This window comes from Dromaius novaehollandiae, chromosome 5 (genome assembly GCF_036370855.1).
Source record: "Dromaius novaehollandiae isolate bDroNov1 chromosome 5, bDroNov1.hap1, whole genome shotgun sequence".
NCBI classification, from domain to species: domain Eukaryota; kingdom Metazoa; phylum Chordata; class Aves; order Casuariiformes; family Dromaiidae; genus Dromaius; species Dromaius novaehollandiae.
In genome coordinates this window covers 72,608,389-72,872,432 of record NC_088102.1, presented here as the reverse complement: position 1 = coordinate 72,872,432, position 264,044 = coordinate 72,608,389, and the positions used below count along the sequence as shown (strand labels likewise).

Sequence of the window (264,044 nt, the reverse complement as noted above, 5' to 3'; positions counted from 1 at the left end):
AGGAAAAAAAATTATATCCCAGGCCCATGAACACAAAAAAAAAAAAATCTCAAAGTCTATGGTGTTCCTGAAGAGATCTGCAGAAGTCCAACAAGCTTCACTGGTTCCTTCTGTCAGGGCCCTGAGTGTACCAACAGGCTCAGCAACCTCTTTATGAGGCCCAATACAGCGTTAAGAGCCAGGGTTGAGACTGCCACTTGTCCAATCCCTTCCTGTCCGGGGTAAGGGTGAGTACTTCTAGTTTCCATTGCCTAGGGCAACTGATAGTGAATGATATCCATGATACAGATTCATTGGCCAGCTACTGTTTTCTCCACACTTCTACTTGTAGGCAGGAGTGCTGAAATAACCACTGCCTGCCTATCACTGCAATCCAACTCAAGCAGGATCAGGAAACATCAACCTCACTAAAAACATTTTTACTCTCTTTGCTGGGACTCCCACTCGTGGCTTAGCTTGTGGAGTGAAACAAGGCTACCCCATGCTTGGGTTTCTGGGCAGATCCTCATCCCTTGATGGCAGATCATATGTCAAATTGCTGCCCTCACTGCTGTGTGCAAAGATGGCTAAGTGAAAAATCTGAGCATGACAGCTGGCACAGAACAAGCACCGACCTTGCTGGGTTATGTCTTGCTGCCTCTTTTGCAGGAGAGCTGTTCTTTGCAGCCTTGACAGAGATACACTATGATGGCAGGTGCTCTCACCAGGATGCTTTCCTTACCCAATCAAGACGATCCAGCTAGCTACTGCAGCAGCTAGCGTTAGTAAGCCTTGACTTCTGTCAGCCAAGCAAGCCTAGGTACATTAAGTCTGGATTTGGTGACTTGCTGGGCATACCTGCATATACCACAGGCTCCCTGGGAGTAGCTGAAGCAGATGAAGCCTTTACTGGGTATGAACAAAGACAAATTCAAAATCCTCCCTTGTACTCAGTGCAGGGCAAATCAGAAAAAGGGGAAGTATATCCAGGAGCAAATACCACCTCTTTCTAGACTAACCCTAACTTCCACAGTATTTAAAGGGCTTTTGAACTATTTTTTTTTTTATTTTCTTTCCATTAGTGAAAAGCAGGCAAGAACAAGTTGTCCAGTTAGTGAGAAACAGCAAAAGCTTGTTAACTGTACATGTCATGAAAACAGGGAAGCCTTTATTCTTTAATGAGACTGAATGAATAGGCTTGTACCAGTGTGAACAGTGGTAACAGTTGTAGCTGGACCCACAGAAAGCCTTTCAGATGGCCTGAACACAAAGTTCTCATCATATACGAGGTTAAATCTGCCGCCATCACAAATGACACTGCCCTCCTCCCAGAGCAAGAAATGCACTTTGGGGACCAGCCACCCTTCCAGGAGGCATCTGCTTAACAAGTCCTTCTGAGTTTTGTAAAGGAATTATCCTGATGATCCTGAAACCTTCTTAGTGAGCTTGTAGGCAACTTACTCACTCTTCTTAACAAGCCATGGGGGACTAATTAGCAGAAACTAACAAGAAAGAAACTTTCTTCTTTGTTAATGGCTATGAACTCTTCTCAAGTGAGTTTGCCACAGCTAGTGCAGGGCCTGAAGTCAGTAACCACAGAGCTGAAGGGTCTGTATGCTAACATATGACTAACTTAAGGGACCAGTTTTTAAGGCGCCTCAGACTCACTCTTCCACACCTCTCCAGTCCTCCATTCTGTTATCACAGGAGTTGCTGCTCTGCTGGTACAGAAGTTGTTGCAAGAGTCTGAAGGAAAACAAAGCTATATATCTCTTATCATCAGTTGACCAAGCATCTGACAGCAAGGCACATAGGGAAGGGACCACACCAGCAATGGGGCAGTACCAGAGGGCTCAAAGAAGAAGAGCAGGTCCAGTAATAGTAACCAGGGTCAGCCAGGAAATCAGATCTGGATGCAGACCAGCAGCATACCTGATCAGGCACAGCTGCAACACAGCTCACATAAGGGCCAGAGCAGGCAGCTGAGCTTAAATGCAGCTCTCAAGCAAAGAGAGAGGGAGGAGACCCCCACCAAGATTTTGCACAAATCTTTTCCTAGCAGCCTGATCCAAGGTCACACAGCTGCACCATATCAGAGTTGGCCTTGTAAGCAGTCAAAGCCCTGGTGGGGAGAAGAGGTTGCAGAACCAGTTGGTGCACCTATGTTCCTGCCTTCCTCAACCTATGTGAGGATGGTGGTGAACCTCTCTACCCCTGCTGGTATAGGAGGGACTGGTTTTTCTAGAAGCTGTTTGAACAGTTCTCTGTCAGTGCAAGGCAGCACGTGAGCATGGGGTGATGCCTCAACCATCACTGCAGAGTGACATGAGGGAGATATGATTGCATGCTGATGTCTTCTGCTGTGTTGCAAGTGGCACATCGTAGTCAAAAAGCAATGCTACTAACACTCCTATTTTCTTTATTTCCCTACACATTCTGCCTCAAGTCCCCCGCAGCACACAACTACCATGCCTTGCCTTGTAGGACAGCATGATTAATTATTATTAATTATTATTTAATTTAATTGAATTGTTAATTAATTGGTTGGTTAAAATATTGATTTGGTATTAACAATTATTATTATTGTTGTTAATTATTGGTTTCAGAAGCTGGAATTTTAGGAAAGACTCTAAGTATCACAAAATGATAAGGAATTGTCACAAACAGTGAAACTGCCACTTGCATAAGAAGTTGACTGGTTCAAGAAAAAAAAAGCTGTGTGCAAAATGGGATTCATTGCAAGCAAATCATTCAAAACTGCTTTTGAAAATCATTATCAATTATATTTAAGGGTAAGCCTTAGAGCTCATTAACACAGAGGGAAATACATAGCAATATGTTAGTTCTGTTTTTATTTTTAAAACTACGTTTGATTCACTGACACTTAAAAATGTTGAGTTGCACACAAATAAGATAGTTATCTAGGCTTCTTTTATAAGCAAATGAAAGAAACTGTCACCTTGTCTTGCCTGGACATCTGGAAACACCTTCTGGAGGTCCTTTTTTCTCTTCATATTCTATACAGGAAGCTAAGACTATTTTTCTACACCTAATTAAAATTAGATTATGTGAATTCCACACTCTGTGCCTTCCAGAAGGCCTATTTTAAAGGTAAATCCATTCTCTGTACTCCAGTTATTTTTAGACACTTATTTTAGGAAAAAAGCTTCCCCTTCAGGAGTGCCCTCAGGTTGTCCTTCACCTTTGTGTTCCTCAGGCTGTAAATGAGGGGATTCAGCATGTGGATCACCACCATGTAGAAAACAGAAACCACCTTTTCCTGATCCAGCAAGTGTTTTGAACCAGGCCATGAAAAAAAAGAAATGTAGCATTCCCATAGAAGACGGTGACCACAGTTAGATGGGAAGCACAGATGGGAAAGGTTTGGTACTTGTCCTGCTCAGAGTGAATTTTCAGGACAGTAATCAGAGCATAAGCATAGGATATGAGGATAATCAGACTCATGGTGATCATATTGAATCCAACAAACACAAGCCTGACTGTGTCATTGACACTGGTATCAGAGCAGGAGAGCTTAAATATTGGAGGACCTTCACAGTAGAAATGATTGATGACATTTGGACCACAAAAAGACAGATGAAAGCTGTTGGCAGTGTGTACCAAGGAGCCAGATACAAGTAAGAGATCCTCTGGTACACAATGACCTTATAGTTCAGCAGGCTACAGATGCCTGCCTAACAGTCATACACCATCACAGCCAGGAGGTGGCACTTCACCTCAGCCATCCATACATTTGGCATTAGCTTGGAATAGTTGTAGTGGCAAAGACTGCAAAAAAAATAAAACGTGGTAACACATCCAACAGAAGAAACGACCTTTCTCTCTGACAATAGATCTGTCAGCATTTTGTGGGTAATGCAGGATGAACAGCAGATATCTAAGAAGGGTAGGTTGCTCAGGAAAAAGTATGTGGGGAATGTGAAGTCTGGGACTGGTTTTTGATGGGAGTGATCATCCCAAATTTCCCCAACAGGGGGATGGTATAAATCACAAAAAAAAAAAAAAAAGAAAAAAAAAAAAGAAAAAGAGAAGATGGGGACCTGAAAATCTGGACAGTCTGTCAGTCCCATTAAAATGAACTCAGTGATCAGGCTGTGATTTCCTTGAAGCATTGATATATCATCCAATAACTGTGAAGACAAAGATACAGTTGGAAACAAATCATCAAGAATCTCTGCACTTTGTCCTTTTTTGTGATTAGGAATAGATATAAGAAACTGGGAAACAATGCTTTTTCTAAGGCTAGAAAAACACAGGTCTCAGAGAAAACTGGTGATAAGAAACACTCTCTAACAAAGCTTGAAAGGGATTCCCATCTTCCAGCTAACCATCTAAAACTTGGGTATCCAAGTTCCCTTTACAGCTAATCCAAAGAGAAAGGCAACATCGGAGGGTGAGTGATCCCATCATGGTATGGTTATCTAAGAGAGGTGAGATGAATCATCCACAGGAAATATCCACTTCTCTGCCTCTATTGACTTGAAAGGAAGCCTTGGCAAACTGTTCCAAACTAATGCCTAACTTATAGATGGCTGAGGTTAAGTGACATGGACCCCTCCACCCCCACAACCCACAATATGCATGAGAGAGGAGGTGACACTAGCAAAAAAGAAATCAGAGAAATGATAACATAGTTTTCAAAATGATTACATAGTTCAAAATAAGCAAAAATAAAACCCTAATCAGGTGCTTTCTCATTTTTGTTCTATGGGAGTAAATATGATCTGTGCTAAGCATAACACACATCATCTCTATGATGCAGTTTATGTTGCCGGTGGAAGAGAAGAAGAAAACTATCAAGAATATGAGTCAGTCTCTCATGGGTGCCTCCCGGGTGTCTTCAGTCAAATAACTCATTTAAATATATATTTTATTAAGACAAGTGTGAGGAGGGAATAATTCTCCTCCTCATAATTAAATCTTCTGTAAAAATTTAGAGGAGAAGGTTCCTGAACTTACCCGGTGTCTTGTGATCAAAGGCACCTTTTGCTTCTTCTGAGACACAAAGACAACACACACAATGGGTTGAAGTACAAACTCTGACCAAATGATTCATGGAAAAGTCTTCTGTTTTGCCTGTACGTAAAGTCAGTGGAGAGCCAGGGAAGCTATTTTTTTCTGAAGAACTCATTGATTTCCCTTGAGCAAGAGGAAAAGTTTCCAGGACCTGTATGCAGAGACCCCAGACTTGTTCCTTTTTATCTTTCAAAATTCCTGTGTGGGCAAATGCATAGCAGAAACGCACACAAAAGTGATTTCAGTGACCTTGATGTGAATAGAGTCAGGGAAGGAGAGATGGGGGGGGGGGGAAAGGAAATATTTGAGCAGCTTTTTTATTTATAGACTTTTTCTCTAGCTTGTATTAATAGCTCAGTGAATATTACACACTTTGATTCACAAGAAGTGACTATCAGTGACCTTGACTGATGAGGCTGTAGTCTCAACCCTGGCCACTTAATAAGTGATGTCACAACTTGTTCTAAGCGGATATAGTTTTTCATCCTGGTGGCTGTTTTTGTTGTACTAAACAATACATCAGAATGTTCTTTGTTCCAGATTGGCTTAAACTGTGAACTGCTGTGCAGGTTCATTTGAACAATCCATTAAGCCATCCAGACAAGAGTATGGCCAGAGTCATACTCCAGTTCCGAGATAAGCCATGTCAGCTGAGACATTCTTGTATTACTAATGCTTGTGGTAACATACTGGCTGGAAATATCACATCACATTTTAGGGTTAGAAAGAACAATAGAAAAAGTAGGAAGAAGCTGAGAACATGAACCTGTGGAGAGAGCTGCCATTGAGATGAAAGTGTCTACATTTAAGCATCTAAGGAGCTTTCAGGCTAAGAAAACAGAAAGCTGCTTGGTCCCTGGAGTCAGGGATTTCTTGAGGGAGGGGAAGACTTTCCTGACCAAAGGTATCTACATTCTGCCTAAGTCCCAATTTATATACATAAAATTGCATTATGTATCTATAAATGCACATACTGTCATTTATATCTACAGATTTTAAAACTAGGTCAGAAGAACCAAGAATCAAAATGACAACCCATCAAAACCCTAAATAAATATGCATGATGTATATACATATACACACAAGCATATTATATTGTATATTTTATAAATAAATGTGTGTGTGCGCGCACATGCGTGCATATGTTTATACACATGCATTTATATGTATTCAAGCTGGAGTTGAATAGGTTGTCTCTTTCACCCTAGATTCATCCAACCTGCCTTTAACGTGAAAAGATGGTGCCCAGTTTAACAACATGGGCAGTCCAAGTTCCCCCTATAGTCTATGGAAGGAGATAGGCATTTCAGAAGACAAAGAATGTCTTATGAGTTCAATCAGTCCTAGACATTTTTTTTCCTACTGATTAGAAAGAGAACCTAGGAGGCACTTTACTTAGATGGGGCAAACTTGGGCCTAAGCAACTTACCTCATGTCACATAAGGAGTCTGTGACACTTCTGGGAACTGAACCATGATCTTCTGGTTAGATTATCAAGTTTCATGATCAATGAGCTGTAAACACTTTGATGTGTTCACCAGAAATCTGCCCATTTCTTGATACGAAAGGAGCTCTGATAGTTATTTTCACACTGACAGCAATAGCTATCATTAATTGTCATTACTCAAGATACAGCGCTAATGTATTCTCAAACCACAAGTGGTCAAAAGGGCAAAATTCCTGGAATTACTAATATAAGACTGTAAACACAAAGCAAAGAATGACAAATGCATACCTGACTGAGACAGGTCAATAAACACTTTCATCCAAGAGCAGTTAATGACCAAATGTTTAAGAACAACGCAGAAATTTCCCAATACATGTGTCCAGTTGCTCACCACTTGTTCACAGGAGAGCACTGTTTTCATACCATAGTACTACAGATACCGGAGAGTATAAATGTTTCTAAAGAGACTTCTCAATTCTTCTGAAGCATCAGGAAGAATTATCTTTCAGATGAATGTTTCCTGTCTATCACTGTCACAAGGGCATCCTTCACCCCCTTGTTCCTCAGGCTATAGATGAGGGGGTTCAGCATGGGGGTCACCACGGTGTAAAACACAGAGGCCACTTTGTGAAGGTGCTGGGAATGCCTGGCATGAGGCTGTGAGTACATAAACGCAGCAGATCCATAGAAAAGAGTCACAGCAGTCAGATGTGAACCACATGTGGAGAAGGTTTTGTACCTGCCCACAGCCAAGTGCATTCTCAGGATGGTGGCCAAGATGTAAGTGTAGGAGAGAAGAATGATCAGGCTGGTGATCAACAAATTGAAGCCAACCACAACAAACATCATAACCTCATTGATGGTTGGGTCCGTGCAAGAAATGGCATAAAGTGGGGGCCCCTTGCAATAAAAATGCTTGATGACATTAGGACCACAGAAGGACAGTCGAAATGCAAACCCTGTATGGATGGTGGCATTCACAAGCCCAGCAATATATGAGCCAGCTACCAGCAGGGCACACACTCTGCTGGACATGGAGACTTCATAGAGCGATGGGCTACAGATGGCCATGTAGCGATCATATGCCATAACAGCCAGGAGGCAGCATTCAGCGGTGGCGAAGGTAGCGTAGAAATAAAATTGTGTAAGGTATGCAGAGTAAGAAATTACTTTCCTCTTTGCTACAAGATCTTTGAGCAATCTGGGGGTGATTGAGGAAGAATAGCAGATGTCTAAGAAGGATAAGCAGCTTAGGAAGAAGTACATTGGGGTGTGAAGCCGAGAATCTATTCGGATTAACACAATCATCCCCAGATTCCCTAATAGAGTGATCACATAGATGACTAGAAACACCATAAAGAGGATGGCCTGGACATTCAGATGCTCTGAGAATCCAGAGAGAACAAATTCAGCAAAGAGGGTGTGATTTCCTTTGTCCATCATCATAACACAGTTGCTGTATGAAAGCAGAGATATAGAGAAACACAAAGTCAGCATATTCCTTCCCCCCCCTATATAAATGGTAGATAAATACAGGTCTTTTTTATTAGGAAGCACAAAGCTCAGAGGCAGGAACTGTAGAACAACATATTGAAGGTTTGTCTCAAAACACATTTCAGGGAAAACAAGGTGCATGATGGAATGTATTTCCAACAGTAGTATTCTCTTCCAGTCACTACTAATTTAGTTTGATAATGTCACTTCCCAATAGGAGGACTTGTTCCATCTCCTGAAAAAGCTATGAAGCTTGTTACTTACCAAATCCAAAGAAATGACCACAGCAATTTCTTCTGGCTTTAGAAAACTAAGTCTGTATTTTTTAAAAAAACTTGCCTGAGAAGATAGAAAGAGGCAAAGCACTGGTGAGAGAGAGAGAGATTTTTTTAGGGAACTATCTTTAGGAAAGTTAGAATAAAATTCTCATTTCTTCCCTTCCTTACGATGAAGAAGGTGGGAGCAACTTTGAAATCAAGTCTGAACCAGGAGATTTTGTGGAAGTGTAACGTCCTTTTAAACATGGTGATATTTGTATCATTCTTGTGAAGCCACTGAATTGAGAAAGACAATGAAAAGAATTGTAAAAGATCAGTGCCAATGGATACCCCAATAATGCTACAGTTCCATTACTAAACAGGGGGAGTAAGATACTGATAACATAATTTAGAAAAAGAATGACAAAAGCCTATGTCTTTTTAAAACAGAACTTAGAACTAGTTACAGAACGCCCTCAGTGAGGGTCTGTGAATTGTGTTACACAAGATATTGAATTATGTCATTGTAAAGGACCATTCTGCATGCAATAATCTATGGAAAATGTAACACATATGCCCTTATCTGACCTGCACAGAAGTCTCCCTTAAATCTGGATTTTGTGAAACTGAGACTTCACAAAGTCTATATTTCATTCCAGGATTCAAGCCAGTTACAAAAACTTTCACACCACTCTAAAACAATTTGAAGTTTGCCAAATAGCCCACCATGAAGGTTTCCATGCAGTGATGTTCAAAATACAGCAAGCAGCAGAAATCTGCCAGGCCATACAATGCCAGTCCTCTTACTCTGCTTCGTATAAAAAGTGTGAGATAAAAAAGAGCTCAAGAGCAAGACAGCATGCTTTTTCCGACATGGTAAAAAGGCACCCAATGAGAAACAAATATATCACACACTTTCTATTTAGTTTTCTTCTGTGCTCCCTCCCCACCTTGTCATATTAACCTGCTTTGTAAATATTAACAAAATGAGATAGATATGAGTGATCATACAGATAATTCTCAACACAGAGAATGTAAAGGCAGTGTAAAGTTCCTGGTCATTAAGTGTCTGCTAAGTAGCTGCTGGCTATTTAATGCATCTTAGACCACCAGTGTTTTGCAGAGCCATTTCATCACCTTGTCTAAATCAGCTGACCTCACCAGTCACTAGAAAATAACTTTGACTCCCAGGAATCTTAATTAAAATAATCGGCTAAGATTCTGGGGATGATAACCTCTGGCAGTGCCAACGTACCTGGCTTTAGCACGACATATCCTAACCTTGGGTGCCTGTTTCATGTGCAAACAGGTTCCTATCTGAAGTACGCCCTTTATAACAGACCAGCTCTTCATGACATGCTTTAGGCTAAAATTGAGGGGTACTCCCCAACTCACCTGTTTGCTCACATTTCAGGGGCCTTTTCAACTTATCAGAGACACACAGGCGATGCTTGATGTCTCCTAGACCAAAATGTGATGTGGGAAATAAGTCCCTTCTTCTCCAAGTGTTTATGGTAAAAGCAAGAATGATTTGCCAGTCATGAAGGGCATCAATTCCTGACCAAGAAAAAACACTGTTTATATGATCCTTTTATTACAATACCAAGGGTTTTACCTGTAACTTCCTAATTGTGTCATGCAGAAATTTCTCCTGGGAGTTCATGATTTTGGAAATAGCTCCTTAAGGAGGAGACATATACTAATACTAAGTAAACACAATTACTTTCATCAAATAAGGTGTAAATTAGGGTGTTTTTCCTACTTCTTTTTGGGTACAATTTATCTCTTGGAATCATAGAGAATTAAAAAGAATCGATTCAAGAAATAAAGATTCAAGGATTAGGAAATAGATTTAGGATTTGGAGAATTTTTGTACATGCTAGTCAGGGAGGAATGGAAGAAGGGGAGGGAAAACCATTCATGAACCTGTCTGCTACAATATGTTTTAACATTAAATAAGATATCCTGTTATTAAAAAATTAGGGAGTTGTATCTGGGTCTTCTGTGAGAGTCAAAGCCAGATTAATGGGATGAAAATTATCTTTTATTGCTTTTAAAAGAAAAAGAAAAAACAATTCTGGCATTTGCAGTTAGATCTTCTAGGGACAACATCCATACAAAATATCAGCCTTTCTTCAAGAATTAGTATCTTACCTTAGTGACCTTTATATCAAAGAAAAAGCATAGCTGAGACGCTGCTTTCATCCATTTTGCATTTCTGTTCATTCCAGAAACTTTCTTGCATGCAAAAAGCATCTGTGCTCAGCTGAATTATAGATGATTATTTAACAGCTAGTTTCACATTCTCACTTTTATTTGGGCGTGATTTTTGAAGGACTCCAAAACATCTAGCAAACCCAGTTCTTCCATATCCCCCATGCTTATAAGCTTCTACTTCTGTGTTTTTTCCTCCTCATTTTTCTTCTCTTTCTCATTCATGAGATTGTCAGACTTGCTCCTGCATAAATCAGTTGTGGTGTTATGTCCTTTGGATCACTTTGCCCCTACTGAGTGTTGGTGCAGCATCACCTCTGTGAACATGGCTTCTCAGGACATACAGTGAGGCACAAGTAAGCAGAAGCTCATGTCATCTCTTTGTTACCTGCTGCCGGCCTAAAGATGCTTGCTTGGATCTACCAAAACAAGCTTCCTCCAAAGACAGTACCTGTGGTTCATCAGCCCCCCAAAATAACTCTTGCAATTTGTTAATCAACACCCTCCTTTTGAAGCCACAGTCAGGTCTTGCATGTGCCAACTTCGAGACCATGCCTGAAAACTTCTCACAGATACATCTCTGCTCTCCCATGTGGGCCAGAACACACAATTCCTGGTTTGTTATTTTGGCTGTGCTACACTCCAGGACCCCTGAAAACAACCCAAAGCTAGGGTGACTTCTGCTGGCTCTCTTCACATGCATCAGTATTGAGCCCCATTGTGGTTCTCTGAAGTGCCCAAAGTACACTTGCACCTTGCAAGCAGAAGACTTTGGGACTGATACTCATCCCATAAGCTATTAAAGCAATCTGCTAAAAGCATTCATCCTGCCCCCAAACTGCCTGCCCTAAGCATGTACCTACACCGTTTTCTGAGGTGCACAGGGTCTGTCTCTCCCCCATCCAGTAACTATAACTTAAAGAAGTCCTGAGACAAGACAGCTTGGCATGGGTGCACTTTTAGTTATCCTGGAACACAGCACAGCTGTCTGTTGCAGAAGAGAAGAAAGAGGGAGAGACCAGGGATGGTGGACAGAGAGAAAGCAAGCACAGACCAGCTGCATGCAGAGCTAATCCTCAAAGTATGAAGCTTTCTCTTCACCTTAATAGGCCCTGCGCTCACTAGATGTAAACACCAAAATGCTGATTTCAAGAGAAATGCAGGAGAAGCGGACATACTGCAGAAGCAGAAGAGTAGCAGTGCATTTGCAATGCACAGATGGGGGGAAATGATGCTCCCCTTGGCAATAACTACAGACTGGACATGGCCAAGTACATTTCCAGGGGTGCCCACAGTAGCTTCCTTGCTCTACAGCTATCAGGGTTAGCCTAAAAATGCTGCTGTTAATTCTTTGGGGATCCTGAGCAGGCGTAGGAGAAAATCCTGTAGGCAATGGGATTTATTAGAAAGATTTTCCTAGGTTCTACCCACTAGCATGAAATATTAACTTCAGAGTGGACATATATACCTTCAGCATTATGAACTGAAGCTTTCCCCCCTAAGCTGAAATTAACTCTTTAGAACGTGCCCTCACTGTGATCGCTCTGAACAAAAATCCATATTTGCCATGTAGACCTGCAGCTAATCACCCTTAGCTGCCTAGGAGCAAATGGAGAAAACTATGCATTTTTCCAGAACAATTCATCTCATCCTGAAATAGAAGTTTAAAATAGATCACATGAATCAAATTCCCCAAATGCCTCATTCTCTTCATAACAGGAGTCGATGGTGACTTACTCAGACCTAAAAGCCTACATTATAGGCACCTAAAATTAGCTAAGATGACTCCCAGACTGAGATGACTAAATTCCTGCCTCAATGAACCCTGGAAGCAGAAAGTACTAGCAAGTTGAAGTGCAGTTTACTTACTGGAGAATGAACTTTGCATGCCCTGACATATCTAAGTAAGAGAAGTCATGGTGGGAGAAGTTCTGGCCAGTGGTGAGCATGCAAGAGCCATCAAATGAGTCAGGCCTGTCTGGATACAGGGTCTGGCCAGAAGCACGGAGGTTTTCTATGTTGTCAACACCTGAGGGATGACCATGACATCCTGGGATTATCCAAATCTGCTCAGGCAGTACCTTGAAAGACTGCTCACAGACCAAGTTGATCATGGCCTCAGGAGATAAAACCCCTTCTTACTCCTAGGCAAATTGTCAACATGGTAACTTGTAGCCTGGAAGCTGTCCATGAGAAAGACACATCTGTGAAAACATGATGCCCCATGCAAGTGATCTGCATGCAATATATGAAGCATTGAGATAAGCTATCCCACAGTAAAGGCTACCCTCATCCTTGGACAGAGAAACTAGAGCAAATAATAAATCAAGTTTATTGTACTAAAGTAAAACCTCAGACAACAACTCAGAAAATGTAGAAACAAAGTTATGAAAAGCATTGTCCCTCTGCAACATATATTCTTTATTTAACTTGTTCCATTCTCTTTCAGGCCACCTCTTTCAAGTCACAGAATTCAAATATTGTTGCAGCATTGCATAAATCCTGCTTGGTAAAAAGTATCAACTGTATATATTCTAGTCCTGTTTGTAAGTTTGTTTACTCCAAAAATTTCACTAACAATGTAAGTGGGAAGCTTTTAGGACACCTTTTCTCTCTTTGTTTCCTCTTTTTTTCCTGTCTTGAGGAAATCATAATTACAAGTAATTTATTCTTTAAAGGACTCCAACATTGAATCCATTCATAATTCAAACTTTTTGCTGTGTTCAACAGAAGACAGCATAAGTATCTCTCACCATATGTGCAGAAATGTAAAATGCCTTTGTTAGGTCAGGTATCAGGCTTATTCCTTCTGTTCCCTCCACTATGACAATTAATGTCTGTTTCAGTTTGGTTAGAGAAGGGCCTATGGAAACACATTCAGAAGAGGAACTTCTTCATCGCTCTTCTGAGGGCGTTCTTCACCTCCTTGTTCCTCAGGCTGTAGATGAAAGGGTTGAGCATGGGGGTCACCACAGCGTAGAAGATGGAAGCCATTTTTCCTTGATCTTCTGAGTGATTGGAAAGGGGATGTAGATACAAGAAAGCAGCAGAGCCATAGAAGAGGGCAACAGCCATGAGGTGGGAGATGCAGGTGGAGAAGGCTTTGTGCCCGCCCTCCACGGTGTGGAGATTCCAGATAGTGAGCAGGATGCAGGCATAAGAGACAAAGATTGCCAAGGCTGAAGTTGTTATGATGAAACCAATACTCGCAACCATCAGCATCTCATTGACCCGAGTGTCAGAGCATGAGAGTAACAGGAGTGGAGGGATTTCACAATAGAAATGATGGACAACATTTGGGCCACAGAAAGACAGTTGGAAGAGGGTGCCAGTGTGCACCAGGGCATTCAGGGTCCCGGCAATGCAAGAGCCCGCCTCCAGCTGGACACAAACTCTAGGGGACATGACAGACAAAAAGTGCAGAGGTTCACAGATGGCCATATAGTGATCATAACCCATGACAGCCAGAAGGATAGCTTCTGTAGTGCCAATTACTGCAAAAAAATAAAACTGTGCAATGCAGCCATTAAAAGAAATTATATTCCTCTCAGCAAGGAGGCCTGACAGGAGCTTAGGAGTTACAGATGAAGAATAATAGATGTCCAGGAAAGACAGGTTGCTGAGAAGAAAGTACAGGGGGACACGAAGCTGAGAGTCAGTCCTGATTAGTATGATCATACCCAGGTTCCCCACCAGAGTGGTAACATAGATCAGTAAAAAAATGACAAAGAGCAGCCCTGGCAGATTTGTGAAACGCAGGAGAACAAACTCCATCACTTCTGAATGGTTTCCCTCAGCCATTCTCCTGGTACCAAGGCAGGGGAGGTGGAAGGAAACACACAGAGAAGAGGTGTAATCATTTCTCTCAGCAGCAGGCATATGTAGTGCCAGAGGCTAACATACAATTTGGCATTTCCTGGATGACTAACCCACTTATTCTGGAGAAAATATATGTTAGTTATCCTCAATAGGCAGGTTGAAGATCAAAAACAGCCCCCCAAAAATCTGGAAATTAAATAAACAATATCTTACATCAGAACTTCATAATACATCATAACTGTAGAAAAATCTTAAAGAGAACTAGCTTTGACAGGCACATTATGGAAAAATCTGGTCTTGCAAAATGCTGTCTCCTGTGAACAGTCCAAATTCTTTCCAATATGTGGGCGTGACTGGGAGGATCTCTTTCTCTCTCTCTTTTTTTTTTTTCTTCCCCTCTCGCCCTCCCCCCTGAGGGGGGAATTTCTTATTTAGGGAAAAATAAATACAATAATATTGGGCCCTGATTTGCCACATTAAATAGTGTGCTACATTACATAGATAATAGACCACATTGGAGAGATTTTCTGACACTCCAGTGACATTTTTTTTTTAATTGAAGTGAGATCAAATGCCTAAAAGAAATGTTTATGTCTTTATAGCCTCAAGAGGAAACTACCTTATTCTGTTTTGGTTATTAACCTATTCCCTGAATGTGAATATCTCTGATTAGCTCTCTCTTCTAGATAGTCATCAAATAGGACTAAATCATTTGCATTTCCCTTAGTCACATCTCTAAGTTCACAGATATATTAGGTAGCAAGCAGGAAGAGATATACCCACAGTGTTTCTTCTTTTGACTCCTGGACACCATTCAAAAGCATGGCTTCAAGTGTTGAAAATTTTCTTAGAAGTTGTCCACTTCAGTCAGAGCGCACTGTAGGACGGAGAATCCGTGCTTCCCCTTTTGGTGTTCTAAAATGTTATCTGTCTTTCTTTTGTTTCAGATTGCTTGTAGATATGTTTAGCTGAACTCATATACTCTAGATGTGCCTGTTGCCCTCATTTTCAGCAGCCAACTAATTTTTGAAATTTTCTTCCCATTGAAGTTATTCCATAGAGTAATCAAGCCACCTCTCAGTCATTTTTTTTCAGCTAAGCCTTATCAAATTTGTGCCTCTTGAATTTACTAATATAGGGAAGTTTTATCTAACATTTGAATTCAAAATAAAATTCTAATTTGAGAATACTGGGATTTTTTTCTTTCTGGGGGGAACTTAACTTCACAGTATGGTTTACGTGGCAAGGTTCCTGCTTTCACGAAGGAGTGGATTCATTGATTCAAAAAGTCCTTCCCCATCCTGTTCTCCTATTTATTCTTTGGTGGGAAGGGGCACTTATCTGCATATTCAATAATTTTAACATTTTTAAGAGGTTTGGACTTGGACTGGGCTCAGGTTTCTGTTCTAAGCCACCACAATTCTGATGCACAAATGCCACAAACAAAACTACCTTCTCAGTCACTACTATCCATTACTCTCCCTTTGTAGCTGAAGTTTGCATTACCCTTCCGTGAACACACTGCTGAATGAGGAATCCAGATTTGCTGTCATATGCCCACTGCCCACTTCTGAATACTGTCTGTACTCTGTTCCTTGTCAGTTCATTGGAACGGATCTAATAAGGTTATTCCAACACCATGTTTAAAGGTGTTATCAAATGTACATTGTCCTTTGTCTCCTTTTCTTGTATTTCTTCATTGCATTCTTTATCACTACATTCTTACTGAGATCCTTAATTTGCCTACCTCATGTTGGAGCTTCTGCAGTTCTTCACAGTTCTCTTCTATTGCAATGAAACTACATAGAGATAAGAATCATCAGCTAGGTGATGACAGAGGATTTTGCCTGTATACAGTTTTTTTGAATTGATAGCGGAGACATACAATAATAGTCAGCCCCTAATCATCCAATATAAATTTGTTTCAAAAATTCACCCACTCTCTCAGATGAATTTGCCTGGGTTAGTCCCAGGTTCATACTCACTGATTGTTGAGTTTAAATTAAAAAATACATCAGTCCATCAATCTTTCTGAAACCACAATGACATCCCTATTATAGTCTTCGATGTGGTTGGAAGATTCAAGTTTTATCCCACACCTGCAGGACAAATTATCAAAGGTTCTCTGGGGCACCTGAAAAACAGAGTGAGCTTTTCCCTTAGAGCCTGGGAAGGATGCAGAGATTTATCTCTGAGGTTTATGTTTTAAGGATTCCATCCTCAGAGCATATCAGAAATGATGCATGCAGAGGCTAAGTAATGATTCTTGTGTACATAACTTCGTAATGAGAAATGAAACACAAGGCAATGCATTTTTGCTGAAGGATTTGAATTTGAAGGATTTTTCTCTCCCATATTCCTTGGGAGTGAAATATAATAACTCTTAGTAATAGAGTAATTTAATGAAAGTGTTTCATCTTTGTAGCAGTCAGATTAATTTTCTTTTGTGCTAGGTATTTGCTTAAAGCAGATGTGTATACATTAAAGAAAAAGTGGATTAAAATGCATAAAGAAATTTGTCATTGTATTTTCACTTTTCTTGTTTCAAGATAACTTTCAATTTTCTGCTTACATTTTAGTATGGTTTTGCACCAGTGCTTCCTCACAGAGCATAGCAGGTTCCTTAATCAGTATTCACAAAGTCCCAGCTATCTGAAGGCATGTACCCAAGGGTAGGGTCTATCACACAGTGGAAACATTAATTTCTCATTATACAGTATAAAGAATTTTCTGACAATGAGCTCAGACTTAGGTAACTCTCTTCCAGACATCTGCAGTTAGGTGAGTGAATCTCAATCAGTTCCTTTTTTTTTTCCTGCTACTCATCTGCTGGCTACACTCCTTGGCATTCACTGTCAATATAATTTTACCTCATATACTTTTCTTCCTGTGTTCTTCTTCAGGGTAAAAAAAAAAAAAAAAAAAAAAAAAAAAAAAAAAAAGAGAGATACTGCTTCTCCCATTAACCACTAGAGATGACCTTAAAATTTGTGTACATGTTTGGATAAATTTTGCCTTTTTGAGAAATGGGTATCACTATTTCTTCCCTTCTCTAGTTCGTCCATTTTTTAAGCACTAGCTAGATGATCGTTTCTTCAAAAAGATTCTTGTTCTCCCCATCACCTTTCTCAAAGCATATTTGACTTCCTTATGACTCAGGCTGTAGATCAGAGGGTTCATCAGAGAAACCATAACTCCATAAGATATGGAAGCTACTTTGTCCTGGTACCAGAATTAAGGTTTGCGACACAAGACTGCATCTGCCTCCTAGAAGATGGCGATGGTAGTTAGGTGGCAGGTACAGGCAGAGAAGCCCTGGTACCTACCCATGGCAGAGTGGATCCTCAAGATGGCAGCCAAAATGCAGCTGTAGGAAGTGCGGGTGGTGAAGCTAGAGACTACTATATTAAAGCCAACAGACACAAACATTTCATTGATGCTGATGTCAGAAAGAAAGACAGCTAGCACTGGCAGCATTTCACGGCAGAAGCGATCAGTGATCTTGGGATCACAGTGTGGTGATGCACTGGACAACTGATCTTTTATCAGAAATCCAGAGCTTTGGTATTCATTCCCTGAGAATCTTTTCCTCTCAAATATTGACAAACAAAATAATCACAACAACTGAACACAGGAGCTCAAACTGTTCGGGCCCCTATGTATTCTGTAACCAAGGTACCCTAGAGAATGGAATGTCTGATTATGTGATACAGGCTTATCTGTCCACACAGTTTAGTTAATGGGTCCACATTAAGACTGGGAAAATGAATACATTTTTCGTTTATTCTTGGTGACTATATTTTCACTTACTATCATTATTAAGATAATCAAAAATATCTTCATTATCATCATTATCCTCAGGACATCTCAAAACTGCTTAACCTAAGACCATAAGAACAATCATGCTAGGTCAGATTACAGGTCCTCCTAGCTCAAATTCCTGCTTCTGGCAAGGACAAAAGGCAGATGTTCAGGGAACCATATAAGGATAAAATAAGCATGATGTGATACCCAAATATTCTCCCAGTCTTGGGGATCCACAGATGATGTACAAGTATTTAGCAAACCATCTTTGCATTTCTCTTCCATGAACTTGCCTGGACTTCCTTTAGCCACAGGTAAACTGTTGGCAAGTACAACAACCTCTCACAAGCAATTACATATTAATCACAAATAGACATCAAAATCCCACCCTGATCTGTTTTTCCACTAAGAGGTAGGAAAATATTAGTAGCCTGAGTGGGTTTCTAGTTTGTAAGGATGGTCTTAGAGCTGGAGATAATTTATTTTTTGATTTTACTCCTCCAACTGAACATTATTGTAAAATTTTATCAAAATGATCCACCTTTATCCAAGATATATATTAAATCTTGATCCCACCGAATCCAGCTGATTGGTGGAATCCCTCCACTAAGTTTATCCAGAAATAACATCTTACCTTCTTTGGCTCTAGCCAAAAGGACCTTGATGCCACAAATGTACTCCAAAAATAGATTTAATCCATGGAGCCAGAAACAAAGATGGCCTCTTACATACAAACATGACTCCAGAATAACAGAAACCAGCAAAAGCCAAGCATCCAGATCAATTACGTGTTAGGCTGTAGAGTCAAGAATTGGTTCTAATGAAAATAATCACTCCAAGGTTTTCCATCAGGGTAACAAGATTATTCTCTGAAGCTGGGCAAAGAGTGAATGAATTCCATCATCTGGATAGAAATTCTTCCTGGAATATCTACAGAGCACAATTTTGGAGTATAGAATGCAGATGGCAATCATGATGTGTCAGAGGTGTGCATGCACTTAGTCATGAGTATTATGAGCACAACATTATAAAAGAATATATTCTTGATAAAAAAAGATTCACTGAAAGGTTTCTTTTTTTTCCTGCTTGTGGGATGTCACTCACATAGATTTGGACAGGTCAGCGTAGTCCTAAAGTGAAGCTGAAACTTGGAGTGGTCTGAAACCAGTTTGCCTAAAGCAAAACATCAGAATGTACAAAATCTGCTATAGATTCTGGGATTGCTTTCTCTCACAGAGTCATACTGTCCTAAAGTGGAACATGCTCATCTATGTGCCAGAAGCATTTCTGATTCTAAATACCTTCTCCGTGTTATCTCATGTCTCTTTTTGTCTAACAAGCATGCTCACTCAAGTGTATTAAGTGGTCCCCCACGAAGAAGCTGTTGATAATTTAAAGACATCCCAAATAGAATGTTAGGTCATATATCTTTCACTCTTTAATCCTCTCAGGTCTTAATAAATGAATACATTTTATCAAAGTATTATTGAACAAAAAAATACATTGTTAGCAAGGTTCTAGTTGTGGGCTTCTAGCATGCAGTGCTTTCTAAGAAAAACTTACATCTCTGATTGTGTGAGACACAGCATAAAAACAATGACAATTCAGAATCACACAAAATCTCCTCCTTAAATTAAATTAGACTAAATTATGAGCTTTTAGATGAGTAAATTTAAGTGAGATGAATCTTGTCATTTCTGAATTTCAATTGACAACCCCAAATGTGAAAAATCACTTCTAAAATATTAGATAAGTTACTTATCATTTAATATTTTCCTGTTAAAGGTGCTGACATCCCAATGCCCATCTAATATTGAGGGGAATGATCTGACAGAGATGATGATTAAATGGAGTTTTCATAGTGCCATATCTACACCTGACTTTTGTTAGGACATCAGGCATTCCATAAACTTCTATAATCAGTATTGGAAAACTGGGAACTAGAAGTGATCTATATAGGTTACACTTAGGTAGCAAGGTGCATGATTAAGACAATTGGGGCATAAAACCACTTGCAGGCCTTCCATTCATTAATTGTTCCTGCAATTAAGGTCCTGGATTATAGGTAGAGACAAAAAAAAAACATTACAGAACAAAAATCAAAAACTTAAGGATTGCATGTTTACATTCCTCTATCACTGCTTTATTAATTTAAAAGAATTCTTATGTAAACCTTAAGACTTTTAAGGAAATGATTGGGATTTTCAACCTTTCAAAATATAATAATAATATAAGACTGTCAAGAAGTTAAGGTAGTACTAGTGGAAAAGTCTCCAGACAAAGAGATCTCATTCTCAAGGCAAGCCAGATGCTAAACTTAAGGGACACATACATGCCTGTGGTAGGAGTGTGCATTGCCATAACCTTTGAAGAACATCTCTTTTCTGTGACTTTCCTCATGGCATTCTTTACTTCCTTATTCTTCAGGCTGTAGACGAAGCAGTTCAGCATGGGAGCCACCACAATATAAAACAGAGAGGCCCATTTACCCTCATTCTGTGAGCTGTCTGAGCTGGGTTTTAAATAAAGAGTGATGTCCCATAGAAGAGGCTCACAACAGTCAGGTGTGAGGCACAGGTGGAAAAGGCTTTGCGTTTGCCCTTGACTTCAACTCTACTGGTAGTCTATATGGTGCAAAGCATCATTCATCCCATCTGAGATGCTCATGTTTGATCATGCACAGATGAGTCCATTAGTAGACGCTTACACTGCAGATACCTAAAGTCAGGTGGGATTAATCCTACCCTATATGTTTCTGTCTCCTCTCTCTCTCAATAAAGCTTTCCCACTTTTCCCTTTTCTCAAGAAGGAAATGTAGAAAATGAGAAAAGAATCTCTCTTTCTTAGGTTCAAAATGTCTTTCTAAACTGCAAATCATGATAAAGGCAAACACAGAGTGGAGCTCACCAATGTTTGAGCATTGTCTCCTTGTTTTTTCCACTGACAGCCTCTGAGATAGAGAGGTGTAGAACTGCTCTAGGTTTAGTATGAAGCTGCAAATACCCAGTCTTTCTGTATTAGCCCAGGAGTTCCCATGACTCCAGGATCCTGGGACCTCAGGAGGATTTCCAGCCCCAGGTGTGTAACTGTCTAAAATAAAGCATTACAATATCACCAAGTTCTCTTTTGCAAACAAAACATGAACAGAGAAGCTTATTGTATTTGAGATCAAGGAGAGATTCTTTGCCCATAGATTTTAAAAGGAGCAAGGCCAAATCAAGATTTTTTCTTTCATTCTTATACTAAGGTAAACTTAAGTTGATTTGGTTTCCAGCTAGCTTGGAGAGAGAAAGGTTGTTCTTCAGGTTTCTAGTCATTCCTTTGCACATGGATTGCACGAAATGGAAGGAGTCATCTTCCCCAGTTCAGAATTTACATCTTTGAAGCCTAAGTCTTCAGTTGCTTTTTAATCAAAGGAGAAAAAGTGTATTCCTCTGCTTGGGTGCCTATTTTTCCCACCAGCTAGAGGGAATTTAGAATTATTAGCTGTAATGTAGATGTCCAGAATGGGATTCACTTCACCTTATTTTGGAGGTGAGATTGAGCTCACATTAAGACCTAAATTTAGGTGTCTCTAGTTACCTATTTGTGAGCTAAGCTTTCATTATATATAGTTAATGGGATGCCACTTAATGCAATATCAACAGTGTTTACCAATCTATTCAGCTGACAAAAATGTAGGTATCTACCTTACAGAAAGCCACATTGTTCCCTGGACTCCACTGAAGGCCTTGACTAGATCTCTCTTGGCCATAAAGGAAGCTTAAATACTTAGTCTATATGTAAAAGTGACATGGTATTTACTTAGAGTTAGGGAGTTAAGTCCTTCCCCTAAAGATAGTTGACTCCAACTCTAATCGTTAAATATCTAAACAAGGGGAGGTGAATCCTGCCCCTGTGGTAGCAGTGTTTGCTCAGATCTATATTTAAAACAGATTTAGTTAGAATTAAGGTAACTGTGCCTAAAATAGAAAGCCCCACCAGCTCCATCTAAACTCTTAAAATCCATGGTGTGCCTTCTACAGGAGGGCCAGAGGATAATTTCAGATACAAGTTTCCAAACACACAGTAGCTACAGTGTTAAACCATCGATTGCCTTATTTCTGCTTTCTTAGGCAAAACAAATTTAAATTGGAAACTCATCTGCGCCTAAACTGCTGGCGCATTTAGCGTGACATAGAGACAGGGTAAACCAGTTTTTTGAGGGTGTGGCTATAAAAGTGTGTGGCCATTCAGAGGAGAGAAATTCCTAAGCAATTTGCAGTTCATCAGAGCAAATGTGAAATGGGATGTAATATATCAGTCACTGTTCATTATTCATTAATCATTAACTGCCCATTAAGGTGGGTTGTCATCTAAACACTGTTTGATAATACTGGATGTTCTCTTTCTTCTCTGTAACTCTCCTCAGCTGGTTCTCGATGCACACAGGATGTTCTCTGATCTGTGCTTAACAGGCTAATCCCACAGAAAGTAGCTGTAGCAGTTAGACATGCCACTGTTTTGCACAAATAAAGAAACTACCACTCCCCTGGTCTTATAACCAGAAAGTTAGTGTCATTCAAATTTGAGAGCAGCAGCTTCAGTAGAAAGCCACAAAAGAGCAGACCAGTAGTGCTGTAGCCACAGAGTTGTATTTTTAAGACACTTAAGAGTGTGCATGATTCCATTATACACCAGATGACTGCGAAGGTGAAGGCAGCTGGACACAAAGCTTGGAGGCCATAGTCACTGAACTTATAGTTTTTTACGTATAGCCGAATAACAGTCGCAGATCACTGTAGCAAGAAGAGACACTCTGGGACTGTACAGAAAACAAAAATAATTTTTAGTCCTTTCTCTAGAGAAAAAGATGCACCTAAGTTAAACAGCAAAAGTGTGGAAAAACAGCAGGAATTATACATATGGGTCCTGATTCAGGAATTGGTCCTGATTAACACCTTTGGAGACATGCAAGATTAAGAGAGGTGAATCTCATTCACTTTGTCCAGATTCTTATATTCATGAAACACATAGTCTGTATGTAAGCCTTCCTCTCAAATATTAAATAACTATGACTAAGAACTATTTTGTAACTCTTTTCAGGAACAAAGAAAGAATAAATGAAAGAATAATATTTTATTCTATTTGACTTGATACGAATATCAAGTGTATTATGTGCTTCATATTACAAAAAGAATAACTGTGAGGACAAGATTTTCTATGGTGAATTCAGTGTTTCTACCTCTAAGTGCCAAATATGACAACAAAACTTTTGTTATCTACTACTTCTGTTCTCAGCAATGGGGGAAATGGTAAAGAGTTATGAATAAAAGAAAGTGAAAGAAAGTGGGGGAAAAAATGGTGGAAGCAGGGGTGAGCTAGCCAGGAGGAATATGAAGACCTTGTGGGAGTATGCAGAGACATAGCTGGGAAAGCAAAGCTTGTCTGGTGTTGAAGCTAGGGGGCAATGGGAATGGCAACAAGAAGGGCTTCTCTAAATGCATTATCAACATAATGAAGATTAGTGGTGGCATTCCTTGGGTATCAATGCTAGGGCCGACAACGTTTATGTCTGCATTAGTGCTCCCCAGTGTAAGAAAGATGTTGACATACTGGAAAAAAGTCCAGTGGCAACTACCACAGTGATCAGGGGGCTGGAGCACGTAACGTATGAGGAGAGATCAAAATAATTGGGTTTGTTGAGCCTGGAAAAGAGAAGGCAAGGAGGAGATCTTATTGCTGTCTTCAACTCCCACATGGAAAAGTGTGGAGAAGATGGAGCCAGGCTTTTCTTAGGGATTCACAGGGACAGAAAAAGAGGCGATGGACAAAATTTGCAATATGGGAAATTCAGATTAAAAAAAAAATCACTGTGAGGCTGGTCAAACACTGGAATGGGGGTCCAAGGTGGGAGGTTGTACTAGAGAGCTCTAGCAATCCCTTCTATGTGAGTGTCTGCACAGCTCCTCCCCTGGCAAGATGGCCTGGATAGCAACAGCTGATAAGGAAGGAATGTGCATGTAAACAGTGTGTGAGTGAAATACCAAGTACTGTCTGAGAGGGAGTTTGCCCCAGACTGATAACACTAGAGAGGAAGATGATCATCAGCTGGATTAAACAGTAATGAGGGAATTACCAGGAGACTTTGAAACCAAGAAACAGAGAAGGATTCAGCTTTGTTGCACTGCTGATGCTGACCCTGAATGTATAGTTCATGGCTTCCTTGTGTATTACATGTTGTTAATAAATTAGTAAACCACTTTGATCCTGATTTGATTTAGTCCACACGAACTGAGCAGCTTCTCCCTCCGACCCCTTCACGCCTAAATATTACATGATTCTAGGATATCACCAAGACTAAGCCATCACTCCAGATCTCACCATGGTTCTTAAGGACACTGTAGTCTATATGGACTGATGTAAAACAAAAGTAACTCACTCTAAATGACCTATAAATGAGAAAATAATTGGAGCATTTTTGCTTTTTATGTATTCAACAAGGCAATGCACTTTTTGTATGTCTTCCAGAGATTCTATTTGCAGATAGACTGCAGGAGATTCATTGCTACTGTAACTTAAGATAAAGGTGACCTTTAGAAGTGCATGTACTTCTTCATTGGTCATCTGAATATCATATTTAAATTTTCAGCTGCTTAAAATTAAATCAGATGTATCCTACTGTTAGTCATTTAATGAGGTTTGAATACAAAGAAGAAAAAAAAATTCCAGGATATCATGCCAGTTATTTTCTGTCATTTGTAATTTTCTTGCTAAAGATGTTGATGCCCTGAGGCCAGTTATTATAGCCTTTAATGACCTTACAACACTTTGTTGAAATGGAATTTTATTCAGTAGAATAATAGAATTTATCCCATAGTTACTTTGATTTGCTAAGTACAAGAGAGAGCCCACAGTCTGCAATCTACCTTTTTAGGTAACAGAAAACCATGCCCCACTGATGTGCTGTGGTGGTCTCATTAAGTAGCAGTGAAGTACCACACATCATAGTTCATGATCTGAGTCCAACCAATTATAGAAATTTTTGAAATATTCTTCTGGATTAAGTTTTATGTATGAAAGGCTTTGGCCTGGTACATGAGATTGAATAAATGCAAGAAAACAAAATGTAAGATGATGAAAATTGCATGCTTGCAGTCCTCTGCCTATGTCTTCATTAGTTTAAATTAACTGCTGAAAACAGTTATCAGCAATTGGAGAACTGAGTTAAATCAGTTTAATCAGTTAACTTACTTAACCCTGAACCAATTGAGGATAATGAATCAGCCAATGCATTATGAAAGTCAAAGTGAAGAAAACCCAAAGAATATTGTCAATCTGAGATATATCATCAAAAACTGAGCCTGTCACCTTCATTCTCTCTGGCCATAAACATATAACATTCAGCTTTATTTTATTCTTGTGATCCTCCTCAGAGCCTCCTTCACTTCCTTATTCCTCAGACTGTAGATCAAGGGGTTCAGCATGGGAGTCACCACTGTATAGAACACCACAGCCCATTTGTCTCCTCCTCTTGATTTTTCTGAGCTTGGTTTTAAATAAATAAAGAAGGCTGTCCCATAGAAGATGCTCACAACAGTCAGGTGTGAGGCACAGGTGGAGAAGGCTTTGCATTTGCCTTTGGCTGAGTGGATCCTCAGGACAGTGGAGAGGATGGCAATGTAGGAGATCAGGACAATGAGACTGCTGGAAACACCATGTAAGTTAGCAGAAGTTGTGAGAATGATGCAGTTGAGGGTGGTGTCAGAAGTTGAGAGTAAAATCAGAAGAGAGATGTCACAGAAAAACAAATTAATGACATTGGAGCCGCAGAAGGATACATTTAATATGCCCATGGTGTGACCTATGCCGTTCATCAGTCCAACAGATACAACCCAACCATCAGCTGGAAACAGAGTCTTAGAGACATAACAACTGAATATACCAGGGGATGACAAATGGCCATGTAACAGTCATATGCCATCATAGCCAGCAGGAAACATTCAGCAATCCCCAAAATATCAAAAATGAACACTTGAGCTACACACCCAGCATAAGCAACACTCTTCTCCTCTGACATAAAGTCAACCAGTATCTTGGGGGTGATGACTGTGGAAGAACAGATGTCCACAAAAGCCAGATTGCCCAGGAAATAACACATGGGGGAGTGGAGTTGAGGGCTGGTCCTGATTAATGTGATTATCCCCAGGTTCCCCAGGATGGTGACAAGATAGATAAGCAGAAACATCAGAAAGAGGGTAACCTGAATCACTGGATCATCTGGGAACCCCATTAAACTGAATTCAGTCACTTGAGTGCAATTGCTTTCTGCCATTAGTTTGATGCACGCTTTCTGTGTGAAGTATAGAGGGGAAGATCGTTAATTCCTTGCTACTACAGTCATGTATCTCCCAGGTGAAAAACCTCTCCAGTGGGCAGTGTCACTGGTGCTGTACAGAGAGAGTCATACAAGATCTAAAGGAAAACTTAGACACAGATCAATTAGAAACAGCTTGTCAAAAGGCTTCCCAAGGAGTGGGTAAAATAAAACAGGTGCTGCAAAAGCCAAGTTCTGCCCAAGCTGTAAAATGTCTTGATATAGCATGATGTGTAATAGTCTCATTCTTTAGTTCATTTTTGAACTGGTTGTTTGGCAATGACCATTATGGAAAGTTGTACTAAGGTTACTAACCAGAGTAGCTTCACCTTCGTGATGGATTTCATGCTCTGTGATAGACTGTTCAGTTTGGGACACTGAGATTATGCGACTGAAACACAGAGAAAGTGCTTTTAAAAGATAACATTGTTTGTCTTCCCATAGGCAGGACTGAAGTCTGGCAGGACAATGACTATTCATCACCTTTCTTGTAGGCATTTGCTACCCATCTGCTTCTTCCCTCTTTGCTGAGACTCCTTTTTCATAACTACGAAACCTTAAGACACAGAGCATTATATTGGCCTCCCCCCACTCCTGATATCTTGTTTTATCAGCACAAATATTTCCTTGTTCTCTGGCCTGTCCCTAAGTCTCTAAATGGAAATGGGCAACCCCAGAAGTTAAACAATCCCTCTTTGAAAATACTGGAGGAGAGGGAGGGAAATCAGTCTCTGGACATGCCCCATCTCTAACAGTAAGCTCCCTAAATATTCATTACAAGGACGGTTCTGGTCCTCACCCAGGAATCCTTTCTGGTCAATGGGGATCATTACTTGAATATACACTCTGATAATGTAATCTTCAGACCTGCCTTCTCAACAGTTGTGTAGTAAGGAGGCAGACCAGTGAGTTTCCTGTTTTGGGAAGAAAGTACGGTGTGTCATACCCCAGAAGAAACATCACTCTTCCCTCTCACCAACATCAGAGCTTCCCAGTCTGGGAAACACAGAAAAAACATCTTTAAAGTACCCACAATGACATGACAAGGACTCCACTGAGGCAGGCACAGAAGGTTTTTACAATGAACAAACTGGGTTGGGAAGGAATGAAGAGTTATGCCTATGCTATCAGCAAAGACAGAATTACAGACCCGTAAAAGCTCCAAAAGTAACTCATCCAGGTAGCTACTGCTGGAAGGACAAATCTTTGACTGAGGAACTGAAACCCAGGACCCTGCAGAGCAGGCATGAGATAAGGACTGTAAGAGGTTTCAGAAGGATTATGTAGAAAGACAGCAGATGTTGGGAAAGCATGGAGGGGCTCTCTCCCACAGAGAGGAAAGGAGAAGTTCAAATAACAAAAGCTGACCTCTGCTCTCCCTTTTCCACAAATGGAGCACAGTGTGCACAGAACACACACAGATTTCTGCAATGCAGATGTCTAGGGGTGAGGGATACAAAACCCACACAAGTGTTCCTTATCACTTGTCCTTGTCTTCCCTGTCTTTTCCTCTCTGAGCCATTTCCCTTTTGCAAGAGAAAACTATGGGAAATTTCTGAAGACACTATTTCCTTGCTCGTGGGTCTGGCACTGGGAATTCCAACCAAGGCTGAAAGACAATGAGACTCACTTACATTTCAGTAATACCTCTCTCTGCTTCCCCCTTGAAAATCTCAGAGAGATATGGATGTGGAGAAGTGCCTGGCTTAAGGTGTACAGCAGAACTTGAAAACAAGCCACTTTCACCAAACACCCTTATTAGTTCAGCTAATATGGAGATTTGGAGACTGAGAATCTTCTTCAGTCTCTGGAGCATTAAAGAGCTCAAAGCAGATCATTATCTTTTCTCTGCACTTTTCAGTTTGGAGAAGCATACCCAGAGGAGATGACCTCAGTTCATATGAACAATGGAGCTTTGGGCCAAGGAAATCAAAGAGGACAAACCACAGAACCACATCCTATCTTTCATGTCCATTTTTTGAACAACTTCTCAGAAACAATAACAACTCCAGAAGTGTTTAGCTTGACTTTGCCATGTACAACAGAAATAGAATTGTACAATCACAGAGTCAAATTTTTGAGTTTGGAAGGGACCTCTGAGTGTCATCCAGTCCAAACCCCAACACAGAGCAGGGGAGCTTCAAAGACAGATACCACTTCAAAAATTGATACAACTTCAAAGGTTGACTGGATCACTCAAGGCCTTGTCCAGTTTAGTTTTAAAATTCTCAAAGGATGGAAATTCTACAACCTGCTTGGGCAACATATAGTGTTTGACCAGCCTCACTTTTTATTTCCCAATATCAAACTGGGATTTTCCTTACTGTGACTCATACACTTTTCCAACAGGCTCATGGCTCAGCTCCACCAAACTGTGAAAGCCAAAAATTCAGACTTCTGTATCTAAGCCTTTCACCCTCAACTAACTTCATAGAGCATATAGAGATAATAGACATTTCCTGAAAGCAGCATCTCTTTTCATAATTTGATGATAAGATCACAGGAGGTGAATCATCTGACCATGCCTTTTTTCTGTCCAAGAACTCAAACAAGAGCATATGGTGAGTAGCTGCAGCTTCTATAGCTTTGGAGAACTGAGGTGGGGCCTGGATGGTAAGATAATTGACTACAAGTCTCTTTGAAGACTTTGGCTTTCTTATCTCAAAAAGGATCAGCAATACCTGATCAAGACACCTTCCAGTGTTTGCCCACTCTCATGGTGAAACATTTTTTCCTAATATCTCATCAGAATTTCCTGTATTGCATCTTGGTTCTTTGCCTTTCACACTGCCAGTGTGCACCTCCAAAACATCTGACTGTGGCCTTCTCTGTATCCACCCACAAGGTATTTGAAGAGGGCAAAAAGATCATCCCTTCTCCAGGGAAAGCAAACCAGCTCTTCTCAGCCTCTCCTCATATATCACATGTTCCAGCCCCCTGACTAGATCAGTGGTCTCCACTGGACTCACTCCAGTGCATTAATGTCTTTCTTATTCTGAGAAGCCCCAAACTCAGCTTACTACTCCAGATGTGGTCTCACTAGTGCTGAATAGGGGCGAACAAGCCCTTCCCTCAATTTGCTGCCCATACTCTTGCTAACAGAGTCCAGGAAGTGGCTGACCTTTTTTGGCTGCAGGGGCACCCCACTGACTTGTGGACAAACTGGTGTCCACCAGAACCCCCAGGTCCTTTACTGCTAAGCTGCTTGTCATCCACTTGCCCTGAGCCTATCCAAAATGCAGGACACAGCATTCAGGTTAGCTGATCATGTTTTTATGGTCTGCCCACATCTCAAGCTTGTTGAGATCCCTGTCAGGGTGTAGTCAGAGCTGGTGCTCCCTAAGGGAATGGCAGCTGGGGGTCACCCCAGTGCAGGACATGCATGCACCAACAGGTACTGTCCTGCAGGGGAAACAGGGCACAGAACCAGGGGTTGATTAAGGGGTCCATTGACAGCTCCAGGCACCACAAGCAAAAACAAAAGTTCCAGGGTTCATCCAGGGAGTCCAGGCAGAAGCAAAAGGAGGTGGAGCCAGAAACAGGACTGGAGACAAGGCTATGAGGGGGTCCATCCAGGAAACAAGCTCGCTACACCGTAGGTCCAAGGTCCATGAGGAGGTAAAGCCGGAGTCAAGGCTAGAGACCAGTATGCCTATAACATAGCTCAGGTAAGGACTGAAGGCCCAGGACTGAGATTAAACAGAGCCCCTGGACCCATGGTCAGAGAGTGTGGGTGGAGGCCGCAGGAGAGATTAGTTATGGCAATTAAGGCCTGTTGGTGCACTCAGGGCCCTGACAGTCCCTTTGAATAGAGGCCCTACTCTCCAGTGCCTTTACTGCTCCCCTCGATTTCATATCATCCACAAGCTTGCTGAGGGTGCACTCTGTCCTTTCATCCAGGTTATTAATCAAGATGCTCAACAGTATCAGCCCCAATATCAAGCCCTGAGAAATGCTACTAGTAACCAGCCACCAGCTGGACTTTGTACCATTCATCACCACCCTTTGACCATTGCAGTCCAGCCGGTTTTCTACCCACTTTAAATTTCATATATGCAAACCACATCTCATGAGTTTGACTGTAAGAAGCCAATGGAAGATCATGTTGGAAACATTGCTTAAGTTGAGGTGGAGGACATCTACTGCTCTCCTTTGTCCACACAGCCAGTCATCTCACTATCCAAGGCAATCAGTTCAGTTAGGCCTGATTTGCCCTTGGTAAATCTATGCTGGCTATTCACAATCACCTTCTTGTCCTTCATCTGCCCGGAGAGGGCTTCCAGGATGATTTATTTCATAATATTCCTAGGGACTGAGGCACTCTGTAATTCCTGGGTCCTCCTTCTTGATGCTTGGAACAACACTTGCCTTTTGGCAGTCATCAGACACCTACCTTAAATGTGTCAGCTGAAAGGGAAAATGGACCAGAGGGCTTGAGGGAGAGAGGCGCAAAGCTGGGAGAAACATGACAAGAAGGATCAAACCTGGAGCACGAAAAAGGACTCAGTGGGGCAGCAAGTGGGGAAAACAGTGGTCTTCTGAAGACACAAAGAAAAATGGTAGGGTTGGCCCTATTTCCAGTGGCTCTGGTTGCAGATTTCGAAGCCCAATGGAAGTTACAGTGTTCCTCCTCCTTTGGTGCTTCCACAGCTCAGGATGGTGAGTACTGAGGTCAGCACAAACTACCTATCAGTGTGGGATAGGGTCACACAGTATAGTTTGCAGAAGGCAATTAGCTTAGACTCAAAAGTCTTGACGCATATCCTTTGCAGAACATGGTATAGGGCAGCAGATTGAAAACTTTTGGAGCTACACACAGAAAAGAAAGTAAAAGTCACATGGATTCCCACCAGAGTTCAGCCAGGTTTAAGACCCTGCTTCCACTCATGGTGAAGAAGGATTAATAATATAAAGTCAGATAGGGCTGGACACTCCCTTAACCTCTAAGCATTAGGGTTTTACAGACTTAGAGCCAGAGGCTACGTCTGGATCATAATCGTTTCTGGCCAACAGATGGTGATGCTGAGACACGAGAGAGTCAGCAGGAGCTGGCCCAGATGACCATTTGGTCTGCAGTACTCTAGTATTGCTTCCTCCAACTCCCCAGCACTTCCTGCACTCTCCTGTCCTCCCTTTCTTAGTACCTCCATTCCCCAACCCCCATGGGGAGCAGGACAAGTGTTCAGATGCATTTGTTATGTATTTATTTCCATGCAAGAACTACTTCTGCTTTAACATGTCCAGGCAGCTCAATCTGCATGCATATAGTTCATGCTTCCCCGGTATCTGTTGATCAGCCAGTTACAGGGTCAGAGCTCCGTTCCCCTCTCTGTCCAGCTAGAGCAGACCTGGACTCTGTGAACAGATATACATGCCTTTCTGATGGGCTTTTACTCTAAGTCAACTCTGTGAAGGAGCTTATGTGCTAAAGCCATCCTAAGGATGCCACATGCACAGAAGCTCTCCATTTCCTAGTGTGAAAGGAACATGAAGGATGTGCTGGGCCCCTGGGCAGGCAAACCCCCAAATCAGGCTCTGTGAATGAGGCTTGTCCTTGCCTGAAGGTGCAGACAGTATGAACTCCATCTGCATCCCCCGGCAAGGGGCCCCGGAGGTTGGTAATTGCCCATAGTAAATGTCTGGCTGGCTCCACTGCTGACAGGCACAGCCCTGCCGGGCCAAGACCACATGGCAAAGACAGTTTCAGCCGGAGGGCTACAGCCCCCCTCTTTTGTCCCTGCACTGTCTGATCCACACCGAGGGAACAGAGGGCACTCACTGCTTGGAAATCCTTTTGTAGGGCTTTGGTTTTCTCATTCCTGTGGTCAAGTCACCTTTCCCCAACAAAAACTCACAGGTTTTGCAGGCACTCTTGGTTTCTCACCTCTTCTTCTTCTGAGCCAGAAGCAGGATGTCTGAAATTCATCCATGTGGGAACTTGCATAGTGCTGTCCACTGCAGTATTTCCACCATTATAGGAAAAAAAGATTCTCCTAATAGCTCACAGGTCAGCAACCCCTAGGATGCATTGAGGAATGTCATCTTTGTCCCCCAGGTGACAATATGGTAGTGGATAGTTAAGCCTTATAAAGTCTTCCTGGGAAAGGTTTTTGAGGAATTCCCATAGCAGGTCTCCCCAATTCTCTTTGATTTTCTTTTAGTAAGGAATGGGAACTAGAAGTACAATCAAAAACTAGGTCTCCTTATGAACAGTAAGTGCAGCACAGAAGTTTTCCAAAGCAGGTTACAGTATACAACCATCTAGGAAGGTATTGCAACATTGTATCAAGTGTAGCAAATGAGACCCTAGATGATGGAAGTGGTTTTATTTTAAAAAAAGAAACTGAAACAACACCGATTTCTTTCGTTTACTCTCACGCTCTTACTCTTGAGTACTCAGAAGCACCAGGATGTGTGTATCCAAGCAATATGTTCAGCAGTCAGTCCCCAGGGCATGCAGTCCAAAGCATGCAGCCACTAAGGTGCTTGCATCCAAGCACTCTGCCCAGGAGCCCTTGCAATGACACAGATGAAGGACAGTGGCTATCAAGTCCTCCTCACACCTCTTCAGTTCCCAGGTTGGAAATAGCATGCTGGGTTTGGATGTGTCTTTTTGTACCCTTTCAGAGCTGGGTGGGATGAGCTTTTCCATGCTGCCCCATCCCAGTGTGTCATTAGGATTTTCTCACTGTCTCCTGTCTCCCGAACTGGGTGTCCTGAGTAGTGCCATGCAAATGTGCTGGGACCTCTCTGACCTATTAAGGTGGTGCTATCAGCACAAACCATTCCCCTGTCCTGGATCTTCACATTTCTGAGACAGATTTCTATAGACCTTCCCTGATCATGTCCAGAGCTGAGAGCAGGCCACTAGGATGTGTCCAGAATCTGAGGTTTTAAAACCCTTCTAGAGCCTCATTAAGGGGTATAGGCCATGATCTAAGATTGTTATATCATTTTGCAAGGGTAGGAAACCTAAGACACAATCACTAAGGCCTCTGAGAGGGCAACTCCTCCATATTTCCATCTTTTTCCATATCTCCCAGAGGGCCCTGGTGATGCCAGCTTGACTTGGTCACTGCCTCTGCTCCCTGCTAATTGCTCAGTACAGCTGTGCAGCACAAGCTGTCCTACCATTTGCAGGTCTTCCAGGCTTTTGTTGCTCATTACCCAGAGCTGGAAGAGAAACAGCCCAGGAATATTAACAGGTTGCAGCAAGAGCCCCGCCGAGGTGTCAGCCTCCAGAAGGCATTGTGCTCCCTCCTCTAGTGCCCTGACACCTTCTGGGCTTGCAGCTGGAGCTATTAACCGCAGGACAAGCCTTCTTCCCCTTTCACTTTAGATGTCACTGCCATACTGTTCCCTGATTGCCTTAGTTCCCCCTCGTCCTGCTCTGCATCTGCTACAAGTGCAGGAAACGATGGGAAATTGCAAACATCCCTTTGCAATGCAGACACACAGAGAGAGGAATGTGCTCTCAGGGTCACCCAGGAGCACTTCAAAATGCAGAAGCACTGCTCTCTGCTGCCTAGAAGTGTCCCCACTTTCGCATGAGGTACAAGGTAGCCACCCTCAGTGCATCTCTTGCAGCTTGTGCAGAACTCACTATCCAGGGCGGCAGCAGCCTGAATCACTCAGGCTTAGCATCATTTTTTTCTCTGCAGGAAGCCAAGAGCTGGACAGACTCTCACCAAGCCAAAGTATCACTTCCTAAAAGGAGGGGCCTCCCTTGCTTGTCTCTCTCTTTCTCTGTTCTGTGTTGGTCTCCACCCCTTCCACAAGGCTCCATAACAAAATATGAGTCTCAAACTGCAGAGAGAAACAAAGCAGAAGGAACATTTTTAAAACCTGCTAGAAAACACCAAGAAAAAATGCCAATAAAGTTTTCTTCCACTACAGAGGAGGAAATTCTGCAGAGACCAATCAGTCTGGAATGTCATGTAAAACAGTCTGATTGATCAGACCCATGTTGATCACCTTCAAATACTTGGGCTCTATGAAACCACTCCCTAACTGGCATTGTCCATCCTGAAAGCATCATTGGGGTCAGTGCTGACAGCTCTCCTGGCAGACAGATCTGCTTTCTGATGCCTTGTCATTGCAGTGCTGTGGTTACAGGGAAATCTCAGCTTTCATTTACTAAAAATACAGGAGAGGAGAACAGGTTTGTAGCCTTGGGAGGAAAGAAGCGAAAAAACTAATCAAGCTAACACTCTGTCTCAGAAATACAACAATCAGTTTCAAAAGCCTTGCGGTTTTTAAGCCCATCGCCTGATTTTGAGGACATACCACACGTTTTTAGACAACTGGAGGCACTGTGCAAGAGGATCTCTTTGAAAGAGGCAGCTGCCTGTAAGCCAGCACCCAAGTGTGGACCAGGGAGTGTCACTGCCAGCACCCAGCTGCAAGCCTGGGTGTAAGGCAACTCCTTACCTCCCAGCCCCACACTGAGAAATTCCCAGTCTCACTGCCTTTGCCCTCAGTGGCATCTAGCTATGTTTTCCCTGGCTGGGAGCCTGTGTTGAGGACAAGCTTTCCAAAGCCCAGGGAAAGGATTTTGGCAGATGTTCCTTGCTCTCAGGTTCACCCCTGAAATGCTTTGAGGATACCCTTGTGGGGTGGCAGCAGCTCCCTCCAATGAGTGAGCATGATGCGCAGTGTGGAAGCTCTGCCTGCAGCAGATGGGACCCCAAAGTAGCATGCTGTGCCCTGAGGAACATCTAGAGCATCACCTCAACCCAGCCTGCCCCATGCAGTGCCAGTCCTGCCCAGCACCAGCTCCGGCTGTGCTCAGCCCCAGGACTCAGGCCCCCTCCATCCATCTTCCTGCTGTCAGTGCACCCGCGCAGCCTCTCACACCTCCTCATCTCTGCGCTCAATACCTGCCCAACGGCAAGAGATGTGACCTGCCAGTGCTGCTGACAGCAGGAGATGAATGGGGCCAAGTCATCACTGCAGGGCACAGGGATGGAGGGGTGATGTGTGGAGCTGTAGCAGACACTTCAGTCTTGGGGAGCCATCTACAGGGCTAAGGCTCTATGGACCAGGACAGGGGATGAGCACTGTGTCCCATCAGACAGTCTCAAGCATCCTTTTCATGCTTTTTGGCCTCCTATACAGCCACAAATCCCTTCCCATCTTGCATCAGTCCCAGTCCAAAAAACTCAGCACCAGCTGAGACTGTGTTGTCCATGTAGCCCACTTTTGGCCACCCAAGACATCATCAGAGTATGAGGTCTGAAAGTTTTCCTTTCCCCATATGATGGCTGCAAGGAATTGGGAAGGATTTTAACCACCAAACCCATATGCAAAAGTGAAGCTTGAGCTGCTGCTTAGGTTAATAGTCCAAGTTTATAGCAAGGGACTGGCTTTGCTGAAGCGAGCAGTTGCAAAGCCTCTGGTGGGAAAAGATTAGAGCCCTTGCTCGTTGTCACCATCACCTGGGCATTGCTGGAGAGAGAAGACCCCTGGGAGGCTGTTAGTGACCCATGTAGAAGGCGAGGACTGAGTAGTAGTACTGCAACCACCTCCCTCACCACCACGGACAGGATGCCTTGGACAAGCTTTTCCAAAGCCACCTGCTTTAATGAGGGAGTCACAGAGGAACCCCAGCTCCTGCAAGATTGGGACCCCATTAAGCAGGTCCCAGGTCTGAATTGCCTCATCCACCACACAGGCTCGGTGCAGACACAGTCCTCTGGTTTGACCCATGCTCTCTGGGCCATGCAGCCAATACCGCAGTATAGGTGCACAGGAGCAGGCACGATCTGTGGCCCCTTCAAATATGTACCTGCAGGAATCCTGGACACTCCAGGTCCAGGCAGGCATTGTGTAAATGAACTGGTTGAGCTGGGGAGGAACGTGGCCTCCAGTTCAATCCTTGCACGTAATGTCCCCTCTGCTACTCCCACCTGCACCCTGTTCTTGCTTTTTCTTGCAGAAGCACCACGTTGCAGAAGTCAGGCAGTCAGTCTCACTCCCCATCCTCAGACATGACATGGCCTTTTCTTTGGCCTCTCTCGCTACCACAGGCTGTGCTGGTAGGGCCAGTCCATAGTCCTGCATATTCTTCCAGGTGGTGACTCCTGGCCTGGCATGGGAGATGGGGAGGAAGCAGGCCATGTGGCCTGGTACAGTGATTCTTCTCCAGCATTGGAGCCCAGAGCCCAGCACTTCTGCTGTTCTGTGGATGCAGGATCTGCTTCAGTGCTGCTGTCATGCGCCTGCAGGAGAAGCAAGGCAGGAGAAGCAAGGGATCAGTTTGGCACTGGGGTGGATGTGGGGCTGGCAGCACTCAGTGCAGGGGAAGCCCAGGGAAGAGGCTGGAGCAGGGGCTGCCAGGGCATCCTGAGGTGCTGCCAGGGGAGCAGCACCCACAGCAAGCCCCATGGACATCCTTGCACAGAACTAGTCTCAGCGCCTGCTCCCTTTCCCTGGGTTCATCCATTGGTGGCATCCATGAGACCAACCCTAGCTCAGGGTCCAACAAAACAGCCCCATCCAGGGTTTCTGGGAGCAGAAAGCAGCAGATTCGGACACATACCCAAAGCACCCAAACCCAGCAGAGCTCACAGGCCCAGGGGCAGGGACGGGCCAGGCAGCACAGGAATGGGCAAGCACCCACCAGCTGGGATCTCCCCATAGATATTTGCAGCCCAGCAGTGAGACCTGATCCTGGTAGCTAAGATAATAATAAGGGACTCATTAATAAACTGCCTGTCTATACCCATGCAGATGCTTGGTGGACAGTCACCCCACAGCCTTGGCCCCTTGGACAGTGCTCCCGAGCCCTGGCACCCACCAAAACTGTGCTCATCTCCCCTCCATCTCTGTGCCCTGCAGTGCCAACTAGGCCCCATTCATCTCCTGCTGTCAGCAGCACTGGCAGGTCACATCTCTTGCCATCGGGCAGATATTGAGCACAGAGATGAGGAGGTGTGAGAGGTGGTGCAGGCATGCTGACAGCAGGAAGATGGATGGAGGGGGCCTGAGCCCTGGGGCTGAGCACAGCCGGAGCTGGTGCTGGGCAGGACTGGCACGGTATGGGTGGGCTCGGGGGGGGTCCCCGGCACAGAGAGATAGAGGCAAGGGGTCACTCCTCCCTGCAGAGGGGAGAGATGAGACTGCTTTTTGGGATTCAGCTAGGGTAGGCTGGCAGGGAGGACTGCCTGCATCTCCCCAGAGCTACAGAGGCGTTATGTGAACTAATGAAACATTACAGAGGCCTTGAAATACTGCTGTGCTTTTTAATAATGGGTGCTGACAGCAGGCTGTCAGACAAGCTGCCGGAGGCTGTTGCATGGACAGCTGCAACATGCTAAGAACTAGGATTGGGGGTGGGGGGGAACAGCATCCGCCTCCAGCTTCCTGCTGCCTCTCTCAGCACACCCTAACTCAGGCAGGGGTCCCAGGGAGCGACCCCTCTATCACATTGGGCCACACATAGCCACCAGCTCATTATAGCTGGCTGGGGGGCTGGCAGCAGTCGGAAGCCAGGCTGGCGATTAGCTTCTCCCACCATCCCATGCCTGCCTTCTCCATCCCCATGCCACAGTGCTCTCTGGCTGCCACAGCACCCCTGCATCTGCATTGTGCCTGCACTTGCTCGCACATCCTCAGAAGCCACCTTCCTCCTGCCCTGGGGCTTGGGGTCTGCCTGGCCCCCATGACCTGCCCTAACATGAAAACAGGCAGATGTGCCCCCCCCAGCCCAGGTTACCACTGCCCCATGATCAAAGACCCCATGGTTTGACTGCCAGTGCTGGTGCCAAGAGATGGGGTTGGCCATGTGAGCCTCCCTGCTGCCAACAACCTGTCTGTGGTCAGGGCACTGCTGCCATGGCCCGCACATGCCTCATTAGGGCTGGTGCACCACCACCTCCATCCCAGACTGGGGGTTTGCTGGGCCAAGCTGTCCTCATGGAGGTGGGAGCTGGGCCTGGGCAGATGTGCAAAGAGCTGGGCTCCTCTAGGGGATAATGAGCTAGTGAGAGGTGACTTTGTCACTGGGAAAGGAAGAGGCTGTAGGGCCCAAGGAGCCTTTCCTGCTCACAAGGGGAGCTGGGCAACCAGGAGACAAATCCCACTGCCAAGGTCAATCTGGGCTTTCCCCAGGGTGAGAGGGTCTGCAGCTCCAAATCAGATGTGTTGTATGAAAGGACTAAGGAAATAGTCTGGCTTTGCTCCAGAAACAGACAGCTGTGGCCCTTTCTGGCCCCGGATACCTCTGCCCTGTGATCAAGAGCACCAGAGGATATCCCAGCCCAGCCTGGCCCTGTCCCAGGGCCACCGCTCACCTCCTGTCCATCAACAGCTCATCAAGGCGCCAAGGCAGCCTGCTTGGGGGGGGGCGGGGGGGTGTGCTCCACATCACCACAAGGCAGCCAGCCCCCGAGGACTGGTGCTGTTCTGTCCCGCTCATCACACTGCGCATCCAGGGCAGGGGAGTCTCCACCCCCGAGCAGGAGGATAAAATCCCCAGCACAGATGTGGGGGATTGGAGTCCAGAGCTGGCGCTGCCTTGCACTGGGAGGGGGCTTCAGGTCCCGGCTGCACAGAGCCAAGAGCTGGAGCCACAGCAGCCTCACACCCGCTTGCTGCACTCATGACAGGTAAAACCCGCCCGCGGCAAAGCTTCTCGGTTCCCGCTGGTGGCCTCCCCCATGCCCCAAGCTCCGGGTCCCCCACGGTCCATGTGCCGTACTGGAGCCCAGGATGCACCTGCGGTGACAGGGTGCCTGCGGCATATTCAGGGAACCACGCATGGCTGGGCTGCCAAGGGTCAGTGCATTGGTGGTGGCTCCCTTGCCATCCTCTGTTCCTGCAGGGATGAGCAGGGGCTGGCGCCATGGGGCAGGAATGGGGGCAGTTCACATAGGCAGGGCATTGCATGTGGCCCATCGCAGCAGCACCGGCGACCTTGTAAGAGCATATGGCTGCAAGGAGCGGGGCAGGGGGAGGAAAATGCTACACCTAGGGGACAGGATGCCTGAGTCCTCTCCCCACATCAGTGTAGGGAGGATGGGATGGGGTATTTAGCAGATCAGGGTGAGGGGCAGGCTGTGTGGGTTCAATTCCCACATCTGGGAAGCAAGCAGGGACGTAAGAGCAGGGACCTGCCCTGCTGTGAGTGGCCAGCCTTATGACGATGGGAGTGCTCTAGGGACTGTGAGGGACCAGGGACCCCAACCTGGCAACAAGAGGCAGAGTGGTGGGCCTAGGGCAGCAGTGAAACACCCCCTCGGTCCTCCACAGCCTTCCTTGCAGCTGGCCTGAGCATGCTGACAGGTGAGGGAAGTCCCTTCCCTGCCAGCCCCGAGTGGGCAGGTGCCACAGGAAGGCCCTGCCTGCTGGGGCCACCCACAGGAGGCACCAGACTGGGGGCTGAGGGGCCAGGAGCTGGCACGAAGAACCAGCGCGTGTGCCACGTGGCAGTGCAGCTGGAGATGGGCAGCCTCTGGGAGGAGTTCAATCGCCTGGGCACAGAGATGATCGTCACCAAGGCGGGGAGGTAGGTGCAGGTGCAGAGGCAGCAGAGGATCCTGGGTCCTTGGCACCTGGGGGCAACCCTTGCCCCCAACTTCTCCCTCCCCGCAGGAGGATGTTCCCCACCTTCCAGGTGAAACTCTCAGGGCTGGACCCGCTGGCCGATTACGTCCTGCTCATGGATTTCATCCCACTGGATGACAAGAGATACAGGTGAGGACCAGGGCACCTGGGGCCAGAACAGATGGATGGGTGGTGGTGCTGGGCCTGGCAGGGTCCCTGGCTGCTGTTGATGGCTGAGAGGGGTCCATGCTCACCCACAGCCCTGCTGCGGGCTCCCCGCAGGGCTGGACTGAGTGGCCAGAGCTCACTGCAGGACCCAGCTCCATGCAAGGTGGCCAAATCCCTGCCGGTGCTCAGCCACCACCATCCCCACAGATACGCCTTCCACAGCTCCTCCTGGCTGGTGGCAGGACGGGCCGACCCCGTGGCACCTGGCCGCGTCCACTTCCACCCGGACTCACCTGCCAAGGGGGCCCAGTGGATGCGGCAGATCGTCTCCTTTGACAAACTCAAGCTCACCAACAACCTCCTGGACGACAATGGCCACGTGAGACCCCATAACCTAAGGTGGGGGGAGGGGGCGTGTGCCAGGGCAGGGGCAGGAGAGGAAGCCCAGCTCCAGAGAGTGGCTCCATGGTGGAGAGGAAGGGCCAAGGGGGAAGATGCGGCAAACGGGTGCCCATCTCATCTCTCCCCGCTCTGCCCAGATCATCCTCAACTCCATGCACCGGTACCAGCCCCGCTTCCATGTGGTCTTCGTGGACCCCCGGCGGGACAGCGAGCGCTTTGCCCACGAGAACTTCAAGTCCTTCAGCTTCCCTGAGACTCAGTTCATGGCAGTGACAGCCTACCAAAACCACCGGGTGAGCCTCACAGAGGGACCTGGGGCACCTGGCCAGCAGGCCACCCACAGTGGGGCACCCCTTGACAGCACTCCTCCTCCTCCCTCTGCAGATCACGCAGCTGAAGATCGCCAGCAACCCCTTTGCCAAGGGCTTCCGGGATTGCGAGCCCGAGGCCTGGTAACTGTCCCCTGCCATACCGCTGCAATGAGGGGCTCGGTACCACCTGCTTGCCACCCTGAGCCCGCTTATCTTGTGCAGGTCTGGGGCGGCGGCGGGGTCCCTGCTGGGTGCACTGTCACGGACGCGGGGGGCAGCGCTCTCCTCCCAGCCAAAGGAAAAGCAGGAGAAAGGTAGTGATGCTTGGGATGGGGGCTCAGGCTGGTCCCCCACAAGCCCCTGGGCTGTGCTGACCCCACTCTACTTTTCTCTTCCCACCTCCAGGGGCTCCCAGGACCCGTCGGTGCAGTGGGGACCTGATGCCAGACGTGCCCCGCGAGCCGGCCCCGCTCCACCAGCCAGCTCTTGTCCCAGCAGCAAGTGCCCCCGGCTTCCCAGAGTTGCCTGTGCCTCCCTACCAGCCCCTCACCTACCACAGTGTGTACATGGGAGCCAAGCCCCGCGCCATGCCCTACCCCCTTCCCACCCTGCGGGCAGCCAGCTTCCACACGCTTAATGTCTACGGGACTGGACCGTCACCCGCCTTTGGCTACAGCCAGCAGTGAGGCAGTGCCAGGCATTGGCCCCTGTCCTGCCAGGGTCACACGCCTCCCTCCAGGTCCATGCCCCCCACCCCTCTCATCAGCGTAGGGGCAGACAGGACAGGCCATGCCCCATGATGACCCTCATCCTCCGCTGAGCGCTGCTGAAGCGAGTGGAAGAGGGACAGTGTGCTGGGGATGGAAACCTGCAGGCTGGGTGCTCATGTGCCCCCCCAGACCCTAAGCACTGGGCTGAGAGCAGTCAGGGAACAGTACTGCTTGGATGGCTTTTATTTGCTGCCCGAGGAAAGTCTCCCAGGGCACGGGGAGGCTGCCCGGGCCAGAAGAGCAGAAGAGGGCACAAGCATCACTGGACACATCCTGCATCCAGCCCCTCAGTGCCCCCCCAGCACACTACCCTGGGGGGTGCTGGGGATGCAGCCCTGCCCCATTGTGCCTGGGGAGCCAGCACGGACCCCCCTGCACAGGATCCTTGGGTACCCTCCCTGCCACCCCGGGGCAAAGGCAGCAGGTAGGATGGGAGCGAAAGGGCAATGTCAGCAGGGAACTTGGTTTTCCAGCACTGTTTGCCGATGCTCTGAGCCCCCTGTTTCCATCCTGAGGACACGGTGAGGAGGGCATCTGGGTGCCAGGGATAGTGCAGCACCTCTGGCTTCCTCACCACTCCACCAGGACCCCGCTCCCTTGTTCGCCATCATAAAAGAGAAGGGGGAGAAAAAAGATAAACTGCTCTGGGCCAGAGGGGAGGGCTCTGGGAAATAGTGGCCAGGCAGGACCAGCAACAGCATCCTTGCAAAAGGCACGAAGGCAGCACAACAGGGTGGCATGGCACGGCAGCCCTACTCCCAGACGTCAGGTGTGAAGGCAAAGGGGCACAGCTTGTACCCAGCACCCACGTAGAACTTGTTCTGAAACTCCACCCTGCCGAGGAGAGGGGACAGTCAGAGCTAGTGGGGGGACATCGCTGTGCCTGTCCTCCCTCCCAGTGCCTCCACCAGGGACTTACCAGTGCAGCCGCAGGGCATGCAGGAAGGCTGAGAGCCCCTCCATCACCAGCAGGATGGCCACGGTGAGCACAGCAAAGAAGGCGAAGACGGGCACCAGCACAACACCACCGACATAGTTCAGCCGTACAAACCCGTTGCGCATCACCATGGTCCAGAGGACCTCTGACAGCTCTGTGGGATGGGCACCTGTCCAGGTGAGGCTCTCCCCAGCCCTGGGGTGCTGGGCAAGGAGCCCCAGAGTGCGCAGAGATGAGCTTGCAGGGCATGGGGGGACTCACGCGCGTGCGCCAAGCTGAGGGCCCAGAGCCGCAGGTAGGACGCAGTGTTGGAGATGCAGCCCAGGCAGTACTCAATGGTGTGGATCGCCTGGTGCATGAAGACCTCAGAGAACTCGAAGTGCTGCAGAGGCAGAGGGGACGTGAGATGTCGGGGGGGGCATGGCTCCTCCGGCTCTGCCACCCACCCTGACCGTGCCAGGTTCAGGCACCTGTCCATTCGCTGGAGCCCTCACCTCGGCATCGTGAACATGTGCCCCACTCTCCACATCCTCCTTGGTGGCATTGACGGAGTTGCCAGCCTCCTGCCCCTCCAGCAGTGGCTCCTGCTCCCCCCTGGTCACTGGCTGTGCAGAGACAGGATCTAAGGTGAGACCCTGCTGCATCCCCCAGCCCAAACCAAGCGCCCCCCTGGCCTCATCCTTACCGCAGGGTGGCCCATCCTCCGTGAGTGCTGTCGGCAGTACAAGTAGAGAGGTGTTCCCAGGAGCAGGATGGGCACCGCTGCCAGAGCCAGCACCACCAGTACAGTCTGCACAGGTACCTGTGGGAATAGCAGAGAGCAGGCCCTGAGTGGTGCCCCCCCTTTTCCAAGGTCTTGCACCTGGCATGAGACACCAGCCCAAGGTCTCCACAGGTGACCCCAACAGCCCTGTGCCCCCGGTCTGGGCTTAGAGCTCCCAATGTCCTGCCTAAGCCAGGCAGCTTTGCCAGGCTGAGCTGAGAACAGTGGGAGATGCACTACTCATGACATAGGCTGGCTGCCCAGCGTGGCCGCACTTGTGGAGGGCACCACGTGGACAGGTGGGCTGCGGAGAAGCTCCTCTTCCCAGTGCTGTACCCAAGGCTCGCGCACCCCATCCCGAGCACAGGATACCCATCCCCACTGCTCCAGTCCCCCAGGGCTCCTCGCTGCTCCCTGCATGCCCAGCATCCCTGGCTTGGCAGGGCTCCTGGGTGGGGGAAGGACTATACAAGGCAGAGGGAACAAGGCAGCATGCCAAGGCCAGCCAGAGGATCAAGCTAGAGAGGAGAGGTGGGCCCAGGGAGCCCCATGGCTGCCCAGTGGCAGGAGGCATTACCTGCCCCTCGTAGAGTGGGAGGTTTTGGTCATTGGAAGTGAAGAGGAACATGTCGATGAAGTGGATGAGGATGCTGGGGGCCACCAGGGAGTTGACGGCACTGAACTTGATCCACTTGTAAAATATGAGGAAGACGAGGTAGCCAAAAAGGGCCAGCAGGAAGACCATCTCAGGCAGGAACTCCAGCACCAGCCGGTGTCGCTGCTGGAAGTGCCTGGACAGAGAGGGGCACCAGCGGGGCTCAGCCTGGCATGGCGCAGCCACCATCCCCATGTGGGCCAGATGCCCCCCATAGGGGTATAGCAGGGGGTCTGCACAGGGCTTGCACCCTGAACTGATGTAGGACACAGGACTCCTCTCGCCTGCCCCAGCCCAGTGCCACAGCCACCATCAACTCTGCAGGGATTGCCCTGCCCTGAGCAAGCCAGGCTCTGGCCCCTTAGCAGGACTCAGGGGTGGGTGGGGATGGCCGGAGCTCACAGGCACAGCAAGGGGAGACTCACACATGGTTGAAGACCCCCAGGAGGACACCAAAACCCATGTGCACGATGCCCAGCACCACGGACATTTTCATCTTGAAGGAGTTGAGGAAGTTGAGGTGGTTGGTGGCCAAGCTCCAGATCTGCCCAGGGCAAAGCAGAGTTAGTGGGTGAGGGGCTCAGCTACCTTGTCGAGGGTCCCATCCCATCCCACTACCCCCCATAGCCCCCACTCACTGGGTCAATCCCGAAAGGGTAGGGCCCTTGGAAGACACCTGTGATGTTGGGGTCCAGGGTGAGGGATGGGTGAGTGGCGAGGTAGTCAGAACTGCGGGGAGAGTAAGCGGGCGTCAGTGCAGGTGGAGGGCTCATGCCAGAGGCTGCAGGGGGCCAGGGGTCTCACCTCCAGGAGGAGTGGTTGGCCATGGTGGCCACGCTCCAGGCTGAGGGGAATATGACAGTGGCTTTGCTGAAGCACTCGTTGTAGATGAAGCCAGTGTAGATGGAGAAGGCGCCCATGAGTAGGATGAGGTAGCGCCCTTCAAAGAACGTCAGCCAGATCTGGGGGTAGCAAACGTGGCTCCTACACTGTCCCACAACCTGCCCCATACAACTCCCCCCTGGCCCTGCCCCACACACCAGTCCTGTCCCACACCACCAACCATGCCCCACACTATCCCAGCCCCACCCCACCAGTCCCATCTCACCCCATCAACCCTAGCACACATCAGCCCTATCCCACACCACTCACCCCATCCCATCCAAGCCTGCCTCACCCCACCAACCCTGTCCCACCCCACCAACCCCATCTTCCCCCACCAACTCTGCCACACACTGACCTATTCCACACCAAAGCTGCCCCATGCCACCAACCCCATCCGACGCTACCAATCCCTGCAGGCCCTGTTCACCTCATTGCTGGCCTGCCACAAGCTGGGGCTATTCTCGTACAGCACCATCCAGAGGGCAAAGAGGAACATGAGCAGCCCGTGACCCACATCCCCGAACATGATGGCGAAGATGAAGGGGAATGTGATGATGGCATAGGGTGCTGTGGGGTAGAGGGACCATGTCATATGGGACCCTCCTGGAGCCCTCTCACCACCCAGGCACTGCCCCTTCAAAGCCCATGGCCCCCTCACTCCTGCTCAGGGCAGGGGTCCTTACCAGGGTTCACCTCCTGGTAGCTGGCCACCCCGTAGGCATCCACGATGCTTTGGAAGCCAGCAGTGAACTTGTTGGTGCGGATGAGCGTTGGGGGGCTCTCCGAGGTGGGGATGCGCTGCACAAAGCACTCCACACTTGAGCCGCTCTTGTACTGCAAGGAAGGCACCCAGCATATGACCCACAGTGCCCTGCTGCCCTTGCACCCACACAATGTGGAGGCAAGAGGCCAGGGACATGCCAGAGCAGTTCTCATTCTGCTGCAATCCAGGGGGATTTGCAAGCTTTGCACAGGGCATGTACCATGGCACAGGGGTTGGGCCAGGGGGGCTCAAGCTTGGGGGGCAGCACAGGCACACAGTACACCAGAGGGGTGTCCCAATCCCTGGCAGAGGGGGCACACATCACCCTAGGCACAAGAAGTGGGGTTCATGTCCCACCATAGGCACAAAATGTGAGGGGTACATCCCTCCCTGAGCAGGGGGTGCACCTAGCAAACCTGGGCATGGAGGGCATGCAGCACTTATTGATCCCTGGCGCAGAGGGCACAGGGGCACCTACTGCTGCCCACATGAAGGGTACAGAGACACCTACCGATCCCTGGCGCAGGGCATCTTGCACCTGCGTGAGGTCACGCACGGGGCACCAGACCTCAGCAATGAGGCACTTCTCGGTGACATCAAAGCTGCACTGGTTGAGGACGAGGTAGACTGCCTTCATCTTCTGCACCCTCACCCGCCACGTGGGCAGCACCAGCACCACCTTGTCCAGCACCTGCGCCAAGTACTGCTCCGTCTCCTCCAGCACCTGTGGGCACCCGGGTGGGTCAGGGACAAGGGGGTCTAGGTGCTCACCCCCCCCCCCAGCTCGCTGCATGTCCCCCTCCATCCCTGCGGTGTCCAGCTCACCACACTGAGGTCCTGGATCTGGCTGAGCAACCCCATCAGGGTCTCCGTGCGGCTAGTCTCGCTCTCAGGGTAGGGGTACACGTGGCAGTGGAAGCTGGGACAGACACATGCATGTTGGGGGACGCAAAACACTCCCTGGGGAAGCCTGACCCATCCCCAGGGCAGCACGGGGATGCGCTCTGCCTGCAGAGAGGCGTTTGCCAGGACATCCATCCCTGCATCCCACAAGCCTCCTGGACCACAGAGACCGGCTGGGGACTCAAGACAGCGCCTCCCTTGCAATGTCCTGGGAAAAGCAGTCGGACAGCAGCACCGAAGCAGATGCACAGACATAAAGGAAGGGGTTTCACACCCAGGTGTTGCCGGGGAGGGATGGGAGACAGGAGCGGGTCTTGCTAAATAAACCTTTCCGCAGCAAAACCATGTGGCATTGGGGAGTGGGTGCACACAGGCCAAACATTTTGGGGACACGGTGCAGGGTGCAGGGGCGATGGAGCCACTCACTCACCAGTCAGAGATCTTGCGGATCTTCTGTCCTATCTGCTCGCCCCAGTAGGAGATGAGGAAGATGACCCAAGTGATGCTCTCGCCCTGGGGGCAGCGCAGGCCACATCAGCTCCAGCCGGTCCCAGCACCCCCTCCCCGCCAGCCCCCCGCCTCGGCACCTCCACGCTCACCGTGGCTGGGTCCTCCATGGGCTCAGGCATCTCCACAAAGTTGGCGACGAGGTAGCCACGGCAGGCGCGCCACAGCAGCCGCTCGAAAGCACTCACCCGCCACGGGTGAATGACACCCGCCACAAAGCTGCAAGGGTACAGGTGGAGCGGTGAGGGCCAGATGCGGCTCCTAACCCCTGGACCAGGCCCCCTGTCCCATGGCCCCTCTCCAAGCCCTGCCCCACAGCCCTGCCCGTGCCCCCCACCCCACCCCATGGCCCCTCTCCTTGCACACCAACCCCCATTTACTTGATTTTGCGGTCGAGGTGCTGGCTTACGGAGGGGTCAAGGATGGGCTCATGCTCAGAGTGGGTCCGGGGCCGAGGCGGGGAGCCCAGCGGTGCCTGCTGTGCCGGGGAGCAAAGAGATGAGAAGAGCCGAGGGGAGACCACCACAGCCCCCGAGGGAGCGCTGGGCCCCCACGGCCCCGTGCCCACAGCACCCCGGACCCACTGGGAGGCTGGTGAAGCGCTGGCCCTCGCGTAGGACGTGCAGGTATTCACGCAGCTCATGGAGGCGTCCGTGCAGCGATTCCCGGTTGCGGCTGACTTCACGCAGCTCCTGCGCCAGCTGCTCCGACTGCTCCTGGATGTGCAGGGCGTCGCGGGCCAGCGGGGCTGCCGGGTTGTCAGGGCACGGCCCCAGCACCCGCCCAGCCCTGCGCAGCTCCTGGTGCAGGAAGGCTGCAGAAGAGCGGTCAGAAAAGGGCACGGGGGGTGGCCAGGGTGCCACAAGGCTACCCCGGGAGACCCCTGCACCCTTCCCCAAACAGCCCCTTTCTCTGTGCTACCCCCCAGCCCAGCGCCCTCCCAGGGCTCCCCGGTGCTCACTGAACGTCTTCTCCATCTCCTCGCAGCGCCGCACTTCGCCCACAAACCGCCGCTGGAAAGCGCTCACGTTGGGGTTCAGCTGGGGAAGGAGGAGACCGGGGTCAGCGTCAGCCCCCAGCGGGGCCCAGGGGGAGACCAGCAACATCACATGGGGCCGGCCAGCCTCACCGCATCCCCCCTGCACATGGCAGACCCCCGGGCCGCCCACCCCAAATCGCCCCGCTGGGGCCTCCCCAGCCCCTACGTACGTCTCTGAACTCGAGCAGCCCCCGCTCGCCCAGCTCGCTGACGCAGGTGTAGGCTGAGGCCGACTGCAGGAAAAGCTGGGCCAGGCAGACCTCCTCGCTGCGGAAAAGGGAGCCCATGGCGCTGTAGGCACCACCGTGGCGTGGGGCGCCCGCCTGAGGGGAGAGAGACGCGCTCAGTGCTGGGGCGTCAAGGCCGCGGGGCCCACAGGACGCGAGGCACGGGGGCACGTCTAGCAGCCTGGCTGGCTGGCTGGGGCAGCGGAGGGGGTCTCGCTGCCGTCGGGGCAGCAAGCCAGGCTGCGGTGCCAGTGGCCGGGCCACGCCAGCCCAGCAGCCGGTGGGACGAGCCGAGGCTGCGGCCGCGGGGACCGAGGAAGTGACTGACTCGAGTCACGCGCGGCTTTTTCCGGGCGCGGAGGTTGCAAAATACTTTCCAGCCGCCTTCGCCGTCCCCCAGCTCAGCTGCCTCTGAGTCAGGGTGCCCCGGAGCGGCGAGCCCACCCTCCTTCGCGGAACCGCCGCAGCTCCTGCCTCTGCGCCGGGGATGCTCGGGCGCTACCCGGCCCCGCCGCACCGGCAGCAGCCCAGCGCCGCCCGCGCCTACCCTGGGTGCGCACCGCCGGGGCCGGGGCCGGGGCCGGGGCCGGGCGCGGGGCCGGGCTCTGCACTTCCTCTTCCCCAGGAAGGGCCCGGCCGCGGAGGGAGGGACCGACCCGCCCGGCAGCGCAGCGTCGAGCAGGGGGGGGCCACATGTACCGCCGGGGCGCAGCGCGCCGCGACCCCCACCCGCCGCAACCGGGACCCCGAGCCCAGATCCGCATCCCCCCCGTCAACCCCCTCCCCACCCGCAAAGCGCCGGGGCTCGCCGCCAGCCCCGGCTCTCCTCCCACCCGGGCAGGGCTGCCCCCCCATGGCCCCCGAGCCGGTTGCATGCACCAGCCACCCCTCCTGTGCAGAGCACCAGCACTTTGCCCACTCTGCCGTACCCCTCCTCCATCTCTGCCCACCCCCCACCACCATCCCTGCCCACCCCCCACCACCATCCCTGTGTCCTCCTGCCACTTTCCCCTATGCTGATGCTCTCTCCCATTCCCGGGCCCTCCTGCCTGGCAGAGGAAAGGACAGGACGCCGGTGCTCAAGGACCGCCGTGCCCTTTCCCAAGGCACAAGAGCAAAACTGGGAGTGACAGGTTCTCAAGGGCCATTCGGGGCCCCCCAGGCTGTAGCTGTGCAGGGGGTTCAGTCTCCACTCCTGTCCCCCCTCACCCAAAAGCTGCACACAGACACAGGGAAAACCACAAGGTCTCGGTTAGGAATGGGCCAGTGCCCCCAGCACAGATGGCTGCAGCAGCACCCCTAGGCCCTTTATTATGGGAGCAGGGAGGACACAGTGTGGCCAGGCTGCGCAGGCTCCAGCGGTCACCGGTACAGGTAATCAGCCTGGATGTTGGCTGCAATCTCAGCCTCCCACTTGTCACCGTTGTTGAGCAGCTTCTCCTTGTTGTAGAGGAGCTCCTCATGCGTCTCCGTTGAGAACTCAAAGTTGGGGCCCTGCCAGAAGTGAGATAAGAGAAGTTCTTCTTCAGGCCCAGCCTGACCTCTTACCTCCCCTGGAAGGAAAGGCTAGCTTGGCCCTTCCCTCCCGGTCTCCCTTCCCACTCCAGCCCCCAGTCTTGTAGAGCACGGCCATCGTGCAGCTCTGCTGTCTGTCCCCACTTTTGATGCAAAGGTCCGTGGGCTCTGCTCCCCTGCTCACGGCCGCGTGGAGGTGGCAAGCTGGGCTCCCCACTCACCTCCACAATGGCATCCACAGGGCAGGCCTCCTGGCAGAACCCACAGTAAATGCACTTGGTCATGTCGATGTCATAGCGGGTAGTGCGGCGGCTGCCATCCGCTCTTGGCTCTGCCTCAATGGTGATTGCCTGGCACAGAGGGGAAGGGACGCAGTCAGCTCCTGCTCCAGCCCAGAGAGGAACAGCACTCTCAGGAACACCACTGAGCCAGCCTTGAGAAGGGGGAACCAGCCTGCCCAAGAAGCCAGCTCTCCGCGGCCCAGCAGAGCCCTCAGACCCAGAGGGCAAGGAGCCAACGCAGGCTGGGTGCCTTGGGGAGAGGAGGAGGGGGACTCCCCACAGACACTCACCTGGGCCGGACAGACAGCCTCACAGAGTTTGCAGGCAATGCACCTCTCCTCCCCAGATGGGTAGCGGCGCAGCGCGTGCTCCCCACGGAAACGAGGACTCAGTGGGCCCTTCTCAAAGGGGTAGTTGATAGTGGCTGGTTCCCGGAAGAGGTAGCTCAGAGTCATGGCCAGGCCTGGAGCGGGACAGAGAAAGGAGCTTACTGCCTGCTCAGCAGAGGCAAAGGACCAGACTCCTCACAAGATGCCACAAAGGTGGTCGAGAGGCTGGAGCATGGGAGATATGTGGAGAGGCCGGGAGAGCTGGGTTTGTTCAGCCTGCAGAAGAGCAGGTACTGATGTCTGCAAACTGCCTGAAGGATAGTTACAGAACAGCGTGGTTCCATTTTCTCTCAGTTTTTCGCCCAGTGACAGGATGAGGGGCAACATGTGTAAGTCGCAACAAGGGAAACTCCCACTAGATATTAGGAGAAACACTTCCCCATGAGGGTGGTCAGGTGCTGCAACGAGGACCAGAGAGGAGGAATCTCCATCCTTGGAGATACTCAAACTTGACTGGACACAGCCCTGAAACACCTCATCTACCAAGACCTGCTATAAACAACAGGTCAGACTAGAGACTCCCAAAGGTCCCTTTCTGCCTCACTTACATCTTGTGTTGGGCAGCAACATGCCAGCAGAGGCATGGCATGCGACATTACCATGGGAGTCTTCCACACCAGCTAGTATGGAACTGCACTGCCACCACCCGCTGCTGGATGTGGGGCTCACCTCGGAAGAGCTCTGTCCACAGCAGGGTCTGGGCAGCCCGATCAGTGATAGACTTCATGTCCATGGCTGGGTCCTGGACATTCACATACTCTGCAGGGAGAGAGAAACTGTCCCTGCTCTGTGTGGGGTGTAGGGGGAAGGAGCCGCACAGAGGCAGCCCCTGCAACGATGCCACAATGGCACCACTGGCACAGCCTGAGGGAGCAGGTCACGCCAGGCTCTGGTACTCACTGTAGGACTCCCTGGGGGCAGTGGTGCTGAGCGGGCGCAGGCAGCACAGATTAGCCGGCGTGCCTAGGGAAACAGAGAGGGGTCAGAGACAACTCGCGGTGGGGGTGCCGGCGGGGGGAGATTGGGGAAAGCTGGCGCCCAGCAAGGCCCTTACCTGTGCGGGCAGCCTGGTACAGCAAGCGCAACGCTGCCATGTCCAGTCCTGCAGCAAGGACAGTGGCCTGTCCCGTCACTCACTGCCAGCCTTGCCCCAGGCAGGCACCCAGCCGGCACCACAGGGCTGCCACCCACGGAGGTCCAGGTGCCAGCTGGGACGGAGCCAGCCACAGAGGCCCCGGACCAGCATGGGACCCAGGCGTCCTGGATCCCCCACTTCCCATAAGGGACCCAGGTATCCTGGTCCCCATCCGCCCACCCACCAGAAAAGACCCTGACCTTGAGACATTCTGAGCCCCCCTCTCTCACAAGAGACCCATGCATCCTGCCCCCCCCCCACCTCCCACAAGAGACCCAGGTGTCTTGCTCCCCCCACCTCCCACAGGGGACCCAGATATCCTGCCCCCCCCACCTCCAAAAGGGGACCCAGATATCCTGCCCCCCCCACCTCCAACAGGGGACCCAGGCATCCTCCCCTATCCCAACCTCCCACTAGGGAGGGACCCAGGCATCTTGCCCCACCACCTCCCACAAGGGACCCAAGCATCCTGCCCCCCCACCTCCCACAGGAGACCCAGGCGTCCTGCTCCCCCCACCTCCCACACGGGATCCAGGTATCCTGCCCCCCTCATCTGCCCCCCCATCTTTCACAAAGGACCCAGGCGTCCTGCCCTCCCACCCCCCCCCCTTCCCACAAGGGACACAGGCGTCCTGGCCCCCGCCCCTCCACCACAAGAGACCCAGAAATCCTGGGCTCCCCACCCCCGCGCAAGGGACCCGGGCGCCCTGCCCTCCCCCCACACCCCGCAAGGCACCCAGGCGTCCAGATACCCCCCTCCCGGGGCCCAAACATCTCGACTACCCGCTTCCCAAGGGATCCAAGCGTCCTGATCTCCCCGCTCCGCTCCCTCGGGCCGCAAGTGTCCTCACCATCCCCCGCCCCGGCGAAGGACCCAGGCGTCCAGGCCCCCCCTTACCTCCCCCCAAGGACCCAGGCGTCCTGACCCCTGGCCCGCCCCCAAGACGAAGCGCGCAGGCGCGCTCGCAGGCGGCGCCTGCGCAGAAGGGCGGCGGCGGTCACGGGACCGGGGGAGGAAGGGGCGGGGCGTGCCGGGGGCGCGCCGGTGACTCAGACCCCGGGTCGGAGCGGGGGGCGGGCCAGCCAGCGCTCAGCTCGCCCCTCATTGGCTGCGCTGAGACCGGGGACGGCGGAAACCGGCTGGTGGGAAGGCGCCGACGGGGGTTGGCTGGGGGCGGGATTGGGGGGGGGGGGGCGGGGGCGCGCCGCCGCCGCCGCCGCCGCGTGTTCGAGCCCGGCGGGCAGCGGCAGACGAGTCGGGCGCGGCGGCTCTTTATTGCAGGTGGGTCAGAGGAGGACGCAGGCGGCGGCGCGCCTGGTCTCGGTGGCGGCGCGGAGCAGCGGGAGGCGGCGCGGGCTGTAGGGCGGGTAGCGCAGGTTGTTGAGGGCCTCCCGGCCGGTGCCGCGAAGCAGTGCGGAGCGCTGGTGCGAGAAGGCCTCGAAGGTGAAGCGGCCGTGGTAGCGGCCCAGGCCACTGTGCCCTGCAACGCGCCGCGCCTCAGCCTCCGGTGCCGCCCGGGGCAGCGGGGAGGCCGAGGTGGGAGGGCTCGGGGCCCGCTGTCCCCTGGGAGCGGGGGCAGCGGGATCGGGGGGACCGTACCGATGCCGCCGAAGGGCAGCGAAGTGAGCGTCATGTGCATCACGGTGTCATTGGCGCAGAAGCCGCCGCTGCTGGTCTGCTCCAGCACCTGCCTCAGCACCTGGTAGGGGAGACAAGCACAGGGCACCTGCCTGCCCTCCCCACCGTCTGGGCGTGCAGCACACCCAGCCTGGCACCACTCCACATCCCTCCTGCCAACCAGGGACAAGGGCAGGAGAGGCCACTGCCTCTGCTGTCGGGGCAGCCCTGGGCCTCTTGGCCCAGCTCGGCTCCTACCCGTACCTTCTTGCAAGAGGAGAAGGCGTAGAGGGCCAGTGGCCGCTCCCGGGCATTGATGAAGGCAATGGCTTCGTCCACGTTGGCCACGGTGAGGATGGGCAGGATGGGCCCAAAGATCTCCTCCTGCATGATGGGGTCCTCTGGCTGCACGTCCACCAGCACCGTGGGAGCTGCAGGGAAGGGACAGGCCAGCAAGAGCAGGTATAGTCAGGTGGGCCATGCTCAGTGGCACGCAGGCCCCAAACAGCTTTGCTGCATGTTGCTGTGACCACCAGCTCCGCAGGAGGATCAGCCACCCCAGGCACTAGTGGAGGGTCAAGCATGTGGAAAAGATGAGTTCAACCACTCCTTCAAAGCTGCACAGAGAGAGGCAGAAAGCAGCCAGCAAAAAGCCCTTTTGAGGGTGGGTATGGGGCAGGTCATGACTTAAGCAGCGATCTGTGTCAACAGGTGACAACATGGATGCAACCTCAAGGCATAGCTGGCTTGGTGTCCAGAGGTGGGACAACCCAGAAGAGAGGAGGAGAACTGAGGCAAGGGCTGAGCTATTATAGCAGGGCCTCACGCAGCCAGAGTGCAAATATCAAATTTGGCATGTGCCACACTCGGTGGGAAAGCACCCACCTTGGGGGGGGGGGGCTGTAACCCCCACCAACACTCCTGCCCCATGGCCTGGCGATGCAGTCCTGTGCCCTCACCGATGTAGCGTTCCTTCTCATCCGTCTGCCCTCCAATGGCTGCGTGCCCACTGCTCAGCAGAGCCTGCACACGCTGGAATTGCTTGTCCCCCACAATACGGGCAAAGTCAGGGGACTCCTGGGGGTTGGGGCCATAAAACTCGGTAATGGCCTCGCGCAGGGCAGGCAGCAGCTTCTCTTGCATCTCCACACTGCAGAGTATGTAGTCGGGTGCCACACAGGTCTGCCCTGCGTTGAAGAAGCGCCCCCAGGCCACTCGTCTGGCCACATTCTGCACCTCACAGCTGTCAGACACGTAGCAGGGGTTCTTGCCCCCCAGCTCCAGCGTCACCGGTGTCAGGTGCTTGGCAGCGGCTGTCATAACAATCCTGCCCACGGAGGGGCTGCCTGAGGGCAGGGAGAGCAGCATGAAGGCCCAGCCCCATGGCTCAGGCACCTGGGGGCTGTGCCCTACACTGGGTCTCCCTCTGAGGGCTGAAGAAAGCTGGCACGGCCTGTCCACCTCAGCTCTCGCCCCCCCGAAGTGCAGCCAGGGTCTGAGTTTGGAAAGCCCAGATCACTGTCTGGCTTCCTGGGGTTCTGGGTATGAGCTGGCCGTCCCACTCACTTCCCCATCTTGAAGAGGAAGGGCAGGGAGGGGGTGGGAGCAGGGGACCCAGGCCCCTGAGGACATACCAGTGAAGAAGATGTAGTCAAATTTGTTCTCCAGCAGTTTGGTGGTCTCTTCCACGCCAGCTGTCACCACAGCAAAGCAGTCCTGCAACCCAGACAGCAGGGGAGTGTAAGGCCTGAGCTGGGCAGCAGCAGAGTAAGCACATGGGGAGGGAGACATAGGCTGAGCATGGAGGGGTAGGGGTGTGGGGCTCAACCCACGGCAGCCATGAGAGGTGCAGGTGCCTGGGAACAATCCTGCTAGAGCCAACGGAGAGGAAGGGGGCCAGGGCAGAGATATTTCCTACCTCGTCCAAATAGCTGGGCAGCGTCTCAGCCACTAACTTCTCCACATCCTTGCTGATCTCGGATGGTTTCATGACAACACAGTTACCTGCAGGACGGAGGCTCCCTCCCAATAAGAACTTCACCCTTGTGGAGCAGAGGACTTGTCCCCAGTATAGAACCACCACCCTACCCCTTGCCTGTCCCAGGGAGGACACCAGACTACTCCCCACTCTGAGGGCCTGGCACCTGGTTCTGGCATCTGGGAAATGCAGCCCAGGCTCACCCGCAGCGATGGCCCCAATGAGGGGCACCAGGAGGAGGTTGATGGGGTAATTCCAGGGCCCAATGATGAGCACCACCCCATAGGGGTCCTTGCGGATGAAGGCTGAGTCCAGCTGCATCGCCTGGGGAGGGAAACACGGCATGAGGAACCCCCAGTTCCCATCCTATGCCTCCCTGGCTCAGACCTGCCTGGCTCTTACCCAGTTCTTCTCCACATGTTCATCCTTCATCCAGGTGCCCAGGTTGTTCAGTGCATGGTTGAGCTCACTCCTGCAAATGGAGATCTCGGAGATCTCCACTTCAAAGGGAGGCTGGGGACACAGAGGAGGTCAGCACGGTGCCCCCCACCACAGGCACAGCCCCACAGCCACCCCATGGAGATGGCTGTCCCCCCAGCCACCAGCACAGAGCTTGCTGGGTGACCTTAAGCAGGGTGCTACCAGCTCTGGTGGGGCAGGACACCCCTGGCAGCACCCTGTGCCCTCGTGGTGGTGAGGATGGGCCTCAGTAGGGCACAACCACCACTCCAGCAGGACACCCATGTCAAGACATGCTGGCGTGCCTGCCTGGCCGTGCCCACCCTGTGCCAGCAGGTTCCCAAGGCTTGGCAGAAGTTCTTGCTTGAAGATATGTGTTTGGTAACTCAAGCGCTTCAGCTGTTCTGTGTGACCCCACAAGTGCAGACACAGCTCAAGAGGCAGTGATGGCAACAGAGGCCCCAAACTGCTCTCAGCAAAGGCTTCCCCAGGGCTAATTTAGTCCATTTCTGTGCAGCTGAGAGGGAGTTGCTGTTCTTTTTCCCTCCCACACCCTGGATATCCAAGGGCTTTCTCCAAAAGCTAACAGCAAAAAGCAAAGGCCAGCAGCAGATGAGTCAATGAGGAAATGTCTGTGAGGCTACAAATCTGAAAGGGTTAGAAAAACCACTTTTGTTCTGCTGTGCAAATAGGCGGTGAACAGAGGGACAGAAAGTTGGTGAGGTTTCCAAATCTCCTCTGCAAGGACGTGCTCAGACATGCTCTGGGGGCTGGGAGGGTGAGCCAGGCACCCGGTCCTTCACTGCCAGGGCACGGCTGCCCGGCACCTTTGTGTATGAGGTTGCCTGGTGTGATCCCCCCAAGCTGGGGCCTGTTGGCAGGAGTCCAGAGGAAAGCGCTGGCCTGCAGGGTTGTGGTCTCACCTTGCACATGTCAGAGGCCAGGGCGTCCAGGATGTCCTGCTTCTTCTCATCCAGGAAGCGGCCCAGGGCCTCCAGTTGGGCCACGCGGTACGCCATGGGCCGTGTCTTCCCCGAGAGCCAGGCTGCCCGCAGGCGGCTCACCAGCCCCGCGTAGGGGTTCATCCTGTGAGGGGTGCAAGGAGAGGACTTGTGGGGGTCCCATCCAGGGTAAGGAGACGTCACTCGTGTAGAGTCAGAGGAGGGGCCTCAGGCCCGACTGTGGGGTTAAATCCAGGAGCATCGTCTGGACGGCGCTGCCAACCGCCCTTGCCGCTCCCTCTGCACAGAGCACCCACCCTTACCCATAGATGCGCAAAGCTGCCTCGTTTCCCTCTCCCTCTCTTTTGAAGGATGAGGACCGAGGAAGGAGCCAGCCCATCACATCCCTCCGTTCTCCGTGTGCCGTGCCAGGCACAACACACATAGCATACAGACTTTTTTCTCAGGAACCATCAGAGGGTGCAATTTATTGGGTTTTGCTATTTTTGTGAGGCAGGTGAAAGCTCTACTTTCATTTAACGCCAGCCCTCACCCCAGGGTGTGCCCAACCAGCTTGGCATCCCAAACCCCATGTGCAGACGGTCCTGGGGCAATCCCTGAGCCTTTGGAGGACACCCAGAGGTGCCAGAGCAGGGTTTCCCATGACAGGGTGGTGAGATGGGGTGAGCAGGCTGGGAGAAAGGAGACCAAGAGCAGCCAGGGTGTGGGGGGGAGAAGCCCAGGAATGAGCTCTGCCAGAGCCAAACAGAGGGGAGAAAAAAAAGGCAAAGCAGGAAAAAAAAAAGGCAGAGAGCAGAGAGGGGCTGTGCAGGAGGACAGCAAGCCTGGTGGCAGACCTCGCCCCTGCTTCAGGGCTCACCACTTACCTGGCCCCCTCCTCCGAGCTCCCTGTCGATCCCAGACCGGGACTCCCACGGTCCGAGGGGTCCGTGGGCTCCCCCCCACCCCAAGGTCCCTCACCTTGCCTTCGGCGTCCGAGGGAATTGCCAAGCTGCAAGTTCACCGGAGCAGGGCCAGGCCGGAGAAGAGAGGGCAAACCGCGGGCAGGAAGAGCCGGTTGCAATAGTCCCAGCTCGATTCGAGAGAAAACCCTCGACGTAGAGGACTGAAACGTCCGCAAGGGCAGGGCCGGGGGCTGGGAGCCAAGAGCCCAGCACCGCCGAGGGGCTGGTGCGGGAAGCCCCGAGCCGTCCCCGCGCCGACGCCGCCGGCGCCGGGCCAGCTCCGCGGCAGGCCTGGCCGGCTGCCAAGCAGTGGCAGCCTTTGCCACGGACCTCCGGGCACGGCGGAGCGGAGGAGCCCCCCCAAAAAGAGCCCCCCTACTTCCCGGCAGCCCTTTCCTGCCCAGCGCGTGGGGTGCGGGGCCGCGGGGCCACGGCGGTGCCTGCAAGGCGCAGAGGAAAGTCTGAAAGGCCGGGCGGGAGGGGGAGGAGTGGGGCAGGCTGCTGCTGGGGAGCACAGGGAGGAGTGCAGGGGGGTCTGGAGGCGTGTGGGGCACAGGGAAGCATGAGGGGCACAGGAGGCATGTGGGGCACAGGGAGTCGTGTAAGGCACAGGAGGCATGAGGGGCACAGGGAAGTGTGTGGGGCACAGTGAAGCATGTGGGGCATGGGGGGGTGTGGGGCACAGGGAGTCATGCAAGGCACAGGAGGCGTGAGGGGCACAGGGAGGCCTGTGGGGCAGAGGGGGCATGTGGGGCACAGGAGGCATGTGGGGTGCAGGGAAGTGTGTGGGGCGAAGGGGACATGTGGGGCACAGGGAGGCATTTGGGGTGAAGGGGGCATGTGGGGCACAAGGGGGCATGTGGGGTGAAGTGGGGGTGTGGAGCACAGGAGGCATGTGGGGCTTAAGGGGCATGTGGAGCACAGAGGCGTGTGGGGCGCAGGGAAGCATGTGGGGTGAAGGGAGGCATGTAGGGCACAGGAAGACATGTGGGGCACGGTGGGCATTGGGGCACAGGGAGGTGTGTAAGGCACAAGAGGTGTGTGGGGCACAGAGAGTAATGTGGGGCCCAGGGGGCGTGAGAGGCACAGGGAGGCATGTGGGGTACAGGGGGGTGTTGGGGCACAGGGAGGCATGTGGGAACATGGGGGTGCAGGACACAGGGAGGTGTGGGGCACAGCGAGGCATGTCGGGAATAGGGGGTGCAGGGGGCATGTGGGGTGGAGCGAGGGGCCCTGTGGGGCACAGGGTGCCCCACCCTTACTGGCCCTGGGCCCCGCCCCATCCCTGCTGGCTCCGCCCCTATCCCACAGAGCTGCCCAACCATGTACTCCCAAAGCGGGCCACACCCCTTTCCTTCCTGCAAGGGGGCTGCTCCCTGCCGTTCCCTTCGTACCCGTTGCGGGGCGGCTCTGCCCCACGCCCTGACCGGTGGAGCGGCAGAGGGAGGAGGCCGTGGAGACGGGACAAGGTTATAGCGACGCCAAGCGAGGGTTGAGCCCTGAAGCGCAGCGGAGGCCCCTTGCCCAGCCCGGGCTGCAGCAGGGCTCCCTGCAGCCCGTGCATGGGGCAGCCTTCGCCCCTTAGAGCAGGGTGCACGTGCCCTGCCGCTTGACTTCGGAGGCAAGTCGGACAAGGCCCAGCTTCTGCGGGCTGTAAGGCGGGTAGCGCAGGGTGTTGATGGTCTCCAGGGCCATGTTGCGGTGCAGGCAGCTGCGGAGGTGAGTGAAGGTGTCGAAGGTGAACTTGCCGTGGTATTTTCCCAAGCCGCTGTTCCCTGCAACACACAGCACAGGGGAAACTGATGGGTTTGGCAACACCTACTAAGGACAACCCCAACCCAACCTGCTGCACCCTGTTAAGTAGAGCATGGGGAAGGCGCCAGCACCAGGGCCAGCAATGGAGACCAAGGCAATTTCTGTAACGTTTATGGATGGCATAAGTTAATCAGTTCACTCAGCTGCTCTCTAACACCCCTGTTGGTGCAGAGGCTGGGCCTTCCCTGGAGAGAGATCTAAAGAGGAGCAACACAGAAGCTGGAGGTGGTTTGGCTGAGCAGTCAAAGCTGCTCGCAGAGCTTCAGGTATGTCTTCAGGAAGGAGAGCCTAGCAAATGGCCAGCATATGACAGGTAAGAGAAAAGGTGCCCTGGGACCCTCTAGCCATTCTGAATTTCACCATTTCCTGTAGCGTCTTTAGTCTCGATGCGAAGCTCACTGTGTTAAATGAGGCCGATAAAAAAAAAATACAGTAATAGCTTTGCAAAACACTAGTTTTACGACATACGGGAATGTATCTTCAAGAATTTCTAAGCAGGGGAAACCAGCCAAAGGGTGAAGCCCAGCACATGATCATGCAGGTCTGGGGGGAGGGACAGAAGTGCTCCCTCTTTCCTGATGGCAAGCAGGAGAGACCAGAGAAGGCAGCGCTTGCAGCATGGTGTGGCAGAGACCAGGCGGTGAGAGCTCCTGTCACCGTCCTCCCCTCCTCATCCCCCAGGGAGGAAGCAGTGTTTTTACCAACTTGAAACAGAGGTGTTATTTAAAGGATGCCCACCAGGATGCTGGGGTCCACATTGCCATAGCCAGAGGTGCTTAAGCAACTAAAACACTTGGTAGATAAAACTAGTCTTGTTTCTTTGTCTTAAACTCCTCTTTTGTAGCTGCTTCCAGCCTCTGCTCTCAAGTTTCTGTTCTCTTTTTATACTAACTTTGAAGACATAAGTACCTCGTTGATCACAAAACCTTGCCTGGTAACAAATGACCTGGAAGGGAGTCACTGACAGATGTGGTATAGGAGCGGGAAGCAGCAGTGAGATGCTCACATCAGCTGAGCTGAACCATCCAGCTTCTATAATATGGAGACCACCAGAAAGACCCATCCGTGCTGTCAGCACTGGCTTCAGACCCATTACACACTGACAACAGCCCTTCCTCTGCACTGCCTGGCCTGCACAAGCTCTGTGTCAGCCCAGAGTGAAGGACAGGTCACTGTTTAAGGAAGGGGAACAAGTTGGTGTGGCTCAGGCTCCTGGCACTGTCCCAATGGTCTGCGAGTCCCCCCAGGACAGCATTGGCCCCACAGCCAGAGAGACTGCAAGAGTGGAGACAAGGACACATCAAGATGGCTCCAGTGAGGTTGATGCAGAATTGTACAGCACCCTGGCAGGATCCACACCCATTTCCAAGGAAGGGTGAAATTGCTGTTAGGACGTGAAAGCTGGCTGGCTGAAAGCATGCCAGGCAGGCTAGAGAGATGAAAATAAGGAAATCCAGCTGTGTGCTGATAACTCATGTGATAAAATTCTGTGAGTCAATCTGAGCTGATCTGTCTTCCTGATAAAATGCAATTCCTGGTCAAGTTGGTGATTTATTTTCAGTATCTCTCATGTCGGCAACCACAGTGTGGAGCAAGGTCACTGGGTGTTTATCATCCAGCTAAAGTGCAGAGTGGAATATATATCCCAGGCTATTGCATTTTCCCTTGGTAGTGAAGCTCATCTGATGAAATCTGTGCGTTTCCGACATCTACACTCCTTGCTCTCCAAGGAAAGAGATAAGTACTTTTTGTCATCATCATTTTTTTTTAACCTAAGGAGATATCCAAAATGGGTCAGAAGTATCACAGCCCAGAAGTGCTATTTCTCTCCTTTCACTAAAGAGTAATCCCACACAGCTAGGTTGGACACAGACGGCTCTCTACAATATACAGGTCTGCAGTGGGGGCAGGTGAGTTCTGCCCAGGGTTTCTGCCCAGCTGTGGTTACAATACAGCTGGCTATGCCCAGGAAATAATGCTCAGTTTTCACAGTGGAGAGAGGCCACTGAGGAGGTCCCTGGAAGAGACTTGGGAAAAGGGCAAAGCTGCAAATGACGGTTTGTTGCTGATCCCAAGATATTTTGAGTAGTAGAGACACCCAGGCATGGGTGTCCCATCCCCTAGAGACCATGTCTCACCATGGCCTGCATGACTCAGACACATGGTTGTTGGGGCTCACAGTTGGCCAAGAGCAGGCAGGGCTGGGGTATTTGGACCTACCAATCCCACCAAAGGGCAGTGAGGTCAATGTCACATGCATCAGAGTGTCATTTCCACAAAAGTCACCGCTGCTTGTCCATTCCAGCACGTGGTTCATCACCTGGAAGGGAAGCAGAGAAGGCAGACGTAACACTCAGACACTGTCCCCGCACCTCAAGCTGCAGTTCTTCCCTCCCCCACTACCAGGACTGTCTGCTCTAGCCAAAATCCATGGGGCACCAATATGGCTGAACGCATCTGCCGAGGGTCGTGAGGTCAGTAAAGCCCTCACACCACGGGCAGTGCTTGCCAGACATCAGGCAACTCCACCACCAGCCCCTGTGTGCCCAGACCACATCCTCTGAGAGCATCATGTTCTCAGCCAGCCCGCACTGTCCTGTTTCAGTCCCAGATGAGAGACTGATCCCAGACTGAAGTCAGTCCGAGTTCACTGTGATCCTACTGATAACACCCAGAACTCAGTTAAAGGTATCTGGAGTTCAGTTCAGGCTCTTTCCTGATCCAAAAGCAAGGAACCCTACTCCTGCACAGTCCATGCCTTTGGAGGCATGCTCAGCACTCATGGCCATGCAGGAATTCCGAATTGTGAGTGGCTATGCAGCCATGCCAGTCTTCATTACTTCTATCTAGAGAAGGAGGAACAGCAGGTGCTAAGCAGAAGTTCAGGGCATGGCCGGGGTTATCAGCCAGATAGGAACTAGTTCTACAGCCCTGTTTTGTTTGCTCTGTCTTTCAGCCCATACACCACACCTTCTTATCAGAGGAGAAGACATATACAACCAGCGGCCGCTCATAGGTATTGATCAGATTAATGGCTTCATCCACACTGGCTACTGTGATGATGGGCAGGATGGGCCCAAAGATCTTCTCTTGCATGACAGGATCAGAGGGCTGCACATCCACCAGCACCGTGGGAGCTGCAAAAAAAAGGAAACCAGAATTCATCACCCATGCACAGAGGTGGCAGGTGTCACCTCACTGCTTTCCCCATGACCCATCAGGTGCTTGCTCTAAGACAAGAGGTCTCACCAAGCTCCCAGGTTTCCATGCAAACCTTCCCTATAAGTATCTTCCATCTAGCACCTTCCCTTTGGTTGTGAGCTCCTCTCCAAAAACCAGCCCCCCACCATGCATTCACAAGAATGAACAGACCTATATGAAGTTCAGGCTCTGATGTTCTCACCAATATAGCGCTCCTGCTCATCCGTCTGCCCTCCAATGGCCACACGCCCACTGCTCAGCAGAGCCTGCACACGCTGGAATTGCTTGTCCCCCACAATACGGGCAAAGTCAGGGGACTCCTGGGGGTTGGGACCATAGAACTCGGTAATGGCCTCACGCAGGGCAGGCAGCAGCTTCTCTTGCATCTCTACGCTGCAGAGTATGTAGTCGGGTGCCACACAGGTCTGCCCTGCGTTGAAGAAGCGCCCCCAGGCCACTCGTCTGGCCACATTCTGCACCTCACAGCTGTCAGACACGTAGCAGGGGTTCTTGCCCCCCAGCTCCAGCGTCACCGGTGTCAGGTGCTTGGCAGCGGCTGTCATAACAATCCTGCCCACGGAGGGGCTGCCTGAGGGCAGGGAGAGATGTGTCATAGCAGGGATCCCACAGCCCTGGGTCCCAGACTTCAGGGGAGCCAGGCCCAGTGGGAGACACATCAAGTTCCACCAGTTCCTCAAAAACATATGCCCCAGATCCTCCACTGGATCCTGACACCAGATCCCCAACACAGCCCTCGCAAGCAGCTCTCGCCTCCTGGAGGGCTGGGAAGGGAGCCTTGTGCTTGCAGTCAGGCTGCTACCCTCCTCTTTTGATGGGGAGGGGAAGTTGCAGCAAGCTGTCTGGTGGGAATCCTCTCCCAGTTTGCACAGGAAACCAGCAGTCAGGCAGGGCTCAGCTCTGCCCCTTGGGACATACCAGTGAAGAAGATGTAGTCAAACTTGTTCTCCAGCAGTTTGGTGGTCTCTTCCACACCAGCGGTCACCACAGCAAAGCAGTCCTGCAACATAAGAGGAAGGGTGCCAACCCTTCTGTGAGCACCTGCCTAGCCCACTCTGTCCCCATCCCCACAAAGAGCACCTAGGAGTACTGGGCATGGGGCAAGCACTGTGAACACTGGCAGAGTATGCAGTGGGGCAGCAGGGGACAGTCAAGGAGGGCCCTGGTACTGCTTGAATGCAGGAGGCATGGCCCTGGGAATCCCCGTTGTGTGGGACAGGTGGGTGTGCAGAAATAGGTGGGGCAGAGGGGCAAGGGACCTAAAGCTAATTCAGTACCACATTTCCTGGAAGAAGCAGGCAAGGGCAGCACCTGAGAACAGGGGCCAGCTATGGTGTCGGTGCATGCAAGGCAGACACAGTGCCTATCATGCACAAGGTCCAGCGCAATGTGCAGGGCTTGGGAACACCCTGGCCGTGGGACAGGGACAGGAACAAGCGCAGGGAGCACTTTTTACATTGTCCAGGTAGCAGGGCAGCGCTTCAGCCACAAGTCTCTCAGTGTTCTTGGTTATCTCCGAGGGTTTGACAATGACACAGTTACCTGGGGGGAGACGGGCAGGACATCAGAGCAGCGACACACTCACAGTCAGTGTTCCTGGCACTCCAGCCTCATACTGGAGATGAGGCACTCGGCCAGACCCCCTCCCCGGTGCCCAGCGCTGTTACTACCATGGGCCAGATCTTCCGGGCCAGAGGAAGGGTTTGGTTCTGGCACAGCTCAGACTCACCAGCAGCGATGGCCCCGATGAGGGGCATGAGGACGATATGGATGGGGCAATACCAGGGTGTGAGGATCAGCACCACCCCATACGGATCCTTGTGGATGAAGGCTGAGTCCAGCTGCGTCGCCTGCGAGAAAGCCCACAGAGTCAGCAATACTCTTTTCAGGACAGATCCAGAACAGCACAACTGTCTCCATACGTTGGTCTTGCTGCACACAACCCTTCCATCCCACACATCTCAGCCTTGCAAGTGTGTGTCCTTTCTCCCCTTCTTTTCCTCCTCTTTCCCCTTACCAGATTCTTCTCCACATGCTCATCCTTCATCCAAGTGCCCAGCTTGTTAAGGGTGTCATTGAGCTCATTCTTGCACAGGAGGATCTCACAGAACTCTGCCTCAAAGGGTGGCTGGGGAAACAGAGCACCATACACATCACCTCCACATGAGATGGAGCACAGAGGCAATTCTAGCAGTAACCCTGCATTTTCCCATGATTCCCCCCCAGTTTACCCATGATTCAGGGACCCAACCCCCTCACATCCTGGTCTGCACCATGATTAACATGCACGCTGCTCTCAGCCCTGAGCTGCGCGGCACTGCCAGGAGCAGGGATGTGGGGCTGAACCCCACTGCTTGTCTGTGGTGTGCGGGGTTGGTGAGCTCTGCAATGCTGTAGCAATATCACTGGGCCAGTCCTAACCCAGTTCTCTTGGCACGCTCTGCAATAACCTGCCTGTGGCAGGGTTTGCCTAGTTTTTCAGGATCTGCCAGAGACCAGCTCAGTTAAGAATATCAAAGGATTTAGTCAGATAAATAAAAACACAGAAGAGCATCAGGGACAACTCCCCACACTATTCCGCAAGTTGCCTGGCTTGGAATTTCCTATCATAGGTGTCACTGGCACAGGAATAGTGCCAACTCTGAGATACAGCTCTGCCAGAAGTTTCTTAGCTCTAAATCAAAAGGGAACCTCACAATACTTATCCTTTAAGGCACAATCACATTTCTTTTTCCCCAGGGGCACATTGCAAGGTGAGGTGGACAGGGTCCAATGGGGAAATGGCAGGTTCAAAGGTATAGCCATTTGGTCATGGGGGATTTCAGCTACCCAGAATTCAAGACTGAGAAAGAAATGCAGCAGAATAGAGAGCATCTAGGTTTTGGAACATGTTTGTGCAATGTTTCGATAGAGTGAGTTGAAAAAGCAGAGGAGGAGTCCAACCACTGAGCCTAGAAAGCAGGGAGAACAGCGAAATAGAGGTAATGGGCTTCCAGATGATATCACTACCATGTTCGAACAGGGGGCTAGGTAAATCATGCAGAAAGGGAGTCTGAAGGGAAGTGGGAAGAGTCGAGGGGAGATGGCAGGTCCTTGGCAGGACCATAGGTAAAGTGCAGAGCAACGTGGGAAGGATAAGCACAGACAGATAGGCTGGGCTGTTGTTCCCTCATCTAAGCTCAGACTCCAGGGAAAGGTTACCAGGAGGGGAGCCAACCTGGGCAGAGAAAGAGGAAAATAAACAGAACATGACCACATTGGGACAAAATCAGAGTTTTGGGGGTACAAATGAGATATATCTGGGAAAGGGTGCAGAGGGGAGCAAGGAATGGCTCTGAATGATGCTAGGAAAAGTAAGACTAAGAAAAGGGTGGGTCTGCTACTCAAAAGAGAGAGAAAACAGATAACATGAGTAGACCACGGCATTGAATGTTTTTTTCAGCTTCAGTGTTCATTGAAAAAGGGAACTGCAGCTAGCTGATCAAGCACAGTTGGCACTATCAATAAATATCAGCCTGCTGAAAAGAAGAACAGGTCAGTGAATATTTAGACAAGCTAAATGTCTTCAGATCAGCTACACCTGATGGGTTTCATCCAAGGAATGCAGCAAACCAGCAGAAGCAGGTTCAAAGCCATTCACTCTTATCTCCGAAAGGGAATGGTGGGAGAGAGTCTAGAAGGCCAGAAAAGGCCAAACCTGGGAAATCATTTAAAGAAGTGGAAGAAGGAAAATTCTGGAAACCAGAGACCCTCCTGACCCCAGAAGAATATTGCAGTAAATATCCTACATGTCCTCTATAAAAGAAGGGATGAACAGCAGCCAGAACACCCTCATCAGACTCATTTAATTTCCTCATAAAACAGCACAAATCCCTTTCTTGATAAGCAAGAAGCAGTAGGCATTCACGTGTCTCATTTTCCATTTCATGGGGATTGGGATGCTGCAGGAGGTTCCCATCAGTGGGGTATCACAATGCTAGCCTTTAAACCATGGCATTTAGGTAAGTGTCTGAGGCTTCCCAATAAAAGTTTGTGTCAGGCTACAGCCCACATTTGGAAACCAGAAGCACTAAGATCATGGAAGCAAATGGAAAATGGAGGAAAAATGTAGCACCCATTTCCTGAATGTCATCAAGCATTAGTCTGGTTCTCCTTTTGACACAATAGCTGGCTGCTTAAAAACATCTAAATGATCCAAATCTTGTCTATCCAGACTTCAATAAAGTACTGAGACGTTGTCAAAAGGGAAATAATGAACTAAGATGGAGAACAAAAGATTGTTGCGTGTGCCGTATGATGCATAAGGACCTGACTGTGATAAAACAAGCTGTTCCAAACGGGGAAACTATTGGGCTTCGGGGGTTTGAGCTTTTTGAGGACTCACAAAGATGCACGAGATGGGTCTGATCTGACTCTTTCATTAGCAACCCTGACATAAATATGATGAAGGGAGCAAAGAGGCATGGAGGCAATGCAAAGCCAGGCGTTATGGTCAATACTAGGCAGATCCAGACTAGAAGACCTGCAGCCACATATAACCATGAAGACTAAAGAAGGGACGACATTCAGCATAAAGCCCAAGATGGGGAGCACATGAAGAGGGTGGCAAGAGTTTGTGCTCCTCGGAGATTCATCTGGCCAGAGAAGAGGTGAGCTGAGACTAATGAGTTTGGGAACAGGGCGGGAAGGCCAATGTGTCTGGATGCTTGCCCCAGTCCTCATGTCCCAAGCTGCTGGGGCTGGCTGGGGCCAAGGGCAGCCCTGGTGTCAGGTCCATCCTGGGACTCATGGGTGAGGGATGGAAAAAGGTCCGGGGATGAGGGGGATGAGAGCAGGGAGGGTCTGATCTCCAAGTCAAGCAGCTGTGCCAAGCCAACTGGGCTCGTGTAGCACTGATGGTGGGCTGCTCTTGCTGGAGACAGGGATGAGCTTTTGGTGAGGCAGGCTGGGACACACTACACGCAGCACACAGCCCAGTCTCATCTCTTTACTGCCTCTGTCCAGCTCTGCTCACACCCACTGACACCAAGGCTGGGGTAGAGATCCACTCTACGTCTCACTCGCAGGACACGCACAGCACTAAGACCGAGGAGGGAACATTGAATTGGTGGAGAAACCTCGGCAGCAGCAGGACATGGCCCACTGGAGCTCATGGAGAGCTACACAGGCTGGGACCCAGCCTGCATGGGACCTGATGAGGTCCCCTGTGCCCAGTGCCCTGTGCCTGCACCTGGCAGGATGCAGTACCCTGACAAAGGGAGGACGCAGGCCCCAAAAGCTTTCTCCCCTGCCATGTCCAGCACTTGCACCCAGCAGAATGCAAGACCCCAAAAAGGGGCGGGGGGACCTGATGAGGGGACTGCCATGCCCACCCATGCCTCTACCCAGCCTCTCACCTTGCGCATGTCAGAGGCCAGGGCGTCCAGGATGTCCTGCTTCTTCTCATCCAGGAAGCGGCCCAGGGCCTCCAGCTGGGCCACGCGGTACTCCATGGGCCGTGTCTTCCCCGAGAGCCAGGCTGCCCGCAGGCGGCTCACCAACTCTGTGTAGGGGTTCCCACTGCGGGGATGCGGGTGTCAGAGGGAACCCCAGTCCTGTGCCCTGTCCCAACCCCACTGCTCCAGGTGACAAGAGAGAGGAGCTCCATTTCTCCCCAGGCCCTGCCCCTGGATCAAACTGGAGCCCAGGGGCCCTTGGGAGAAGGCAGGGAGGCCGTACACCTGGGTCCTCCCTGGCTCCTGGGAGCAAGAGCCCCTTGTGTCCCCTGTGCCTCAACTCCCTTCTGCCCCTGCTTTTTGCTCTCACCTCGTGGCACTGCAGTTCATGCTCCGCTTCCCGCTGCCTCTGTCAGCCCCAGGTGCTTTGCTGGCACCACTGCTTGTGAGGCTGCTCTTGCCATAGCCCAGGGGGTGTTGCCTGGGCAGCTCAAGCGGCTGCTGCACGCTGAGATGTGAGGAGGAGCTGCCGATCTCCATGGAGCACGCGGTGGCCCTGGGGGAGGCACAGGGCAGGTGACGCTGGGGCTGCCCACGGGCCGGGGCTGCTGCCCGGACACTGCAGCTCCCACCCAGCCAAGCTGGTGGGGCTCAGTGGTGGCTGGGCACTTTGCCCACTCCCGCTGCAGGACTTGGTGCCACAGGAGGATGCAGCCCAGGGAGGCTGATGCAAGTCTGCACCAGGGCTGCCACAGGAGGCTGCAGCCTGATGCCTGCCTCCAGCTAGTCTGGGCCAGGACATATAGAGAAATGTATCCTGGTAGAGTGTGACCACAGGCAGCTAGACTTCCCCCCGGGTGCCACAGGCCAAGGGCGGGCTGTGGGGAGGCTGTGGCACCACCAGCTTCCTGGTCCCCTTGAAGCCTCTTCCCCATTGCTCCTTCCCCCCCGGCACTGAGTCAGCGCCGGCTCTGCCCCAGCCCAAACCACTCAGGATGCGAAACATGCACCAGCAACTGGGCCTGGTGGGGGGGGGGGGGTGCCCCACATCGGCTTCCCCCGGTGCCTCTCTGTGCCTCACACGCCCTTCCTCAAGGGACAGCGGGTAGGGGAGAGGCCTTCAGCCAGCCTCCTCAGGGCTGGAGATGTCCCCCACGCCGGGGCATTCCTGCTGACGGGGTCAGAGATGTCCCACAGCCCCCTACCCAGGTGCCTGCATGTGGGCCAGAAGTGCAAGCACTGCTGTAGCTCAGGGCACTCTGGCTCTTCACGCTGCAGGGCAACCCTACCCATCCTTGACAGGACTTATTACAGGGTGCTTGGGTGGCCACAGGGTGTCACAGTGGGGTGCCCTGTTGGGGCTGCACCCCAAGCTCCTCTCTGTGCCATTGCCTGGGGAGCAGGAGGCAAGGACAGCGAGCAGCTCTCCAGGGCTTAGCTACAACAATTCCTTCAGGTTCCTGCCGCCTGCCTCTCTGTGCCACCGAACCTAAACCAGGCTGGGCAAAGGTGGCGCAGGGTGAGGCCAGGCAGCAGAGCTCAATGCAAAGTCTTTATTAAAGACAGGGTTACATGGAGGAAAACATGGCAGTTGACACTGAAAGCAGGGAGAGCAATGTTCACCTGGAAGAGAAAGATTATCTAACTTGAGATGGGGCTAACTGCTGGTCCTGAGCATTGAGGAGATCATTTCTCTCCTGGGAGGAGAAATGTAGAGTGAAAAAGCAGGGGATCAGGTCATTCCACAGAAATTTTTGTTGTTTCTGATCTGCCTGTCATGGCAAATGGTCCAGAGCAGAGGAAGGTGGGGAGGAGCAAGTGAAAAGGGCTGGCTGGACACAAATGTCTGCCCCCACTGTCCTACATGTGTCGGGGTGGCAGCGAGCCAAAGGACATGGCAAGGGAATTGGGGACTGGTGCAGGGATGGAAGGAGCATGCCAGCCTCCTGAGGAAACTGGTAGGGTTCCTGGGGCCAGTGTGGGGGCCAGGCCAGGAGGTCTTCTCCCCAGCCCAGGCAGTCCCTGAGTGGTGCTGGGCAGCACGTGGCAGCCCTCAGAACAAGGTGCACATGCCCTTGCGCTTGATCTCGAAGGTGGCCGTCAGCAGCCCCAGCTTCTGCTGGCTGTAAGGCGGGTAGCGCAGGGCATTGATGGCCTCCAGTCCCATGTTGCGGTGCAGGCAGCTGCGGAGGTGAGTGAAGGTGTCGAAGGTGAACTTGCCGTGGTATTTTCCGAAGCCACTGTTCCCTGCAACACATAGCACAGGTTCAAGTCTATGAGGCTCTCTGCTCATGTCCACTCCAGCATAATAAACACAAGGAAAACATGTTACAGGCCTTCCTGATGTAAATACTCATCCTGCTGGATGACGCTGGTGCCAGCGGAGGAGCTGATAGGCATGGTGTAGGAGTGGGGAGCAGCAGTGGGTTACTGTGCTACAGGATGCTCGCAGAGCATCAGCCAGGCTGAGCTCTTCCATTTCCCTAACGCAGAAACAACCTCAAAAACACATCTGCGCTCTCAGCACCAGCTTTGGACCCGTCACACACAGACAACAGATCTCCCTGAGCAAGGCCTGTCCTCTGCTAGCTCTGAGTCTGTGCACAGCGGAGGTGGGCAGACATCAAGGTGTCTTCAGTGGGATGTCACAGGGCTATATAGCGCCCTGGCAGGATCCACAGCCATCTCCAAGGACAGCAGAAATCACTGTTATGAAGTGAAGGCTGGCTGGCCAGCAGCAAGCACGGGGACATGCCATAGAGCCAAGAGCCATGCAAGCACAGCACTGAACTCACAAATGTCTGTCAGATGTCCTCTCACATGCCTTTTTCCAAGACAAAGAGCCGCAGATGAATCCGTCTCTTCCACCTCTCTGATCATACCTCTTGCCCTTCTCTGTACTTTTTCCAGCTCTACCACCTCACTTCTGAGGCAGGAACCAACCTGCCAGTCATCTCCCAGACCGAGGTGCACCTCGGATTTATTCTGTGCTACAGAAAGTTTCCCCTTTCATCCTCTCTACCTTCACTAGCCATACCTGACGTTTGGGTCTCTGATGACCCAGTGCCAAGTGCAGTGCTGAGGATTTCAGTGAAATAGCCACAGGCCGCCATGCAACCCTCACTGTCTGTTTTATTGCTCAGCTTCCCAGTACCAGCAAATCCTTCTGCAAATCATCACTGCTTGGAAATCCAAGTACATCACTTTTATTGGACTACGTTTATCCAGACAACTGCAGATGCTTCAGAAAGCTTTTCCAGATCTAGGAGGCCTGATTTCCCTCTACAAACTCTATGTTGCTCTTCCCCACTCCACCATATCCACCCACGCTTTTGGTGAGAGGCTGCCAACTTGCCTGGAATGATGGTCAGGCTTGTTGGAGCTTCTTCCTGGAGCTCCTAAAAACTGGAATCACATTGGCAACACCAGTTCCTCTGATTCCTGTGGCTGATTTAAACTTGAGGGTGCACATCACAGTTAATAACTCAGTGACTTCATATCCAAGTTACTGTGGCATCTGGTGAATGCCATCTCACCCTGGTGACTTCACACTCGTCACCTGATCAGGTTGTTAGAAAACTGCTTCACCTGATACTGTGAGGCAGTTTTTGAGAATCATTTCCATAAAGGAAAGTTAAGGTATCGGAACCACCAAAATTTGTTCCCTAATTCACAGTCAAGCAAGGAATTCATTCTGCTTTGCTGTCATGGTGATCATTTATGTCTGAATCATCTGTTGCCTCCAATAGGGAAGTTGCCTCCACATGTTTCTCACTTGGGCAGAACACTGATTTTTTTTAAAACCAAGTATTCACTTTTTACTCTGCTAGTCAAACAAGCTAGCTATTTTTATGGTTCTTTCCAAGTCTATCTGAATAATCATATTAATTGATCTCAAAATTCTGACATCACATCTTTAAAAAGTGTTCAGACCACATGCAAGTATTTCCATATATTTCACTTTCCTCCATTTTAAGCAATCGCCCTTTTTAATTTCAGTATTATTGCAGAAGGCTTGTCTGGCTTTTCTGCTCCTTCAAAGCTGTTAAATTTGAGGAGATCAGACACTGTAACACATCGCACAGCCTAGGATGAGCTAAGCTCACTTGTCTCTTTGTGGATTCCCTGATTTTCAGTTATTTTGAGTGCCCATATGCTGGAGATGTTTCATCTCAGCTAACTCTAAGTTAGCATACTGTGGTCATCCGTCCTTACCCTAGTCCATCCTAACACTGTACTTCTCCTATAGGCAATGAACTGCCACCTGTGAAGATCAGCAGTATGTTTTCATTCAGTTTACCCATTTGCCTTACCTGGCTCCGTGCTTTCTCCAGTGAAAAGTGTTATGGCTTCATGTTGAGCATAAACCTGAGATATTCTACACTGAGACCCAAGGACTGGGAGAATATTCTGGGGAGGAGTCTGGGAGACTGGGAAAATATTCTGGAGAAGCATTGTTAGTGGCTTTCTGTATTCCCATGCTCTTCCTTGGACATCTAATTGTGGGAAAGGCTACAAACAGGGTCCAGGGCTAGATAGACCTAGCATTTCACCTGAGAAAACAACTCCTATGTTCATATAAGGTGAATTCTTCCTTGCTGATGGCTGTGCCCTCTTTCCTGAAGAAGATCTCCAGGTTACCACAAACAGATTTTTGAGAGGTTTGTAAGCATTCTGCTCCTATTATTAGTCTTAGGAAGGCAGAATTCATATACGAGCCTGCTCATGAGCAGTGTTACAGGCTCCCATACAGCACCATGATGGGTGCTTGCTCTCAACAGAAGAAAAGCTCACCTACCCAAGAAGCACAACACCATGGGTTGTGGTCCTAGACGGGGAACAGAATAAGAGATTGACCCTACGAAACAGCACTTGAAGAGCCTCCACATAAGCATTAGCAAGAGAGGAGCTTTATGCTGGCACAAATTTCACACCCAGCCACCCATGCTGCTCAGAAATATCAAGGAAATACCCAAGGGGTCAGTGGTACAAACATCCCTACATTTTTTTATGATGCACTCCTGCTGACACTGTGCTTGTGACAGCAAACAGGGCAGAAGAAAACTTGTAGTGCTCACTAGAAAGAGGGCTGAAAAGCCCGAGAGTTCAACCCTGGTATAGTGAAGCAAAGAGCTTAGCAGTGCACAAGTATTTCCCTCAAGACTGGCAGGCTTCACTGAGTGCCCTGGAGCTGAGGATCTCGGGCCCAGGCATGGGTATCCCATCTGCCCAGAGACCATGTCTCACCATGGCCTGCATGACTCAGACACATGGTTGTTGGGGCTGGTCACATCTAGCTCACAGTTGGCCAAGAGCAGGCAGGGCTGGGGTATTTGGACCTACCAATCCCACCAAAGGGCAGCGAGGTCAATGTCACATGCATCACAGTGTCATTTCCACAAAAGCCACCGCTGCTTGTCCGCTCCAGCACCTCCTTCACCACCTGGGAGGGAAGCAGAGAAGGCGGACATGACACTCAGACCCTGTTCCTGCACCTCGAGCTGCAATTCTTCCCCCACTACCAGGACTGTCTGCTCTAACCAAAATCCATGGGGCACCAACACGGCTGAACACATCTGCCGAGGGGCATGGGGCAGGTGCAGCTGTCGCATCATAGGCAGCACTTGCCAGACATCAGGCAACTGCACCACCAGCCCCTGTGTGCCCAGAGAAGCTGAGCTCAAAAGGACCTTTAGAGCATGCCCCAGGTTGCCAGCAGGTGGGCGCTAGCCCAACAACCCCATCTTCCTTGCCCTCTTTTTTGATCCATGCACCACACCTTGCTGTCGCTGGAGAAGACATAGAGGGCCAGCGGCCGCATACGGGCATTGATAAAGTCAATGGCTTCATCCATGCTGGCCACAACAACAATGGGCAGGATGGGCCCAAAGATCTCTTCTTGCATGGCAGGATCAGAGGGCTGCACATCCGCCAGCACCGTGGGAGCTGCAGAAAAAGATTATGGCAGTACATCACTCAGTGCCCAGAAACGAGTGGTCCCACAACCCCAGGAGATGCTAGGAAACTGCTGCTTGGTAAATTCCTTTTTCCAACAAAAGATCCTATGCATCTCTGCATAAGCTTCAGTTTTCAGATGTCCATGTTGTCCCTGTGACTAAAGGTTGATACAAAAACTCCCCTGTGGTTCTGACTCACACTATCTCTGCTTCCCCATCACACATTGCCATGGCCAGTGCTTCCTTGCTCCCCACATACCAATCCACATCCCTGTGTCCTCACCAATATAGCGCTCCTGCTCATCCGTCTGCCCTCCAATGGCCACACGCCCACTGCTCAGCAGAGCCTGCACACGCTGGAATTGCTTGTCCCCCACAATACGGGCAAAGTCAGGGGACTCCTGGGGGTTGGGACCATAGAACTCGGTAATGGCCTCGCGCAGGGCAGGCAGCAGCTTCTCTTGCATCTCTACGCTGCAGAGTATGTAGTCGGGTGCCACACAGGTCTGCCCCGCGTTGAAGAAGCGCCCCCAGGCCACTCGTCTGGCCACATTCTGCACCTCACAGCTGTCAGACACGTAGCAGGGGTTCTTGCCCCCCAGCTCCAGCGTCACCGGTGTCAGGTGCTTGGCAGCGGCTGTCATAACAATCCTGCCCACGGAGGGGCTGCCTGAGGGCAGGGAGAGATGTGTCATAGCAGGGATCCCACAGCCCTGGGTCCCAGACTTCAGGGGAGCCAGGCCCAGTGGGAGACACATCAAGTTCCACCAGTTCCTCAAAAACATATGCCCCAGATCCTCCACTGGATCCTGACACCAGATCCCCAACACAGCCCTCGCAAGCAGCTCTCGCCTCCTGGAGGGCTGGGAAGGGAGCCTTGTGCTTGCAGTCAGGCTGCTACCCTCCTCTTTTGATGGGGAGGGGAAGTTGCAGCAAGCTGTCTGGTGGGAATCCTCTCCCAATTTGCACAGGAAACCAGCAGTCAGGCAGGGCTCAGCTCTACCCCTTGGGACATACCAGTGAAGAAGATGTAGTCAAACTTGTTCTCCAGCAGTTTGGTGGTCTCTTCCACACCAGCGGTCACCACAGCAAAGCAGTCCTGCAACATAAGAGGAAGGGTGCCAACCCTTCTGTGAGCACCTGCCTAGCCCACCCTGCTTCTGTCCCCACAAAGAGCATCCGGGGCTGCTGGGCATGGGGACATTGGCTGAGAGTGAAGGAAGTGGGAATGGGCAGTGCCTGGGAACAGGGGCCAGCTATGGTGTCGGTGCATGCAAGGCAGACACAGTGCCTATCATGCACAAGGCACAGCTCAACATGCAAGGCTTGGAAACACCCCGGCCATGGGACAGGGACAGGGACAAGGACAGGGAGCACTTTTTACATTGTCCAGGTAGCAGGGCAACACTTCAGCCACGACTCTCTCGGTGTTCTTGGTTATCTCCGAGGGTTTGACAATGACACAGTTACCTGGGGGGAGACAGGCAGGACATCAGAGCAGCGACACACTCACAGTCAGTGTTCCTGGAACTTCAGCCCCAGACTGGAAATGAGGCACTCGGCCAGACCCCCTCCCCGGTGCCCGACACTTCCAGCACTGTGGTCTCCGGGCCAGAGGAAGGGTTTGGTTCTGGCACAGCTCAGACTCACCAGCAGCGATGGCCCCAATGAGGGGCACAAGGAAGAGGTGGATTGGATAATTCCAGGGGGCAATGATAAGCACCACCCCATATGGGTCCTTGCGGATGAAGACTGAGTCCAGCTGTGTAACCTGCAAGAAAGGCCACAACTTCAGCACCATTCCTACCACCTCCCGCCCTGCCTCGAATCAGGGACACATGGTGCTCCCCCTCTGAACCAGCTCTGCCCCTTTCCACCTGCAATTTTTCTTCTCCTCCCATGTCAGCCCAGAGTTTCTGTCCTTACCAGATTCTTCTCCACATGCTCATCCTTCATCCAGCAGGACAGGTTGTTAAGGGTGTCATTGAGTTTATTTTTGCAGAGGAGGATCTCAGAGAAGTAGGCCTCAAAGGATGGCTGGGGACACAAAGTACCATAAGCATCACTCCCGACACTGTGCCCTGTTTCCATCCCATCCACAGGAGACATGTCTCTGCTCTTCTGCTCTGCCTCCAAAAAGGCCCCAGTGGCTATTATCTCCTGCAAGCCCTGAGATGGAGGTCCGAAGAATACCACAGTGCCTGAAATTTTATGAAAACGGGTATTTTGGCTGAGAAATAATCAAAATTGAATAGCTTCCCAAGCTCATCTGACAACAGACACCTGAAGCAAGCGAGGACTGAGCACTGTCACCAGAGCTCCAGGAGAAGGGATGGCTACAGAAGAGCTGTATCAGATGCAGCCATCCTCAGTGCTCAAAACCGAGTTAGCCCTGAGCTGGGCACTGGCTCCACACCATTGACCTGAGACTGGAAAACACGCAGCTAAGCTTTTGGACTGGTGCGTTTGCCCTCGTTGCTGTGAGTCACCATGTCCCAACTTCCTGGGCATGGGCTGCCTGGGAACACAAGCTGGAAGAGCTGCCTTCCAAAGCCTGAGCCTGTGCATGAAAGCCACAATTACTTTGTTCACAGAGAAATATAAAGAGCAACAGCTCAGTTATTTGCCCTGTGACAGATCTGCAGGACTGCTCAGGGCAGAGCTCTGCCAAATGCCACCAGAATCCTGTCCAAGGCAGAAAAATCCTTTGAGCTTCTGGAGCTACTGCATCTGAGCCCACACCAGACTGGGAAAGGCACATCAGGTGAAACATCCCAATAAGTGAATTAAATAAACCCATCAGGTTGCACCAAGCTAAACTGTCAGGACATGCAGTGACTACATTGACCATTACTTGAAAGCAGTGTGCTGGCTGGGTGTAAGAGCTGGAATCACAGGGGCTACGGAGGTATTTCCTGCATGTGGTAGGTCCTTTGCACTGACGCAATAACAACAGTGATACACAACTGAGGACACAATTGCCTGGTCTTGTGGGAGAAGCATTAAGACACACGAAGACAGTTGGGCAGGATCAGTAAAACAACTCCATTGCTCTGGAGAGGCAACACTTCAACTAGAGGTGCAAAACAGTAGAGAATGAGCCAGGAGGAAGTTTATTTTCAAGCTTCTAAAACATGACTCCAGAGCAGGAGAAGCAAAACTCTTTGCCCTATTAAGCAGTCTGCAAACTTTGGTAGGCACAGCTGCCTGATACACTCTGCCACAACTCCCTTTGGACTCTTCAAACAAAAAAAATCTCTGGGTGGGAGCCCTCCTCCTTCACTTCAGCAAAACATCACTTCAGGATTTCTCTGGTTAGAAAGTCTGATCGCTGACTCCCAAATGGCAATGTTTCATGTACTCCACCACCAAGTGCAACTCAAGCAACCAGCTATGCTTGAACCTCTGGGTCCTCAGCACTGCTCAACGAACACATCCTGTTTCCACAATGCATAGCTGTTGGAGCGCTCAGCCAGCACATCAGACGTCTCATGAAGCAACGGGCCATTCTCTCAGCTCAGGCTGATAGTTACATTTCTAGGAGGATGAAGCAATTGCTGGCAAGATGGGACATTAAGAGTTTCGATGAGACATTAAGGTTGGAAGATGGGACATTAAGTCTGAGGTCATCCAGGTTCTTTCTATCATCAGTGGAGAGAAACCAGCACCACTGGGGGTGAGGCACCCACCTCAGATACGTAAGACCAGATGAATTGTCCATCTAACTATGAAGGCCTGACTGCTTAACAAGCACATTACTGGCCAACCAGCTCTTAATTACATACAATTAGGAAACACAAACAATGCACTTCCAGTGCTGATGAGTATCAATCTCTTGCTGAAGCAGAAGGCAATTACGAGCCTTGTGAGATTTCAGAATGGTGAAATCCATGTTTGAGGGCATGGTCAGTGCACTGATACACCCAAAGACAGAAATCCTCTAAGTGCTACCACTACCAGGTAAGGACATCTACAGCCATGATACCTTGTTGAAAGAGTATCCAGTCTGACAAGAGATGAGAAGTCGTAAAAATCCCATATGATGGGATGCCTCTAATCAGTGTGCAGGGACACACTATAACTGGGCAATCCATCCCTCAGAAAACTTTTCCTAATGCAACACTGGAGGCAGCGTGACTGAGGTGCGCAGTTGTCAGCAGGCTGCAGCACATATTGGGAAGGGGAAAAGAAGGAAAGTCCTGATGCACCCAACCAGAGAAGAGGTGAGCAGAGATTGCTGAGTATGACAAAAGTGCAGACACTCCCCTCTTTCCTCAGTGGGCACCATCCTGGAAGCTCCCAGGGTACTGCAATACCCAAAGCTTTCCCAAAGCTACGGCCACTTCCCCGTCAGTGCCACAATGCAGCCCAACAACTCTGCTGACAAAAGCCATCCCCTGTGAGGCAAGCGAGCTGTGGCAGCTTTGAATGGCCCACAGAGGAATGCACAAAGCCAGCACATTGCACAATGCTGGTAATCCCGGGTGCGACCAGGCTAGTGAGCAGCATCCCAGGATGCAGCTTTCCACACCTGGGATATCATGGAGGCCACATGAGGCCACCCAGGACTTGCTGATGATTTGGGTATACATCAAGCTCTAACTCCATGGGGAAGATGCTGCTTACAGAGGCTGGTGCTCTACGATGAGGCCAGCACCAAGACTGGGAAGGGAGCATTGAATCGGACAGGAAAACTTTGGTGGTGCCAGGACGTGGCCAACAGGGCTGGCGGGCAGCCACGCAGGCAGCATCAGGCAGTCCATGCCAACTGTCACACTGATGCTGCAACACATCCTCACAGTGAGTGTAGGCAGGGAGACGCTTCCCACCTCCCGCTGGCCAGCATTGGTGACCTCGAACATGGCTAGCAGCATTCAGCCTGCTCATCCAGCCCTCACATGCCATAGCTAACCCTGGCTGCAGAGAGCTCTGCAGGGACCCAGTGCTCGGAGCATCTACAAGTGACCCACAACAGCCCTGAAGCCCCCTTGCACCCTGCTCCTCCAGCATATCTGGGCAACCCACTGCATAAAGACAGGAGCTGGCAACCCAGGAAGGGCTGTGGGCAGCCCCTCAGCTGCTGGAGCCCAGCAGGACACAAGATCCCAATGAAAGGGGGATGCAGGAACCTGATTAGAGGACCCCCGTGCCCAGGGCCTCATGCCTGCACCCAGCCAGATGCCAGACCCCCAACAAGGGGGGGCACAGGATCCCAAAAGCTGTCCCCTATGTCCAGCACCTGCACTCAGCAGGATGCAAGACCCCAAAAAGGGAGGATGCTGGACCCTGATGAGAGGACCTCCATGCCCAGCACCCCATGCCTCCATGCAGCCCCTCACCTTGCGCATGTCAGAAGCAGTGGCCTCCAGGATGTCCTGCTTCTTCTCATCCAGGAAGCGGCCCAGGGCCTCCAGCTGGGCCACGCGGTACTCCATGGGCCGTGTCTTCCCCGAGAGCCAGGCTGCCCGCAGGCGGCTCACCAGCCCCGTGTAGGGGTTCCCACTGTGGGGATGCAGGCGTCAGAGGGAGCCCTGGCCCCACACCCTGTCCCAGCCCCTGACACTCTGGGTAACAAGGGAGAGGAGCTCCGTGTCTCCCCCGCCCCTGTCCCACAACCAAACCAGAGCCCAGGGGCCCTTGAGAGAGGGCAGGCAGTCTGGACACCCAGGTCCTCCCCAGGCTGCCAGCACTGGGAACAAGGGCCCCTCGTGCCCGCCATGCCTCACCATTCCCAGTAGTGCCTCCTCCCCAAACCTCCACTCAACAGGGCCACATTGCACCATAGTGACCACTGCGTCCCCCAAAATTTGTCCCCAGCATCCCCGTTTCTCATTAGCACCATCCAGGGGACCCTGCTGGCACCTGCCACCACCTCAGCACCTCCTGCCTGCTTTCTTCTGCCACCCTCTACCCCTCACCCCAAGCACCTCGACTCCCTACTGTCCCTGGCCATGTGCCCTCGCGTCTTCACTCTCACCTCATGGCACCATAGTCCATGCTCCCCTTCCGGCTGCCTCCGCCACACGCGGCTCCTTTGCCAGTGCCGCTGTCCGCAGGGCTGTGCTTGCCGTAGACTGCGAGCTTCTGCTCAGGGAGCTCAAGGGGCTGCTGTGGGCTGAGCTGCGAGAAGGGGCTGCTGATCTCCATGGTGGCCCTGGGCAGAGGCAGGGGACAGGTGACGCCAGGGCTGCCCAGAGGTTGGGGCAGCCGCCGGCTGGACTGGCAGCGCGGGGCCCGCGGCGAGCTCCAAAGAGCTGGGCAACACCTTGCAAGAAGGGCAGGAGGGGCAGGCACAGCCTTTCCGCCCGCCCACGGGATTTCTCACCCAGTGTTCGGGCTTGCACAAGGCCTCCCCGGTGCAGGCGCCCCCGCGGGGGGCTGCGTTACAGCAAGCCGAAAAGCAGGTGGAGCGGGGCACGCGCCAGCCCCGGTGCGCAAGGAAGCTTCAGAGATGCCGGCATGACCCAGCGAGGAGTCGCCGCGCAGGGACATATGTGTCCCCTGGTGCCAGCCCGGGGCGGTCGGCAGCACCTTTGAAGGGTGGCTTCATGCTCAGGGCTGTCCCGGCCATGGGGGTGACTCAGCCCCGCACGGCTTCCAGAGGTCCCCGTGCACCCAGCGGGGGATGTCTGGGATTCCCGGGATGTCTGCCGGGGTCCGAGCAGGGGGTCTGGCCCGGGCAGGCTGAGGCACCCCCAGGGGCTCCGTGCCTGGCCCCACCACCGGTGTGGGGCTGCCAGCACACCTCCATGCAGCTATGGGGCTTGCTTACCCCACGGAGCTGGTGCCTACCTGGGGGGTTGAGCGGCAGCAACAGGAGGGGGAGGCCAGGCTGGTGGTGCCAAGGCTTGGGGCGCTCTCCTAAATGTTGTGGGGCAGGCAGCCAGGCCCCACGGGCAGGGGCGGGCAGGACAACACCCCGCCTCCATGGGGTGGGAATGGGGACGAGGCCAGGGACAGGATGGGACCTCCCCCACAGGACAGTGGCACTGGGGGACTCCCACTGCCACCCAACCACTGCCACGGGCCCTGACCCACAGATACCCCATGGATGCCCTCCCGCTGCTCCCCCAGGGGCACCCTGACTCATGGGGACCCCGTGGATGCCCCTCATGCTGCACCCCAGGGCACCGCACGTGCCAGTCACCAGCTCACCATCCGGCAACGCATCTCCAAAATTCCCCCACTACCGGCTTGGCCGGCTTCTGCCCCCATTCTCCCAGCACCCCATGACGGAGATGTTGCCGGCTCCACCCTGCAAACAGGCTCAGCCCGCTCCTCTCCACCCTGCCCCGCGGCACCCTTCATCCGTTGGGCACTCGCTGCCCCCGGCACTGCCACTCTGCCCAGCACGGGCCTGACCGAGGGCAGCACGGGGCGGGGGCGCCCTGCTGGCCCCGGGTTTCGGGATGCTGAGCAGTGAGGAGCAATGATTTCCCACTGGGAGCCCCCAGCCCCATCACATGCAAACACGGGGCCGGGGGGGGGGGGATTGTCCGCGCCGGGCTGGCAAGGTGTCCCTGAAGCGGGTCCCCCCCCTGCCGGGGCACCCTGCCCCATCACCCTGGCGCTGCCTCAGCCCGGCCCCGGGGCCAGGAAAGGGGAACCGAAAGGCGCCCAGCGCCACTCCAGGAAGGGGAAGGCAACCGGTGCCGCGTGCCGGTTCGCCGGAGCCCACGGCACCCACCAGGCCCGCAGCACCCGCTGGGTGAGCCCAGCTCCCGCCTTGGCCCCAGCGGGGCGCAGCCGGGGCCCCGCGGGTGGGCTGCCTGGCGGCAGGCCCTGGTGGCACCCAGGGTGGGGAAGGGGAGAGGCTGGGTGCTGCGCTGTCGGGTGTGGGGCGTGTGGGGGTGCTGCGCGGGAGCAGGGGTGCCGTGCAGGGGGGTTTGGAGGTGCTGTGCGGCGGGGAGAGGGCACAGGTTGGGGCGCGACGCTTGCAGGTAGCACCGCGGCGTAGGTTGGGGCGCAGCGGGTGCCGTGCAGGAGGGGCCGGTGTGCTGGTGCAGGGGTGCTGTGCGCGGCTGGGGTGGGTGGTGCACCCATGAGGGTAGGGTGGATGCTGTGCAGGGGGGGCCGGGGCGCCGGGGCAGGGCTGGGGCGCACGGGCTGGGGTGCAGCGGGTGCTGTGCTGGAGGAGCGGGTGCCATGCAGCGAGCATCGGCGTGCTGAGCCCCAGGGCGCCGGGGTGCAGGGCGGGTGGTCGCGGGGTGCCGGTTAGGGGCGGCGAGCAGCGCAGGCAGGGCTGGGGCTAAGCCGCGGCCCCTTTAAGGGCACCTCCTCCCGCCCCGCCCCGCCCCGCCCGCACGAGGAAGCCGCGTCCGGCCCGGCCCCACGGCTCCGGTGCGGGGGGTGTCGGGCCCCGGGGCTGGGGATGCTGGGTACCTGGGCTGCAGCACGCACGGGTGCAGGGCGTGGGGGCTCGGGGCTCACGGGTGCTGGGCACCGGGTTGCAGCACACGTGGGTGCAAGGGCTCAGGGCACACAGGTGCTGGGTACAGAGGCTGCAGGGGTTGCAGCACACATGGGTGCAGGGGGTGGAGGCTCGGGGCACACGGGTGGGTGCTGGGCACAAGGACTCCCACCTGGATGGGTGCAGGGGGTGAGGGCTCGGGGCATGTGGGCGCTAGGTATAGGGGCTGCAGCACACATGGGTACAGGGTGTGGGGACTCGGGGCACGTGGGTGCTGGGCATCGGGGCTGCAGGGGTTGAAGCACATATGGGTGCAGGGCGTGGGGGCTCAGGGCACATGGCTGCTGGGGACGCCGGGCACACGGGTGCTGGGCACAAGGACTCCCACCTAGATGGGTGCAGGGTGTGAGGGCTCAGGGCACATGGGTGCTGGGCACAAGGGCTCCTGCCTAGGCGGGTATAGGGCGTGGGGGCTTGGGGCATGCAGGTGCTGGGCATAGGGGCCACAGCACACATGGGTGCAGGGGCTGGGGGTGCTGGGCACACAGGTGCTGGGTATAGGGGCTGCAGCACACATGGGTGCAGGGCATGGGGGCTTGGGGCACGTGGGTGCTGGGCATTGGGACTGCAGCACGCATGGGTGTAGGGTGTGGAGGTGCTGGGCACATAGGTGCTGGGTATAGGGGCTGAAGCACACATAGGTGCAGGGTGTGGGGGCTTGGGGCACATGGGTGCTGGGCACAAGGGCTCCCACCTAGATGGGTGCAGGGCATGGGGGCTTGGGGCACATGGGTGCTGGACACTGGGGCTGCAGCACACATGGGTGCAGGGGCTGGGGGTGCTGGGCACACAGGTGCTGGGTATAGGGGCTGCAGCACACATGGGTGCAGGGCATGGGGGCTCAGGGCACGTGAGTGCTGGGCATCGGGGCTGCAGTGCACATGGGTGCAGGGGTTGAGGATGCTGGGCACACAGGTGCTGGGTATAGGGGCTGAAGCACACATAGATGCAAGGTGTGGGGGCTTGGGGCACATGGGTGCTGGGCACAAGGGCTCCCACCTACATTGGTGCAGGGCATGGGGGCTCGGGGCACATGGGTGCTGGACACTGGGGCTGCAGCACACATGGGTGCAGGGGCTGGGGGTGCTGGGCACACGGGTGCTGGGTATAGGGGCTGCAGCACACATGAGTGCAGGGACTGAGGGTGCTGGGCACATAGGTGCTGGGTATAGAGGTTGCAGCACACATGGGTGCAGGGTGTGGGGGCTTGGGGCACATGGGATCTGGGGGTGCTGGGCACACGGGCTCCCGCTTAGATGGGTGCAGGGCGTGGGGGCTCGGGACACATGGGTACTGGGCATAGGGGCTGCAGCACACATGGGTGCAGGGGCTGGGGGTGCTGGGCACAGGGGTGCCAGCCATGTGGGGTGCCACCCAGGGCCGCCCACCCCTGACGGCCACCCCCCAGACCCAGCGATGGAGAAGGGCCCCAACTCCTGCCAGGCCGCCACCAACATGGTGGAGGGCAATGGGCTCAGCCCTGAGGGGACAGAGACGCAGGTGAGGCCCGGGGATCTTGCAGGGGTGGTGAGGGTTCCCCAGGACCCAGCCGGCAGGTGGCCACGGTGGCCCGGGCACACCATGGCCACGCAGGGGTGGCAGTGCCCGAGGCTGACCAGCGGCGGCCCCGTAGCTGGACGACGTTGTGGGCACGCACCCCGACTACAATGAGGAGGAGGAAGAGCAGAAGTACTTCCGCCGCAAGCGTCTTGGCGCCATCAAGAACGTGCTGGCCGCCAGCCTCGCGGCCATGCTCACCTATGGTGTCTACCTGGGTACGGCCCTGCCTCCCACACCGGGTCCCGCCACTGCCCAGGGTCCCCATGTCACCCCTGTGGGACTGGGCCGTGACGGGTGCTCGGGGCTCCCCCAGGCCTGCTGCAGATGCAGCTCATCCTGCACTACGATGAGACCTACCGGGAGGTGAAGTACAGCAACATGGAGCTGGAGGACATCGACCGCAAGGTGCTTATGGGCATCAATGTTACCCCCATCGTGGCGCTGCTCTACACGCCCGTCCTCATCAGGTACGGCACCGCCCTGTGCTCCCCGCCACCCTGTGGCACCCCGGTGCCGGCACCCATCTGGTCCTCTCCTCGGCCCTGGCAGGTTTTTCGGCACCAAGTGGACCATGTTCCTAGCCATGGGCATCTATGCCCTCTTCGTCTCCAGCAACTACTGGGAGCGCTACTACACACTGGTGCCCTCCGCAGTGGCCATCGGGGTGGCCATCGTGCCCCTCTGGGCTTCTATAGGCAACTACATCACACGGTAGGCACCGGTGTGGCTGGGGAATAGGGGGGGTCCTGGTGCCACCAGCTGACCCCCTGCGCCCCACAGGATGGCCCAGAAGTACTACGAGTATGCCAACTACAAGGAGGAGCATGTCCAGGAGCAGCAGCGGGCACCACGGGGCGCCTGCAACGCCTACATCGTCGTCTTCCACACCATCTTCTACACCTGCTTCCACGTGAGCACTGCCAGGGGACACGGGGGAGAGGGTGCACAGGGCAGCCTGGCGCTGAGCATCCCCTGCCATGTCTTGCAGCTGAGTTTCGTCTGTGCTCAGATGCCCATGCTGTTCTTCCTCAACAACTACCTCTACCAGCTCAACCACACACTCTTTGGGGTCAAGCACTGTGGTGAGTGGCCAGGCGTGAGACTGCACCATGGTCTGGTGCCATCCCCCCTCTCCCACAGCACCTGGTTGGTGCTGAGACATGGCGTGTGCCCTCCAGGTACCCTGAGCAAGGGCATGTTGCCTGGCTTCAACAAGACCGTGCTGCAGAGCCTGCCCCGCAGCGTCAACCTCATCATTGTGGAGAGTGCCCTCATGGCAGCGGCCTTCCTCTCCATGCTGGTGGTGAGTGCTGGGCCAGGTGCTAGGCAGCATGGGTGCTCTCCTCACCAGCTCACCCATGGCTCCGTGGCAGGTCCTGGTGCTATGCGGCTCAGCCTACCGGCCCACGGAGGAGATTGACCTGCGCAGCATCGGCTGGGGCAACATCTTCCAGCTGCCCTTCAAGCACATGCGGGACTACCGCCTCCGCCACCTCTTCCCCTTCTTCATCTACAGCGGCTTCGAGGTCCTCTTCGTCTGCACCGGCTTCTCCCTGGTACGCTTTGTGGCCCCAGGGACGGGGTGGGAAGGGCCTGGGGGCGCCAGGAGGGCTGGCACCCGGCTGGGGCTGCACTAAGCTGGTGCCCACCTGCCCTCCCTGCAGAACTACGGCGTGTGCGCCATCGGGCTGGAGAAGCTGGCATACCTCCTCATGGCCTATGGCTTCTCCGCCTCGGCCTTCTCCAGCATGGCCCTCTGCACGCTGTGCCTGCGGCGGCAGAGCCTGCTGCTGGCCGGAGCCTTCATCCATGCTGGGCTGCTGGTGACCCTCTTCTGCTGGGCGCCTGAGCCCCGGTCCCTGGTCCAGGCACCTCTGCTGTACACGCTGGCCGTGCTCTGGGGCGTGGGAAGTGCCCTCAACAAGACCGGCATAAGCAGTGAGTACCGAGGATGAGTGAGCCAGGTCCCCAGCTCCCAATGCCTCCCCTCCCCACGTCCCCTGGCAGGGCAGAGGCGGCGACGCACTGACCAGCTGCACCCATCTCCTCCCGTGCAGTTCTCCTGGGCATGCTATACGAAGACAAAGAGCGTCAAGACTTCATCTTCACCATCTACCACTGGTGGCAGGCCCTGGCCATCTTTGTGGTGTATCTGTGGTTGGAGTTGCCCATGAAGGTGAGCAGGGGCGGGCAAGCAGCCGTCCCCACGGTGCCCCCGAGCCCAGCATCAGCTCCAGTGCCTGGGGGGAAGGAGTGCCCTGAGCCCCTGCTCTGCCCTCCTGCAGGCCAAGCTGTCCATCATGCTGCTGGCGCTGGCGGTGGCCACTGGTGCCTACATGTGGATGGAGCACAGGCTGGCGCAGCATGTGGCGTACCGTGTGCCCCGCATCCCCCGCCCGCGGCACAAGGTGCGCGGCTACCGCTACCTGGAGGAGGACAACTCGGACGAGACGGGCTCGGAGGGCGAGGCAGCGCCTGACAGCGACGAGCGGCAGGAGCCCCCACAGTGTGGTCCTGAGGAGGCCAAACGCCCAGCAGAAGCTGCCTGCGAGCTGCCTAAGGAGGACGGGGACTGCTTGGGCTAGGCGAGGCTGCGCCCCAGCTCCGGGTGCCCTGCCCCATGCCACTGCTGCATGCCGTGGGGCAGCCAAGTGGCCTTCGACCCCTGCGGCGGGTCCAGCTCTCGGCACCGTTTGCTATTGCCGCTGGATCCCACTGGAGCGGGCTGCGACGAGCCCAGGGAAGCACACAGCGGCGGTCGGCCAGGCACCCGGCAGCTCCTGGGCTGGGACAGCACAGTGTCCTGCTTGCTTTCTTTCTGTACGTCGCCGCTGCACCTCAATAAAGACTCAGCAGCACCCCGTCGTGGCTCGCCGTCGGGGCTGCGGGCGGGGGCGGGGGCGGGGAAAGCCTGCGGGCGGCGGCGCCGTCGTGCCGCCGCGCCGCCGCCTTCCACGTGTGCCTGGCGCCGGCGGAAGCACGGTGCTTCCGCCCCGCGGGGACTACAGCTCCCAGCGAGCCTCGCGCGCGCGCGGCGCGGCGTGTGCCGGGAGCTGTAGTCCTCGCGGCGCGGAGACGCGGCAGCGGCGCGGAGGGCGGCGGACTACGTCTCCCAGAGGGCGGCGCGGCGGGGAGGGCGGGGGAGGGTTGGGCGGTCACGTGGCGGCGGCGGCGGCGGCGGCTGCGCGGTGCGGGCTGTTGTTGTGGCGGCGCGGCCCGCGGCTCCCCGGCCGGCAACGATGAGCGACAACGATGACATCGAGGTGGAAAGCGACGTGAGTGGCGCCGTCCCGTCCCGGCCCCGGCCCCGGCCCCCCGCCGCGCCGGTGCCGGTGGCCGCCGGCGGTAACGCGTGTTTGTCTTTCTCTCTCTCTCCCCCTTCCCCCCCGACACCTTCCCACCCCACCCCCCACAGGAAGAGCAGCCGAGGTTTCAGTCCGCGGTACGTCCCCGCGCCGCGCCGCCGCGCCCCCGGTACCGGCGCCGGGCAGGGGAGGGGCCGAGCCCACGTGGGGGCGCGCGGGGGGCGGGGGCGGGGCGCGAGCGGCGGCGCGCGCTCCCGCGCGGGGGGCAATCAGTGCGCGTGCGCGGGGGGGGGTGGGGGGCGGAGCGCGTGACCGCGGCGGGGAGGGGGGAGGGGGCAGCGCGCGAGCGAGGCGCGCGTGGCCGTTGCTGGCGGCGGGGGGGGGGCGCTTCCGGGGGGGCGGGCCGGCGCTGGGCAGGGAGGTGCGTGGGGCTGTGCCTGGGGGAGCTGCGGGTGTCGGGGGGGCGCAGGAGGGAGGCTCGGAGGCCTCGTCCTGTGCCGTGGGGCAGGCTGGGGGGGGACAGGGGGTCCGGGCAGGCGCTCCAGTCCCCCAGGTGGGATGGGGGGCTGCAGGGGGCACAGCCCCACGGCCTGCCGGCTGCTCTGGACCCTCTGGACCGCAGGCCGCCGTGAGCCTTGCATCGGGCCATCCTGCTCCTCAGGAGCTTTGGCCATGGCCACCTCCGCTGCAGGCTTGGGGGCTGCCCGCTCCGGGCTGCTCGCCAGCCCCACGCCAGCAGGAAGTTGTCTCGAGGCTCCCTGACGTGCCGGAAAGAAAGCGAAAGCGAAGGGTGTCGCTTCCTTCTCGCACCCCTCAAGCGTCCCCGGCTCCCAGGCGGCCCGCCAAGGCTCAGCTGCGGAGCAAGGCCTCTGGGCTCCCTCTGCCCCCCGGGAAGTGAGGTGCTCGCCCCGGTTCACGGCCCTCGAGTCGCCTGCGGCAAGCACTCCCCGAACACTCGTGCGGAGGAGCGGGAGGCATCTCGGCTGCCTGGCCAAGCGAGGTTTTTGGGCTCCTTGCGTGACTGAGCCGCTGGCCACTCAGAGCTGGCTCCAGGCGCCTTGTCTGGAGTCGCTGGCCTGAACGTGATGTTTTCAGATAAACATCCATGGAGCAAGTTGCTTCGCAGGCAGCTCCCTATTGCTTCCTGTTGCAGCCTCTTGGAGACGCTGCCTGCGGGAGCTTGGCCGTGTGACATGGTCCCGCTGTTTTAAACGCTAGCAAGGCTTTTCATGTGCACGTTTGGGATTCAGCAGGGCTTCCTGGAGCTTCGGGCTGCTTTTTGGAAATGATCCCTTGCAGAGGGAAGGCAGGAGCGTGGTTGAAGCTCGGGGTAACGGCGAGGAGATGTGGATGGGCTGCTTTGTGTCTCCAGCCTTGATCCAGATCTGGGTCCTCCTCGTGGCGTGCTCCCCAGGCCACTGCCTGCAGCACCGGGCACCGTAGGGATGATGGATGCGTGAAGCAGCAAGGCTGTGGCTGGCCTTTGCATGGAAGTGGCTGCACGCCAAAGGTGCTGGGGGATCTGTAGGGCCCGTCTCATCAGCCTGGGCACCGCAGACATACGTTCCTCTGCCCTGGGCAGCAGCAAGATGGGCCAGCTGCTGAGGCAGGTTGCGAGCGCTCGTCAGCCCGTGGCCACGGCGCAAACGAACAGGGTGCTATGTCGTCAGGCTGGCCGCCTTGGGCTCTGGGCTGCAGCGTGGTTGCTCCCGGGGCGGGCGCATGGCTGCCTGGCCCTCTGCAGCCTCCGGGCAAGGGGGACCTGGCACTGCTCTTGGGGAGGTGGCCCTCCAGGGCTTGCGGGCACCCCGAGCGCTGGCCCCGCTGGTTGGTTGGGGTATGCCAGGTACCGCCTGTGTTTGCCAAGTGGGGACGGGCAATAGCTGGGCCTCGGGGCCGCATCTCATTATTTGGCGCAGGTGGAGCCCAAGTTTGAGGTGGTGCCAGGGACTTGTGTTGGCAGCCAGCTTGAAGGGGTAGGCAGGGGATGGCGCCCTGGGCACTCGCTGGGTGCGGGGGAGCCAGACAGATGTCATGGAGTCCAGCTCCTGCTGGCCACACCCTTCGCCTCAGCCCCTGCTGGGCTCTAGAAGCATGCAGCGCTGGGAGGGACACCCTGCCAGAAGGATTACAGCTTTCCCCGTGCCGGTCCCCAGCAGTGCCGCCACTCGCCCTCGTCACCTTCAGCGGCTCCGTGACGCGAGGCATAGCGATCATCTCGCCCTCTCGCAGGCCCCTAATGCTCCGCATCTCCTTTCCGTTGCAGGCTGACAAACGGGCTCATCACAACGCACTGGAGCGCAAGCGCAGGGACCACATCAAAGACAGCTTTCACAGCCTGCGGGACTCAGTCCCTTCCCTCCAGGGAGAGAAGGTGAGTTTATTGAGGACGGCGGTGCCCGGTCCAACTGGCCACATGCCACATTGAGCTGAGCGTAGCCTAAGCCCACTCGGGCACTGCGGGCCTGTGCAGAGCTGCCCAGCCTTGGGGCTGAAGCCAAGCAGCACCTGGTCCTGTTCCTGGGGAGACAGGCAGCCTGTTGCAAATTCTGCGAGCTTTGAGATACCACGTGCTCCTGCGGCTGTGGACGGTGGTCCTAGCTCAGGCGCTTGGCCCTGTCAGGCCCTGAGCAAAGGGAGCTGCTGTGCCCTGCCTCTGGTGCTTGGCACGGAGGCTGGAAGGGGATTTCCAGAGCACCAAGGAGAAGAGGGAGAAGCCACGTCAGCAGGGCTCATCTGCGGCTCTTGGCTGGAGCGTTTCTCCATAGAGGCCTGCTGAGCAGCATGAACCCCAGCCCTGCCCACTCCCTGCCAGCCTGAGCTGTTTGGACCCAGCCTGCAGCACACCCCACCGCAGTGCTGGGCGCCCACAGGGTTGCTCAAATCCAGAACGTCCTTTTGCCCCATAGCAAAGAGAGGCTTCACGTGCCACCTGCCATGCATCTTGGCCTGTGTGATATGGGAGCTGTGCTCTCTGGGTTTCTAGGAGAGTGGGGAGGGACAAAAATCCACCTGGCATAATCGGATGAGCCAGGTTTGACCCCAAGGCAGCGTTGGGGGCTCCCTGCCTGCCAGAGCACTTTGCTTTTAGGTTACACAGTCAGTGGTAGAGCTGTTGGCACACTCACGTGTGACAGCGGTTTCCACAGTTCTCATTTTCCTGTGGCGCTGTCAGATGCTGTTGTGAAGTGCGTTTTGGCTGGGGCTGCCATCATTCAGAGCTCTACAAGCTGTGGCTTCTCAAGCACCCAAGGCAACCTGGCAGTGCTTCCTCATCCTGCCGTTCCTTCAGGCCTCCCACACCCCTGCGCAGCTGATTTGAGTCACTAAGCCAGCAGAACATCACCTCCTTTTTGGTTTTGGGTTGTTTTTTTTTTTCTGGGTGATGAGCTGGTTTGACTTGCAGAGGGGTCTGATTGATGCCAGTGTTGGCACAAACCACGACAGTGCCAGCCTGGAGCACGGGGGACCAGGCATACCCTTTTCCGTGACAAAAAAACAGCTCGCTCATCTCAGGAAAATGCAGCTTGGTTCCTGATGGGTGCTCGCTGTGCAAAGCCCTGCTCACGCATGCTGTGGCGTGCACCTTGTGTGGAGAGGAAGCAGGGAGCACATCTGGGGGCCCGGCTTGTCTGCTTGGGCTGACGGCTGTGCTGTCGGGGCAGCGGGAGCAGGCAGTGGGGTTGTCCGCCTCTGAAGACAGAGCTTGAGGCTCCGCGGGTTCTGAGGGCTGGGCGCAGCGGTTGCGCAAGCGAGGATTTTCTTGTGGTTTCTTGCTGGGTTAAACCCAACCCTGCTCCCACAGGGCTGCACCCACAGCCCTGCCATGCAGAGGGCCACTGCCTGAATGTCCCATCGTCCTGGAGTGTGGCAGCGTGGCCTCGCTTATGAGGTTTGGGCCCCAAGAAGCTTTTGTGCTCTTGAGTGACTGAGAAGAAAAATGTATAGCGTGAGCAGATCGGTGTCGGAGGCACGACTGAAATAACCTCCCAAGGAGAACGAGCAAAGGGTTTGTGTGTCGCAGGGAGTGGTGTGGCAACTTCCAGTGTTTAAAAATCACACGGGAAGCGCAGGATTCAGGCAAGGAAGGGGGACTGCTCAGATAAACTGAGTATTTTAGCTGTGGTGGTGCCTCACAGCAGTCTGGCTGGAGGACTGGGAGAGCTGGGAACATCAGTGGCCTCTGCAGCAGTCCTGGGCTGAGAGGAAGGGCTAGGAGAGCATCAGCTCAGCACTGCTTGCTAAAGAGGAGGAACAGAGTTGCAGACCGGTGGACAACTTGGAGAAGGAGTCACAGACATGCCAAGGAGAGAGGAAGGAGTCATGTGGGGTCCAGCTGGCAGCTGGGAAGCACGAGTGTCTCAGGAGAGGGTACCACAATCACAGGTCGGGTAGAGGCCAGCAGAAGGCAAGTATCACTCTAGGCCACGTGAGCAGTCCACAGAGTCCGGAAACAATCTTTCACCCGTCATGACTGCAGCACAGTCTCTGCTGCAGGCTGACAGGCACCAGTGTCCCCAGTGAGGAGCTGGGAGCAACCAAGTTGGTCTGTAGTGGGGACAAGAGCTTGCTTCTGGTTCACCCAGCAGAGTGAGAGCTTGGAGCGGTACAGCAAGGGAACAGTCCCTTCTCTTGCTCTGCTGCAGGTGGGATGGGGACAGAGATTAAACCCCTGTGTAAACCATCCTGCCTGCTGCCCAGCTGGCAGCCCTGCTGGCATTCCCCACAGCAGCGTGGACTAGGTCTTTATTTTGCCTATGTCTTTTCCCACTATTGCAACAGGCATCCCGGGCCCAAATCCTGGACAAAGCCACAGAGTACATCCAGTACATGCGCCGGAAAAACCACACTCACCAGCAGGACATCGACGACCTCAAACGGCAGAACGCCCTTCTGGAGCAGCAAGGTGAGCAGGGCTGTGCAGCCGGGGTCCCTGGGCCCCACTGCCCACCCAGGGCTCTGCTCACACCTTGGCTGGCCCTGTGGCAGTGGGGGGGGAGAATGCCAGAGCCCAGGGCCAGGCGGTGCAGGGTGACGCTCTGTCCCTGCCTTGCAGTGCGTGCGCTGGAGAAAGCCCGGTCGAGCGCTCAGCTGCAGGCCAACTACCCGTCATCAGACAACAGCCTCTACACCAACCCCAAGGGCAGCACCATCTCCGCCTTCGACGGCGGCTCTGACTCCAGCTCCGACTCAGAGCCCGACGAGCCGCAGAGCAGGAAGAAGCTGCGCATGGAGGCTAGTTAGGCCCCTGCCTACTCGTGCTGGACTGGCCCTGGCCACCGCAGCCACCCGCTCTCAGGTGCCGTTGGCTGTCTGCCCGCCAGCTCTGTAAGGACTCTCTCCCTTCTGTAGTAGAGGCTCTCGGACTGCAGCTTTCCAGCCTTCCCCGGCCCCTTCCCCGTGCTAACCACAATGGCCCCGGGGGGCAGCTTCTCCTCGGGGAGCCAGCCAGGCAGGGCCTTGCAGCTCCCCATGGCACAGATGGCCACGCAGCACCTGCCCGAGAGACTTGGGGGAACTGGGGACTGCTGGCTCCAAGGAGATGCCCCCATCACCCTCCCTCCCACAACTAGCAAGCCCCTCTCCAACCCCCCCCCCCAGCCCCTCTTTCAATTTTATATGAGCATTTCTATTTATACCCGGGGACCACTGCAGTCCTGAGCTGAACTTGAGGCTGTACAGGAGAAGATGGGCAGCCCCTATGCCCCCGTCCCTTCAATGCCAGGCACCGCCCAGGGACAGAGGAGAGGGGGAGCTGTGTCAGCTCTCCAGCAAGTGGTGGGGTCTCGCTATTTATTTTCTGCGTATGCAATTCCACCTGGCCCCAGCTCTGCCTCTGCTCCCAGCAGCTCCAGAGTGCCAGTGGGACCGTGCTCTCCACAGCACAAAGCTGCGGGACTGGGCACGCAGTAGGACCTTGGCCCTGGGTTGGGCAAAGGTCTGAGTGCGTGCGTGCATCCTGTCTGGGTCCTTCTTCCCTCCCACCATCCTTACTCATCTCCCACCTCTCTCCCACCTTTGTGGCATTTTATGAACTCTAGGATCCCATCCCTGCCCTGTAGGTGGCCCTGGCCCAGTTTTAATGCCATTCATTCCATGGATCTACAGTATGTTGTACATACTGCCCAGAGTTGTCTTGCAAGTTAAGGCTTCCCTTTACTATAAGACTATAAATAAAAAAACAAAACAAAACAAAACCCCCTTATTTTATCCTTCCCCCTTGTAGCTGCATGTTTTGGTGGCTGGAGGTGGGGTGACACCAGGGGAGCTCCCATCAGGATCAGTAGTAGGACACCAGACCACCAGAAGCACGTGTCTTGAAACCCAGCCTAAACACCGTTAGCACAATGGCACCTCCTGCCCTGCAGCCCCAGAGGCTGTACCAGGTTCACTGCAGGATGGGGCTGAGCCCTCTTCCAGCTGAAGCATCCCGTAAGGCAGTTCAGCCACAAGCACTGATGCCACACTCAGGCACCGTCAACACGGCCTGGGTGCTGCCTGGCTGCCGTGCCATTCTCCTGCTCACCCAGCCTGCATTCGTTTCCCTCCCCGGCCACCTGGAGGGGCATAGGAAATGGCAGGTGTCAGTTCTGGTTTATTGATGCCAAAATATCTGCCATGTGCCATGTTACTCTCAGCCAGCTCGGCTCCTGCCGGGAGGTTAGTGTGGTGCCCGGCGCAACGGCCACGGGAGCTGGCAGCCAGGCGCAGCCTGCAGCCACAGGGCAGGCTGTTTTTGGTATTGCTAGCATCCTGAGGACCACGCTCTTTACATCCGCGCTGGGAATGCCCCGGCAGCTCCCTGCTGGCCCTCGGGGAGGGCCAGTGCACACAGAGTCCATGGGGAGCAGGGCCCCTAGTCTGCGGTGGCTGCTGTTGCCTCTGGCTCCAGGCTGGGCACAGGCTGCTGCAGGAAGTGCATCACTGCTTTTACCACCTTTTCCGGGGCAATGTTGTATACAGGGTGTGTGGCCTGCTGCAAGAGAGCAGAGGGGAGGAGGTGTTAAGCAGGGCAGCTCCAGCTTCACGGAGAACAAGCCACAGCAGCTCCTCTCGCCCCAACAGACTTCGGGGCATGAGGGATCCAACCTCCATCACGGCCAAGAGCGGGGAAGCCGCCTGCCACCCCACACACTCCCTGCAGGGATGGCTCAGGGCTGCCATGGGGAGGAGAGGCAGCAGCGCCGGACTGCCACAGCCACTCTGCTGGGATTTGGGTGACCAGCCCCAAGGGATGGCAGAGGGGAGAGGAGGAGCACACCCCTGCCCACCACAGCCAAGCATGGGGCCCTTACCAGGCGGTTCTCGGGGATGCCCAGGATCACCTCGTGGTGGAGGTCCCCGCTGCCGAAGTGCTGGGCAATGGCCAGCCCGCTCAGGCAGTAGCAGGTGTGGTAGAAGTCCCGGGACCTGCAGGCAAGACAGCAGTGCTGAGCTGGGGCTCGGAGCATGCGGCAGTCTCCCCTTCAGAGGCCTCAAGCCCACAGCAGGGTACTCACTTCCCCGGCTTGTCGAGCAGCCCCCCGGCTGGACACTGACAGCACAGGAGGATGTATTCCTGCAGCGCCGACTGGTCGAACATCCAGTGCGTCATGCTGAGAGCAGCATCGCCTAGAGGGGGAAGACGAGCAGTAAAACACCTGGGAAACCTCAGGAAGATGGCAAAACCTCCCCAGGGAAACCACCACCTCCTTTTTTCGAGGCAGAAATTCAAGCCTCTTTCTGCCCAAAAGCATTTTGGGAAGCCTGTTGGATCCTCCTGTGATTCAGCATCCCCTCAGGGCCACAGCAAAGGAGAACAGAGAGGGCAGGGAGCACCAACAGCACCCGCCAGCTGCAGGCAGGCAGTCTATGCTTTGTTTCCTTGCTAAAACTCATCCTCAAATCCATCCCCTCCAGACGACACTTCCTGGTTCAGTCAAAACTTCCAGGCTCATAACTTCGTTTGGCCAACTCACCTCTGGCATGGAGCGCACGGTGCAGCAGGGGCAGCAGGCCGGCCTGCCAGAAGGAGTAACAACCGTCCACCAGCTTGTTACAGCGACCCTGGAAACCGCCCTCGAAACGCATCTGCCGGCTGGTCACCCAGTGCTGCATGGGACAGACAGGAGCAGTTGCCAGCACAATGACAGCCCCAGGCAGCTTCGGCCTGGCAGGGTCCAGGCATAGGTACTACCCCACCACCATGGCCCAGCTGAGACCCCCATCCCCATCTCAGCAGGACACCAGGCCGTATCCAGCCCCTGGTACATTAATGGCCAAAGTGGGAAGCATGTGGCAGCCCTGGGAGAGCAGAGGGGCCCCTGTGCGACACTGGGCAGCATGGTGATGCTTGAAGCGGGCGGCGGCTCCTGGGGAGGAACTGCAGATGTCGGTGGAGCCACTCACCAGCAAGCTCCGGAGGTTCAGCAGATGCTCTTTCTTGAGGATGACCAACGCTGCCACACCGCAGAAGGTGTACCCACCGTGGGCCTCCATGCCCGGCACCCCGCCAATGCCGCCCTCCCAGTTCTGGCACCTGGGCAGAGAGAGGCTAGCCAGGACAACACCAACGCAAGGAGCACCCCAGTAGCTGTCCACCATCCCACCACCACCCCATTGTCCATGGGGGGCCTCATTGCCTGGTTCTCCTCACCTCGCTATCCACTCAGCTGTCCCAGCAAAGAGCGTGGGTGTGAGGATGTTGGTCAACGATGCCACAGAGGCGGCACAGTACGCGCTCCTGCAGGAGAAGGCACTCAGGGCTGCTGGCGCTTGGATGCAGCGGCCCCCACCACTACTCCATCTCCCAGGGCGAGACTCAGCCAGCCACGCGGGTTCAAACCAGGGCAGAGCCATCCATGCGAACAGCTTTACCCGAACTCTGAGCATCCGGGCAGGACTCTGCCTGCAAGGCTGCACTGCCTTCTTCTGCCAGGAGCTGAGCTTGGCACACACCAGTCTCAACCCTGGAGGTGACTCGAAGGGCCTCAGCGAGGACACAGCTCTGCTTGTGCAGATGTGCCAGTCCATGGCACGGGTAGACACTGTGACCGTGGCAGGGAAGAGTGTCCTGCCTGGGGGCCGCGTGGGTGCGTTTCCCCGGCTGGCGCTGCCCGAGCTGGGAACCTGTCTTCTGCAGCACCCACCCACCTCACGTCCACCTCGCCCCCGATGTGCATGAGGAAGGAGCCATCTGGCTGTTTCAGCGAGTGCAGATACTCCAGGAGCTTCTTCCTGCAAGACCCAACAGGGCATGACGGGCCAGTGAGGGCCCAGCCTCCCCAGGCCCAGACATCACAGCACCCGCCATGGCTCCCCTGTCCCATGTGGCATCACCCCAGCCCTGCTCCCAAAAGCGTCCAGGCCCAGGGAAGGCCATTGCTTCCGGAGGGCAAGGAGTGACTTTAAACTCTGTCCCAGCAAGATGCACCCATCTGCATGGCTCTGATGGCCATGCCTCCCTGCCAGCCCCACCCGTGCAACCGATGTCTCCAGCAAAGCAAGGGCCCTTGCAAGGAGCAAAGACCCCAAACATTCATGGCACAGAGAGCCCCCCTTGGCAGCATCTGGCAGTATCGCTGCCCAGTGTGAGGCAGGCTGGCTGCCATCTCCCCAGGGAGCTCGGCAGGGAGTAGGGCTGCCCAGGGAACCTCCCTGAAGTGCCCCCACAGGCCAGCCTTGCTTTACCTGTCGATGACGTTGAATGCCTCCTCTGTGCCAATGATACAGAGCGCGTTGACAGCTGCATAGGTGGGGGCGAGGTGCGGGTGCTGGCCAGGGCCTCCCCCAAAGCCACCCTGGGGGCTCTGACAGTGGCTCAGGAACTGGCAGACGCTACAGAGGATGGAGGGAGACCTGAGGAAGGGGCCTGGCTCTTGCCAGCCTCCCCCAGAGGGCAGTTGGCACCTGGCAAATCATTCAGACAGGACCGACCCACACAGCAACACCTGCCTGCTCTGCCCCAGGGAGCGCAGAGCTGGCAGGAAGCCACCCAGGAAGGCGAGCAAGGCCACGGACAGCAGGGTTGCTGGCAGGAGAAAGAGCCCTCAAGGGCGACAGCCCACACACAAACACCTGCCACGCCTGTCCCCAGCTGTTCACCAGGTAGCCAGCCACACCAACGGCCCAGGTGTCTCCCAGCCTTGACAGAGTCCATACTAGCATGTGATCCCATCTCATAGCCGGCCGCATCAGAGGGCAGGTTGGGTGTCTGGGGACTGGCATGGAGAGCCCAGCACAGGTCACACAGACACAGCATCCCATGCCAAGTGCATTCAGCTCTGTGGTCCTGCCTGCCCACGAGATTTCCTTGCAAACACCATGTGAGATGATCCCACCACCCATCATCCCTCCACCTGCTCTCAATAGAGCCCCACAGCAGGAAGCAAAGGCATCAGGAGCATTTCCCCCTTTGTGAACCTGAAGTTGCAGCTGGCAAGGGGACCAAGGCCCCTACAGAGAAGGCAGACACTTCCCTTAGTGTTTCTCCTGCCAGCAACAGATTTCAGACCTAACTGAATGTCCCTAAGGGTTTCTAGAGGAGGATTTTAACCTGACCATGTCCTTAACACAGGGATGATTTCTCCCATCGAGGCAAGAGAGAACCGTGCTTGTCTCCTATCAAAAGAGAAGGATCTCTGTGCCTGCCTTGTGCTGCAGGAGGCAAGTCAGTCCACCCAGCCCATTCCCATCTGTCCATTCCCCCGCAGGAGGTTAAAGCTGGGTCCCTTATCTCCCCCATCTCCCTCTGTCACGAGATGTCCCGAAAGCTAGCCGTGCTGGCAGGCAAGAATAGGAGGCATTGATAGCCATGAATGAGACAAAGCACTTTTGTGCTCCCGCCTGGTAGTGCCCAACACGTGGGGGACAGCAGGAGGTGGGCCTGGCTGTGCCCAGTGGACACGGGAGCAAACACCTCCGGGATCAGCAGCAGGGCCAAGGCAACAAAGTCACACGCAGCCCATGGACCTGACAAAACCAGAGGCTGGCACGGAGCAGATGGGCACCACAAGCAGGCAGAGGGCCCGCGCAAGGAGCCCGCCTGAGTCCAGCCTCTGCCATCAGCATCATTTCACCCTGAGGCATCCCAGGACTCCCCCAGGAAGGTGGCCAAGACACCTGCTCTGACTGACAGCCCCTGGCCACTGCCCAGCCCTCCTGGCTGCTCCGACTAATGCCAGATGATCCTACGTCCTTGCTCCCAGCATCGACGTCCAAGCCACGCGCATTCCATGGGTCTCTCACCCCCTTCCTCGCTGCCAGCAGCTCAATGCCCATCACAGCTCCCACCCCAAAGGGCCATGCTGCTTCAGCCTGTGCCAGATTCACCTCACACTATCACAGGAGTTAAACCGGGGCAAGTTTGACCTGGTCGTTCAAGCAATCTGGCTTCTCCTTCCCTTGGGGCTGTCCGAGTCGGATGCTACCCCAAATTCCCTGGCAAACCTGCTGCTCAGCAGGGCAAAGTGCCAAATGGCAAAACCACTGCAGACACTACACAGAGATCTTGCTACAGGATAGTCCTAATGCGTCTGTCCCACAGGTAAGAAGTAGAGGTGTCACCTTTAACCCCTCCACCCTGGGGCTCTGGAACAGCAGGGCCCAAGAACAGGTCTCCAGAGTCACTCTCAAAGACCAGCATGCCAAGTCCTAAGGCCAGCCTCCCTGGTGCTCACCATACCACAAACCCCCAGCACCACTTACTCAGAGGTGACCGACTCAGGAATGGGCTCCTCCAGCAACTCCAAGCTGTGCAGGATCCAGTAGCAGAGCCAAGGTCGGCTGGCATCCAAGCACTGTGGGGATGAGAGGGACCAGTGGGGCAACAGCAGTTACCAAGGTCAAGCAGTCAAATAGGAAAGGGACTCGGTGCAGGGCCTGGGGATGCCAGCAGGAACAGGCAGAGCTCTCGCGGGAAAGTGTGCAGGCAGAAGAGCTCTCACAGTCACTGCTCTGGAGCGTCACTGAAGGGACAAGTACAACCCACAGGCACTCTGATCACACAGGCAGCCAAGAATCACTTCACCTGCCCCAGGGCCAGTCTTGCAGCCACCCAACAGCAACAAACTCAGGATGGCAAACACTCAATGACAGTTAAAGCATCACTGCCGGGCAGGATGGTTCACCCAAGCCAGAAGGCAAAGTAGAGAGCCATCAGCCCCGGAGACAGGACACCAGACACAGCCTGGTGTGGCAGGGGAAGGACAAGCAGTGCTGCAGGCATGACAGGTACCTCGTAGGCTTCAGTCAGTTGTCTGAGGCCTCTCTTCAGGTAGTGGAAGTGCTTCTCCCGCTGCAGGACAAATCTGAAAGACAGGCAGAGCAGGGCAGGGCTCAGCGTGCAAAGCATTGCGACCCGAGGATCCCTGACAAAGAACAGACACGAACGAGCCTGGCTGTGGTCACCCTGCTGCCCTCAGAGGGGCTGCCAGGAATTTCATAGACTAGTTCCTCCTCCTGCCTGCTGCCAAGAACGAATCTCCAACAGAGCAGAAGCGGGTGAACGGGCACAAAAGGAGTTGGGAAAGGCCACGTGGGAGCACTTCAAAAGGAGCAGAACTGTCTACTGCCTCCTGCAGAGCTCAGAGCCACATGCTGCCAGCTTGGGCAAGAACCAGGAGACAACGTGGCCTTTGGGAGAAGAGACATGCCAGAGCAAACATGAGGCAGGCCAACAGCCCCTTCCTACAGCCAAGGACATTATTCCTGCTTTGTGCTGTCCCACAATTTCCAGAAACCCAGCAAACTGAACATGTACCATCCCATTAAGGGCTTGTAGCCAAAAGACAGGGGAGACTTCCACAGCAACACCCGCAAGAGCAGCTGACCCTATGGTGTGGAGCCAGCAAAGGGAGTCTGGGCACACTGGGAAACAGTGGCTGCAGGGCATGCACCTCCCTGGGGTAGGCAGCAGGAAGAGCAGCTCAACTGCAGAGCACACTGTAGTCTCTTGGGTCACCAGAGTCACTTGGGTTTTTTGCTTTTGTTTTTAATTGAAACTTTCCAGCAGACAGGGGATGAAAAACATCTGGCCCCTGAATTATCTCCACTAGCCCAAAGGATTACGGAAGGCTGTTGCAGGCCCAGTGTTTAAAGGGATTTAGGCACCTGAGAAATCCACAGAGGCTGGGGGAGATTCCCAAGCACCCAAGGATTTGGGGATTTGGAGACAGACTGGTGGGATTTGCTTAGATGGCTTCTTGGCCCTCTAAACATTTGAATAGTACAGGTCAATTTGGGCATGGAGGAAAGAGGATACCACCACATCCACATGTATCCCTCCAGCATCTGCTTTGTGCAAGCCCTTGAGCGGTCGCTTGAAACCCCTGGGCTGGCAGCCCCTTTGCCAGGTGCCCCCAGCAGGTCCTGGGGGCAGAGGCCTGGCAAGGGCAGCACCAGATGTGTTGCCTACAGAGGAGCAGAGCCAAGCAATGGGGCTGCTCCTCTCACCTGCTTGGACTGCTCTCAGCAGCCCCAGGCTTTAAAGGGGAAGGGGAAGCCGTCACCAAGCAGACGTGAGGACTGTGGAAGAAGGCAAAGGGTTGATGGAGGGCATTAGCAGAGCAGAGGACCACATGCCTAACCCAACAAAGGGACGCTGTAGCTGTCCCTAAACCCTCAACCCTCCCTTGTGTCCCTGTGGGCACCTGGCAGTGGCTGCCTCATACTGCACCCATGGGTGTGAGCAGGAGCCAGCTCTGCCCCCAGAGGTGCAGAGCACTTGGCAGGCAGGACAGCCAAACTGTTGTTTCGCACACATAAAGCCACACCATCAGGACACTGCGCCCACCCAGATAGCAGGGGAGGGCCCCACAGCCACAGGGCTGCTACAGGGACTTACTGCGAAGTGTGATGGTTTGTCTTGTAGGCATTGAAGACTTCCTGCACGATATCTTCTACTTTAGTCTGCAGCAAGCCACAGGGTGGAGGAGCATTAGTAGGGGGGACAGAAACAAAACAAGGTCAGTTTTGGAAAGCAATCCTGCTTTTCTCCCAAACACAACACCCTCTGAGCTCCAAACATGTCCCAGTTCCGTGCTAGAAGGGAGCAGGCTGTATCAGAGCTGGACGAGGAGCCTGCTGTTCTCACCCCCAAGGCAGAAAAGTTGTTTGTATTGGGGTTGGCTGGCAAGAGCCAAGTGGCTTTTTTTCCCTCCACAAAAACACCAGCATAAAGTGATCAACCGCCAAGCACTTTGGGTTACAAGCTTGTCTTCCTGGTCCACTTCTCTGGTCTTAGGGGCCTCTCTCGAGATCCTCCTGGCAGAGAGGAGAGGGCTGCTAATGCCTGTCTACCCAAACGTACTTGACGTGGCACCAAAGAGCCATGCTGGACTCCTGTCACCATTAACACGTTCATCCCAAAGTGCTTAATCCTGCACGGGGCAGGAAAGAGATTGCCACTTTAACCCACTGAGATCATCACAAGATCTGCATTGTGCTCTACTGTCAAGGCCTGGTCCCAACAGCTTGGGTCAGGCAACATCCTCCCTTGCTTGCACCACACCCAACTGCTGCCCTAGGAGCTGCCGAAGACTCACTGACCACAAGGAAAGACCTGCCGCAGCAGCTCCTGCCTTTACCACACGCCAGTAGAGGAACACTTTTGCCGGGGCAGTTCAGAGCAGGTCTCTTGACCACGACATCTTTGGCTACACTCTCTTCACTGCAGGAGAAAGGCAGGATAACAGGAGAAGGTTTGGCTGTCCCTTTCTTTGCATCTTCTGGAGACTACGAGCATGCACGCACAGCGACCACAGCGAGGCTGATGAACAGCATCTCATGAGACCATAACACAACTATGAACAGCACAATGTTGCAAAAAGTCCGAGTGGCCCAGCCTGCCAGTCACGTAGCTGGCCTGACACGCTAGTCTTTATCCAATGTGGCAAGACTGGAGAAATGATCTTTCCCACCACTCCGAGAAAGCTCATTCCCAGAGGGCAATGGCAGAGCTGTTCTAGATCCCAGTGTGCCAAGCGCTATTTGGTAACACATGACGTGGTCGGGGGAGCAGGCAGCAGGCGGCTCTTGGCTGCCTCAGTTCAGGAACGCATCCAGCTTCTTCTGTGTGGAGCCACATTTGCCAGGAGCAAGCCCTGTGCTGCCCAAACCCGCTCTGCGCAGAGCCAGACAGTATTACTGGCTCTGAAAGGCCTCTCTCCTTAAGAGAGATCTGCTTCATCCCACAGGATTTATTCAGCTAAATATGATTAGCTTTCCGTTATCAGATTTGCTGTCTCATCACCTTCTTTTCAGGAAGTCAAACCAATTGAGAGCCGCCTGGTCTCGACTGGGTTTTAAGTTACCCTGGGCACACACAGGCCTCCATCAAAGAAGCCTAGTGGAGGCTGAAAAGAAGTTTTTCACTCAGGACTAAGAACAGACTCAAGCATGGTCAGTTTTCTGTTTTCAAAGGCAGAATTTTTCAAGACGAAGTTTCATTTGTTCCAGGGCTCCCAAGAAAGACACATTGGGCCACCCTTCTCTAGCTACAGCTGGATGGCTTTGATGGTCCCACTTGTGCAATTCAGGATCTGCAGAATCTTTGATTCATTCTTGATTTAACCTTAAAACCCAGTTCCTTCAGCTTCATAACTCCTGTCTTAGCATCATTCCAAGCCAGGGTAATCTTCCTTACCCTCAATAATGTACCCTGAGCTTAAGAAAACGATGTAACTGGGAGCACACACAGTAGAGCTCCCAGGTTTCTCTAATGGGACAGATCCTAAGGTGAGAAGAAACAACGTCAGGTCCAGCCACCTCCTGCAGCTAACCAAGAACTCCAGGTAGCAATCAAGCAAAGCAACCAAGATCCCTTTGGCAGCACAGCCCCAAGGTTGAGTTTCTGAAGCAACACCACGCACAGCTTGCTGAAGCCCAAAACAGGCTCCCAGTGAGACTATCTCTCGGATATGTTGCACATGTTCCTCCAGCCAGACGCCTGGATCACCGTGTCCTTGTGTCCATCTGGGAAGGAGGCATGCTGCATTTCCTCAGCCCAGGGAGAGCAGAAACACCAAGGATTGAGAAACACCAGCATCCCCTTTTACCCCGACAGGGGCCATCCCCCAGGCATGGAGGAGAGTTCAGACATTAAGGGATTGCATATACTGTTTTTTCAAAAGAAAAAACCTTGCCAAGACAGGCTGAGCAGGGAGGAGGGGAGTTTCCCTGCACCCAGGCAGTTGGAGATGGAGCAATAGGGAAGGAAAGCAACAGCATGAACTGCAGGAGCAAGGAGGCCCCCCCAGCAGCAAGGAGGGGACGCAGGGGATGGAAAGGCAGCTCCTAACCAGCAGAGCCAGGAGGTATGGAACAGACCCCCCAGCAAGGCCAAAACCAAGCAGCTTTGGGGCTAAAGTTTAATGCCGTTGGGACAGGGATTGCGGGACACAGGTCCAGCTCCAGAGAGGAGCACTGGATTCAGCAGCCTTGGGGAGCCTTGCTAGCTCTTCAACTGGAGCAGGGATATCGAGGGCTTCCCATTTCTGGCTTGTCAGGCACTCTTCCTCACTATACTGCATCCAAGGGAACCCACCTCAGCCTCACGCAGGATGGCATTTGTGTGCAGGGTGCCAGGCAATCCTCAAGAAGTCACAACCCCCCACCAAGTCAGCCCAAGGAGGCTAAACCCACCCACCCCAGACAGCAGAGGGAGCATTTGCTGATCTCCCAGACCCTCCTCACCCTCTCTAACCATTTCTGCGTTCACCTCCCTCTCCCATCCCATACAGCTCATGGCAAAAAGCCAGAGTCAGTGCAAGGAAGGAGGAAAATATATAAATGCAGAAATCAGACAGAGCTTTTTAATCGCAGGGACAACAGAGGCCTTGTCTGCGCCCAGGAAACACTAACCCAATGCTCCCCTCACCAACGCCTTCTACCACACAGCGCACTGCATGGCTCACAGGGCACGGGGGACGCACAGCAGCCAACGCCAGGGCCCTGAGCTGCTGGGACACATCACAGATTGCAAGGAAGGTATCACAAGAGCAAAACAACCAAGATCCCTTTGATAGCACAGCCCCAAGCCTGAAAAGCACTTGAGGCTGCCTCGGTCAGGAGCACAAAGTCCATCACGCGTGGCCACACCCTACCTGCTCCACGCAGTGCCCGAGGTTGCCGAACACCACCACGTCCCACGTTACTCTTGCAGGCACGTGCTCAAGGCAAAGCAAGTAGCCACAGCCCCTAGGCACAGGGCCATGGCTCAGCACCCCACCATACTGTCAGAGAAGAGCTCTGGTTGCGCAGGCTTTGGGGTCGCAAGTGCAGGAGTGCTCATCTCCTGCACCAGCATCTGGGCTTCACAAGGAGTTTGAATTGGCACGAGCTGGGATTGCTGACCTGGCAACACATCCCCCCTCTGCCAGCACCTCTTTTGGGCCCGTTCACGCAGTGGAGCACATCAGAAAGACACTGTTTTGTGACCCAGCCATATGAGCACTTCTGCCAGCACAGGGGAAGGAACAAGGTCCCATGGTGGGCAGAGGCAGCATCACCTTCCCCATTTAATGCAATTGGGGAGAAAGGTGAAACTTCGGGTCCCAAGAGAAGGAAACATCAGGCCAAGGAAAGCCCAGTAACCAGAATTTCCACTTAACAAGCATCCCAGGCAATCCATTGCCCCTCTAAGAAACTGGTCATGCATGTGCACCATCTCATCACTCTGCTTCGGTTTCTCTGAGTGAAAAAGCTGGGGGCAGGGGCTCAGAGGCTCCAGCGCCTTGCCAGAGCAACCTTGGAGGGACCAGAGGGACCGGCAACATCTCCCACCAGACAGCACTGGGATGGGAGACCAGGCTCCTGAGACATCTCAGCTCTGAGTTCCTGCGTGACCAAGGAGCAGGGCAGAGGGCTTGGAGATGACATCCAAGCCGAATCTGACCAAGCCACATGTAATCAGGTGGCTGCAGAGGACTGGCACCCAGCTCGGCAAACATCTGACACTTGCAGGCGGTCGCATGCGGGAAACATGGCCCAACACACCGCACTCCCATCGGGGAACCCTACAGAACCCCGCAGGTCCACACGGCGGGCCCGAGCAAACAGGGAGGCCTGCCAGCACCCACGTCCTCCCTCCCACTGGCCCAGTAGGCAGCAGAGCCATCACAATCCTCACTGGCTGGTCCAGATCCTTCCCACGCTCCTCTCATCTGACAAGCCACGCGGCCGCCACTGTTTTGGCTCTGCACAGCTGCACGACAGCTCAGCAGACCCCCCTGCACGCCCACGCTGGGGAAAGCCTCCACCCGGGCCCGCCAGCTGCCAAGATGACTCAGAAGGTGACTCCAAGCGCTCAGCGGAAAGGGGGAACACCTTTCAGCAGCGAGGATAGACCACGCGCAAGAAGAACAGTCACCAATGAGCCACGCACCACCTGCACCTCTCGGAGGAAGGGAGACGCCGGTGGGATTGAACACCGCACATCCACATTGGAGCGGGCAGGCCAGCAGTGGCCAGTTCTGCCTGGCAGAGGCCTCCTCCAGGTCATGGAGGCAGGGACAGGCAGCCCCCGTGCCCGGCGAGGGCTGCTTGGCCCTTCCCCGACGTGGGGCCATCACCGTTCCCAGCGCTGCTGGCTTGGGTTAAAGCCACAGAGACTCGACATCTTGAGGCAATTGCTACGGAGGCATCCTCCGTGCCCAGGTCCTGGCGCTCTGAGTCCTACCTCACTCTTCGCAGATGGGCAACACAAACACTCTCCAAGTCACCCACCAGGAGAGGTTTTTCACCCCCAAGAGACCTGCTGGCCCAGAAATCTCCTCCCTTGCGTCCTCTTCGCTACGCATGGCCCTACTCTAACTGGGCTCCAGCAACCTACACGCTCTCTACTCCCACTGCCTCCTCCAGAGCCTCGCCGAGCTCCTGCCCCACGCTGACCCCCTCCTCCAGGCTCTCCACCTGCGGCGTCTCGTGGGGCACCACTGCTGCCAACAAAATGGGCCCTGCTGTCTCTCCCCAGGCTCCACCGCTTGGAGACGTCACTACGTTTAGCCCAGATGAGCCCGCGCTGCTGCTGCCGCCGGAGCGAGTGCCCACAGAGCTTCCGGGAACGAGGCAACCGGGAAAGGCACCGCAGGGAGAACAGCCCACATGCCGAGCCAGCAAGCCCAGGGCAACCTTCGCTTCGACAAAGCCGCCCCGAGGCATGTTTCTCAGGGTGCTGGGACGGCCGAGAAGCGCGGCGCGCTCTGTTTGTCATCCCCCATGAGCCACCGAGGGTAGGAAAGGCCTCCAACGCACAGATAAAACTCGAGCCGATCTTTTGGGTGGTCGAACAAAGAGTCTCTGTGCTCGTACCCTTGAGCCGTCTCTACGCAAGAGCCCGAGGAGGACAGGGCCGAGCTGTCACCTCTCTTGCCTGCTCCCGGCTCGCTCAGCACCCTCTGCAGGGCTTCCCGTGGCACAGGATAGGTCCCTGCTCTCAGAACTCAGGGATAACGCAGAAGACACCAGCGCTTTTCCCACAGCGCCTGACCTACCCAGACATTCACCTTTTGGCCCAACAGCAGGGCGCTGCCACACACCCCGCGCAGGGCAGCAAGGGGACGTGGCAGGGGCTTGTGGCGCCCACCCCTGCCCTCGCCCCGCGGGTGCGCAGCGCAGCCCGAGCACAGGGGGAGGCGCGGGGGCAGCCCCGACAACCCTGCTGCAGCCAGCACCCTGCTCCACACAAGCCCCGTGGCACCCCCCCAGCCCTGGCACACCCCCCACCTCACCCCCTACACCCCCACCCACTCCAGGGCCCTGCTAAGCCCGGCAACCACCTGCACCCCACCGGGGCAACCCTGACGCCCCTGCCTGCCCCCGCCACCCCAGCCACACTTCCACCAGGGCCCATGCCAGCCTCAGGGCGACCTGCACCTCAGCACCCCCACAGCATCCTCATCCCCAGCCCCACTGCAGCCCTGCACCTCAGCCCCACCCCAGCCTGACACCCCCACATCCCAGCCCACTGCACCCCCACCTGGCTCCCCCACACCCCAGCCCCACTGCACCACACCACAGCCCACCGCAGCATGACACCCTCACACCCCAGCCCCACTGCACCCAACACCACAGCCCCACCGCAGCATGACACCCTCACACCCCAGCCCCACTGCACTCAACACCCTCACGCTCCAGCCCCACTGCAGCGTGACACCCTCACACCCCAGCCCCACTGCAGCATGACACCCTCACACCCCAGCCCCACTGCAGCATGACAACCCCACACTCCAGCCCCACTGCACTCCGCAGCCCCGCCCCCCAGCCCCACTGCACCCCACACCCCAGCCCCACCGCAGCATGACACCCCCACACCTCGGCCCCATTGCACCCGCCCTCCCATCGCCGAACCTGCTCGGCGGAGGTGGCCGTGCGCATGCCGTCGTCCCGCAGCCGCCGCCGCCCCGCCGAGGGACTCGCGCCCGCCATGCTGCGGGGAGGCGGCGGAGGCGGCTCGCGCCGCCACAAGACGCCGCGGCCGACGGCGGCCCGGCGGGGACACAACGGCTCGCGCGCTCCGCCCCGGCCCGCCCTGGCCCGCCGCTTCCCGGCCTTCGGCAGCGCCCCCGCGCGGCCGAACTGCGCCGCTGCCCGGCTGCGCGCCGCGCATGCGCGCTGCGCCGCCGGCGCCGGGGAGAGGCGGAGGTCGCGCATCTCGTCACCGCGCCGCTGCGTTGCGTCACGGTGCGCGTCATCGCGCAGTTGTGTGGTCATGGCGCGCCGTCATTACAGCGCGGGCCTGCAGCGATGTGTGCGTGCAGCGTGGCAGCGATGTGGCGCTACGGCAGCACGCTGCAGCACTGTGCCACTGCGCCGCCATGCCCTGGCGCTGCACCGCCATGCTGCTCTGCCACCGCCGCAGGGTGCCATGCCACCCCGTGTCACTTCGCTGTGCATGCCCGTGGCAGGCCGCACTGCTGTGTGGCACCTGGGTTCTGCACGAGGGGGCTAGTAGCTACGGCAACGCGCTGCGTGCCTGCGCGGCACCGCAGCACCTCACGCTGGCACGGCGTGCTGTACCGCTGTGTCGCTGCACGGCGGCTGCCCCCGTTTCTGCACCCCGCGGGCAGACCCCACTGCACTGCCATAGCCGGGCCTGGGCGCCTGCATCCCTGCGCCGCGTGCAGGCCAGCACCCGCCAGCCCGCGCTTGCCCTGCTCGAGAGGCCCCGGCTGCCTGTCTCCAGGGCACCCCCCAGTGTATCCCCAGCAGCCCCCCCGGTGCATCGCTGCGGCCCGTCCCCCCCCCTCAGGTCTCATCCGTTGCCCCCCAGAGCATCCCCATCCATCAGCACCTGCCTGCTGTCCCCAGGGCCTCCGGAGCTGCCCCCCTCCCCCCGCTGCGTGACCCCCCCCCCCCCCCCCGGCGCATCGCATCTCGGCCGGCGCCGGGCGATGGCGGCGGGCGCGGCGCGGGGCTGAACGGCGCGGAGGGCGGCGCGGAGCCCCCCGCAGCCCGCCATGGCCAAGCAGTACGACGTGCTCTTCCGCCTGCTGCTGCTCGGCGACTCGGGCGTGGGCAAGACCTGCCTGCTGTGCCGCTTCACCGACAACGAGTTCCACCCCGCGCACATCTCCACCATCGGTACCGGCGGCGCTGCCCTTGCGGCAGCCGCGCCGCCACGGGGATGGGCTTCCGGCCGCGGCCTGCCCCCGGCGGCGGGGGGAGGGGGAGGCGGGGGTGTCCCCTTCCCCGCGGCACCCACAGCATCTGCCCTCTCTCTTCGCAGGAGTCGACTTCAAGATGAAGACCATAGAGGTGGACGGCATCAAGGTGCGGATACAGATCTGGTGAGTGCCAGCACCCCAGGGGAGGGGGACACGGAGGCTGGGCCGGCGCCCCCCCCCCCCACCCCGGACCGCCAGCCCGCCCGGGGCCACCGGGCTGCCACCCGTGAGCGGGATGGGATCAAATCCTGCCATCCCGGCGGGTGCCAAAGCTGGGGTGCGGGGTGGACGGGGGGGAAGAGCCCCCCCTTGCCTGCCGGGCCCACGCCGACCGGCTCTCCCCCCCCCTCCGGCTGCAGGGACACGGCGGGCCAGGAGAGGTACCAGACCATCACCAAGCAGTACTACCGGCGAGCGCAGGTACCGGCGGCTGGGCGCCAGGGCGGGCAGCCATCACCCCTTGGGCCAGCTCAAGTACCCCAGGCCCCCTCCGGCTCCCGGAGGTGGTCTCTGCATGCCGGGCAGGGGAAACTGAGGCACAGCGGGGCAGGGACAGCAGTGCTTTCGGGAGGGGGTCCGGCGGGTGAATTGCCGCTGCGCTGCCCAGCCCTTCTCCGCACAGGGCATCTTCCTGGTGTACGACATCGGCAGCGAGCGCTCCTACCAGCACATCGTGAAGTGGGCCAGCGACGTGGATGAGGTAGGGCGGTGGGCGCGCGTGCCGGCAGCCGGGGGCGGGGGCCGCGAGCTGCCTCACGCTGCCCCCCCCCTCCCCAGTATGCACCAGATGGGGTGCAGAAAATCCTCATCGGCAACAAGGCGGACGAGGAGCACAAGAGGCAAGTGGCCAAAGAGCAAGGCCTGCAGGTGAGCCTGGCGCCCCCAGCACGCCCGAGGACCCGTAGGGGCCTCCCCAGTATGTCCAGGGGCCCCTACAACCCCCTGAAGCCCTAAATACATTCAGGGACCCTGCATGGACACCCCTCCCCGCAGCCCCCAGCATGGCCAGGGCCCCCCTCCCCATATTTCCCCTGCACCTCCAGGGTGCCCAGGGACCTCTGCACCCACAATGTGTTCAGGACCCCCCCCACACCACCCTGGGGACCCCCACAGCACACAGCACGACCAGTGTAACCCTACTTTTACCCATGCACAGCCCCAGGCGGTTCCTCCCCAGCCCATAACGGGCACGGCCCCTCTGCCCACCCATCCGCCTGTGTCCAGATGTGCCTCCAGATGTGTGGGGAGCAGGGCGGGGGGGCGGCGAGCCACGGCCATGCCACCGCCGGGCTCTTGCCTTGCAGCTGGCCCGGGAGTATGGCATGGACTTCTATGAAACAAGTGCCTGCAGCAACCTGAACATCAAGGAGGTGAGCGGGACCGGCCCGGGGGGGGGGGGGGACGACACAACCAGAGAGGAGGTCCAGGGGGGCCATGGGACTCACGCACGCCGCCTCTCCCCACAGTCCTTCACGAGACTGACGGAGCTGGTGCTGCAGGCGCACCGCAAGGAGCTGGCGGGGCTCCGCGCCGCCGCAGCCCCCGGCGCCCCTGACCTGGCCTGCCTGGAGGAGGATGAATACAAGCCCCCTGGCGCCGAGGACAGTCCCAAAGCCTGTTGGTGTTGAAGCCTTGCCGCGGCGCTTCCCCCCACCCCAGCCCTCCCCAGCTCGCAGCGTGGCCCCGTCAGCGTGCATCTCCCCCCTGCGGGGCGGCGATGGAGACGGGGTGCCCGGCCAGGACCCCCAGGACGGTGTCACACAGAGGAGCAGCGGGTGCCAGCGGTGGGCACCCGCGCCGAGTGGGCAGTGAGGAGGAAGGGGCCACCCTCTGCACTGCCTTGCCTCCCCCCCCCCGCAGCTGGCCCACGCTCCCCTCCGCCACGGCCCGGAGCCCACCTCGCCCTCCCGCTCGCCCGCCGTGTCCCCTTCGTGCGTGCGTGTGTGTCGCGGGCGCGCTTTGCACATCCCCTCCGTGCCCCCCACCCCACCCCGTGCTCGGTCCTGTGCCCACGGGCTGCCCAGGCCCTTCCTTCCGGTTTTACACACAGTTTCCAGAATAAAGGTGATGCTGGAGCGCCGTGTGGGCCGGCTCGTGTGCTACCGCTGTGCAGGGAGTGTGCCGGGTGGCAGTGCCACACTGGCCCTGGCACCCTGGTCCCCCCTCCCCAGCCCCACTCTGGCCAGCACCAGGTCTGGGCTCTGCCCCGGCAGCACCACCAGTGCGACGAGCCCATGGCAAGCTGAGTGGCCGTGAATAATTCAGGCTGCTCCGAGGACTGCTGGTGTCCCCTTTCTGGGCTTGGGGATGGCTCCATGGAAGCGCAGGGCGCTGCGCCCGCCTGGTCTCCAAGCTCGACCCTGAGCCAGGGGAGCAGCCCCAAGGGGCCGCAGGAGCCGGCCCCAGGAGGAGCAGGGCCATCACTGCCAAGCAACCTGGCAGTAGGCACTGGGGTGGGTGAGCGCTGGGATGGAGGTGGGCACCAGGATGGGCAGAAGCACTGGGACAGAAGAGGGCGCTGGGGTGGTCACGGGCACCAGAGTGGTGGTGGGCACTGGAACAGGTGGGTATGGGGCAGTGGTGGGCTCCAAGGCAGCAGTGGGCAGCAGGGTGGTGGTGGGCACTGGGACAGGTGGGTAAGGGGCAGTGGTGGGCACAAGCATGGTGGTGGACACTGGGACAGGTGGGTACTGGGATGGTCGTGGGCACCAAGGCAGCAGTGGACACTGGGGTAGAAGGGAGCACTGGGAAGGCAGTCAAATGCCAAGGCAGCTGCCCAGCACCAATCTGAGGAAGGAGGAGCGTCAGGGCACCCAGCCCTTCTCAGCGCCAAGGTTGGCTGCAGCTGCGTGCAGGGCCCAGCACCCCAAGCCAACCTTCTCCTCCATCCCTGCCAAGCAGAGGCCTGCAAGGCACCAGCACCTGAAGTCTTGTTATTTCTGAGACAGCGTTTCCAGGCCTCTGGAAGAAGCTAGGCTGGAGCGGTCAAGCCCCAGGCTGATGCCCCTGGGCATCTCGTATCCCACAGCCACAGGGAGAGCAGCCACACTCCATCACATCCTGGCAGGCGGCATGAATTATGGAGGCAGGTAGGAGCATTGCCTTGGCCCCGAGCCACCCCAGTCCTCCTCCACATCCTCCTTCTCCTTGCATTGGGCCCAAGCCAGCAGGTGGGACGGCTCCGGTTTCTGCCAAGTCACGTCAGGACAAGGAGACCTTTGGAGCAGGGATGTCACGTGAGCAGGGCGCAGCCCTTAAGACAGCGGTGGCAGGCGCGCGGGACGCATAGCGCACCCGCAGCCATGACCATGCCCATCGCCAAGTCCTTCTACGACCTCAGCGCCACCTCCTTGCAGGGGGAGAAGGTGGATTTCAACAACTTTCGGGGCCGTGTGGTCCTCATCGAGAACGTGGCATCGCTCTGAGGCACCACCGTGCGGGACTACACCCAGCTCAACCAGCTGCAGGCCCGCTACCCCCGGCGGCTGGTCGTGCTGGGCTTCCCTTGCAATCAGTTTGGCTATCAGGTAAGCACCCAGCCCTTGTGGTCCCCTGCGCATCCCTAAATGGATTCAGAGCCTGTGAGCTGCCCCCACTCGCAGCCGATGGGCATGGAGCAGGATGGAGCGCCAGCTGGGCACGCTGGGGAGGGAGGCAGGGAAATCCCAGTCCCGGTTAGGATGGGGAAAACATGACACAGCCCTGGGTCTCTCCCTTCCCTGCCCCAGGAGAACTGCACCAACGAGGAGATCCTCAACAGCCTCAAGTACGTGCGCCCAGGGGGCGGCTTCGAGCCCAACTTCACCCTCTTCCAGAAGTGCCAGGTGAACGGGCAGGACACCCACCCCGTCTTCGCCTACCTGAAGGCGCACCTGCCCGCACCAGCGGACGACACAGTGCACCTCATGGCAGAGCCACGCTTTGTGGTGTGGAGCCCGGTGCGGCGGGCTGACATCTCCTGGAACTTCGAGAAGTTCCTGGTGGGCCCCGAGGGCGAACCTTTCCGGCGCTACAGCCCCCGCATGCCCACCGCCCAGCTGGAGCCCGACATCCAGCGCCTGCTCAAGCTGGCCAAGTAGGGCAAGCCCCAGCACCTCCCAGCTCAGCCCGCCGGCAGCCACCCCCCAGGACGGTCCCAGCCCTCTGTCAGGTGACGGCCCCCTCCGAAACCACCTTCGGGGAGGGAGCTCGATGGGGCAGAGGGCTGGAGCAGCCGTGTCTGTGGCGGGGGGCACCTCACGTGGCCTGGGTCCAATAAAGAAACTGGAAGGAGCACTGGTCTCTGCGTGCTTTGTGCAGGCAGCTCTGGCTGCGCATGCCAGGGCTCACCGCGCTGTCCTGGCTGGCAGCCCCAAGGCAGTGGGCACCACGCCCACAGCGGGAGAGGCCGTGGGTGCATCTTCAGGGGCGGCAGAGGCTGGCCGAGCCCTGGAAGGAAGCACCCCAGGCTGGCAGATCCAGGAAACAGCTCACCGGCATCGCTATGCCATGAGAGCGGCGGCAGGCACGTGTCAGCGGGCAGCACGGGGGTCTCTGCAGGCACATCCAGGGTGCAGTCACTGGGGCTGGGCGCCTAGGGTGGGCACTCGAACCCTGCCTAGGGAGGGCTGATCTTGGCAGCGAGGTCTAGCAGCCCCATAGCAATGGCTAACACAGGCTGGTGCAGGGCTTTCTGGAGCCATTCCAACATGCCCAGCTCCCTCCTGGCCTGGGACTGGCTTGGCTTGCCCTGCCCTGCCCACCCCAGGAATGCGCTGCCAGCATCCCAAAGCAGGGGAGGATGAGGTTACACAGAGGACAGCAAGGAAACAAAACCCAGCAGGGAAGGGGGGCTGTGCCCCTACCCAAACTAGGCTTCAAGGTGCCCAGCCTCCCTCCAGGTAAGCTAAAACGCTTCACGTTGCTGCTCAGCAGGATTTAGGAGTCGCAGAGCATTGGAAGATACAAGGCAGAGCAGGCTCTGGGATTCAGGGAAAGGCCAGATCCGCTACAGCGGGAGGAGTCCCCCAGGCTCACTGGAAGGGAAAAAGCCCCTTGATCGCTACATAGGGCTGTAGCCCCTCTGCCAGCTATGGAGACCAGTAGGGAGTCCCAGGGACTTGAGGGGGCTGAAGGCCAACCACTTGGCCTCTTCTGTTCCCACCTGCATAGCGGGTATCCCTCATTGTTCCCCACAAGATGTTGCAGTCTCCAACACCGAGTCATAACTCGTCCACTTTATTGCCCACACACACATGAACGCTGACTCCTCCGCTGAGGCATGAGTGGTTGGGCTTCTGAGGTGGCCATCCCATGGTGAACCATTTCGGGGGTGACAACCTGCTCCCCCACACACCCTTAGTGTCCAGAACAGAGGGACCGAGGTTGTGGTACTCCACCTGTGGCCCAGGTTCACATCCCAGGGCAGCAGGCACATCTGAGTGATGAGGACAGCATGGGGCTGGAGCAGAGCAGACACAGGCTGGGAATGACCACCACAAGGTGCGCAGGGTACATGGGAACAGGCTTCAGCATCAGGCATCTACTGCATCCAGGCTGGAGCTTGGAATGAGAGCATTGCATAAGGGACCACACGCTACGTCCCGGAATGGGATAGGCTGCCCAGGGCCCGACCAGCCAGGACAAGAGATCTCCCAGTGCCAAGGACCCCTTGTCAGGCCTGCACCAGTCACTTGGCATCCCACAGCACAGCCATCTCCCTGCCCCTACCCCTGGCCCGCGCAGCAGACAGCCCCAAGGCTCTGCGAGCCGGGGAGCAAGGAGAGCAGGCCTGGGGGCACATGGGGAGCCGGTGTTTGGGACAGCTGTGACACCATACCAGGATACACTCCAGCGTGCTCTTCAGAAAAGCGGGGTCATCTGGCGCGGGTCATCAGGCAGGATGCTGACAGAGTCCTCAGCCCGGCCGCACAGCAGGCACAGCATGGTGTACTCCTGCGAGGGGACAGCACAGTACGGGCAGGAGGAGCATGGCAGCAGGGGCTGCTAGGCCCAGCAGGAGCTGGTCTCTCCCACACCATCTCCTTGCAGCCGTGAGGCACGGCCAGGGAAACCTGAGACGGAGCCGGCACCCGATCCTCCAGGAGCCTCGATTGCAATCAGACCTGGGAAGATTAAGTTTCTTCCCTTGGGACCAAGTCCCAAAGGCTCCCTGGAGCCCATTCTCCAGCATTTAGCTGTTCAACAGGAAGTGTGCTGAGAGACAGGCAGGCCCTGCATGCCCTCTTCATGCTCCTTTCATTACACAGACACCCTTTGCTCTGCCCTGGGCCAAATACTGCACATCCCACAGATGTTCCCATGGGCAGCCTGACAACACTGGAGCTGCATGGAAACACCAGTACATTGGTAGAAGAGCCTGGCATTACTGCACTGAGCCTGCGCTCTCATTTCCTACCTAAGACACTGAAGCAGAGCCTGAGCAGCCCATGCCTACACCAAGCTCCTGAGCTGACAGAGTTGGGCCAGGCTACCCCTCCTGAAGCAGGCACCAGCACCACAGGGCTCCAGGTGACCCTGAACATAAGGCACAAGGACAAGGCTCTGCAAAGAGGCCTCTGAAGCCTCCGCAGCCACTCCTATGGCTCGCCTCCAAAGCTGCCTAGCTCCCTTCAGTGGCTGCGAGGGCAGACGGGAATCAGCAGAGCGGCCCACAGCTCTCACATTTCCAGGGTGCTCTGGAAATTGCAGCCCTGGGCAGGTTTTGGAACCCCACAACCCTCAGGAAGAGGAGCCTTTTGGAAAGCCGGTTTCCCTTCCCCTCTGATGCTCCAGCCCAAAGCCCAGTTTGCTTTGTGCAGACAGGCCCAGGCTGCGAGCACTGCCTCCATGAGGCGGCTCAGAGCATCCCCCCTGCAGCTCACAGGAGCCAGAAGCCCGGCCCTGCCAGGTGCAGCAGCCTCCACCTCCCAGTGCCAACAGCTTGCCGCAGATGGTACTGTGCTCATCCCAATGGCACGGGCACAGCCTGGCCCTCAGCAGCTTGGGGTTCGGCTCAGGCCACCTCTGGAGCTGGAAAGGAGCCGTCGGGATACTTATGCAGGAGGACCCCCACCCTCCCTGCCACGGCCGCGGTGCTGGGGCACTGCATGTACCTGGTAGTCATCCACGACGCTGAAGGTGTATTCATGGTGTGCTATCACATGGTGGCAGGTCTTGCACAGGTCTGCAGAGGACAGCAGCCAGCCGGTTGAGAGTACATGGACACTTCTAGCCCGGGCAATGCCGCCCCAGGGTATCCGTCCACCCAGATAACCCCCAGCTCTCTGGGTCCTCTGGGGCATCAGCCCCCAACACCCCGGGGATCTCCTCAGGCTCACCTCCAATCCCCTCAGCCCCTTTGGGGGTAAGGCCTATTCCCCCCCCCCAAATCTGCACACAGTTCCCCCACACACATGCCCCAGTCCTTCAGACCTCCCTCCCAAAGCATCAATCCTTCCCAAACCCTGGGGCACCCACCAGAGCACCACACTCCCAACCCCCTCCCCAGCCTTCAGCCCCCCCCAGATCAATCCCCCCACCCCATCGGAGCCCCCAACAGCAATCTCCCCCCTCATCTATTTCCTCAGACCTCAATAGCAATCTTCCCGCCACCACTAATCCCCCCAAGCAGCAATCCCTCCCCACCCCCATATACCCTTCAGCAGCAATCCCCCCACCCCATCCCACCCCCCATCAGCAGCAATCCCCCCACCCCCTTCAGATCCCCATCAGCAAGCTCCCCCCCCATCCCCTCAGACCCCCCTCAGACGAACCATCCCCCATCCCCTCAGACCCCCCAACCCCTCAGACCCCCCCAGACCATCTCCTCAGACTCCCTCCACACCAACCACCCCCCATCCCCACAGACCCCCCCAGACCACCAACCCCCCCACCCATCCACTCAGCCCCCCCAGACCATCCCCTCAAACCTCCTCCACACCAACCACACCCCACCCATCCTCTCAGCCCCTCATCAGCCCCCCCAGACCATCCCCTCAGACCCGCCATCCCCTCAAACCCCCTCCAGACCATCCCCTCAGACCACCAACCCCCCCACCCATTCCCTCAGACCATCCCCTCCCCTCAGACCCCCATCCCATCAGCCCCTTCCAGACCATCCCCTCCCCTCAGACCCCGATCCCATCAGCCCCTTCCAGACCATCCCCTCAGATCCCCTCCAGACCAGCCACTCCCCCATCCCCTCAGACCCCCATCCCATCAGACCGCCTCCAGACCAACCACCCCCCCAGCCCCTCAGATCCCCCAGCCCCTCAGACCCCCTCACACCATCAACCCCACCACCCTCCCAGACCCTCCCCACCAGCAACCCCCCCCCCCGCATCACCAGCCCCCCAGACTCCCCCGCAGCCCTCAGGCCGCCTGCCCGGGGCCGGAGCCTTCGGCGGCGCCCGGACACCAGCGCCCAGCCCCGCGGGCCCGGCCGCAGCCCCCCGGCGCCCCTACGGTCGTAGGTGACGATCTCCTCGCCGTCGTGCAGGCCGGCGGCGCGGTTGGCCACCAGCACGAAGTCGCGGAGGCCGCACTGTGCACAGCCCACGAAGTTGAGGAGGAAGGAGCCGCCCTCCAGGCAGGTGGTGCCCTAGGGCGGCAGCACACGGCTCGCACCGAGGGCCGCCGCAGCACCCCCGCGCCCCGGCCCCGGGCCCGGCCCTACCCGCGCCGGGTACTCCGTGCCCACGCAGCCCCCGCACATCCCGCTGCTGCTGCTGCTGCTCTCGCGAGAGCCCAGTGCCAGGGCGGGGCCTCGCGCGCGGAGGCGGGGCCGGGGAGGGAGGTGCTTGGCGTGCAGCAGGCGGTCTCCGTGGGGGAAGGACGGCGGGAGGGGCGGGGCTTAGCCCACGTGGGGCGGGCGCTGCGGGTTGCAACCGAGGGGGCGGGCCTGGAGGCGGGGCGACGCCGACGGCGGAGGAGGCGGGGCGGGGCCGCCTTGAGGGGCGGGGTTGAGCCCCCAGTGGGCGGGTCCGAGGCCTCGAGAGGCGGGGCCTCCGGGAGGTGGGCGGGGCCTGGCCACGGGCAGGGCGAGGCCGCGGCTCAGAGCCTGCCTCCCCCGAGAGGGGCAGAGTTAAGGTGATCAGAGCTGCCCGCCTGGAGCAGTGAGGGCAAGCCAGGCCCTGGGGGTGCCTGCAGTCTGGCCAGTTTGGGAAGGCCCCGGGGCCAGCTGGAGGCAAGGGGGCTGGCTTGGGGACACCCAGAGGTAGTTGGGGGGCACCTGGGGCTACGTGGGGGCACCCTGAGCTAGCCAGGGGATGCCTGGGCCTAGCTGGTGGCACCCAGGCTTAGCACACCCAGGGCAGGCTGGGGGGACTACCTGGGGCTAGCTGGGGATACACCTGGGTTGCTCCCAGGGCTAGTTGTGGGGCATCCAAGGCTAGCTGAAGGGCATGGTCAGCTCGCTGGGGAGCGGCCGAGGGTAACGGGGGATGCCTAGGGCTAGCTAGGACCTAGAAGCCAGGCTGTGACACGCGTAGGGATGGCTGAGGTGTAGCTGGGGCCAACTGGCTGGACTCGGAGCCAGCTACAGGCAGCCGAGGCTAGCTGGGGGTACCTGGGGGTACATGGGTCTCGCTAAATGGTATGTGTGGCTAGTTAGAGAGCTCCCAGGGCTAGCTGGGGGTACCTGGGGCTAGCTGAAGGGTATATGTGGCTAGCTGGAGAGCTCCCAGGGCTAGCTGGGGAGCCCCTGGGGCTAGATGAAGGGTACATGTGGCTAGCTGGGAAGCCCCCAGGGCTAGCTGGGGGCACCCGGGGCTGACTGGAGAGCTCCCGGGGCTAGCTGGGGGCACCCGGGGCTGACTGGAGAGCTCCCGGGGCTAGCTGGGAGCTCCCCGGGCTAGCCGCCGCCCCCCCCCCCCCACCGCCGGTGCTCGCTGGGGGCAGCCCGGGGGGCCGGGCACCAGCGCGTCCCGGCGGGGCTACGGCCGCTGCCGGGCCCGCGCGGCCGGGGCGCCCCTCCGTGCCCAGCCGGTGCCGGCGGCGGCGGCGGCGGCGGCGGCCGGGGGGGGCCGCTGTGCTGCATTGCGGGGCGGGCGGCCCGTCCCCGCCCGCCTCCGCCCGTCCCTCCCCGGGGGGAGCGGGGCTATCTGGGCCGGGCAGCGCCGCTGGCCCCCGGCAGGAATGTCCCTGCGCGCCCAGATAATGTTATTTATATCGCAGCGCAGGGCGGCTCCGCTCCCCGCGCCCCGCTCCGGCCCCCGGCCCGCCGCCGCCGCGCCGCGCCGCCGCCGCCGCCTCCGCTCGCCCGCCGCCCCGCGCAGGTGAGCGCCGCCGCCGCGGGGGGGGGGGGACGGACCGGGAGGGGGGGACCGGCCCCGGCCGTCCCCGGGGCCGCCGGGCCGCGGCGGCGGGCTCTGTCCAGCGCCGAGCACCGGGCCCGGAGGGTGCTCTGCCCCCCCCTCTTTGCCCCAGGGACAGCGCGGCTCGGTGGCCAGAGCAAAGTTTGGCTGCGGGGCAGGGTGCGGGCGGCGGTTGGTGCTCAGCACCCCCAGACCCGGCCCCGGGGAGCAGGGGACGCTTGCGCCACCGCCAAAGCCCCCCACTTTGCTGGGCCGCCCTTGTCGGGGGCTGACGTGCAGCTGGGCTGCGCCCGCCGTCCTCAGCCCCGAGCCCAGCCAGCGGCGTCCAGCGTCTGTCCCTGGGAGGTGTTTCTTCCCGCAGGTTGGTTTCCTCGTCCCGGACACGCAAGTGCCGGGGAAGGACAGGACAGATGGATAGCGGGGGCTTGGCGTGGTGCCATACATGGCGTGCTCCACGCCAGAGAGATCGCGCTCTGACGCCTGGATCCGGCCTCCCGGAGCCCCCGCGTGTCCTGGCGCGAGCCGGGGCGGCGATGCAGGGCAGCGGATCCACGAGCCGGGCTGGCAACCACGGCATGGGGGAAGGTGGCGGTGTCCTTCCAAGCGCCTCTTGGAGCGGGAGCGCTGCCCACGCGTGCCACCACCGAGCGGAGATAGGGCTGGCGCCGGGCAAGGGCACGTGCAGAGGGGGACCGCTGGCCTGCAGCCATCCCCGGCTCATGGTGCCCGCGTCTTGTGCCGGTTTATGAGGAGGGGAGGCACACGGCCTGGCTCTGCCACTCCAGGGCAGCCCTGAAGGGTGGCTGCATCGCCGCTGGGGCGCGGAGAGCCCACGCGAGGCTTTGCACACCGGTGCTGGGCACTTCCCGGGCACGTTTTGCCTCCCCCAAGATTTCTGAGCACGTGCTAATCCACATGGGAGATGCGGAGGTATCGACTCCTTTAGCATCGCCATCAGCGCCGGGCAGCTCCCACTAGCCAGGAGCGACTCTGGCTCCTTCGCCGGGTCCAGCATCTGGAGGTGAGGCGCTGGGAGCCCACCTGCGTGCTGCAGGCTCTTGGTGCCCTTGTGCCTGGTGGAGAGCATCACACAGCCCATTTTTACCACAACACGTGGATTTTTAGCAAACGAGGCACCCAGAGTGCTTTGAAATAGGGTTGCCTGGTGCGGAGAGGCACCATGTACCCCAGCAGTCACCTGTGGCCTCCATATCCTCCTCTTCTCCGAGCAGGAGAAAGCACCCTCGTGCACACAGGAGGATCCTCGCATGCGAGAGCTGGGATGGGAGCCGTCTCCTTCCTCCTGGCGTGGGAGAGGCCAGGCTGCCCCAAGCTGGCTGCATATCGGTTCCCGGAGGGAATTCCTGTGCTTGGAGCTCATGCGCTGCAATAAGCCGCCATGCGGTGTGCTGATGGCACAGAGGGGGATGCCGAGAGTGGAGGCAGCCACATGGCGCACGTACCTCTCCTGCCCTACAGCCCGCCCGGACGGTTGAGTCAGAGGCACTAATTTCCCAGCTCCCCCAGCCTCCGAGCCTCTGCGGAGGGCAGGGATGCCTTCACCGGGCACTGCCATCACCTCAACTCGGTGGGCTTCCCCCGTGTCTCCGTCCCCGTCCTTGTGGCTTTTGGGTATTCCCCCACCAACAGCCTGGGATTTGGACTGGAAGGGGCAGATGAGGCTGGGCACTTGCGTTTCAGCACAGCTTTCACTGCTGGGGGAGGCTTTTGCAAAGCTCCAGCTTCTGGAGGCAGGGGGTTGCCGGCGTTCTTGGCTCAGCTTGATTAAATAAGTGAAGAGTGGTTGGTGGTGGAGGATAGCTCACAGATACGACCTGTGAAGACAGTGAGTACAAAGGAGACCTGTGCAAACCCCTTGTGTGTTACCGCGTAACCCCCCCCCCCCCCCCCGCCCCGGGGATATTTTGAAGCTGATCCTACGTTTTTAAGGCCCCGGCTAATGATTTTAGAATAATTGAGCTGGTGCATACCGGAGCAGGGGGAAGTTCCTAAGAAGGGAGCCGAGATTAGCCTGCACTTTACGCAAGGGAGGCCTATTTTTAGCCGAAAATGTATGTGGAGTGTCAGCACGTGTGTAAGTCATGGCTATGTGTGCTCGCAGATTAGGTGACACAGGACAGTCCCGCGGCCTCGCTGGGGTCTGGACTCAGCGGCCAGTTTGGCACCCGCTTTGGGTGCTGGGGAAGCCAGGGACAGTCCGGGAACGCATCCCTTGATCGCCTCTCCTCCTGTCCGACCGAGTGGCTCGCTCGCCGTCCTCCCCAGGGGGGTGGGTGGCGGGAGCCATGGGGCATTGGCCCCAGCTTGGCGCTGCCGGAGCCAGAGCGGGAGCCCCCGCCGCCCTGCCCATGGCGGGGGCTCGGTGCTGAGCGGGGCCATCTGCTCATCCGCCCCAGCGGCCGCGGCGCAGCCTGGACTCCAGCCCTGCGCTCCCCGGCTCCTCTTGGCAGCAGGGAACGGAGGCGCCCGGCTCGCCGATGGCTTTGCTTTCCTAGCTAGAGCTGCTCGCCCGGGGTGGGATGCGACGCGGGCGCCAGGCTGCGGGGGGCAGATGCCCCAGACAAGGCTTCTCCCGGCTGATTCCCGCGCATTCCCGTTTTCCCGGAGCCAGCTTGAGTGCCGTCAGCCTGACCCTAGGAAGCGGATAGAGGGTGCCAGCATGGGGGGGGGGGTGCCAGCATGGGCAATTGCTGGCTGCGTTTACCTCCCCAAAAACCCCAGGTTTGGGCTCAAGCTGTGCCAAGGCGGTCCACAGCTTGGCTCACTGCCCCCCGTGTGGCTGAGGTGGCCACCGAGCAAGATGCTTTGGGCTGGGATTTGGCTGGCCAGCAAAAAGCCCCACAGTGAGGGGGCAGCCGGGCAAGCATTCCCCCTGCCTGCCCCGGCGCTCCCAGCCCTGCTTGGGCCCCGCTGCTTTCCTGCTGTGAAGCAGGTGGAATTAAAATCGGCGCACGGAGGATATCGCCAGCGGCTTTCCTCTGTCAGATGCTGTTATTTTTAAGGCGCCAGTATGGCAGAGGAAGATGTAAAGGGTTGGAGAGTACCCGCTCTTTAAATGCATGCTGTCAGCTTGATTTGGGCCCCGGTGGTGACTCCATTCAAAGCAATTTTCTCCTCGGAGGATGCTCGGAGGCGCAGTCCCGCTGTCGTTGCCGTGCTGCTGTGGAGTCGAGCGGAAGAGGCCCAGCCGAGATCAAGGACGCAGGGCCGGTGGCCCCAGGCTGCAGCAGAGCTGCAGAGACCGGACACAATTCAGCACACCGAGCCAGGGCCGCTTGGCCCTGCTTGCCTAGCGGCCAGGCGGACTGCGTTGCATAGCGGGGTAGCCTTGGGAGGGAGGAATTTAGGTTTTTCCATGTTTTTTCCTTTTTTTTTTTTTCAGTTGTCGCTGCTGGGCATGCAGGAACGCCCGCTGCAGCCCAGCGGAAACGCAGCCGCTCCTGGGGCAGAGCCTGGTGGCTGCAAGTGGCGCTTTCAAATCCTGCTTCCCAGGCCAAAATGGGGGTGACGAGCAATGCCGTCAGCAGGCAGGGGACTGGGGCAGCGGCAGTTGGGGCCTCGCTGCTTTTTGCAGCTGCTGCCCCGTGCTTGGTGCCTGCGCCCTGGAGATTAGGGAGTCAAGATGGGGCCCAGCCCAGCCCTGCCGGCCCCCGATAAAAGGCGTCCTGCGCATACAACCTGCTTTAGCCTCCCTGGAAAAGTCTTGCAGCCTTGAGGGCTCAGAGCAGGGGCTTCCCCGTGTGCAGCCACCAACTACTCGTCCCAGTTTTGGTGTGCCCCTTCCTTCCCCCAAATCTATGGCCCAGGTGGGTCTGTCCCTGGCGCTGAGCGGTCCTGTGTGGCGGCATCCTATGGCACCCGGGAGCTGGAGGGTCAGATACAGAGACTGCAGGAGCAGCACGGCCACCTCGGGGTCTGCCATGCGCCATGGAAAAGGGGTGCAGAGCCCCGGCCCCGCTCCCTCAGGGGCCCCAGTGGGGCCAGACAATCTCCCGCAGCCCCGTCCGCCCTGTGCCAACAGCTGTGCACCAGCATTTTTAGACATGAGCCCGTCCTATCTATAGCCCAAATGGCTCGCAGGCGGCCCCGCCACTCCCCCTCCGGCAGCTGTCGCCTGCTTTCTGCAGCGGGTGCCCAGCAAAGCCCCTTCACCGCGCGGGGGGCCTGGGAGCAGGCAGCTGCTTCGTTGTCCCCTCGGGCAGCAAGGACAGCAGATGCTTGGCGGACAGCAAGAGCCCGGCACGGGGAAGGACCAACGGCCACATTCATTCATCGTAACCAGCCCTTGGCGACTGTCTGGGGGCTGGAGCTGGGTGCGTGGGTCCCGTTGGGGACGGGCATGACGCGGTGGGAGGGTCCACGTCAGCGTGCAGCCCAGGTGCCACGCTAAATCCCCCTGAACGGATTAACTGGCAAGTCTTAGTGGTAAATCCTGAGTCACGGCGTGTGCTGCTGCCTGGGTCTTGGCGGGGACGGGGCCTGCGAGCTGCTCCGGCCACCTGCCAGCAGTGATGCCCATACCCACACTGCCGCCACCGCCGCTGGGAAGGCTCAGCTCCTGCGTGCTGTCCCAGCAGGGGCCCGCTCCCAGTAGCTGAAGGACACCTGGCCAGGGGATACCAGGAACATGACCTCAGAAAATGACTATGACCACCTGGAGATCCAGCAGCAGTACAGCCGCATCAATGTCCGCTGGGACGCCTCCGACGATGAGCTCGATAACGACAACAGCTCGGCCCGGCTCTTCGAGCGCTCCCGCATCAAAGCCCTGGCAGGTCTGGGGCTCTGCAGACCCTGGGGCTGGCACCTCGCTCCCCGGCCCTCCAGAAGCATGCCTGGGGGCTCAGCCCAACAGCTGCAGCTCAGCAGCGCCCCACACCAGATCCTACGTCTGGTTTTCTGGGTCCTGTTCACCCTCCTGGATCCCCTCCATCCACATAGATCCCTCTGTCCACCTGGGTCCCCTCCATCTCCATGGGTCATTTCTGTCCTGCTGGGGTCTGTCAACCTTCCTGGGTCCCTTCTGCCCTAGATCCCATGGTACTGAGGTATGTCCCCACCACCAGATGCCACCCTGCCTGTTCTTGTTGCAGACGAGCGGGAGGCCGTGCAGAAGAAAACCTTCACCAAGTGGGTGAACTCCCACTTGGCTCGTGTGACGTGCCGCATCTCTGACCTCTACATGGACCTCCGAGACGGACGGGTGCTCATTAAACTGCTGGAGGTGCTTTCGGGAGAGCTCCTGGTATGACTCCCTTCCAGCTGGGGACCCTCGGTCCAGAGCCATGCTGTGCCATGCTGTACCATGCAACCCTGGCTCCAGGGCTCCCAGGAGCCTGGGGCTGGCCTGCTCTGGCTGTTGAACTGATGCGAGTGTGGGGTTAGGATGGTTTTGGGACATGGTGGTGCCAAAGGGGTGGCCCCTGCTCCTGTGGGGTGTCACTGGCAGCCAGTGGGCAGGGAAAGTGATACTTTGCTAGCGAGGGGAGGGTGTTGTGGGGATGGGCCAGGGTGAGCGCTGAGTGCTGCCATCCCCCAGCCCAAACCCACCAAGGGCCGGATGCGGATCCACTGCCTGGAGAATGTGGACAAGGCGCTGCAGTTCCTGAAGGAGCAGCGGGTGCACCTGGAGAACATGGGCTCCCATGACATCGTGGACGGCAACCACCGCCTCGTCCTAGGCCTCATCTGGACCATCATCTTGCGCTTCCAGGTGGGGCTGTGCCAAGGGGCCAGGCCAGGCTGGGGTGCATTGTGTGCCCCAGGGGTGTCCCCACACCCCATGAGGTTGGCAGCACATGGTGCATTGGCCGGAACTGCCACAGGGGCCACAGTGCTTCCCCAAGGGGAGCCATCCCCCGTGGAGCCCCCCCAACCCCAGGGATGTACTTCTGCCCCTCCAGATCCAGGACATCATCGTGCAGACGCAGGAAGGCCGGGAGACACGCTCCGCCAGGGACGCGCTGCTGCTCTGGTGCCAGATGAAGACGTCAGGGTAGGTGGCAGGACCCTGGCCACAACTGGACCTGCCAGTGGGGTTTGGGGGTGCCCAGGGAAGATGGAGTCTGGGAGATCCGAGCGCTGCCCAGCTGCCATGCGGGGTGATGCTTGTCCCTCCCGCAGGTACCCCCACGTGAACGTCACCAACTTCACCTCAAGCTGGAAGGACGGGCTGGCGTTCAATGCCCTCATTCACAAGCACAGGTAAGTGTAGCTGGGCAGCCAGCCTACAGAACTGCCTTGTACCCAGCCACTGTGCTACCACCATTGCTGGGAGATGCCAAGACAACCTGGGGAAGTGGTGGTAGGAGGCGCTTGGTGGTACAACAGGGGGTCCAGCAGGGGCACAGTCCCCTTGCCGGCTGCATCACCACTGTCCTGCACTTTCTGTCCCCAGGCCTGAGCTGGTTGACTTCCACAACCTGACCAAATCCAACGCCCGGCACAACCTGGAGCATGCGTTCAGTGTGGCGGAGAGGCACCTGGGCATCACCCCACTCCTCGACCCTGAAGGTAAGGCTGCGGGGCTGAGCCAGGGCCAGCACAGGGGCCAGGGCTGGTGGGGGCACTCCCAGGGTAAAGCTGGCTGCTGCCTCCCCTGCTGCTGCCACCATTCCCCGTTGGTACATGCCTGTGCCCCATGGAGGGAAAGAGGTGCTGGATTTTGGCTGCCTGAGAGACTGTCACAGAGAAATGTTCACCCTGGGGCTGGTATTTTGGGAATGAAGCAGTCCCAGAGCTCCCTGGTTGGGAGCCAGCGTGAGGGGGGACCTCATGAGGCCACGCAGGCCTATCACTGCCCAGGGCTGGGGTAGCAGGCCAGGATGGTGCTGATGTGTCTCCAGATGCTGCACAGGCTGGGACAGGGTGGGTGCATGAGGCTGAACCCTATCCCTTGTGCTGGGCAGACGTGTTCACAGAGAACCCTGACGAGAAGTCCATCATCACCTATGTGGTGGCCTTCTATCACTACTTCTCCAAGATGAAGGTGCTGGAAGTGGAGGGCAGACGTCTGGGCAAGGTAGGAGATGGCATTGAGACCGTTGTGGGGGAGCTGCTAGGGCATTGTGCCGATGCCCAGGCACGGGGGGAGCCCACAGGGCATTCAGTGCCAGCCTCCACCACAGGTGATTGAGCACGCCAAAGAGACAGAGCGGATGATTGAGGGCTACAGTGGGCTGGCTTCCGACCTGCTCACCTGGATCGAGCAGACCATCGCCTCCCTCAACAGCCGCAGCTTCGCCAACTCCCTGGCCGGGGTGCAGCACCAGCTCCAAGCCTTCAGCACCTACCGCACTGTGGAGAAACCCCCCAAGTAAGCGCCCTGAGCCCCTCCGGCAGCACTGCCATGCCCCAGGGGGAGCAAGCCCTGGGAGCGGGGCCAGCGCTGTGCCCTTGGCTGGGGGGCATGACACCCACGAGTGCCCCAGGGCTGAGCTCTCTCTGGGGCAGGTTTCAGGAGAAGGGCAACCTGGAGGTGCTACTCTTCACCATCCAGTCGCGGATGCGGGCCAACAACCAGCGCGTCTACACCCCACATGAGGGCCGGCTGGTCTCCGACATCAACAGGGTACGTGGCCTGTCTTGTTCACCTCCCCTGGGCTCGCATCCCTGGGCACGTTCGGGTTTGCTAGCAGAGTGAAACAGCACCGAGAAGCCTTGCAGGGTGGTTGTGGGACTGGGTGTCAGCCCCAGTTTGCACTGTGTTTGCCCAGGCCTGGGAGCAGCTGGAGAAAGCAGAGCATGAGCGGGAGCTGGCGCTGCGCAACGAGCTCATCCGGCAGGAGAAGCTGGAGCAGCTGGCACGGCGCTTCGACCGCAAGGCGGCCATGCGGGAGGCCTGGCTGAGTGAGAACCAGCGCCTGGTGGCACAGGTGAGGGGAATGCAGGTGGGTGGGCAGGGGCCCTGGCCAAGCTCGGGCACCCCTCTGGTGCGCACCCAGAGCGGGCGTCACCAAAGACTTTTCTCTGGGCAGGATAATTTTGGCCAAGACCTGCCAGCAGTGGAAGCAGCTAAGAAGAAGCACGAGGCCATCGAGACAGACACGGCTGCCTACAAGGAGCGTGTGCAAGCCATTGAGGCGGTGGCGAAGGAGCTGGAGGCGGAGAACTACCACGACATCAAGCGCATCAACGGCCGCAAGGACAACATCCTGCGGCTCTGGCAATACCTCCTGGAGCTGCTGCACGCCCGGCGCCAGCGCCTCGAGATGAACCTCACCCTGCAGTACCTCTTCCAGGAGATGCTGCACAGCATCGACTGGATGGATGAGATCAAGGTGAGCGGTGCGTTGTGCTGTGGGGGGCTGCCAGCCTTGCAGGCTGCACCAGCACATCAAACATTGGGTTTCTCGGGGTCCTTCTGTGTTGATGCCCAGCATTCAGCAGCACCCACTTCCCTGGGTTAATGCCACTGCAGATTGTGTGCCTTAGTGCCACTGGCCAGGGCATTGATGAGACCCTGCCAAGGAGGCAGAAGGGGAGATTATAGGATCTTTGTGTCCTGGGAAGCAGCAGTGTGTGGAGGGAGATTTAGCTCTCGGAGCAAACAGTCCCCAGCATCTGGGAGCCCACATTACTCCGGTGTGGGGCACTTGGGCTGGAAAGGCTCAAGACTTTGGGCTGCAACAGTGGCATCGGTGCAGTCTGGGGGCATGGAGGCAGCTGGAGAAGCAGCATTAGGGCACTGCTGCCAGCCGTACACCCGGGCTCAATGCCTACAGAGTTACCTGGCACTCCTCCAGAGGGTCCCTATGGCTTGCCATTGGGATGTCCCCACCACCCTGGCAGAGCTGTGATGGCTCGTGTTCTCCCACAGGCACAGCTGGCATCACCTGAATTTGGGAAGCACCTGCTGGAGGTAGAAGACCTGCTGCAGAAGCACCGGCTGCTGGAGGGTGACATGGCCATGCAGGAGGAGAAGGTGCGGGCTGTGAGCGACGCTGCCCTCCGTTTCACTGACACTGATGGTAGGTGTGCTGTTACCTCCAGGGCAGCTGGGTAGTGCAGGAGATGGGATGCCATGCTTATATGTGCCCACGCTCTGCCCTGCCAGGGTACCGGCCCTGCGACCCCAAAGTCATCCGGGACCGTGTGCACCACCTGGAGATGTGCCAGCAGGAGCTGCAGGGACTGGCAGCCCAGAGGAAGGCTAGCCTGGAGCAGTCCAAGTGCCTGTGGAAATGCTTTTGGGAGCTGGATGAGGCAGAGGGCTGGATCAAGGAGAAGGAGCAGATCTACTCCTCCCTGGACTATGGCAAGGACCTCACTGGTGTCCTCCTCCTGCAGCGCAAGCACGCAGCCTTTGAGGCCGAGCTGCGGGGCCGGGGCAGCCAGCTGGAGCAGACACTGGCAGCGGGCGAGCGCTTGGCGGCTGCAGGGCACACTGAGGCAGCCCGGCTGCGGGGCCGCATGGCGGAGGTGCAGGCACTCTGGGCCCAGCTGCAGGAGCTGGCTGCTTTCCGCCAGAGGAGCCTGCGGGACGCCGAGAGCTTCTTCCAGTTCCAGGTGGATGCGGATGAGCTGAAGACTTGGCTGCAGGATGCCCAGCGCCTGGCAGGCAGCGAGGAGCTCGGCCACGATGAATCCTCCACCCAGGCACTGGTGAAGAAGCACCAGGAGCTGCTGGAGGAGATGGCCAGCGCTGAGCAGCTTCTCAGCAGCCTGGGCCAGCAAGTTGAGGACTTCCCCACTGAGCTGTGTGCCGACCCTGAAGCCCAGAGCCGGCTGACAGCCCTGCGGGCGCTCTACAGCGAGGTGGCGAGCCTGGCCGAGCTGCGGCGCCGAAAGCTGCGGGACAGTCTGGACCTTTACACCATCTTCAGCGAGACTGATGCTTGCTGGCTCTGGATGAGTGCAAAGGAGACGTGGCTGGAGCAGATGGAGATCCCCAACACACTGGAAGACCTGGATGTGGTCCAGCACAGGTACAGGCTCTGTGGGGGGAGGATGAGCACCTGCCACTTCCAGGGCCAGGACTTGTGTCTTGAGGTGGGGCCTGTTCTCAGTCCTTGTGCTTGGCAGGTTTGACAGCCTGGAGCAGGAGATGAGCAGCCTGGCCTCCCAAATTGATGGCATCAACCGGGCAGCCAACAGCCTGATCGAGAGCGGGCACCCGCGCAGCCCCCACGTCCGGCAGCGTCAGGAGCAGCTCAACACCAGGTGCGTGCCCTGCAAGGACAGAGGGGATTGAATCATTTGAGCAGCTCCCACTGCATTTGGGCGCTTTGAGCACTGTGCCAGGAGTTTGGGGGATGTTGGCAAATGGGTTTGAATGGTTGGGGCATTGTTCCTTAGCTCCTACACCCATGGGTGCCCATGCTGCCGCGTATGTGTGTCCTTGTGTGGCCACCCCCTGGCCCAGCAGCTGGCCATGCCACAGTAGCATCCGGGCAGAGTGGCCCTGACTCCCTCTGCCATGCAGATGGGGCAGGTTTCGGGAGCTGGTGGCACAGCGACGGAAAGCAGTGGACTCAGCGTTGAGCCTGCTCAACTACTGTGTGGACTGCGAGGAGACCCGCAAGTGGATCCTGAGCAAGACCCTCATGGTGGAGTCCACACAGGACATGGGTCGGGACCTGGCCAGCATGCTGGCCATCCAGCGCAAGCTGTACGGCATTGAGCGTGAGCTGGCCACCGTCGAGAGCCGCCTGGGTGCCCTGCGGCCCCAAGCCAAGCGCCTGGCCGAGGATCACCCAGACCTGGCAGCAGATGTCCAGGAGCGCCTGGGGGCCGTGACAGCCGCTTGGGATGAGCTGCAGGGCGCCCTGCAAAGCCAGGCGACCTCGCTGGGTGAAGCTGGCAAGCTGCAGCGCTTCCTGCAAGATCTTGACGACTTCCAGGCCTGGCTCTTCGGGGCACAGAAAGCTGTTGCCTCAGATGAGGTGCCAGCATCACTGGCCGAAGCCGAGCAGCTCCTCCAGCAGCACATGGCCACACAGCAGGACATCGAGCAGCATGAGGCTGCCTACCACAACGTGAAGGAGATGGGCAAGCGGGTGACACAGGGCCAGGCGGACCCCGAGTATGAGCAGCTCCGGCAGCGCCTGGAGGGCATGGACACAGGCTGGGGCGCCCTGCGCAAGATGTGGGACACCCGGCACCACTTCCTCACTCAGTGCCTCGGCTTCCAGGAGTTTCTCCGCGATGCTAAGCAGGCTGAGGTCCTCCTCAGCAACCAGGTAGGTGCAGGGGCTTTGGTGCTCACAGGATGTCTATGCCGGCCAGACGTGGCTATCACTGGCACAGCCCATGTCTGTCTGCTGTCACGGGTGGAGGCATCTCAAGTGCAGCCCTTGGGATGCTTTCACACACAAAAGGGAAGGGGTGGCTGGAGACATCACCATGCCAGGCATGGCTAGCTCCTGGGCAGGGGTCCCAAATCCTGGAAGAGACCTGGATCCAGTCAGCCAAGGAAGCCACGCTATTGATCCCATACTGGGGGGCCACACTGGGGCACAGCACACGTCTCCAGTGGGCTCTGCAGCAGGCGAGGGCGAGTGCCAGTGGCACCCTGAAAAGGGTGGCTGTGATTGCTTCGGGGGCTGCAAGGCAGTGTTGGCACACAGTGTGCCACAACCCTGAGCCATTCCACATTGCAGGAGTACACGCTGGCTCACCTTGAGCTGCCCAACACACTGGAGGGCTCAGCTGCTGCCCTGCGGAGGTTTGAGGACTTCCGCGCCAGCATGGAGAGCAGTGAAGAGAAGATCCCCAGCATGGTGGCAAGCGGCACCAAGCTGGTGGCTGATGGCAACATCTTCTCCGAGAAGATCACAGAGAAGTGTCAGAGCCTGCAGGAAAGGTGAGTCTGGCCCCACGGTGAGGGGCGAGAGGGCAGCAAGGACTGTCCCAGGGCAGCATGGGCAGATGCTGCCCTTCTCTGTCCCCGCCAGGCACAGGGTGAACGTAACCAAGGCGCAGGAGGTGGCGGGTTTGCTGCAGGACAACCACGAGTTGCAGACCTTCCTTCAAAACTGGCAGGAGGTAGGGGAGCGGCAGGCATGGGTGGGCACAGTGGAGCCTTGGGGCCTGAAGGACCATGTCCCGTCTGCATCCCCTGGGCTGGTGCTGCTCTGTCAGTGCCGGGCCTCGGTCAGGGAGCCCCATGGGGCCCTGAGCACCAGGACCTGTGGGCTCCATGGTGCCCCTGCATGGCACCGGGTGGGCGCCCAAGCCGTGACGCCCATGCTGTCCTGCTCCCAGCTCACCCTGTGGATCAACGAAAAGATGCTGACAGCACAGGACAAGTCCTGTGGCATGGCCCGGAGCCTCCACAGCAAGTGGCTGAAGCACCAGGAGTTCATGGCAGAGCTGGCTGCCAACCAGGGCTGGCTGGAGAAGGTTGACATGGTAAGCCCCAGGGATGGTGGCATCTGGATTCAGCAGGGCTGGGAGCTCTGCTGCCTTCACCAAGGCAGGGAACAGCCACCAGTGATGCTCCAGGATGAGGTGGCAGCGTTCCTCCAAGTGCTGGGTGGGGAAGCCCCATCCTGGAGTGGAGATGTCCCTGGGTTTGGCATGGCTGATGCCAGGGGCCCTGGTCCTCAGTGGACACCAACTTCTGTGTGTGCCGGCAGGAAGGGAAGGAGCTGGCAGGCCGGAAGCTGCAGTACGGGGCGCTGGTGTCGCAGCGCCTGAGCGAGCTGCATGTGCTGTGGGACCAACTGCGAGCTGCCACTGAGGAGAAAGCCCAGCAGCTCTTTGAGGTCAATCGCTCAGAGCTGTATGCCCAGAGCTACAGCGACCTGGACCGTTGGCTTGGCAAGATGGAGGAAGAGTTGCATGCTGCCGAGCAGGCCAAGGACCTCACCAGCACCAATCTGCTGCTGAAGAGTCTGACAGTGAGTGGGATGGCACCCCAAGGTTGAAGGGACTCGGACCTCCATCCGCTTGCTTGCTAGCTTCCGTAACCCCTTGTGGCGAGCCAAGAACTGCCTGACTCTGGGGCACCAAGCATCCTGCAAGCCGGGTGGGCTTGGAATATCAGCATCTCTCTGTGTTAGCACTCTGGTCCCAGGGTGGTGTCACACTGGTGTTGAAGGACCCAGGCCCTTTGTGGTCACTCTGTGGGAAAGCTCTCCTGGCAAAACCATGGGAAAAGGAGTGAAACTGCAGATGCAGCCTGGGACTTGGAGGGCTGCTCTTCTGCCACATCCCCAAGGCAGACAGGGAGCCTCATTCAGTGCTACCATAATACCATAATACGGCGAATTGCTGTCATACTTGCTGGTGCCTTGAATCAAAGGCTCTCGTGCAGGCCAAATGGGCTATTCTTCCTGATCCTTCAAAAAAGGGTATTGCCTTGGGTGTTCCCTTTTGGTATAGGTACAAACTACCCAGCCTGGTCACCTGACTGCCACAAGTCCAGTTTGGGATTGCAGGTTTGAATCACTAGGAGCATCCACAAAGAAGGCTGGGGCTGAGTCCAAGTTGGTCCTGCTGGGGTATGCTGGTGTGGAAGGGGCTGGACATCATTTGGGCAGGCCTGCTAGGGATTGCGGGCAGCTTGGTGTGCCTCTGCTCCCCTGGCACCCGTGTCCCCGCTCTACCCGCTCATCCCAATTCTGGGAACCAGGGTGGGGTAAGTCCCCTTTCTGGGCAGGGTTTGGCCCACACCACTCTTCCCTTCCAGAGACTGGAGGAGCAAGTCAGAGCACGAAAGAAGGAGATGGAGGAGCTGGTGTCGCAGGGTGCCCCGCTTGGAGGGGCCACACAGGAGGCAGACAGCCAGGAGAAGAAACTCCAGCAGCGATTCCTTGACCTGCTGGAGCTCCTGGAGAGGAAGAGGAAGAAGCTGAAGTCATTCAAAGCAATGTACCAGCTCAGACGGGATCTGGAGGATGAGACGGTGAGCTCCTTCACGTGCAGGGGCCCTTTCTTTATGCACCCCCATGCCCCTCTGGCCAGCATCCCTGCCCAGCATCCCAGCCACACTAGCTCCCAGCACACCCCGGGTCTGCCAGGCCAGGCTGCACTCAGCATCAAGCCCCAAGGGAGCCCGGCAGAGACCCTGTGCCTGCAGGACACAGCATGAGGAGCCCTGAGGGTGTTTTGGCCAGCGTCATGGGGAGGGGACTGCAGCGGTGCCTCGTGCCTGTGCCAATGAGCCCTCAGTGGGGTGCTCTTGCCCACAGCTCTGGGTGCAGGAGAGGCTGCCCCGGGCAAGATCCACGGACCACGGCACCGACCTCCAAACTGTGCAGCGCCTCATGAAGAGGAACCAGGTGAGTCTGCGCAGGGCAGGCATCACCTGCTGCAGGACACTGGGACTGGGCTCGGTAGCCGTACCTGGGCCTCTGACCTGGCCCCTTTGCCTTTGTTGAGGAGGTTGGGGGCTGTCTGGCTGTAGGCTGCGCTGGGCAGCGCCACACTGTCCCCATGTCTTGAGCTGCCCCAGCCCAGACCACTCGCTGCCCTGCTGGCTCATGGGCACCTGAGCTGTCGCCCAGGCTGGTCCCCTAAGCAGGGGCACTTTCCTGTGTGGGCATTGGGGGATGTGGAGAGCCCCAGGTGCCGGGGAGGGTGCTGTGCCGGGTGGGCACTGTGCTGGTGCGAGTGCTCAGGGACACCCGGGGTGTGCATGGGTGCAGCCCCCTGCCCATGACACCCTCTCGGCAGACCCTGCAGAAGGAGCTGGCAGGCCATGCCCCACGTGTGGCCGAGGTGCTGAGCCGGGGTGACGCTGTGGTGGCAGAGGCCAATGGGCAGTGCCCGGAGCTGGAAGCACAGGTGCGGGAGCTGCGGGGGCTGTGGGACACCCTGCAAACAGAAACCAGTGACCGCCTCCGGCGCCTGCACGAGGCCAACGAGGCCCAGCAGTACTACCTGGATGCTGGCGAAGCTGAGGCCTGGATCAGTGAGCAGGAGCTTTACATGGTAGCAGATGAGAAGCCTAAGGTAAGAGGCAGCACTACGGCCCGTTTCATGCCTGAGGGCCTCTGGGGGGTCCTCTGTGCCATGGCATGCCATGCCATGCCATGCCATGCCATACCATGCCATGCCACCGGCAGGGACTGAGCTTGTGATTGCTTGGGATGGAGGCAGGATGTGCCTGCAGGGCAGGCACTGGGGCTGGATCCCAGTCCCTGTCCCGCAGGCATGCCACATGCTGACAGGCAGTCGTGTCTGCCCTGCCGCAGGACGAAGAGAGTGGCTTGGTGATGCTGAAAAGACATGTCCGGCAGCAGCGATCCACTGAGGACTACGGCCAAAACATCAAGGAGTTGGCAGGAAGAGCTCAGCAGCTGCTCTCCGCTGGCCATCCTGAGGGGTAGGTGCTATCCGTGTACCCTCGGCTCAGTGCTGTCCACATGGTGCCGTCAGCTCCTTGCCAGGCTCACGGTTAGGTGAGGTTTAGGTGCTGCTGAAGCTCTGGTGCTGTTTGGTGCCATGGTGCCTTGGTCAGGCTGGTGACACCGCTAGACCACAGCTCTGCTGGTCACCCCAGACTCTGAGATGCTGGCATGGGGGTGTAGGCAGAGATGCAAGTCGCTCATTGCTGGCAGCCCAAAACCTAGCTTCAGTGGGTTTTCTTCCCCCAAAACCCACTTGGTGCATTAAATGCCTAGTAAGTGATTCATAGGTGTGTTGTTGAACCCAGCTGGGGACTAACTGTCGGAGATGGTGTCTCTGCTGGGAAATGTTTCATTAACTGCCAGGTTTCCTAGCCCACGGGCCAGTCCCCAGCATCATCGACAGCTTTGTGTTTTTGGAGGAACAAATCCATTTGGTGCACTTTTCTTATGGTGGGGTGGGGGCCCATTGGGCACCAGGTGGCTCCCCTGGCAAGGAGCGGGCACTGCGGGCAGCCCGGGGCCATGCCGGGTAAGAACTGGGGTGTCTGTGTGCCTGGGACCATGCAGGGAGCAGATCATCCGGCTGCAGGGCCAGATGGACAAGCACTATGCGGGGCTGAAGGAGGCGGCCGAGGAGCGCCGGCGGAGGCTGGAGAACATGTGCCACCTCTTCCAGTTGAAGCGCGAGGTGGAGGACCTGGAGCAGTGGATCGCCGAGCGTGATGTGGTGGCCTCCTCCCAGGAGATGGGGCAGGACTTTGACCATGCCACAGTGAGTCTGCCAAGGGCTCCCGGGGCTGGCACATAGCAGGGGCCGGGGCAGGAGATGCAGGGCATGGCATCATGCTAGGGGCCAGCATGCACCCTCGGGTGACAGGCGGGACCCTCTCTCCCCCCAGCTGCTGCGGGAGAAGTTTCGTGAGTTTGCATGGGAGACGGGCAGCGTGGGGCAGGAGCGCGTGGACCGGGTGAACTTGACCATTGAGGACCTCATCGATGCGGGGCACACGGAGGCCGCCACCATGGCCGAGTGGAAGGATGGGCTGAACGAGAGCTGGGCTGACCTCCTGGAGCTCATTGACACACGCAGGCAGCTCCTCACCGCCTCCCACGACCTGCACAAGTACTTCTACGATGCTGCTGAGATCCTTGCCCTCATCGCAGACAAGCAGAAGGAGCTGCCCCAGGACCTGGGCTGTGACACCAGCACGGCCGAGGCTTTCCATCGCATGCACACTGCCTTTGAGCGGGACATCCAGCTGCTGGAGGCACAGGTAAGGCTGAGCCAGGCTCTGTGGCCAGGATGGTGATGGGGACCCCCGGGGCAGCCAGGCAAGCAGGACGTGGGGAGGACAGGATGCTCTGGAGGGCTCCTCAAACACCAGGCAGCCCCCTGACACTCTCCATTTCTGTGGGGCAGGTGCAGCAGTTTCGAGAGGTGGCGGCACGCCTGCAGACAGCATATGCTGGGGAGAAGGCCGACAGTATCCACCAGCAGGAGCAGGAGGTGGTAAGGGCCCTGCGGGCGCTGCTGGAAGCATGCAGTGGGCGGCGTGCCCAGCTCCTGGACACGGCCGAGAAATTTCGCTTCTTCAGCATGGTGCGGGACCTCCTTTCCTGGATTGAGAGCATCGTCCAGCAGATTGAGACGCAGGAGAAGCCCAGGTAATGCTGCTCTCAGCAGGCGCCCAGCCCTGGGGCCCTGCATGACAGTGTCTGGCGCTGACATGGGCACCTCTCCTTCCCCAGGGACGTCTCATCTGTGGAGCTGCTCATGAAGTACCACCAGGGCATCAAGGCAGAGATCGACACACGAGATAAGAGCTTCACCACCTGCATCGACTTGGGCAAGAAGCTGCTGCAACACAAGCACCATGAGGCGCCTGAGGTGAGGGTGGCTGTGGCTCGGGGCAGCCTCCACACCAAGGTGCCTGGGTTGCCAGGGGCAAGCACAGCCCCAGGAGAGAATTGCCCCATCCAGGGGCTCCCCAGCAGGTCCACATGGGGTTATGGGGATGGATGCCAAGGGTCTGTGGGGCATCCACGGGGCACCAGGGCCAGGTGTTGGCCTGACCAACCTTCCTGTGCCTCCTTGGCAGCCCAGCATCCAGCCCGGCTGTGGAGGGTTTTGCTGGGAGATAGGACCAGGGGCTCAGAGCTAACTGCCTGGAGGACCCCCTGTTTCCTGACCCCACTGGGCCCCAAGGCTGCCCGCCATGGCCTGGCGCAGGGCCAAAGTGAGGTGCCCAGTGGAAGCTATCCTGCAGCGGTAGCACTCTCATTCCTTGCAGATCAAGGCAAAGCTAGTGGAGCTGGTGGAGAAGAGGAGGGCCATGGTGGAGACGTGGGACAGACGCTGGGACTGGCTGCGCCTGCGTGAGTGCACGGAGGGGGCTACGGTTCAGTGGGTGGTGAGGGGGATGCCGCCAGGTGCTGGCACGTGGGTCGGCTCCCCTGGAGCCTCCAGGGCGGTGTGGGTCCATGCTGCAGGACTGAGATGGCCCTCATCTTCCCTGCAGTGCTGGAGGTGTGCCAGTTCTCCAGGGATGCCTCAGTGGCCGAGGCCTGGCTCATCGCAAAGGAACCCTACCTGGCCAGTGGTGATTACGGGCACACGGTGGACAGCGTGGAGAAACTGCTGAAGAGGCACGAGGCCTTTGAGAAGTCCACGGCTACCTGGGAGGAGCGTTTCGCTGCCCTGAGGAAGCTGACAACGGTGAGGAAGACCCAGTCTCCAGCATCCTCCCAGAGTGCCCCAGGTGGCTCAGCCCCACTTCGAATGGGCACAGCCCGCCCCAGATCACCCTGAGAGCGGGATGTTGCCACCTATCCTGCCTCAGTTTCCCCATCCCATACAGCCTCTTCGCATGGCCACAGCCAGCCCCATTCCTGGCCATGCCCTGGCCTGTCTCCTAATGCCTTCACCCCCTTCCCTGGCAGCTCGAGCTCCTGGGCAAGCGGAAGCTGCAAGAGGAGCCAGAACAGGGCAAGGTGACACGGACCTCAGCTCTCGACTATGACTTGGATCTGGATGCTGAGCTGGAAGCAGGGTAAGAAATGCCTTTGCAGTCCTTGGCACAAGGGCCAGCCAGCATGCCCAAATGGCTGCCGAGGCCACAGCATCTCTGGCAGGGATTAGTCCCTGGAGCAGCCCAGAGGTCCCAGCTCACACATGAGGGCTGAAGGTGGGCATTGTTTTCAATGTTTCAGCATCGCAGTTTTTTTCTTCTCTAAAGTGAAACTTGAAGGATTTTTTAGTGATTTATCCTTTCTGAGCAGGATCACTCATAGGTAAATCGATGCAAGCGAAGCAGGAGAGCCAAAGACCCATCCACAAGCCTTGATCTTGCTTCAGCGCCATCCATCCACAGCCCTTAGTCTTGCTTCAGCACCATCTTTCAGGGGCTTCTATTTCTCCGAGGGAAAAGAAAGCAATAGATATTCCCAAAACCTGGTCGTGCCTCTGTTGCCTATCCTTGGCCTGAGCTCCACCATGGTGCTCATGGCCATTCTGCTGCGGGATGTTAAACACCCGTCACGCTCCAGCCCAGAGGTGGCTGCATTTCCCCAGCGAGAGTGTGGGATTTGCCTCAAAGCTGGCAGGGCTGGGCTGTTGGGGGACGCTCTGTGAAGCGCAAGGCAGAAAACATCCCTCTGAAAAGGTCGCACCGCCGCTCCTGCACCCAAGCAGGGATGCTGCATGCGGTCATCTCACTGAAAAGGCTGCTTCTATGCCACAGGTCCGAGGAGGAAGAGGAAAAGAAGAAGGGCTTAATAGTGCAGGATGCCTCTCTGTCTGCCCCTGACGAACCAGAACCGGTCAGTTCTTGATTTTAGCTTTCTCATTCCCCAGCAGCACAAAAGTCTCCCCATGTTTTCCACAGGCTCTTGGCAGATTGCTCCCCGTGAACCCATCCATGGCATGCTGATGGCTCCCCGGTCCCTGCTCCATGTTTGCTCTCCCTCCCTTCCCTGCGCTGGCTCTGCCAGGGAAGGGCCTGCGAACCACGTGTCGAGCCCTTGAGTTGTTCCTTGAGTTGAGTTGAATAAATGTTGGAGTAACCCCAAAATGCCAGGCAGCCACCAGGCATGCAGGCCAAGCCTTCCCTTGTGCCCCGGCTCGTCCCCACGTGTCTGTCCCCAGGATCTTGGGCTGCTGCGGGAGCAGAAGCAATGTGCCTTGCATGTTTTGCCCCATGACCTTCCTGGAGCATGCTGGGTCAGGCAGAGGCACGTTTGTGCATGGCATCAGCCCCCACAAGCCCCACAGTGCCATGAGCCTGCTGGCTGGAGATTTTGGAGGCTCCCCGGATGCTGCTGTTGGTGGGGCAGGAGGGCCTGGCTGTCCCTGCTGCTGGTGGTGCGCAGGCCAGAAGGCCCATCCAGCATCAAGGAAGAGACCGCTGGAGGCCCTCATTTGCATTGCGGGCAGGAAGTGTTGCGCTGCGAGCAAACAAGGGCACCTTGGTGCATCCCTGCCCAGGCTTGGCTCCCTGGGACAAGGCTCGGGCAAGCCGTGAGAGGCTGGTGTGTGGGTGCCTGACACCTCTCCAGGATCATGGCAGCAGCCAGGAGGCCGTGAGCTGCCCTGCAAAGTGCTGCACACGAGCCTCAGCGAAAAGGTACCCAGAGGTGATGGGATGTCCTGGGGACGATGGGAGAGCTGGACCCATCTGCCCCACGGAGGGCAGATCACAGCCACACTGCACTGCATCCATTCTCTGCTGATGGTGAGGCTGCGTGGGCAGCAGATGCCCCAGGAGAAAGCTCCAGGACCTACGTGCACGGGCTGCAGGGATGCTGCACTGCCCCCACTCCCCTCGCTACGTGACACCCAGTCTTCGGAAGCACCCAGCCTGGGAGCCAGGCCAACTCTGCCCTGGCTGGCCATACCCACACCAGCTCCTAGGCACATGTCCCTGGGGGGGGGCATCATCACCATCACCTCGTGGAGCATCGTCACCCCCACGTGCCAACCACCCTATGCTTGCCACTGCCTTCTCTGCTCCTCCTGTCTGCTCTGCCTGCTCAGGGACATGGGCATCTTCTGGCTGCTTGGGGCAGGATCCCCTCCTGCCTTCTCTGCCTTCCTGGGGATAAGACCCCCACTCTGCCTGCTTAAGGTCAGGATACCCTTGTGCCTGCTTTGCTTGCTTGGGGACATGGTCACCTTCTGGCTGCTTGGGGACACGATCCCTCCTGCTCTCCCTCTCCACGATGTGCACCACACAACTGCTCCATGTGCTCTTCAGTCTGTAGCTGCCTGCAATGGCTGTGGCTGATGGACGCCCAGACAGATGCCTGGGGCCCGGCCCCAAGCCTTGGAGGGGCTGGGACCCTCTTGAGACCCCCAGTGGTTCCAGGCATGGGCAAAGAAGGAGGGTGCCAGGCGCACACCCTCAGATGGGCATCCCATCAACTGCAACAGCCACTGAACACTGCAGACACTGCTCAAACTGGGTCCGCCCTCTACCCAGCATCCCTTCCCAGGACACCAGCCAGCCGCGATCATCTCTCATCCCCAGCTGGAGCTGGGCCTGGGATGCCAGGCTGGGTCCCTGGGTGGGCCATGGCCCAGCTCCGCTTCCTGGGCGGTTTTTGCCTCAACACCCATCCCCATTTGGCCAAGATGCCAGGTCTGCTCATGCCCCAGATGGGAGGTGATGGCTCCAGCCCTCACCGTTTCCCCGCTTCTGAATCTTCCTTCTGCCATGATTTCTGCTCCAAAAAAACCTCCTTTGGGGCAGCTTGCTAATGCCAGTGCAATCAGGCAGCTCTCTGGGCTGACTGCCCTGCTTGCTTCCTACCTCCCCTCGCCCCATGTCCACGGGTCCCCTCGCCAAGGGGATGGGGACCCAGCACTCAACCATGTGGGTGCCTAAGCCACCCCCCCCCCCCGGGACCCCTCATGGCGTGGGGAACCCCAGGACCTCGTGGAGCTGGGGGGATGCCAGTCCCTGCATTGGGAGCAGGGTTCCCTGCTGGGAGCCAGGCACCTGCTTGTGGCACCTTCCAGCTCCCTCCCACCCACCCCCCCCCCAGGATGGTTGGCAAAGGTGGCTCGAGGGTCCTGTCCCTCCTCTGGTCCATGGCACCATCACGGGGGGGGGGGGGGGGTGCTCCAGGAGCAGAGGGGAGTGCAACCTGCTTGGGCAGCCCTGGACCTTTTCATGGTGGCACAGAGAGGAGGAGGATGCAGTGCTGGGACGTGCCTTTTCCTGGTGGCCAGAGCAGTGGGCAGGCAGCCACAGCTCAGCTATTGGCCCTGGGCACCCCAAGGTGACCCCATGCACCTCATCAGTGGACGAGGCAATGCCATCCACTGTCCTGTCCCCCTCTGGCACAGGGCGCATGGCCTGCTTGGCAACCCCATCACATAACACCCATGTCCCTTTGTGGCAGCCGCTGCAGAGGGAGGTGACAGGCAAGAAGGAGGAGGCAACGCGGCAGGCCGAGGAGGAGCCAGCAGTGCCAGGCTCACAGGCGCCGCGGAGCGAGCTCGAGGAGCCTGCCACGCTGCCGGCCCAGCTGGAGCGCTCCTGCAGCGTCCAGCTCGAGGGCTACCTGGGCCGCAAGCATGACCTCGAGGCAGCCACCAAAAGGGCTTCCAACAGGTGGGCATGGCCCCATTTTCCCCACCGCTGGGTCCCCCCCACCCCCAGCAGGCATGTGATGGGGGCTATCACGGCACAGGTCGTGGAGCACACTGTACTGCGTGCTGCGGGGAGGCGAGCTCGCCTTCTACAAGGACGCCAAGAGCCGGGCGCTGGGGGTGCCCTACCACGGCGAGGAGCCCTTCGGACTGCGCAATGCCCTCTGTGAGGTGGTCGCTGGCTACAAGAAGAAGAAGCACGTCTTCAAACTGAGGTAAGACACACACACGCGCGCGCACACACACACGCACACACACACACACACACACACACACACACACACACACACACACACGCACACACACCCCGCAGCATGGCATGATGTGGCATGACCAGTGCCTCACCAGGACCTCTGCTCTGCCCCCCAGGCTCAGCAATGGCAGCGAGTGGCTCTTCCACGGCAAGGATGAGGTGAGGGGCACCAAGCACTACCCGGGGTGACACAGGGTGGCCAGAGGGAGATGGGTTGGCTGAAAGTGCCGGGGGAGGGAAGGGGGCCAGTGATGCCCAGGGGGACATGGGGTGGCCGGTGGTGCCCAGGGGAAGACAAGGTGGCCAGCAGTGCCCAGAAGGACATGGGGTGACCAGTGGTGCCCCAGGAGACATGGAGCACCTGGTGGTGTTAGTGGGCGGGGGGGGTGGCACAAGGTGGCCAGCAGTGCCCAGGAAGCCATGGGGTGGCTGGTGGTGCCACAGGGTCATGGGGCAGCTCGTGGTGCCTTGGGGGGACATGGGAGTGGCCAGGGGTGCCCAGGCCAGGCGCAGCCACCTCTGACCCCAGCCCATGCCCCCCCAGGAGGAGATGCACACGTGGCTGCAGGGTCTCAGCACAGCAATAATCGAATCCCAAAGCATCAAGACGAAAGCCCAGAGCCTACCCCTGCCCCTCATCACCGCCGTGGAGCCTGGCCTGACCAGGAAGGACAAAGAGAAACGGTTCAGCTTCTTCCCCAAGAAAAAGTAGCTGCGGGTGAGCCGCGGCCCCCTCCCCCCCCCCCAGCCCCGTGTCGGCAGGGTGCACCCACATGCCACTGGCACCCATGCAGCCTGCAGGCCATGGGTGCCGGTGAGGTGCAGGGGCACCCAGCCCCAATCTGGGTACAGCAGGGTGCTCCTCGGGCTGAGCCGGGGCGGGGGGGTGGGGGGTGAGCGCGTGTGCACGTGCGCATGCTTGCTTACACATGCGTGTATATGTACCCCTTTATGTGCACAGTGGTGCGCAAACCTCTGCGTATGTCGATACAAGCCTGTGCACACACACGTATATGTACGTTGTGGGGGGGGGGCAGTGCGCACACTTGTGTTTGAGAACACACGTCTGTATGCACACCTCCATGCGTATGGGTCAGCACACCCCTGTACATGAATGCCCACATGTATACGTACACCCTGTATGTGAATGCACACATGTATACATACACCTCCATGTATACAGGTGTGTGCACCCTTGTGTGGAATACATGCCTGCATGTGCATGGACATGGACATGCACTTCCATGCTTACGGCTACGCACACACCTATGTGTAGGTGAATACACCCCAGTGTGCACACGTATGTATAAGTACACCTCCACGTACAGCTGTGCACCCACATGTACGTGAATACATATCAGCAGGCACAATATGCATATCTACGCCTCTGTGCACACGCCTGCGCGTATGTGAAGACATACCTGTGTGCACAAGTATGTATAGGTACAGCCACGTGTATATGCATACCTGTGTGTGTGTTTGTATACATACTCCTCTAGGCATATACCTGTGTGTACATGCATGTCCGTGCGATGTATATGTATGTGTGCCTCCAGGCATACGCACACCGCTGCGCTTACCCCCGTGTGGCTGTGCACCTCAGCGTACAGTTATGCCCACCTCTCTGCATGTACACCCGCGTGTGTGCGTACGGCGCTGTACGTGGGCACCGCCTGTGCGCGGGGGTGCACGTACGACGCGCACACCTGCGTGTGCACCCGCGGGTGTGCACCCCCTCCCACACGCAGCGGGGCAGGCACCTGTGGGTTCCCAGCTCTCCCCCGCCACGCCCCCATTCTCCCCCCTTTCGAAGCCATAAGCCCCCCGGCTAACGTGCACGCAGAGGCGGCAGCCCCGCGCCAACCCCCCCCCCCGGGCACCAACCAAAGAGCTTTCGCCCGCGGGCTGGAGGGGGGGGGCGTGGGCATGACCAAGGCTCCAGTGGGGCTGGCGGGCACCACTGACAGCCACCCGCCCCCTACCGGCGTGGCACCGCTTGCCCCAGCCCCTCTCCCACCCCCCAGCACAGCCAGCCTGGGGTGGGGGGAGGGGGTGCCAGGCTCGGCCCCCAGCGCCCACTGCCCTCCCTGGAAAGCGCTTGGGAAACCAGAGAGTAACTTTTGGTTCAGTTCTGTTTTTCTAATAAAGACATCAAAGCAAAGCCGGCGCCGTGTGCCAGCTGCGGGCGGGCGGGTGCTGGGGGGGACACGGGCCCACAGCGGGCGCCCCTCTCCTCGCGCTCCGGGAAGCACCACCGAGAGCAAGCGGGGGGGAGTCAGGTTGTCGGTTGCCACCGCGGTGCTCCCCGCGGGCGCCGGGTCCTGCCCGCTGGGCGCCGGCCTAGCTGGCGGCATTGAGCGTCTGAAATTTCTCCCGCAGGTTCCTGACGAGGCCAGGGCGGGCGGTGTCGGGGGGGTCCCAGGGCCGCGGCGGCGGCTCGGCCTGGCGCCGGCGGTAGGCCTCCGAGGCCTGGTAGGCTTTGCAGCGCTCCACCACCGCCTTGAGGCAGATCTTCTCCCGTGTCGTGGGCGAGCGGATCTGCACGTAGCTGTCGGGCGCCGCCTCGGCGCCCGGGGCCACCCGCTCCAAGACAATGACCCGCTGCCCAGCGCCCAGGGCCGCCTGGGCCGTGACGCACAGCGCCCCATCGCTGTTGTTGCGCTGGTGCTTGGGGCCGCCGGCCTCAGCGCCGGCTTCGGCGCTCCGGCTCCGGCCGTTGAGCGGCGAGGCTTTCGCCACCGGCCGCCCGCTGCGCCCCACCGCCGCCACCGCCACCTGCTCGGGCGCTGAGCGGCTGCGGTTCACCAGTGGGGGCCGGCGGGGCCCAGCGCTGCCGAAGGCCGCGTACTTGGAGCGCAGCTCGCGGACGTCGGGCCAGGTGAAGGGCTCGGCGCCGCCGGGGCTCAGTGGGCTGCGGGAGGCCAGGCTGCCCGGCGAGGGCAGGCGGGGGCTGCCGGAGGATGGGCTGGGGGAGAAGCGCCGCGGCGACTTCTCCTGCGGCGAAGCGGCTGCGGAGGGCGGCGCTGGCAGGCGCTGCTCCTGGATCACCACCTGCTTGTAGCTGGGCAGCGCCAGGGCGTGTTTCGGCGGACCTAGAGGAGGACGCAGCAGGGTGAGGAGGGCACCAAGAGGACGGGACCCACCACCACCACCCCCTGAGCACACTTGCGGTGCCAGCCCCCCACTCCACGTCCCACCTGTGCCCACAGCCGGGGGCTGTGGCTGGTCGCAGGGCGCTGCCGTCCTCAGCCGCATGTCCTCCTCCAGCTGTGCCAGGCAGCGCTGGGCACCCGCGCGGCGGTTCTTGATGCGCAGGCTGTACTGGCGCGCCAGCTGGTACACCTTGGTGCCGGGGCGCTCGGCCGCCTCGCCACCGCCGGCGGCCAGCTGCAGCAGGCGCGAGTGCAAGGCCAGTGGCCGCGGCAGCTCACTGGCCCCAGTGCCTGGCTCCTGCGGGCACCCAGTGGGCGAAGGGCTCTTGGGGGCCTCCTCGGCGGCGCCGGTGCCCAGGTCATCGTCCTCGAGGATGAGCAGTGGCTCATGTGGCTCCAGCCCATTCTCCTGCCGCGGCCTCTCTTCCTCCTGCCGCCCCGCTGAGGGCGGGTGGAAATCCTCAGCCGCCCCGGGCATCGGCTCAGCCACCTCCGGCTCCGCCAACGGGGCGGCTTTGGGGCTGGCGGCCAGCACCCAGACAGCGGTGCGGGCTCCAGCACCAATGTTGGGCCCTGGGGGTGGCCGGGGCAGGCTGTTGATGCGGAAAACAGAGTTCCTCACCAGCCCCTTGGGGATGTAGGAGAGGCTCTCTCGGCGCTTGATGCTGAAGCTGGCGTCCTGGTTCTCAGCATGGTCGTAGTAGCTCTTGATCTTATCAAGCAGCAAGCGGTCCTGCATGGAGAGCAGTGACTCCTTCCTGGGGCAGGGTGGGGGGTCTGGCGAGGCCACGGTGCTGCAGGGTGGCCCCGGCTCCCCCTCCTCACTGGCCGGGAGCAGGGGGCCACTCTGGGCGTCCAGAGCACTGCCCTCCAGGCTGAGCACGCTGCTGCTGCGGCTGGGCAGGCGCGATGGCGCGACGCCCAGTGATGCCCGGCCCTCCTCCAGCGCCAGGCTGCTGCGGCGCGAGAAGCTGCTGCCAAAGCGCTCCGCAATGATGCTGGCCTGGTCCAGCACGGAGGGCGGGAGGATGCTGCTGGGGGCATGCAGGGCCCGCTCTTCCTCCTCTTCCTCCTCCTCGCTGCTCAGGGTTCGGAGATCCTCCGCTGGCTCCGCGACACCCCCATCCGAGCATGGCTCCGGCTTGGCCCGCTCATGCCGCCCAGGCAGGAGCGACTCCGGGGTACCCACTGACTCCACGTCCGACGAAGGGGGCTCTTCGAGGTGCTCAGCCACCACCACAGGCACCCCCAGCGCCTCCCTGTGCTCCCCATCGGTGCCGGCCTGCAGCGGGGCAGCCAGATGGGTGCCGGGCCCTGCTGCGCCTGCGCACTGCCCGCGCTGGGGCACCGGGGCCGCACTGACCTCCTGGCCGGCACCAGCCGTGGCCATGCTGCGGCGCTTCTCGCAGCTCCTCGGGCCTCGGCTGCTCGGCCTCTTGCAGGCTTTGGGCCCCTCCGGCATCTGGAGGGGCCTCAGGGCCTGGGCAAAAGCAAACACAGGGCGTTACGGGCTGGGGAGCGCAGCACCTGCCTAGGGTGGCTCAGTTTGGGGCGAGCACGACTGCCAACAGAGGTTAGTCCAGGCTGAGCCACAAGCCACGTTAGCCCCTGTGGCCGCCCCAGGAGCGGAGCCAGGGTGCCTGGGGAGGGTGGATGGCACTCAGCACCCAGCCAGCATGAAGGGCAGGGTGGGGAGACCTCATGGGGCCAGCATGGGGCAGAAGCAAAGCATCTGCTGGCAGGGAGGAGGCCAGAGCAGCTACCTGCTCGTCCTGGGGGCCCGCCGGCATGGCGTCAGCACCAGGCAGCTCCTCCCGGGCGTCCTTGCCGAAAGCCTCTTCCTCCTCCTCCTCCTCCTCCTCCTCCTCCTCCATGACTCCCTCAGCCGTAGCCCAGGGCCTGGGGTGCGGCAGGGGCTCCTCTGCCTCCAGAAGGGCTCCGTCGCTGTCGGCGTGCTGCTCAGGTAAAAAGCAGGGGCCGGCCTCAGCCTCATCGCAGCAGCACCAGGCTGGGGGCACGGCCCCACACTTGCCAGCATCTGGCCAGGTAAGTGGAGGGCCAGGCCTGGAGGTTGCCGGAGAAAGGCACCCCATGCCCTGGCCTTACCTGGAGCCCTGGCAGCCGCACATGGAAGAGAGAAGAACAGAGATAAGCGGAGGGGTCACAACGCCCAAAAAGCACCCCTGGCTCCCGCCGCCCAGTGGTTGCTGCCTGCTCTGCACAGGGCCCCCCTTAGCTGGGCAGTGGGGCCTGAGTGCCCCATCATGTGACCGTAGGGTCCCTTCAAGCCTCCCCTGCCCACAAGACACCCGCCATGCCCACGGGGGCCTGCTCACCTCGCTCCCCCAGCTGCTGCAGGATCTGCTTGGCAGGCTCTGCAGGGAGAAGTAGGGTGTCAAGACCAGGCCACAGCGGTGGCCTCCAAGCTGTCCCCAGCCCCGCGAAGCGCCACTGGCCGGGCACCAAGCCCCGCACCTAAGAAGGTCCCTTCGGGCCAGCCCTGCCATGCCACCCTTGTCCGGAAAGCCACCAGGCCTGGCACAGCCCACCGGGGTCCCCGGGCACACAGAGACGTTCACCCTGCCCCGCCATCACCGCCGTCCCACCACCGTCCCCTGGGCACATTCGCACCCGACTGCCTGCGCCCGGTGTGCCCGTGCAGCCTGTCTGGCAGCGTCTCCGCACGGTCCCGATGCTGGAAGGGTTCTGAGGACGGGAGAGACACCCGTTAGACCGGGCACCAAGTGCCCGCACCTCTGCGGAGCCCAGATCCGCCTCCCCACCCAACAGCACTGGCGTCCCTCCAGCGCGGAGACCGGCCTGGCATGGGCTTCAGGGCAGCAGCCCTCCCCTCCAGTGCCTGGGCAATGCTGGGCGGGCCCAGCATCAGTGCAATGGCTGCTGGATTTTGCCCCAGAGATGCTCAGAGCTCTCTGAGGGGCACCCCATGGGGTGCCACGCTAGCCAGGGACACGTAGCTCTTCACCTGACTGCCGGCGGCCCTGGCGTGGCTCTGCGGACATCTCCTCCAGGGGTTGGCATGACCAGCTCTTCTTCAGTCGCTCAGGGCTGTAGCGGGGCAGGCGCGGGGGGTCTGCGGGGCACACAGGGCGACGCTGAGGCACCGAGGCGCGCCAGGGGCAGGATGGGGGACGTGGGGCACAGACAGCACTTACAGAATAAGTCCATCTCCAGGATGGCTTCCTTGGCCTGGCACAGAGGAGGGAAGGAGAGAGGTCGCTGGGCGAAGGCCATGGTCTCCCTCTCCACAGCCATCCAGGATGGCAGTGCCCCGGAGCGGGGACACCAGCATGCCCCAGAGCAGGGAGCCCATCATGTCCTCACCTTCTGGGGGATGATGGCATGGTGGTTCTCCAGGATAAGCCGCTTGATGTGGTGGGTCCACACACGCTTCTCCTCCACGCTCTTGGCCTGCGGGGCAGGGTAGGCCGTGGGTCTGTGCAGTGGGGCTCACCAGGCCCCACCAGCCCCTTCCCCGGTCCCCATTGTGCCACGCTGGCCTACCTGCAGGCTGTACTGCTGCTTGATGTGCTTGTAGTGAGCCACGCTGAAGCACAATGAGTCCCGCGTGCTCTCAATCAGCATCAGAGAGGAGCACTGTGGGGAGATGCCGTCAGCTCCACAGCCACCTCACAGCTGCCCCGCTCCATCCCTGCACCAAGACCTCCCCATGCTGAGCAGCGCCAGCACAACTGGGGTACCAGGAAGGCCTTGGGCTCATCATCCCTGTGCATAGCCAGGGTTCGAAACGAGGCCACGACAGGTGCCAGGTCCCAGCTGCTGCAGTCCCATCACCATGCCAGCACCCACCGGGATGTGGTTCTTGTAGACGTAGTGGTCCCCGCGACGCTTGGTGATGAGCAGGGCCTTGTCGAAGAGGAAGAAGGCCCGTTCATTGCGCACTCGCTGCACCCGGAAAGTGCCCTCCAGCACCAGCTCCCCATATGTGGTCAGGTCTGGCCCTTTCCAGTTCAGCAGCAGCGACTGGATCTCCTACAGGGCCCCAAGAGATGGACACGTCAGGCGACCCGCAGCCAGAGTACCCCGTGGGGACCCCGGGATCCCCCCGTCCCTCACCTGCTGGCGGATGGCGTGTTCGTGCTTGCGCTTCATGTCATTGATGTACCAGGCCACGCAGGTCATGGTGTCAATGGCCTCCACCACCACCTCGTAGTCATCCCCTGACTTGTGTTCAAAGTGCTTTGCAATCTCCTGGGGGAAGAGTCTGGCGCCAGTCAGGCAGGCTCTGCCAGCACTGCTGTGCTGGGTGCTCATGCCATGCCCAATGACCAGATAGCGTCGGGGAAATGCACCATGCTGGGTGCCCAAATCATGCCGGATGCCCAAAACATTTTGAGAGAATGTGCCATGCCCAGTGCCCCAACTATGCCAGGTGCCCAAATTGTACCGGGTGCTCCAACTGTGATGGGGGAACATGCCATGCCAGGTGCCCAAATGGCCCAGAGAACGTGCCACGCCAAGGGAACATGCCACGCTGAGTGCTCAGACTGTGCTGAGGGGATGTGCAGTGCCAGGTGCCCGGACTGTGCTGGAGCAATGTACCATACCAGGTGCCCCAGCCATGTCATGTCCTGTACTGTGCCCAGTGCCCATGCCATGCCATATACTCGCCGCTCTGCTGAGTGCCTGGGCTGCACCAGGGGTCTGGACCACACCATGCCCTGGACCATGCCAGGCACCCATGCCACAATGAGTGCCCGTGCCCACTCACCTGGAGCAGCAGGTGGTATTTGAGGATCCTCTGGACAGGTTTGAGGAGGTAGGCACCGAGAGGCAGCGCGTGCCGCATCTGCTCCTGGCATTCCCGGAAGAACTTGGCCTGCTGCTTGTTCCTCATGCACTCAGTCAGGGCCGCCACCGAGCTGGGGAGGGGGGATGGGGGGACGCACACATGCTTAGCCTTGGGCCGGGGCCACCCCGACCCAGCGAAGGACGCCTGGCCCAGCCCTGGCGCCAGCCCTGCCTGCTCACGCACCCACACACACTCACTTGGGGTAGTTGTTGCAGTACTGCGTGTAAATATCAAACTCCTGGCTCTGTGGGGGATGGAGAGAGCGAGGTGAGACTCTGGTGTGGCCCGCTGTGCCTCCCCGCTCGCCGTGCCCCCATGCTGGGCACCCCAGGGATGCCTAGCCCTTACCCGGGTCACGAAGCAGACGGCCACAGCTACAGGGTCATTGTCACAGCTGTCCAGGGTTTGCAGCAGGTTGCTGGGCAGAGAGAGCAGGGTCTTAATAGCGTGAGGAGGGTCACAGCACCCAAACACACATATGTGCCAGGGGCTGCCAGAGTGCCAGAAGCCCCCCAGGACACCGGATGGGGCAAGAGCAGTACGTGCGCAGCATGCCCCTCACCCCACCATCAGGCCTCCTAGCAAGGAGCTCTGGGCCACCTCGCGGTGCCATGCTGCGGGAGCACCAGCCCCAAGGTTGTGGCAGGACGGCAGTGCCTGGCCACCCAAGATCCCCGCAGCACGTGGAGGTATCGTGGCCACTCACCTGCTCAGCTCGTAGATGTCCTCGATGTTCCCAAAGAGCGCGCTGACCTGCTCTGGCTGCAGCAATGGCTCCTCCGCATCGATGATCTTGCCCAAGTAACCCTGCCGGGCACCCATGATCAGAGACAGCACCTAGGGGGCTTGCCACAATCCCCGCCTGCCGCACTACCCTATCCTACAGGCAACACCCCACAACCCCCCCTCAGAGGCCCCCATGGCCGTGCCCAAGCCCCCAGGCCAGTGGGGAGCTGCAGACTGCGTCGCAGGCTCCGGCCAAGCCACTCACCTCCACGATGCTGCGCAGATCCCGCACGTAGGTGCGCTCCGACTCCACGATCTCCAGCACCACACGCTCCAGGTAGCTGGGCTCGGTGCCAGGGGATCGGGTACCAAAGGGCATGAAGGGGTGCCCGCCGCGGGGCCCCAGCCAGCCCCCCGGCGATGCGTTGTTGTTACTGTTGCGCAGCCCACGAGCCCATGGCTCGGCCCTGTCTCCAGCTGGCTCCTCACCTGGCCCCTCCATGGTGTGGCCAGTGTTGAGCATGGGGTTCAGAGCAGGGCGCTGCAGGCAGGCAGGCACCGGCATGCCGGCATCTCTGGGCACCGGCAGGGCCTGTGTTGAGTCTGCGGGGAAAGGCAGTGAGGTCAGGGAGACAGATGCGCAGCCTGGTCTGGCTCTCAGTCATGGGCAGATGTTTGGGGGTGAAGAGGATTCACACATCTCCAGGCAACAAGGGCAGGGGAAAACCATGCCCAGGGTTGACCTGATGGCCAGATTCCCTCCCCCCCCCACACACACCCTAGCCCCTGGGGTTGACCTGATGGCCAGATATCCCCCCAACCCCCTAGCCCTCAAAGTCAACCTGATGGCCAGACACCACCCCCACCCCCACCATGGGACCCTCCAGCTGGCAGGGCTCCAAGCTGGTGGTCCTCAGCACAGGAACACTGCACCACAGGGCACCTGGCTCAGCGTCTCCCCATCCCCAGCCACAAGTTTGTGCCAGCAGTAAAGAAACCCCAGCTGCCCGTAAGGCACCTGTGGCCAGCCGCACTCTGCCCTGAGGCAGTACAGGGCCCAACCCCGAGCCCGGCAGAACCCACCAGCATGGCGAGGCCTCGCACGCTCAGAGGCCCAGCTCAAGGGCCGCCCCGTCCCTTCCCCCACGCCCACCCCAGACTTTGGGGGTTGCTCCCTCTTACCCCAGAGCCGGGACAGGCACCCCGGGAGCCAGGGGACGTGCTCCCGGAGGAACTTGCGGCCAGGAGAGCATAGACCCTGCCGGGAAGAGCCCTCCGCCACACCTCGCGCCCGGCCCAGCGTCACGCCTCCACCCGCGAGCAATCCCCCCCCCTTGCCAGTGCCGTGCGTCACTGCTGCGCCCGCCGGGCCACCTTCCCAGGGAGCTCTGTGCCAGCCCGCGCTTCCCGCCGCCACAGCAAGCCGCCGGGCACCCCTCTGGGCGAGGCAGAGAGCCAGAGCCCAGAGCCACCCGCCGGCCCGGCCTGCACAGAGAGGGAGCCTGGGCCACCTCCAGGTGCCGCGAGCCTCCCCGGGCCAAGGCCTGGCGCTGGGCCCTGAGCTGCCAGTGACACAGCCGGGAGCCCTGCGCCCCCCGGGCGCCCCACTGGTGGGATGGGATGGCAGCAGCGAAGGGTGCAGGAGCAGGCAAGGACTTGCTGTGAGGCTTTCTGGGAACGGGGCCATACGGAGGGGCAGCTGTGGCCAGCTGCATTTCCGGAGCGGGCACCAGCCGGCAGCGGGGCGCCGCTTGGAGCCCCGCTCGCTTCCCGCGCTCAGCCCGACCTCGCGCCGGAAGGGGGAGCCCGGCACCCCGGAGAAGACGCCAGGACAGCCCGAGCCCCCTGCCGGTTCCCGAGGGTGCCGGGCCACCGACCGACCGGTCTGGCCGGTTTGCGCGGGCTCCTCCCCGGCGCAGGCCCGCGGGGATAACAGCGCTGGCACCCCAGGGCCAGGAGACGGTGGCTTGTGCGCGCCCAGCCCCGCCGGGGGGGCTCACCCGCCATCCCCACCGCGGGGCAACGAGATGGGGCAGCGGCGGCACCGGTGGGCCCACGGCACAGCACAGTGCGGGGGGAACCGAGCGGGGCTGGCCCCCGCACCCAGCTGCACGGGAAGAGGAGGACGAGCAGGGGCTTCCTCCGTGGGGCAGGTTGCCCTGCTGACCCCCCGCCTCGGTGAGGGATTTGCAGCTGGCGGCCCCCCAAACACCGCCCCCGGCTCCCGGCTGGCCTAATCCGCTCAGTGCGCCGGCCCCAGGGATTACGGAGCCGGGGCCAACGTCACAGGGGCCGGGGCCGACCGCTGGGCACCCCCACCACCCACGCGCCCCTCCACCCAGGGGGTTTATCTTCTTACCCCCGGCAGCGGGCAGGCAGCAGGCCAAAGCTTCCGTGTTTCTTCCTGCTGCTTCCTCGGAGATGGGATTAGCCCTGACCTTAACCCTCCCCCCCCCACAACACACACGCACAGCCCGGGGCGCAGGATGCTCCCTCTCAGTGCGCCCCGGGGCAGGGGGCCTCCGAGCAGCATCCTGCAGCCTCGCCAGAGCCGCTCGGGTGCCTCCCGCCTCCCCTGAAATCCCTCCGGGGAGCCGCTGACTCGCTCCAGCGCCCGGCAAAACCCACCGGGCGCCGACCCCGTGCCAGCCGGCGAGCCGCCGACGCTGGCGAGCCAGGCATGCCTTTGGCGGTGTGCCCCCGCGGGGAGCCGGCCAGCAGCCCCGCACTGCTCCCCAGCGGGGGAAACTGAGGCAGGGAAAAGCGGGGGGGGGGAAAGGGCGGCAGCTGAGCCGAGCCCCCCCACCCCCCATCCAGACCCGCACCGGGCACCGCCATGCCCGGCACAGCTGCTATTTTCATACAGCGACGGCAGCAGCTCCTGGGGCCCGTGGGAGAGGGAGCGCCGGCGGGAGCGGGGCTGGCGGAGCGGGGGGCCAGGCGGCCCCCTGGCCGGCCACGGAGCGGGGACAGCCCGCCGGAGCCATATAAGGGAAGGCGCTTCACCATTTCCAGGCGTTTTGGATGCCAGCGGCTCTCAGAGGGGCCAGCCAGTCGCGGCTGACCTCGGCAGGACACTGGTGCCCGCGCGGGGCCGTCTGGCGGGTGCAAGCCAAACACAGGCCCAGGACGGGCCTCGTGCCCCAGGTCTCCGCTGGGGCTGCAGCCAGGCCACGCAACCCCCATGGGTAGAGTTGGGGGGGGGGGTCCCCTGCTGTCGCCCCATGTTGGCACCCGGCCTGCCCCATCCTGCTCGCCCAGCTCCTCGGTCACAGCCAGCGCGGGGCCGGGTGGGCTTCGCGGGAGGGGAGCCAAGCTGCACCCCGCGCTCAGTGCTCTTCGCCAGCCCCGCACCGCGCCGGGGGACGCGCTACCGCCGGGGAACGTGCGGGGGCCGACGCAGCCTGCGGGGGCTGCCAAAGCCTCTTAGCGCCCGGAGCCGGATGTGGTCCGCAACCGCCTAATCCCGCCGGGGGGACGCGGGGCCCGCGGGTGCGCCCTGCCCGGGCGCAGCTGTGGGCGGGGGGGGGTCCCGGCGCGGCACCTCGTCCGCCCCCACGGGGGCCGCAGCATCACCCGCCCCCCACGCGCGGCCCGAGGGGGGGGCCCGTTTGGGGGGCGGGAGTGCCCCGAGCGCTGCAGCCCCCTGCCCCACACCCCTGGCCGGGCTTTGGACCCCCCCCCCAAAAAACAGCCCCAGCTCCCATCCGCACCCGCCGGGACCCACGGCGCGGGGAGCAGCGGGGAGCAGCGGGGCCCGCCCCCCGCGCCCCCCCCGACCATCGCCCCGCTTCCCGCCCCCGCGCCGGACTCACCGCGCGCCGCCGCCGCCGCCCCGGCCCGGCCGTGCCCGCAGGAAGCGGCGGGCGAGCCCCGGGGGCGGGGACTGCGGCCGCCCCGCCCGGGCCGCGGGGGCCGCTCCGGCCTCGCCCTGGCCCCGCCGCCGTCCCGGACACGGTCCCGGACGCGGCCTCGTGGGGGTGCCTGCACCCGCGGGGGCTACACACAGTCCGACGGCGCCCTTGCCCCAGGGGGCGCGGGCACCCAGCCAGGGTCCCCATGCGTGCGGGTGCCCCAGCGGCACCCCGACTCGAGGGTCCCTGGGGTGCAGGCGGGTGCTGCGAGAGCCCTTGTGCTGCCCGGGGGGGCCACGGGGCCCGGTGAGCCGGCTCCTAGGAAGGGCCTGGCCGCGCTGCCACGTTTTTTCCTGCCACCTTTGCTCATCCGGCGGTGACTTGGCCGCGTGTGGACCCTGGCGCATGGCCTTTCCTCCCTGGCGTGGCCTGAGCGCTCGCTGGGGATGGGTTAACCCCTAAACAGGATGTGAGTTCGCGAGTGAGGCGCTTTCCCCTTGGCTGTGGTTCAGCCCTGCCGGCCGGCCCCGCGCATCCCTCCGGCTGCAGCCGCCCAGCCCCAAAATTGGCCTGGGGTCCCGACCCGCTGGCACAGCGGTGCAGCAGGGGTGAGTGAGGCGCAAACGCCGCTTCATCCCGGGAAGGGGGCCAGGCCAAGTGCCCCGCGGGTGGCGAGGGCTCACTGGGGGGTGTGGAGAGGTGCTGAGCTGGGAAAACCAGCACTGCCGCCACCGCCATCCCAGCCCACGTGCCGTGGCCCGGCGCCCCGCGGCACCTGCCACCACTAGAATGCTGCCATTCTGCAGGCAGGCAGACAGAGCGCTTTGTGCCGCCGGGCGCCGGGCTCTCGCCTTCGCTGCTCAAAGGCAGGATTGTTCGGGGCCTGCCACCCCCGGCGCTGAGCCCTGGTGCCAGTTGCAGGGCCATTCAGGGCGGGGGGGGAACATGCAGCCCCCAGGCCACCCCACTACCCAGCGGCTGCAGGAAGGGAGCCGTGCCGCCCTTGCCATCCCGCAGCGTGGAGCTGCTCCCCGGGGCGCTGTGGCCGTACTGGTCACCACCGGGGTTCAAAGCTTTGGGAGCAGCAGGGTGACTCAGAGCCAGCTGCAGCAGCCTGGAGGCAGAGCCATGGGATTGCACAGGGATCAGCGCCGGGAGTGGAGCTTCTCCCAGGGCCATGAAGCTTCAGGCTTGCCGTTCAGCTGCATCTCCGATGCCTTCAGGAGTAGGCCCGGGCTGAAGTGCCGGAGAAGGGGGAATCAGGCTGCTCCGGATTCCCTCCCTGCTTTGGTGCTTTCCCCAATGGGAGCCCATCCCCGTGCTTTAGCAAACACTTTCTTCGGAGAGCTGCGCTGCTGCTGGGGAAACTCGCCCAGCTAAACAGGTAGAGCCAGCGTTCCCACATGGCATGCTCACAGCTCTCCGACCTTTCCCAGCTCTAGCGAAGCACGCTGGAAAATTCACGTCACGCTTCTCTGCCCTGCCTGCCTGCAGCCCTGGCAAAGCACGTTGTGTCAGAGCTCTGCTCCGGGCTGGGCCCCGGCGCACCGCCATGGGGGCGTCACGATTTCCCCCACCTGCCGGGGGCAGGACTAAACCCATTTCTGCCTTTGCGGGTTTTCTTTGCAGTGCCCTTTGACACAGTATCATGGCCCCCTCGGGCTACAGGGTGCGTGCGTGTGCCCAGCACAGCATGGGAGGGACGGTGTGCTAGAGCCCTGTGCCGGTGCGGGACCGCAGCTGTGAAGGTCGCAGCCGTCCCTTTGCCCTTGGGTTTGCCTGCTGTGGCCAAGAGGCACGGTTAACCCTTTGAGCAGCGACCCAGCTGCACCAGGCTCCTGAAAAGCACCCTCGCGTTTAGCCTCGCTGACTCTGGGTCGGCGTTACAAGGCAGTGGCGATCCCCCTCTGGCTTGCCGTGGGCCGCCTTGCTCAGCCACCTCTGCCTAGCTCTGCACCAGGGCACAGAGACTCGGCTGGTCCCCTCTGCCTTGCCAGCGTCTTTCCCTCCACTACCCGCCCTCGCACAGCATCCCGGCTTGCTGTCGTGGACCAGATCCTGCCCAAATGCGCAAATTTCTTCCTCATCTCGGTCAGGGTTTTGAAAAGTCAGATGATCCCTGACTCCACAAAACACCCCCCTCGCCTTTTGGAGCTCCTCTGTTCCCAATCCAGGGTGCTATCGTCACATAACGCTAGTGACTCCCTCCTGCTTTTGTGCCACCTGGAGGGGTCTGGCAAGCTTCTAGAGCTGGCGCAGACCAGCCCCCCTCATCCCGCTCCCCAGGATCCAGCTGAGACCCCTTGGGGTCTAGATTTCGTCAGAGCAGGGACGAGATCAGGGTCACTCAAGCAAGCGCTGCCGTGCAGGCCGTCATGCTGCTGAGATGCTGCCGGCAGCAAAGGCAACCGCGCCGAGGCCGCCAAGCAGCCGGGCCTGTGGTCCCGCGTGCTGCTGGCAAACGGCCAGGGCAAAGGGACGGCAGCAGCCGGGACTGCTTTGCTTACCTGAAACCTGAGATGTGCTTGACAAAGCGGGAATTGAAACAGTTACACGTTATCTCCCATCTGACAAGGCAGGGCATTGCCAGTGGATGTGAGCCATCCTCGTGGCCGCCAAGCCTCTGCCAGGCTGCCAACACGTGTTTTGCCCAGGACCGGGGTGTGTGATGAAGGCATGTTTACTGAAGGCACATTTTTTGCATCTGTTATTAGCATCAGATGATTTCGAGCGAATGAGGGCCTCCTGAACATTTAGCTGGGCACCAGAGCTTGGGAGATTTCCCCCACGAGGCTTTGCAAGATCACGGTGTGAAATTCAAGGTGACTCGCACTGAGACCCGTCTCCCTTGTAAATCAAATTTGAGTTTTGCAGTTGCTCCGCAAGAGCCCTCAGCTATGCAGGAAGTGTCACGACCTGGAGAAATCAGCGTGCAGAAATGCCTCTGAGCGCTGCCGGGATCCGTCCGCTGACGCAGCGTCACCTGCAACCCCACACAGGATGGGGGCTCAAGCACAGCCACCCCATACCAGAGCCTTACATCACTTTTGGGGGCTCCTGCATTTAGCAATCACTGGGCTGACAGCTGGTGATGAGTGTGGTGCCCCAGGGGTGCACATGGGGCCCCGGCTTGTTTGATGCCCTCATCCAAGCTCCAGCTGGTGGCACACGCAAGGCAAATTCGGAGTGGACATCGACCTGGGGGCTTGGCTGGTGCAGCAAGCTGTCCACCCAGGGACCAGCCAGCAGTACTGGGTGCCACTAGCTCCCCGGGGGGCATCCCCATGCCTCCCGCAGCCTGGGAGGACACCGAGGCAGGGCCACCCACAGCGGGCAGGCGGTTGTGCAATGTGGGGATGGGGTGTTTCGGCCCCCCCCCTGCAGGGGGGGGCTGGCCTGGGGCACGTCCCATGCCTTCTCCCGCGTGCCCTGCCCCAGGCCCAATCTCCATCCCTTGCGCCCTGGCTCCTCTCCCCCAGGCTCCAAGCCCTCTCACACACACCCTGGTCCCTGTCCCCCAGCCCATCTCCCCCAGGCCCCAGCCCCTCACCCCCCAACCGAGGCCCCATCCCCTCTCCTGCAGGTCCCATGCCCCAGCACCTCTCCCCCTTCCCCTGGCCCCTCTCCCCTGGCCCGTTCCCCCAGGCCCCACATCCCAGCGCCTCTCCCCCTGCCCTGGCCCCTCTCCCCATCGCCTCTCCTCCAGATCCCACATCCCAGTACCTCTCCCCTGCCCCTGCCCCTCTCACCAGGGCCCATATCCCAGCACCTCTCTCCCTGCCCTGGCCCCTCTCCCCATCCCCTCTCCTCCAGGTCCCATGCCTCAGCACCCTTCCCCCCTCCCTGGCCCCTCTCCCCTGGTCCCCTTCCCCCAGGCCCCATATCCCAGCACCTTTTCCCCCACTCCTGGCCCTTCTCCCCTGGCCCCTCTACCCCAAACCCCAGCCCCTCTCCCGTAGCCCCTCTCCCCCGCTCCCATATCCCAGCACCTCTCTCCCTGCCCTGGACCCTCTTCCCACCCCCTCTCCCCCACAACCCAGCCCCTCTTTCCTGGCCCCCTTCCCCCAGGCCCCATATCACAGCGTCTCTCCCCTTGCTCTGGCCCCCCTCCGCTAGGCCCCCTATCCTGGCCCCTTTCCCCCGGCCCCTATCCTCAGCTCCCATATCCCAGCATCTCTCCCCCACCCCGGCCCCTCTCCCCCAGGCTCCACATCCCAGCGTCCCCCCCCGCCCGCCCGCGCCTGCTCGCTTCCCGTGGTGCCCCGCGGCGCCGCTTTCCCGTGGTGCCCCGCGGGGGCGGGCGGGAAGACAGGCGGCGGCGGCGGAAGATGGCGGCGGCGCTGGCGGAGCGGAGCTGCCTGGAGCTGAGCGGGGCGGCGCGGGGCCCGCCGCGGCGGGTGCGGGAGCTGGCGTTCAGCCCGCCGGGCATCGCGCCGGCCCCCGTCGGTCGCTACGGCGACAGCGCCGGCGGGTTCTGCTACCAGGAGAGCGCCCAGCTCGCCGCCGTCACCAGGAACCGCTTCATACGCTGGTGAGTGGGCCCGGGCCCGCCCCCGCGGCCGGCCGCGCCGGCCTCCGCCTGGCCTCTGCCCTCGGCCCACCGCCGGCACCGCGATGGCCTCGGCCTCCGCCCCGGCCTCGGCCTGGGCCTGGGCCTGGGCCTCTGCAGTCCCCCCAGCTGGGCCCCCGCGCCTCCCGCCGTGCCCGCTCTGCTCTGCCCACAGGACCACGTCGGGGGATGCGGTGGAGCTGGTGGAGGAGTCGCTGGACATCAATCTCCTCAACAACGCGGTGCGGCTCCGCATCCAGGGCTGCCCGCTGCTCCCTGGCGGCGTGCACGTGTGCGAGGTGCAGAGCCACCTCGTCATCCTTCTCGCCACCACGCAGACCGTGCACCGCCTGCTCTTGCCGCACCCTGCCCGCATGTACCGCAGCGTGAGTACTGGCACCTGCTTCTCCCGGGGGTGCTGTACGTAGGCATGGCATGCAGGCCCTTCCAGGACCTCCTGCCTGACCTCCTGCTGTGCCAGGCACCCACCTCAGTCCTCCAAGTATGCAGAGCCCTTAGGAAAGCACCTGAATGAGTTGCAAGATAGCAAAGACCTCAGGGTGTTTCCCATCAAGGTGGGGATGTGGTGGTGCTTCCAGCACTGTTGCTGGGCTTCCTGCAAACCTGATGATACTGTATTGCGGCCAACATGCCTGCGTGATATGGGCTGACTAGGTATAAAAACACTTATGCTGAATTGCTTGTGAGTGCAAAGCAGAACTCTTCCTGTGCCTTTTGGAGTTGGGCACACAGATCCACGGGAATTTGAATATTCCTTCTTAGCACATTGTTTCATAGCTGTGTGATCAGGATTTATATCCTGCACTGGAACTGTCTGGTGTTTCCAGAGGCACAGAGCTGGAGTGTCAGTTTAGGGGCCTCTCTTTAGTTTCATGGGAAGCTCTGTGGCTTAATTTCATACTCAAATGACTTCCTAACTTTTCTAGTTAAACTGCTTTTTAGATCTTATAAACTCACAAGTCCTTTGATTTTTGGCCACATACAGCAGGTTTGTTCATCAGTGCAAGGCAGATCTCTATGTGGAACTGAAAACTGCTGGAAAAAGTATGTCAATTTGGAAGAAAAATCTGGAAATCTCTTGCTTCATGTGGAACTGAATTTAGTCAGACTGCATGCATGGATGAGTCAGTGGCCATCGGAATAAGATTTACAGTGTTTCCATATTTACAGTGTTAGAGTGGCTTGGTCTCACTCCAGTAAGCTCCTCATCCTGCTTGTCTTTAGTCACAGTCTTGCCTTGGGCTATGGTTGTTGCGTGTATTTGTCCTTATGTCGTATTTGCTCTTTGCAGTTCTTAGGCCAAGCATCACGACACAGAGGACAAAATAGTATTTGGAGGTAGGAACTGAGCAGTTCAGAGAAAGAAGGCTTTGGCGGGTGTGTAACTAATATACCTGTATAAGTAGCAAGGCATATAATCTTTTTTTGTTTCATGTGGAAGATGTATCTTATGCAGAAATTACATTACATGTATCCATCTGGTGGGACCTTTTTTCCTGATGCCTCTGTCTGGGTGTCTCTTGGAGAAATTATCATCTCTTGCTTTTAGGGTTCAAAACAGCATTTTCAAGCAGTGATGCTGTGGCTTTTGCAGAGCTGCTTGCTTTCTGAGACCTGTTAACAGTGTTCTGTTATGAGCTCTCAAAGCAGCTGATAGTAGGACTAGAGGACTCCTTTGGGGATGTTAGCTTATGTGAGGGAGGGAGAGAGCATTCTGTTAGAAAATTACAGGTTTTAAATCCCTTTGATATCTGCTCTTAAAGAGAAATGGTCATGGATTAAAAGTGAGGAAAACAAAAAGTGGTAGTGACCAGAGAGTTCTTACCAGAAAGATCCTCTTTATAAAGTAGCAGAGTTGTAGCTGTCACTCCACTGGCGTTTGGTTGTTTTTCCATGGCTGTGTATGTGTGTTCAGGATTTGTACTCGTTTCTCTGTTTCCCGTTTCCAGGAGCTGATAACAGAGAGCCAAATGCAGTCCGTGTTTACAGATATTGGCAAAATCAACTTCAGAGATCCTTCAAACTACTACATGATTCCCAGCGTGCCAGGCCTAGCATCTAATTCTGTTGCCTCAGCGGCTTGGCTTAGCAGTGAGGGAGAGGCTCTCTTTGCTCTGCCCTCTGCTTCGGGAGGAATCTTTGTCCTTAAGCTGCCTCCTCACGATGCACCTGGTAAGGAGTGGGAACAGGCTGTGTCTGCAAATCTATATTTTTACAAAGCATAGTTTAGTGTTATCCTGCACACTAACAGATAGCCTTGCCTAGACGGAAGCACCCATTCCATGCGGGATATGTTTTAGGATATGCTGTGTGTGTGTCACTGTGGTCTTTGCAGTTGTGCTGGTACATCTTAGCCTGTCCAGTAACATCCCTCTTCTAGCTTTGGACTTCAGCTGATTTTGATTTTTATCGTATGTGTCTTATTTTGCTATACACATGTGCATGCATGCACACGTGCCCTTCTGCATCAGGTCTGTAAAGTCCCTTGTTGGTAGAAGTAAATTCTCTTATTAACAAGTACAGTACTCAATATATTTTTTTAATATTGCTTTTTATTTTGAAAGGAACAGTTTCAATTGTGGAACTGAAACAGAGCTCAGTGATGCAGCGTTTCCTTACTGGTTGGATGCCAACTGCCATCAGGTTAGTGTTTGGTGACAAATAAATGAAAAAAATTTATAATTATTATTATTCCCTCATATGGAAGCCCCTTAGTGTTTCTAGCTGAAGTCAAAGATAAGTACAAAGAAGTCAGCATCTATAAATACTTTATCAAAAAGGTTAAGTAACTTGGTCACAGATCCAGCACAGCACTCAGTTTGGGACTTCAGTGCTGGATTAGTTCATCTTAATGGGGTCCTGCTGGTTCTGTGTGTCTGTGTCTACGCATATATTACATCTAGTAATTGGGCTCTGAGGATTTACCCAGGATATGGCTCACAGCCAGGGCAGATTAAGGATTGCAACAGTTGTACGTTGTTGTCCTTGTTCTGAAACGCCAGGCTCGTTCCTGATCAGCTGATGTTATGTGTAGATGACACCAGACATGCTGTGTGCGGTGTGGCTCAATTTTGGACTGTAATTGTTATGGTGCCTAAGAGTGCAAAAACAAATTCTAAGCCCTGCTGTATTGTTATCTGAAAATTGGAGCAAGTCCCCCAGCACCTTGACTTGGAGCATCAGTGGTGCGTTGGTTGGGACTGGTCATGTCAGTGCTTCCATCTGGATCCTTAACTCCAAGTTGTCATGGGTGTTTCAAAGGTGCATTCATCTAGGTTCTGGGTGTTATCAGTGTGGTGGGATCCTCTGTGTCTTGAACACTGAGCAACGCAGTCCACCTCTGAAACGCTGCTGTGTTAGTGCGTTGCTAGTCCACCTGTGCTCTTAGAATGGGCTGGGGCACTTAGCGATACTGCAGAAATGAATGTTTTGTGTACCTCATGTATATTACTGTCTCAGCTGCACTTTCTTTTGTCCTCTTCCTTTGTGGTCTGAGACCACTGCTTTTTTTTTTACCTTATTTTAAATGCAGTGTGATAGAAACCATGTGTCTTGGATCTTTGCAGTACCCTTGATTTTTTTTTCCTTTAATCCTTTGAAATAATACTTGTATTTTCAGAGGTGACTGTGGCCTGTCAGACCTGCCTATCAGCCTCTCTGTTCACTGCCTAGATCATGATGCCTTTCTCTTTGCTCTCTCTCAGGACCATAAACTTAGAATGTGGTCCTACAAGGTGAGTGAGGCCTGGGTTCAGGGAATAACATCTTCCATTGCCAGTTGTTTGCTGCTTGGGTGACACTCAGAGGCTTGAGAAACGAAGGCTGGGTGGTTAGCGTAGATTTGATCTGGTGTGAAATTGTCTTCAGGGCAACTTCTGCTTACTGGGATTTGGGCAATCTGTGGAGATTATCATAGCTTGTATTTGTAGTTTTTACTTGGAAAGTAGATAAGTTTTCTATACGGCAAAGCCTTTTACATAGGGCAGAGCACAGTATTGGGAAGTTATCTGCAAACTCATGAGGGTGTTCAGGAAGGCAGGCAGGAACACTTCAAGGGATGAGAAAGCATGCCAAATGGATTTTCTTTTGTTTTAGAGGTAATAAGAGCATCTTTGTAATGTAGTTCCTTGTCAACAAGAAGTTAATAAAAGCCTCAGCTAGCTGAATGCCACTTGCTCCAAATATCAGTGCCAAAGTTAATCAACCAGACACAACTGCTTTCATGGCTCATCTGCACTGGAATGTGTGCGTGTGTTAAGGGAGGGAGAGGGGAGCTTTATTGTCCGTGCCTGGACTTTGAAAGCCCATGCTCAGTGGGAGAGAGAGCATAGGTGAGATGGGGAAAGCTAAGCAGTGCTAAAGAATGATTCAGGTACGTGCATGGATGCTTTGCTTGCATCCTTAGGGAAAGGTCTGTGCAGACTTTGAACATGCTGCTCCTCAGAAAGCAGCTTAGAAAGGCACCAAAGGTGATGTGCTGGTTCTTAAACCAGGCTGGTGTGGTATTGGGAGAGACCAGTCTCTTTTGATATTGAGGATCGAATGGAGAGGAAGGGAACGGGAGATGATGGAGAGGGAGAGACAGCCACGTAATCCAGAATCCACTCATTCTCTGAAAGCAGGGGCTGTAGCTTCAACACTGAGTGGTTCTTGGCTTGCCTTATTCATGTTTCCATAGGGGTGACTTCTGTGTATAAAACTTCTTACTCAGGAAACAAGCAAGCTCATCTTTTTGTGTGCATGTTACAGTCCTCACCATGCTGGCATCTGCTCCATGCAACAAGTGCTAATCTGACTAACAGGGGAGAAGGTGGAGGGGGCTAAGAGAGGGGCAGAGTGAAAGTAGTGGAAGGGAAGGGGGGAAGAATGAAGCAGATGGGCAGTTTCTCAATCCTGAGTTTTTACGCTACTTGTCCGATACCTGTATTTTGGGCAGGATCAAATGTGCCTGATGGTTGCAGACCTTCTGGAGTTCATGCCGGTCAGTAGGGACCTGCGACTTGCAGCTGGGACTGGGCACCGACTGCGACTGGCTTTCTCCCAGTCACTGGGGCTTTATCTCGGCGTGTATATGCATGCACCCAAGCGAGGGCAGGTATGCTACAAATGTGTCTTTCTTGGCATGTGCTGAAAATATATTTTCCTACATGGATTTGAGTTTGTGCTTGAGGCACCAAATAGAGAAAAGTTTCATGTCTGACCCTCTGGAGAGAACGCTACTTTCTGAATAAACATTTGTGCTCTTGAAGCACTGCAAGACACACATGCCCTTGCTTTGGGAGTGGAATTCCCTGCAGAACTAAGATGATCTGTGAGTGCTAGTTCACTTGTTCACCTTCTGTGCCGGTAGGATCCTGAAAGCATGTTCATGCCGTGGGAAAGTAGAAGGTCTGAAAGTAGCCAAAAGCACGGAAACGCCAATAAGTGTATTTATGTGGGGCTCCTGGGAGCATACAAATGTATCACTACGCATATTGCCAAATGTTGACTACTGTAGAACTCCAGCTTCATGTAGTGAGTAATAAATTTAGCAGAGCAGAAATGACAGCACTCTCATCTGTTGGACAGCTTACCCTTTCAATTCTCCAGGGTATTCAAACTTCTGCTGTCCCTCTAATGCTGTGTTCACTCTTGTCAGAACATGCAGAGCTTGGTTTGCAGCAAGTGACCTGAGGATGCAGAGCTTTTTCCATCTTACTCTCCTCACTTGCATGCATCATCTTGTCATTAGCAGTGTCCAGGAGTATTATCATCATTATTTTTCTGTTGCAGCCTTTCAAAAGAGGGCTAGAAATCGTTCAAATTCAGGACAGAAATTAAGGTATCCTTCCCAAGAAGGCTGATGTCAGTGTGTGGCACAGAGGCTAGGTCCACGCTCACGTGTGCTGAGGCGAATCAGTGCATGGTGTGTTCTGCTTGGCCTTAATCTCAGCTAGGCAGCTTTGGCATCAGGTGTCTGGTGACTGTAGTGTCAAGGCAAAAAGTGTGACTAAAGAGACGAGTTTCCCTGCAGTGTGCTGACTCTTGGCATAGATACACTGGCATATCTTTAGCAAATAACTTACGAGATATGTTTGCAGTTCTGTGTCTTCCAGTTGGTGAGCACTGAGAGTAACCGCTACAGCCTTGACCACATATCCTCACTGTTCACCTCTCAGGTGAGTGCTCAGCCTGGCCTCTCTCAGAAAGTCCTGAGGTAACAGAAGGAGGGTTGCTTACTGAAAGGTGTAGAGCACTCTAAAGAGGCCTGGATTTAGGGATTTTGCTGTGAATAAACAAGAATTTTCTTTTCCAATTGTGGTTAAATGAATCAAGGGACTGCTTTGCTAGTATTAACTATGCATGTTTCTCTGCAGTACTTGAATTTATGATAAGAAAGTAAATCTGTGCTATATCTTCTAGGAGACTCTTGTTGATTTTGCCTTAACCTCGGCTGAGATCTGGGCACTGTGGCACAATGAAGAGAACCAAACCATTGTGAAATATATCAATTTTGAGCAGTGAGTTTCTGCACTGGATTGCTGGAGTTGATAGCCTGGCAGGGGGTACCTTCATGAGTGACTGCAGATGAAAAAAGCACTGATCTAGCACCTCGACTCTTGCTGTCCTGGTACTGCTTTGCTGACTTAAGTGTGTCAAGATGCAGTGGTACCTAGTTCTTTCTATTGCGGGGTTTGTGTCAAATGCACAGCTGGGTTTTCTTGCAGTGCAGTTTACTTGGACTTTTTTTTGTCCTGCTTTATAATAAAGCTACAGCTCAACTGCAGGAATGTGAAAAATGTAAAAAGCCAGACAGGCTTGCTGTGAGTGGAATCTGCTGCAAATGTCGCGGAGGGAGGGTTGTACTTTCCTGACAGCTCCTTCAAAACTGGCTGGTCTTTTCCAAGAAAGATCTTGTTTTGAAAAGACCAGTGATGTGAAAGTGTCAGTCTTATTTTTATAAAGCTGGGAGGGTAGTTTTTTTTTTTCTTTTTTAACATAAGCCAGACCAGGGAAGTATATACTGGGTAAAAATTGCTGTGAGTATTCTTATTTAGGCAGAAGAATCATCCAGACCAGTCAGTCTGAGGAAGAGTTATTTGGCGAGCACTCGTGAAGGAGAGAACAGTGGTATAAATTAAGGAATCATGTTGATGAGCCTCTTCAAGCATCCAACCTGTTCTGTTAGCTCAGGAATGGGGATACCACCATTAGGCTCTGCTGGCTAAATCTGTCATTTGTCACTTGGTCAAAGTTCCTCTGTTAACAAATCTGAGGGGCTGTGGTTGCTTTAAATTCTGTGATGACTGGTGACAGTGACAAATTTGGTTCAGGTGACTGCTCACAGAGGCTCTGTGTTGTAGTACTGCCATGCAAAGCTGATGGTTTTGTTTTTGTTTGTTTTCCTTCCTTCCTGCAGAAATGTTGCGGGCCAGTGGAACCAGGTCTTTGTGCAGCCGCTACCTGAAGAGGAAGTGACGGTTCGACATGACCAGGACCCCAGGGTAAGCTGACTATAAAATGACAAGAAGTAATGAAGCTTCCCTGCCCAGAAGGAAAACATTAGGACAATTCAAGTGTACACTGTGTATCTTTATTCTGAGTCTTGACCTTTGTTATCCTCTTAAAATTCCCCCAAGTTAAGGGAACAAGACTTAGCCTCTATTATCACAGTGTTAAGTCATTGAGCATGGTTATTAAGCCAGAAGTTGAGGGAAGAGGAGAATTTCAAGTCAACTAAAAGCAAGCCTTGAGACAAAACAGGCAAACAGAATCTGGAGTGTGTGGGAAGCTGTGTTCAGTCACGGGAGCTGAAAAGGGAGCGAAAGGGGAGAAGTTAGAGCAGGTGGGGAATTTTGAACTGAAGCTGGAAAGAAACACAGATCTGGGGGTGAGTTTGAGAATGAGAATAAGGACCAGAAGCAGTGCTTTTAAATGCTGGCCCTCTGGCATATGTCTTTCTTTAAATTACCATCTTGTCCTTTTCATAGGAAACCTACCTGGAATATCTCTTTATGCCTGGCCGGTTCACAAATGCAGCTATCCAGAAGGCTTTACAGGTTAGTATGAGAGTGTTGGATGCTCTCACTGTTCAGCCTCTCCTGAGGCCTCCTGTGGAAGCCTGTAGGAGGGTACAAGAGAGAGCTGGTGTTAAGGTGTACAGCACTTTCTCTGCCCCAGTACACAGGCCTCTGCTGAAACTTGGAGAGACAGGTCTCTTGGTTTAAAGTAAAAGTTTGCTCTACTGCTTTTTAGATCTTTTCTCAAGGAACTGAGACACACTTGGATCTGACATGGGACGAGTTAAAAAAAGAGGTTACCTTAGCTGTGGAAAGTGAGGTGAGGCTTTTCTCATCATCTTTTGTTCATGCATCCATTATATGTATTATTTAAATGATTTGGTGTAGTTAAATGAGATGCACAAGTGACCCGAGACCGTATTTGGTCTTTGCCTTTCTGAGGGAGTTATTTATTTATTTAAGGATATAAAAATCTCCATCTTTCCTGCTTGGCTTTTTCATTCCCTCTTTCCTTTGTGGAGTCTGTTCTTCTTGCCTAATTTTCTACTATTTCTTCTCCCTGGGTACACTTTGCATGCAGTCCTGGTCACACATCGTGTGCTGCCTGTTCCAGCTCCCTGTCCTGGGTGCTGGCTAGCAGTACACAGATCTATTACTCATAATTTTGGACACCAGGAGATGTGTCTGAGTCTGGGGCATCTGTAGGGGATCTAGGGAAACCTATCTGAAAATCAACTCACTGTCCTTTTGGCTCTGAATTTCCCCCATTTTACCCTACTTGTCCAGATTTTACTCTCATGCCTGATTCTCTAAGCTGGCGTTCCTACCTGCAGTTCATCCTTGGGGCTGTTCAGAATATTGCTAGGAAATTCATAGAAAGAAGGCAGTTTCATATATCCTCTATAACAGTCACCTTGCATGATGTTTTTAAAGAGATCTACAATACTGCTTTTTGTTTTGACACTATTGGTGCTTCTTTATATAGGGTTGTATACAAATGGTTCTTCTGGGCCTTGTTCCCTTGCTGTTTGTTGTGTAATTCACTGCCATAGGAAAAAAAAAATTGTCTGCAAGGCAGTGGGGAAAAGAACTAACAGGTGCTTACCAATCCTTAACCATGTAAAGGTGTGACACTGGTCATGAGGGACAAAACTGCAGTCCAAGCACTGCAGTTTTTTTCTTTGGTCAGTGCCTGTACTCATCTGAAATCCTGTTTTGGTCCCACCAGTTCCACAGCAGTGTGACAGAATACGAATGCTCCCCGGAAGAGTTTTGGCAGCTGCAGGTGGAGTTCTGGTCAAAGTTTTATGCCTGCTGCCTTCAGTACCAAGAAGCACTCTCAAGGCCTCTGGCACTGCACTTAAATCCCTATACCAACATGGTGTGCCTGCTGAAGAAGGTGAGGCTAAGCAGAAGTGGCTCTGGGCTTTTAGACCTGTGTAGCCAATTGAAGCAGTGATCTCCAGGGAATTGTAGTGTGGTCTTCTGACTGAGGCGTGGATTTGGGGAGCTTGAAGAATGGGTTTCTCCTTTTCTAGGGGTCCCTGTCTTTCCTCGTGCCCTGCTCCATGGTGGACCATCTCTATCTCCTCTCTAATGAGCACTTACTGACTGAGGATGATGCTGCCATCTTTGATGGTAAGTGAGGAGCTGCAGAGGCTCTTTCATTGCTGGATTCTCAAATACTGCGTGCGAGGGAAGCCCTAGGCAGGGGGATGCAGGAGTTTCCATAGTGGCTTGTTGAAGTGGCTCCTGACTCCGTGATTATCTGCATGGGTTCTGATTTATTTCTCTTATTTTGGCACTTGCAGTAAACTTTATTTTACAAAACCTGCCATAATATTCAGACTAGGAGTTAAAAAAAAATTAAGTGACAAGGCTGAAAAATCTGCCTTGGCTCATTTCAGGTAACTTAAAAAGGAAGAATCCTAGATTTCAGGACACATGTTGCTCAGTGACAGGCATCTGCATTGGTGTGATTCTTTGCCCTTGTGGCATTCTAAAGTACCTGTGCAGGCTCCAGAGATGTTAACTGGTGGCTTTTCCGTGTCTACTCTCTGTGGGGTAGATCTGTTAGGATTGAGCTCAATACTGTGCTGGCAGGTTCTTCAGTCCTGCTGGGGAGATTAGGATTTGGAAGCTCAGTTTTCTATCTCCTAAATCATTGCTTGGTTCTCTAAAAGCTGCCAAGTGAATTCAAGCCCAGGCCAAGTTGGGGGGCTGTTCCATCAGAAACACTCAGTCACACTGCAGCTGGTGATCCCTTATATGAGTTCTGCTTTATGTTAGTTCAGTTGGATGCTTGCTCAATTTTGCGATGCCCACCAGGATCCTTAAGACCTACTCTGACTTGATGTGAGTGGTTTTGTTTCATCGAATTCCCCAACCTCCTCTTCTTGCTGATAGAGTATAAAAGATTACAGATGAGAAGAAAACCTGTAATCCTATGGGTACTCTGGCACTCTGGGTTCAACTGTGCTGCTCTGCAAACTCATTTGTTTATTTTCAGCAAACTGATTTTGCATAAGTATTTTCATATAAGCTCTGAGGAAGGACTATGCAATTCCCTCTTTCCAGGAAGTAAATGCTGTGGAGTGCAAAACTTGTTCTTGATGTTGCTGCCACACTGCCCTCTATGCTTTGCTAGCCATGCAATCACATGTTTCACAAAGAAAAAGGCAATGGAAAATATTACCTAAGTTCCACTTTGATGCTTGAGTGATTTTTTTATTTTTATTATTATTTTTTTTTTAAGAATCATCATCCATTTGGCAGAGCTGTTTCTGCCTCTGAAGTTCTCCAGGGTTTGGAAAGAAAGCTGGAGGCCTGGAGAGCACTGTTTCTTAGGAGGCTAGCAGTTTCTGCCCTGTCCATTTCAAACTTCACAAAAAATGTTACTTAATCTTTAAAAATGTACATAAAATGGATTGCAAACCAATGATTTATCCTGTAATCCTCAAGAGTGAATTTTCAGATCACTTCTAAGAATGTGAAAACCCTCCTTTCACCGTGAGAGGTCGGGCTGCAAATGGATAACTGCCGTAATATGAGTAGTTCCTGCTTGACAGATAAATTAGAACTAAGCTATGTGAGCCATTTGTTCTTGGTTTTCTTTGCTCTTACATTGTACTAATTATTTCCTCTTAAGCTGCAGCTGAAGAAAAATCTTTGGATTTACTTTGATTGTTTTACTGTTGCATTAGTGTTTTTTTATTTTCCAAATAGTAAAGCACAGATCTTTTCCTTGCCAACTCCTAAGTTTTAATTTGGCCTTGTAGTTAGCAGTGAAGGGTCAGTCTGACAAACAGGGCTGGGACCAATCTGCTGCTAGTAGCTTTCTGGGATGAGGTGAACTAACTTGGTTTTGAATGGTCCTTCCATCTTCATTTTGAAATCTCTTGTGAATATACAGTTAGATTCTTTCATTACAGATTTGGAGATGTCTCGTGATGTTGTCTGTCTTGTCCAGTGCCTTCGACTGATTGGAGAATCAATTTCCATGGAAATGGCATTCATAATGGAAATGGCTTGCTCCCGCCTCCAGCCTCCAGAAAAGGCTGCAGAGCAGATTCTGGAGGACTTGATAGCTAATGACACGTAAGGAGATATCTTACATAAACTCCCCTATGAAGAGGTAGGGATGCCTGTACAGAGATTGCCTGGAGCAGCCTTTGATTAGGGTCAAAATGCATTTGGGGATGTGTGGACTTTTTCTGCACTGCAGGAGACTTCTCCAGGCCCCCTCAGAGATGGGGGAACATGGATGTTGGTGGCACTAGTGGGGTTTTCCTTCCAGACCCCGCTTGCTGTTGCCTGGGCCCTCCTGAGCAGAAATTTTAGCCATTCTCAGGCAAGATGCGAAGCAGGAGAGCTGAGTTCTGGTTAGGTGATCCTCTCTGCGGTGTGAAAGCAAGTGCCTGTGGACGCTAGAGGTCAGAGCCTTGGTCAAGCCCTGTGGTTAGTGTGCTAACCTCCTCCTCCTGAAATCATTACCCTATGGAATGCCAGCTATCTGACTGTTATTTCCTGGTAGCCTGGGGGAGTGGAATAAATAGACTGGTCCCTGCAGGCACTGTAATAAAACTCGAAGCCAGAAGAGGATTCCCTTCAGGAATGTCCAAGCTGATCAGATACATTCCCTTCTGGAGAGGATCACCAAGGGAGGAGAAAGAACCCTCTTGAGTTCAGATGTCATGTTGTCAAGTAATTCTTTGTCCTTGCAGAGAAAATGTGATGGAGGACATTCACAGCAAATTGCAGGAGATCAGAAACCCGATCCATGCCATAGGAGTCCTTATCCGAGAAATGGACTATGAGACAGACGCTGACGTGGAAAGAGGTGAAAGCTCTACAGCAGTATGTTCAGTCTAGGAAAGCAGCAGCTGCTCGGCAAGGGTTCTTGTTAGCCTAGTTCCTACCCTTATCCCAGTAATTTTATCTTTCAGCTCAGCCTCTAAATGTGCGCATGAACCTCACCCAGCTGTATGGTAGTGGTACTGCAGTCAATGTGGTTTGCTGGGGGGTGTGTAAGATTGCCACGATCCGTTTCCTGATATGTCGGGACCTGTTGATCCTCCAACAGCTGTTGCTGCGGCTTGGAGATCCTGTGAGTATAGCCCTTGAAGCTGCCGAGTGCACTCTCGGTGCTTTGAACTTTCTGGATATGGGGTTCAGCTGATGCCAGATTCTGAGCTGTGTCTCCTCCAACAAAACACTGGAGGCTGTTGGAACTAGCAAAAGGCTTTCGCAAGCCCTGTTCTTCTCATCCAGTGACTTCCACCATCCTAAGTAAAGCAGTGCGCTGCTGACACACCCTAACTCCCTGTTTCCATACTGAGTATCCAGAAAATAGAAAGCAAAACTTCGTTGCTCCCCTCTGTGGGAGGAGGACATCATTTCTAGCCATTTCAAAGTAGTGCTGCTTGGGCACATACAGTTCTTCCATCAGTTCCCCATCACTCCCACACCACTCTGCAGCGTAGAACGCCCAAACTGACTGTGGCCTTGTTCTTTGGCAGCACAGTGCACAGCACCTTTGTATCGTAGCGGTGGCATTTACCCAAAGGCTGTGATTTCACCTTCTGTGTGAGGGCTGCTTCAGCCAGTGTAAGCAGCCGCTGTGGTGGCAGCTGTGTTTGTGATTGTGGTAGACTGGTCTGGGTTGATCCTGTTCGCTGTGTGACCGCACAAGTGGTTATGCTGATGGTTTGAGTGGAACACAAAGGATGGGAACAGGTCCCCAGGCAAGGGGAACTTTGTTTAAACCAATATTATTTACTTGGAATCATTACTGCTTTAGTTTCTTGATTTAAAAGAAATCCCCTTCTTCCCAGATAAGGTCACTCTGGTAGCACTTAGAGCATGTTGCAAGGTGTCCTTCTGGTGCCAAGCTTTCTCACAGACCAGTAAGGCATGTGACCTGTGCTGCTCGCTTGGTTAGGAACTGCTCTTTTCCCTGTTTGACACGCCTGTGTCCTTCACGAGTGTGGATTGCTTTCCCTTCCACATTCCCTGGCCATGCTGCTTCTGGCTGGAGCATGAAGGAATGCAGTCCCTGGACAGCAGAGCTAGGCTGGGAGATGGTCTGTGTAGCAAAGCTGTTTTCCCTCTAAGCAGCATTGTCACAACAATGCGAAGCCCGTTTTTGTTGGTGTCCCTGATAGCAGGCACACCGAGTGTGGTGCTGGTGTTTGTAGTGTAGAGAAACAGTCCTTATGCCCATAGCTTTGCTTGTTCAACTCTCCCCATGTGGTCTGGGCCACCAGAAGAGTTTGTTCATCCCCTGCTACTAAGGTGACACTGTAATTTGTGTCTGGGTTATTCTGGTATATGCAGGAGTACTGCTCGTGGTCTGAGTGGGTCTGGTTGACTGCCAGGCAGTTGGCCACCTTCGTGTTAGCAGGAGGAATGAGTTGGGCCTGATACAAAACTTGCTGATTGTCCTCGTCCTGCTATTGCTCTTTGGGCTTGGCCTCTTGGCGTGCCAACCTCTGTGGTTTCCTTGCAGATGGTTATAGGAGGGGGACAGTTGTTCCAGTCTCAGCAGGACCTGCTGCACCGCACCTCTCCTCTTCTCCTGTCGTACTATCTGATCAGGTGGGCAAGCCAGTGCCTCGCTTCGGACGTCCCTGTTGACACACTGTAAGTCTCTTCCTTTCCACTCTGCCTCTGATTGATGTGGGTTTCTGCTAAATCCTCCTGAAATGCCCTTACCAGTATGAGGAGGTGGTGATTGCTCTGGGAATCTCACTGTAGGAGTCAGGCCATACTGTTTTGGGTTTGTTTTCTCTCTTTCTTTTTTTTTTTTTTTCCTATGTTTGAGTTGAGTCCTTACGCTTATGCTAATTCTGTGGTGTGAGGGTTCAGTGCTCCATGCAGCATTGCCTTTTTCAGTGGTAGGAGTGATTTGAGTTGAACAATGAGTACGCTTAAAACAGGAGGTGCCTTCTGTTGTCTTTTCACTGATGGCTTTTTTTTCTCTAGGGAATCTAATCTGCAGCATCTGTCTGTATTGGAGTTAGCAGACACTACTGCCATAACACCTCACAAACTGGGTAAGATATGTCCACGGTTCAGCAGCTCTCAGTTTTTGTTATTACTTTAAGATTGATAGTTGAATCTTTCAAAAAAGTCTGATTTGGGGGGATTCCTGATTTTGGAGGTTGACCTTCCTCTCTCTAAATCAGGCCTTTCTTTCCAGAGGAAGTTCATTGCTCAGTCTATGACTGAGGGGGATGGTTTAGCCCCTTTAGTACAGCAGTTTCTGTGCTGTGCCTGCTGGATTTTGCAATCCCAGCAATGTTCTTTTAGTGAAGTGGTTGTGTGTAACTTTCCAGCTGCATGAAAAACTGTTCTGAGCATCAGTAAGGAACTTTGCCTTTTAGTGAAGTTGAAGTGTGTATCCCCCTAGCAGTGCTAGAGTTACAGGGGTTGTTACTCATCAGGATGCTACTGTTTTCTGTGTCTTTGCCACCCAAGGAAAATGCTTAATGCAGTGAGCTGAGGGATGGCATGTTTGAACAACCCCCTTTGCATGGAGCTGTTTGTTATGCTGTCCACCAAAAAAAAAAAAAAAATCTGCTGCACTGGACTCAGACCTTCTGTCTCAGAGACATGGGTCTTGTTTCAGCCTGAGTCACCTGACACAGGATGGGAAGGCCTCGCTCAGCTGAATGGTATTAATTCTGGGCCCAGTAGTATCAGCTGAGTTCACCCGTTGCTCATGTACGTTACAGCGACTGTAGCAAGTCTCCCATGTCTGTCCTGCTTGCTAGCCTTTGTCCAACAGTGAGCAGAAGCAGCAGCTCAGGGAAGGGAGAACATGTAGGAATACTTTCCAAGAACATGTCTGTGCTTCTAATGATTCACAATTCAGACAGTTAAGATGTGAGCTACCAGCTGTGAGCAACACAGCAGTGGGAAATAGCAGCTGATAATTCATTCACGTTTTAGAAGTCTTGCTGCAAACCCTAGACAGATACATGCTTTCAGTCACTGTCTTGGGGAAAAAAGATCCTAATGGGGGATGATATGAGGCAACTTAAGTAGGGAAATGCATTCCTTGAAAGAGTTAAAGGAGGTGGTGATGAGCAAGGTATGAGGAAAATGCACAGGAGTAACCCTGCTGAAAGTAGTTTTGTATGAAACTTCAGAGCTGAGATATTTTAGAACAAGCTGAAAAAGTAGGTGGGAAGCTCAGTTACAAGCAGAGGCAGCAGTGCCACATGTGAAGGGATGTGAGTTTGGGAGGAATTACCTCCACTTACTGACAGTCCTGGGGGATTTGTGCCCTTTGCAATCATGCTGAGATCTTCAGAGTCTGAACTCTCCATGAAAGCATTAGTTCAAGAGGCAGTTGCCTCAAAGCAAATGTCAGTGCATTAAAGGGAAACTGAAAATATCCTTTGTGTGTGCCAGTGTCGTGGGTTATTTCTTGGCCCATTCATGATGAAAGTCCTGTTTGGCCACTGTGCTTCAGGGGAAAAAAAATGTAAAACATGGGGAAAGATGAAAAGGAGGTGGCAGCTCGGGGAGAGGCGTTGAAAACAGCTACTGAGAGATTGGCCAGATGGGACTGCTTAGGGGACTGGAAAGAGAAGGGAGGCATTTGAACAGAGCCAGATAGCAAAGTCAGCACTCCCTCAGCTCTGCCCTGCAAAACATTCAGTAGTGTTGGAGAGCTACAGGCGGATTGCTAATAGCACAATTGGAGAGAAAGCACAGCTCTTTTTTTTCGTGTTATAATTGAGTTGCAGTTAATAAACATTGCAGCGTGTGGCTCTTTCATCTCCTGCTACCGCCTCTGACTTAACCAGCAGATGTCAAGAGGAATCCAAAACCAACAAATTGGGGTGCTGAACGTGCTTTTTGTTTTGTTGTGACTTAATCTGTGATGTTTGAGCTGATGAGCCCAGCATAGCAGCTCAATGTAGAAAGTGGGAGGTCTGCCATGGGCCCTGTTCTCAGTGTTTCTTTAACTTGTATTTTAGTATCCAGCCCGCAAACGATTGTGGAGCTGTTCTTCCAGGAAGTGGCCAGAAAGCACATCATATCTCGACTCTTCTCGCAACCGAACACCTCTCTGGCTGAAACAAGTTTGAACTGGCCCCATCTTATTACCGCAGTAGTGGCTGACTTTCTGCCACTCCTGTATCCTTGGCTGTAAACGCACGGCAAGGTGTTCTGTCATGCTGTGCTGTAATTAGTGGAAGTTTTTGTGCAGCATGGCAGTGCTGCATCCCCTGTGTGGGGCTGCCATGTGAGTTCTGTGAGATTGTATGAAGGCTGCGTATCACATCCATGTCATGAGGCTGAATGTGTTGGCAAGTTTGTGAGAGGAGGGTCGGGATTAGTAGAAGAGTTATGATGGTGGAGCAGTAAGTTGGCCATCTCCACGAGAGACCCTGTGCAGTTTCAAAAGCAACATTTTCCAAATCCGAATGTCCAAAACAAGTCTCCTGAACAAGTGACTGTTATTAGTGTTTGTGGGATTTGTGGGTATTTAAGATTTCACAGAATTCATCCTGTTTAGGGGCACAAGAACGGATTTGAATTTCTGACTTTAAGCCCCTGAGTTCTAGAAACTTGTCCTGGCAACAAGTGATGCTGGGAGATTGGGAAGGGTAACAGGATTTGGGTAGTTGTGGATTAGATATACTAATGGTTTTGCTCTAATATGGATAAATCTTATTACAGAATAATGAGTTGTGTAAAGAGCAGCTTAATCTTCTCTCCCTTCCTCTCACAAACTAAGAGAGGCTCACAGAGTTTCAGAGTATTGCTTCAAGCTGTCTGGACTACTACTACTCTGTTCCTTAACCTCTGCTCAGGTGGCCCAGCAATCCTGGCTTCCTCTTTCCAGAGTGTTTGATGGGGAGCTGTCAGTACACCCAGCTGCAGGTGAGTTCTTTGTTCTGTCTCTCTAACAATGCTTGTGCAGTGAAGCTCTAGAAAATGCCAAATGCCTTACTTTGCACAGCTGGGAAAGTACTGCTGGGGCCAGCAGCGGCTTGGCATGCAAACGTGCCCTGGAGTCAGCAAGGGCACACAAAAGGATGGTGCTGCTAAAGAACAGTCTTTTAGCACTATGTGCCTGCAATTTTCCTAGGAGTAACTTTACTGCCTCCCTTGCACACAGAGATTGTTGCATCAGCTGCTGCTTTTGATTCTTGCCCGACAGCAATCTCTTTGGGAGACCTGTTTGCATGTCTTCACTTGGAGTGTGCTATGGCTCTCCTTCTTGATAGACAGATTTACTGGAGTGTATTGTTGCAGCTAAGGTTGCAAAAACAGTGCTGTTTTTGCCTTTGGGAGCTGAAAGAAGAGAGCAGTGAGTGCAATTTTCTCTTCCCATGCACTGGTTTCTTTTTTCAATAGCAGGTCTGCACCTTGGCTGATGCAGAGGTGTAACACAATGCAGTCTCCATTCACAGCTGCCTGACCTACACTTAGAAAAGTCTTGTCTACCCAAGACTGCATCTTTGCAGTCGTTGGAGTTTGTTCTGCTTTCCCATAGTTGCTGCTTTGTGAGCTCAGATGTGAGCTAATCTTCCCAAGCTCTCTGCTCCCATTTTTCTTTCTGGAGATGATGGGCTGGAAGTTTGCCCCATAGATGAAGTTGGCTATAAGGAACCGCTCTTTTGGAGAGCTATCGGAAATCTTTGTCATATGTCATAGCCGGTGTCATATAAACACAGTAAATAAATGTAAGGTAGCAAATATCTTCCATCTTCCTTGTGCAGCCATCTCTTTCCCTTTAGTGTCCATCTCAACCTCTAACTGAAGGGCTTTTTGTTAAGTGTCTCACACCTGGAAAGTGCAGCAATGAGTTTGTTGCAGGTTAATTTAAGATGGTCTGCTTTATGGGTTGCATCTTTTATTTTCAACAGTGTCCAAAAAGAAATGCTCAGGATTATTATATACCCTTTTTATGGAGAAGTTCAATCTCCCAGGACTTGTCTGATAGTATGAAACTGTGGGCAAGTAACTTGTTTGTGATCTTGTTGAAGTATCATAGCAAACCTGTAATGTAATTACCTGTTAGCTGGTGGTATACCCCATAACCCTTTCTGTGGTACAATTGCAAGCATATTGGCCTCAAGATCAGACATTCAGGAGACGTATTTCTGCTGCTAGACTGAAGATAAAATTTCAGGAGGGCTCATTTATATCTTAAATGTCCTTATGAGTAAAATGTGGTGTAAGAAATGTCCATCGATCTTTCCATAACTGGCTACACATTCGATGTCTTGGTAGCAATATGAGTGAACTACTTATTTTCAGGTGTCTCCACAGGCTGTTATATTTCTGGACATTATTTCTTGCACTGTTTCTTCCCATGCTCTTTAGAGGCTTGGTAGTTGTAGCTGCTTCTGCTCTAATTCTGAATTGTGTGATTCCTTGTCTGTAGTGCCATGTGACACATTTCGTTCCCCTACTGATGGCAGTCCTTGTGTGTTATTAATGAGATGTTTTTTCCTATATGTTTTAGCAAGACTTCTGTTCTCTCAGCCCTTTACACCTGGGGGCTGAATTACTTTCTTTTGTGTTCATGTTCTTGCTGAGAAGAATGTCAAATCTGCAAAGCTTCTGAGCCAGGAAATGCCAAGATGGTTTGGACGACATCATTCTGCCTCTTGGCATCTGTGCACAGTGCTACAGTCTCTCATGGCGCGAGCACACTTTGAATTTCCTTGCAATGCTTTTGTCTCACTTGTGTCCTCTTTTATCTCTGCAAGAGCAGGCTCTTCCTCCTCCCCTGCTGCTTTCTCTTATGCTTACTGATCCCAATTGGTCACGTAAACTTGGATTGAGTGCGTTGACCTCAGTGAGCTAACACCAGATTTGCCTGTGAATGTGAACACGGTGACCCAAATGGAGATACAGGAAGCATCCTGTGACTAACAGGCAGGCACAGAGAAGGTCTAGTGACCAACGCACTGGCCTGGGATGAGCGCCAAGCCTCCCTTATTGCTTATTCTGTATGACAAGCTGTTGGGCAAGTCTGGGGTGGGTTTTATCTCTTATAGCTGGCTAATTTGAGCAGTGAATCCAGGCTCAGAGGACACATTGCCACGTGGGTTTTGGTGGAGCTGTGTCTGGGCTAGGCAAGGTATATGTGCTGGTGGCGTTGCATTTACACACTTTACTGATGGGCCCTGGCTCCTGCATGTCCCTTCCCTCGGAGTCGTGGTGTCCTGCTAGTGAGGCTGGCACATCGCTCTTCCTTTCAATGCAAAGAGCAAACACCACTCTCCCAGGGAAACCTGTGGTGCTGTTGGTTTTGTTCCCTTGTAGCCCTTCAGAAGAAGGTACTGTGGCAGCTAACGTAACTGTGTCGACAGCTAGTATAGCATTGTGGAATCTGTTCTTTTAAAAAAAATGTGCTGTCACTGACACTCATTCCATCACTGATTTCACTTGCACATTCTTTTATACTTGTGCGCACCAAGACAAGCGTGTCAGTGGTCTGGCCAGAATCCCTTCTGAGGCATGGAAGACAAAGGATGCCAGCTATTGCATCTTCCTCATGTCTTCCACCTTTTTGATTGGTGATGACGTTTTGTAGCTTTTGTATTCTTTTGCCAAAGAAGGTGCAGGGCCAGGTTGAGTTGTATCACCCTGGTTTTGGCCAGTGTCTGTGCTGTGGCCTTATTCATGGTGTGTCCTTAGTGCCATCAGCACTCCACCTGATGCCTGTCAGTTGGTGCTGGGATCCATCATCTATCCTGGATGCCACGACTGGTCTATGTCTCCTGCCCTGCTGCACAAATAACACTCTTAATGCCTGCTCTGCCTGCTCTCCTGCTACCTTCACACATGCACGCTCTCATTCATGCTCTGTGCACACCAGTGCAGCATTTCCGTTATGGTTCCCTGCAGCAGGTATGTAGCAGCTTTAGAGTGTGTTGTATCTGATTTGTGGGGATATCAGGTGCCGTTTCTGGTGTCTTTTGTACAGACACTGGAGCTGATCAAGGCAGGTTGTCTACTAGGAGCATGTGGGGGTTGTCTCCCCATCTGTGCACCAAAGGGACTTTGAGGTCATGGAAACTAGCCCTCAACCTGGATTTCTGTGAACACCACAGCTAAGGGTGTCACCAAAATAGTGCTTTGGGGTTAGAGACCTAAACCCTCCATTCTTTCTTCTGGTACTGGGTGCCCGCAGCTCACAAGCATGTGCTGAGCTGCGTTAAAAACTCCTGTTCCTTCCTGCAGGAGTACATTCGCCTGCTGCAGCCATGGTGCCATGTGAACATGGGCTCCTGCTGCTTCATGATGGGCAGATGTTACCTTGTCATGGGTGAGGGGCACAAGGTAAGACACTGTTCTCCTTCCAGCGTTGCCTCCCCTCCGTGGTTTGGAGCTGCAACCCTTCCCCTTGGGAGGGAGGAAGCGCACAGGTAGGGTTTTGCACGAATCAGTGCCCTCCCAGCAGCTTGCACTGTCAGCGTTCATGCTGCAGGGAAAGACAATTTTCCAGTGCACATGCACAGTGAGTGCTTGGACTTGCATAATGGCACATAGGTGAGACTGCTAGGGACAGTCCCCTGCCTACTGTGTATTCGCAGCCTGACATCTACTTTGTTGGGCTCCTGGACTGCTGAATATAGCAACTGAGAGCTAAAGTTTGAACAGGGAGGGGAGAAGGGTGGGGAGGATCTGACCTGGACACCAGGGCCTGTGCTAGCTGCATAACCTAGGATGAATGAGAGGGTACATGTCTGTGTGCTGATGGTGCTGGGGTGATGAGCATGTGGAACAGGGCCCACAGCAGAATGGGATGAGGATGGGCCCAATCCTGAACAAATCTACCAGCCACCAGAGCTAATCTAGAGCTACCAGAACCTAGGGAGTGCAGGGGAGACTGCAGAAATGACAGCAAGCCTTGTCTCTTCAGCTTCTTTTTTTTCCTCCATTCTTTGCAACTTTTTTGAGTCAGAAACGTTGATCTGTTGAACTCTACCCCCTTTTGGCAAAGAACAGGTCTGGAGGGGGACAGCAGGATTTGCTCCTAGGGAAGCTGTTGTTAGCTTGGGGCCAGCAGATCCTGCATATTGGGGCTAGACTGGACAGCACTGTCCTCACACCAGTATATCAGATTGAGTGAGTCCCCCCAGGGGCACATGTGAGCTGCTTTCTGGTGTTGTTCTAGGCTTTGGACTGTTTCTGTCAAGCTGCATCAGAGGTGGGAAGAGAAGAGTTCTTGGACAGGCTGATCCAAGCTGAGGAAGGTGAGATGGTCTCCACTCCACGTCTGCAGTACTATAACAAGGTATGGCTGAGCCAATCCAATATACGTGGTCCCGACCAAGCATGTCAGCACTGAGTCATCCCACAAAGATACTGTTTGGAGAGAGACTTCCTCCTTAATCCTCACCTTTCAGGGGAAATGACTTGAGATTTAAAAAACATATTCTGTTGGGAAACTTCATAGTAGTCTATGTAGTTTCTTTGGGGGATGGCGAAAACGTGACTAGAATGTACTAGGTAACTAGTAGTAACTAGTACAAGTACCTAATACTATATACTTTCCTCCTATTAGTTTCCTAATAGCAGAGGACTTTGATCCAGCAGAAAAAGGCGGGATGAGATCTCGCTGCTGGAAGTAGAAACTAGGCATGTCCAGACCCGATGTAAGATGTATGCTTAAGGGAAGGTTATTAAGCTTTGAGACAAATTACACTTAATGGCTTTAAACTGAGATAGAATCTTTCTTCTCACATGATAGCATGGTTCAGACAGACTGCAAGCTAGGACCTGGACTTACTGTAAAGGATTCCCTGGTTTTAAAATACATAAAATACAAGAGTTGTCAGGTGCCCTTGGAGGTGGGACTTATCTCTCTGATACAGTTGTGTGCATGCCTGGGGACAGAATTGTTTCTGTCTGTTACAGGGTTTTACTGTAGCCATTAATGTTAAACAGTCAGAAAACTCGCACTCCTGCAGAGATGAAATCCTTCAGAAAAGCTGTAGCCTGGGCCTGTTGTGCTGGGACTTGGTTCAGACATCTGTGATTTACCAAAATCTTTCTTCTTTCAATCTAATCACTTAGAAACATTGGCAAAATCTTCTGACTGCTCTTATGGTTAGTGGGGGCTGGAGTAGTTCTTAAAAACAAACTAAACCCTCCCCAGCCTCACTTCAGTACTGCTGTAGCCAACACTAGAATATTGTCATCTTCAGGTTCTGCGCTTATTGGACATGGTTGGTTTACCAGAACTGGTCATCCAACTGGCTACCCTGGCTATAATGGAAGCAGCGGATGACTGGAGAAGTCAGGTACACTTTATTTCTTCTGCATCTTGATGTTTTCTTATGGAAGCTGGTAATGTTTGTTGGGGTTTTCTTCTTTTTTTAAATTTATTTAACTTGAAATATGCTGGTTCATGCTCTTTGGTGTTCTTAGGCTACTTTGAGGACTTGCATCTTCAAACACCACTTGGATTTAGGACATAACAGTGAAGCATATGTGGCCTTAACACAAAACCCAGATCCAAGCAGGTGAGTGACAGTTTTTTGTCTTTTGATTTACCTGTGTTGGAGATCTGTGTATGTGTCTGCCTCTTTCAGTTTTTACTTTAAAGTGAAAGGAAGATGATACTTTAGTGCAGGACATGACTGCTGTGTTGAGAGGTTCAGTTTTAGTTTGTACAAAAGTATGTTTTAAAAAAGCATACTTCATTCCTGTAAGGACTGAACGTCAGTAGCTGTGTTCAACTGGGATCAGCACTATCAAAAAGAGTGGAAAAAGAAAAAGCCTAGAAGCTAATTCAGAGAAAAGCCAAAAGAATGACTGAAGAGTTGAAGGTGGCATTGTATTTTGAAAAGCTTTAGGAGTCCAATCAATTTAGTTATTAAAGAAAAGAGTTGGGATTGAATTTGGCCTGAGTACCTTGTGGGAAATGAATTGGACAGAGGAAGCTTCATGCTAGTGGAGATGGGTATGAGTAGGAATGGCTGGAAGCTGGAGTCCCGGATGTTCATATAAGAAGTCGGAATGTATTGTAAAATTGAGGCTGAAGAAAATCTTACCAAATAGTGCTGAGGGAGGGAGATTGCCTTCTTGAGTGACTCTTACAGAGAGGAGGCTCTGTCTCTGCTGTCCAGGATTTTTGTTTCCAACGTGAATGTAGTCTGAAAGGATCTCTAGTCCTAAGCCAAACACTAGTTGCTTTCTTGGGCCGGAAAAGCCTACACAGCTCATCGAAGGCAGCATGTTCGTGGCTTAAAAGCTGGGCATCCTGGAGAGTGGTTTGTTCACGCTTGTCTTTCTCAGCTCCTCCAGAATGGTTGTCCTTTCCTCTTTGCAGGCAGCTGGACTGTCTGCGCCAGCTAGTGGTGGTTCTCTGTGAGCGCTCCCAGCTCCAGGACCTGGTGGAGTTCCCCTATGTGAACCTCCATAATGAGGTAATCCTCCTGTACTGGGATGAGGGGGGCAAACTCCTCTCTTAAAGGGGGTGGTCAACCTGATTGAGCCTCTGTGTGCTGCAGGTTGTGGGGATCATCGAATCTCATGCTCGAGCAGTGGACCTGATGACCCATAATTACTACGAACTGCTGTATGCTTTCCATATCTACCGTCACAACTATCGCAAGGGTGAGGCTCAGGGTGGGCACGTTTTAGGAGAACAGCCAGCCTATTTGGGGCACCGCTCGCCCTACCCCTGTGGGGTGGCCTGTCCTGGGTCTTGTGCTGCCCGCAGGGAAAGGTGGTGGGGCTTATGTGTTCCCCTTCTCTCTTCAGCTGGAACGGTGATGTTTGAATATGGCATGCGCCTAGGAAGGGAGGTGCGGACGCTCCGAGGGCTCCAGAAACAAGGAAACTGTTTCCTTGCTGCTATTAACTGCTTACGGCTGATCCGCCCGGAGTACGCCTGGATAGTGCAGCCAGCTTCTGGAGCTGTGGTAGGAAACACTGAGCCTCTGACCTGAGCTATTGACTGTGGGGACACTTACAGCTGAACGCTTGGGAAAGTGCTTCCAAAAATCCTTTCCGATGCATCGAGCAGAGATGTTGGGCTTTTCCAATCTGCTGTTCTCATGCTCTTGGTCACCTGTGCAGCACCTTCTTGCCTTGCTTAGCAGAAACATCAATCCTATCTATTGCCCTTGTGTCATTGCCCCTGTGTGGAGCAGGTTGGAACCAGGACTGCTTTTGGGCAGGGGCTGGCACATGTGGGAACTTGCTGGTAGTTTGTTCATATCAGACTTGCAAGGCCATGCTTTCACGCCTCCCTGACTGTTCCCGGCTGAAACTTAGATGAGGCGCAGAAAAGGGAGAGGGACGTGAGAGGAATTCATTTCTATGGGGGGCAAACCTGTAAAAAGCATAAAAGTATTTCTGATCTCCCCCAAGTCCCATAAAAATGAATATATATCACCTTTTGCTGAAGTCAAAGCAAATCTTTTGGGGGAGTCCAAATAGCCAAAATACGCGTGAAAAGGAGAGTTACTGGAACATGGCTTGTGTTTCAAACCTGTCTGGGGAAGGGAGGGGAGTGTAGTCTGTTTCAGCTAATGCTGTGCTGCATTTCTGCTAGCAAGAGCTGCACAAATGTAGCCTGAACTGCCAAGCAGTTGTATGGCTTTTCTGCTCCAACTCAAGAATTAAAATAGAGAGATGGGTTTGGGCGGGGGGGGGAGGGGTGTGCACTGGGGTGGTTTGTCTTTCAGAAACCAGCTGGGCGCAAACCCTCTTTCTGTTGTTGTTGGGTTTTCTTTTTTTTTTTTTTCTGAAAGTATGAGCGCCCAGGGGCATCCCCAAAGAGAAGCCACGATGGGGAGTGCACGGCCATTCCAAGTAAGTGCATGGGCCTGGTGCTTCCTGTCTCTTGTGTTCCCACAGCCTTTTCCATTGCCTCGGAGCTCTGTTGCTCCCTTGTGAGCTGAGAGGTGGCTCACAGTGGCTCTCATCTCTGGCAGATTAATTATTTGGGGGACTGAAAGCTGGTTAACTCTCTCAGTGTTAGTGTTTGACAGTTACAGTATGCTGCTGCGTAACAGATGTGTTTACGGCTATTCTCTGAGGAGTTGCTGTGCACACTTGTCTTCAGTTTGATATCTTGTCAGTGTTTTTACATTCAGTGGAAATAGCTTGTGATTTTTAAATATAAAGCCTTTGTGAGGCAATTTCTAGCTCTTTAAAATTTTTGTTGCTCATGCTCTTGAAAACCCTGCTGATGTAGCTAGTCTCTGCTGGTAAGGTCTCTACTCTGCACATGTATCTAAGCACAGGGTGGTGGGGTCAGGCTAGGCTTGTAATTCTCAGCGTTAGTCTAGAAAAGTTTAAGGTCAGGTATATTTACAGCGATGCTTCTGATGAGCTCTTTTGTAGCGTATGCCTGGCAGTCAGCACAGCAGTTGTTACCGAACATAAGATAACTTGGGAGTCTATATCCCTAATAGAGGTGGGGTGGGAGGCTTGTGTCAAGAAGATGCGTACACTTCAAGGTAGCAAGGAAGGCCAGCAAAACCTGATCCTTTCTTCAGTACTTGGCCATGGTGTGACTCTTCTTAGGATGACAGAGGGATGTAGACGTTCTGCACGATCCCAAAGGAGTCCTTTTTAAAATACTGAAAGTCATTAATTTGTATCTGATACAGCAACACGCCAGATAGAGATCCTGGAGCTGGAGGATTTGGAAAGGGAGTGTGTGTTGGCTCAGATCCGGCTGACTCTGGTGCGGCATGACTTGTCAACAGCTGCTGTGGCAGGTAGGAGAGGGACACAGAGCAATCACCTCTAACTCCCCTCATGGTTTTTGTTAGTTACAGCACTTGCAGTTGTAGTTCAAGCGAGTGGGCAAGTTATGTTCCACCCCAGAGGAAAAAACAGGAGCTGACACTGACAGTGCAGTTTGCCTGCCTAGCGTGAAATGCTGCCACCAATTTCAACAGCTTTGGAGAGGCAGATCATGAGAACCAATTTTAAGTCTTCCACTTTTCTTTGGCTCCTGCCAAGCTCATATTAGGTGATCTGCAGCATGGGACCTTTCCCCTCCCCATCTGCTTGAATGGCAGCAGTATTTGAAGATGAACTCAGTGTTGCCACTTGCATCCCTCTCCCGGTTGGTGTCTTATCCATAGATGCATCCATGTGTCACTGCTCTAATGAGGAGCACTGCTGCTTTGTGCAGCCTCTCTGGGGAATGCTCCTGGACTCGTGAGATGCTGCCGACACCAAGAAAGCCTCAAGCTGTGCAATGAGAAATATTGCTGTATTGCTGTTTTATACTTGGCCATTGGTGTGGTGCCACTGTAATTCTGTCACTGAACTGCATGGGGCCAGGCCCCAGTAAGTGTGGGGAGCTGTGACTGGGGAAGGTGCTTACCTGGTCCTCGTTCCCTGCAGGCAGCTCTACGCCCGAGGAAACAGTTGCTCTTCTGGTCCGGGCTGGCCTCTTTGACACCGCCATCAGTCTGTGCCAGACATTCAAACTTCCCTTGACGCCTATCTTTGAAGGACTCACTTTCAAGTACGTAGTGAGCTTCTACCCCCTCCCTTGGGTGACACACAACTGGAGAGACTTACATTGTGTGATGTTTGCAGGGTGCAACTTGCAGCTCCCTAGGGTCAGAAGCCAGAGCTGCCCTGACCTGTCTGCTCACCATGACCGCTGAAGCAGCGTGCAGCCTTAACAGCTGCTGGTTTAGTGGTTTTGGGGTGAAACTTGCTCCTGACACCTGAAAAGGAAAAAATACAGGAGCCTTGCGGAGCAGGTAGTGGAGGGGAGATTTCTCCCTTGTCTCAGGAGGGAGAGCTGACACCTAACAGTCACAAACCCAGGCACAGCCATCGTCTGGAAACGCTTCTGGAGAGCTGGCTCACGGCATGCTCCTGTTGATACTCAGTGAGCTGCTTACAGAAGATTTGTTCAAGCCATTCAGCAGCTCTCAAACAGTGGTTGGCAGAGCGCTTGCTCTTTTGTCTGATCTCTGTGCTAGCTGTTTGCTCTCATGCCTCATCTCTGACCTCAGGATTCCTCTTTTCCTTTGCCCTTTCATGCTTATGCAAGATGTGTTGTGCCTGCAGAGCCATTTGGGAGCTCTGCTGTGACCTGTTCCTGTGGCTGGATGTGTTGAGGGCCTCTCTTACCCAGGCTCAGGCCCTAAAGTCTGCAAACATCAGAGTAGTTATTAATTCCTCTTTGGCACTTAGAGCAGCTTAGAAACCACTCTAATAGCCTTTTTTTCCTGCCAAGCCGGTTAATTCGTAGCTGTTGCTTGGGAATAGTCCTGTGCGCGGTGGCTTTGTGATACTGGCAGCTGTGGCAAGGCAGGACGAAAGGGCCGTGCTCTGAAGGCAGTCATGTTTGCACTGTGCCTGCTCTGTATATTCAAGGTGCATCAAACTGCAGCTGGGAGGAGAAGCGGCACAAGCAGAGGCTTGGGACTGGCTAGCAGCAAATCAGCTCTCTGCACTGGTTACCACCAAGGAGTCCAGGTAGGTCATTGTCTGTGGGGGAGAAGCGGAGGACGTGTCTTCATGCTGCTAGCACGGGTTCTGAGGGGAAGCATTGTCTTGCAGTGCCACAGATGAAGCCTGGCGACTGCTGTCATCCTACCTGGAACGTTACCCATCCCAGAACAGCCTGTACCATCGCTGCGTCATCAACAAGCTCATGGCACACGGAATACCTCTGCCCAACTGGCTCATCAACAGCTACAAGGTGAGAATTTGGAGAGGGTAGCTGCTCAGCACATCTTGTGTATTTGCTCGGGCCAAAAACCCCCAGTCATCCTGGCTGCTGGCCTTTGCTTTGGCAAGCGTGTCCCCAGCCAGACACTTGCAGGCTACAAGTTACCTTTCCTGCCTCCCTGCTGCCCCCAGCTCTGGGAACCTGTGCCAGATGCCTTGCACCTGTTACTGAGACTCAGAACAGTTCTTCTAAGCATCAGAGTAGTTCTCGGGAGAGCTCTCTGGCAAAAAAGGCCAGGCTGACACCAGCCCCCTTTCCTTGCAGAAAGTGGATGCTGCTGAGCTGCTGCGTCTCTATCTGAATTATGATCTGCTGGAGGAAGCCGTAGATCTGGTCCTGGAGTATGTAGATGCTGTGCTTGGCAAAGGTCACCAGTATTTTGGAATTGAGGTGAGCTTATCTCCAGCATGGGATGTGTTGGACTGTCCCTGGAACATCTCCACTTGTCTCCTTAGGCAGCAGTTCTCCTTTCTTCCCTACTTGCTTCCCCTGAAGGAACAGCTAAGCAGAAGCAGTGAGTTGCCTTGTGCTCAGAGCATAGGGCATAAGGGTGGGTGGCAGAGCAGCTCTTCCCTCAGCAGCCTGCAGGCAGGTTCCTCTGTTTAATTCTAGCATGCTTCCTTGGGGCAGTTCACTGCTCCATGTTGGGGTTCTTCTGTATGAATGACTTGGACAATGCTTGCAGGAGAAATTAGTGTGAATAATCCACCCTAGAGAGCACCTTTTAGTGGGATTAATAACACATACAACGAGCAGGTGTTGGAAGCAATTGTAGTTGTGAGCTCTCGCTCACCCTGGAAGTAGGGAGGAGTTTTTCTGCCATGAACACTGCACAACATAAGGTTTCCTCTTGTCTCCAGTTCCCTCTGTCTGCTACAGCCCCAATGGTGTGGCTCCCCTACACCGCTATTGACCAGCTGCTCCAGGCCTTAAGAGAGAGCACTGCCAACCAACACAACATCATGGTAGGTAGACCTTCCGGTCCACGTGCAGAGCACACTGGCTTGCTGGGGAAAATAAAGGGTGCTCATAAACACCCTGTGTGGGGAGTGAAGGTTACCAGGGAGCAAATGGGAGCAGGAGGCTGTGAAAGAAATCACTGCAGTTTAGACCTTGGCGAGGGAGGTGCTGGAGGGCTGGATGCCTGGAGTGTGTGCCAGGTGGTGGGAGCCGGAGTTCCTAACTCCCTGGCCTTGCTGTGCAGCACAGGGATAACTGCTGGTCCTCTCGCACGTGACTGGGGCACTCTGCGGGAGGCTTCTCATTGAGCCAAATGGGGATGTAGTGCCAAGAGAGCTGATTTCAGGAGAGACTTGCCAAAGGGCAGTGCAGGTGATACTTGTGTTCTGCACCAGATGCAGAGCAGGGCATGTGTGTAGAGGGAGTCTGCAGGAAGGGAACTGGAACTGAATGCATGAAACCAAGGGGAGGTGACCCTGGGATGCTCCATGATGCCTGGTGCATGCTAGTGGTCAGGGGGAAGGAGCTGATAGAACTGACAAATTAGGAACCAAAAGTGCTGAACAGTCGTTGGAGACTGCTGTTCCATCTCATGACATCTTTGTTCTAGAGCCCTACCAGTACTGGGGAGAGACCCCAAAAGACTGTTGCGTTCAAAGGAGACTCAGGAGCAGCACTGCTAGCTGCTGGCACCTCTTGTGTTACAAGTAGAAGAAAGATGGGAATGGTGCTTGGGACAGGGAGGTGGGAGTGAAGCACATTGCTTGTCTCTGATGGCTGCTTTGCCTCTTGCCTAGCTCTACCAGAAGGTACATGACAAGATGGAAGACTACCAGCAGAAGGTCAGCGTGGCCACCCGAGACCGCTTGTACCGGCGCAACTAGCGGTAGCCCAATCCGTGCAGCATTGGCCACTGTCCAGTGCCCAGAGAGACCTGGGTCTGGGGCCCAGAACAGGTTGTGCTCAAGGTGACAGGTCTGTGTGACACTGTCTGCCAAGGCCTGCCCCTGTGAGCTGACAAAGCCTCACTCTGTGCTCACTCAGCTGGTGGTGCTATTTTTAGTCATTTTTCCATAATGGTCCCATTCAGGGGGACAGAGTATATTTTCAATGTGTCAAATATGCATCTGCGTATCCCTTTGGGGTATTAACAGTTATTAACACAAAAAGCACTGGCGTAAGATGGTGTGTTCGGTCTGCCCTGCCTCTTTTTACTGAACTCCTTTGCCAGGGGGAGTCCCGTCTTTCTCATTGTGTATGATACATGGAAGGTTTTGTCATTTCTTTTATTTATTGTGGTGTTTTTGAATGACCTTTAATAAAAGAAAACATTACTACAAGCCTGAGTCAAGACTGTTGAGCGACTGAAAACTGGTATTTTCTAAACTTTTGCTGCCTTCCAAGGGGGATGTTCTAGGAGCACAGTGGCAGCTTAAGCGGGATTGGGATGGTAAAGTGCAAACTATAGGGACTTCCTCTGCCTGGAGGAGATTGACCCTACAGCCAGGCTTCTGCACGTACACAGATTTCTTGCTGGCAACCCTCTATAGAGGACAGTGTAGGAACATCATGGGCTCATCTCATTGATGGGTGGCCTGCAAGCTCCCTGTCAATGTTCAAACCACTGTTCCTACTTCAGTTTTGAGCACCGCAGCACAGCTTTCATGGTGGTCAGGAGTGGGGCGGTGTCATGCGCTCCTTTAATACGGTTAGAGCAGTCGCTGAGGTGAGGGATCTCCCGCTGTTAGGTGTGCAAGTCTGAATTGTCAACTTTGAAGCCTTTCCTTCTGCCTGCTCCAGGAGGCCGCCAGAGCGCAGGCAGGGCGCTGACGTGCTTCACGCGTCTGCTTTAGCCGCTGGTCTCGGCAGCTGGGAGAGGGGAAAGTCACAGAGGGGGGGCAACGTGAGCTGCAACTCCTGCTGTCGCAGCTGCAGGATGCAGCCATAGGTCCTAAGGGCAGATCCGGGCTATAGGGCCGCGGGGCAGGACGCAGCTATAGGCCGGCGTGCAGCCGCCCCACAGCCATCGCCTACGGCCGGGGGGGGGGCGGGGGGGCGCTCAGCGCGGGCGCGCGCAGGCGCAGACTCGCCGCCACGCGCTGCCCCCCCCCACCCTGCGGGCGCGCGCAGGCGCAGACCCACCGCCGCGCGCCGTCCCCCACCCCGCGGGCGCGCGCGCGCAGGCGCAAGACCCGCTGCCGCGCGCCGCACCCGCCGCCGCCGCCGCCATGGGGAAGAAGTCTCGCGCCGCGCCGGGCCGCCGGCCCATCCTGCAGCTGTCGCCGCCGGGCCCGCGCCCCGGCGGCCGCGATGAGGCGGCAGCGGCGGCGCCGCCGGCTGAGGGGGCCGAGTCGGGCTCTGAGCCGGGTACGGCCGCGGCGGGCCGCGCGGCGAGGAAGCGGAGGGGGAGGGGGCGCTTTGTTGGCGGGGCGCGGCCTAGCGGCGCTGGGGCCTGGCGACGCCGCCACGGCCGCGTAGTAGCCCTGGGGTGGCGGGTGGGACCGCCCGGGCCGGGGTGGAGGGAGAAAGGGGGGGGGGGATCCCGCGGGCGAGGCCCGTCAGCGCCGCCCGTTTAACGGCCGCCCTCTCTCCTCGCAGACGAGCCCGAGGTGGTAGCGGGGCCCCCCCGCAGCGCTCCCAACCCGCCGCCTGCCGGCCCCGCCGCCGTCAAGCCCACAGGTACGGCCCCGGGGCGGGCGGGGTGGCACCCCCAGCCCTTTGGGGGAGGGGTGTCTCCCTGGGAGGGGGGAGGTGTTTGCCGCCCTTAACAGCTCGGGGGAGGGCGGGGGGGTGGTTCCTTCCCCCCCCCTCCCCAGGCGCTTCGAGGGGCGGTGTTTTCCCCCCTCCTTTCCCCTTTTTTTAAGGGGAGGGGGAGATTCCACCTTCCCCCAGATTGGGGGGGATGAGAATGTTTTTTTTCCCCTCATGCGATTGCCCCCTTTAAAGTGTGTTTTTTTGGGAGGGGCACGCAATTTCCACCCCTCAAGTGTTTTTTTTTTGGGGGGGGGGAATGATTATTTGTCCTTCCTGATGTGCTTTTTTGGGGGGCAGATAGATTGCACCCCTTAAGTCTCCCTCCTTTTTGGAGGGGATGATGTGACAGTTTCCTAAAGCATTTTGTTGGGAGGAGGTGGACATCATCTCTCCCCCCCCCAGTATTATTTTTTTATTATTATTATTTTTGAGGAGGGAGGGATTAGTTTTCCCATATTAGCATTTTCTTTTGGAGTGGGAGTGGAGGCAATTTTTTTTATAGAGGAGGGGGAATGGTTTTCCCCCCCACAACTTTTTGGAGGTGTTGAATGTTTTTTCTCCTCCAGCGCGGTGGATGGGAGGGCTGAGATGGCTCCCCCGAATCCAGTGTTTTTTAGGATGGAGGAATAGGATGCCGTCCTGCCCCAGTGGTTTGCTGGAGGGGGCAAAAGTCCCCACAGTAGTTCTGAAGAGGGGTGGGAGGTATTTTTCTCTGCTGTGTTTTTGCGTGGGGGACTGCCTGTTTCGCCCTCGGAAGGTTAGGGCTGCCAGCCCTGAGCGGAAGGGGGACAGGGTGGGGGGTGGTTCTGGGGCGGCTCTGGCTGGATGTGCGTAGCAGGAAGGATGTGCCTGCGCCGCCTCCCAACCGCGCTGGGCCCTGCGCAGCCTGGCTTTGCTCTGTGATGGCGACGTGCCGCTCTGGCTGCGCAGTTCACTCCTCCTTGTGTCACGAAGGGGTTGGCTCCCTCCTTGTTTGCTTCGCAGGATTAGCAGGGATAGAGAATCTAGCCAGGCGGCTGGTTGGATCCATTTCTGTTCTGCGGCAGCGTGAGCCCTGATCCCTGTGTACATCCAGGGGGAGCTCACAATTAATGGCTTGGAGGCAGTGTGTGCTGAGCAGATGCACAGACACGTGTACACAGAGCTCTTTGCTTTTGATTTTTTTTCTTTAATCTCTGTTCCCTTGCATGCTCCCTGTGAGCTCTTTCTAGTTAGACACACAGATTTCTTACCTCACCCAGAAAACCATGTTAGCCAGACACTGAACTGCTTTGACCTTCCTTTTCACAATATACTCCTATCACAGCCTATTGCTCTTCATCTTTCCCCCTACCAGGCGGCTTGTGTTTGCTTGGTGCATATGCAGACAGTGATGATGAGGAGGGTGAAACTCCTGAGAAATCGGCACATTCCACAGACGCAAATGGAAATAACTCAACAGACATTGACAGCACGCTGGCAAACTTTCTGGCGGTTAGTGAGGCTTGTTTGTGGCTCTGGGGAGTGCTGGGGGCAGTGGGGAGACAGGGTGAAGGGGAGTTTTCTCCATGTGAAGAACCTGCATCACGGGGGAAGGGAGTTGTAGATAAAAAGGGTGGTTTCACGGTCCTAGACGCTGTCCTCTGCCTCTTGGTAGGCACTTTGCTTGTCTCGTTACCCGGACAGCCTGTTTTCTACTCTGGGACTTCAATTCACGTTGTGATGTTCATGTTTTTAAAGGAAATCGATGCCATCACGGCTCCTCCGCAGCCTGCCGAGTCCACGGCCACGGCCTCTGCTCCTCCTCCCACGCCTCCGCGCCCCGAGCCCAAGGAGTCTGGCTCAGGTCACTCCTCAGCCACCGCCAACGGCACGGGTTCTGCTCAGGCCCCGGAGTGGCAGTATGACACCCAGTGCTCGCTGGCAGGAGGTGAGCACCTCTGTAGGTCCTCAGTGCCAGGGCTGCGGGCATCCCCTGCTGCATCCATGCTGGGGGACTGCTCTCCCCCGCCTTGTTTGCCTGCAGACACCTCTAGTGATGTGATTCTAGGGAAGGTGTTTGCTGTGGTCCCCAAGGGTGACGTTCTGGGTGACCAGCATATGGCAGGGGTTTCTGTCTGCTAAAGGGAAGTGAGGGCAGGTGACAAGTGACCGATGGCAGGGAAGGGCACAGGGTGACAGCTGCCTGGGGAACTGGTGTCAGAGCTGGCTGGCACTGAGATGCACCCTCTGCGCGTCCAGTGGCTGACAGCCATTCTTTGTTTCCCTGCCAGTGGGAGTGGAGATGGGTGACTGGCAGGAAGTGTGGGACGAGAACACCGGCTGTTACTATTACTGGAACACTCAGAGCAACGAGGTGACCTGGGAGCTGCCGCAGTATCTCGCAACACAGGTTCAGGGTCTGCAGCACTACCAGCACAGGTAAGGATCACCTAAGCCTGCGGCACTGGGCCCATCAGCAGCAAGGGGAGGCAAAGGGGACTTGTCCCTATGCCAGCCCTTCACTCCCTCTCCTCTTCCTCAGCAGCACAGTGGCAGGTGCCAACGGGAGTTTCGTAGTGGCTACGGACCTGTACCCCCAGGAGAAGGGGGTCGCTACAGGCAGCGTGAGCCGTGGGACCAGCCTTACCAAGCGAGAGGTGAAGAAGGTCAGTCAGACAATCCAAGCGCTGGGTACTTGTTGCCGCAAGGCCTGTACACGTGCTGGTTTTGGTTTCCTCAGTTGTGGGTGGGTCAGGCTGCTCCAGTGAGGGCATTTGCAGGCTGGAGAGGGGCCCCAGGTACCCTCTGGGTGTGGGGCTGCTCAGGCTTCTTTCTCTTTGGGCTGGGGTCTCCTTTGCTGCTTGGGGAAGATCTTGCTTTGGGGTTTGCTGGTGGGGTGCGGTGCTGCTGCTGTCAACCCATGCAGTGCTTTATTGCTATGTGCACTCTGCAGGAAGTGAATGAAGGTGTGCAAGCCCTCTCCAATAGTGAGGAGGAGAAGAAAGGGGTGGCCGCATCCCTCCTGGCACCTCTGCTGCCTGATGTGGTGAAGGAGGAAGAGGAACGCTGGAGAAGAAAGGTGATCTGCAAAGAGGAAGTTGAGCCACCCCCAGAAGAGGAAGCAAAAGCAGAAGAAGTGGTGGCTGCCCCCGAAGAGCCGGAGCCTTGCAGGGATCCTCTGGAAGACACGCTGCAGGAAGATCTGTGTAGTGTGGTGCAGTCAGGGGAGAGTGGTGAGGAAGAGGAAGAACAAGACACCCTTGAGCTGGAGATGGTGCTAGAGAGAAAGAAGGTAATGGGGAGGCTTTTGTCACAGAAATAAGGCCATGGCTGCAGTTAAAGAATAGTGTTAGTGAGTGACTTTTAGGGAAGGTGAGGGAGGAGTGTGCCTTGTTAGAAATAAGCCAGAAGGAAAATACGTTTGCAATTCTCTCATGGCTCCTTTGAGAGAGACCCTGCTGTTCCTATACGAGTCCTCTACTGGCATGGGCTCCTAATGGAGCAGGGAGCTGATCAGCCACCGTCTCCCATGGATGCTCTGCTGGCAAGGGAAGAGCAGCCATTAGTGAACTCTTGCTCTGTCTTCGCTGTTATTACCACAGTGTCCTGATTACAGCAGCTGTTCATGTCTGTTCTTCTTTCGTATGTGTCTCCTCTACCTCTTGCAAGTCGCTATGCCTGCTGTTCTGGGTTGAGTCAGGTCCCTGTATTGCCGCTCACCATCTTGTCTCTTCACAGGCAGAACTGCGTGCCTTGGAGGAGGGAGATGGCAGTGTTTCGGGCTCCAGCCCGCTCTCTGATGGGAGCCAGTCAGCCTCACAGGATGCAACCCGCAGACTGGCCTCCAAGCGAGGGAAATGGAAACTGTTTGTTGGAGCTGCCAGCCCAGAGTCTACTAGTCGAGGCTCCAGCAAAACGGGCCGAGAGAGCCCAGAAGTTGGAGAAGCAGGTAATTTGAGCAGCTCCCTTTGGAGGGAGAAGCAGGCATTTTGAAAGTCTGCAGCCCTCTCCCACCAGGATATCTTTTGCCCGCTGTTGGCTGAAGATGCAGCTCAAATGGGATGTGTGAAGTCTCACCTGCATGTAGAGAAGTCAGGATGTGGCAGCTGAGGTCTCTGTGTAGAGCAGGGCCAGGCCTGAAGGTGTGGCTTCCACCGCTGTCACAGCGGAGTGTGCAAGTGTGCAGTGACAGTCTGGCAGGCTCAGGATGGTGATGGGGATAAGATGATGCTCTGCCACATTCTCTCCTTTACCCAGTGATTAAGGAAGATTAGGAGAGTGCCCATATTCAACACTATCAGAAAAAGGAATGCAGAAGTGTGATAATGGCTGCTTCACGCCCTATTGCCTTCCACTTTCCTCCTGAAGTCATAAAGCCTGACCATGACATATCAAGAACTGTTACCTTCCTCTTTTGAAGTCTGCTTCTCACTAAGTTGCCTGGTAACAGCCTCCAAATTTCAAACAGCTGATCTGTTCCTTGAGTGCCAGTCCACCTATTCTCTTGTTGGTGAATAAAAAGTATCAGGTAGGACCGCACTGTGAGAAAGATCTGATTCGTAAAAGGATTGTTCTTATCTCAGGTGTGTGTTGAATTTAACACTTTCTCGAGCAGCAGCTCCCCTTATGCCAGCATGTGCAGCGTTACTCATGTCTATGGGGCTTGCTCCCGTGTCTGTTAGCTCTCTGGCCTTCTGTACTGGTGTGAGAAATACAGCCACTTTCTTTCAGAAATCTTGATCAAATGGATTTTAACAACAGTTTGGCTGATGTTGCCCAGCATCACATAAATCTACTGTCTTGGGAAGCTGGGTGATTGTTGATGGTATGCTTGAATGCTCTTCGTGCTTCACTGACTGTCGTGGCTGTTATTTGTACCAGCCCTCCAGTCCTCCCCAGTTAGTGGTGGTTGTGGCTGGACAGAGTAGCCCTGCTCTAGGCCAGTCCACCTGTAAGTATGCAAGGCCAGCCACTCCAGAGCTGCTGTCCCCAAACGTGCTGGCTGGAGTGCTGCCCTCCGCTGCGTCCAAGGGATCAGCATGCGCCTGGCAGCCCTGTGACTCCCAGATGTGCCATTCCCTCCTTGGCATGGGGATGCAGGCCAGCTGTCTGCCTCATAGTGAAGAAAACTTGCTGAATGAGACATCTGCTTTTCCTAGAGAAAATACGGCACAAAAGCGCCCTAGGCCCGTACCAGTCTGTATCCTGCTGGAACGGGAGACGGTGCCAGTCCTAGGCAGGGGGTGCTATGGGAGCATGGCTCTTGTGTGAGTATGCTTCAGGCAGAGGCGGGAGCTGGAATTGCACAGCAGAGTTGTTTGTTCAGGGTGGCGTTTCCAAGTCAGGATTTTGCTGAAGGCTTTTCTGATGTCTCGTACTTTGCAAGCTTGTCAGCAGGATGTGCTTGGAGCCAGCTCTGAAATAGTAATGCTGTTTTCTCATTTACTGACACCCAGGAAAAAGAAGCTGTTACTTTAAAATAACCTGTTTAAAGCCGGCCGTGCATGCTACTGTTCCTTGGTGATTGGGAGAATTCTTCTGCCCTTGAAACCTAAGGCGTATTGGGAACATGGGTTTGGGGGGGGGGGGGGGGAGGAGGATGTTTTGGTTTTTGTTTTGTTTTGTTCCCCCCCAAGGTTTTTGGTGGGAGTCTCTAACAAAACTTCCCTCCCAGGACTTTGTCACTCAGAAAGGTAATTAGCTGCCACTAACCCATGATGTGGCTCAAAAGAAAACCGTAATACCTGAACATCTTTTGGAGAGCTCTCTGGTCTCTTCAGTCTTCTGAGCTGACGATTATCTCAACTTATTTAATACTTCAATCTCTCTTCCTGGAAAATTGCTAAACTGCAGGAGTTCAATGATTGCCTGCCTGGCAGTTTGCTGTCTCTCTGCTTCTTTTAAGTTCCATGCTTCAGTCTGTTCCTCTTTCCTGTCCTTGTGTTGTAGTATCTGTAATTGACCATTTTCTATAATGTCCTTTTGGGAGGAGCCTGATCATCTGCAATACCGGTGTGTGTGATCCTTTCTCCTTTTAAACTCAACCTTTTGTCGTCAGCTCCTGGAGGAAGGAAGCTCCCTGGCATGGCTGTCTTGGGCTTACTGTTAACCGCAGCGTGCAGAGAGTGGGCAATGCCATGGCAGTGGTGGGAAAAGGGCTCACCCATTATTTCTTCTCCTGCAGCAGCGAGCACAGAAGCAGCTGATGAGAATTCAGAAAAAGAGGCAGAGCCTGAGGAGTCCCAGGAGAAAGCAAAAGTGCAAGGGGCACCAAAATTAGAAGAGGAGGAGCAAGACTTAAAGGTATGGAGATGCAGAGGTGTGTGCTGGTGAGATTTGTTCCAGCGTGCATGAAAGAGAATGGCTGGGTGCTCAGTTGCTCCCTGAAGCTGTGACCAGTGCACTTTCACCACAGCTCCTGCGCTCTCCCCAGCCCCCATGGCACTGCAGTCAGCAATGTGGGGTGTTCTCGCTGCCTCTGCCCAGGGTACGCTTCGGCAGTGATTTTTTAGGCCATGGGTTTTGACCTAGCCTGTGCAGGTGTAACTGCCTGCCTTCCACACTGCTGGCACAGCATTATAGTCTGAGCTGAAAGGGGTGGTGGGGGGGGCAGCCCTGGACCTCTGAACTCAGCTTTACTGCAAGAACAGCTTGTCTGGCCACAGTTCCCTTAGTGCTGCCTTTGCCCTGTGAAGGAATGGCTGGGCTGGATTGGGCCAGGATCTCTTTAGCACAGTATCCTGTCTCAGCAGAAGCCAGCAGCAAAGGATTGAAGGGGGAGGAACAGGGCAAAGAATGACCCTTGGGTCATCTTATGAGAGAGAGCACAAATGCTTTTGTTTTGACTTTCTTCCTACTATTAATGATATTACAGTCCTTTCTCAGGTGCCATTTAGTCATCCTGTTTCCAGACTGAAGAATCCGAGTCTGTAGCCTCTCTGTGTCTGGAGGCTGTTGATATTTGTCATTCTTCCTGTACCTTGGCATCACTTCTTTCTGAGGCAAGAGTGGCCAGAAATTGGCTGTTGGATGCAAGTTGTGAATGCTCTAAGGATTTTTGCAGCGTTGTTCTGATGTTTTCTCTTCTGCTCTCTTCGAAGGCCTGGTTTGCTTTTTTAATGGCGGCTGAATAATTCCCAGAGCCCCTCCTTGAGCTGTGTAGTTCACTCAGAGCCTGCTGCTGTGTGTGTATAGTTATGCAGGGTGCTAGGGGAAATCTTTCTATCTGTCCCTATCAGCCTGTACTCTTTATTTTGCAGTCACTCATTACCATGGCATCTTCTGCAGCATTCAATTTGACTTCTGAGTAATTTTGCTTCATCGGTAAATGTTGTTGCCTCCCTTTGCCAGATGCTTTATGTATGGAGAACAGACAGCTTGTGGTAGAAACCCAGGGGAAGTCACCTTCCCTTGTGAAAACTGACTGTTAGTATTACCCTCATTTCCCATCGTTTAATCATTTTTTGAGTGTGAAAGGACTTTTCTCCTTTCCTCATCATAGATTCAGGCTCTGTCTCCTAAAAAACCCTCTAATATTAGAGTTTTGAGACATGATTTCCCTGTACATAACCTGCAAGCCTCGCCAAGTGTAGTGTATACACAAGTCTGTCCTGTTTTTTCAATTAAAAAAAAAAATTGCCAGCTGCAAGAATCATGCTTGCTGTGTCCCAGATTTCTTCTGAAAGCCTTTAAAAGCCTCTGGTACTAGAGGTCTTCTATATGATGGGCTGTGCTGTAACACATGCAAGATTCCCTTAGGGCTGTTGGATGAATGTCCATCTGCCCTGTTAATTTATATTTGCTGTATTGGTTTGGGCTAATATCTTTTCTGCTGGCTTGTTTGTTTGTAGGAGATTCTTTGGATCCTCTGCTGTGAAATAACCCTATGGTGCGGGATCTTTTTCTAGCTTCTCTGTAGCAGTGTTAATGCAGAGAACTCATTTTGCTGTCTCGGGCTTCTCTAGCACTGCTCGTCTATCTGGCTTATCCCTGTCTCTAGGGATGGATGCTACATTGCTGGCTTTTGGGGCCTTCTGGAGTCTCTTGAAGAAAGAAAGAAAAAAGAAATTTTTTCAGAGCCCTCCTTAAAGGAATCTTCTTCCTGCTTGTGGGCATCTCTGTTTCTGCTTTTAATTGTTTTCTGGCTTGTATTTGTTTTTATGCAATTCCCCCTCAGTCAGTCATGTCGCAGTACAATGCCTAACTTGGATTTTTCACTCCTACAGGGATGTTGGATTTGAGTAACCATAATCACTATAGGCCAGTCTGAATGTTAAAATAGATACTGTCCTTTACTTGGGAGTAAATCCAGAGTTGTTGCCTTTCCTGTGCACTTCCAGCTAGTTGTGCTGGAAAGTGGTGATTTTAAGAAGTCCGAAAATAGAGCCTGGCCCGTTTCCTTTGGGAGATGGTTAAAGTATTTTATTTACCATCTCCTGCCCCCGTGATTGCTGTGCTATGACTTCATGGTTGGGGTGCTAAAGTGGACTGAGTCTGTAATCTCCTTTGGCTGGTTTGGAGTGGTAACTGCCAAGAAGCTGTGGCTGGGCGTGGGGAAAGGTGGGTGTAAAGGAATGGGATTTGCTAGCACTTCTGCAGGCATCTCCAACTACTGGAGTCAGAGAAGGTCTTGTGTCCTGCCACCCTGCACAGACCCTGTCCCTGGGGGTGCAGGAGGCAGTGGAGCTTAAAGGAGGGGGTGACTGGGGAAGTAGGAGTTCAAGATTGTGCTTCCTAGTCCTCTTTCCTCCTGCCTGCTGGCTGCAGGGCTGTAGGCAGTCTTAACTCCCGTTTGCCTGGGGTGACCTTAAGCCACAGGGCTGCAGTGGGTGCAGCAGCCTTGTGTGCTATCTGAGAGCAGCTCTTTACTCTTCCTTTTCTCCTTGGCAGTTTCAAATCGGAGAGCTGGCAAATACTCTGATTAGTAAATTGGAGTTCCTGGGCATCAACAGACAATCCATCTCCAACTTCCACATGTTGCTGTTGCAGACAGAGGTAACAAGGCCTTCTGTTTTGAAGGGGATCAAAACATTGTCCGCCACCCAAGCACCAAGCAGTGGGGGCTGGTGCTACATGATCCTTGTAGCTTCAGGCGGTAGAGTGCCACGTGCATGCCTTCTGCAAGGCGCTTGCTCCATGGAGGGGAGAGCGTGACTTTGCCTGGAAGCAGTGTCTTCCTTCTGGCCCCCTTGGTCCCGTGCTGTAAGGGCCCCTCTTTGACCACAAGTCCTGTCCCAAAAGCCTCTGACACCCTGCCTCAATGGCTTCCCCTACTTCTTGCCCTCCAGACCCGCATTGCTGACTGGCGAGAAGGTGCTCTCAATGGAAACTACCTCAAACGCAAACTTCAAGACGCAGCCGAACAGCTAAAACAATATGAAATAAACGCCACCCCTAAAGGCTGGTCCTGCCACTGGGACAGGTACGCGCTCTCCTACCTTTCTCACCTTTCATCTTTGACAACTCAGACATGATTTGTGAACTTCAACACCTGACGACGTGTCGCCATTCCTCTCGGAGACTGAGAGCAGCTTCCATTAGCAGTGCTGGGCAGGCAGAGAAACTTCCGGCACTTACAGAGTTTGGGCCAGCCACCAAATTGGAGAATCCAAAGTCATTGCTCAGTGTTTTGAGACGGATCTGATTCACTGATTGGACAGAGCTGGTTTTTACTCTCGCGAGTGTAAAGCGCTGTGGAGGGCGGGCCTGGGGGGTCGCGCATGCGAGAGCTCTGTGAACTTTGCAGGACCTCTGGATCACCTCTTCTGACCAACAGCACTGACAAAGGACAAACTTCAACTCATCGACGGAATGAAGAACAAGATTTCTCTCTCCTGCCAGCAGGTCAGACCCAAACATTTCTTTTTCTATTTGGCTTTCTTGATTAATTTTTCCTTATTTGAAATCTTTGCTCTTTTGTTTTTCAGCTCCCAGATCCGCTCCCTCTCTCTAGCATTCACTGTATGTTTGACACCAAGAGTATCATAAATGCGACCTCCACGCACCACAGGGTAGGGGGGCAGCCACTTCTCTAAACTGGGCTGTTCCCCAATACCTGTTCTGGAGGGTGACTTTAAGCCAAGGCAGTGGCTGAAAGTCCCAATGCTAGTGAGACCTTGCTCTGCTGCACATTGGCCTGCTTTCTCAGCCCTCCTCTCTCTCAGAGCGGGGGGCTCAGGGCTATATTCACAGAGCCAGCAATGCAAATAGCTTTGAGCGAACCGGCTCGGGCCTCTCCTGCCTCTGTCCTCAAAGTTGTTTGTTGCGTTTGTGAATGGCAGCCCTGCTGCAGAGGGTCTTCCCTGCGAGAGCTCATCGCTGTCGTGGGCAGGCCTGCCTCAACGTGTCATTTAAGGAGAAGGGAATGTAAAGCCTCGTTTTCTTTCTTGTGATTTAGGGAGCATAGACGCTATTTCTATGTTAACGAGCACTCAGGAGAGTCGCAGTGGGAGTTCCCCGACGGGGAGGACGAAGAGGAAGGACAGCAGACCACCGACAGAAAAGCCGACGGTCCTCCTAAACCACCTCCAAAAGAAAAAGGAGAGCACACCGGGGACTCACCAGAGCGCTCCGCAGGTACAGCACGGCAGAGGGCTACGAAGGGTGGGAGCAAGAGCGGTCAGCAGATTGCTGCTGTGGTTTGGGTGTCCTGGCCCAGAAGCAGGTCCCTTGCTGTGCTGTGCTCCCCACAGACACGCAGCTGGGTTGCTGTGGCACTTCATGGCCCCACTGAGCTCACTGGAACTTAGAGCAGTACACAGTGGTACTTGACTCTCTTGCCCAGGCATCTAGCAGTAGCTTTAGAGAAGCTGGGACAAATGCTGCTCTGGTGGCTGAAGTGCCCTTATCGGTTTTAGTCGCCTGGGGTTCCAGTTGTGCTTGGGAAAGTGGGGTGCAGCAGCTCAAATTGAGGTCTGAGCGCCTGTGGCCTGATCTCTGCAACCCGATTCCCACACAGGGCTCTGGAAGGGAGGCAGCAAGTGCCTTTGCTGGAGAGCTGCCCTGAGCGAAGGCAGCAGTGGTGGCTGGGGAGCAGTGGGCAGCGCGGTCAGTAGCGTGGGTTTTCAAGCCTGTGTCAATATGTATTCTTCAGGCTCCCTTTGTAAAGAATCCTTCTCAGGCCAAGTTCCTGCTACGTCTCTCATGCCGCTCACTCCATTTTGGACTCTGCTTCAGTCCTCTGTCCCGGTACTCCAACCTCCTTTGCCTTTGGAAATGCCTCCGCCGCCTCCGCCTCCACCAGATTCACCCCCGCCACCGCCACCACCACCACCGCCTCCTGGAGAAGACGGAGAGATCCAGGAAGTGGAGATGGAAGACGAGGGGGGTGAGGAGCCACCCGCCCCGGGAACGGAAGAAGATGCTCCCCTGAAGCCTCTCCTCCGCCCAGCTGTCAGCAGTGGCCAGGTGAGCAGCAGTTCTGACACCCGGGGAAAGGCTGGGCTTGGCCATTGTCTCCCTGTAACCAGGAGTGCAGCCCTGTGTTGCGCTGGCCCCGCTGTGACAGCGCTCCTTTCCCAGCCCCACGTGGCACGTGTGCCTGATCACAGAGCTTGTAACCCACAAAGCACTTTGCAGATGGGGAGATGGGAGAGTGTGAGCCTGGGGAGAAGGGGCAGCAAAGGGGACATGTAGAGGACAAGATGGAGCTGCTAGGGTAGCAGAGCAGCAAAGCCCTCAGCTCAGAGGGCCTTCTTGGGCACCACCACTGTTTCAGTCCCATTCGGCCAGGCCTTGGGGCCTCTTGACCCAGCTCTCACCATTGATGCTCCCCCTTCCAGGGTGCTGTTGAATCTAGCCCTGCCCCTCTGCTCTCCACCAAGTCTCAGAAGAGGAAAGCCACGGAGATGAGCCCGGGGTTGATGCAGCGAACAGCCACCATCGGCAGCTGCCCTGTCATCTACAGCCAGCCCCTCATGACTGCCAGCAAGTACCAGCCTTCACCTGTGCCCCTCGGCTCCCTGAGGCCACGGCAGCGGCTGCAAGGCGAGATCCAAGGCCGTGCCAACCTCCGCATTGCTCCAGGGCACACAGGCCCTCAGCCCGCAGGACTGGGCCTACAGTCTGGCTACTTGGGAGTGACGGCGCCCACTGCACCTTCTGTCATGAGCTATTCAGAGTGCGCCATGCCCGTCGGGCTTGCTGCTGCCACCGTGCAGCTGGCCCCTGCGCGAGGAGCCCTGCCTGCTGCCAGTGCCACGGAGCAGCCGCCTCCCCCGCCTCCGCCACAGCCTCCGCCACCTCCCGCCCCCAAGGCGCTGCCACCGGAGAAACCAAGGAAGGGGCGGAAGGACAAGGTAGGGCTGTGCTCTGGTGCCTGGCCATGGGAGAGCAGGCTGGATGGGTGGACCACTGCTGTTCTGGGGTTGGAAACCAGGACGTTAGGGTCTTGTCCCTGCCTCCAGGGCCTTGCTTTGAGCAGCCTCCCTGGGATGGCTTTCCCTGACGGGACTCTGAGCTCTGCAGAGCCATGTCCTGCTGACTTTGGCTGGCCTGCGTGCCTCAGGCCCACAAGAGAGCAGAGAAAGGCTCCAGGACTGAGCGAGCCCGATTGAAGTGGCTCCCTCACTCCCTGGCTGCTTGTGGGATCTGTAGCTCTGCCTCAAAGCAGCGGCTTGTTCCCCGCACCTGGCAGCTGTGGCAGCAGGAGGAGGGGATATCCTGGGGCAGCTCTGCACCGTTCCCTTGCCAGTTTGCAGGGCTACGCTTCTGCTGGGAGTAGCTATAGCTCAGCACCCTCTAGAGTCTCCAAGATCCCTCTCCTCTTTTCACCCACCCTAACTGTAGTCTCTTGAATTCCTGGCGCAGGGCAAGAAGGGCAAAACGAAGATGCCATCTCTGGTGAAGAAGTGGCAGAGCATCCAGCGGGAGCTGGACGAGGAGGAGAACTCCAGCTCCAGCGAGGAGGACCGGGAGACAACCGCGCAGAGGCGCATTGAGGAGTGGAAGCAGCAGCAGCTGCTGAGGTATGGACACGTGCGGACTCGGGAGGCTCTTCTGGAGCCAGCAGCCCTACTTGCTCCTGCTCTGACACTGCCCGCCTCAACAGTGACAAAATTGCTGCCTGCCCCAGCTGGAAATGGCTGAGGCGTCTTTGCAGGAACTCCCCTCTTCCCTGAGGAGCCTGCACTCTGCAAGGGGCAGGTGGTGATGGTGATCCCCATCCCTCAGGCCCCAGGGGACATCACAAATTGTGGCTTGTAGCAGGATACCATACAAAGACCCTGCTAAACTTATGCTAGTAGGGTCCTGTCCCCTTCCACAGTTACCTGCCTGCCACGGGGTTGCTTTGTGAGGGAGAAACTTCTCCATGGGCTTCTCTTGAGCAGGGCCATTTCCTCGTTCCCAGTACAGAGGGAGGAGTGGGTGTTTGGGTGTCTGGCCGTGGGGTAGATGAGGGAGGCTGAGTGGCAGGCAGTAGCGAGTGTCACCTTGCACGTCCTGGGTGCTCACCCTCCCCCCCTTTGTCCCCACAGTGGCATGGCAGAGAGGAACGCCAACTTTGAGGCACTGCCAGAAGACTGGCGAGCACGGCTGAAGCGGAGGAAAACCACTTCAAGCACATGAGGCGCGCGGCACTATTTTTTACAGATGTACAGTTTAGAGCCCTTTACGACTTGACTGTTGTCCAATAAATTGTAGCAGTTTGGGACTTGCTGTCTTGATTGAAGGGGTGAATAACAGAAGCCCTCTGGGACCGCCCCATCCCATCCTGCTCCACCTCCTTGCTGCTGTTGCCATGCTGGTTGCTCAGTGACCGCGTCCTGAGGCCTGGTGCCGGCAGGGACGGGGGGAGAGGGTGAGGCCTGGCCTCAAGCAGCCATGCAGCCCTGTGAGCACCCCACGGCTCAGGTCAGGGGGTTGGGGGAGGGAGGTTGGGCTGGACCAGCCTGGTGTGGGGGGTGGTTTGGCAGCTGGGTGGAGAGGGGTGGAGGTCAGGGCTTGCTCTGGTCTCCTGTTGGGAAAGGGAGGCTGGGAGTGGTGCCTGACTGGCCCTGCCCTGCCTAGGCCATCCCTGAGCCCTATGACAGCTTCATGCACAGACACCTGCGCTACTACGGCTACTTCGGAGGTGAGCCCTGAGCACGGCAGGCCCCACATGAAGGGACATGGTGCTTGGGGTCAGGGCTGTCTCTTTCCCCTTTGTCCCCTGAACCCTGGGGCCAGATGGCTTGGCCCTGTCCCACCCTATGGTGTTCCCCAGGCCCATTGGGCCACGGTGGCACCTCAGTGGCAGCAATGCTCTCCCGAAGGCCAGAAGACAGGCCAGCAGAAGAGCCCTGCCTCCCCCCAGGAGCACGGGCAGGGGCGCGCCGAGTGCCAGCCTGCTGAGGCACCCAGCCTGGGCAGTGCCAAGCCAGCCTGCAGCTCTCCGCAGGGCCTGGGGAAGGAAGCAATGTGTGAGTGAACCCTCACGGAGGGGCAGGTGTTCCTCTCCCTGTGATGCCCGGGCATGACAGGGCCTGGAGAGCTCCCCGCTCCTGCTGCCCCTTCCAGGTGACAGGCAGGGGCTCTGAGGGGAATGCATGGGACAAGGTGGTCTCTGTCAGCTTGGGGACAGCTCTGAACTGGGGACCCCAGAGCATCCTCATTGTAGTCTCCCTGGGGAGCAACCAGTATCAGCCCCTCCTGCCCTGGGTTGCCCCGTCCTCGCTGGAGCCTCAGTCGGGAGCATGGGGCATCCTGGAGGCCCCCCAAGCTGCTCCTGGTCCTCTTGCAGCCCCTCGGGTGCTGAAGCCAGCCCTCCGCAAGAGCAAGCAGCTCCCCTTGGGGCGGCCCCCAGACTGTGGGTCCCCGCTGCTGCGGGAGCCACGGGCTCTCTTTGCCCTGCTGTCGGCACGAGGCCCCCTGCCCGCTCCCCGCTGGCCGGTCGAGTGTGAAGTCGTCGAGGAGGCGATCAAGCATATCGGTGAGGAGGCTCTCGGATCCCGTCGTTGTCCCCTTCTCCTGCGTCGGAGCCCTTGGTGCCAAAGGGGCCCTGGCCCTTGCGCTTGTCTCCTGTCCCCTCTCAGAGTGGGTCCCCCCTCAGCCGGAGCCGTTCTACCAGCCCATGGGCCACGAGCAGGCTCCGGCCAGCAGCGAGGAGCACGGCACTGTCGTCTACCACATCAGCCCAGGTAGCGAGGCCGGCCCGTGCTGTTGCTCTGCCGCGGCTTGGGCCTGGCAGGGAGCAGAGCACCCATAGGCATCTGGTTTGTTTCCCAAAAGCCTCCAGCATTGGGGTGCTGCCATGCTGAGCCCATCTTTTCCCCTGCAGCCATCGGAGACTCCTGTTTCACCCGGGCTAGGGTCGGGGGTGCTCAGGGCCCCCTCTCCTCGCCAGCAGCCACCCTGGCAGGTCCTCACGACACCACCCTCCTTTTTGAGTCGCGCTTTGAGAGCGGCAACCTCCAGAAGGCCGTCAAAGTGTAAGAGCGCAAGGATGGCGGGGGTATCCGTGCGAGGCGGTGTGGCGCAGCGTGGGAGCCGGAGCGTCCCTGTTGCTGCATTGCAGGGGTGCCCATGAGTACGTGCTGACCCTGCGGCCGGACCTGTACACCAGCAAGCACACCCAATGGTTTTACTTCCGCGTGCAAAACACCAGGAAAGACCCTGTCTACCGGTTCACCATCACCAATTTGGCAAAGCCCAAGAGCCTCTATGGCGAGGGCATGAAGCCGCTGCTCTACTCACAGCGGGATGCCCAGAGCCATGGCATTGGCTGGCACAGAGCCGGGGATGATATCCGCTACTACCGGGGTGGCTCTGAAGAAGGCCGGGCTGCCTACTGCCTCACCTGGACCGTGCGCTTCCCCCACGATGGCGATACCTGCTACTTTGCCCACTCCTACCCTTACACCTACTCGGACCTGCAGCGTTACCTGCAGGAGGTGGTGGGCGACCCCGTCCGCTCACAGTACTGCAAGGTGCGAGCGCTGTGCCGCAGCCTGGCTGGCAACACTGTCTACTTGCTCACCATCAGCAGCCCCGCAGGTGCCGCAGCCAAGAGGATGGTGGTGCTGAGCGCCCGCGTGCACCCCGGCGAGAGTGGCGGCTCGTGGGTGATGAGGGGCTTCCTCGACTTCATTCTGAGCGATGCCCCCGAGGCTCAGCTCCTTCGGCAGCTCTTCATCTTCAAGGTGGTGCCCATGCTGAACCCCGATGGCGTGGTTGTGGGCAACTCCCGCTGCTCCCTGGCAGGCAGGGACCTCAACAGGGCCTACAGGACGGTGCTCAAGGACTCCTTCCCCTGCGTCTGGCACACTCGAGCCATGGTGGAGAGGTGAGGCTGGGGCACAGGGCAGCCAGTGGGGGGTCACCTGGCGGGATGCAGAGCGAGGCTGCCATTTGGTTGTGCACAGGGTCCTGGCGGAGCGGGAGATCCTGCTCTACTGCGACTTCCACGGGCACAGCCGCAAGAACAATGTCTTCATGTATGGCTGTAGCGGCAGCGGGGCCAGTGCCATGCCACGGCTGCACGAACGCATCTTCCCGCTGATGCTGAGCAAAAATGCCCCTGACAAGGTGGGTGCCCTTGAGGACATCTCTCCTCTGCACCAGGAGATGTGGTGCCACCTCTCCTGTCCTGCTCCCTGGGGCTGTCCGAGGCTGCCCACCTGGACACAACCCTTCGGGAAGCCGTCCTCTGCTCCCGGTCAGATGAGACCCACACCTGGTAGTTCTGGGAAGTGGCTTCCTTGCTGAGTTTCATCGTGACACTGGATGGCGACATGGGCACCAGATCATGGCCACCATGTTATGCTTCCCATCAGAGGGAGAGTCATGGTGGAGAACTTGCCTCGCCCCATGGGTGGAGGCACAGGGGTGTCCCCTCGGGGCTTGGGAGAAGGATGTGTCTCCCCTCACCCCTTGTTCTACCATGCTGATCATGGGGCTGGCCCCAGTTTTCCTTCCGCAGCTGCAAATTTAAGGTGCAGAAGAGCAAAGAGGGGACCGGGAGGATCGTCATGTGGCGGATGGGCATCTCCAACAGCTACACCATGGAGACGGCCTTTGGGGGCTCCACGCTGGGTGAGAGGCTGCACTGGTGGCCCTGGGGTGCTGCGGGTGCCAGGGGCTGCCAGAGCACCAAGGAGACAGCTGCGCATCTTGAGGCACTGCCAAGGAGGAGCTGGGGGCTGGGCATGATGGCACGATGTGCTCAGGGATGGGATTTGGGCCCTGAGGCCCCTGGGCTGGGAAGGGTGACCACTGGGGGCCATGGGGAGATGAGCTTTGGGATGCAGAGTGGTGGCTGGATGGGACAGGCCAGTATGAGGAGCCAGACCATGCATGGACCCCAGAGGTGGTGGGGAAGGCAGCACCAGGCAGGCGTAGGCTGGGGCTTGGATCGCGAAGCCATGGCTTGCTTTGGTCCCATCTTTCCCCTCTAGGCGAGAGGCACTCGCACTTCAGTGTGGAGGACCTCAAATCGCTGGGCCACCACATCTGTGACACCCTGCTGGACTTCTGCAACCCTGATGCTGCCAAGGTGGGTCTGCGCCCAGGGGCAGGCGAGAGCAGCCCTGGTACCCAGGTTGGCTCCTGGCAGAGGCAGGGTCCCAGTGCTGTACGGGTGCTGTTCACAGCTCCGCACCCAGCCACAGTGACCGGTGCTGGGCGGCCATGCCTCATCACCTCTGTAGCCATAGCCCAACTGCGCCCAAGCCACAGGATCTGGCAGCACCAGTGACACTCGCTCTTGCCCACAGGTCCAGCAGTGCCTGTTGGAGCTGGATGAGCTGCTGAAGCAGCAGCTTCATCAAAAGCTCGGGTGCAAGTCAGGCTCCAGTGGTAGCTGGAGTGGCGTCTCCCTCTTGGACCTCGAATCCAGGTACAACCCTCTGCCATCCCCAGGCAGGCAGCCCCAGATCCCTCAGCAGCGCTGGTGGGATGGGACTGCCGGGGTTCTCCAGTCCAGTGTCCTCTTGGAGCAGGATCACCCCAGCACTGGATCAGGGCAGCTGTGGCTAGGCCTGGCTGAGACTTGGAAACCCCCAGCTGCGCGTGCCCCATTGCCCCAGGCCATTTTTCTTGCTGCCAGCTTATGTCTGCCCCAGTGTCACCTGGCAAAGAGCATCTCAAAATCACAGAAATTCCTGGGGGAAGTAGGGCAAGGGCTTAGCTAGACACCCGTCAGGAGCTGCAAGCGGTTTCTCTCCCTCACGCAGCACCAGTGGCTCCAACAGCTCCGAGTCCGATGGCCCTCCTGCTCACCTCCGCGGCCTGGCAGAGCAGGTGAATGTCCTTGGCGCGGGCCCGCGGGTGGCCGAGACCTCTCCAGCCATCCCTGGGCACGGGGGCCCATGGTGGGCTGACCCCAGGGTGTCTGTGCCCTCTGGGCCTGGTGGAGCTCAGCCAAGGCAGCATGGAGGATGTTGCCCCGTTGCCAGCTGCTTTCAGGATGGGGGTGGGATGGAGGAGGCTGGTGAATGGAGATGCCCCAGGAAGCTGTGGGGAGATGCGAGGCTTCACGGGGCTGGGGACTCTTGGCGGAGACGTGCTCAGGTGTCACTTTGCTGTCCGGAGCAGCTTAAACAAAGGAAAAAGAAGCGGTTGCAGACAAGGAGAGAAAGGAATGCCCTGCGTCAGCGATACACCATCTCCCGGGACCGGCTGAGCCGGGAGAGCATCTCGGTGAGCAGCATGCCTGGGAGATACTTGGGCACATCAGGGCCAGGAGCCCAAGCCATTCTGCCCGGGGCCCCTCCGGAAAAGTCCTGCTAGAGATGTAATTAGCGATCTTCCTGCCCTGGCCGTGATCTCCCCAGACTGCCGGGAGGATCCAGCTCTGCTCCCACCGTCTGCTAGCACTCATGGCCATAGCTTGGGGCAGCGTCAATGGAGCGCTGGAGTGGCCACAGCAGGAGCCCAGCACGAAGCAGGCAGTGGTGCCGCAGGCAGGCTCCAGGCCAGAGCAGCACTGTCACCAGTGTGAGACCCAGCCGCTTACTGGGGCTTCGAGTGGGTCAAGCCCCTCTTTACCAGCCCTGGCAGAGGAGGGAGGCATGGTGGGTGCTGGCTGCCAGCCCATCACTGCAGCGTCCCCCTGGCCAGAGAACACCAGTGGCAAGGACAAAAATCAAGACTTTGGAGGAGGCCCCGAGCACTGGCATAGGTTTGGGCTTTACTGATGCCCCCTGAAAACGGTCCCGGTAACATGGATGCACACATTTTGGCTGGAACAGGGTGAGCGCCGTCACCCCAGGAGCCGTGCTGCTGCAGGGGATCCGCACCTGGCAAGGAGAGAGGGCGGCAGCATCGGAGCCGTGCTGGGCTGTCCGACGCCAGCGAGTGCCCGCCGCGCAGGCCTGGTTGCACTGAGAGACGCCGCGCTGAGGGAGCAGCCCAAAAGTGTTGCTGCAAACGGGGCTACAACTGCTCGGAGCAGGCATGGGCAATCCCAGCTGGCAGGCTGTGGCGGCGCTTACCGAAACGGCACAGGCCACGGCACCAGCTGTGTTTCCTTGCAGGCTGCAGCCCCCGGAGCCATGACCAGGTTGTCCCTATGGCGGGGGGAGCTGCACAGCGGACACGAGATGGTTCCCCGTGGGAGCAGGATGCGGTCCTGCCTCAGCAGCCCTCCTGGGGAGCGCGGGTGCTGGCCCCACGCCAAGCAATGCAACGGGTGGGACCTGGCGTCTGACCCCATGGGCGCTCGCTGTCCGTGCCTCGCGCGTCGCCGAGCAGCTGTGGGCGGGCAGCATGCCACGGCAGCGCTGAGCCTCTTGCCAGCGCGGAACCAGTTGCCCTGTGCCACACGGGGACCTGCCTCAGCTCCCGGCCGGAAGCAACCCAGCGGGCACAGAAACCTCTCACCCTCGGGCAAGGCTGCAGGCGCCAGCCCCCAACCGTAGCTGCTTGCTGATGGCACATTGTCACGGTCACGTTCGGTATTAAAAGCGGTGCTGCGGCACAGGGCCGTGTCCCCAGCTGCTGTGGGCCAGGCCTCAGCGTGGGATTACGCAGCCACTGCTGCAGGGTTGGCACCACTAGCGGGGCCCACCGGCGAGCTGAGTCGGGGATCCTGTGCCCTGGGTTCACGCAGGGCCAGTGGGGGAACAGGCCACTGCCCTGTTACGGCACCCTGAAATGATTGTTCTCACAGCCCTGAGGCTTTTCTGTCACTCTGCAGCAGGCAAACCAAGAAAGCAGCATGGGGAAAGGCGCAGGCGCTTTGGGGCGTGGGGCTCCACGGGGGCAGAGCCCGAGGCTGCCCCGGAGCAGGAGGGCATCTCCCTCCCGCAGGGCCGCAGGGGGAAGGCCAAGGTCATGGCGGCAGAGTGCAGCCAACGTTAAGGTGCGGCCTGAAAAACTGGTCGGGCCGGAGCCGCCTCCATCGGGCTGGAGTGCCCGCAGGCAGAGCGCCGGGCGAGGCAGGTGTGTGGGGCGCGGTGCCCACCAGGCCCTGCTCCTCGAAGCCATGTCCCCCAGACTGTGGGCCTCGGCCTCGGTGCCATGCTGCTGCCAGGCAGGCCTCAGGCCGGGTAGGCCCTGTTGCCATGGTGACACCCCACTGAGGCCCCTCAGACCTCGTCACCGTGGTGCTGCCTCCGGCTAGGTAGGTCCCGTCGCCACCCCCCCCCCCGCCCCGCCCGGCGGAGATGCCCAGCGCTGGACCCGTCCCCGGCACCCTGGGCCGGGCCCTCCCCGCCCCCCCCCGGTGGCGCTCCGGGCGGAAGCGGGCGGCGGGCGCGCCGGAAGTACCGGGGGCGGAAGCGGAAGCGGCGGCGGTGTCCTTCTGGGCCGTGACGCCGGGGCGGCACCATGGCGGATACGGCCTCGCAGGTGCTGCTGGGCTCGGGGCTGGCTGTGCTGTCACAGCCCCTCATGTACGTGAAGGTGCTGGTGCAGGTAAGGGCAGCCGATGCGTGGGGGAGCCCCGGTAACCGGCGGCGGGTGGGGGGGGGGCATCAACCGTGCTGGAAGCAGCAGCAGTTCGCGGTGCCGGGGGATCCGCTGTTCCCTGTCCCGGTGGCCCCGGTCCTTTTTCCCTTCCCCCCTGCCCGGTCTTGGAGATGCCCGTCCTTTTCCTCCCTGCCCTGCCTGGTGACACCCTACCCTCCCTCCCTCCCCACTCCTGATGACACCATTGTCCCCCCCCCCCCCCAGGTGACACGGCCCCCCAGGCCTGTGCATGGCAGGCAGGGCAGCCGCACGGAGCCTGCTGGCAACGGGACCCTTGTCAGCCCTCACTTCCTGGGGCCTGCAGTGTGGCCGAAGACCAAAGGCCGGTGGATCCCAGGCTGCTGGTGCCTCCAGGCCTCAGAGTGTTTAGGAGGCCCCAGGTGGCCTGACAGGATCCAGAGAGCCGAGGGGTCGTTGCGCTGCAGGAGGGCCGGCTGGCCTCGCATGATGGCTGATGCAAGCTGTCCCTTTGTTTTAAAGGTGGGATACGAGCCTCTGCCACCGACTCTGGGAAGGAATATTTTTGGGCGACAGGTTTACCAGCTGCCGGGTCTCTTTGCTTACGGTGAGTCCGCCTCCGAGACGTGCGTATCGATCTGAAGTCTGAGTGACCTGATGTGAAGCCCTCGGGCTGAGGAGGGAGAGGTTCTTGGTCTGTGAAGCAGGTGAGTTGCCTCTCTTGCACGTAGGGCAGCAGTGGGTCAGAGCTCTTTGGTGTCCTGTACAGCATGGGTCCCTGTTCTACCGGTGACACAGACATCTGGGTTTTTCTGCAGCCTGTTCTGGTTGGAGCTGGAGGTGGATGCTTGCTTCCCAGGTCTCTGGAGAGATGTTCTTCTTGATTGTGTAGGATAAACTAGAGGGGAAACGGTGAGAAAGGTATGTGGCATGACAAGTCCTAATGTCCCTGTTAACTTGTCTTTCTCCAGCCAAACACATTGTGAAGGTTGATGGAAGAGCAGGACTCTTCAAAGGCCTGACGCCCCGACTTTGCTCCGGAGCCATTGGCACCATCGTGCACAGCAAAGTGCTGCAGGTATCGTGCATGGTTTGTGTGGGGTGCAGAGCAAGCGGCCTGACCTCGCTGGAAACAGCTTGTGCCCTGTGCTGTTGGTGTGCGCACAGCTGTGCTGGGTGGCGGCTGCTGGCCCACGCCTCCACTGTGCTGGGCACTAGAAGGGCATCTGGGGCCCCATAAGGCCCCCGTCCCCATTGACCCTGGGAACGGGACTGCGACACCCTACAGCACCCCAAAGCAGCCCCCAGGCTGCATAGAAAGGGTCGTCTCCGCTTCATGAGTGGGCTGGGAGCTGGGCCGGTGTGACTGTCGAGGCCTTGAGGGGTCTTTCATCTCCTGTCTCGTCAGCATCCCACCCCGTTGTCAGCGCAGATCCCCCCTGCCAGCACGTCTCTGTGACAGCCTGTGGTGGAAGGGCCTTCCCTTGTCCTCCTCTAGCTGTGCTGACTGTACCCTTTTCTCCCTAGCGGTACCAGGAGGCTGAGCAGGCTGAGGTATGTCTGAGACTACTTCCCTCTGTGAATCCTCTCTCCCCTCCCTGGGCCGCTCCTGACAGGCAAGGCTGTTCCCCGTGGGTGTCAGGAAAAGCGGAGGCAGCCCAGAATAGAGCTGGCTTTTAAGTGCTGCTCCCAGAGCAACGCATGGCAGAGAGCCAAACCACTGTGCAGCACGCAGCGTGGGCGACTCTGGTGGGGCCGGGATGTGGGGGACTGCAGACCCCGTACTCGGAAGGGTGGATGGTTTCGGCAGGTGGGGTGTTGGGGAGGAAGTGGTGCATCTGGGGGGTTGTTCCCTGTCTGATGCTTTCTTACTCTCTCCAGCCAGGAGCCAGCAAGAAGGAGCGCGTGTCCTCACTGGAGCAAGTTCTCATGGAGGTGAGAGCATAGCTGGGGGTGGAGATCAGGCCAGGAGCTCCGTTTCTTCCCTGGCAGGGACTGATCCAGATGCAAGGCAGTGAGCTGCCTTTCCTAGGGCTTGTGCTGGAGCCTCTGTCTGAGGAAGTGCTGGCAGAAGGGAAGGGGTTTGGCCTCAATCTATCCCTGGCGTGTCCCCCCCACCCGCCGGGTGGCTCCTGCCCCGGCAGGGCACTGTGTGACAGTGGGGCTGTGCAGGGCCGAGGTCTGGCGTCCACCCAGGATTACCCTCGTTCCTTGCAGCCAACAGGAGAAGGGTGTTGGGGTGGGGGTGCTGGGCTCACCCTGGTGAGAGAGGGGCTGGGAGCACGTGAATCAGTGTTGGTCATGGTGCGCGACGCTGGCGCTGCTTGGGAACACTTTTGGGCTCTCTCCTGCCACACCTGTGCTGCCCTGTCCCCTGCCTCCGCCCGGTCCTGCTCCATTCAACTGACAGCCTGTTTCTCCTCCAGACCTCCCGAGAGATGGTTGCTCGCTCTGCCGCAACGCTTATCACCCACCCCTTTCATGGTAGGTAACCCCCGCACGGCCGATGCAGAGCTCGAGGCCACCGCTCCTCCGTGCGTCCTCGTCTGCCTTGGTGGCCTGGGTGGTGTAGCTGTATTGCTGTTTTATTGCCCGGGAGAGTCCCGGGAGTACCTTTGCTCCCTGCTGACTCCATGCTCTTTGGCTCTGCCTGCAGTAATCACCCTGAGATGTATGGTGCAGTTCATCGGCAGGGAGACCAAGTACAGGTACGGGGGCAGTGGGGCTGGGGCTTGGGGGCTTCACCTTCCCACTGGTTGGGAGCTGGGGAGGGAAGGGCACTGCCCAGCCCTGAGGCAGTGGGGAGGGAGCCATGCTTTTAGGCCCAAACGGTGGGGCTGAGGCAGTTTGCCCGGGTGACTGGTTTCTATCGCAGAGCACCACGTGACTGGGGCTCTCTTCTCTTTCTCCTCTGGCCCAGCGGGACACTAAGCGCCTTTGCCACGATTTACCGAGAAGAGGGCATCCTGGGATTCTTCGCGTGAGTGCCATCGACAGGCGGCTGGCCCTTGTTAGGGCCTTGTGCGGGGCAGCGCGGTCACTTCTGAAAGATCCGTGGGCCTTGCTCGTTGCTTAGATGTTGCTTCTGCTTTGGCAAGTGGTGCCTGGTGCCACACATCTGCCCTTCTGTCATCTTGCTAGCTGGGCTTAATAGATCTCTGCCCTAATTGCAGCCTCAACTGCTGTTGGGGCAAATGGTCTCCACTCTGCCCTCCCACAGAGGGCTTCCCGGGGAAAATCCAACAAGCCCCTAGGTCATGAATGCAACCAGCAGTTGAGACCACAGAGCTGTCAGCCTTGGGTTGTGCCTGGCAGTGACCAATATTTGGTGCGCGAGGACATTAAAAGAGAGCAAGTGTGTAGTAATCGTTCCCCAGGAAAATCTGCCTCCCGCAGTTGGTAGCTCAGGGGTGTCCGGAGTCAGAACTGTATAACAACCCTCAAAGAAGTTTTCCTGTGCACTCAGTTACTTTTTGAACCACTGTGGGCCTCCATGTTGTCTGTGCCTGCACTCCTGTGACAAGGAGTTCCTCCAGTAACCTGAGCATTGGGGGAATAGTTGTTGCCTCCTGTTTCTAAACCTGCCTCCTGCTGCCATCAGGTGATGGCTCTGCCTTGCTGTCTTGGTCTGAGGAGGGCACCTGCGCTGGCCAGCCATTTCCGAGCTCTCCGTGCGGCTGGATCCAGGCAGGGGTTTGGCACTAGGAAGGGAAACTGCTCACGTTCCTGCTGTCTGTTCTCTTTCAGGGGCCTCATCCCCCGGCTTCTTGGAGACATCCTTTCATTGTGGCTCTGCAACATGCTGGCCTACCTCATCAACACATATGCCCTGGAGAATGGGGTACGGGCCCTGCGCTCTCAGTCGGACATTGCTCCGGAGCATGGGCCCTGGGGTGGGCTGGGGGAAGCAGTGACCTGCCTGACTGGCCTGGGGGAGCTCTGCCTGTGTTGCTGGTGTTTAGCTGATGACAGGCCCAGGGGTTGCAATCAGTGAGGGCTGCGGGGCTGAGTGGGGCTCAGAGCACAGCCCAGGGGTGGGTCTGGCCCGGGGGCTGCCCAGGTCCCCCCTTTGGGGCGGCAGTGTGACTTCGTGGGGTTTGAAGGCATCTTTCTCCACTCACAGGTCTCAACCATGACTGAGATGAAGAGCTACTCACAGGCAGTCACTGGAGTGAGTACAGCCCCTCTGCCTGTGTGTGATGCTGTCTCTCTAGGGGTGGGTGGAGTGAGTTGAATCCTTTCCCTGGCACTGGGGAAACAGCGTATCGGGTGACATGTGTAAGCCTGCCCGTCTTGCTGCTGCTGGGATTGGGGGGCAGAGCTGGGTGCTGTCCCAGGCTGTGGAGGCACCAGCCTGCAGAGGAATTCAGGCTCGTGGAGGAGCGTGAGCTGGCCCTACACACGACAAGCTGCCTGCATAGGGCATGTGCCATGGCCTTGACCTTACCTCTGCACGGTCTGTCCCTGCGTGCAGTCCCATGGAGCTTAACCAACATGTCAGACCAGACCATCTGCGGGCCTGCAGGGGAGAGGGTTCCCTCCCGGTGTTGGGGGGGGATCACTGGGGACCCTCTGGGGCTTGTTTTTCCCCACCTTCCAGGTGGGAAGCGGGCACCAGTGAATCGCTTAGCCCAGCAGGGCTGTGTGCTGTGGGAGGGATCCCTGCTACGTGCCAGGGATGTGAGCAGATCCCAGCTAGGGTGGCAATGCCTAGTGCAGCTAACCAGCCCTGCTCTCCGTTGCAGTTCTTCGCCAGCATGCTGACGTACCCCTTTGTGCTGGTCTCCAACCTGATGGCCATTAATAATTGTGGGTGAGTGTGCTGCCACCACCTCCCTTGCCAGCACGTGGGCCCTGAGACCTCCCCGCTGTCACGGCTGTGCCTGGCCCTGCTGCACAGCTCCTCTCTGCATCCCTGAGAGGACATGTCCATGTCTGGAGACATTGGTGGGGGTGACAGCAGTGTCCCACCCTGCTGGATCAGTTCCCGAAACTGCCTTCCCAACGCTCCCAGCCTTGTGGTGGCACAGAAGAGCTTCAAACTCACAGCCACGCTGCCTGTGGGCCTGATCCCTGGTTAGATGATGCAGCCTCAGGGGCGTTTGGAAAGGGCCATCGCCGGGTTCAACCCAGCATGCAGCTGAAGGATCTGCTGCATCCGGGAGAGTGGCCGGTCACCCGTGTGAGGGTCTGTGCAGCTGGGCTGGGATTAGCTGCAGGGGCTGCTGGGGAGCTGGGGGTGGCAGAGGGACGGGTCTTATCCCACCAGCTGCCTTGACCCTGGGCAGAAATGAATTCCCTGCGGCTCTCTCCTCCCCAGGCTGGCTGGGGGCCTCCTCCCCTATGCACCCACCTACTCGTCTTGGCTGGACTGCTGGAGCCAGCTGCACAAGGAGGTAAGTGGCCAGCGCTGGGCAGTGCCAGGACGCTGCCTGGCTACTAGGAAGGGGTAGGTTGGAGCCCTGCGATGCTCTGGTGCCTGTGTCCTGCCCCCCACCAGGCCCTGCAGCATGAGGGGCCAGCCCGCGGTCGTTGCTGCCCTGGGTGAGCGCTGCTCTGCTCAGGGCACTTGGAAGATGGAGCCATCAGCCAGGTGGTGGTGGGTTGTCCCTCACTAGGGAGCCATCGTGGGGTTTGGGGCCCTGTTGTGGATTGGGGCAGCCCTGGCTCACCCAGTGGTAATTCTCTCCTCTTCTAGGGCAACATGAGCCGAGGGAACAGCCTGTTTTTCCGCAAGGTCCCCACAGGGAAGCGATATGTGTGGGAGGAGAGGAGGTTTCGCTGAAGCTGGAGCTACAAGTGGAGTCCCAGAGCTGATGCTGGGCTCCAAACACACAGAATCATGAGAGAGTGGTGATTTCTATACAGTTTTTTTCTTTTTTTTTAAAATCATTTAATCCTGAGAGGTGAAGGTGGCTGTGTGAGAGTGTCTGTCATGGGGCTGTGGGCTTCCTGGGAGGGGGGGACACCTGTCCCAGGTGGAGATGTCACCTCTTAGCTCTGGGTGTAACAAAGCACATTTTGCCATGGCCCTACAGGCTCCCTTTTTCTGTGTCTGAGCCAGGGTGTCCACCATGGCAAGAGCAGGACAAGCAGAGTGGACCAGGGCCCTGCCACCACCTTGCCACGCGCATTCCCGGGGGGAATTGGACACTGCACCAAGGTTATTACATCAGAGGAGAAAATCCTTTCTGGCATGCCCTGGCAGAGCTCTTGGGCTGTGGGATTAGCTTGTTAAATGTAATCCTACGTAGGCAGCCCCATGGCTTCTACGCGTGGGAAAATGAGATTATCCCTGCAGTCAGGAATCAGACTTCAGTGACTTCAGGATGGTCCTGCAGCTGCCTGGGGCACCGTGTTTGCCCTGCCCTTGCTGTGGGCTCGATTTGGCAAGGCAAGACTGCAGCTGCATGGTGAATCATGCCTTTCCCCTGCACCCTGAGGCTTCTGGAGTAACGTGGGCTCCTCTAGTGTCCTTGTAGCTGTAGAGGAGAGCTGGATGGGTGACAAAGTGGGTGGAAAAGTGGCTGGGCATCTGGGTTCAAAGAGCTGTGGAAGTTCAGCTGGGGGCCAGCTACTAGGGGCATCGCTCCTGTCGGTCCTGGGACTGCTGCGGTTTAATGTCCTCATTGATGACTCGGATGATGGGATAGAGGGGCTTGTTTTACAGGTGCGTGAGTGACAAAAACAGGGCAGGGGAAGCAGCTGGTATGCTGGAAGGCAGTGCTGGGCTCAGGGGGACCTCAGTGGGCAGAAACAACCAAAGACAACCACGGAGCCCTGCCCTGGGACGGGTTGGGGAGCCGCACTGCAGCAATTGTGGCTGGGTGTAGGCGGGGGTGCAAAAACCCTTTGTGAGAGCAGGGCAGCCTGGGGCCAGGCCAGGGAAGGGAATCTCCCTCCTGGGAGAGGGCAATAATGCGTGGCCAAGGCCCCAGCACCGGCCCTAGCCTTGGGGCTGCCCTCAATAGGAACAGCTGGGGCTGTTGGGGGTCCCTCCCCCCTTCCATTGTCCCAGGGGCTGAGATTTTTTCTCGCCAGCAATGATCCTACTGTGTCCTCTTCTAAGTGAGAGCTGGCTCTCCTGCAGGGCAGAGACCCCTGCACACCACAGGGCTCTGCAGCATGAGGCTGTCCTCCAGGAACGCTCCAGCCCATCGCTGGCTCACATGGCTGATGGCGGTAAAATAAGTCACAAAATGACGTTGGAGCGTTTGCGCCCTGGAGCTGACTGGGACTCGCTGTGAAGAGCGGGACCTGCGGTGGTTGAGACACCGGTGCCTGGGTTGCAGCTCACCACGGCTGGGTGCTGTGGCAGCTTGGAGCATTGCAGGGTCAGGAAAGGTTGCGGCTGCAGTGATGCAAATCTGCATTTGTCCCACCGGGCTGGAAATGGCCTAGCGCGGGGTGAATAAACCCGAAGCTCTCGTGGCTTCTGCAAGACCTCAGCCACCCTGTCTTGATGGGGTCGTGCAGGAAACGGTGGAAGAGCCAGGACAGCGCCGCGCTAGCCTTGATCTGAGGCTTCGTGTGGTCTCTTCTGAAGCTGTGTTGGCCCTCGTGAGGACAGGGGAGGGTGCACGGGGGGAGCAGCGCTGCAGCCCACCCCCCAGCGCTGGGGGGAAAGACTGCTGGAGAGCTGCGGTCCAGCCTTCTGCCCAGAGCAGGAGCATCCCAGCACCAGATGAGGGAAGCCAGGGCTTCACCTGGCCGAGGCTCAGATGCCACCACCATGGAGACTGTGTCTCTCTGTTGTCTTTGCCTCTGTCAAAACACTGGAGATAAGGAGAGCTGGCACTTCCCAGGGCGTTGCCCCAAATTGCCCCAAATACCAGTGGGGCCACCAGCAGCCATGGTGGGGGAATCACAAGCGGCTTGCTGATGGCTATTGAATAATTGCAAGCCACTGAAGTGGGCCGGGGCAGGGTCCATGCGGGAAAGTGATACTGTAAGGCTACCCGGGCAGCCGCCAGAGCTTGATTTGGTGTCTGTCGGTACCCGCGGCGCAAGAACAGGCGGCTCAATTTCAGGGATGTGATCGCCCGGAACCGAGGGAGAAACCTAATAGTTGGTGGCCGCTCGGGTGTCGCCTCCCCGCAAAGACAAGGTGGGAGGGGATGCACAACAGAGGCAGGGCGGGGTGGATGTACTACCGGCAAGTTGGGGTGCACAGCTGGCAGGAGGGTCTCGCACCTGGCGGAACGGGGTCCTCGGGGGCCCGCGGCGCTGGCGGGAAGCACGAGGGGCGGACGCGTCCCCCGGCCGGGCCTGGCCGCCCCCCCGCGCTGGCGGCGGGCGGGGCCGCCCCGGAAGGGCCCCGCAGGCAGCTCGGCCGCCCCCGGCGGCGCCATGCTGGGGCCCGGCGGCGCGGCGGCGGCGCGCGGGTACCTGAGCGGCGGCAGCGAGCGGCGGTGCCGGGCGCAGCTGGCGGCGGCGGCGGCGGCGGCGGGGCGCGGGGCGGCGGCGGCGGCGGCGGCGGTGCTTGTGCCGCTGTGCGCCGTGCGCGGCCGCCCCGCGCTGCTCTTCACGCTGCGCTCCCGCGCCCTGGGCGGCGCCCACAGCGGCGACGTGAGGTAGCGCCGGGGCCCGCGGCGGCGCGGGGCGGCGGGGGGCGGCGGGGCGCTCACGGGCGCGCCTGGGCTCTTGCAGCTTCCCCGGCGGCAAGCGCGACCCGGCGGACGGCGACGCGGTGGCCACGGCGCTGCGGGAGACGCGGGAGGAGCTGGGCCTGGCCCTGGACCCCGAGCGCGTCTGGGGCCTCCTGCGGGCCGTACCCGACCGGGTAGCGGCGGCGGAGCCCAGGGGACAGGGACGCAGGGGGCTGGGCCCGGGGCGACAGGGGCACAGGCGGGGGGGCCTGGGGACAAGGTGACAGGGACACCACGGGCACAGGGTGTCTGGGGACACGGTGACAAGGACAAGGGGCACAGGGGTGTCTGTGTGACAGGGACATAGGCGGGGTGTCGGGGGACAAGGCAATAGGGACACAGGGTGTCTGGGGACAGGGACACCATGGATACAGGTTGTCTGTGGATGGAGTGACAAGGACATGGGGCACAGGGGTGTCTGGATGACAAGGACAAAGGTGGGGGTCTGGGGACAAGGAGACAGGGACATGGGGTGTCTGTGGCTGGGGTGACAAGGACATGGGGTGCAGGGGTGTCTGGGTGACAGGGACACAGGCGGGTGGGTCGGGGACATGGGGTAGCAGGGACACGGGGTGTCTAGGGATAGGGTGACAGGGACACAAGGTGTCTGGGGACAAGGTGACAGGGACACCATGGACACGGGGTGTCTGGGGACAAGGTGACAGGGACACAGGGTGTCTGTGGCTGGGGTGACAAGAACATGGGGCGCAGGTGTGTCTGGGTGACAAGGACACAGGTGGAGGGGTCTGGGGACATGGGGTAGCAGGGACATGGGGTGCCTGGGGGTGGGGTGGCAGGGACACAGTTATATGGGCAGCCTGGGGACAGGGCAACAGGGGCACCAGGGACATGGGGTATCTGGGGACAGGGCAACAGGGGCATGAGAGACTGGGGACTAAGGAACAGGGGACATGGGACTCAGGGGTGTCTGGGTTTGGGGTGGCAGGGACATGGGGTATCTGGGGACAGGGCAACAGGGGCATGAGAGACTGGGGACTGAGGAACAGGGGACATGGGACTCAGGGGTGTCTGGGTTTGGGGTGGCAGGGACATGGGGCACCGTGTGCGGACAGAGGATGGGGTGTCTGGGGGGCAGGGTGTTGGGTGGCAAGGGACATGGCTGATGGGTGTCGAGGGGTGGGGTGCGGGCGACAGGGACATGGGTGTTTGGGGATGAAGTTAGGATGATGGGGACGTAGGGTGGGAGATGGGGGTGTTGGGGACTAGGGTGCAGGATTACAGGGACAGGGGCCTGGGGTACTGGGGACATGGCGCTGGTACCAGACGGGTGTGGGAGGGCCCCTGGCCGGCAGGGTGGCATCTCAGGGAGGGGGTTTGGCACTGGCATCATTGCTGCTGTCCGGTTGCACTTCCTTCCAGCGGGGAATGATGGTGGCTCCCGTCCTTGCGAACCTGGGGCCGTTGGAGGACCTGACTCTTATGCCCAACCCCCAGGAGGTGGGTGATGCCCCAGTGGCCCTTGTCCCACGTGACTCTGCTCGCTTAGGGCTTGCCTTGGTGCTGGCCAGGCATGCACGTGCCGCCTGCTGAAGGGCACTTCTGCTCTCCCAGTCCCCCCGCCCCACTGGCCACCCCAGCACCAAGCAGCTTTCCAGCCAGCTCCTCGTCAGCCTCCCTGAAACCCAGAAACGGCAGTGGGATGAGGGACCTCCCCCATTTCTGAGCTCTCTCCTGGGAAAGCTGTTTTGGATCCCTTCCCAGCCCCTGGTAGCCACATACCCAGACTTGCCAGCTGGCCTGCGTGGGGTCTGCTGCAAGGAGGTGACCCTGGGCAAGGCAGCACAACTGTCTCCTACGTGTCTCTGTGCCCAGGTTGAGGAGGTCTTCACCGTCCCCGTGGCTCACCTGCTGCAGACGGAGAACCAGGGCTACACCCACTTCCGCTCCAAGGGCCGCTACAGCTACACACTGCCTGTCTTCCTCAATGGGCCTTACAAGGTGTGGGGGCTCACGGCCATCATCACTGAGCTGACGCTGGAGCTGCTGGCGCCTGACCTCTACCACAGGAAGACACGGGTGACTGGTGACCGCTGAGCCCCCTGCCACCCTGCTCCTCTGTTAGCAGGGAGGGCTCAGTCCTGAGTCGGGAGGCAGAGGGAGGGGATACGGCAGGCTACTGGGGTGGATGGTGGGCTTTGCAAAGTGCTCGCAGGCCTGGGATGTGGGCCAGTGGTGGCTGATGCAGAGCCTGTACAGACGGACTTTTCTGAGGGGCTCGTCTGTGCTGCTGTTTTATTCCTCCGGGGCCTTTGGGCACCTCTAGGACACGCTCGCTGCATGCTCCTGATTAGCAGGAGGCTGCTGCTGGGAAACCAGGGCAGCCCAGGAGCCGGCTCCACTGTCTCCCATCCATGGTGCTGCCAGCCCTTTGCCACGGGGCTCCAGCAGGCCTGTGCCCATGGTTGATGTCACACCTTGTGATTTAGCAAAGTAAAGTACAATGTTTTAAACCGCTTGTGTCACAGCCTCCAAATCTTGAAGCGGGGGGGGGGGGGGGGCCCTTCTGTGCCAGCACCGCAGGGGAGCAGTGAGCTCAGCTCTCAGACCAAGGTGGAGGGGTGTCTCTCCCATCATTAGCAACGTCAGCAGGAGAAGCCCCAAGCAGTTATGGAGGCCCTGGAGGATGACAGTGCTCAGCTTCCACCAGTACTCCTCTCAGCAAACATGGGAGCAGCTGACTTTTTAAAAGTCTGTAGGAAGGCACTGAGCCACAGAGCAGTGACTGCTGGTCTAGGCACCTTGGTGGGACCTACCTGGGACCAGAATCAGTATGCACCAGCTAAATACGGGGAAGAAGCAAAGGAGTTGGGCGTAGAGGAAGGCTGTGACCAAGTCGTTTAATAAAACGATGTGTGAAAGACACCTCCTTTTTAAAGAAAAACCCAGCTTTAAGCTGCTTTGGAAAAGCTTTAGCAACATTTCACTTGTTTCTTCCAAAAGGGAGCTTCCCTCATAAGATATTAAGTAGTCAAACAGCTGGAAACAAGAGAAGCATGGAGAGCCAACTGCACGGCCAGCAGCAGCTCCAGCTCCCTCATGGCAACCTGCTGCCAACACCAGCATGAGGCAGATGGGCAGGAGCACCTCCAAGGCCTTAGGGCAGCACTGCCGCTCACTTGGGCCAGGCAGAGGAAGGCTGGAGTGAGCGCTGGAGCCATTAGGCAGCACTTGGGGATGGCAGCGCGTGAGCCATGATAAAAGCAACAGAGCCAAACTTTGCAGGAGCAACAGCTGCTCCAGTGGGGGCTACAGCCATGACTTACGGCTTGGGAGTTTCAGGATGAGCTTTAGGATAAACTTCTTCCCCAGGAGGGGGCTGTGCAGCTCTGGGACCAGGCACAGAGAGCCCGGATTTCCATGGAGAGCCTGGGGGGGTTTCCAAACGTGGTAAAGCCACGGCCACCCTGATCCAGTGCTGGGGTGGTCCTACTCCGAGGGGAGGCTGGACCAAGAGCCCTCTGGCAGTCCCTTCCCACCAAAGCTGCTATGATTTTTACAACTGCAGCCTCTATTTGCACAAAGAAAAGAGCCTGTGAGCACAGCAGTGTTTATTGAGGAACCCACCAGCAAGGGAGTAGAGTCCCACTACCCCACGAGCGGCTGCAGGGAGCCACTCACACACGACAAATGCTCACTAGCAGGAAAAAGCAGGGCCACGGGTGTCAGTGGTCCTGTCTGCCTGCAGGCAGGGGTCCTCCAGAGGGAACGCAGCCTGCACTGCTCCCAGTCTATGCCACTTTGTCCTTAGGCTGATGCCACCCGAGCTTTGGCCTCCTCGTAGCGTCGCATCCTCTCCTCCAGCTCTGGGCGGAAGTGACGGATGAGGCCCTGTATAGAGCAAATGAGCGGATGGAGTCAGCCAGGCAGGATAACACTGCTGTCCCCCAACATCCTGCTCCTGGGGCTAGCCCCAGCCCAAATCCCTTACCTGCACGGGCCAGGCAGCCCCATCACCCAGCGCACAGATGGTATGGCCCTCAATCTGCTTGCTGATCTCCCACAGCGCGTCGATCTCTGCTACCTGCGCATTACCCTGCACGAACCGTGCCATGACTTTGTTCATCCAGTCGACGCCTGCGGAAAGAGAAAAGCTGCGATAACCCTGCAGCGCGGCTGCTGCCCTGTGGCCTCACCACCCGGCACGGCCCCGTGCTCACCTTCTCGGCACGGGGTGCACTGCCCGCAGCTCTCGTGCTTGTAAAACTCGATGAGGCGGGCGATAGCTTTAACAACGTCAGTCTAGGGGAGGAAGGAGCAGATGCTGAGTGCCTTTCCTGGCCCTGCCGGGGCACGTGGGGGACCAGGGAGGGAAACTGTCCCTTACCGATTTGTCCATGACAATCACAGCAGCTGTGCCAAGCCCACTCTGCGCCTGCACCAGAGCATCGAAGTCCATCAGCACAGTCTCACATACCGATTTGGGGAGGAGCGGCGTGGAGGAGCCTCCCGGGATCACAGCCAGCAGGTTGTCCCAACCCCCGCGGACACCCCCTGGCAGAGAAGGGGACGAGCTGAGGACAGCTGAGAGCCAGCCCTGTGCCCCTCTGCAGGCTAGCCCATTGCACCTCACCTGCGTGCTTCTCAATGAGCTCCTTCAGGGGCACTGACATCTCCTCTTCCACCGTACACGGGTTGTTGACGTGGCCGGAGATATTGAACAGCTTCGTGCCGGAGTTACGTTCACGCCCGAAGCTAGCAAACCAGGCCCCTCCCCGCCGGCAGATGGTGGGGGACACTGCCACAGTCTCCACGTTGGCCACCGTGGTGGGACACCCAAACACACCTGGAAGCAGGAGAAGCTCACAAAGGCTGCATCTGCTCAGAGTGCGTCAGTCACTTTGTTCCTGCAACAGCAGAGCCTCAAGCTGCAAGACAGCTGCCCAAGGACAACCATTTTTGGCCATGGTCACGGTCATTTCCTCCAGCCCCTTTTCTCTCAACTGGCACCATTTGCCTAGGAATAGGTTCAAGCTGCTGAGAGCAGCAGGAGGCCTCCGTTGTGGCATGTGAGCAAGGAGAAACAGCCCACACTCGCTAGCTCTCAGGGCAGAAGTAGGGGAATGGGGCTGGGAACATACCCACATCTGCAGGGAACGGTGGCTTCAGGCGCGGCTTGCCCTGCTTGCCCTCGATGGATTCGATCAGGGCCGTCTCCTCCCCGCAGATGTAGGCCCCAGCGCCCCGTACCACAAACACGTCGAAAGCATAGCCCGAGCCGCAGGCGTCCTGCCCCAGCAGCCCGGCCTCGTAGGCCTCTCTGATGGCCACCTGCAGATGGGATGGTCAGCGAGGCACTCTCCCCACCGCCCCACCGCCCGCGTCTCGTCGCTCACCTGCAGGTTGGAGGCTTCGTTATAGAACTCCCCGCGGATGTAGATATAGGCGGCGCGGGCCCCCATGGCTCGCCCCGCCACAAGGCAACCCTCCACCAGCTTGTGTGGGTCGTGCCGCATGATCTCGCGGTCCTTGCACGTGCCCGGCTCCCCCTCGTCCGCGTTCACGACTAGGTACTTTGGCCTGCAAGCGAGAACCCATCACGCACCCCTCTCCTTGTTGGCACCCCACAGGCCTCGGCCCCTTCCCCGCCGGGACGGGGCAGCCTGGCCCAGCCTCACCTGCCATCGGGGGGCTTGTTCATGAAGCTCCACTTGAGGCCGGTGGGGAAGCCGGCCCCGCCGCGGCCCCGCAGCCCTGACGTCTTGATCTCGTTGAGGATCCAGTCCACCCCCTTGAGCAGGATCTCCTTGGTCTTGTACCAGTCGCCGCGGCTCAGGGCACCCTGCAGCCTGCGGGCACAGCACAGCAGCCCGTCGCACGGCGGCGCCCCGGGCCACCCCCGCGGGCCGCCCCCCCTCCCCCCGGCGCTCACCTCCAGTCGTGCCGCCCGTAGAGGTTGGTGAAGATCCGGTCCTCGTCCCGCAGCGACCCGAACTGCGTCTTCTTGGGCGCCGTCTGCCGGGAGACACGGCCTCAGCACCGGCCTCAGCACCAGCACCAGCACCGGCCCCGCTCCCCCCGGCCCCCGGCCCCCCTCACCGAGAAGGTGGCGGCGGCGGCGGCGGGGAGGCGCCGCAGCGCCAGCAGCTGCCGGGCGGCCATGGCGGCGCGCGCTCCGCCCGTCACCTTCAGCCGCCCCTTCGCGTCACCAGCCGGACGGCGCCGCCGTGACGTCCGCGGCGCTGCCGTGACGTCACCGCCGCCGCGCGCGCGCGCGCGCGCGCGCGTTGGAGTGGGGGGGGGCGAAGCGGCGGCGCGGCCCAGGCCCGCGTCCGTCCCTGCGCCCTGCCGTCGGGGCAGCGCCGCCTCTGTGCGTCCCGCCGGGGCAGCGCTGTCCCCGGGCTGGGCCGACGTCCATCCCCACAACCCTCCCGTCGGGGCAGCGCTGCCTCCGTCCATCCCCACAACCCTCCCGTTGGGGCAGCGCTGCCCCCAGGCTGGGCCCATGTCTGTCCCTGTCATGTCCCCATCAGGGCGGCTCTGTCCCCGCAACCCACCCGTCGCGGCAGCGCTGCCCACCTCACCTCCCCCCCCGCCTCGTGCCGTCGGTGCTCCAGTTTCGGGCCGCCTGGGATCGTGTCACCCGGTGTCACTGTTGCAGCCGGTGCAGACGGCTCCCTCCGGGTCGTGTGTCCACCCTGGCAGATCTGGTTTCCCCCGCCGCTGCAATCTCACTCCTGGGAATGGGGGAATCGGATTCGGGGCGGGCAGCGGCAGAGGTCTGGGCTGGTGTCGCGCCACACGGCAGTGGGGAGCGGAGGGCCAGCGAAGGGGGTGGCTGGGGAGAAGGGGCGCGTGGCAGGCTGCACCGGCTGAGGCATGTTCTTCTTCTTCCAGAGGCCGCGGCAGCCGAGCGCCGAAAGCTCGGCCGCTCGCGCGGTGCTGCCCGCCTCCCGCCGGTGCAAGGATGGGGGGCATGGCGCTGGCAAGAGGGGTGGCTGCGGCCTCCGCCAGGCCCCACGGCCCGGGGGGCAGCAGATAGGCCCCCGCACAGCTGCCAGCGCCAAGCGCCGCAGCGGGTCGCCTGGCGAGTGCAGCCCATTTCCCGAGGATCATCCTTCGGCCGCTGAGGACGCGGGGCCCGAGGTGCCCTCCGCCCCCGGGCAGGTAACCCATGTTGGGGTGAGCGGCCTGGGTTATGGGCCAGGGGAGGCGTGGGGACGCCCAGCTGGGGAAAAAGAGCAGCATGGCAGGGATGGAGGGCAAAGCCAAGTGAGCAGGGGGTGCAGTGCTGAATAGCGAGCCCCCCCCCCCCCATTTTGGGGGCTGCCAGGTATGCCCCCATGCGCCAGCATCGCTTGCAGGGCGCCGGGCTCCCCGATCACATCTGGTGGGGCATCGCCTCCACGCTTGCCATGGCGTGGGCCTGCTCGCGGGGGCGGTGCGATGAGGCAGCAAGGGAGAGATTTTGCCGCCATCGCTGTCATGGGAGATCAGGGCTGCGTGCCGATGGGGGGGAGGTGGAGGGGGCTGGGGCACACCGGCCGCCCTGGGGGCCAAGACCGCCCCTGCGGGCAGGGGGCTGGGCAGGAGGGGAACAGCTGGGTGGCTCCCCACATCTGGAGCGGCATGGCCGAGCAGGGAATAATCCTGGGGATTATGTGTGTGTGTGTGAGCGCGCGCGGGTGCGTGTCTCCCCCCCTCCCGCCTGCCCTGCATATCCAGAGATATTCAATAAAAACCTCAAATCCCCACGCAGCCACTGTTACTATAAAAAACCCAGTCCTGGCTTGTCCTGGCCAGAGTGCCAGCCCCAAGGACTGCGCCAGCCGGCCCCCCGGGGCTAGGCATGCCCTGTGGCGCGGGGGGAGCCGCCAGCCATGGGCAACTGCACCAAGACCCCTGAGAGGAGGCTATCCAAGGTAAGGCCTGGCCCAGCGCGTGGGGAGCATCCCCGCCATGCTCCGGCCTCATCCCACCCTCACCAGGGCTCCCGCGCTGGCCCCGGGGAGCCGACAGGCAGGATGAGACCGGGAGTGCTGGGGGGAAGTGCTGAGGTGCTGGCGGGAGGGTGGCGAGCCCTGCGCAGAGCCTGTAACGTGGGCGTTTCTTGCTGGTGTTGCTCTCAGCAGGAGTCCACGCAGGGTCAGAGGGCAGCCTGCCTTCCCTGGGCTGCCTTTAGCCCCCCAGGGCTGCCCCCTCAGCCCCCAGGGAGGCTCTGGCACCATGGGGCAGCCCTCCTTTCTGCTAACGGCCTGCCCTGCCTCCAGGATGGGAAGCAGCACTCCAGCTGCCCGGCCTCAGGCCCCCAAGACCCTGACGAGCTGGCAGAGGCCGCGCAGTCGCCTCCACTGCAGAACTACTCAGTGCTGCACGGGCTGGTGGGGCCAGCCTGCATCTTCCTCCGCCAGAGCATCGCCATCACCCAGCTGGTACACAGAGCACGGCCATGGCCCAGCCATGCCCCGGGTCCCCTTCACCCTCTGCCTGTCCTGCCCCTGCGCCCTCCCGCGTCTCCCTGTCTGTAGCTGAACCTGTCTTAATGGTGCCACCCCTTGGTCTTGCGACCGTGCCGTTTCTGGGTGCCACGTTGGGGTGCTGCTGTCTGTGCCACGCCAGCCCCTGTGCCCTGCGTTTGCTGCGCCAGCTCTTGTGCCCCCAGCTCCCCTCCTGTCCCCCAGCCCCGCAGCTGCAGGGTCCCAGAGGATTGCCTGCTGTGCCCCCGCAGCACCCGTTGCTCCTCTGCCCCGTGGCCCCACGGCAGCACGGTGGGGACTGTGCAGCTGGGGAGGGGAGCCATGGGGACAAGGGCTTGCAATAGGGCCCGTCCTTTTACTCTTCCTGCTTCTTCCCTAGGACCGAGAGCTGCGGCCGGAAGAGATCGAAGGTAAAGCATAGGGCAGTGCCCCATGGCTGACCCCATCCGAGCCCTTGCAGGGATGCACTGCCTTGCAAGAGCAGCCCACTGGGGTAACCCAGGCCCGGAGCTGGGGTAGCCCCAGCTGCTAAAAGGGTGGGAAGCGGGCACTCCCTCGTGGGCTGCTGTGGACCACGGGCTCGGTCCCAGCCCCCTGGGTTGGTGGGCATTCCCCACTGCCTGGGAGTGTGGGACTGTCCCTCCCATCCCTCGGAGTGGCTGGCAGAGCGCTGTGGAGGAGGGCAGCTCGGTGGAGGAGGGCAGCTCTGCGGGCCCCGCGGTACCAGAGGGAAGGGGCATACCACGGGGCAGAGCTGGGTGCTGTTCCCCCCGGCTGTGGGCGTGCGGTGGCCAGGGCTGTAATTGCGACTCTGCCCTGTGCCCAGAGCTGAAGCAGGCCTTCCGGGAGTTCGACAAGGACCATGACGGGTACATCAGCTACAAGGACCTGGGCGAGTGCATGCGGACCATGGGGTACATGCCCACCGAGATGGAGCTCATTGAGCTGTCGCAGCAGATCAGTACGTGCCAGGGGTGCATCTGGACCCTGGGGGGTGATCACCTTGCCCAGACCTTCCTCTCTGCCCTTTCTCTGGCAGGGGCACGTAGGGACCGTGGTGGGGTTGTTCTGTTCTTCCCCTATGCAGGAGCCTGGTCCTGGTGTGGACCACTCTCTTCCCTCCTTGGCAGCCAGACCTGCTTCTTGCGCTCTCCGTTGGGGGTCACACCCCATGGGGCAGGAGCTGGCCCTTGTGCTTCTGCTCCTGCTGATGCTTCCCTTCTCCTGCAGCGGGTGGCAAGGTGGATTTTGACGATTTTGTGGAGCTGATGGGCCCCAAGATGCTGGCAGAAACAGCGGACATGATCGGGATCAAGGAGCTGCGCGATGCCTTCCGTGAGGTGAGGGAAGGGCTCTGCATGGCTGGATGTGGGGGAGGTGGGTGCCATGGCAGGGAGCCTAATGGCCAGGGTGTTGGCATGGATGCTTTGGGTGGGCAGTGCGGGTGCTGAGGGAGACAGCAAGGTAGAGGGGGAAAGCTAGCAGTGTGCCAAAGGCAGCTGTGGCCTGTGGTGGCCCGTGGCCATCAGCACTTCCCTCGCAGTTCGACACCAATGGGGATGGGCAGATCAGCATTGCGGAGCTGCGGGAGGCTATGCGCAAACTCTTGGGGCAGCAACTCAACTACCGCGAGGTGGACGAGATCCTCAAGGACGTGGATCTCAATGGGGACGGCCTGGTGGACTTCGAAGGTATGGGACGGGCAGGGGGCAGGGGCCCAGCAGGGAGGCCTGGGAGGGAGCTGCGACGTGGGATTGTGGCCCTGGCTCGGGGAGGGTGGTTTGAGGGGCCATCAGGTGGGAGTGGGGCTTCTCCCAGTGCTGGAAAGGGAGGGGAGAGGTGGGCAGATATTGTCCCTGAGGCGTTGCTCTCTGCTGGCAGAGTTTGTGCGGATGATGTCGCGCTGAAGGCAGCGCGTGCCAACATGGGACAGGAGCCCTGCCATGCCTTACAAAGAGGAGAGGGCCGCAGAGGAGACTCCTAGCTCTGTCTGCAGCACGGGAGGACTCCTGGAGCACGGGCTGCATTGGGGCAATGCAACGCCCAAGCCCTAGGCAAGGCCCTCACTTCTTCAGCACTGGACTTGCTCAGCCTCATCCTTGGCCGCACGCCTGTCCTGCTGCCAAGCTCGAAACGCGGTGCAGCGTGCCTGGGTCCACACCAACCCCCCTTCAATGCGGACTCAGCAGGGCTTTGGCTGCTCTTGCCCTGATCTCTGTGCTGGACAGTTTACGCTGCATGGCTCTGATCTCTCTCCCTTTCTGAGTTCCCTGCTTTCCAACCCCTCTTGTCCTGTTTCCTACCCCTGCAGCTCCCCGCTTCCCACCCCAACTTTAACTTGGCTTGCTGTTCCCATAAACTCCTAGAAACATCTTCAGCCCCTACCCCACAGCTGTGGTCCAGCTCCAACCTACTGGATCCTTCCATCCCTGCCCACCAACCGTGCTGGCTCACCACGCCGTCCTGATTTTGACCCCTGTATCCAACTGTAATGCTGACCCCTAGCCCCTCAGTCTTGACCCTGCACTCTGACCCTACCTCCATGTCATGATTTAGGGCTAACTTCACAGCGTGACCTGGAGCCTGCCTCCTTCCAGTTGTCTGCACTAGTTATTGTGGTTTCTGCTCAGACCAGATGCACCTGTGTGTGGATCTACCCGAGACCCTTGTGTTCTGCTCTGTCCCGCCCTGTGTGGAAGAGGCACCCCTTGGCTTCCAGACCCGAGTTTGCGGCCAGCACAGGCCCTTGGAGATGCTGTCGTCTCACCCCCAGAGCAAGGGATGTTCTTCGGGTCTTAAGCCTCTTTGACGGGAAACCCTTGAGGAAAGAAATCAAGAATAAAACATTACTGTTTGAGTGAAGGTGGGAAGCTGGGCAAAGGCCGGCCACCAGCTGCTGGAAGGCAGGGGACCGAGCGGGGCTAGCTCAGAGTCAGGCTGAAGGCCTGTGGGGGGAGGTGAGCTGAGCTGTGAGCTGATCCCCTAGCGCTGCATACGCTTCTGGGTAGTTTTGTATCTCCTGAGCTGAGGGAATTCTGGCTCCTCTGCTTTCATTCTCGGGCTCCCCCGCTGGGGGCTTTTCAACCAAACCAATTTATTCATTTTTCACCCTTGCCCCTTTCGAAAACAGAAAACGGCGGCTGGGCGCTCCTGGCTGTACTCCTGCTGAACCGAAGTAGCAGCAGTTCAGCTTCCCGCGGCCGAGAGTCGCCGCAGCAGCCAGCTCCGGGTAGGCTCCTCGAAGGGAGCGGCCGCAGCAGGGGGCGGGCTGCCTGGAGGGGCGGCTGCCCCGCTCCGACACCGGGCCAAGGCCCCCGGTGTGTGTGGGGGGACGGGAGGCAGGTCCCCCCCTCAGGCCGCGGCCCCGGCGGTCGGGAGAAGGCCCGGCGCGGCCGCGCTCCTGCCGCCGGGCGGAGCCGACGCCACGGGTCTCCACGGTGACGGGGAGGGGAGGGGGGGCGGCGACGTGGTGACGCCAGAGGGGCGGCGCGCGCAGGCGGCGGCGGCGTCATCAGGGCGAGCGGCCACGCCGGGTGCGAGCGCGGCGCCCGCCGGGCCCTGCGCAGCGGAGCGGAGCGGAGCCGAGCCGGCGGCTGCGCCTGCGCCTGAGCCGCGCGGGATCGCGCTCAGGCGGCGCCCCCGCCGGGCCGCGCCGGGCCGGTGCTGCCTCCCGTGGCCTCGGAGACCCGCCCGCTCTTACCGGCGGCGAGCAGCCGGCCCGCGGCGCCGGGTCCCGGCGCGGCGCGGGGAGGGGAGGGGGGGAAGTCGCGGCCAATCACTGCGGAGGGGGTGAGCGGCGCCGCCCAATCGGCGTGAGGCGCCGCGCCGGCCGGCCAATCGGCGGCGCGCGCGCGGGGGCCGCCCACCAACCCGCGGCGCCGCCGGAGCCGCCGCCGCCGCCGCGCGCCAGGGAGCCGGGAGGGCGCGCGCCGGCGGGGATGTCCTACAAGCCCATCGCACCTGCCCCCGCCACCCCCGGAGCCGCCGGCACCAGCACGAGCAGCAGCGCCAGCCCCGCCCCGCCCGGGCCGGGGGCCCCACCCGCCGGTGAGAGCCCCGCCCGCCCCCTCCCCCCACCGGGAAGCCGCGGGGCAGCGGCCCCGCCGCGGCGGGGGGAGGGAGAGCGCACCGGGATGCCGCAGTCGCGCCCGGCGGGTGGGTGCGGGGGAGGGAGGCCGCGGCAGCCGGTTCGCCGGTAACCAGTCTTTTCTCTGCCCGCCCCCGCCAGCCACGAGTGTCCCGTCGCCGTCCGGATCCGTGCCTGGAGCCGCTGCCCCCTTCCGGCCCCTCTTCAATGACTTCGGCCCGCCGTCCATGGGCTACGTGCAGGTGAGCGCCGGGGCCGGGGCGGCCCTGCCAGCGCCGCCGCGCCGCCCTCACCCCTCTGCCTCCGTCCCTCGCAGGCTATGAAGCCGCCGGGCTCGCAGGGCTCCCAGAGCACCTACACGGATCTGCTCTCTGTCATCGAGGAGATGGGCAAGGAGATCCGGCCCACCTACGCGGGCAGCAAGAGCGCCATGGAACGGCTGAAACGGGGTACGGGCCGCTCGGCTTTTGGGGCCGAGAGGGGCAGCTGGCAGGGGTGCGGGCAGCAGGGGGCCGCCGGCGCGGAGGGGAAAGCAGTCCCCCGCGCTTGCGAAGCCCGCTGAGCCTGTGGCAGACCCGAGCTGCTTGCCGCTCGGGGCGTCCGAAAGGCTGTTATCTTCCGAGTGCAAATGCAGCGTCATGTTGTTGCCGGGCCAGGCGCATTGGCGGTGCCGTCCTGCTGGCATGTGTCCCTTGGCATTGGAGACGGGAGCTAATTAGCTGTTCTCCTCTTGTGGTTCGCTCCCTTCCCCTCCGCTGAGTGGGCTGGAGGGGACAGAGGGGATGTTTTGTCTCAAGTCGAAAGCCCGAGCCAACGGTCTGCTGCTGTGACAGCAGCAGGAGTCCCTCCATCCCGCCCAGGGTTGGAGAGGAAGGGGTATAGCCCAGCTCTGCTTACCCCACCGGGTCCTGCTACCCCTGTGTTGAACGTCTTGGGAGGGGGGAGACGTGCAGAGCAGGAGCCCCCCCGGGTGGACTGACCCTTCGTTATGGGCTCGGCTGATGTGTGGTGTCCTTCGTGCTTCTCCCCGTAGGCATCATCCACGCTCGGGCACTGGTGAGGGAGTGCCTGGCGGAGACAGAGCGCAACGCACGCACGTAACGGCCACTCTTTATGGACCTTTCTATCCGCGAGCATCCAAGACCTGGAGGTCACCCACCCCTGTGAACCTTGCCACCAATCAGTGTCTTGAGAGCCTGGTTCTCCCTTTGCCCCGTACAGACCTTTTTACCTGACGGCCACCTCATCCTTGGCAGCTGCCTGCTGCCAGGCGGCGCTGGGAGGCCGGCCTTTTGCTGCGTGCTGCGAGCACCTCCAAGGCTTTTCTTCTCTCTTTATAAATGCTTGTTTTTATAAATAAAGGAAATTGTCGGGATTCTGATCTGCCTTCAGCCCTCGTGCTTTGTCTCCTCTGCTCTGGGCAAGGTGGCACTAGCTGCTCCCCCAGTTCAGCCTGGAAGCGGTGGAGGAGCTGGCACAGCTTGAATCTCGTGTCTGGGGTCGGGAGAGCCTCTTCTCCTGGAGCCCGGGCCTGTGCTTTGGGAGGAGACGAGCAGCGTGTGTGGCATGACTCTGCAGGCTCCGCTGATGGGCCAGGTGCTGGAGTCTGCAAAGGGTTTGGCAAGGAAGACATGACGCTGCCCCCTTGCGTGCGTCCCGCCTGCGCCCCACGCTCGGGGAGTGGCTGCTGTCTGCTCCTTGGGGCTGAATAGCTCAACGGTGGTGGGGTCAGCCACGTGCCTGGCTCGCCTCCTGTACGCTGGGGGACGTGGAGATGACACAGCGTCCTTTCTGTGTGCAGGGCGGGGATAGGGCTGCAGGAGGAGCACTGAGCGGAAAGGGAATTGTAGGGCAGGGCTATTTTTGGAGTGAGAACAAGGCCTTTTTGCAGGTCGATGGGGCTGGGACATCTTCGCTCCCTTGGAGCTATGAGGTGTGGGTGACATGTCAACCCTGCAGTGAGGCAGAGGGGACTGGTGAGGAACATGTCTTAGGGGAAAAGTAGGGGCAGCACCTGCTTCCAGGTCATGGCTGTGGCAGTGCTGGCAGGGGCAAGAGTGAGCGTGGTGGGGCAGGAAGAGGCAGGGTTAGGCAGGGCAGGACAGGACAGGCAGGGAGGAGTGGTTGGCACATGGCTTTAGGAAGGGGAAGTTGTGCCTGAACAACCTGACAGCCTTCTACAATGAGATGATGGGCTTGGCGGCTGAGGGCAGAGCAGTGGATGCTGTTTATCTCGATTTTGGTGAGGTTTTTGACATTGTCCCATAAGACAAACTGAGGAAGTATGGACTAAGTAAATAGACACTGAGGTGGATTGAAACCTGGCTGAGCTGTCGGGCTCAGAGGGTTGCGATCGGTGGCCCAAAGTCCAGCGCGAGGTCAGCCATGAGCTGTGCATCCCTGGGGCTTATCCTGGGTCTGGTACTATTCAGCGTCTTCATTAGTGACCTCGATGATGGAACAGAGTGCACCCTCAGAAAGTTCACAGATGACACACAGCTGGGAGGAGTGGCTGATACCCCAGAGGGCTGTGCTGCCATTCAGAGGGACCTTGACAGACTGGAGAGATGGGCAAGAGAGGAAGCTCATGATGTTCAGCAAAGGGAAAATCACAGTCCTGCTCCCGAGGAGGAATAAGTCCAGGCACCAGGACAGGCTGGGTACCGACCAGCTGGAGAGCAGCTTTGCAAAGAAGGACCTGGGGGTCCTGGTGGACACTAGGCTGACCATGGGCCAACAGCATCCTGGGCTGCATTAGGAAGAGAGTGGCCAGGATCCTTCCCCTCTACTCCACACTGGTGGGGCCACATCTGCGCTGCTAGGTCCAGGTCTGGGCTCCCCAGGACAAGAAAGACATGGAGCTGCTGGAGCAAGTCCAGCGAAGGCCACAAAGATGATCAAGGGACTGGAGCATCTCTTGTGTGAGGAGAAGCCAAGAGAGCTGGCGCTGTTCAGCCTGGAGAAGAGAAGATTCAGGGGGCATCAACGTGCCTGACGGGCCATCAGTACCTGAGGGGGGAGTACAGAAGTCACAGCTGGCCTCTTCTCCGTAGTGCTCAGTGACAGGACGAGAGGCAGCGGGCACAAACTGACTTAAACGCAATCCTATTTGAACAAAAAGCATTTTTTTTTTTTTTACTGTGAGGGTGGCCCAGCACCAGAACAGGTTGCCCCTCAGAGAGGTCGTGGAGTCTCCATCCTCGGAGGTGCTTGATCCCCGCCTGGATGCTGCCCCGAGCAGCCTGCTCTAGGCACCCTGCTGCAGCCGGGGGTCGGGCGGGAGGATCTCCGGGGCCCTTGGGAAGGTGGAGGGGCCCCCGGGCAGGGCCGGGGCCGTCGGGCGCCGGCGCCCAGGCTGGGCCAAGGAAGCGCTGGGCCGGCACCCGCCGGGCTGCCGGCGCGGTGCCGCTGCCGCTTCCGCGGTTTGATGTCACGGCCCCCTGACGTCACAGGCGTCTCTGTGGGAACGGTCTGTGATGTCACAGGCCGGCGCGGAGCAGCGCAGGGGGCGCAGGTTCGGCGGAGCGCCGGGGGCCGGTGGCGCCTGACAGCGGCGGGGGCGGGGGGCGGCGCGGGGGCCGAGCCGAGCCGAGCCGAGCCGAGCCGAGCCGAGCCAGGCCGATCCAATCCGAGGCGGCCCGAGCCGGGCCGAGCCGAACCGAGCTGAGCCAAGCCAGGCCGATCCGATCCGAGGCGGGCCGAGCCGAGCCAAGCCGAGGCGGGCCGGGCCGGAGGGGGCGCGTTGCCATGGGAGCGGGGCGGGGCCGCGGCGGCGGCGGCGGCGGCGGCAGCGGGGCCGGGCCGCGGCGGGCCGGGGGCTGACGGCGGCGCCGCCCGCAGACGCTGCCCCCCGCCGCCATGCTCATCAAGGAGTACCACATCCTGCTGCCCATGAGCCTGGAGGAGTACCAGGTGGCTCAGCTCTACATGATCCAGGTGGGCTTGGCCGCGGCGGGTAGCGGCTTGGCGCGGTGGGGCCGAGCATGAAGCCGTGGGACCATGGGGCCTGCGTGGAGCCAAGGGTGCAGGGGCATGGGGCATGGGGCCGAGCCTGGAGCTGGGGAGTGCAGGGCCATGGGGCTGAGCATGGAGCCGGGGGGTGTAGGGCCATGGGGCTGAACCTGGAGCTGGGGGGTGTAGGGGCATGGGGCTGAGCATGGAGCCGGGGGGTGTAGGGCCATGGGGCTGAACCTGGAGCTGGGGGGTGCAGGGGCATGGGGGAGTGCGTGGAGCCGGGCGGGGGGTTGCAAGGGCATGGGGCTGAGCATGGAGCCGGGGGGGTGCAGGGCCATGGGGATTGCATGGAGCCAGGGGGTGCAGGGCCATGGGGACTGCATGGAGCAGGGGTGGGGGGGGAGTGCAGGGGCATGGGGCTGTGGGGCGGAGCATGGAGCCGGGTGGGGGGGTGCGGGGTGCAGGGACATGGGGACTGCATGGAGCCGGGGGGGGTGCAGGGGCATGGGGACTGCATGGAGCCGGCGGGGGGGGGTGCAGGGGCATGGGGACAGCAGGCTGAGCATGGAGCTGAGGGGTGTAGGGCTATGGGGCTGAGCATGGAGCTGGGGGGGGTAGGGGCACAGGGCTGAGGATGGAGCTGGGGGAGGGGGTGCAGGGGCATGGGGACGCAATGCTGAGCACGGAGCTGGCGGGGATGCAGGGGCATGGGGATGCGGCGCTTGAGCACAGAGTTGGGGGGGTGCAGGGGCATGGGACACGGTGCTGAGCGCAGAGTTGGGGGGGGTGCAGGGGCATGGGGACACGGCGCTGAGCATGGAGCCAGGGTGGTTTAGGACCATGGGGATGAGCACGGAGCTGGGGGGCGGGGGGCGGGGCATAGGGACCAATGAGCCCAGTGTGTTTGCAGGGCACAGAGGTGGCAGTGCAGTTTGGGGGAGAGTTAGGGACCCAGAGAAACAGGGCTGAGCATGGGGGCTAGGATGGGGGCAGGAGCATAGGGGATGTGGGGGCGTGGGTGCAGGTGCCTGAGATCTGGGTGAACAGGGATCTGGGGGTGCATGGGTGGCTGTGGGAGCCTGCGAGGTGCAGGGCTTTGAGGGCACAGGGGTCTCTGGGGTGGGCACAGAGGCATCAGGCTGGGTGAGGGGGTCTCTAAGGTGGGCCTGGGGTGCCTGGGCTGGGCGCAGGGGCCTGGATGCGGAGAGGGGGGCTCTGCAGCGTGGGCGCTGTGGGGCGCAGCTCAGCTGGCCTCTTGCCCTGCAGAAGAAGAGCCGGGAGGAGTCGAGCGGCGAGGGCAGCGGCGTGGAGATCCTGGCCAACCGGCCCTACAGTGACGGCCCGGGGGGCAGCGGGCAGTACACCCACAAGATCTACCACGTGGGCTCCCACATCCCCAGCTGGTTTCGGGCCCTGCTGCCCAAGGCTGCCCTGCAGGTGGAGGAGGAGTCCTGGAACGCCTACCCTTACACCCGCACCAGGTGGGCTCCCGGGGGGGCGCGCGCCCCGGGTGGGGCCAGCACTGCCTCCGCTCCCCGTGGCTCTGGAGGGACGGGTAGACCTCGGGGCAGGGTGAGCTGCAGGCTCGGGTCCCCCGTGTTCAGCTCAGCCACTTTCCCATGCCTCCCTCAGGTACACCTGCCCCTTCGTAGAGAAGTTCTCCATCGAGATTGAGACTTACTACCGACCGGACTCCGGCCAGCAGACGAACGTCTTCAACTTGAGCGCGGCCGAGAAGAGGCAGAGGATTTTGGGTATGTGCTGCTGGCCTCTGGGCGGCTGTGTCAGACGAAGCAGCTGGTGTGGCAGAAGCTGTGGGGCAGGGATGCTGCTGTGAGCTTCGCTTGGGGCACTGAATAGGAACTAATTCGTACCAAGGTGGAGGCACTGCCTGGAGCCTTTCTGTGCAGCGTTCCGGCGGTACCTGGCAGGACTGGTTGTGTGGGTTTATCACACAGCTTCCCACGGAGCAGCCCTGCGTGCCCTGGGAGGACTTGCAGCTCAGCATCTTTAACAGGCTAGGCTTTACTCACCCTGGTGTCTCTTGGGTTTTGGGGCTAGCTCTCTGTGGCAGCAGGAGACGTGTGCCCCGAGCTCCCTGCTCAGGCCCCGTGGCAGCATGGATGAAATGGATTCCACATTAAAAATGTTATGGAGGACATTTTTGTCCCTTACCTTCTTCACTGGGCCATATCTTTATTTCCAGCTCTTCCCTTCCTGGGCCCTAACACCTTGGTGCTGGCAGGGGAGCTGGTGGCAGGCTGCTCCCTCCTCTTTCCTTATCCTGTCCCCTCTTCCTTGTCGTCTGGCACAGTTTTGCCTTCCTGAGCCCTCTCCAAGAAGAGCAGGTGCGTGTGGGAACCCATGGAGGGTACTTGGAGGGGATTTAGGGACAGTCCAGAGCTTAGCTGAGGAGGGGGAGCTAGAAATGAGTCCCCTCCTTCCAAGCAGGTGCAGAAAACGAGTGTAAGTCTCAGGAGGAGAGATGAAATCACTTCCCACTGAGCACCTCCATCCCTTTCCTTCCACCCTGCTCCTCTCTGCCCTGCTTTGCCCCATTCCCCAGTGCTTTGCCCTAGATTGCTCCTGTGATTCCTGGAAGTACCAAAGGGGGATTGTGATGGGAGAGCCTGGACGCTCGGGTGGGATTCAGCTACCACAGGGAGGTTTTGGCACTTGTCACTGTAACCTCCGTTTCTGGGCGGTGGAGAGCTCGCTGTTTTAGGCGCTGGAGTGCAGTGTGATGCGCCGCCTCTTAAAATGGAGGCCTTAAAATAGGCACTCGGAGGAAATGATTCATCTGACCTATTTCTTTCATTGGCTCTTGTGGGATCTGGGGATGTCCAGCTTGGATGTTGGTGTCTGAAATCTGGGGGTATGAATCTCGCCCTCACGGTCACCGGGCAGTGACTGAGTACGAGCTGACCACTGACAGTGCGCAGTCCGTGTGCTCTGTGCCCATCGACCCTGGTGGCAGGGCTGGATCCCCTGGTCTGACTTCTCTGGCCTCTTTTCCCGTGGGCTTTCTGCAGGGCCTGGCCGTGTCTTGGAGAGGGCAGCTGCTGCCTCCCACAGCCCCTCCTTGGAGAGGGGGGCCGCGGTGAGACTGTGTCCTGTTGTGCTCCCGTGGCGATGGCTGACTCAGGGTGGAATTTTCTTTGCTGGCTTGTGTTCTCGCCCCAGCGTCCTGCGAGGCCTCAGACTTAAATCCCTGGTGACCTGTATCGCGTTTCAAAGGGTGACTGAAGGTGGAGTAAGTGCCAAGATTTGGGCTCTGGGGTCCAAACCGGTCTCCTTGCCCCTGTAAACTGTACAACTTCATCCTCACAAATTGTTTCTTGTCCCATGGCATGTAGCAGTAAGAATAGACCTGCAAGTTGTCATGTGAATAATACTGCAGTGGGATAAAGCGTAAGTCTGAAAGTTTCTCAGTCCTGCAGGCCATCTCAAAAATCCCCTCCCTTTTCTGCATAGTGATACCTTCGATGCCTTCTATGTGCTGTTTCAGCTCTTTGTGGCTTTTGCATTAACTTCCACCTGTGGTAACATCATTTCTGATCCTGAAGCATTCACAACCTGTTTGCAGTCCTGAGGCTGACCTGCTTGCAGCAGTCTGGCTTGGCTAATCAGCCAGGCTGGTTGCTCTGGAGGTGCTGCGGCCCACTGCATCCCTCCGGGCAAGGTGCTATCTGCTCTCTGCACGCAGCACTGTGGGTGAGGACTGGGGCTGTCTTTTAGGGGAAGTTAGCAGCTATGGGACGTGCAGTGAGTTGCTCCCCTTCTAGGGTGTTAGGCTGGCAAATGTACAGGGTCCTGTTACAGTTCCCTGCTGTCAAATGTATCAGGGTGTGATCTGAGCTGCTCAGTAAGTTAATCGGATGCTTTCTGATTTAAGGCAGCCAGGGCTCGTGTTCGCCTTACGGTTGCGGCAGTGGGATGCAGCTGGGCCATGTGTGCATCCCCTGGCTATTGGTTCAATTTATGCTGTGTGTGGCCTGGTGTGGGTTTCAACCCTGCCCTTGAACAAGTGTTAAGCTGTGTCCTTGGAGCTGAGCTAATCTCTGCTTGTCTTGGCCTGGTATTGGAATGCGTTTTTAAGTGGTTTCAGGGTCTAAGGAGTTGGGAATGGTTGCTCCTGTCTGTGTTGCTTCTGGAATCATAGCTTCTGCATTATTTCTCATCCAGCAGTCTGGAAAATACTGTGGGAAAGGACTGCCTGGGTCGTAGAAAGGGATATTCTTGTGGTCCTAGCTGCTATGCTCTAGGCATTTGGTTCATGGGCACCTGCAGCACATGCATCCTATCCTGCACCTGTAGCGCATCCATCCTACCACATATTGTGGTCCCAAGACAATGCCACACCTGCAATGAAGTGCCCACCTGAAGGTGAAACCCTGGTGCTGAGCAAGAGAAGTCAAGGGCATCTCTAATGTCCCAGCTGGAGGGCTGCTGAGATGGTCATGGCCATCTGCTGGGGCTCTGTGACATTTCTGCAACCACAGGTACAATTTGTAGGAAATGCTCCATGTTGCAGACTGAGGCAACTACCCTTATCCCCCTCACAGTTCTTCCACTTTGGCGTGGGTGAGAGGGTGCCAGTGGCTTAACTGAGCCAACGCTTCCCCCTTCCAGAGGTGCCCACCAAAAATAAAAGAGGCTTTGTGCAGGGTTTGGACCCAATAACCTCCTATGGTGTGTTCTGACCCTTTTTTTTTTTTCCTATGATTCTGTGAATACTACTAAAGCATGGTTAGTTTGGGAGGATCTGGTTGCTTGGGAGCATCTGCCTCTGATCCCGCAGGCTTAGCAAACCCATGTAAACCCAGATAAAAAGCAATGCCTGATGTCTCAGGTGCTGTCTCTAGCCCTGCTGCCAATGCATCTGACTGCTCTGAGTAGGTGCTATTTATAGTGCATCAAATACGAGTTTGGGTCTAGCTTGGCGAGGGCAGATTGCATTTTGTTTTTTACAGTAGACCAGCCCAGCAGTGAACCAGATGCATCAGTCCGACTCCCTGCTAGAAGGGTCTTGCTTGCGGACATCTGGAGATGGATGCTCACACAGTCCTCCCTTATAGAGGAATCGGGCGCTACTCTTGTTTTTACTAGAGCAGAGTCCTTTTGCTAGCATAGCGTTGGCTGCACAGATATGGATTTCCCTTTCTGTGTGCCCCTCTGGGGTGCCGGCCATGTTCAGAGTGACAACACTGAGCGCTCTGATAGTGTCTCATGGCTGTGGGGCCATCACCACTTGCTTCCCACACTTCCTGAGCTTATTCTGTTCCTCTTTGAGCAACAGAGGCATAGACTGTAGGCTGATTTTTGTCTGAAACTCTGTACTAGGGCTTCCCAACCTGTCCTGACATTAGAGAGAGCTAATCCAGCTGAGGCAAATGGGTCTTCTTCCTCCAAACACCCAGTCTGCACCATACTTTCGAGCTGTCTGAATGGCTGTGGGGTTTGGGTCTTGTTTTGCCGGATACCGTCCCTGAGCAGAGCAGGGGTTGTGGCAGGTCCAGCTCTGTAACTCCAGTGCCTGATGCCACCAGCTTCTGCCATGTGTGGTTCTTCTGACCTGGGTCATCTTACCTGTGTGGGCTGGTCTCTGCTTCGACGCTTCTCATCCTTTGCTTTGCTCCAGCCTTTACTTTTAAGAAGCATAGCTGGTATTTTCCTTCCTTCCCCTTCCCAGCTCTCTGCAGCCCCTTGCCTGTGAGCCCTGTCTTTAATTGTGTGAGCGGTTTTGGGGGGGTGGGAGGGCATGTTCCAGTTGCAGAATGAGAACAAGGCCTGTTTGGTGCTCACAGCATCAAATTGTGATAGGGGCTCCTCCTGGCCCGTGGCACAGTTTGCTTTTGCTGGAAGTGTGTTGCTAAGCCTGCCTGTTTTTGCCCTGTTACTAGCGTCTGCTCAGGGAGCTTGAGATGGGAAGTCGGTGGCTAGGGGATGTCCAGTGAGTTGCTCGAGAGGATTTCTGCTGAGGCCCTCAGTGGGGTCCTTCAGCACCTGCTGCATGTGAGCATGGAAACTCCAGCCGACAGTGGCAAAGAGCCGTGAGCGGGCCCTGTGACCCTCAGGCCCCAGAGGGACAGCTGGCAGGGCTTCACACCCCACCGCCCCATCGCAGCTGTGTCAATCCGCCTGATCTAGCCTAGTCCTCCTCACTCAGCCCACACGTTCCCTGGAGTCACCTGAGCCTTTCTTCCAGCTGCCAGATCTCCTCGCTAATGCGTGTATGTGTGTCATCCTTGCTCTTAATAAGCCTGGCAGCTTCTGTGCCTCCCCCAGTGGCTGCCTGTGCCTCTTGCAGCCATGCTCTGCCTGCTCTGGACCTGCCATGTGTCATGGGCAGACATGGGAAGGGGGCTTGCCTCCTCATCTTTCCTCTTGCTGGATCAGGCCCTGGTGCAGAGAAGGAATCTGGACAGCTGGGTATAGCCAAAGGTGGCTTTGAGCTGGCAGTCTGGGGGACAGAAAGTAGTTGTTGGCAGTACTAGCTTCAAGAAGCTTCCCTGCAGGGCAGTTTGCCATCCCTCGGCTGGGCTGACTGATGCTGTGTGCTGCACTGCAGGCTGTGTTGGTGACCTGGCTTAGCTAAAATAACTCACAGGGTCTCCCCTTCTGTTTCCCCACTTTTCTGCCCCTTCCTTGCTCTGCCCAAGCCCTTGGGCTGTTCCAGCCCACTGTGGGCCATCGCTGCAGCTCATGAGCATGAAACGGCAGAGCGCAGGGTGCAGTGCTATCAGCGCCGCTCTCTGCCTGCTCCCCCGTAGACACGATCGACATTGTGCGAGACCCCATCTCCCCTGGGGAGTACAAGCCTGAGGAGGACCCGAAGCTGTATCACTCCGTGAAGACGGGCCGGGGCCCGCTGGGCGATGACTGGCTGGAGGTGGCAGCTGGTGGGCCCCTAATGTGCGCCTACAAGCTCTGCAAGGTGGAGTTTCGCTACTGGGGCATGCAGTCCAAAATTGAGCAATTCATCCATGATGTAGGTGAGTGCGGGGACTTGGCACCTCCCTGCCTGCTGCTTCCGCTGCTCCTTGGCTGATGGGCGCTGTGGTCCTCCAGCATCCATGCTGTGGTGCTGTGACCAGTATTCAATCAGCACCAGTATTCATCCAGCATCTGGGCTGTCCTGGCGTTGCCCTGTGCCAGCAGAGCTGGCGCTTTGCTGATGGAGGGAGAGGAGGGCTGATGCAAGGAGCAGGTGCAGGGAAGAGATCTGTGTGTGGGTGCAGGAACCACAAAGCCTCTGGGAACCATACGTGGCCTGTTGGGGGGGTGGGGGGATGCATGGACGAGCCCTATTTTGAAGGCAGCTGGGAGGGCCAGGGTGGCTGGGGGCAGCCCCTGAAGCCATTAAGAGCTCTGCCTAGATGGAGCATCCCAAACCACTGAGCCTGGTGAGTGGGAGATGGGCAGGGTCTGCCAGGGGCTTGGGCAATGCCTCACTCATCTTGTTCTCGCAGGCCTGCGCAAAGTGATGCTCCGAGCGCACCGCCAGGCCTGGTGCTGGCAGGACGAATGGACGGACCTGACCATGGAGGACATCCGGCAGCTGGAGGAGGAGACGGCCCGTATGCTGGCGCAGAAGATGGCCAAGTGCAGTGAGGCTGAGGAGACCCCTGCAGCCGGCCCCAGCACCGAGGGCCGCCTGGACCTAGGTGGTGCCAATGGGCAGGACAGTGCTGAGCCGCAGGGGGCATCTGATGCCTCCCCCGATGATACCTTTGCTAAGCAATGGTCCACGTCTTCCCGATCATCCTACTCTTCCCAGCATGGAGGTGAGAGACCTGGCTGGGAAGAGGGACTCTGTGTGGGGTGGGATGGGGGTCCCTTCTCAGTGGAGAAGTTGGAGACCCTGGAGCCCTTCTCAGGAGGGCATGCTGTAGTAGGGGGGACCCTGTCTTTCCAAACCTGGATCTCCCAGTGGATGGCTCTGGGCACAAGAGCCACCATGGGGGCTTGGGGCAGTAGGACCTGTAGGTCCCGTGGAGCAGGAATGATGCCTTGCTGCAGAGGGGGCTCTGGTCTCTGACCCCTTATCTGGGGCAGGGGGGGTGTCTCCTCAGAGCCTGTCCGAGTGGCGCATGCAGAACATCGCACGGGACTCCGAGAACAGCTCCGAGGAGGAGTTCTTCGATGCCCATGGTACAGCAGAGTGGCCCTGCCTGATCCCCGTGGCCGAGGCTTGGGGACATGCAGGGTTTTGGTGGTGGAGACCCCGGCCTAGGGCTGGGCGCTGGTGGAGAGGGAGTTTCTGCTGTAGGCCCATTGCAAGCTTTGGCTTGCCTGTGCCCTGGGTGGGCTGGATTCCACCTCTGCTGCCCTGGAAAGGGTTCCCAGGGTGGGTGTTAGCTCCTGTGGCAGGAGTAGAGTGTGGGTGCAGGGGATACACCTTGAGCTTTGTGGGACCACCTGCCCATGGTGCTCTCCTTGCTGCTGCAGAGGACCTGTCCGACAGCGACGAAGTCTTTGCGAAGGAGATGACGAAGTGGAGCTCTAATGACTTCCTGGACACGCTGGAGCGACCAGTGGAGCTGGACGAAGTGCTGGGTGAGTCTGGGACAGCTGTGAGCCCTATGCATAGTGGGCTGGAGTGGGGAAGGCACGACTGTGGACGTTTGACCCATCTACTGCCAGAGACCTGGCATGAGTGTTCCAGGACAGGAGCCAGATCCCTTTTTGGAAGCCCCAGGTAGGCTCACCCAGGCCCTGTCTTTGCAGCGGATGGAGCCAGCAGTGCCAAGGCAGATAGCGAAGGACTAGCAGGGCCCGGCTTGCCTGAGGTATGTGCATCCTGCTCTCCCCTGCCCTCAGGCTGAGTAAATCCAGCTGTGCCCTCCCTGGCACAGATGCCTGTTGGGTAGATGGCAGCGCTCTCCTTCCTGCAGGGTGGCTCGGTGGAGAGTGCGGCGCAGGCTTGTCGGATCCACGCACTTTTCCTCATCCTCCACAGCGGGAACATCCTGGACCAGGGCGCGGGCGAGCCAGGCTCCAAGCAGGCTGACGTGCAGACGCTGGCTGCCACTTTTGATGCTGTCACCCGCATCCACTTCCCGGAGGCTCTGGGGCACGTGGCGCTGCGCCTGGTGTCCTGCCCACCCATCTGTGCGGCTGCCTACGCCCTCGTCTCCAAGTACGACTGGTGTCATGGTGGGCTGGGGGGCCATGCTTTGCTGGCTTAGGGTGACATATAGCGCTACGGGCAGACGAGGATGCCGTTTTCCCTGGCAAATGGCCCAGGGCTGCAGAAGCAATCAGGGAGGGGATGGTCCTGGAGAGGGGACTCTCCTCCTCCTGGTGTGGCATCCCTGGGCAGGGTGAGCATCTTCCAAAGGAAAGTGCGATGGGATGGGGGTATTAGGGCAGGGGCAGCCCCTGCTTATGCTCTCCCATGTCTCTCAGACTCAGCCCGTACAGCCATGACGGAGACAGCCTGTCCAGCAGCCAAGATCACATCCCACTGGCAGCCCTCCCGCTCCTGGCCACGTCCTCGGGGAGCTACCAGCATGCCGTGGGTGCCGTTATTGTTCGGGCCAACCAGGCTTACAGCGCCTTCCTGCACTCTGGGGAGGGGGCTGGTTTCTGTGGCCAGGTGAGAGGTGCCATGGTGGGCAGAGGTGCTGGCCAAACGTGGTACTTGAGCTACGAGTTCCTGGAGGCTGGGGGAGGGTTTGGGGAAAATGTTGCTCCTTCCCAGACATCTGCTGCTGGTCATGGGGCTGCTGGAGCTTGGCTCTGACCTGGACAGTTTTTCCCATGTCCAAAGGGCAGGGGGGTTGGCTGCCTTGTGGGCTTGGAGTCTCTCTCCTTCCTGGTGCTCAGCATGGGTCTGGGCTGTCCTGCAGGTGGTGCTGATCGGGGACTGCGTGGGAGGCATCCTCGGCTTTGACGCGCTGTGCCAAAGCCGAGTGGGCTCAGGGGGCAGCCGGAGCAGCAGCCGCCGGGGCAGCCTGGTGAGTTCACGGGACGCTTTGGGGCCTGTCCCTTCTGCCTGCTTCCCTTCTGCCCCAGCTCTGCCACCAGCATCCTGGTGTGTCTGGGAGCATGGGGAGGGTGGGAAAGGGATTTGCACCCATAGGTGCCTCTGGGGGGGTGCTATTGGTGGTGAGTGGGGCTGCCGGGTTAGCTAAACGAGGTGCCCGTCCGGGGGAATTGTGCTATGTTCGGCCGTGGTGCCCCTCAGCGAGGGTGGGCAGGGGCTGGCGGTGGTGGGGGAGTGTGTCCTTGGCAGCTCAGCTCAGCAGAGGCCGGGCACTCACTGCTTCTCCTCTCCCAGAACATGGAGCCCATCTCCCCTGAGCTGTGTGGCGGTAGAGACCCGTTGGCCGAAGGGGCAGACGGAGCAGGAGGATCAGCCCAAGTCAGTCCAGAGCCAGGGGTGCAGCTGCCCTCCCGGGAGCCTGGGGACAGCCAGCACCACAGCTCCTTGTGCAGGTGAGAGCACCCCGTGCACCAGGAGGGCTGGGGCACAGTCAGGAAGCACCAGACATGCCACGACGGGTGGGCTGGGCACATGCACGCAGCCACTTGCTCCCTGCAGAAGCACTGATGCTTGCCGGAGCAGCTGTGACAGATTTTGTGCTTTACGTCCAGGGTGGCTAAGGAATTTGCTCTTTGCAGCCCCATGAGGGATCCAGCCTGGGAAGGAGCATTGCACGGGTATAGTCTGCTCCCAAGGACTGGGAACGTCTTGCTAGAGCTCTCCCGCTCCCAGGAGCTTTTCTCTGCTAACAGCTTTGCCTGTCCCACAGCGCAGTGGCTCCTGCGTCTGGTGGGACCAGGAACTGCCGTGGCCAGGAAGGCCCCATGTTTCCTGGCTGAGGCCCACTCTGCTCTGCTGTCCAGCCTACAGGCCAGCGAGCCCCCGCTGGAGGCAGAGGCACCACGGAGCAGTAGCTCAGCACTGGATGGGGCTGAGGGCAGCAGCGCCCGCCTTGACTTTAAGGTATCCGGCTTCTTCCTCTTTGGCTCTCCGCTGGGGCTGGTGCTAGCGCTACGCAAGACCGTCATGCCTGCTATGGATGGTGAGGACCCCTGTGAGCTGTGAGGCTTCATGGTGCAGGCCCTGGATTCTCCCTGCTCCATCGTCCCCTGGTGCTGGGGCCCCAAGGCTGGGCTCAAGCCCTTGTACCTGCTGAGATATGAGTTGTGCTCCCCCTGTGCAAGCCTGTACCCCACCTGAGACCTCTCCAAACAACCCTGCTTGGGTTTGAACCCCTTCCAGGCCGAGCCCCAGCTGTGCAGATCTCGATGTTCATGTGCGCCTGAGTATCCCCTTCTCTGCTCTGTGCCAACCTGAGCCTGGCCCCACGGCCCAGGCTGTGGACGTGTCCCTTGCTCGGGCCAAAGCGCCTCTGCTGGCATCCTGGGCTTGTCTCTCTCAGCGCACAGCTGGATGCAGCCTCTCCAGGGCTGATGGAGGGACTTTCCTCCAGGCTCAGACTTTCCCCCAGGCCTGGCCTTTCCCCTTGCTTTGCAAGGGCCCAAGTGCACTGTGAGCTCTTTTCGCCTTCCCTGCTGTGGGCCTGCCCTTCTTGCCTGCGCTCCAGGGCTCCCTGCCAGCTGAAGGCAGGTTTTTCTCACCCCACTGCACGGTGAGTCCCGGCCCAAGCCCCTCTCCCCATACCTGCCAGTCCTCATGTGCCACTGCCTGAGGCCTGTCACCTGTTATCTTTGGGCTTCTCTCTACCCGCCACGTGGACTGGCCACCTTGGGAGCACCGACTCCCTCTCTTTGCCCTCAGTGGCCCAGCTGCGTCCCGCCTGCGAGCAGATCTACAACCTCTTCCATGCGGCCGACCCCTGCGCCTCTCGCTTGGAGCCCCTCTTGGCCAAGGCCTTCCATGCCGTACCGCCTCTCAGTGTGCCCCGTTACCAGAAGTACCCGCTGGGAGACGGCACCTCCTCACTGTTGGGTGAGTGCCTGTGGCACTGCAGGAGCCTTGCTGGGGCGGATGGAAAGGGGGAAAGGCAACTTGCAACCCCTGCAGCCCCCTTGAGTGCCCAGCACAGAAGGTTGTGGTGAGGTTTTTCCTCCCGTTCGAGGGGCGTGTGGAGCCTCTCCAGCTCGCTGAGGTGGGTGCCGATGCTGCTTCCCTGGCTCCTGAGCACCGGCAGATGCCAGGAAAGTCCAGTGCCTGCTCGAGCGTCCACGTGAGCATGCTGCCACTGTGGCGGGCAGGGGAGGAGTGGAGCAGAAGGATCCCCACAGCAGTGGCTGCAGCATGGCTCGCATCCTCACAGGGGCTTTGGGCCATGGGGAAGACCCCAAGCAGGTCACAGTGCTGCGACCTTACCTGCACTCTGTGGCTCTGCAGCGGAGGCCCTGCAGACACACTCTGCCCTCTTCTTGGCTGAGGTGGACGTGGCTGTCCCTACCACCCCCACGAGCAGTTTTGGAGGCTTTTGGAGAGGCAGTGAGCCAGGCGAGCCCCCCACTCCAGCCAGCACCAGCGAAGTCGTCAAGAGTAAGTGCTAGCGCCTGGCCTAGGTTGTCCATACCATGCCAGGAGAAGGTGGATGGTTGGGTATAAGAGCTGGGACCAGGGCAAGGCAAGAGGTCCTGAGACTTGAGCATGAATTGAGCTCAGCATGAATGGGTTACAGAGCAGGGTACAGAATGGATTAATCTGGGGATGGATTCATATGAGCTCGTACCACTCTCCCTGCAGTCCTGGAGCGCTGGTGGGGCCCGAAGCGCATTGACTACTCGCTGTACTGCCCCGATGCGCTGACTGCCTTCCCCACCATCACCCTGCCTCACCTCTTCCATGCCAGCTACTGGGAGTCCTCCGATGTGGTGGCCTTCATCTTGCGGCAGGTGCGGTGGGTGCGTGGGTGGGCATGGCAGTGTGGGCTGGATCAGGGAGGCTGAGCTGAGGCCATGCTGCTCTGCAGGTGATTGAGAAGGAGGGACCAGAGCCAACAGAGAGTGAGGAGAGCTCTATCTACAGCCCTGCTATCCCCCGGGAGAAGTGGCAACGCAAGCGTACCCAAGTGAAGATTCGGGTACGTGCCCTTCCAGGCTGTGCCTGGTTGCTGCTTTCTGCACTGTGCCCACCTGGGATTTTACCCTTCCCTAGAGCAGATGTTGGGCTTGAGCCATCTCTGGGTGCCTGGCCTCACCTGCCAGACTCTGGGCACAGCCAGATCCCCAGATGCCTGGCTCTACAGGGTGTTGTGCCAATGCAACCGAGATGACTGCCTCTGGAGGGCTTGCTCCTGTCTGCCAGGATGATGCCTGCTCACAGTGCTGGGACTGGAGCCACTTGGGTTCTGTGGCTTGGCAGGGCATGTGCACCAGCCCGGGACTCCGTGGGTGCCCTGGCAGGTGGGTGCCTCCTGCACACCAGGCAGGCATACAGTCTCAATGCAGTGCAGCTGGCACAGCTGCTGGGCATGTAAAGTTTATACCTGGGCTGAAAGGCAGAGGGTGAAGGGAACAGGATTGAGAAAGGTTATGGAAAGGTGATGGGTAAGAGAGGAGGAAACACGAGGTCCCCTCTGAGGGGCGACCTTGCCTGTGCCTATGCGTTCCTGCCCTGCCCAAGTGATCCTGTCCCTCCTGGGGCAGATGCTTGGGCAAAAAGGTGTCTGGTGACACCGCACTGTGGCTGCTGAGCCATGTACGTCCTTGCAGAACGTGACAGCCAACCACCGGGCCAGCGACACCATTGTGTGTGAGGGCAAACCGCAGGTCCTCAGCGGGCGCTTCATGTACGGACCCTTGGATGTGGTGACGCTGACCGGGGAGAAGGTATTGCTGGGGCTCACAGTGCCACTGGGACCTGCTGGGGGTCTAGAGGGACAGGGCAGGGACTAGTGTGTCTAGGAATGGGCATAGGACTGGTGTCTGCTGTGGCCTTGGGGACAGGGGAAGGGTTATAAGGAGCATGGCCCCTCAGGATCCTTCAGGATGGCGGGAAGGAGCCATCACATCTCGTAGATGTGTGGTTGGGGTGGAGTAAAGTGGGAACATAGTAGTCATCAGGACCTGACAGGGTGAACGGACTTCCTGGGACCAGTCCTTGATCAGCCCTTTTCCCCCAACCCAGGTGGATATCTACATCATGACGCAGCCGCTGTCAGGGAAATGGCTGCACTATGGCACTGAGGTGACTAGTGGCAGCGGGCGCCTGACCTTCACCATTCCTCCAGACAAGGCTCTTGCCATCGGCATATACCCCGTGCGCATGGTTGTAAGGTGAGAGGTGGCCAGGGCTGATGCTCAGTTTGGTGCAGGTAGGGGCATCTCAACTTAGTTTTTGCTGTGTGTGCACTCTCAGCCTGAAGGACCTCAGGTTTGTAGCACCCTGTTACCATAGATATCTCTTGGGTGGTAGCTCCTTTCTGCCCTCCCCTTGTCCTGCCTGCGTGTGCTTGCCAGGCAACATCTGCCTTCGCTCCAGCCCACGTGTTGGGGCTCCCAGGTGATGTGGGAGGAAGCCCAGTGGGAGGACAGGTGTGCCGGGTACTGGAGGGTGGGAGGATCCCTGCAGCTCTGCAGGTGCTGAGGTGGCAGACCTTGATGCTCTCCGCTCTCCTGTGCCAGGGGCGATCACAGCTACGCGGAGGCCTATTTGACGGTGGTGGCACGGGGCACTGAATCAGTTGTGTTCAGCATCGATGGCTCCTTCACAGCCAGCGTCTCTATCATGGGCAGCGACCCTAAAGTGCGGGCTGGGGCTGTCGATGTTGTAAGGTAGGTGTCCTCACAGGGTGGCAAATGCCCTCTCCTGTCGTGACCTGGTGACGACCCATTCATGAGATCAGGGTAGCGGGGGTCATCAAAGCAGCCTCCTGTCCCCTGGGAGAGCCGGGGATATCTTTCACTACCCGCAAAGGCCTTGCCTGGAGCCTCGTGACGTTCCTGTACTGGCAACTTGCAGAAAAACATTTCCCCCTTTCCCTACAGCCTGCCAATGTCTGACCCTGCAGCTGGGGTGCTGGCTGCTCCTCAGCTGGGCTCCATGTGGGCTCCCAAGGCTGGGCTGGAGAAATCTGGGAGGAGGGAGCTGCTTTGGCTGTGCCCCCTGTTACGCCAGGACTGCTCAGCATGTGCTGTCAGCAGGCCCAGGAGGTAGTTTTCCTGGAGGCCTGGTGCAGATGCTCTGGGCTGTTCCTGGTGGCGCTCCACTAATGGTTGTTTTAACTGTAGAAGCCTGTTGCGATATGACACGGCTCTGCTGTGCATTCAGAGTTGCTGAAGTTCCCAGAAGCATGGCCTTTGGGCAAGCACAGGGCAGGATTTAATGCATGGAGGAAGCTGTGAGGGCTTTTTGGGAGCCAGAGCCCGTGGATGATCTCTGGGAGAAGCTTGGAGGCTTCCCTACTGGCAGAACTGTCCCTGCGAGGGCTCGGGTGGACCTTTAAGCAGGCCCTGCCTTCTCCACTTCTTTGTCACAACACAACCAGCCTCTTTCTGTCCTTCCGGCTGCCCCGGGAGTGGTGACTTCCCTTTTCCTCTAGCGAACGACTGAACGTTAGTGGTTTAATCACGGGTTTGCTGCACGTTTCCGGTAAAGCCTGTGGTGGGTGTACTTGACAGTGGTGTCCCCCTCTAGTCTGTCCTGGTGGCCACAGCCACTGCTCGGGTGGTCCTTTCCCTGTTGTCCCCCTATAGAAAATGCTGTGCTTAGCTCCCAGCCCTGCTGTGGTGCTTCCTGTGGCCGGGCCCCATCCATGATTGCTGCCTTCTCCACAGCTCCAGCCTTCTGCCTCACTGCAGTGTGCGATGCACACCCTGTCCTGCCAGCCGTCCGCTGGCCCTGCCCTTCGCACCAGGCGCTGTGGTCCTCCCTGCCCCGAGCCTCCCTCACACCACGCAGTGACACGTCTTCCCTTCCCCAGGCACTGGCAGGACTCTGGCTACATGATCATTTACGTGACGGGGCGTCCTGACATGCAGAAGCACCGTGTGGTGGCCTGGCTCTCCCAGCACAATTTCCCCCACGGCGCCGTCTCCTTCTGTGATGGCCTCACCCACGACCCCCTGCGCCAGAAGGCGGCTTTCCTGCAGACTCTGCGGACTGAGGTGGGCCCCGGCCCTGGCTGCTCGGGGCTGGAGATGCGAGCAGGATGGGACTGGAGGGCTTGCCAAGGTGGTTTGGGGCCTGCGATGGTGGTGGGGGGAGCCTGGGCTGTGCCGCGGCCCCCTGCCCATCTCTGCTTCTGGGATTGGAGTGTGGCAGGGAAGCACTGTAGCATGGAGGAGCTGTGTGCAGAGGTGCTCAGAGCTGAGCCTGGCTGCGATGGCAGAGCCTGGTGCCACGCTTGCTGTCCTGGGGCCAGGACCAGGCTCAGGGCATGGAGGAGGGTGAGGAGGGGCAGCCCCCAGGCCAGGGCTATTCCAGCTGCTGTGAGGATTGTAACTGCAGATGAGGGAGTCTCGGTTCCTGCAGCTTGCGCTGGGCTGTAGCCCAGGGGCACCAGGACCAGGGCATGTGTAGCCTTTCTCTGCCGTGGGAACCCTTGGAGCTGGAGGGGATGGTCGCTCTGTGCCCTGACGAGGCTCCTCCTGTCTGTGGCCAGGCAGAGATCACCATTGTCGCTGGCTATGGCTCCACCAAGGACATCTCTGTCTACAGCTCCCTGGGGCTTTCACCAGCACACATCTACATTGTGGGCCGGGCAGTGAAGAAGTTTCACAACCAGTGCCAGGTACAGTGGCTAGGCTGGGGCTGAGGGAAGTACGTGCTGATCTGGATGGCAGGGTGGTGGGAGCAGGGTTGTCCCCGTTGGGGCTTGTGACTCCTGTAGGGGGTTGTGAGGCTCTGAGGGGGGGGGCTGGCATGCTCAGGCTGTCTGTCCTGCAGTTCCTCTCCGAAGGCTATGTAGCCCACCTGGCCCAGCTGGAGACGGCATCCCTAGCCCACTCCCCCAAAGGACCGCCGCGGCCTACGCTGGGCAAAGGCACCTACGGCTGCCCGGCGCCTGTTGACTTCCTGCGCAAGCAGAGTCAGCTGCTGCGGTCACGGGGGCCGAGCCAGGTGGAGCGCGACGGGGGTCCCCCGCCAGCACCTCCCAGCCTGCCCCGGGCCAAGCCCCGCAGCATCAGCCTCAAGCTGGAGAGCGAGGAGTGAGCATGGTGTGACCCCCGTCCCCCTGCCACGAGGCACCCACGGCCACAGCCTTGATTTCCCAGCTAGGGGCACCTGGTGCCCGAGCCAGCGCCGCATCCCACGGCAGGCCCAGAGCTGATATGAAGGAGATGAGGGCACCGGGCCTGGAGATCGCGGGGCCCTGGGAGATGGCGCTCCGTGCCACCCCGGGGGCAGGATCAACCCCCTTGGTGTTGAGCCACACTGGGTACTGCCTGCTGCCCCTCAGCTCTGCCCCCACGCTGAACACCTTCCCCCCTGGCCTCCCCATCCTGCCTCCTGGCTCTTAGTGCCCCTGTTTTTCTGGGCTTGCGGGAGCTGCAGCTGGGCAGTGCCCTTTGGGCTTTGCCCCCTGGCCTTTCTCCCCAGCATGGTCTGGGGAGCTGGTGCGCTGGCCCTGAGCCCTCTCCCAGGGCTTCTTCCTGCTGTGGCCCCTAGGGCCTGCCCTCCTGTGCCTGCACTTCCACCTTGGCAGGGGGGGCAGTGACCGGAGGGTTGTGGCTACACCCTGGGGGCCAGGGCTACCATCCCTGTCCCCTGCACCCACTTATTTATTTCCTTTCGGTGTTGAGAGTTGTTGGGCAGGGGAAGGGCTGGGGTTAAAAACACGGTTCCTTTTTTCTGTTCGTTTTGTTGCGGTGTGAAATAAAGCAATGTAAAGAAGAGCAGCCAGGTGTGTGTGGAGCCTCTTATGGGCGTCATGCTGGCATGGGGATGCTCTCCTGGTGCAGTACCCACTGGGCCACTGGCACAAAGCTGACACCCTGTGGGTCACACCTGACACCCAGAGCAGCTGGGCCTCCAGGCAGGCCTGAGGGGGGACTTTGGTACCTCTGGGCTCAGCCTGGTTCCTGGGTGGCATGCAGGTTGAAGCCAGGGGGAGAGGCACCATGCCTGGACCTGGGACAACCCAGCACCCAATGCTGGGAGAAATGAGGACTGGAGTGTTGGCACTCCACTATTTCTTGAAGCAATGAGGTCTGCGACTGCTTTTCAGTAAGTCTAATTGAGTGGGTCTGGTGGGTACAGACTGTGGTTACATCAAATACCCAGTGGTTTGGACCTACTGGGTTCCCCCCCCCCGCCAGCATGGAGCAGAACCACCCCCAGTTTGGGAGGAGGCAGATGTGGCAGGGTCAGAGCTCCCCTGCAAGCACAGTCCTGACCCCAAGTACTGTCGCCTTTAGGTGAGCAAGAACAGCAGAGACAAACAAGGCAGGAAGAGGAAACATGGTCTTTAGATAGCAGAACAAGATCTGGGCAGCTCGGCTGTCTTGCTACTGCCTCTACAATGGGGCCATGGGAGCGAGCCTCCTTTGCCTGCCCTGTCCCTAGTGTGGAGGCATGCTTGTGGACAAATGCTCATAGCTTGTGCCCTTACAGGATCAGTCCCCGCGGCTGGGAGCACCTCAGCCCTGCAGCCTCAACCTGGCAAAACGGTGAGAGGGTGTGCGTGCCCCACATCCTCCGCAGCCACCCCTGGGTTTTGCTGCAGAAGGCGCCCAAGCAGGTTGAGCTCCTTGTGGGTGTCAGACCCAGCTGCTGAGCCATGGGTTGGTCCCTTCCTCCCCCCGCCCCCAGATGTTGCAAGCCTCTAAGCAGTTTTCCCAGACTGCTGAAGCAGCCAAAGACACCTGGCATGGCCCTGACCTGGCACCACGAGCCCTGCACGGTGGGTACAGAGCTGAGTGCCGGGGGCCACCGGTTCAGCAGCCCACCAGCACGGCCAGAGCAGCTCAGGCGCATCCAGCCTCACGGCACTGCTGTCCCCCCCGCCCCCAGCAGTCACCTCCTTGTGTCTGCAGCGCTAAGTCCCTGGCACGAGGCTAAATCCCAGCTCAAAGACTGAAATCCCATCTCAGGGCTGGGCATGGCAGCGAGGGTGATGGTGCTTTGCGGAGCTGCATCTAGCCCAGCTGTGAGCTTCTCCTGGCTAGGACAGACGGCGCTTAGCCAGGCTGAAAAACTGGAAGGCGCCTTACATCAGCTAAGTGTAACAACCCAACGTAGAACTGTCTCTCCCCAACTTAAAGAAATGCAGACCTAGAGTGGGACAAAACTAGTTTTAGGGATAAGCTTGTTAAAGTCACATAGCTTGTGTATGTATTAAATCTGCTTATATACTGTGATCCTCTTGTCAGGCTTGCTCTGTCTGAACTTTTCGTGGCCTGCCTGCAGCTTTGGTTTAGCTTTAACAGCAATGTTTCTAATTGACCAGGGTCTATGGCTAATTTGTTTCATATTTGTTTATCTTTGGATAGTATGACCATAGTTTTACACAGACAGCAGTAACAAGCAGTTATTCTATGTAGAATACGATATTTAGGCCTATAACAGAATGACATGGCATAGAGAAATACAGGCCTGCTATGGGAGCAGAGGCCTTGAGATGTGGTGACACAGGATATGGCGTAGAAGAGTACAGGCACGAAGCGATAAGAGATGGGGCAAAGACTTGGCACTGGATACCCCATGGCTATAAACAGCTCAGCCAGGCTGGCATGGGGATCACACAGCCCAACACAAAGTATAAAAACCAAACAACGAACAAAGGAACTCTGACGAGAGCAATGGGCTTGAGCAGGCTTCAACACACATATGCAGTCCTTCCTGGTGACTGGGGACGCTTGGCATTGTGATGATGAGCATATTGTAGAGACCGGCACTGAGATTCACATTTATAACGTGATTCAACTGTATACTGCAATTGCTATACTCTACTAAATCTAATTTGAACTTATATTGTGATTTAAGTGCATGACTGTATCACTGCTAAGTCGAAACCCTGTGCAACTTCAAATAACTTCAAATAAGTAAATTTTGTATTAAACATTAATAAACATTAATAAACATTCCACATGTGGAATATCTAAAAGAACCTGGTCAGAGAGTATTGGACTCTCACATGCAGCCATGTGCTCTATTGAGAGAAGATGCCCTTGAAGCGGACCTTGTCCTCCTTGTCCTTCTCACGCAGACGGGCTTCCAGGCTCCGCAGCTCCTTGGCCACGACGGGGCGCAGCGAAGGGTCAAGTGCCAGCACCTTGGCAAAGTCAGCCTGCGCCTCCGCCACGTTCCACACTGCCGCGTGTGCCTTGCCCCGCTTGAAGTAGGCCTTGACATTGTCTGCAGGAAGAGAACTGCTGGGCCGGCATGGCGTGAGGGTGCTCCCCGGCCTGCCCCAGTTCCCATGTAACCTCTCCAGCACCCGTTTGTCCCACGGGCACCCACCGCAGCCGGCCGGGCCAGCCCCCGGCTCCTTACCCTCGTACTTGTTGAGAATGGAGGAGCAATGATCCAGCACCTCGTAGTACTCCTGGCACTGCAGCTTGCACTGGCAATAGTTCAACAGCAGTGGTGTGATCTTCTGGTCAAGCTCAATCCAGTCTGGAGAGCCAGGCTGCTCCTGCCCAGCAGAAGGACAAAAACGAGGGGAGAGTGTGGCGAAGCTCCCAGGGTGAAGGGGGGAGGCCTGCATGCGGGGCAGGGTAACCCAGAGAGGGGCTGGGGACTCTCACCTTCATCTGCAGGTTCTTGAGACAGGCGATGGCATCGTAGTACTTGGCGGCTGCCTCATGCACCTTGCCCTGCCGGTACAGCTCGTTGCCCTCCTTGTGGATCAGGGGTACGGCCTGCAACTTCTCCTCGTCCGTCATGGCCCAGGGGTCCTGCTGGTACGAGCCAGGCTCCTCCACCTGCCAGCGCCACATCACAGGAGAAGCTGTCCCCACGAGCTGCCACACTGCTCCCGCGGTAGGCAAATGAGCCCCGGGTGCCTGGTGCCCGGAGCCTCCATCCCAGGAAGGGCCACGTGCAGCCTGGCCCCATCGCCGTGCCTGTGCAGGGCTCGGGAGAGCCCCGATCGCCATTGCCGCCCCTGGGGGGTCCCAGGCTCGGCAGGCAGTGCTGCACAGCCCCCGTGATGCTTCTCAGGCCTGCTGCTCACCTTGAGCACTTCGATGTCGAAGATGAGGGGCTGGGGGTTCTTCTGCAGCTCGTCAAGGTCGGGGTAGCCGAGCGAGTGGTGCTCATGGAGCTGGGCGATGCCACAGCAGTGCCGCTGCCCCTCCAGCGGGTCCTTCCCCGCTGCGATGTTGCGCAGGCTCTTGGACACCATGGGGTACAGTACAACATGCTGCGGGGTGCAAGGTGCGGGGTGCTGGGCGGCCGCCACGTCTACCCCCGGCGGGGGACCGGGACACCCGTAAGCATGCCCCGCCCCCGAGGTCCTGGCCCCGCCCCGGAGGACCGGGCCCCGCCCCCCCGCGACGCGCACCTTGGCGTCGCAGCGGAAGCGGGCGCGCTCCCCCGGCCGCATGGTGCGCAGCGCCGCCTCCCACACCGGCAGCTTAAACTTCTTGCCGACGATGAGCTCCATGGGCTTCCCCCGCGCCCGGCTGTCGTCCAAGGCCCGCTCTTCGGCCCCGCACCGCAGCGTCCGGTAGTGGAAGGTCGCCTGCGGGGCGGGGGTGGGGGCCGTCACCAAGGCGACGGGGCGCCCCCCACCCCCCGGCCGGCGCATGCGCACCTCGCCCAGCCCCCCCACCTCCGCCCCGCCGCCGACCTTGGTGCCGTCTCGGAAGTCGGGCAGCGGGCCCGTGCCCTCGCGGATCACCTCCTTGTGGACGCCGTCGGCCCGCAGCTGCTCGACCTGCTGCGCCATGATCCCCCGCCGCTGCGCCGCTTCGGGCGGCGCCGCCGACGCTCGGCTTTTTCCGGAGAGCCGCGCTCGCTCCGCAGCGGCCCCTGCCGGCGGCGAGGGCGCACCGCCGGCGGCGGCGCCAGCCAGCGGCTCCCCGGGGCGGTGCTGCCGGGGCGGAGCCGTCGCCCGCCCCCCGACCCGGCGGGGAGGGCGGCGCCAGGGCACCGTGCGGGGAGGTGTCCCGGCCTAGGGCAGCGCAGTCGAAACGCCCGCAGCAGCGATGGCGATTAACCGGAGCCGCGCGAGGGCGGCAGGAGAGCAACCGGCTCCGCGCGAGAGGGCTCACGCTGAGCAGGACGTGCTCCGTGCCTGCCCCAGCCACCTCCGGGAGACGGCAACGCACCCAAAGCACCGACCCTGGGGCTGAGACGCCAAACATTCTTGTTCTTTCAATAAAAAAGGGAGAAAGGCACAGTGGAAGCACACACAAACTCAGGCAGTGCCGAAACCACTCTATCCCAAGCCAGGCTCTGTCCCAGCTCTTGCTGGGGCATGAGATGGCAATGCCACTGCTGAGCTGCCAGGCCCTGCTCCCTGCTAGTGCAGGTGCTGGTGCAGAGCTGAGAGGGCAGAGGGAGACAGAGCCTGGGATGGTTCAGCCCAGCCTGCACCTGTGTTCCACCCTGTATGGCCTGTGTCTCCCCACTGACTGCAGTGGGAACATGGGACGATGCCACTTCTGGTCTGTGCCCTTTTCAGGTCCGGTGAATCAGGCACAGCCCCAGCCCTGCCCCCTTGTTTCCCTCCCGCACAACGCCTGGAAGGGTGGCTGCTTCAGCATCTGCAGTAGGTAGCTAGGTGGATTTGGTTGTCAAGAGGACCTGTGCTCGTGGCTGGCTGTACCAGCAAAGCAGTTCAGCCCAGCAATGCCTTGCAGGTCTCTCAGGCCACCTCTAAGTTGTGGCAGCAGCACCCACCCAAGGGCAGGGGAGTTCCCAGCACCTCGCTCCACCTCGGAATGCACCCTCCATCCAGCATCCCGGAACCCCCTTCCAAGGCAGGGACGAGGGTGGCCAGCACCTGCCCACAGTTGCGTCACAGCTGGTGGGAATCCCTCCCTGCCCAGGCAAGCTCAGCTGCCACGTGGGGACATTTTTCCCAGCTGTGACACAACAGACAGCTCCAGTGCCCCAGTGTGGGGATTTTCCCACTGTGTGCAGACAGCAGGGATGAGGTGCAGACCAGCAACTGAGTCAGGACTCTCACAGGACACATCCTACCTTGGCTGCAAACCTCAGTGCATAGCCACTTGCTTCCCTAGTTGAAAGAGTAGCAGGTCACAGCAACAGAAGCTGTCGGGAAGTGGACTAGTGGCAGGGGCTTGTCAGACCTCAGCATTCCGGTATGGGCTGCGTACAAATGCTGGCAGGCCTTGCAGAGAGACAAGAGTGGGACAGAAAGCTCATGTAGTGTAACCATTTAGCACGTAGACCTTCTGTGTTTAACTGGTGGGACAATCACGGGAGGTATCAAAGCTGTGAGCTGATTATAGAGATGGAAGTGCAGCAGTTGGGAAGCCGGAGAGGGATATTTAGCATGGAGAGACGTGCATTCAGCTTTCTTCCCAGGCCCGCTTTGTACCCCTTGTGGGTGATGCCTCCAATCACGGACATAAAGTGTGTGCCTTGCTGTCTCGGATGGGGCCAACGCTTGGTGGCATGCAGGAAGGCAGGCCGTGGCCTCCCTTCGAGGCACCCCCATCCATAATGCCACCGTCCTCCCCCACCGGTATGACAGCACAAAATTCCCTTCTTCCCTTGAGTGCAACCAGCTCCTGCTGCATTTCTTCCATTAATCCCGATATGTTCAATCTTTCAATAGTGCAAGAAAAAGAGAAGAACTGCTAAAATGACCCCAGGTACTCACTGCCACCTGAGACCGCAGGGCATGGTCCACCTCGATGGCGGTACACTGTCCTGGCCCCACAGCATCCGACCTCAGGGAGCCTGCACGGCCACAGCCCTGCTGCCATGCCCACTCCCTGCCCATGGCTTTCACTGTCCTGGGGCTTCGAGGGGAAAGAGGCAGAAGGTATCCAAAGCCTAACAGCTCACGGGATTTGCCACGCTGGCCTCCAAGCAGCCCTGGTGCACCCAGGGCTGTGCAGGCGAGAGAGGGACACTGTGGTTGTCCTGTCTCAGTGTCTGCTCAGGTGAACCACATCTGTGTTTCAGTCTTTTCCAGCTCTGAGTTAGGGAACAGGAGCCAGGGTTAAGCACAGTGCCGATCCTATATCGGGAGGGTTTCGTTACAATTCCAAGGACAAGATTAAGACACTAAAACTGGTCAAATATCGTACAGCCTTTTAACTTTATTTTCCACGAAGTGGGGAGAAAAGTTGGGGAAAGGCAAAGGGGAGGAGAGAGAAAGACAGAGGGGGAGAGAGAGAAAGAGAGAGAGAGAGAGAGAGAGAGAGAGAGATATCACCACTCGTGGATCCAGCGGCATCCTGTTGGTCCTCTTCACCCTGGGTGTAAATTTTAGCGATGCGCGTGCAGTAATTACAACTCGAGCAGGATCCAGCCCTAGGTTCCCGCTGAAAAGTTCAGAGCCAAATCAAGGCAAATTAAATAAATAAATTGTAATGACATGCATGCAATAGTTACAGCTCGAGTTGGGTGCCTCTGAAGAGGGACCCTGAACAAAGAAATCCCTGGGCAATTATAGCTTTTTCAAATTAAGTTTCCCACCCATCATGTGGTAGTTCAGACCAATACTAATTTTTAGGTCTGGGGTCTCCTGCTCCTTATTGGGTCTCCTCGTTGTTCCTAGGCAGGCTGTTTTTCTCCCTTACCTTTACTGTTGCGGTTTCTGCTGACACGTGTTTTGATTCCTCTGGTCCTGCCCATGTCTCTCAAGGCCCTGACAAAGAGGTGTTGTTCCAGCAATTAGCACTGCCCCAGCAGTGACAGTAGGTGTTATCTCCCAAGGTCCCGAGGAAGGGGATATAATCCAGATCCCCTCCTAATTAACACTGTTTCAGCAGTGAGAGGCAGCTTTGTTTCCCAGGGTCCTGGCGCCTAAGCAGACCTTATTTCAAAGCTTTGACATCCTCCCTTTCGGAGTGTGAAGCACAGGAAGGCAAACTGCTTGTAACTCCCTTATTTTTCCAGCCTGCACCAGCTCTGGGGCCCTTTCTCACTGAACTAGGAGTGCGGCCTAAGGCTTCAGCAAATTCAGCTACTCATGCTAAGCAAGTTTTATAAAAGTTGTGCTAAGCAGCAGTAATTTGCAGTCCAGGTCCCAAAGTCTCTGTCCGATCGTGGTCTGGTTCAGCGCAGGCTCAGTGTGTCCCGGGTGGTCGCAGGGAGACCATTTCAGGGGTCGCAGCAGCTCAGTCCTGTTTCTGCCGGGAACAGATGGCTTGTTCGGGGTTATGGTTTGCTTGCACCTTATGTACCAAGAAATGTTTAAGGCAAAAGTTCACTCATCTTGTGCCACAAGCACATGGCAAGAGTCCGACAGGGCCCACCTGAACCACTCTGACCCAAGCCGGGCTCTGTGCCACCTCTTGTTGGGGCAGGAGGTCACAGGGGCCTTGAGCTATTGTTTCAGGTTTCTCTTTAGCTCGGGGGTGCACAAGTCCAGAGAGTGCAACTCCGTACTTGCGTCCCCTAGGACACCGCAGGGCCTGCTTGCTGTCTGAGCAAGAGGCATTGGCCATGCAGGGCTCAGGTGGCTCGTGGGTCCATGTGGGCTGTGCCTGTCAAAAACCATCCAGACTGTGAAGGCCAGGGGAGTGAGTGCAAGTGCTGGCTCCAGGCAGAGGCACTCCTGGTCCAGCCCAGATGGAAGAGTCCAAGTAGGGGCAATGACAGAGCTTGGAAATCAAGTCTGCTGCACTCCCTGAGGTAGAAAACATAGTCAAACTGTGTATAAAGGACTGCTCCTGCCCACTCCACGGTGATCTTCCTCCTTGTCATTGTCTTTCCCATCCCTGCAGCTCCCAGCAGCACAGTGGTGTGTGGCGCTTGTCCTTCTTCATGAGGTTGAAACAGCCGTGCCACAGTAACAGCAGCGTTAGCTTGCTTGTTGCCTGTGGCTGCATGTGTCTGGCTTACACTTGTGGTTTCCTGAACTACTCTTAGAGTACTACAATGCCAGGGGACATCTGTTTGACACCATGGTTAAGGAGAACTGCCAAAAGCTGAGGCAGGGCTTGTGTGGAGTCAGCCTCAGGAAACGTGGGAGGAATAGAGGGATGTTGTCCGAGTAGGAAGGATGGGGCTCAAAAGGTCCAGGCCGAGGCCCCTTTGGAGTTTAATGTGTTGAGGGATGTGAAGGAGAGCAAGCAGGGCTTCTTTAAATCCATCAATAACCAAAGGAGGAGAAGGGAAGTTGTGGGCTCACTGCTGACCGGGGAAAGGGCCCTGGTGACAAAGCATACAGAAAAGGCAGAGATCCTGAATGCTGCTTTGCTGCAGTCATTCCCATGAAGACGGGCCCTCCGCACATCCCAGGCCCTGGAGAGCTGGGAGAAAGCCTCAAGAGAGGAATACATTTCCTTGGTGGAGGAGGATGGGCTTAGGGATCACTGAAGCAAACTGGACATCCACAAGTCCATGCACCCTCATGGCATGCCCCCAGGGGTGGTGACGAGCTGGCCAAGGTCCTTGCTAGGCCCCTCTCAGTCCTCTTTGGAAGCTGCTGGAGATCAGGAGAGGTGCCTGAGGCCTGGAAGAGAGCCAATGCCACTCCAGTCTTGCAAGAGGGCAAGAAGGAGGGTGCAGGGAAGTACATGCCGGGCAGCCTCACCTCGATCCCTGCCAAGGTGATGGAGCAGCTCATCCTGGACACCACTGGCAAGCATGTGGAGGCTAAGAAAGTGATCCAGAGTAGCAAGTGTGGATTCCCAAAGGGGGAAATCGTGCTTAACCAGTGTGAGAGCCTTCTAGGATGGGACGCCTGGCTGGGTAGATGAGGGGAGAGCAGGGCAAGTTGTCTCCCTTGACTTGAGCAAGGCTTTGGGCACTGTCTCCCATCACATCCTCACAGGCAAGCTGAGGAAGTGTGGGTTAGATGGGCAGACAGTGAGGTGGCTTAAAACTGGCTGTCTGGCAGAGCTCAGAGGGTTGTGATGAGCATCACAAAGTCTAGTTGGAGGCCTGTAGCTAGCCAGCTAGCGGTATCTGCCAGGGGTCCATGCTGGGTGCAGTACTGTTCATCTTCTTCCTCAGTGACGTGGATGAGGGGACAGAGTGCACCCACAGCAAGTGTGCTGATGATCGAAAACCAGGAGGAGTGGCTGATAGCCCAGAGTGCTGTGCTGCCCTTGCGAGCGAGCTTGACAGTCTGGGGAGATGGGCAGAGGGGAACCTCATGAAGCTGAATCAGGTGAAGTGCAGAGGCCTGCCCCTGGGGAGGAATACCCGCTGCAGCAGTAGAGGGTGGTGGCTGACCTGCTGGAAAGCAGCCGTGCAGAGAAGGACCTGGGAGGCCTGGTGGACAACAAGCTGACCGTGAGCCAGCACCGTGCCCTTGTGGCCAAGAAGGCCAAGGGTATGCTGGGCTGCATTAGGCAGAGTGTTGTCAGCAGGTGGAGGGAGGTGATCCTGTGCCTCTGCTGAGCCCTGGGGAGGCCACGTCTGGAGTGCTATGTGCAGTTCTGGGCTCCTCAAGATGAGAGAGACATGGAGCTCCTGGAGCGAGTGCAGCAAAGGGCTCCTAAGATGCTGAAGGGACGGGAGCATGTGTCATGTGAGGAAAGGCTGAGAGAGCTGGGCCTGTTCATGGTGGAGAAGAGAAACCTGAGTGGGGGGATTTTTATTGAT

At 57.1% G+C, this 264,044-nt stretch overlaps 27 protein-coding genes and 1 long non-coding RNA gene across 59 annotated transcripts in view; 15 read left to right on the top strand and 13 right to left on the bottom strand.

Moving 5' to 3' along the window:
• Positions 1-6,961: 6,961 nt before the first annotated feature.
• On the bottom strand, positions 6,962-7,960 carry LOC135328562 (olfactory receptor 5AR1-like). Its single transcript, XM_064513376.1, has one exon. It carries the CDS (start codon positions 7,958-7,960, stop codon positions 6,962-6,964), a length of 999 nt encoding a protein of 332 aa, XP_064369446.1.
• Positions 7,961-13,305: 5,345 nt separating this feature from the next.
• LOC112994209 (olfactory receptor 5AP2-like) lies at positions 13,306-14,229 on the bottom strand. The gene has a single exon (XM_064513377.1). It carries the CDS (start codon positions 14,227-14,229, stop codon positions 13,306-13,308), a length of 924 nt encoding a protein of 307 aa, XP_064369447.1.
• An 11,210-nt stretch (positions 14,230-25,439) lies between these two features.
• LOC112994203 (olfactory receptor 5G3-like) lies at positions 25,440-26,365 on the bottom strand. Its single transcript, XM_064513525.1, is given in 2 exon segments — positions 25,440-25,918; positions 25,921-26,365. Coding segments are annotated over 2 exon segments (924 nt in total).
• Positions 26,366-39,681: 13,316 nt separating this feature from the next.
• TBX10 (T-box transcription factor 10) lies at positions 39,682-41,005 on the top strand. Its single transcript, XM_026118398.2, is given in 5 exon segments — positions 39,682-39,914; positions 40,001-40,102; positions 40,328-40,499; positions 40,660-40,815; positions 40,907-41,005. Coding segments are annotated over 5 exon segments (762 nt in total).
• Positions 41,006-41,771: 766 nt separating this feature from the next.
• TCIRG1 (T cell immune regulator 1, ATPase H+ transporting V0 subunit a3) lies at positions 41,772-48,927 on the bottom strand. Of its 2 annotated transcripts, none has more exons than XM_026118402.2 (20): positions 48,830-48,927; positions 48,226-48,378; positions 47,978-48,056; positions 47,601-47,830; positions 47,397-47,494; positions 47,109-47,235; positions 46,940-47,022; positions 46,432-46,525; positions 46,118-46,330; positions 45,527-45,677; positions 45,271-45,410; positions 44,763-44,920; positions 44,597-44,687; positions 44,384-44,502; positions 43,881-44,094; positions 43,226-43,342; positions 43,035-43,145; positions 42,802-42,922; positions 42,523-42,694; positions 41,772-42,437 (listed from the first exon to the last, which is right to left on the bottom strand). In XM_026118402.2, the coding sequence occupies exons 2-20, from the start codon at positions 48,340-48,342 to the stop codon at positions 42,356-42,358; spliced, it is 2,517 nt and encodes an 838-aa protein (XP_025974187.2). In that variant the 5' UTR covers positions 48,343-48,378; positions 48,830-48,927; the 3' UTR covers positions 41,772-42,355. The 2 variants fall into 2 exon arrangements, with proteins under 2 accessions (XP_025974187.2, XP_025974188.2); XM_026118403.2 differs by having other exon boundaries at positions 47,397-47,491.
• Positions 48,928-49,528: 601 nt separating this feature from the next.
• Positions 49,529-52,632, bottom strand: NDUFS8 (NADH:ubiquinone oxidoreductase core subunit S8). 6 transcript variants are annotated; one of them, XM_064513371.1, is made up of 7 exons: positions 52,501-52,632; positions 51,522-51,569; positions 51,368-51,430; positions 51,137-51,226; positions 50,369-50,541; positions 50,019-50,147; positions 49,529-49,776 (listed from the first exon to the last, which is right to left on the bottom strand). In XM_064513371.1, exons 2-7 carry the CDS (start codon positions 51,559-51,561, stop codon positions 49,645-49,647), a joined length of 627 nt encoding a protein of 208 aa, XP_064369441.1. In that variant the 5' UTR covers positions 51,562-51,569; positions 52,501-52,632; the 3' UTR covers positions 49,529-49,644. The 6 variants fall into 6 exon arrangements, with proteins under 6 accessions (XP_064369441.1, XP_064369443.1, XP_064369444.1 ...); XM_064513373.1 differs by having other exon boundaries at positions 51,522-51,647; positions 52,454-52,621; XM_064513374.1 differs by having other exon boundaries at positions 52,454-52,621.
• A 157-nt stretch (positions 52,633-52,789) lies between these two features.
• LOC135328560 (uncharacterized) lies at positions 52,790-60,920 on the top strand. 2 transcript variants are annotated; one of them, XR_010389572.1, is made up of 3 exons: positions 52,790-52,884; positions 59,550-59,691; positions 60,278-60,920. It is a non-coding gene; the product is annotated as an uncharacterized LOC135328560 (long non-coding RNA). The 2 variants fall into 2 exon arrangements; XR_010389571.1 differs by having other exon boundaries at positions 60,223-60,920.
• Positions 52,859-58,052, bottom strand: LOC112994210 (aldehyde dehydrogenase family 3 member B1-like). 2 transcript variants are annotated; one of them, XM_026118406.2, is made up of 10 exons: positions 57,580-58,051; positions 56,581-56,743; positions 55,601-55,711; positions 55,402-55,522; positions 55,139-55,224; positions 54,855-54,936; positions 54,180-54,566; positions 53,485-53,651; positions 53,203-53,302; positions 52,859-53,083 (listed from the first exon to the last, which is right to left on the bottom strand). In XM_026118406.2, the coding sequence occupies exons 2-10, from the start codon at positions 56,740-56,742 to the stop codon at positions 52,890-52,892; spliced, it is 1,410 nt and encodes a 469-aa protein (XP_025974191.1). In that variant the 5' UTR covers position 56,743; positions 57,580-58,051; the 3' UTR covers positions 52,859-52,889. The 2 variants fall into 2 exon arrangements, 1 of the variants encoding a protein (XP_025974191.1); XR_010389570.1 differs by having other exon boundaries at positions 53,064-53,083; positions 54,106-54,566; positions 57,580-58,052.
• Positions 58,441-68,655, bottom strand: LOC112994211 (aldehyde dehydrogenase family 3 member B1-like). The gene is made up of 10 exons (XM_064513368.1): positions 68,403-68,655; positions 67,994-68,156; positions 64,615-64,725; positions 64,327-64,447; positions 64,054-64,139; positions 63,516-63,597; positions 62,782-63,168; positions 62,349-62,515; positions 61,599-61,698; positions 58,441-59,338 (listed from the first exon to the last, which is right to left on the bottom strand). Exons 1-10 carry the CDS (start codon positions 68,570-68,572, stop codon positions 59,145-59,147), a joined length of 1,581 nt encoding a protein of 526 aa, XP_064369438.1. The 5' UTR covers positions 68,573-68,655; the 3' UTR covers positions 58,441-59,144.
• A 916-nt stretch (positions 68,656-69,571) lies between these two features.
• Positions 69,572-80,862, bottom strand: LOC112993468 (aldehyde dehydrogenase family 3 member B1-like). Its single transcript, XM_064513367.1, has 11 exons — positions 80,782-80,862; positions 79,967-80,143; positions 79,329-79,491; positions 75,916-76,026; positions 75,640-75,760; positions 75,374-75,459; positions 75,007-75,088; positions 74,273-74,659; positions 73,812-73,978; positions 73,376-73,475; positions 69,572-70,279 (listed from the first exon to the last, which is right to left on the bottom strand). Exons 2-11 carry the CDS (start codon positions 80,134-80,136, stop codon positions 70,086-70,088), a joined length of 1,581 nt encoding a protein of 526 aa, XP_064369437.1. The 5' UTR covers positions 80,137-80,143; positions 80,782-80,862; the 3' UTR covers positions 69,572-70,085.
• Positions 80,863-82,271: 1,409 nt separating this feature from the next.
• UNC93B1 (unc-93 homolog B1, TLR signaling regulator) lies at positions 82,272-86,877 on the top strand. 2 transcript variants are annotated; one of them, XM_026117127.2, is made up of 12 exons: positions 82,327-82,367; positions 83,838-83,959; positions 84,093-84,234; positions 84,333-84,486; positions 84,569-84,730; positions 84,800-84,929; positions 85,008-85,101; positions 85,198-85,322; positions 85,393-85,575; positions 85,684-85,957; positions 86,077-86,195; positions 86,305-86,877. In XM_026117127.2, the coding sequence occupies exons 1-12, from the start codon at positions 82,361-82,363 to the stop codon at positions 86,602-86,604; spliced, it is 1,812 nt and encodes a 603-aa protein (XP_025972912.2). In that variant the 5' UTR covers positions 82,327-82,360; the 3' UTR covers positions 86,605-86,877. The 2 variants fall into 2 exon arrangements, with proteins under 2 accessions (XP_064369436.1, XP_025972912.2); XM_064513366.1 differs by lacking the exon at positions 84,093-84,234 and having other exon boundaries at positions 82,272-82,329; positions 83,868-83,959.
• A 282-nt stretch (positions 86,878-87,159) lies between these two features.
• Positions 87,160-93,521, top strand: MAX (MYC associated factor X). 4 transcript variants are annotated; one of them, XM_064513363.1, is made up of 5 exons: positions 87,160-87,294; positions 87,435-87,461; positions 89,591-89,698; positions 92,107-92,230; positions 92,381-93,521. In XM_064513363.1, the coding sequence occupies exons 1-5, from the start codon at positions 87,259-87,261 to the stop codon at positions 92,566-92,568; spliced, it is 483 nt and encodes a 160-aa protein (XP_064369433.1). In that variant the 5' UTR covers positions 87,160-87,258; the 3' UTR covers positions 92,569-93,521. The 4 variants fall into 4 exon arrangements, with proteins under 4 accessions (XP_064369433.1, XP_064369432.1, XP_064369435.1 ...); XM_064513362.1 differs by having other exon boundaries at positions 92,101-92,230; XM_064513365.1 differs by lacking the exon at positions 87,435-87,461.
• Positions 93,522-93,901: 380 nt separating this feature from the next.
• FNTB (farnesyltransferase, CAAX box, subunit beta) lies at positions 93,902-117,744 on the bottom strand. Of its 4 annotated transcripts, XM_064513361.1 has the most exons (14): positions 117,622-117,744; positions 117,411-117,546; positions 116,060-116,130; positions 101,147-101,211; positions 99,539-99,611; positions 99,010-99,101; positions 96,994-97,140; positions 96,457-96,540; positions 95,960-96,046; positions 95,713-95,842; positions 95,283-95,415; positions 94,824-94,935; positions 94,620-94,734; positions 93,902-94,300 (listed from the first exon to the last, which is right to left on the bottom strand). In XM_064513361.1, exons 1-14 carry the CDS (start codon positions 117,658-117,660, stop codon positions 94,181-94,183), a joined length of 1,404 nt encoding a protein of 467 aa, XP_064369431.1. In that variant the 5' UTR covers positions 117,661-117,744; the 3' UTR covers positions 93,902-94,180. The 4 variants fall into 4 exon arrangements, with proteins under 4 accessions (XP_064369431.1, XP_064369429.1, XP_025972929.1 ...); XM_064513359.1 differs by lacking the exons at positions 116,060-116,130; positions 117,411-117,546; positions 117,622-117,744 and adding an exon at positions 108,828-109,067; XM_026117144.2 differs by lacking the exons at positions 116,060-116,130; positions 117,411-117,546; positions 117,622-117,744 and adding an exon at positions 107,650-107,859.
• Positions 108,956-111,041, top strand: RAB15 (RAB15, member RAS oncogene family). Its single transcript, XM_026117147.2, has 6 exons — positions 108,956-109,088; positions 109,325-109,385; positions 109,588-109,665; positions 109,743-109,832; positions 110,270-110,335; positions 110,432-111,041. Exons 1-6 carry the CDS (start codon positions 109,042-109,044, stop codon positions 110,591-110,593), a joined length of 504 nt encoding a protein of 167 aa, XP_025972932.2. The 5' UTR covers positions 108,956-109,041; the 3' UTR covers positions 110,594-111,041.
• On the top strand, positions 112,214-113,238 carry GPX2 (glutathione peroxidase 2). Its single transcript, XM_026117148.2, has 2 exons — positions 112,214-112,492; positions 112,694-113,238. Exons 1-2 carry the CDS (start codon positions 112,268-112,270, stop codon positions 113,042-113,044), a joined length of 576 nt encoding a protein of 191 aa, XP_025972933.1. The 5' UTR covers positions 112,214-112,267; the 3' UTR covers positions 113,045-113,238.
• Positions 117,745-119,015: 1,271 nt separating the features above from the next.
• On the top strand, positions 119,016-143,643 carry SPTB (spectrin beta, erythrocytic). Of its 5 annotated transcripts, none has more exons than XM_064513355.1 (36): positions 119,016-119,221; positions 123,859-124,056; positions 124,375-124,526; positions 124,821-124,994; positions 125,185-125,276; positions 125,405-125,485; positions 125,679-125,794; positions 126,190-126,302; positions 126,409-126,596; positions 126,734-126,851; positions 126,997-127,155; positions 127,258-127,560; positions 128,100-128,250; positions 128,337-129,207; positions 129,305-129,442; positions 129,705-130,461; positions 130,882-131,084; positions 131,176-131,266; positions 131,486-131,632; positions 131,860-132,123; positions 132,915-133,130; positions 133,417-133,506; positions 133,901-134,179; positions 134,422-134,552; positions 135,145-135,349; positions 135,477-135,851; positions 135,998-136,242; positions 136,327-136,465; positions 136,869-136,953; positions 137,097-137,293; positions 137,518-137,627; positions 138,318-138,396; positions 140,980-141,191; positions 141,271-141,444; positions 141,599-141,641; positions 142,027-143,643. In XM_064513355.1, exons 2-36 carry the CDS (start codon positions 123,909-123,911, stop codon positions 142,192-142,194), a joined length of 7,014 nt encoding a protein of 2,337 aa, XP_064369425.1. In that variant the 5' UTR covers positions 119,016-119,221; positions 123,859-123,908; the 3' UTR covers positions 142,195-143,643. The 5 variants fall into 5 exon arrangements, with proteins under 5 accessions (XP_064369425.1, XP_064369423.1, XP_064369424.1 ...); XM_064513353.1 differs by having other exon boundaries at positions 126,397-126,596; XM_064513354.1 differs by having other exon boundaries at positions 123,856-124,056; positions 126,397-126,596.
• Positions 143,597-154,113, bottom strand: PLEKHG3 (pleckstrin homology and RhoGEF domain containing G3). The gene is made up of 17 exons (XM_064513358.1): positions 154,010-154,113; positions 150,460-150,797; positions 150,175-150,275; positions 149,817-149,886; positions 149,666-149,712; positions 149,388-149,538; positions 148,733-148,867; positions 148,466-148,648; positions 148,160-148,252; positions 147,980-148,066; positions 147,811-147,844; positions 147,621-147,728; positions 147,266-147,340; positions 146,948-147,009; positions 146,398-146,592; positions 144,680-146,114; positions 143,597-144,574 (listed from the first exon to the last, which is right to left on the bottom strand). The coding sequence occupies exons 2-17, from the start codon at positions 150,757-150,759 to the stop codon at positions 143,823-143,825; spliced, it is 3,828 nt and encodes a 1,275-aa protein (XP_064369428.1). The 5' UTR covers positions 150,760-150,797; positions 154,010-154,113; the 3' UTR covers positions 143,597-143,822.
• Positions 154,114-158,305: 4,192 nt separating this feature from the next.
• Positions 158,306-189,121, top strand: NUP160 (nucleoporin 160). Of its 2 annotated transcripts, none has more exons than XM_064513352.1 (35): positions 158,306-158,579; positions 158,773-158,983; positions 160,568-160,790; positions 161,183-161,261; positions 162,238-162,352; positions 163,555-163,713; positions 164,699-164,776; positions 165,021-165,118; positions 166,018-166,102; positions 166,589-166,657; positions 166,854-166,937; positions 167,847-168,017; positions 168,157-168,256; positions 170,050-170,215; positions 170,842-170,957; positions 171,064-171,224; positions 172,626-172,759; positions 173,102-173,172; positions 175,108-175,267; positions 175,948-176,017; positions 179,458-179,520; positions 180,273-180,392; positions 181,306-181,401; positions 181,529-181,623; positions 182,433-182,529; positions 182,614-182,719; positions 182,867-183,027; positions 183,862-183,922; positions 184,726-184,836; positions 185,474-185,597; positions 186,464-186,565; positions 186,650-186,791; positions 187,086-187,211; positions 187,682-187,786; positions 188,579-189,121. In XM_064513352.1, exons 1-35 carry the CDS (start codon positions 158,377-158,379, stop codon positions 188,663-188,665), a joined length of 4,149 nt encoding a protein of 1,382 aa, XP_064369422.1. In that variant the 5' UTR covers positions 158,306-158,376; the 3' UTR covers positions 188,666-189,121. The 2 variants fall into 2 exon arrangements, with proteins under 2 accessions (XP_064369422.1, XP_064369421.1); XM_064513351.1 differs by lacking the exon at positions 179,458-179,520 and adding an exon at positions 179,336-179,434.
• An 809-nt stretch (positions 189,122-189,930) lies between these two features.
• On the top strand, positions 189,931-204,147 carry FNBP4 (formin binding protein 4). 4 transcript variants are annotated; one of them, XM_064513348.1, is made up of 17 exons: positions 189,931-190,148; positions 190,380-190,460; positions 191,872-192,008; positions 192,255-192,444; positions 192,788-192,935; positions 193,042-193,162; positions 193,450-193,788; positions 194,235-194,445; positions 196,681-196,799; positions 199,386-199,490; positions 199,784-199,917; positions 200,242-200,339; positions 200,893-201,071; positions 201,672-201,902; positions 202,277-202,792; positions 203,304-203,461; positions 203,972-204,147. In XM_064513348.1, the coding sequence occupies exons 1-17, from the start codon at positions 190,010-190,012 to the stop codon at positions 204,060-204,062; spliced, it is 2,997 nt and encodes a 998-aa protein (XP_064369418.1). In that variant the 5' UTR covers positions 189,931-190,009; the 3' UTR covers positions 204,063-204,147. The 4 variants fall into 4 exon arrangements, with proteins under 4 accessions (XP_064369418.1, XP_064369417.1, XP_064369420.1 ...); XM_064513347.1 differs by having other exon boundaries at positions 193,039-193,162; XM_064513350.1 differs by lacking the exon at positions 200,242-200,339 and having other exon boundaries at positions 201,589-201,902.
• A 383-nt stretch (positions 204,148-204,530) lies between these two features.
• AGBL2 (AGBL carboxypeptidase 2) lies at positions 204,531-211,063 on the top strand. The gene is made up of 12 exons (XM_064513499.1): positions 204,531-204,567; positions 205,216-205,404; positions 205,508-205,615; positions 205,753-205,903; positions 205,990-206,757; positions 206,837-206,999; positions 207,380-207,506; positions 207,869-207,966; positions 208,187-208,308; positions 208,646-208,712; positions 209,007-209,111; positions 209,663-211,063. Exons 1-12 carry the CDS (start codon positions 204,531-204,533, stop codon positions 210,329-210,331), a joined length of 2,604 nt encoding a protein of 867 aa, XP_064369569.1. The 3' UTR covers positions 210,332-211,063.
• Positions 211,064-211,163: 100 nt separating this feature from the next.
• Positions 211,164-217,251, top strand: MTCH2 (mitochondrial carrier 2). Of its 2 annotated transcripts, XM_026117159.2 has the most exons (13): positions 211,165-211,328; positions 211,863-211,947; positions 212,312-212,418; positions 212,868-212,894; positions 213,222-213,275; positions 213,767-213,824; positions 213,997-214,048; positions 214,261-214,320; positions 215,088-215,181; positions 215,464-215,511; positions 216,086-216,153; positions 216,661-216,736; positions 217,039-217,251. In XM_026117159.2, the coding sequence occupies exons 1-13, from the start codon at positions 211,242-211,244 to the stop codon at positions 217,123-217,125; spliced, it is 903 nt and encodes a 300-aa protein (XP_025972944.1). In that variant the 5' UTR covers positions 211,165-211,241; the 3' UTR covers positions 217,126-217,251. The 2 variants fall into 2 exon arrangements, with proteins under 2 accessions (XP_064369415.1, XP_025972944.1); XM_064513345.1 differs by lacking the exon at positions 212,868-212,894 and having other exon boundaries at positions 211,164-211,328.
• A 2,228-nt stretch (positions 217,252-219,479) lies between these two features.
• On the top strand, positions 219,480-222,459 carry NUDT8 (nudix hydrolase 8). Its single transcript, XM_064513346.1, has 4 exons — positions 219,480-219,913; positions 219,990-220,122; positions 221,369-221,446; positions 221,822-222,459. The coding sequence occupies exons 1-4, from the start codon at positions 219,690-219,692 to the stop codon at positions 222,041-222,043; spliced, it is 657 nt and encodes a 218-aa protein (XP_064369416.1). The 5' UTR covers positions 219,480-219,689; the 3' UTR covers positions 222,044-222,459.
• Positions 222,460-223,542: 1,083 nt separating this feature from the next.
• NDUFV1 (NADH:ubiquinone oxidoreductase core subunit V1) lies at positions 223,543-226,201 on the bottom strand. The gene is made up of 10 exons (XM_064513340.1): positions 226,046-226,201; positions 225,879-225,961; positions 225,625-225,795; positions 225,343-225,526; positions 225,088-225,277; positions 224,580-224,792; positions 224,334-224,500; positions 224,167-224,248; positions 223,938-224,083; positions 223,543-223,837 (listed from the first exon to the last, which is right to left on the bottom strand). Exons 1-10 carry the CDS (start codon positions 226,106-226,108, stop codon positions 223,754-223,756), a joined length of 1,383 nt encoding a protein of 460 aa, XP_064369410.1. The 5' UTR covers positions 226,109-226,201; the 3' UTR covers positions 223,543-223,753.
• A 23-nt stretch (positions 226,202-226,224) lies between these two features.
• Positions 226,225-231,285, top strand: CABP2 (calcium binding protein 2). 4 transcript variants are annotated; one of them, XM_064513342.1, is made up of 7 exons: positions 226,225-227,113; positions 228,217-228,378; positions 228,803-228,833; positions 229,250-229,384; positions 229,654-229,763; positions 229,967-230,114; positions 230,305-231,285. In XM_064513342.1, exons 1-7 carry the CDS (start codon positions 226,826-226,828, stop codon positions 230,328-230,330), a joined length of 900 nt encoding a protein of 299 aa, XP_064369412.1. In that variant the 5' UTR covers positions 226,225-226,825; the 3' UTR covers positions 230,331-231,285. The 4 variants fall into 4 exon arrangements, with proteins under 4 accessions (XP_064369412.1, XP_064369411.1, XP_064369413.1 ...); XM_064513341.1 differs by having other exon boundaries at positions 229,953-230,114; XM_064513343.1 differs by lacking the exon at positions 226,225-227,113 and adding an exon at positions 227,627-227,868 and having other exon boundaries at positions 229,953-230,114.
• A 610-nt stretch (positions 231,286-231,895) lies between these two features.
• CDK2AP2 (cyclin dependent kinase 2 associated protein 2) lies at positions 231,896-233,891 on the top strand. The gene is made up of 4 exons (XM_064513339.1): positions 231,896-232,470; positions 232,652-232,752; positions 232,827-232,959; positions 233,544-233,891. Exons 1-4 carry the CDS (start codon positions 232,362-232,364, stop codon positions 233,609-233,611), a joined length of 411 nt encoding a protein of 136 aa, XP_064369409.1. The 5' UTR covers positions 231,896-232,361; the 3' UTR covers positions 233,612-233,891.
• A 2,051-nt stretch (positions 233,892-235,942) lies between these two features.
• Positions 235,943-254,239, top strand: PITPNM1 (phosphatidylinositol transfer protein membrane associated 1). 4 transcript variants are annotated; one of them, XM_064513336.1, is made up of 24 exons: positions 235,943-236,024; positions 236,351-236,446; positions 237,731-237,945; positions 238,097-238,218; positions 243,238-243,459; positions 243,937-244,251; positions 244,523-244,618; positions 244,916-245,023; positions 245,195-245,256; positions 245,362-245,606; positions 245,876-246,065; positions 246,319-246,426; positions 246,750-246,907; positions 247,319-247,497; positions 248,217-248,387; positions 248,790-248,939; positions 249,144-249,292; positions 249,370-249,480; positions 250,112-250,228; positions 250,527-250,675; positions 251,024-251,173; positions 252,322-252,505; positions 253,059-253,131; positions 253,287-254,239. In XM_064513336.1, exons 2-24 carry the CDS (start codon positions 236,369-236,371, stop codon positions 253,409-253,411), a joined length of 3,477 nt encoding a protein of 1,158 aa, XP_064369406.1. In that variant the 5' UTR covers positions 235,943-236,024; positions 236,351-236,368; the 3' UTR covers positions 253,412-254,239. The 4 variants fall into 4 exon arrangements, with proteins under 4 accessions (XP_064369406.1, XP_064369404.1, XP_064369407.1 ...); XM_064513334.1 differs by having other exon boundaries at positions 253,003-253,131; XM_064513337.1 differs by having other exon boundaries at positions 253,007-253,131; positions 253,287-253,473.
• A 2,132-nt stretch (positions 254,240-256,371) lies between these two features.
• AIP (aryl hydrocarbon receptor interacting protein) lies at positions 256,372-258,375 on the bottom strand. 2 transcript variants are annotated; one of them, XM_026117152.2, is made up of 6 exons: positions 258,136-258,375; positions 257,848-258,027; positions 257,518-257,706; positions 257,090-257,266; positions 256,836-256,977; positions 256,372-256,697 (listed from the first exon to the last, which is right to left on the bottom strand). In XM_026117152.2, the coding sequence occupies exons 1-6, from the start codon at positions 258,232-258,234 to the stop codon at positions 256,492-256,494; spliced, it is 993 nt and encodes a 330-aa protein (XP_025972937.2). In that variant the 5' UTR covers positions 258,235-258,375; the 3' UTR covers positions 256,372-256,491. The 2 variants fall into 2 exon arrangements, with proteins under 2 accessions (XP_025972937.2, XP_064369408.1); XM_064513338.1 differs by lacking the exon at positions 257,848-258,027.
• Positions 258,376-263,337: 4,962 nt separating this feature from the next.
• Positions 263,338-264,044, bottom strand: part of LOC135328618 (scavenger receptor cysteine-rich type 1 protein M130-like) — a gene marked incomplete at its 5' end in the record, with an annotated part of 7,612 nt that continues 6,905 nt past the window's right edge. Inside the window, one exon of the mRNA XM_064513498.1 lies at positions 263,338-263,565. Within this exon, the coding sequence (XP_064369568.1) occupies positions 263,338-263,565 (228 nt within the window). The remainder of the gene's footprint in view (positions 263,566-264,044) is intronic.

What these genes read in the sequence shown, in the direction of transcription:
- LOC135328562 (XM_064513376.1), bottom strand. Translation starts at nt 7,960, where the DNA reads ATGCTGACTTTGTGTTTCTCTATATCTCTGCTTTCATACAGCAACTGT.
- LOC112994209 (XM_064513377.1), bottom strand. Translation starts at nt 14,229, where the DNA reads ATGGCTGAGGGAAACCATTCAGAAGTGATGGAGTTTGTTCTCCTGCGT.
- TCIRG1 (XM_026118402.2), bottom strand. Translation starts at nt 48,342, where the DNA reads ATGGGCTCCCTTTTCCGCAGCGAGGAGGTCTGCCTGGCCCAGCTTTTC. An exon ending in TCCCACTCTACGAGGGGCAG is followed by an intron (nt 43,343 to 43,880) that starts GTAATGCCTCCT and finishes CTATTCCCACAG; the next exon opens with GTACCTGTGCAGACTGTACT. An exon ending in CATGCCCTGCGGCTGCACTG is followed by an intron (nt 42,438 to 42,522) that starts GTAAGTCCCTGG and finishes TCTCCTCGGCAG; the next exon opens with GGTGGAGTTTCAGAACAAGT.
- NDUFS8 (XM_064513371.1), bottom strand. Translation starts at nt 51,561, where the DNA reads ATGGCAGCGTTGCGCTTGCTGTACCAGGCTGCCCGCACAG. An exon ending in TGCCCCCAGGGAGTCCTACA is followed by an intron (nt 51,227 to 51,367) that starts GTGAGTACCAGA and finishes CTCTCCCTGCAG; the next exon opens with AGTATGTGAATGTCCAGGAC. An exon ending in CTGTGGATGCCATTGTGGAG is followed by an intron (nt 49,777 to 50,018) that starts GTGAGTGGGGAG and finishes CACTTCTGGCAG; the next exon opens with GGCCCCAACTTTGAGTTCTC.
- LOC112994210 (XM_026118406.2), bottom strand. Translation starts at nt 56,742, where the DNA reads ATGAACCCCTACGCGGGGCTGGTGAGCCGCCTGCGGGCAGCCTGGCTC. An exon ending in TGACTACATCTTCTTCACTG is followed by an intron (nt 54,567 to 54,854) that starts GTATGTCCTCAG and finishes CCCTGCCCTCAG; the next exon opens with GCAGCCCCTCCGTGGGCAGG. An exon ending in GCTGCCCTTCGGCGGCATCG is followed by an intron (nt 53,084 to 53,202) that starts GTACGGTCCCCC and finishes GGCGCGTTGCAG; the next exon opens with GGCACAGTGGCCTGGGCCGC.
- LOC112994211 (XM_064513368.1), bottom strand. Translation starts at nt 68,572, where the DNA reads ATGGAGATCGGCAGCTCCTCCTCACATCTCAGCGTGCAGCAGCCGCTT. An exon ending in AGCATGTGGAGAAGAATCTG is followed by an intron (nt 64,448 to 64,614) that starts GTAAGGGGAAAG and finishes GCTTTCTCGCAG; the next exon opens with GCGACGCAGCTGGACTCAGC. An exon ending in CATCGGGGCCATCGCTGCTG is followed by an intron (nt 64,140 to 64,326) that starts GTGAGTCTGAGC and finishes GTCTCCCCCCAG; the next exon opens with GTAACTGTGTCATTGTCAAA.
- LOC112993468 (XM_064513367.1), bottom strand. Translation starts at nt 80,136, where the DNA reads ATGGAGATCAGCAGCCCCTTCTCGCAGCTCAGCCCACAGCAGCCCCTT. An exon ending in CATTGGGGCCATCGCTGCTG is followed by an intron (nt 75,460 to 75,639) that starts GTGAGTCTGAGC and finishes GTCTCCCCCCAG; the next exon opens with GTAACTGTGTCATTGTCAAA. An exon ending in TCTTCTCCAGCGACAGCAAG is followed by an intron (nt 73,476 to 73,811) that starts GTGTGGTGCATG and finishes CTTCCCTCCCAG; the next exon opens with GTGGTGAAGGAGGTGCTGGA.
- UNC93B1 (XM_026117127.2), top strand. An exon ending in CACCTATGGTGTCTACCTGG is followed by an intron (nt 84,235 to 84,332) that starts GTACGGCCCTGC and finishes GGGCTCCCCCAG; the next exon opens with GCCTGCTGCAGATGCAGCTC. An exon ending in GGTTGGAGTTGCCCATGAAG is followed by an intron (nt 86,196 to 86,304) that starts GTGAGCAGGGGC and finishes GCCCTCCTGCAG; the next exon opens with GCCAAGCTGTCCATCATGCT.
- MAX (XM_064513362.1), top strand. Translation starts at nt 87,259, where the DNA reads ATGAGCGACAACGATGACATCGAGGTGGAAAGCGAC. An exon ending in ACATCGAGGTGGAAAGCGAC is followed by an intron (nt 87,295 to 87,434) that starts GTGAGTGGCGCC and finishes CACCCCCCACAG; the next exon opens with GAAGAGCAGCCGAGGTTTCA. An exon ending in CGCCCTTCTGGAGCAGCAAG is followed by an intron (nt 92,231 to 92,380) that starts GTGAGCAGGGCT and finishes CCTGCCTTGCAG; the next exon opens with TGCGTGCGCTGGAGAAAGCC.
- RAB15 (XM_026117147.2), top strand. Translation starts at nt 109,042, where the DNA reads ATGAAGACCATAGAGGTGGACGGCATCAAGGTGCGGATACAGATCTG. An exon ending in AGTACTACCGGCGAGCGCAG is followed by an intron (nt 109,386 to 109,587) that starts GTACCGGCGGCT and finishes TTCTCCGCACAG; the next exon opens with GGCATCTTCCTGGTGTACGA. An exon ending in CCAAAGAGCAAGGCCTGCAG is followed by an intron (nt 109,833 to 110,269) that starts GTGAGCCTGGCG and finishes CTTGCCTTGCAG; the next exon opens with CTGGCCCGGGAGTATGGCAT.
- FNTB (XM_064513361.1), bottom strand. Translation starts at nt 117,660, where the DNA reads ATGTGCGGGGGCTGCGTGGGCACGGAGTACCCGGCGCGG. An exon ending in AACTGACTGAAGCCTACGAG is followed by an intron (nt 99,102 to 99,538) that starts GTACCTGTCATG and finishes TCATCCCCACAG; the next exon opens with TGCTTGGATGCCAGCCGACC. An exon ending in CTGCTCGACAAGCCGGGGAA is followed by an intron (nt 94,735 to 94,823) that starts GTGAGTACCCTG and finishes TCTTGCCTGCAG; the next exon opens with GTCCCGGGACTTCTACCACA.
- SPTB (XM_064513353.1), top strand. Translation starts at nt 123,909, where the DNA reads ATGACCTCAGAAAATGACTATGACCACCTGGAGATCCAGCAGCAGTAC. An exon ending in CCATCATCTTGCGCTTCCAG is followed by an intron (nt 124,995 to 125,184) that starts GTGGGGCTGTGC and finishes CTGCCCCTCCAG; the next exon opens with ATCCAGGACATCATCGTGCA. An exon ending in ACTGGATGGATGAGATCAAG is followed by an intron (nt 127,561 to 128,099) that starts GTGAGCGGTGCG and finishes GTTCTCCCACAG; the next exon opens with GCACAGCTGGCATCACCTGA.
- PLEKHG3 (XM_064513358.1), bottom strand. Translation starts at nt 150,759, where the DNA reads ATGCCGGTGCCTGCCTGCCTGCAGCGCCCTGCTCTGAACCCCATGCTC. An exon ending in TCTACAAGAACCACATCCCG is followed by an intron (nt 148,253 to 148,465) that starts GTGGGTGCTGGC and finishes ATCTCCCCACAG; the next exon opens with TGCTCCTCTCTGATGCTGAT. An exon ending in CACCGGGCGCAGGCAGTCGG is followed by an intron (nt 147,010 to 147,265) that starts GTGCGAATGTGC and finishes TTCTCCCTGCAG; the next exon opens with AGCCTGCCAAGCAGATCCTG.
- NUP160 (XM_064513351.1), top strand. Translation starts at nt 158,377, where the DNA reads ATGGCGGCGGCGCTGGCGGAGCGGAGCTGCCTGGAGCTGAGCGGGGCG. An exon ending in GACATGACCAGGACCCCAGG is followed by an intron (nt 166,103 to 166,588) that starts GTAAGCTGACTA and finishes TCCTTTTCATAG; the next exon opens with GAAACCTACCTGGAATATCT. An exon ending in AGCCAGCTTCTGGAGCTGTG is followed by an intron (nt 183,028 to 183,861) that starts GTAGGAAACACT and finishes TTTTTCTGAAAG; the next exon opens with TATGAGCGCCCAGGGGCATC.
- FNBP4 (XM_064513347.1), top strand. Translation starts at nt 190,010, where the DNA reads ATGGGGAAGAAGTCTCGCGCCGCGCCGGGCCGCCGGCCCATCCTGCAG. An exon ending in CCAGTGCTCGCTGGCAGGAG is followed by an intron (nt 192,445 to 192,787) that starts GTGAGCACCTCT and finishes TTTCCCTGCCAG; the next exon opens with TGGGAGTGGAGATGGGTGAC. An exon ending in CTCACCAGAGCGCTCCGCAG is followed by an intron (nt 201,072 to 201,671) that starts GTACAGCACGGC and finishes ACTCTGCTTCAG; the next exon opens with TCCTCTGTCCCGGTACTCCA.
- AGBL2 (XM_064513499.1), top strand. Translation starts at nt 204,531, where the DNA reads ATGCACAGACACCTGCGCTACTACGGCTACTTCGGAG. An exon ending in CTCCAGAAGGCCGTCAAAGT is followed by an intron (nt 205,904 to 205,989) that starts GTAAGAGCGCAA and finishes GCTGCATTGCAG; the next exon opens with GGGTGCCCATGAGTACGTGC. An exon ending in TGAGCCGGGAGAGCATCTCG is followed by an intron (nt 209,112 to 209,662) that starts GTGAGCAGCATG and finishes TGGCTGGAACAG; the next exon opens with GGTGAGCGCCGTCACCCCAG.
- MTCH2 (XM_026117159.2), top strand. Translation starts at nt 211,242, where the DNA reads ATGGCGGATACGGCCTCGCAGGTGCTGCTGGGCTCGGGGCTGGCTGTG. An exon ending in GCCGGGTCTCTTTGCTTACG is followed by an intron (nt 211,948 to 212,311) that starts GTGAGTCCGCCT and finishes GTCTTTCTCCAG; the next exon opens with CCAAACACATTGTGAAGGTT. An exon ending in ACTCACAGGCAGTCACTGGA is followed by an intron (nt 215,512 to 216,085) that starts GTGAGTACAGCC and finishes TCTCCGTTGCAG; the next exon opens with TTCTTCGCCAGCATGCTGAC.
- NUDT8 (XM_064513346.1), top strand. Translation starts at nt 219,690, where the DNA reads ATGCTGGGGCCCGGCGGCGCGGCGGCGGCGCGCGGGTACCTGAGCGGC. An exon ending in GCCCACAGCGGCGACGTGAG is followed by an intron (nt 219,914 to 219,989) that starts GTAGCGCCGGGG and finishes GGGCTCTTGCAG; the next exon opens with CTTCCCCGGCGGCAAGCGCG. An exon ending in TTATGCCCAACCCCCAGGAG is followed by an intron (nt 221,447 to 221,821) that starts GTGGGTGATGCC and finishes CTCTGTGCCCAG; the next exon opens with GTTGAGGAGGTCTTCACCGT.
- NDUFV1 (XM_064513340.1), bottom strand. Translation starts at nt 226,108, where the DNA reads ATGGCCGCCCGGCAGCTGCTGGCGCTGCGGCGCCTCCCCGCCGCCGCC. An exon ending in GCTCATTGAGAAGCACGCAG is followed by an intron (nt 224,501 to 224,579) that starts GTGAGGTGCAAT and finishes CTTCTCTGCCAG; the next exon opens with GGGGTGTCCGCGGGGGTTGG. An exon ending in GGGCTGCCTGGCCCGTGCAG is followed by an intron (nt 223,838 to 223,937) that starts GTAAGGGATTTG and finishes TGCTCTATACAG; the next exon opens with GGCCTCATCCGTCACTTCCG.
- CABP2 (XM_064513341.1), top strand. Translation starts at nt 226,826, where the DNA reads ATGTTCTTCTTCTTCCAGAGGCCGCGGCAGCCGAGCGCCGAAAGCTCG. An exon ending in TGCCCTCCGCCCCCGGGCAG is followed by an intron (nt 227,114 to 228,216) that starts GTAACCCATGTT and finishes CCCTGCCTCCAG; the next exon opens with GATGGGAAGCAGCACTCCAG. An exon ending in GCATCGCCATCACCCAGCTG is followed by an intron (nt 228,379 to 228,802) that starts GTACACAGAGCA and finishes CTTCTTCCCTAG; the next exon opens with GACCGAGAGCTGCGGCCGGA.
- CDK2AP2 (XM_064513339.1), top strand. Translation starts at nt 232,362, where the DNA reads ATGTCCTACAAGCCCATCGCACCTGCCCCCGCCACCCCCGGAGCCGCC. An exon ending in GCCGGGGGCCCCACCCGCCG is followed by an intron (nt 232,471 to 232,651) that starts GTGAGAGCCCCG and finishes CGCCCCCGCCAG; the next exon opens with CCACGAGTGTCCCGTCGCCG. An exon ending in CGTCCATGGGCTACGTGCAG is followed by an intron (nt 232,753 to 232,826) that starts GTGAGCGCCGGG and finishes CGTCCCTCGCAG; the next exon opens with GCTATGAAGCCGCCGGGCTC.
- PITPNM1 (XM_064513334.1), top strand. Translation starts at nt 236,369, where the DNA reads ATGCTCATCAAGGAGTACCACATCCTGCTGCCCATGAGCCTGGAGGAG. An exon ending in GAAGAGGCAGAGGATTTTGG is followed by an intron (nt 238,219 to 243,237) that starts GTATGTGCTGCT and finishes GCTCCCCCGTAG; the next exon opens with ACACGATCGACATTGTGCGA. An exon ending in TGGCCTTCATCTTGCGGCAG is followed by an intron (nt 249,293 to 249,369) that starts GTGCGGTGGGTG and finishes GCTGCTCTGCAG; the next exon opens with GTGATTGAGAAGGAGGGACC.
- AIP (XM_026117152.2), bottom strand. Translation starts at nt 258,234, where the DNA reads ATGGCGCAGCAGGTCGAGCAGCTGCGGGCCGACGGCGTCCACAAGGAG. An exon ending in ACTTCCGAGACGGCACCAAG is followed by an intron (nt 258,028 to 258,135) that starts GTCGGCGGCGGG and finishes CCCGCCCCGCAG; the next exon opens with GCGACCTTCCACTACCGGAC. An exon ending in TCGACATCGAAGTGCTCAAG is followed by an intron (nt 257,267 to 257,517) that starts GTGAGCAGCAGG and finishes TGGCGCTGGCAG; the next exon opens with GTGGAGGAGCCTGGCTCGTA.